Source organism: Ixodes scapularis, unplaced genomic scaffold (assembly GCF_016920785.2).
Source record: "Ixodes scapularis isolate PalLabHiFi unplaced genomic scaffold, ASM1692078v2 PGA_scaffold3__209_contigs__length_174095766, whole genome shotgun sequence".
NCBI classification, from domain to species: Eukaryota; Metazoa; Arthropoda; class Arachnida; order Ixodida; family Ixodidae; genus Ixodes; species Ixodes scapularis.
This window is the reverse complement of record NW_024609868.1, coordinates 109,010,559-109,298,916: the sequence shown is the minus strand read 5'-3', so window position 1 is coordinate 109,298,916 and position 288,358 is coordinate 109,010,559. Positions and strand designations below refer to the sequence as shown.

The 288,358-nt window shown below is 46.0% G+C and overlaps 2 protein-coding genes across 2 annotated transcripts; one reads left to right on the top strand and one right to left on the bottom strand.

The window, feature by feature from the left end:
* Positions 1 to 52,289: 52,289 nt before the first annotated feature.
* LOC121837247 (homeobox protein Nkx-3.2-like) lies at positions 52,290 to 54,734 on the bottom strand. The gene is made up of 3 exons (XM_042292832.1): positions 54,719 to 54,734; positions 54,280 to 54,443; positions 52,290 to 52,676 (listed from the first exon to the last, which is right to left on the bottom strand). Exons 1-3 carry the CDS (start codon positions 54,732 to 54,734, stop codon positions 52,413 to 52,415), a joined length of 444 nt encoding a protein of 147 aa, XP_042148766.1. The 3' UTR covers positions 52,290 to 52,412.
* Positions 54,735 to 71,687: 16,953 nt separating this feature from the next.
* LOC121837116 (myb/SANT-like DNA-binding domain-containing protein 3) lies at positions 71,688 to 76,662 on the top strand. The gene is made up of 3 exons (XM_042292587.1): positions 71,688 to 72,499; positions 73,065 to 73,277; positions 76,002 to 76,662. The coding sequence occupies exons 1-3, from the start codon at positions 72,181 to 72,183 to the stop codon at positions 76,376 to 76,378; spliced, it is 909 nt and encodes a 302-aa protein (XP_042148521.1). The 5' UTR covers positions 71,688 to 72,180; the 3' UTR covers positions 76,379 to 76,662.
* Positions 76,663 to 288,358: the final 211,696 nt, after the last annotated feature.

The window sequence follows — 288,358 nt, the reverse complement described above, 5'->3', positions numbered from 1 at the left end:
TTCTGAAAACATAATTGAAGGTCGAAAAGGTCGAGTGGATGGTTGTAGGCAAGGCAGAGAATAGAAATCACTATTATTTAATTCGTGATTTAAATAAGACCATTTATATTAAGACGATTTACGTCAAACTTTTCCTACCAAAATAATCCCGCAAATATATTTGTGTCTACCGTTTGTCTACCATTTTATTATTTATATGTACACTTGCTTCATATTTAGATTGAAAGATTATTAAGCAAGGTAGATTTATGTAAGGCTGAACACGAGCAAAACAGAAATGTTTTTCTGAGCTAATTATAGCGCTGAGCTGTCTTTCTACCTTCCACTTTTTTCGTCAGCTGCGTAAAATTACTATTAAAAAATCAAAACGCCGAGGAAAGAAACAAAGAACTAAAAAAGGATGTCCCGTTACAATCATGTTAGACCTTGAAACAAAAATCAAGTCAATTTTTATTAACAAACAAAAACAGATCAAACGGTTTTTGCTGGAGTTTGGGGGGGGGGAAGGGGGGTTTCAACAAAAGAAAGATGACTAAACTGTACTTTACATTGGCAGTAGTTCTTTCGTCCCCACCGTCATCACTGATCAGACAAATCGATCACTCAGTCTGCCATGTTGAAAAATACATCTGGCGATAAAGAATGGTTATTTCCTAGCTTCAGTAATTTAAATATAATTAGTCTGATCTAAACCATAAAAATCTTAATAAAATAAAATAAATTTGACTCAAATAAATCTGATTTAAATCAAACAAATTTGACTTATCTGATTGAAAAAAAAAACTTTTTTTTTTTTTTCATGCTGCTTGTAGGGACCTAGGGGAACACCATACAAAGGCTGGCAACCTGATGAAGATGTCCCAGAATAAAAAACATCAGGTCATTGAAGGAATAAGGAACATTTTGCTAGTTTGAGGGAACGTTTAGGCACCGTGTATCTGGAATTTTATAGATAAATTGTGATTTTTTTTTCGAGATAACATCGAATTTCAGCGACTTTGGTTATATTTGGGTTAATTCCTCCAGCCGTTTGGTGGTTTGTGGTGCGTCCATCTGGCAACACTGAGGAATACTAGGCAAGGTGGCGCAAGATACAGCCGGTTATAAAGGGTACAGCCCTTAGCATCTTTTCAATCATCCAACTTTTTTCGGCAAGATCCATTTTCATCGCTCCCTGAAAATTATGGAGGAAAGTACCAGCCTGGTTGAAGATTCTGAGAACGCCGCTGTGCCTACTTGAAAGAAAAAAAAAGAAGAGACAAGAAGAAATACCGCTATGTCTGGAGATGTAGACTTAACATGACTAATACTATTTTGTGAAGTGCCGTCGTGTTCCGTGTATTCGAGTTTAGAACTTTCGCTTGTGTTACACCTTTTGTTTCGGACTAATATAAAAAGCGCTAGTGAAGTTATTAAAGCAGTATAATGTTCTGATAACGTGCATAACATCTCAGACGAAGATAGGGTTTCATTTCTCAGTTTAATTCTCCCGGTAACACTTATTTCTCGCCAGATTTGCTTTGGCCAAGGGTTTTGCCCGATAAACTAATTTATTGCGATTACCACGTACAATTTTTCAAGAACGCGAGGAATAAAGTAATTTATTGCAATTATCACGTATAATTTATCACGTACGCAAGGCGTAAAGGCCGTGCGTTGAGCAAGTCGTCTGCTCCTTGCACAGGGGTCGCGGTGACGTCAGAACGACGCCGAGCTCTGATTTGCTTTTGGGTAAAAGTACAGTAGGTAGACCTCAAATCAGACTTGTACCGTACGCATTACAAGTAATCAAAGTACTTGTAATCGATTAGTTTTTGGAGTAATTTTGTAATCACTTGATTGCTTTTATTAGGCAGTAATCACAAGAATAATCCGATTAGTTTTAAGCAATAAAAATTACTTCTAACCGTTACTATTTTTACACAAAACGTAACCCCCCCCCCCCCCCCCCACCCCCCCTGCTCATGCCATTTTTTTTTCTGAATTGACAAAAATAAAATTTGTTTATTTTTTCGATCGGAAGAAAGAAAGATTTTTGGGAATCTGTAGGAGACGAGGCCAACCCCTTTGTGTGTACAGTTACTGTGGAATGTCCATTTTTTTTTTCTTTTCTTTTTTTTTTCGAGTTTTGACTGGGAGTGGGAAGCTCCAGGAAAGCCCCAGTGTGTGACAAAGGCCATTCAGGGCGAAGTTTGAGGGATCAGAATGTAGCTTTGTAAGCCCTTCGTTCAAACTAGCCCCCTCACGCACACACACACAGAAATAATAAAAACAAAACGATCCTGCTCACGGTACCTACTCGCAGCCCGTTAAACAAGAACCGAAGAATGTCAAAAGTGGATGCAAAATATGACAAAGCCAGTTTATATATTTCCCTGTTTCCCGTATGTGGTCTTTGTGACAAGCAAGGTTTCGAGTTGAGAATTGGTCGGGGCAATCTCTTCCGCTAATTGATACTACACATGATCCGTTTCAAATCCTGGAGCTGCTGCTCTTTTGTATAACATGCGAGTTCATCCACATGTGAATAATAAAATGAGCGACGCAAACTTTGAGCGACAACCCTTGCTTAAGCTTAAGAAGATCTAGAACCCCCTCCGCTCCCTCACCTCCCCTTCCCACCTTCCCAAGAAGTTTAATGATTTGGGCGAACGCCCAAATCATTAAACTTCTTGAAACTAATTCTATTCTTGTGTCCGCATTGTGAAGGTGCAACGACCACGAAGAGGGAACCCGTTTTTTCTTCTTCAATACTTGTAAAAATGTGAAATATAGGTTGGAAGCAGTTCATTGTTAGGAGCGCTAAAGATGCAGGTCTTCACGCAATAAAGTAATCGGAAAAGTAACGCTTACTTCTTAAAGTAATGTCCAATTACTTTTGCTGTCATGTAGTCAAGTAACCTAATCGAATACTTTTTAGCCAAGAGTAATAGTAATTGTAATCGATTACTTTTTTTTAGTCACGTGCAGCGGCTTAGACCTTCCATTTTCCCGGGGGGGGGGGGGGGGGGGGGGGGAGGGCAGGGCAGGCTGAGGAGTTTTCCGGGGGAGGGAGGGGTGCTTTTCCGAGCAATTTTTTTTTTTACATCGGCAATTATCAGTAGTTTATTTTAGAGGGTACATTTTACAGCGTATGTATATCGCCATGTGTCCGTCGCTGTGTGTCAATGTCAATCACCGTGCAAGCGTAGCCGCGTGTTCATCGCCGGTACCACGGTGCATGCGCCGGCGACCACAAATCTGAAATCTTTAGTAGGGTGATTTCAGATAAGATCAACTAAAGGGTGGCTGGGCGACATTTTTAAATCAACTGACGTTTTTATATGCTATTGCCTAGTGTCTGGTATAAACGAATCCACACTTAAGGTCTGTTCACACGATGCATCTTTTAGGCACGCAACAGTTTCACGACACTCAAGTTTCGCGAAATGTGCTCGTTTACAAGTACCGCTTCACGTGCAACAACAACACACACCGATGCACCGTTTTGAGTGAGCTCCGAATCAGATCGCTATTTATCTGGGGACCTGCTTTGCTCATTATATGTAGTCAATTCACTTTAATTTTTTTCTCACATACTGAACTACTTGGAGCGATGTCGCGTGTGCGCTAAGCCGATCAAAGCGGCAACCTGTACGTGCAGGACATGTGCCGGCGCCGAGCCCGTACGCAGCCAATTCATTGCCAAAGCTCCTATCAATGCACATGGTATTCCTAGAAACGCTACGTGCGTAGCGTTTCTATGAATACGTTTCTATGAATAGTGTAGCGTTTCTATGAATTCGTAGCGTTTCTATTCATAGAAACGCCCATGTCTGCCCCGACTTTACTGTGCCAACTGTTTCAGAGAGCTCACGTGGTTTCACGTTCGCTTGTAAACAAAGCAAACTTGGTGTCAGTTTACTCGGCGGTCTCTTATCCAGCGGTATCGTCGCGACAACAACGCTATGAGCACTCTTCTAATCTCGCCAACTCCCGCTAATTGTCTTCGTCCATCGCTGGATTTTTTTCCGATATGCTACTCACTTTTCCTTCAGTGGTGCTTGACGTGCTTGACGTGCTTGCGGAAGCGACGGCAGTATCCATCGTACATGGTTTCGTTTTTTTTTTTGTTTTTTTTTTCGAATTTGGTTTTGCTACAACACCGGCAGTGAAGTGGTCTTCTGAAACAGCTCGCTCCCCCCTCAAAGGCCACGTGAGAGCGTTTCTGAGCGGCCATTGGCGGCGCCCTCAGAGTGATTGACAGGACTCGGCAAAGTTTCAGCAAAAGCTCGCTCCAGAAGCGAGGTGTGCGCGCAACTTTTTTTAGATGCGCACGTCCTGTTCGGACTCGTTCAGACGGCGCAACCATTTCGCGAAACTACATTTCGCGACACTACATTCGCGAGAAAAATGCATCGTGTGAACGGGCCTTTAGTTTTGACCAGAAAAAATATCTGGTACAGGAAAAGTCGTAAGGCATGAAGAGGTGGACAGTTGCATTAACTCGCACTGATGGAGGGGGCACGTTTGAGAGTGAATAACTAAAACGATAACACTAACAGAATGCTAATACTTTTTAGACGCAAACTATGGGTACAGATTACTTCTAATATAAAGTACCAATATTTATTTAAATTTTTTTTTATATTTCTAAAAATTGCCAAACATGACTGCTCGAACGACAAATGTCAAACTTAGGAGGCCTCTATCTCATGAAATAATTTGATCATTATTATATGATCTGCAGACAGTACTTTACTTATATATGACTATTATTTAAAAAATAAATAAAGTATCTGAGTGATACGATAGTCGGGCAAACATGAGAAAAAAATCAAACAACGAAACATTCTGACGCGAATAAAGAAAAACACCACCTTCGATTTTTTTTAAAAATTGGGTACCCTCTTATAGTGTATTTTAACATTAATTTCTATTAAAACATGTTGAATTATTTTATTGAGAAAGAGGAAGAAACTCCCCAAAGTAGGGTCCTTTTTCAAAGCATACACTCAGCAGTGCCCTATACCAGAAGTGACTCTGAGCTCCAGTTTTATGAAACTAACACACATATTTTATACATTGTTATTCATATGAGGCCATTGATAACTATAGAAATCAATCACACACTAAAATTGAGGAGAAACTATTGTGTACAAAGAGCTATCATATTACGAACTACTGATCTGGGAAAAGATCCGGCAGCTATCGGCCACTGGGAACTTTGTTTACTTTATTTTCCTACGGCACTATGTGCTCATCTTTTTTAACCTCTATTTCTCTCTCTCTTATATATATCCCTGATTTATATCGAGAATAAAACATATTCAAGCATTCCCTTTTCTGCGTGATAGTGTTCTGTGGCTAGCAACAATCATTTACTCGCGAAGGTCACGGTTATGGCGCTATAGTCGACGAAAGTAGCAGGAGACCCTCGTCGCTAGTTCTGGCAAAACGGCCAATACAATCTTCTTTCGCATTTCCGCGCTCGCTGTCAAGGATGAAGGGGGGTTCGCTTCAACCAGCAAAATATGGCCACCGATGCCTGTTCCCTAGCTGTTGCCATCCCACTCGCTGGCTTCGAGGGCAATAATATCAGGCACAATGAGGCACACCGACAGAAGACAGAACCCCCAAATATTCGAGCCCCACCTAAATTCAAAAGAGCGTAAACACTGTCGCCATGTTAAACTAGGGAAGGTTAACATGGCGACAGTGTTTACGTTTTAGGTAAGGAAAAGCATGGTGTGTGGTATGATGCGGATCCTTACACGAGGTGCAAGGTGAGCCCTGAGAACCTGTCTGCTGCCTTTGAGTTCTTCGCGAAAGACGAGCTACAATGTTCGCGCCAAGGTCCCAACCAGAACTGTCATGCTCGATGGGGAGAAAACGTTCGTGCCAATGGGCTTCCTGACACGCTCAATCCGAAAGGTCTTTCCAGTATACAAACACAAGCATCCTGGTTTCGGCGTTAGGCTAACGAAATTTGATTCCTTGTTGCCTAGATGGGTTAAGTGTATTCCACGGTTCGCGTTCGAGAAAACGGGCCCTCAGGAAGTGTGCGTTTGTGTGCGCTGCGCCAATTATTACCTTTGTATTGCCGCTGCAGAGAACGTTACAGGCTCAACATTCAACACTGGTGAAATGACTTCAGCATTACTGTGCGACCCACAAACAAGTCTGTGTCTTTAAGGAGACTGTGATCACTGCCCCAAAAGGCCAGTATCTTTCACTCGAGGAACTGCATATCCCAAAGGATGAAGAGATTGTGCTTACAACATGGGAGTCCGAAGTCGTTCGCGTAACGGTTCAAAGTTGGATATTTTGCAACCATATCCGCCAAACGCAAGATAAAGCGATCTGCGATAAAAAGCAGCTGCATGCAACGCGGGAGCATTCTCTTTCATTTAGAATTTGCTGAAAATTGGACCATCGTGTTTCCTGACAAAGTTAAAGCATACCACTGAAGAAAAAAAATTGCAATATTTACATTTGTAGTGACGACAAGAAAATCTACAAACAGCGTTGCTATCATCAGTGAGGACCTGTGTGACGACGTCGCTCTCACGTGCTTGGCTCTAGAAATAGTGAAAGAGTGGGTTGAGGACAACGTTGCGGTATACTCGTACGTGACGTACTTAAATGACGGGGCCGCCAGTCATCTTAAGAATCGCTACCAGCTTCACCAGTTTGCGCAGAACGATTTCCCACAAGCCCAGTACTTATTTTCTGCATCTGGACATGGGAAAAATCCATGCGACGGAATTGGCGGACGGACTCGTGAAGCACCAGGCCACGCTGAGCAACCAGAGAGAAAGTTCAATAAACACCATTCAGACGGCCAGGACAATGGTGAGCGTTCTATCCGAGAAACTAAAAGGCGTGCACCTTGAGTATCTGGACAAAAATAAAGTTCGGTATCGTGAAACAAATAAATAAAAAGAGTGGCTGACGGTGCGCACCTTCCCTGGCATTCAGTCTTGGCACGCGTGGCGGCTGTGCAACTCATCAACAGAAGGAAGCTGTGACATATATGTAGCACGGACAGCCGGATCTGGTTAGAAGAAACTTTAGAAAATTGGTACATCGAGGTAAGCCTAGTCTAAAGTGCCGAACTTGATGCGCCAACGACTGCTTACTTTGAATGCAAGGACATCTTATTTATCACAGTTTTCTCCGCGGGGTATTTAACCTACTGTTTTACTTGGTGATAGCTTATAATCTTTATCTGATCACCATATGAGAATCACGAGACGTTATCCTCGTGCAGGATAAAATATCTCGGCTTGCTACGATCCATTCGTACACCGAGAGTATCGAGGCTCTTACAGTCCGGCGTGGTGGCGCCGCTCACCTGAAATGGTGTGTCTCCGGAAATACATAACTAACCTAAACAATTTTAGTATCGCATCTTTATTTTTGTGTATGGAAATAAAGTTGTTTCTTTTATTTTAAATATAAATTATACCGGAAAGTAAAACTTCACACTGCATTATCTTTTCTCGAATCACTAGTCTCTAATATCATCGGAAAACAAACGGCGCAGGGACAAGGACAGAGTAGAAGGCGGTAGACACACACAGGGCTGACTTACGACTGAGCTTTATTGGCACTGACAACCTGTATAAATACACAAATTTCCCGTCCCAAAAGCCACGAAAAGAAAAAAACACAATAGGAGGACTACACGTGTTCCTAGAGTCATCTGCAGGCGCCGTTGTTCTCCGATCTGAGTAGAAAAATACACTCCTTTTTCGTCAAGGCAAGTGACGGGGCACTAACCCATTTTTCTACTCAGATCGGAGAACAACGGCGCCTGCAGATGATTCTAGGAACACGTGAAGTCCTCCTCTTGTTACTATAATGCAATTAAATGCAAAGGTGCAAGCGAGCTGGACAAGAATGACGGAAGTAATCCCTGGAGAAGGGGAACAAGAGGGACAAAGGACAAACATAAATCTCCAAACACAGCTAGGTGACTGGTGAGCGACCGAAAAAATCCGCCTGGTCCGGGTATTGGGTTCAATATTTTCGAAGACACTGCTGGATGGCATCCTTATGGAAAGTTCTGAAAAGTTATTTGGACTTTCACTTCAGTTCATTTAATCATATAAACTTGTCGGTCCATATAATGACCCCCAGAATCACATTCGAAGAAACTGGAAGCTGCCCATCAGCATTTAGGCATCAGACGAAAATGTCGATGAACACATATTTCAATCAGTTAATCAATTAATACAAGAACTAAATAGGTCAAATCTGTCGCTGGATTTGACCTTTTCAGTTTGTCACAAGGTGGCAGCTCAAAAGCGGTAGATATAACGCTAATATTCCAAAGAAGTCAGGAGAAAATAATGCATGCATCATTGAACAAACTTTAGGCTTACAGGAAACAAAATAGCGTGAAGCTGTAAGCAGATTTTATTTAATATAAAAAGCTAACATTTACCAATCGGTGACCCTAAGCAAGTTTATACACTGGCACATATAAGGTTGAAAACAAATATTGTTTCTGAAACCTCGAAGTGCAATTCTTTCAGTAACTGCATCAAGTATAATGTAGATATAAAAGGTAAGTTTTCTCTTTCGATACTCTAGACCGCGCGAACACTTTTACTTCCTGGTTGAAATAATACGGGGCAATCTTTTTTACGTGTTGCTTTGTCCTGAATTAAGGGGATTGAGCAATATTCTTAGGCAGTTAAGGAACGTATACGTGCCCAGGTTTGATTGCCTTTCAAAAGGCCTCAGCACACACGTGCCTAATTGCTTGGACGGCGTTACTACAGAAACCTGTCCCTCTTGTATAAGATCATCTTCCATTAATTGCAAAGTATGGGCGGCCTTAATCCGAATTTAATCACTCGATGATGCCTGATCAGCAATGAAAGCCTCGGCCTACTATGCTCGGAGTCACCTTACAATGTTCCGGAGCCGACGCCACCAGCCATGCCGGCCAATCGAATGCTGCCAATATATCGGGTAATGAGCGCCAGGCGCGCAGCTAAGCCGCTTTCGACAGTCATATGACACTAACACGGCATTGGGTTGGCTCACGTGACTCGTAGCGTCTCCTTCAGTCTGTTGTAAGGTAAAGCGGAATATAATCTCCCGACATGCAATGTGCCGTGAGAAGACTCAGATAATGCGCCTGCTGAGAGCTGTCCTCCTCCGCTAGTATTCGGCCAGTCATTTCCCCTTAGCGCCAAGACCCAACGGGCAAGAACAGCCGCAGAATTAAACGTACTGAAAATGCTCCCTCCTGAAGCTATAGAGGGTCTCTTAATCGCTAGATCGATCGGTGTCTGGCACGCATCGGTCTCTTATGAAATTGACTTTTTGTATAGAAGGCGGCAATGCAAACTGGCTCAAAAGAGCACCACCAGTTTATCGCATTGACATACACCGACCTTTTATTCTTCCGAAAATCCTTCGTTGTTAGGCCAGCTGGGGCCGTAAAGAATGCCACTGCTTGCAAAGCCGCATTAGGCGCGCTTTTTAATTACAAGAATTTTGTGAATAGGCCGCATGGAGTGCCGGTGTTGCTGAAGCGCTCGCAGCCCCATTGGTGTTGACAGCGATTAGGCGGCGGAGATAGCAGGGCGAGGGTTGTCATTGGTAAGTCGGAATCCGCGATATATTATTTTGATATCGTTCTTGGGAGGCCAGCGCTTGGTGTTGACGAGATATCTTGGATGTCTGCGTGTCGTGTCATTCGTTGATTTATGTTTATTTGATATGACAAAAAATTGTATAATGAAAACTTGTTTCAACCTTGTCGCAATAATTTCGATCGAGCACCTCCCGGTGCCTACGATCAAGTTTACGTTTCGTATGTCGGATCGAGCTGCTCTTAGTCAGAGTAAACCGGATAGGGATGACGCGCAGCAATTATGCTTTAATTTTTAATCCAAAAGATTGGTGACCTGTGGACTCACTTCACTAGCCTCGGCAAGAGAATCGATAGGCAATTGTCGCGCGAAGAAAGCATATGTTTAAAAAGAATGTGCTTGTTTAATTGAAGGCAGAAGCGCAGGCCACCTGGTTTGAGACTGACTTAGTAACCCTGGAGCAAGGAAAAGGAGTGATGGGGAGACAAAACTGCAAACTATGATAAACATTTATTGTATATACAGTTTTTTAACTGCGTTTAGGTTTTTGTGTGTGTATCCCTGCTCCTCCTTGCTAAAGCATCACTATATAAGTGCGCGAGCTTCCTAATTCCCCTAATTATGGATCAAAATAAATAATTTGTGCTTATAACGTTGTGTTGCGTTGTCCCAGTCTCAGGTTTACAATCGTGTTCAACTTACACCAGCTCGCCCGCACTCTGACTATTTTTTCGTTATAGAACGTCCGCCAGAAAAGCTAACCATGTTTTTCGCACCGCAAAAATTAACTAGACATCGCGGAAAGCTCAAACTTCGTCAGAACGTATCCCCAGCCGCTCGAGAAACATGCCGATGTTTCAATACATTTCATTGCCGGAATAAAATGTTAGAAGTGAAAAACCGTTTTTGTCTATGAGACGACGCCGCCCGTGAGAAGCAGCAGAGGGAATGCCGTTGTTTGTGGACGCATTTCACAAATGGCGCATGCATCGACCAAGGTTTTTTTGGTTAGCTTCGGTTTCGGCGTGGAGGTTTGAAGCACAGTGCCTTCGCATTTTTTCCCACGTCTCGGGTACAATTCCAGGTCGTTGTCAGATTTTTTTTTACCACAAGTTAAACTCCCTAAACTGTGAATTTGTATTATGCCTTTGTTTAGCTTGAATAAAGATTTTTTTGTTTTTTCACCAGCTGGCTCAGCATTTTTGTTGTTGTAACGCGAGCCATTCACTGATTTACAGGTTGAACATAGTGCGTGACACCGGACTGCATAAGATGAATGTAACAAAGGGATCGCTATCTGAAGAGAAAGAGGGCGCGTACAAAGAATATTCTTTGCATGGGGTTTAAGAGACGTGGGCATTCTGCCGCGACAAGAGGGGCCAGGGTCCGCGACGACAGCATTTGGCAGCCCTAAAAAGGGCCTTTGTCAGTGTATTAAAATCGATAAACCGTTCGCTTGACAGGAAGGAGTAAGTTCGTTCCGTAGAGTGTTGTCCGGTCAGCCCTAGTCAGCACCCTGCTGCTCTACCTCAGTCTTAACCAGGGCTTCGACGTGGCCTTCTAGGCGCCGAGTGCAGAGGCCAAACCTGGTATCATACTCTCCGAATGCTGCAGCTCGCATCTCGTCCGTGATGAGAGCGAACGCTGCCTCAATGCGCACCTTTAAGGCGTCAAGTGTGGGGATGCGGCCCTTCTACACCTGGGACTTCACAAATCTCCAAACAAAGAAGTCGCATAATGTGAGGTCCGGCAATCATGGTGGCCACGGCATGTTCCGATCCCCGGCCCATCCAGCGTCCTGGGAACATGCTGTTCAGCCAGTGCCTTATACTTGTCGCCCAGTTTGGTGGCACCCCATATTGCATAAAGACGCATACGTCTCGCTGCATGTGCAGTACCTTCAATTCGGGAGGAAACTGATCCTGCATCATCTGCAGGTCTCCGGATACGTTGCCGTCGAAGAAAAACGGGACCAACGACGAGCTCTCTCCAGATTCCGCACGAGACTTTACTTTCGGTGACTACAAAGACCTCTTGACCGTCCAGTGCGGATTCGTCGAACTCCATTAGCGGCAGTTCTGGGTGTTGACCGGCCCGTCTAGGTGAAATGTCGCCTCCTCATTAAACAGCAAAAACTGCAGATGTGATGGATCCCGTGCAATCCTGAGGAGCTCGTCCCGGCAAAAGTCGAGTCGCTCCTCGTAGTCACCGGGCAACAACTCCTGAATCGGGTCAACCTTGTACGGGCGAATCTCGCGGATAGCTTTGCGCACGGCGTACTTGGATACACCAAACAAACGTGCGGCTCTTCGCAACGATAAATGGAAATCTGCCTGGAAGGCACCGACGTTTGCGAAGCGCAGCTCTTCCTTTTGAGAAGAAACGTGGAAGTCGTGCGTTTTGTTCTTGGCGCTACTTTCTTCTACAAAGAGCCGGGTCCATGTCCAAATCACCGACTTGGAAAGTGGCAGTAAGCCGAACTCCAAGTATAACTTGCGCATGACCTTTTTTAAAGCTCCTCAGTTCGGCGTACCACAGTACGACCTTCGCCTGTTGTTTGAGCATTAACTGCCACATTAGGAACACCAGTTGGTTTTAAAATAAAACAGAGCATAAGCAATCAATGCAAATGCGCTTAGGTGACTGTCGGCGTTCGTAATGTGAGAAGCAGGCGACATTTGCTTCGGTATTTATCGGGATTTCTTTTAATAAGAACCCCCCGATTGACTACGATTTCAGATTATTTATTTAGTGTGTTTCCTTTCATTAACAACCGAGAACATTGGGAAAAGGAAACGATACTTTTGTCAGGCATTGTAACTTTGCCTCCAGTCGTTCGGGTGAAACAAGCGAAGGAGCGGCGGTGGCTCGAGCCTCGAGGGCAAGTGGCGCCATCTGTGAGATGCAGTCACAAACAGCGGAATTCCGTCTTCTGCTTCTCACGGCCTCGTACTCTCATAGACTAAAACAGATTTTCACTTCTATTTCTTTGTTCCGGTAATGGCAAGTCTTGAAACTTTAGCATTGCTCGAATGGCTGGGGCTCAAACTACGTTCTGACGTAGTTTGTGCTCTCCGCGATGTCTAGTCTATTTTTGAGGTGCGAAAAAAAGGGTTCGGTTTTCTCGTAGACTCCCTGTAGTGTTCAACCCACGCAGGAGCTGTTACTACAATCCACCGAATATATATCAACTCTACTCTTTGACGTCGCACAACTACGGTGGCGCTACTGTCGGCTCTGCACATGCGCAGAGTCTTCACCCTACGCGAATTAGAATTTCGCACATCAGCAGTACCCACACTTCGTTTGGGCAAGCGCAGGCTTGTTTGTGAACATCGCGTAGCGGTATAGTCAAGCAGCGTTGACCTCCTCCAATTGCGACCGGAACAATCGGTCACGTGGATTGAAGCCGCCGATGTTCGTGACGTCCATGTGTCTGGGGAGCCAATGATCGAGTGCCTCCGACATTATTAGAATTCGGCTACTTCTGCGACAGCGCCGGTTAGTAAGAAAGTGGAGCTGGACTAGGCGCCCACGCATGCCTTGTTTCCTAGCAGAGAGCGTACGGTTCGACGCTGTTTGTAACGCAATGCGGAAACCGTATTTGGGTGTAATCTCTGGTTATTATACTTATACCAAGGAACCACGTGAGGTTTACAAATATCCGCAATGGCACTTGATGCACCCGAGTCAAATGTCACAATAAAGAAAACAAGAGTCCTCCTTTGTTTTTAAAGGTGAGTATAATCGATAATCAGGTTCCTTCCTACCTACCTACGCTGATGTTTAAGACTAGACCAGCGTATCAATTAGTGATTTAAAGTACATTAAACCTGAACACAGTAGTCTTTGGCCCTTCCTATAGGTGCACAAATAAAAAAAAAGCAAATTTCGAACGAGCCATTTCCAGTCAGTTAATGTAAGCGCGGAGCACGTTGACAAAAAATATAGGAAGTAAGGTATTGAAATAAAACTTAAAATAAGTCGGGTGACGTTGAAATTTAAAATGACTGGTATGATCTTTTTTCAACACAGGAACGATCACGTCGGCACTTCGGCACCAGCTCCAACCTAACTTCAATAAAAGAAAAGCTGTCAAGTTTTGTGTTTTTTATATTTATTTTTATTACGACGTGCGTTTACTTCCTGGAATTTCCTTGCCACTCGATGTTTTCTTTTGCGCCCAGCACCGTTGGGCTGGAATTTCAATGGGAGCTACTTTCGCGGGTCTCCCTCTTCCGTCACTTAAATAAAAATTACATTTCAATGCTACGAACACCGACCCGACTCCTCTCTGAGACACAATGACACTTGAGAAGATAGGACTGTCATTCGCAGGCGTTGCTCGCACGTTCTTTGTATAATACATAACTTCACCGTCGCATGGAAAAGGTCTTGCGAGGAAGACAGGTTTCTGTTGTTGTGGGGTGAGAACTATAACGGAGACGTGTCCACCCGCACCACTTCAAAAACCGTTCTTTGCACAGCTATATAACACTCGGCTTCCTACCACATCGAAAGAACCGTACTGCCTGGTTGCTCTTTTTTTGCAAAGACACACAGAAACATAAAATATCCCACTCTTGTATTTCCTCCAGAGCAGGTGAAATACGATGCTCTTTTAAATTCAAGTCGAAACGGCAGATTTTTTTTCTTTCCTTCTCGCAAGGTCGTTATACAAGCGTTGGCGGCTGCAACCGCACGCGCGCGCGTGTTGACACTTCCGCCACTAACGGTCGTTCCAACTTCTTGTTTGTGTGAATAAAACGGTTTATCCTTTCGTTCAAAAAAATCTCGTTTTCATCACCTTTTTTTTTTTTTTTCATCGCAGAAGGTGTTATATGGTTGGCACCGAACCATTTCCGTTTTCGCACTTCGGTTATGGAACACTGTCGTGCGGAGGCTACGTCCGCATTCGGCTGCCACTCGTGTCTTCGCTGATTGGGCCCGAATGCTAGCCAGCGGGCGCGGACGCAGCGCTAGTGTCCTCACCGGTTTTACACGAGTTCAGACCGAACGCTGCCGGAAAACTGGCGTCATATAAATATATATTTGCACCCCACTCGCCACCGAAAAGTGTCCTGCAGAAAAATCCAGCATTACGGCAAATTTAAGGCCCATTCACATAACCCCGTTTTTCTGCGTTACGAATGCTGCGCTCTGAATCTTGCTCGAGTAAATCCGAGTTACTCCCTCGGGTCATATCACGTGATCGAACATATGCGGAGCGCAAGTTCGTAAGCTTCTTGCGAAAAGGTTGCGGTGACGTCAGAAGGCCGAGACCTGATTGGTTCCGTTTCGAAGGATAGTGGGTAGGCCTCAAGGCAGCTATAGCATTGAGGTCTACCCACTATCCTTCCACCAGAGCCAATCACCGACCGGCGTGCTGATGTGACTGCAGCCCCCGCTCAAGTAGCAGACGAACTTGCGCTCTGTATAGGGCGGCGCTCTGCTCGTAACAGACGCTAAACGGGTGAGCTCTGGGCTTCCGGAGTCCGTGCCAAGCGCGCGGCCTTTTTTTCTTTCTTTTTATACTTTTTTTCACTTTTCGGTGCAGTTTACGTTCTAAGCTGTTCACAAGAAAGCTGCAGTACGGCGCTTCTTTCACATCTCTCTCCATTCCCGTACGTCTCCTACCCGGAGTTGTTGCTGTTGCGGCAGACACGTCGGCGCTGTAGTCGCATCTACCTCAGCAGTGCATCCCATCGTGTGCTACCTATGCCTTAGACACAATAGGGCGGGAAGGGAAGGAAGACTTGTACATATAGTATTACGATAGGGAAGAAAGACCTCTACATATTGTATTATTTTTGAATAAAATTTCTTTCAAACTCGACCAGAAATCGACAGAAATCAGTCAATTTTGGAACGTTCGAGGACATTTTTCTTTTGAATTGGTTCGATTTATAATTCATAATCATGTGAAGTTCAAACATCTGACAAAATCCAAATCGCCCATCAATGTTTTTATTCAAACCAGGCTTCAATTAATACCTACGCCAGATGCTTTTACTACTTAGCAACTCCTGGAAATTACCTTCAATCCCGTAGTCACTGTGCTGTCAGCAATATTGATCGTCAAGACATTTTTACTCAAAGCACAATCGTTATTAGGTCTGATTCCAAGCTTTATAAGAGACGTCAAGCCGCAAGCCAACTTGCCAGCTGGTGTCAGCGATGACGGTACCAGTTTCATGGTGTGCGCTACGACGATCCTGCCGGCGATAGCAGTTCTGCCATTTAGCCTATGGAGCGGTTCGCAATTGAGGTAATGCCGAAGCGCCGCCTTGCACGCCCGGGGCTAGAAAAAAAGAGGTCTTGGAAATTACAGCATAGGAAACGTACCCTTCGCCAAGCGATGGAGATTGTGCGGGCTAAAGCATAGAACACATGAGCGGTGAAAGTGGTCGCCACGCTGGGCTCGCCGCTCGCCGCTAGGCGCACCACAGGCGCACCGCGCGGTTTTATCCGTATCGACCATATCCGAGTGACGCCGCACCACACTGAAATGACGTAGGGACGCCAGCAACGGTTGCTATGATACTGCCTTGAGATTAGTAGTATTCGCGACTCCAACTGACTATAGGTGGCGCCACTCGTTTTCTAAAATGGCGGTTTTAGTGAGGGTCGCAGATGCGTGCGGCTGCTGAGCCAGTATGCGGAGGGCAAGTTCGTCTGCTTCTTGCGCAGGGGGTAGCGGTGACGTCAGAACGCCGAGCCCTGATTGGCTGATCGCGCCCCCCTATCTGAGCGTCGTCTGCTCCTTTGCAACGTCGTCTGCGTCTGTCTCACCTCTCCTGCGACTTCCGGAAGTGCAGATTCACGAAACGATCTTACGCCAAAATGTGCGTAAGACATAAGTTAAGAACGAATTCGTATTCACGAAACAAAATTTTTGTAAGTTTTGTGCAGGTTACGACGAAATCCTACAACAGCTCTGAAGCTACATGTCTACGCACTTTTTACGATCAAATCAGCATGGCCGACAGCGTCGCGGTCGCGACGACCCACGGACGTTTATTTTTCTACGTGCGCTTCTCACGCGTCCCAACTTGAAGTAGCAAGAAAAAAAGTAAAAAGCACTTGAAACAGACCACGACGAACAAGAAAGCTGGATCCAGAAACACCCGGGAAAAGCTCCAACTACCACTTTTCCAACGAACACGACCAAGCGAGTACGGCAGTTAGGCCTAGCAGGCACTCCGCGACTCGGCGACCGTCTGCCCACGACCGGCTGGCGTCCTGAATCGAATATGCCCGCGCGACCCTTGTGAACCCTTCCCGTATTGTACTTTGATCGCTGACATCAATTTTAGATTAAGAGGTCAAATTCTTCCTCTTGTTATCTCCTTGTTTCTCGAGGCAATGGTGTCACTCGCCGGTGAAAAACCGGTGAATCTCCGACAGACGCAGGAAAGGTAAAGCAGCCATCGCTTTGACTAGCAGACGTAAAGCAGACGACGTTAACTGCGCCAACTCGCCGACGCCGTTAAAGAATGAGGGGTCTCGCCGCACACGAAAGGAGGGAAAAAGTATTTGAAAGGAAACTTGCGGACACTAACACGCTCACCCTCTCGGTTCTTAGCAAACAAACCTCGGCGCCTCGGAACACCTCGCCGGTGAGTCCTTTGACTTCTCTCCTTGATGCGCGCATGCTGCTTGTTAGACATAAACAACGTACTGATCGAGCTATTTCGTCTGCCCTCTCTGAAAGCCGAAGTCGAGCTCGCTCGTAAAGACCTGCACTTCCGAAGGTCGCAGGAAGGGTAAGACAGACGCAGACGACGTTGCGAGCAGACGACGCTCAGATAGGGGGTCGCAATCAGCCAATCAGGGCTCGGCGTTGTGACGTCACCGCTACTTCCTTTCTCATGCGCAGAAGACGAAAATGAGCCCACTTGCGAGGCGTATAGTGTGCTTGCGTCACTGAGCGACACAAATTATTTATGGTAATACGACGAAGCTAGGGAGCTATAAGCGCCGATCACTTCTTTATCCTGAAAACGAAAACGGTGTTTAGCGCCATATTTACGCCAGGACGAACATTTTAATTAGGGAGCGAAACCGAAATTAACCTACAGGGTGAAACAAGAAGACGGCAGGCTCTTTGGATCGACCGCAAAATTCGGTTTCTTAACCTATCACACTACGGCTTTGTGCAGCGTTGCCCAGAGATGGTGCATTTTTTTTTTTTTTTTTTGTAAAATTTGCGAAAAGCGAACTCACCTGAGGAAAAAGTAAAGAAAGAAAAAGGCTTAGCTCATATGGAAACGCAGCGACGCCACCGGTCTTCAGACAACACGGTGCCGTTTCGCACGGGACACAAGAGATGGCGCAACGAACGCCGCCAACGCACGCCAACGAACAAGCATACGGCGGCGAGAGCCAGCGTCTTTAGCAGACAATCTTTTCGACTCAAAAGCGGCGCGCGTTCTGCAGCCGGCGGCAGTCGCAGAAACAAAAACAGGCGCGGTAACAACGGCTAAATAGGCCGGCTCTCGGCGTCGTCTGCTCGTTCGTTGGCGGCACTTGGCGTCGCTAAGGTCCCTTTAGGCGTCGCGACCACTTGCGCCATCTCTTGTGTCCCGTGCGAAATGGCGCCGTCTTGTTTGAAGACCGGTGGGGTCGCTGCGTTTCCATAGGAGCTAAGCCTTTTTCTATCTTTACTTTTTCCTCTGGTAAGTTCGCTCTTTGCAAATTTTACAAAAAAAAATGCACCATCTGTGGGCAACGCTGCACAAAGTCGTAGCGTGATAGGTTAAGAAACCGAATTTTGCAGTCGATTTAAAGAGCCTGCCTTCTCCTTGTTTCACCCTGTATATTTTGGATTTAATTCCTCGGTATAGGTCTTACTTTCGGACTCTTTCATAACTCCAGATGTGTCTCACATCGTAGTTATTTGGTTAGAGAAGCTGCTCCCGGAAACTTTATTTTGTGACATGCATGTTCGATCCAGGCACTTCAAAATATTTTGGAGATTTCAGTGTCCCTTTAAAGATAGGGTCTTTCATATACACATTAGAAGAACATAGAATATTGTAATTGTTGAAAAAATCAGTGCTGATAACTGTGCGTTCTCGCTGCTTTTTCTCGCTCAGATAATTTTCATGTGAAATAATGAACTGCAGTTATTTTAATGGGTTTTGGGGCATTTGGATGAATAGTTGCATGAAGATTATTCCCAGCATAAGAACAGAGTAAATCCAATTTGCGCAATATGTCCACAAAACTTATAAATTAATAAACGCTGTTCTCACTAGAACAACCCAAAGACGAAAGCCGAATCAGACAGCTGAAGATGTACCCGCAAAACAGTCACTCGAGTCAACACACACACACACACACAAAGGAAAGAGATACTTACACAGCGCTGACTGAGAACTCTCGGGGTATATTTACACTTTTTTTTTCTCTTCTTCTATTTGTATTGTAGGCTGGGGCCAAGGAGCATAACTGGTCTTTTTTTTCGATATGAAGCTAAATTTAAAGCTAACTAAATTGAAATTAATGTAAGGCTTGGTGGTCTCATTCTTTTTGTGATAAGGTTAAGGACGGTGTACGAACAGATCAATCGTTATGTTTTGCAATGTTCTCTGCCTCGACCATTCCTTTTATGAGCTGGTTGTGGTGCTTGCCAAGCACGGCGCAGTTACTCAGCAGCACTGAGCAGCCACAGCCTGGAAAGTGAATTGCTAAAAGGCCGGAGTTTTTGTTGGTGAATGTGTTCTTATGCTCACGAAGGCGATCGGTAAGACACATTCCGGTCTGACCTATGTAGAGTTTTCCACAAGAGAGGGGAAACGAGTACACCTTTTACTCTGTACAAGGGACAAAGGTGTTCTTATGCTTCTTTTTGCAGCCGACAGTTGTAATTGGTGGGGTATTTACTTTTTTGCACAAGCTGCGAAGTTTTTTAGGAGGTGTGAAGATGACTTCCAAGTTTACTCGGTTAGCTATTCTCTTCAATCCGTGAAAAAAATATGAAAATATGCCACAATGATGGGATTCTTTGTTTTGTCTCTTTGCTTTTGTTGAGTGCAACCGTCTTGCCTGCTTTCGTTGATGAGCTTTTCGGCCACTGATGTTAATAACGAGGTTGGATATCCTCCGCGCTTTAGTCGTGAGACTTGCCCGTCGAAGCTCGTTAGGATGGAATGCTGACGGGCAAGTTTTAGTATTGCGCATATGAGCGAACGCAAGCGCTCTGTGTTTGTGTTAGTTTTGCATTTTCAAGACTTCGCGTGCGCGGAGCGAAAAATTGCGGTGTGTGATCAGAGCATGGCGATGACGCATGCGCAACGTGGAGCACGCAACCCTCACACACAGCGTTTCCGTTTATTTCTATACGCAATACGAAAACTCTCTTATAAGGTACAATCCAATAACGGTTGCAGCACCACGTTGAGAGAGTGAGGAGTGCTGTTTGCGTTCGGATATGACATTTCGCGAACCATGACCGCGAGCAGTTCCGCCGCGCCCGCTGTGCAGGAGAATCGGGGGACCCTCACTAGAACGCTGCCCGTTTCCGCCGCAGGAGGTACGAGCAACCAGTTGGAGACGTAAATAGTAACACTACGGTGCCTGGAACGCGGCTCCGACTGATGCGTTTAGCGTCATGTTCCGTCGATGCATCGTAAGTAAATGCGAAGTGGCAACAAATTATTTCACAAGAGCCGGAGTGCCATGCAGTCGAATGTCGCCATGTTGCATGCATGTTTAGCGTAGACGTTTTGGTAAAAAAAGGACGAGGGGAACGCGAGTGTCGCTGCCGTCGAGGCGTCCCAACTTTTGGTAGCCGAAGCATCCGTGGACTGCCAAGCTGTAAAACAACCTGCAGCCGAACACACGTCTGCCGTATACTCCACCGCTGCTTTGCTACTGCCAGGATCGCGGCCGGCGACTACGTTACACTTCTATGGCATCATGAGGCGGAAATTGAGGGACCACAGTTTATGACGCGGCAAAAGCACCAGAAAAAATGACCGCATCTCCGTGTGGTGATTGATGTTGATTGGGGCGAAGCTCTGGTGGTGCTGATGATACTGATTTTGTTCATAGGTAATGCTGATCGTGCTGATTTTTTCTATTGCTTGTAGGTAGTGCTGAGTTCCGGGTTACAAGTCAACGGTCCATGTCAGAAAGAGAATGTGTGGTATGGATCGTGGTTATATACGCAGTTGAGCATTTGACCGCAGCGCCCTCTCGTCTATAAACGTTGAGCCAATGCATGCAAAGTTTAACGCGATTATATACGCATTTGACCGCAGCACTCTCTCCTGTATAGACTTTGAGCGGCTACATGCAACGTTTCATTCATGACATCCCCAGCTCTTGAGTTACAACCTCATCTCAGAGCTCCCTAGTCGTCCCGCAGTCATGGCCGAGTGGTTAAGGCGATGGACTAGACATCCGCTGGGGTCTCCCCGCACAGGTTCGAATCGCGTCGACTGCGCAAACATTTTGTTTTCTTTTTTTAAGAAGACAGCTGGGATGGCAATCGATGTGAGCACGGACGCCGCACAAGGCTAAACCCTAAGGAGCTTCGCCCCTAAAAGGCTGGTGAGTTTGCCGCGTCATAATGCAGGAAACACACCAGTCAAAGAGTGGTGCGTTTTCTGCATCATAAGAAGACACCAGGAACTGTAGTGAAACTGAGGAATAAAGCAATTTACCGCATTTGGCCGCTGGGAGAAGCCTGTGGTCAACACACCTCCTTCCTTCTAGGCAACCACACCAGCGTTGCATTAAGTCTTGAGCTGTGGTGTAGTGCACCTTACACTTCAAATTTGTTGAAAAGCAGTTCAAGAATCTGCTTCAAAATGAATGAAACTGCTCCTGTCAAAAGCTTTATTCAAATCTAGAGCTGAAATCTCAGTGAGACTTAAATACGATACACTTTGCGATCTTCCAACCGTCAAACACAAAGTTTCGGAATCCTCGAAAGCTTCGAACTTTGCAATTTCAGAGCTTGGTAGTGCGCGAAAATGGCGAACTGTGCAAATGTTTACCTCAATGGGGCACACAAATGATGAAACCTTCATTTTTGAACCTCGGGAGGTCTCGACATCAATAATTGTGGAAGACATAAGCCACATATAATATTGGGTCTCTTTATGTTTCCTAATAAAATACGCTTTGATTCAAATGACTTCTTTTATGACAATCGACCGTCTGAGCATTTGTTTACATTAAATATGAGCTAAAACTATATTCCTGCAGGTATTCAAAACGTTACATCTGCGAAAGTTCATCTATTCCAGAAACGGTCGAGATATTCAGACGATGAGGTGTGCGCTAACGCAGTGAAACAACTTTAATTATGAAGCATGCTGTTCGTTAAAATGAAGGTTTAACAATAGATCTAGACGGTGACTCTACATCTCAGGCATTTTGCGCTCTGGGTAAGAGCGCGCAGCATGGTTAGGCACGCAAAACTCAATTCAAAACAGAAAGTTTGGCACTACCGTTTCACAGTCATCAAACAAATACGAAGTGGGCATATTAAATACAAGACTGCACCTGAGATGACGACTTCCATGCAGCTATCCATCAAATGAAAATATTTTAGATTAAATAAAATGCAACAGTTCATGGCCCCGTGCTTGTTGCAACACGTGTTATCTGGTCACCGTGTCTTTTTCAGAGGAGATCTTACGCAATGTGGTTTGCAAATACCTGTAGGTAACGTATTTTTTGTTTCATAACAGATGCCTTACATGCAGTAACAAGAGTCATGTATTAATGATTGTTTTTCTATCGATACTTGAACGGACACAAAGGGAGGCCTATTTTATTTCCTGGTACGGAATCCACTATTTTTCTAAATGTGGAATTGGAAATTGGTGTTTCCTATGAAATGTTTCTGCTAGGAGGGTTGTACGGCATATGGCAATCACCTGTGGAGGTGCAACACGCCTAACACAAAGCAAAAAAAAAAACAAAAAACACTATTCTTTTAAAAAATTTTCAAACGGCCACACAAAGTATGCTTCCATTGAAACCAATAGCTGCCGCGTTGTGGAAAGGCATGTTGAAGGAGAGCTGCCTTAATTAGTGTGCTGTACAGTGTTTGCAATAAGTTCTAAGGACGGAACCTGGGGTGCGGCGGTGGGCAGGCGAGGGAGCGTGTCGCCACAGCGAGACCACGTGGATGTTACGCAACGGCAGCTCTTGGAGGGCTTGGAAGGAGGAGGGGGGGAAGTGAGGCGAGCTAGATCGCCGCCAGAGGGCGCGTGGGTGTTCTAGAAACGAAGGGGAGGCAGAAAACGCTCTTTTTGTGATCACGTGGGTTTTTGTGAATAGCGGCAGCGTACAGGGAGGAAGGTGGGTGGAGCGAGAGAGTACCTTGCCACAGTTAGGGGTTGGCGTGTATATCTGAGAAACGACGGAAAGAGTGAGGGCAGTACCTCTACTGTAGAGTGGGATTTTCCGCTCGTACGGATAATTTTCGACCGGGAAGGCGCGCTAACAGCTACCACTCTAAAACATCAAGCATCAAAGTACACACGTTGAAGGCACGTCTGAATCTGAGACGACTACTATACTAAAGACTACCCTCTATCTAAAAAACAATTGGGATGAATTAGAGGCATGTCACATTTTTTCAGTTCCCGGGGTGAGTTCTGAATGAGTTCTTACGCGATATGTTTTGGAAAGATGTGTACAAAATGCAAATCGGATAACATTATTTTTACAACTTCCTTTACATAATAATAATAATAATAATAATAAACATTACGTAATTGGGTGGGCTAACGGTAAAAAAAAAGATCCGATCTTGTTAGCGCACCGCAGCTTGGAGAATGTGGCAAGGAAGCTCAAGCTGCGTAACCCGGGGGTTTTGGAGTCGATCCCAACTCCTCTCCATTTTAGTCTTGATGTGCGTCTTACTGCGTGCGATCCTGTACCACTACTGCCTAGACCCTAGGCAAGCAGTCTTACCGCTCTGGCTAAACTTAATCACATAATTTGTTCATGCGCTGGTATTCCATGATAAACGTTCACACCCGGCGTTAAGAGTAGAGCTTTGCCGCGGGCTGAGATTATATAAAGCATATAGGCCTCATTGGAGACACTTTAGGACACGAATACAAGAATAACCCGACAGCGATTGAACTTGGAATCACGTGGTCAACAGCCGGATACCCGACTGAGCAACACAGAGCTCAATGTTCCCCAATTGCCGAGCTACGCCGGGCAGTTACTTGGGGTCACCGGTCCGCTGGTTTTGAGGTAAAAATACGTAAACTAGCTTGATTATGCTTACAAGGACCGGGGGACACAGAATGTGTTGATGCACCACACACATGAAGATTGTGGTTGCGCTAGCCCCACACATGTCAGCCCCACCTTCAGCAAACACAGACAGCATGCGCAGCCCTCACAATTAATGCAAATGGTAGCTCAACACATCATGTGTCCACCGGTCTGTACCAGCATAATAAAGCTAGTCGAAATATTCCCTATACAACGTGAATAAGTTTCGCCATCTTTAAAAGACAGAGCGATCTAACTTTCTCTAAGCAAATTTTATGTTTCTTTTTTTTACACGAAATCCCAACTGAACAAAAAGTATTCACAGAAATCGGTAAGATGAACTCCCAAAAAAAGTATCATAAAAAGCTTCGAGCTTAGACTATTGTTGCAAACAAGAAGCAAACATAGAGCTTAAGAATAAAAAAAGAAAAAGAGTACAAGAGTACGACGGCCAGTTTTAAGTTGCGCAGAGACCTAAAGCTATATTGCCACGCGCGTCTCCGCCCAAGCGCGCCCGTGGCCGAATGGTTATCGTCAATGACTCATACGCAAAGGGCTCGAGGTTCGATGCCTGGGAGCGGGCGCGCCTTTCTGTTATATTGTAAATATTGTGTCTGTTGTATTCGAGAACATTGTTGTTTATTCCAGGTCCGAATGTCCTACAACTTTCTACGCCGATTGTTCTGGAAGCCCGCGCGTGTACATAAGGGGGCTCCGTGTGGCGAGCCGCATCCAGCCTCGCTCTTGTGCTCGATCGTGCTACATTGCCGACCTTCAACGCCTGCAACACTGCTTCTTTATACTTTTGTTTGGGGCAGATATTCTCCCCTTTTAAACATTTATTTTCCTATTGAACTTATCCTGTTTCTGTCTGTCATGTGTGGCAATATGCAAACCGTAGACCTAAAAGGAATATATTCACCGAATTAATGCGGGCGTACAGATTGTCTAGGGAGTTGAAGGGAATTCAGTGCAGATCTTTGACGATAAAATAAAAGCTGTCTCGTACAAAGCTACCGGTTCATCGTCTTCATTCGCAGCGGTTTCCCAGCATACCAACTCTACAACATCGAGATGAGATGAACGAACGAAGGAAACCGCCGATGAATTTATTCCGTGTAAAGTCACGCCTGATTTACATTAGTGAAAAAAAAAAAAAAGACACGAACGCTACACTCGAGATGTCTTGGACTGGTTGACGGCACTTCAAAAGAACGACTTACCAAACCAGAAAAAAAAGTTTGATTTTAGTATTTAATTTATTTGCGTTAATGACACTCGTATAGACTTATCGCTTCGGAGGACACCAACGCGAGAAATCAAAAAGGCACTTAAGATTTTATTTAAACAAAATATCCTAGCCACGATCACAGCAAGTTTTAGTTCGAAAAGGTCGCCAAATATCTTATCGCCTGCATGGAATAATTTTTCAAGTGGTTCGTTAAGAATGCGTATCACGAACTTTTCGCGGCGCTAAAGGATTTCGTGGGATACTCGACACGGCGGGAATTTTACTGCCTTTATACTAACGCCTCCTAAAACATTTATTTCACCCACGTTATATCATCGCTAAAGATGGTATATTCAAATATGGAATCAGCTCGTTCTAGACAAGTCTCTTCTTGGGTTATCTTTAGAGCTGCCATTCCGTGAAGCGGGGTAAGTGGGAAGGTCTTGGTAAAATAGATGAAACCATTTTTCATTTTGTATAATATTAAAACACTAATAGTAAAATTAGGTATAACGAGCAAATTAATTCTGAGGCTATCTTACAACTGGAATGCACCCAGACGGAGAGTGGTGAAAATAGAAAAAAAAAACAGAACAAGGAATCCTGTAACTGAATAAAGTCGCAAAATTCTGAATCATCATGACCTTCGGCCAAGACGCAAGAATTATAAGATTTTTTTTTCTAAATGTTACTTACATTTTAAAATAAAAATTGAAAAGCTTGCAGAAAATCGAAGTTCACAAATGGCTCATCTTTCTAGGCTGTTCCTGCCGATTCTATGGAGTTTTTAACAGACATCGGAGGAAAAGCATGGATGTGTGGGGGAATCGGGAAATATTTCTCACGCCACGCCTGTCGCCCATGACATGAGACGTCGCGGAAACAACACTGATGAAGGCCTCGAATAGAGCTTCATTCTCCCAAAAAGGGTAGTATACAACTTTGTGAAGCTTGGGTACTACGACGATTTTTGTTCCAAATTGGGTGTAGATGCTACTCAGATGATTGTCAGACTGATCATTATATACGTGCTGAAATTTGTGGACCCGTTAGTCTGCAGACTTCTGAGAGCAGAAATCACCCTTTCTCAGTGTAAGATTTTGATCAAGGCTCAGGAGTGGTGTACAGTTCTTCCTGTATTGCTTTTGTCTGTTGTAATGATAATATTCGAGCACCACTCTTAAACATTCCTTGAGCTGTGTTGCCCAGGACATTGTTACAAAAGAAAACCTTTCAAAAACTTGTTTCTATTGGCATTGTTCACTGGCAGACGTAGGTGTGTTCTGTTGTAGAGTGCGTGCTTTATGTCGGCGTGCGCGCACAAAAGCGTCGTGGAGGTCGGTTTTCCGCCATTGGTCAGACATTCACTATGACGCCTTAAAATAATTAATTCTGCTCTCGTCCACGTAAATAAGAGAAATGCCTGTCTATCAACTATGACGATGCAGGTTTAAGAATACGATGACCTTGAGCTTCGACCGTGCTTTTTGCACGCATCATCGAATTTTGCGTTCGCAACGGATAATACCTAGCCTGTATCGCAACTCGTGACCTCACGGCAAGGCCATCCTACTCGTTGTGTCACAAAGGACAACCCTAAGAGGGAACCACCGAAACATATCAGCGCTACTAGCAGGTGATCGCGAAATAAATTTTGCACCGTAAATATGCTTGCGGCTAAAGATAAGTTGCCGTACGCATACTTTGTGCCGATGTCCTCATATAAATATTTCTCATTAGATAAACAAGGAAAATCGTCAACGATTGTTGATGTGGAGGAACTCTGCCGAAATTAGTTTAATTTACGTTGAGTTATATTAGAACATCCTTATAATATTTTTCATTTATTTTTCATACAGTGCGCCACAACCTAAACCGATGCTATTATCGAGGAAATAGTCCAACTCGGTCATTGTAAAAGGCACCGAAAAAGACAGGGATCACAGAAAAGTGTTTTTTTTTTTTTATGGTAGGCCCCATGGTCAGAAAATTTAAATATTTGTATTTAAATTTTTTTTTGTAGAAAGATACTACAGCGGGGGAGATGATATCAAAGCCGAACAAGTGAAACGTTTTGCATATTTATTATGTACCCCATTATGACATATCTGCAATAATACTTCATCGCCAGAAACTTTTCCAGACAGCATGAAGATTGATAGGGTAGTTGTTCTACGCAAAGGCGGCAGTCATGATAGCGTCAACAATTAGAGGCTCACATATGTCCTTCTGTGCTTTCTAAAGTAGGGATGTCGCGAACCACCCTAGGTTCGATTTCGAAAGGTTTCGATATTTGCGAAGCGAACTGAGGTTCGATTTCGAAAAATTTCGATATTTTCGTACCGACCGAGGTTCGAATTCGAAAAATTCGCAACTTTTGATCACAGCAGAGTTTCGAATTCGAAAATTTCGAAGCTTTCACGGTTTCTAAAATTTCGGATTCGAATATTTCGAATATTTTTTTCCTTCAGGTTCGATACATTCGAAGATTTCGAAATTCTTTGGAAAAAAAATTCGAAAACTTCGAACGCTTCGAATTTTTATAGACATGAAGTTCGAACAATCGAAGATTTCGAATTTCTTTCTGCATAAAGTTCGAAAAGTTCGAAGATTTCGATTCTCTTTTAACGCTAAATAAAAAAATAAAAAAAACTTTGAAGATTTCGAATTTTTTCCTAATTTAAGTTTTCAAAGTTCGAAGTCCGATTTCCAAGATTTTCCACCAGTTTCAGTTTCAAATAACGTTTTCACGACTCACTGGTTTTCACAAAATCAAGTTTAGAAAAGTAAGGGTGTGATATCTAGATTCTGCGAAGTTGGTCAGGCAATTAAATGAGACGTGCTAGAATATTTGCCAGTGCAGAATTGTGACCGCCAGCCCCGGGGGGGGGGGGGGGGGGGGTCTTTAACCTGCATCACGCAGTAGTGATTACACGAACACACTGTTTTACGAGACTCATCCAGTTCGAAACGGTCAGGGGCGAGCAGGAGGTTGAGGCTCAGAAAAACCTTGAAGCGACCTGGCAAACTACCTCGCCACTCCTTGCACGCTGGTAGTAATCCGATCCGGTGAAGTTTATAATTGTCCTGGAGGTTTATTTTCTGGGACGGAGGAATCGCCTCGCAAAAAGCACAAAAGCCGACACAACTCGAGGTCGAGGAGCGTTCTACCATACAAGTGGCGTCGGAAGAGGAAAAACAGGGGGAAAGAGGGTAGCGGGGGGGGGGGGGGGGGGGGGCTTTAGCCTCCTTTTCCCCCTTGCAGGTATTTCAGACTGTTAAAGAAAACAATACGGGAAAAGAGGGCGTGGTCGAGCTTATTTTGATCTGAAATTATTTATGCATATGTATAGCTACTGTCGCTCTTCACTGCATAAAAGGTTGCGTAGATGGTCACTGTTAGAAACTCGTTGTCAGAAGGCACCACTCGTCACATGCTTAGTGGTTCGGAAGTTCAAAGCTGTCTTTTCGACCTAAATACCTGTGCCAATAGCAAAAAAAAAAAAAAAAAAAAAAAAAAAAAAAAGAATAAATGCGGGAATAAAAAGCAGGAGAAAAAAAAAAACTATCAAGAATTCGTCGGAAGTGTTCTAGTCTTGCATATTCAGAGGTTCAGAACTTCGACACAAGTTTCTTTTACCAAAATGTGTACAGGTTACAAGAAACACGTCCCAAAAACGTGAAGGGAAAAAAAAAAGTTTTCTTTTAATGACGTGCTGAACTTGAACAGTATTAGAAATCTTCTCCCATGAGTTAATTTATTCCTTAACGTGAAAAAAACAAGAAATATATTATTTTGTATTGTGCAGATGGCAATGACATGTACTGTCTGTGGTGTTAATTTAAATGCGATACCTCAAACAACTTAGACGCAAATAAATATCAAGTTTAGGTCATAATTGCATACAGATACATGTTTGACATTTCTTCGAAACTCACGTTGAATAACAATAATCACATCTTATGACGGCACTTACCTAGGCTATTATACATAGATCATTCTTAAAAAAGTATAACATATCTACCATAAATAGTTCCGGCTGCAGCGTGCTTCAAATCTGGCACAAACGATAATCGTCAAAAACCCGTCGTCCTTCCTCGCCCCTTTGGGGATTTATTTCTTTAAACCTAAGCATGCCGAACATTGAAATGAACGACATTGTCTTTCGTAAGGAACGCAACACCGCGTGTAAAAGTTCGTGAAAAAAAAATTACGAATGTACCCCACTGCTTGAAATTAAATGAAACCGTCCGCCGGTCTTTCGAAGTTCGACGAACGTCGAACTTTTACCCTAAAAGTTCGAAGTTCGTCGAACTTCTGACTTTTCAGAATTCGAAAGTTCGAAACTTTTCGAATTCTCTTGATAAATAAGTTCGAAAGTTCGATATTCATCGAATTTTTTGGTCAGTCAAGTTCGAAAGTTCGACAAGCATCGAACCTTGCAGCGCAAAAAGTCGAAAGTTCGAAAAAGATCGAATTTTTTAGCTTAATAAGTTCGACGGTTCGAAAAGCGTCGAACTTCTTAGCTTAACAAGTTCGAAAATTCGACCTCCGTCGAATTTTACAATAGAGACAATTCGAAAAATCGAAATCTTTCGAACCTTTCGAACCACTTGATTCGATCATCGAAACTTCGATTCGAAAAAAGTTCGCGGCATCCCTATTCTAAAGTACTTTAACATGAAAGAAAAGTTCGGCTAAGCATACTTTTTATGAAAATGTTTATAATTCATTACGAAAAATACTGATTGAAGAAAAACAGACCTACGAAAATAACACTGGTAAATATTAAAAAAAAAAAAAAGATTAAGCAATCTTAAATTAGGCGATTCACCGTAGTTTACTTCTGGATTTTAAAAAGACGTTTGACTCCATAAAACACAAAAACATTTTAAAAATTCCTATTCTATGGAAATAATAAGGGCGCTGTGATAGAATTGATCCGCTGCTCTTTATGAAATGAGACACAATATGCATTCCTGAATGGCTACCGGTCCAAGCCTGAAGTAATTGCGTATGGGGTTTCGCAATATTACATTTTTTAGACCATTCGGTGTTTTGTGTTTTTTTTTCAACGTCTTTATTTATGACGTAAATAGTCTTCAAAATCCTGATATAACCTTTTAGGGTGATGATACAAGCCTGTTCTTTTCTGCTAACTATTTGCATGATCGTGACTGTGGCTAACTTGTGATTAGTGAGCTATTTTTCTTTGTCGATGCAAAACACACACAGTCGAACGTTGGCAAAAGTAAATATGTGATATTTAAGCCACAAAACAAACTCGATAATTTAGATTTGTTTTTATTGCAAAATCGCATAATAAGGCACGTCCCCGTCTATAAAGCTTAAGTTTTTTTTTTTTTTTTTTTTTTTATTATGAATTATTTATACAAAAATATTCCTTTCAAACGCCTCTTGGCTCATTAGGATCTTACACATAGTTAAATCGTTGATTTCGAGCTGGCTAATACCTCAGTTATATTATCCTTTAGTACGTTGGCTTTCAAACTAGGTTCCTAGAAACCCTGAGGATTCCCACTGTAACCTCGAGGGTTCTTGGAGCTCACATTTCCTCGACCGTCCCTCCCCTAAGCAGAGTTGTTTTTGTTGTTTCTTTGGCTTGAAGACCACCTTTGCTGGCCTGAGCCACCCACTCATGCATATTATAATCGGAAAGCTCCTTAGTAGGTGAATTATTGTTTACAAGATATGTGAGCTTCTTCACTGTCTTATTGAATCAATGCCAAGACCAGAAGAGGTTCCTCTGTCATTATAGAATACATTTTAAATTTTAAAACCCCTGCTTTAGTGCATTCTTATCTTCATGATTGTTTCTTAGTTTTGGGTTTTATTACTATAGCCAATCTAGAAAAGCTATTTATTTTGAAAAAAAGGCAGTACGCTACATCAAAAATCTTAATTGTGTGAATCATTCTTATTGCTCAGTATTTTTTAAAGCACGATTCTCTTAACATGAAGAAAGATTTAATCTTAATATTTTTACAAAATGGCGGAATTAGGGACAAAACACATATATTTTACATTGTTAGGAACAACGGAGCCAAGCGCTGGTGTTCGGTGTCGCGCTGCGGATGACTGCCACAGCGAGGCCAAAGTGCTGGATGATGGCGACTGCGATGTTCGATGCAGGAGATGGCTCCGTACCTCCGCGATACTGTTATAATGAGGCTGTCGGCAGCAGAAAAGACAGGGACAGGACAGGACACGATCATATAAGAGACAAAGGATTTAGGAAGGCCGGGCGAGCACCTGGATTCCGGTGCGATATGGCCGTGCGTGCCACTGCACAGTCGTCTTCACCTTTTAACTATATACACAGCTTCAGAATAATATTGAATATAATTTGAGACATGAATCCTATAAAATACGTCGGTTAAGGACAACCTACGGAAATCAAAAGTAGGCTTATGTAATGCCTGATTTCTTAAATAATTACACAAAGTAGGCTTATGTAATGCCTGATTTCTTAAATAATTACACAGATATTGGGAAAATGATACCAAAATAGTGCTTCTCACCGCCGTATTCATAAACATTCCCCTACTCGACTCCAAACTCGACTCGACTTGAGTGGAGTATGGACGCGCGACTCCACTCGAAGTGCCATTGGTATTCACAGACGCGAATCGCCACTCAATCGAACTCGAGATTCCGTTCTCCACTCCAACAAGCTTGGGGACGTCTGGGAGCGAGATTATAGCGAAAGGTTTTATTCAAAACACCATTTTCACGTGAAAATTAAATATATTCGTTCGTGTTATCTAAAAATGTGTACCATACAAACCTCGAATTAGTGAATTACGAAGTTTTATTAAGGCAGCGTAAAGTTTAGACGTGTTTGAGCGACAAAACGGACAAAGTCGTTACCTTGTCTGGCAACAAGCGCATTCGCTGGCTGCGTCTTGTTCTGTCGTCGACAGTCGTCCATCTCACGGTTTGTCGGTTTCGTCTCGGTCTTTCTTGCTTTGCCGCCCGTTGTCTTCCGTGCAGCCCTGCTTCGTCGCCTCGCCGCCTCGCACGACAAATCATGGAGGACCCCATTGGCAACGACTCGGAAATGGCCGATACCGAAGAGCGGGCAGGGGCTCGTTTTATTTATACTGCGGAGGGGAAGGCGCTCCTCCAAGCGCTCGTAACCAAGCGTGCGCGAGTTCTTGAAAACAAGAAGACAAATGACTACTCGAAGGAGGCTAAACTTAAAGCTTGGGAGGAACTCAGCACCGAGTATAACAGCCAGCCAAACGTCCGCCCGCGAAGCGTTGAGCAACTTAAGAAGCGTTGGGAGAACGAAAAATCCAGATACAAAAAACCAAGTCCGACGAGACCAGAGACATCCACGCCACGGGTAAGTCGACAATTTGCATGTTTGGTAAACCGTTCCCGATGTGTAAAAAGTAAACATCGGAGAGGAGTCCTTTCGACCAGAACAATGCCATGTGCACGACGTCGTGCTCCTTTCCGGGTCTCGTATAAAACAAATTGTCAAAACGAGTTTTTCAAAGCTGTAGCGTAGCAAAGTCCGCTTCATACGCATGCAGCGGATCCAGGTTCGATCCAAAGTGGGCCTACTTCTTTGCTTTTTTCTTGACATATATTTTTTTTTTGTAGAACATTTGGCGTTATTGACATTTTTTTTTTTTTACATTCGCCACTTAAAGCAAATGAGGTCCCCGCATCTTGCCGGAAGCCTATTCTAACAAAGTGCCCAGCATTCAATTGCCCATAAGAAGGTTCCAGGTGGGCCTCCACTAAGTTGTGCCAGATTCTCTCTTCGTTGGGTTCGCTCTAGTGCCCCTAAAAATTGTTTTTATCTCACACAGAGGCGTTTCGAAAATTCAGTGTGCTCTTTGAATTGTTCGTCCCATACATTGTTCACTCTCTCCAATCTGAGCTTCAAATTCTTTGGTTTCTGTCACAGGAGGTGGACCACGAACAAGCCAGCCGATGAGCCCCTCACTCATTCTTGTGGGAGCGGCGGCAGACCACATGGAGACAGTGGTCACAAATCTCTGCGACAGCGACAGGGCAAGAGACCGGCCAGTGCTGTCGCTGCCTCCGGCTGCAATGTTTGAAGCAATGGTGCGAGGCACTGAAGGCAATGACAATCACGCCTGCTGGAACGACGTGCCAGGTAACTGGGGGCTTTTGGATTGGGACAAATTTGCACCAACATGTCGAAGATGGGTACCGTGAGCTGTAACATGTCTACTTGTATTTGCGATTTGTATCATTTTAACAGCAAACCTGGAAAAAAAAAGGCACCCAAGTCTTTTTTTTTTTATTGCTCGGCAACATCTACACTATTGTAGATACCTTCGAAGTTCCAAAATTGAAAATGCGAGCAGTGGGTCGTGACATAGTGCTGTGAATTGAAACCAAAACTAGTGGTTAATAGACCTTTTGCAAAGCGTACAGCGCCACGATGGCAGGGAATTTTGGGAAGACTCGGTACAGATCACGTGCCTTCTAGTTGCGCTTCCGCGACAGCGATTGAGTCGTGGCAGCTGCCGCCAGCGGCAGTCGCAACCATCCGCCATCCCTCCAAACCGTCGTTGGCGGCGTACCGTATCTGTGGCAGTGGGCGCGTTAAGTCGGCGCTCTTTTACTCCTACTCCGACGCTCCGAGTTTGATACTCCGACTGCAGCAACTAAACGGCGCATAGCGTACAGGAGCGCGACACACCGAGACTACGTTCCAAACCTGCTCGAATGGATCCGAGTTACCCTGGCAGATTGTGTCACGCGACATCCAAAAGAGAGAAACGCTGGACTCGGGTAGGTTTTCGACAACCACCTTTACCCTAGAGTTAGATAGAGTAAGTTTTGGAACACGGCCAGAAACTATCGACGGGCCACACAAGCTCCTGCCGATCGTGAATGCGGGTGGCGAAAGCTGAAAATATTTCGAAGATAAATATTAAGGCCTGTGTGGAGCAGCATAGTCTAAAGCAAGAGAGATGGCTACGTTATGAAGTTCCTACGAACGTTTTAATATTCTTGAAAGGTTTGAAGACTCGATTCGTGCACATTATGTGGAAGCTGGAAGGTTGCCTTGACCGATCTTATTTATTGACCATACATTCTGTTCCGATTTTAAATTAAAGACAACATTCTTGCACCCGCTCATTGACGCAGGAAACCCTTAAATTTGTCAGAGATTCCCTAGTTCGGTCCGTCCCGTCTCGCTGTGCGAGACGGAAGCCACGCCGATACCGGCACACGGTCATTTGATAGCACGTCAATCCGTTTTTAGGCAGTATGCATGAACAAACCTTTCCCGCAACGCTAACTGGTGTTTCGGCTTTCCATCTAGGTATCTTTATTCGCTGCGGCTGGGCTAAGGATTCTAAGCAGGGCAGCAGCCTGACTGTCTTTTCATAACTGTCCTGTCGCCGAGCTATCGGCACCTCAGTCAATTGGTCAATTCGTTTTCAGGCAAGACGCACGAACAAACCTTTTCCTCAACGCTCGCTGATGTTTCGGCTTTAAAAACGAAGCATCTTTTTTCGCTGGGCTAAGCATTATAAAAGGGACAGAGCGGTCCAAATGTCTTCTCATCTCGACAACTTTCCGTCGCTGTGCTATCGGCACGTTTGACAGATGAATTTCTTTTTCAAGCGAGATGCACAAACAAACCTTTTTCGGAAGGCTGATTGCTGTCTTGGCTTTCAAATGAAATTGTTTTTACCTGCTGAATTAAGCACTAATCAACTGAAAGGGGCAGCGGTCCGGCTACGCCTCTCGTCTCGACGGTCTCAGATGCAGCGCAGCCATCTTGTTTGTTTACGTGACGTCACGGAGCGCGAAGAAGTCACTCGCACTCCAAGAAATTTTCGGTGCATGAAGAGCGCGCTCGAGTGTCAGTCTCCGGTGGCACTACTGTCCGTTTAGTGAAAGGAGTGCCAAACTCTCGCACTCCGGAGCACGGACTTAAAGGGGTACTCCACCGATTTTTTTGAGCTACCTCAACTAACTATATTTTCTGACTCCCCGGCCTTTAGTTTTTCCGGTATGCTATTTAGAATCGCGAAATTCATAATAGGTATTGTGAAATCGGCAAATGAAAATGGTGCAAAAACCAATATTCAAATATTCGCGCACTTTTCCGTGCCGTGACGTCAGTGGCAGGCAGGCTTGCCAGTCGAGCAAGTAGTCTCAAAATAGAATATGCCAATCATTTGTTACGTGCTGGAGTGCGGATAGGGGAGCGAGCTTCCAAAGCACTCATTTGACACCAAGAAACTGCTTCAAATCCGTTGGGAACAACTTCTGTAGTCCAAAAAGTTAACCCCTGCCTTCCACTGACGTCACTTTGTTGTTGTTGCCAGTAGAGACTTTCAGTTTGAAAAACATGGTGAAGACCAAAACTGTAAATTCAATAACTTCGCGAAAAAACAATATTTTGACCTAATATTTGGGACACTATTTTAGCAATGTTTGTTGGTTAGTTCAGCAAAATTTCAAGCAAATCGGAGACAATGAAAAAACCGGTGGAGTACCCCTTTAACGCGCCCAGTGTAAGCGCATTTCGACAGGTGAAGCTATTCACCTATTTAAATACTTTATTAATCGCAACTTACCTTCATGTCGTGCAGTGTCACCGAATCCACTTATTTTGCACCGCAACCGTGGCACAGTTCGACTAGGCTCAACAAAGAGTTTGTGTAGCAATCGACGGAGCCGGTGCAAAGGAGAGGGATCAGAAAGGGGCAGCGGGAGGAAGGACGATGGGAGGGGCGTACCTAGGACTCTCATTATTCGTCCCGTGGCACGCGCGGGCTTATGGGATTTTTGCAAAGGGTCTATTGGTATCGAGAAAGCATTGCGGGGCACCTCTCCCATTGGAGCGCTTCTAGTTCAGAAATTTTTTTATCGAGATATTTTTTCTGTCGAGCATTGATCTGAGATTGTAGGTCTTTTTCCCCAAACTTCCTTTATGTAAATCTAGTGCTTTCGACGCATTGCACTAATTTATTTTACAGCTGCTACATATTTCATGCAAAAGTATAAAAGGTGAGAACCACAAGTCTCCTCCCATTCTCGAAAAATATCTAGCACGACAATGAACCACATCGTAACACTTGCACTGCTCTTACGGGCAAGAAAAAGATGGAGGGACAGAAATAAATCCCTTTGCATTCTGCTACTATTCGCGTCTCCAGCTCGGCGCTCGCCCTCCCGCGGCGGAAACAGGAAGCGCTCTAGTGAGGGTCCCCCGATTCTCCTGCTCAGCGGGCATGGCGGGACTGCTCGCGATCATGGCTCGCGAAATGTCGTTTCCGAATGAAAACAACACTCTTCACTGTCCCAACGTAGTGCTGCAGCCGGTATGGGATTGCACCTTGCTGGAGAGTTTTAGTATTGCGCATAGAAGCAAACGAACCGGTGTGAGTTTGCGTTAGAGTTGCGTGCCCCACGTTGCGCGTGCGCCTCATCGGCATGCGCCATCCAAGACCGCGATTTCGGGCTCGGCGCACGCGCAGTGTGGAACGCGCATAGCTAACGCAAACACACAGGGCTTGAGTTCGCTCGTATACGCAATATTAAAACTCACTACTGTTTCACCGGCTTCCAACGCCAACGAAACGTGCTGCAGTGAGCAGACGTGCAAGCAGGTAGGCGTTCCTTCGAACTGGAAAGGCTGAGATTGGCAAAACGACGGCGAGCAAATACAAAAGAAAATAAATGATATGAAAAAACTAGTAATTAAAAAAAAGCTTTTTTCTTAACTTTTGGACATTTGGTCTGGAAGTATATTGGCGGCGACCTTGGACGTTTCGCCGATTGTCAAAAGTCGCGACTTTGGTAGCACAATATACTTTACCCACAATTAATGTAATTTTACATGGATTTCTCACATTAGCTAGAATGTTTTCATTGATTTTAGACTATATTTATTTTATTTGTAATTAAAACGCAGCAATTGGAACCAATGATGATAATTAGCAGTTTTCATAGTCATATTTCTTCGCGCGTTTAAAATTAGATCATAAGCAACAAATTATATTAGAGCTTGAAGAATTACTTATTCAAATATGTGAATTTTAATATTATTATTATAAATACAAATCGCGGCAATGTATGCCTCTAATTAACGCCAAGATCACGAGAATACTCTTTTTAACCATAATAGTCTTTCCAGAAAGGTATAATCTTGTTTTCTTTTTAGCATATGAAAATCTCTGACATAGTTATCAAGATAGACAAACAGTTAAACGTTGGATGTAATATGAAGTCCTACGCGTCACGCGGTGCTATAAAAACACACACACACACACTTCAGCTGTCTGGCTCGGATTCCGTCTTGGGTTGTTGCAGTTAGAGCAGGGTTTATTAGTTTATGCGTTTCGTGGACATAGTGTAAAAATTGGAATTATTCACTTATTCTTGTGCTGGGATAATTGTCATTATTTCCCATGACAATTACCTGAGCGAGAAAAAGGCAGCGAGAATGCACAGATATCAGCACTGATTTTTTCAACAACTACGAATATCAGCCTGGATCGAACAGTATGTCACAAAATAAAGTTTCCGCGAACAACTTTTCTAAGTAAATAATTACGATATGAGACACATCTTGAGTCATAAAGGAATCCGAAATTAAGACCTCTGTCGAGAAATTAAATCCAAAATAGAGGTAAGTTTCGGTTTTGCTCCAGAATTAAAACGCGCATCCTTCCGTAATTAATACGCTAAACACCGTTCTTGTTTTCAGGTTAAAGAGGTGACCTGCGCTCATAAAACATTGACTTCCTCGTACTACCAGAAATAATTTATCTCGCTCAGTGAAGCCAGCACACTAGACAGGCTCAACAGCGGCACACATCTCTGACCCTCACTAAATTCGCTATCTTGGAAAATGAGTGGCGCCACCTATAGTTAGTTGGAGTCGCGAATAGAGCCTCCACTGTTGTCAATGGCAACTATGTAAACACTGCTCATTCAAGAAGCAGTTTGAACTGTTTAAAATTCAATTACTCATTCAGGGAAGTATAAAATATTAAGATTTTCTGCTAAAGATGTGTTTAAATCTAAAAGCTAAGATTTATTTTGTTTTCCTGGAGATACAATCTGACCAGACAACCTTTGTTGCAACATGATTTAAGGCAACAACCCAGGGACGGGAAAAGGACAACAGCACAACACACGAGTGTCAACAGAGCTGTGGGAGCTTGGAGACCCTATATACACACGAACCTCTGCGCAATAAATTTCAGCTGTGTTCGAGACTTGCGTGTTCTGCTGTCACTGTTTTCCGCAGTCTCGGGGTTTTCGCCTAAATTTTTGTTAGACTTTCACCAGCTTGTTTGTGCCCCAACTTTTGTTCGCTGCTGCAAGTTAGCGACAAGCTTGCGCACATTTGCTCTTAACAAAGTGTCTGCCATAACAACCGTCTGAGTGTACACATGTTGTGGTGCCCCCTTTGAGGAAGGTTTATGTAGTGCAGTTACTCTTGTTTGCTTCTCGGATAGGAATTTGATCCCATCAGCAGTCTGACATGGCAAGGTCTGTCGTTAACCAACTGAACAAAACATGCTATCGGAGCAAAATCGTATGTAGTCAAAGCAGAACGTGAAGGTTGAAGCAGAGGGACACAAATTATATGATAATGCGACCGTAAACCATCCACAGTGCTAGAAGTGGTGCAGAACATAACCAATCGGACACACTCTATAGTTTGCCAACGCCTAGCTTTGAACATTTGTGCGAAAGGCCCATGTGGCTGTTGGGCCTCTTCCCCTATGTACTTGCTCTTCCCCTAGCACTCACAGTGCCAATGTGTTCTGCATGCCCAGATGCTCCTGAGCCGTCCGCCTCACCTCTCCAAGACAGCAGCGTTGGAGCCGCTTGTGCGACTCCGCCGGCAAGGAGCATTACCTGCCCCTGTGCTGAGCTGCCAAGCGGGGCATCCAGAAGAGCTGGAAACCGCATCGCAGCACTGGAGCGGATCATGGCTCCCGAAAAGGAGGCCCGTGTTGACATCCTCGAGAGGGAAGATTGGCGGAAGGAGGCGCAACATTTAATGAAAATGCGCATACTGCGCAACAAGCTTTTTGAGCAGCGACGACGCGGACGGGCAGAGTTCCAGCTGCTCCAGCTGGTGAAAGAGATAAAAGTGGAGCAGCTGGCAGCCGTGCGCTGCAAGCAACAAGGGTGTGGGATTCACAATTAAATTTGGGTTCTTTCAGTTTAGCAGCATTCTCAGGATTTACTTATTTATTTTAATTATATGCGCTACATTGTAGTGAAACGGTAGAACCAAATGTGTTTTGCATATTCGGAAGTTGAATGAAACAGCACACTAGAATTGAAGGAAAGGGCAGGTCTTTCGTTAGCTCTGTGCTGGCCACAAGTCTTTCCCAGAATATGTTTAAGTGACCGAATACCCGGAATCTGATTTAAGAATCAATTTATTGGAGAGCTTACAACTGGATTTGTGTCCGAGTATTTGCACGAGTCAGTGATGGGTCAAGAACGGAGTACAAGCTGGAAAGGAGAAAAAGGACGAAAGCTTTAAGTGGCGAGGAGGTTTCTCCTCTCCACCTCAAGCTTCTGTCTGCTTCCTCCTCTCCAGCTTGTACACTATTCTTGACCTGTCATTGACTATGAAAATGTGCTTCTGCTTGAAGATCCCTATTGGAAACACAGTGCGATGATCTGTGTGCGTTTCAGCGAGCCGTTGATTCTGTCGACAGTGTCTGGAGGTGATGGCAGTACATGAGGACGCAGCCGCCTCCGGCGTCGGGGGACTGGTGGAGAGGGTAGAGCGAGTGGGCATGGCTCTTTTCGCAGCCGGGCCAGGTTGTGCAGTGCAGCACAGGCGGTGATGATGAGGGCTGACCGTTCCGCCTTGTACTGCAGCCGCATGTCCAGGCATGGGAAGCGTCGCTTGAACACTCCAAATGCCCGTTCGACCGAGTTCCTTGCTTTCAGGTGAGCTGCTTGGTACCTATAATGTGCAGCATTGGTGATGGAAGCAACGTCGCAGATAAGGGTCTTCAGGTGTAAAAATCGCCACTGCTGCAACCATAAGTATGGTTCAGTAACCTGTACAGTGCGGCCTATCCGTGCTAGCTGCATTTTTGGCATTTTCTATTGCTTGACAGAGGCTACTGTTCTGCATACAGTGTAGTTTTGTATGTATGTATGTATTTATGTATCCTTTATTTCAGACACAAAATCGGTCTGGGGGGCTGGGGCAAAAGAAGACGAGTTGTCTTCTAACGAGGCTCCAGCCCCTTTTTTTACAGTTTTGGCTGGTGTTTTCTACATTACCGTCTTAATTCAAGTTCTTAGCCCTAGTTAAATTCTAGTGACAAAAAGCAACAATTGACACTGATTAACTGTGAAGAACAACAAATGTTCTCGAGGGAAAAAAAAAAGACAAAACTGAAATGTTGTATGCTACATACTTCTGAAAAAAAAAAAAATTGTCCACAGAAAGTGAATAATGCCAGCTTTTTTTTTTTTTTTTTTTTTGCCATACAAAGGCCCAAAGGTCATGAATCTAGCTGTAACAAAGATTTGCAGAAGTAATTGTAACCAATAGGAACACTGTGGGTACTGCATCCCTTCTTGTTAGCTGTTCTGAATTTCATGCCATTATTTCTTCGAACAAACTAGTACATACCTGCCCTTTGGGCTGTTGGCGACACCTGGATTGGTCAGGGGCGTAAGAAGAAATGACATGCAGGGATAGCCTGCATCTCCGAGCAGCAGGCCAGGAATGCGCTGATTCTCGTACAGGACCCTTGCACGACTGTAGTCGAATATCCTGCTGTCATGCACAGAGCCCGGCCACCTAGCAACAATGTCAAAAAACTGCAGCTGGGGTCCTGTGATGGCCTGTGGATAGGAAGGAGCAGTGCAGGGAATAGCAGGTTGCCATGATATAAACACAGAAGTGCTCATGCTGAAAGTTTTACTATGATTAGTATATTGTTGACAAAGTGCATCTGCAAGCTTTGGAAATTAACTAGAATTTGAGTTCTCGCAGTTTTATGCGACGTAAGCTTCAATGTGGCTTAATTCCTAGGTTTTTTCAGGCGGTATAATAGAACAGAATTTGAGCACAGGATAAAATCTCCCAAATATTTTCTTCGAAAAGTATAATTTAAGGGGAAAATACTATGAAGCATGAGCGTTTGCTAAAAAAATTTAAAAGCCATCTCGGCACCCAATCAAATGTACGTTTCCAAACTTACAATGCATAATTCTTGGTTTTGAACCCTCTCTAGCTGGCCCACTACCACTCTGCACTGTCGCAGAGTGCAGATCTCTTCACAAGTTCTAGTATAGACCTTTTCATCCTCCTCCGCATGGGCGCTGCCATCTTGGAATCACGTGACGCGGCAGCCATTAGATTGCTTCAACTTGCTGCTCCGCTCTCGCCTCCGCGCCTTGGCGGATGCGTTGTATTCGTGTTTTTCGTCGCGTTTCACCGCGCTTTCTTGCGTTACTTCGGAAACTGTAGTCCGACGCGTCTACTCGACGACTAAGATATCACGTGGATTCGAAGGTCCTTATGACAACTGAGGTTTGTTTACTGATAGTGGCAGAACATTCTCAGTCAGAAGCGCGTATATTTATATCGCGCATTTAGGATCGGCAGGCGTCAAGAATAGTCAGCGCAAGCAGACTATCCGTATTTCTTAAAAGTGTCGTTTTTTGCATTCATAATATATCGAAAACAGATTCTTTTGATACGTCAGGGAACTCGAGGAGGAGATAGACAACGAACGCTTAACTTATATTTTATCTGAGGCTAGAAGTAACGGTATCAATATCAGGCGATTTGTTTGTTCATATTACACCTACATGTGTATGAGGTCCTGGATCTTTTTTGCGACGTAAACATTCGGTCGGTCGGTTTACTTATGAAGTTTAAGAAATTGTATACCGCGCTCGCTCCCATTTCGACAGTCATTTAAGTGATTTATTGATTATATTTAGATAACCAGTGCCATCCATTTAATTTATTTTAACACAAAGGTTGAGACTTCCCGCGTAAGAAACTGCCACAGATACTTAACACTAGCGAGTTTTAGAATAGCGTGCACAAAGAAATAACGTCGTTTCTATTTGCAAATACAAAACGCGGTCTGTGTTCGGCGCATGCGCAATAATAACAATGGTTTTTTTTCCGTTTCTTTTTTTTTTTTTTTTTGCATACGCTGTGTTATGTTTTGCCAGTATCTAAGGTCCGCAATATTTGACGCCAAAAAACAACAACAAAAAACAGAGCCGTCCACATAACAATAACCTGAGTCCAGGATTGTCGATGGCGAATAGAGATTTACTTTTGGTGGCTGGCGATGCCGAAATTTACAAAGCGAATTTGTTCAAGCAATTCAATATTTGATCACACAGGTCCGTTGAGTGGTGCCTAGCGCTAAAATTTGGCCAAACGTTCCGAGGTATTTCTCCTCCTGCGCCCTTTAACTTTATTTGGCCAATTTTACGGAACACAAACGCCAGATTTAATTTGGCGGGCCTGTCACCTAAATTATATTTTGAGTTAGCAAATAATAATATAAAAATCATTTATTTCCTAGAGTCAATATCGCGAAATGCTGCTTATGAGTACTTTAACAGGGTTGATAATTTAAGAAATTTCCTACTGGGCTAGTCAAAACATGCTTGAGTACTCAAAAGAAAAAGAGGCAGAGACGATACTACTTGTTTCTATCAATTATATGCGTCATTACACGATATGTTGTTAGTCTGCGAAGTTCACTAAAGGTTGGGTGTCCACAAAAACCAAACGGTGAGTAATAAACTCGCGAGTTTATCTGTTCTGGCTGATTCAGCACATTGCTAATCAAGCTGTCGATATGCTTCTTTACATTCACGTGCTAGTCTTTTCATTAGTTTTCTTTTTCTGGAAACTGGTGTCATCGGTACGGCCGGTGACGATGGTAATCTTTCCTGTACCTCAGTCAGACGTTTCGCAACCGACCATAATCACATACATCAAAGGAGTTGGTAAAAAAAGCCCATAATTTAGGCTAAAATACGCCTTGTAGTCCTCAAAGTGGCTCAATACACCTGTCTCATTGGTTATGTGCTACAAGGAAAATATTCGTATCACAAAATTAAGCAAAAACAACGTAAAACAGCAACATAGCCACGTTTACGTTGAAACCGAAACCAACCAAATTGAAGCAACCTAATGGCACCGGGTGCGTCAGCGCCCTCTATCCACCGGTGAGGCAACTACTAAAATGAAAAGGTCTATATATCAGTCACAATATCGCCGAGCTTTCACGTGCGACGCCGCGTCTTGGCGTGCCGTTGTTTTCAACTTCTTCGCTGTCGCCAACAGCACAAACAGAAGTGAACTTACCTGCACGTTGAGGAGAAGAACCCCTTCCTGTTCCTGAAGACTTCCCCATTGGGACCGCCAGGTCCCTTTATTTTGACGTGGGTGCATTCGATGCACCCAGTCACACTGGGGAATTTGCCGATGTTGTAGAAATCCCGCATGACCTCGTCGCATGACCGCATGACCTCCGGGAAATCCACGAGGCGGGGGAAGAGAGTCTCGGCGAGGACCCGGGAGACGCGCTCGATTACGCGGCACACCGTCGGCTGCGATACGTTCACGAGGTCGCCCGTGACTACTTGAAAAGTCCCGGCGCCATAAAATCTCAGCGCTACGAGGATCTGGAGCATCGCGGACAGTGGCAGGCCACGACTGCTCTCGTTTGCTTCCAGCGGCAGGCACTGCAGGAGGCTTACGACTGTAGATTTTGTAAAACTATAGCGCACCAGGAACTCCCAATCGTTGAAATCCTCCAGCGGATTGAGCCGGTCCCGGCAACGTCGTCTCGGCACATCGACGTCCTGGTCGGGGTCTCGGTCGTAGTGAAGAACTTCGTCCGTTCTCAACAAGAAGTCGACGAAGTCGGCGAACGATGCGTCGGCCGCCATAACACTGAACGCACTCCAGTGACTCGAGTGGCCGTTCAAGGTAGCTCCGGCGCAGACTCGAGATCTCGAGTAAATTTTGGAGTTTCGAGTGGAGATTTTGGAGTCGAGTGGAGTTTCGAGTGGAGATTTGTTTATGAATCGCAAAACCACCCTCAAGTCGAATTTCGAGTCGAGTTTCGAGTCGAGTTTCGAGTCGAGTTTCGAGTCGAGTTTCGAGTCGAGTTTCGAGTCGAGTAGCGTTTAAGAATACGGCGATAAATCACTTCAAAAAGCAAGCTAAAATATAACTTATGGTATATCCGACATAATATAGGTTGCCAGTTTATTAGCAGAGAGCGCTGTGTTTAGAATCGTTAATGAATTATAGTGATTTTCTTTGATGTATCCACTGAATAGATATAACGTGTATTTTATATATTTAATGTTCTAACACTGATCTTATTGTGTTGTTGTTTTCTGTCAATTTTCTTTTATTATTTCCTACTTGCGCTTCGTTTTCTACTGAGCTGATGTAATGTGCTAGGGCGACTGTGCCTGGCCAAGAATAATGTATCTGCATTTTTCACTGGTCTCCGCGGAGACCAACTGTGTCAACATAAAAATAAACAAACAAGTTGAACAAGACAAAGCACCTTTTCCAATCAGGGATATATGAAACAACTTGCCCAATTAACCACTTTGGAGTGTTTCAACTACTGTCTTCTGGGTTCATAATGGGTACTAGAAATATATATATTTTTTTAATATTACGAAGGGCTACAAACAATAAGCATGAAATATAATATTTTATTGAAAATATTATATTTCAGTCTTTGAAATGTGATAGATGTTTGACTGTATTTTCCAGATTCTAGTCATCATACAAAAATAAAAAAATGAAACCACTAGCAGTGTTTTCGTTATGTTTTCTATTGAACATAACTTTAATTAATAACAAAATAAGCGGCCCAGGAGTCGCCTACTTTCATAGCTGCCGTTCGTTTATTGTCCGTGGCTTTTGTCGCTCACGGGCTTGGGCGCGGCGGTAACACGATGAGCGGAGGCGCCATTAACTAGCGGGTCGTGTAGTCGGCGCACTACAGTTTTATTGCTATATGTCCATCTTTATAATATACTTTTGATTGGATGTTAACTATCGAATGCCTAGAAATTAAACAACATTATTAGCGAAGCCATTTTCATTTTTTTACAACTTGAGGAAGGTAAGACACAGAAGGGGAGGACCTTCGTAATTTTTATACTGTCACCAACACGCTCGTTTTGTAACCATTCTGATGTTAGCCTGAGACTGACGCAGGAAAAGAGGAAGTTTCAAAGTAGAAGAAAAAGGAACAGTCGAGGATACGTCTCTAACACAGCTAAAGACAAGTTTATTCGGTCACCCTCTTATATTCGCGACTCCAACTAACTATAGGTGGCGCCACTCATTTTCCAAGATGGCGGGTTTAGTGAGGGTCAGAGATGCGTGCCACTGTTGAGCCTGTCTAATGTGCTGGCTTTACTGAGCGCCATAAATTATTTCTGGTAATACGAGGAAGCTAATGTTTTATGAGCGCAGGTCGCCTCTTTAACCTGAAAACAAGAACGGTGTTTAGCGTATTAATTACGGAAGGATGCGCGTTTTAATTCTGGAGCGAAACCGAAACTTACCTCTGTTTTGGATTTAATTTCTCGACAGAGGTCGAGAAATTAAATCCGCTTGAGGGACACTCAAGCGGTTTTTGGAGAAGCTACTTTTTGGTGCGATGGCGTTAAGGAAGTGTCAGTGAATGAGTATCTTCAGTTTTAGAAGGCAGAAACGCCTATTAATCACGCAGGAATAAAATACGTGCGGACTCTTTTCTGTACTTGCGAGGACCAATGAAATTATCGTATGTTTGAAAATTTTGGCGGTCTTTTTAAAGTTTCGCTAAAAAAACAATTTTCAGTTCATTTAAATATGCTGTGCATGATAATTTTACAAGACGTAAAATATTTCTAGTTTAGAATACGCGATAGCGCAATTATCGTTTCACAAACAAGGGACTACGTTTTCTATTTGCCTTCCTCCGCGGGGGGTGAATTTCCCGTTCCCCAGGGATGTGCGGAAGCGCACGTATCTCCGCGCGTTGCAGGCCGGTCGTGCCGGTCGCGGGCCGGCCGGCTCCTTCTATCCGCAGACGTGGCGTCGGTGGTGATCGTCGGAATGGACGGCCTGGTGAAAGCTCATCGTTCCGCGTAAAAGCGCTGTCCTCGACTGTGAATTTTCGTCGTGTTTCGCTATGATAACCCAGCACGTACTAGAAGGGAACATCCACCTACTCGTGCGGCGATGTCGTGGCGGCACTCTCAAGATAACAGAAACGCCCGTGCCGTCGTGTTTGTTTACTTCGACTACAGTGGTGCTTTCTAAGCATTTGTGTCCTCGAACATCGCCCGGATTTCTGATTTGGCGCATTTCATGCGTGTGCTCAAGTTCAAGGTATTACTGGCGCGTACCGTATAAAGGATACGAATTTTCACGCGTTTTCATCACCGGAGAAAAGTGATTAGTGTTAGCAATCCTGAACGCACGCAACGTCTATCTGATCACGAAATCATATTTCTACGTTGCTATATCGCTGCTAAGATTACATTGTCTTTTATAATCGTAGAAAAGGCGTGTGGCGATATTTGTACTATTGCAATCTCGTGTATTAGAGTCGTGATCGTCCAAGACGGCGCTGCATCTTTTTATTTTATTTTTTTCATTCGCTGTAGCCTCCAAGCCTATCAAGAAAAAATAATAAAGCTTTAGACTAGAAAACTGTCTGTCTATATTCTGTTACGGCATTGAGTAGCAGTGCGTCCCCTTTTTTAGAGGGGCCGCTGACACAGCTGACGGCGGCGTACAGAAGCGGTCGCCGTGCTGACGACCCGCTGCGCTTGTTGTAGTGGTTACAGGTGTGTGTACGCGCGGCGCAGTACGGTCGTTCCGGTCGCTCCGGTTGCAACGGACGCAGTCGTAGGTACGCGCTCGTTGCACATGTCTGAACCAGCCTTCCCCCCGTTCTCCCGAGGCGAAAGTCAACGTGGCGACATCGTTTGACATCACGCACCAGAGGTAACGCTGCGATGTCAAACGTTGGTTTGGTTACGACTTGCCCCAACCGCAAATCGAAGAACGCCCGAAAAGGTTTGCGTTTCGTCGTCCTCGGAACCCGAACATGACTCCGAAGCGCTGCTATCGTCCACATCGCACGTCGGAGTGGCGTCATAGGAAATCATCCCCAGGTCGGCTGTCCGCCGAAGAACTTCAACCTCTAACGGCGTCAGGTCCTCGAGCGTAGAGAACTCCGCCATGATCGAAGCTCGAATGACGAAAAGGTTCGGCCGATGCGGCTGTGGATGCGGCTACCTCGGGATCACTGCGCGACGGAACGTCGTCCAACGCCATTGGCCCGAGATCCTTTTGATAAGCGTGCGACGACCAATGAGAGTGGTTTCGTTTTCGGATGGATCCGAGGTTTGGCGGCCTTCAATTACAATTTTATTAAAGAAATAATCACCGTATGACTATACTTTTTGGTTTTTAGGGATACTTAAGGCGTCTAAATTCAGCTGTCATTGTCAAAACACGAACTCAAAAACCACTTGACTGCCCCTTTAATTTCAGATTCTTTCATGACTCAAGATGTGTCTCACATCGTAATTATTTACTTAGAAAAGTTGTTCGCGGAAACTTTATTTTGTGACATACTGTTCGATCCAGGCTGATATTCGTAGTTGTTGAAAAAATCAGTGCTGATATCTGTGCGTTGTCGCTGCCTTTTTCTCGCTCAGATAATTGCCATAGGAAATAATGACAATTATCCCAGCACAAGAATAAGAGAATAATTCCAATTTTTACAATGTGTCCACGAAACGCATAAACTAATAAACGCTGCTCTCACTGCAACAACCCAAGACGGAATCCGAGTCAGACAGCTGAAGTGTGTGTGTGTGTGTTTTTATAGCACCGCGTGACGCGTAGGATTTCATAATACATCCAGTGTTTAGCTGTTTGTCTATCTTGATAACTATGTCAGGAGTTTTTTTTTTATGCTAAAATCAGAATTATACCTTTCTGGCAAGACTATTATGGTTAAATAGAGTATTCCCGTGATCTTGGCGTTAATTAGAGGCATACATTGCCGCGACTTTGTATTAATAATAATAATATTAAAATTCACATATTTTAAAAAGTAATTCTTCAAGGCTCTAATATAATTTGTTGCTTATGATCTAATTTTAAACGCGCGAAGAAATATGACAATGAAAACTGTGCTAATTATCATCACTGGTTCCAATTGCTGCATTTTAATTACAAATAAAATAAAAAATAGTCTAAAATCAATTAAAACATTCTAGCTAATGTGAGAAATCCATGTAAAATTACATTAATTGTGGGTAAAGTATATTGTGCTATCAAAGTCGCGACTTTTGACAATCGGCGAAACGTTCAAAGTCGCCGCCAATATACTTCCAAACCAAATGCCCAAAAGCTAAAAAAAAAAAAAAAAAACTTTTTTTAATTACTAGTTTTTTCATAACATTTATTTACTTTTGTATTTGCTCGCCGTCATTTTTCCAATCTCAGCCTTTCCAGATCGAAGGAACGCCTACCTGCTTGCACGTCTGATAACTGCAGCACGTTTCGTTGGCGTTGGAAGCCGGTGAAACAGTAGTGAGTTTTAATATTGCGTATACGAGCGAACTCAAGCCCTGTGCGTTTGCGTTAGCTTTGCGCGTTCCACACTGCGCGTGCGCGGAGCCAGAAATTGCGGTCTTGGATGGCGCATGGCGATGACGCGCACGCACATTGTGGGGCACGCAACTCTAACGCAAACGCACACCGCTTGCGTTTGCTTTTATGCGCAATACTAAAACTCTCCAGTAAGGTGCAATCCCGTACCGGCTGCAGCACTACTTAGGGACAGTGAAGAGTGTCGTTTGCATTCGGAAACGACATTTCGCGAGCCATGATCGCGAGCAGTTCCCCATGCCCGCTGAGCAGGAGAATCGGGGGACCCTCACTAGAGCGCTTCCACTTTCCGCCGCGGGAGGGCGAGCGTCGAGCTGGAGACGCGAATACACTCCACAATCTTCACCACAGAACCTTCGCGACCTCCAAAGCCAAAAGATAACAAAGAACTCATCTCTTTCCACCAGAATAATCAAACGACCTTGACAATTATATAAAGCCCCCCCCCCCCCCCCTCACCAACACAACCTAGCTCCGCTCTCCCGGAAGACAATCGACCTTCGCGTACATAGCACACCCTCCTCCTCTCCTCCCCGGCCCCCAATCCCAAAACAACCCGGCAACAGAAGATACCAATCCACCTGATCCCAACCCGAAGACACAAAGGAGGAAACCACTTACACCCTTTCACAATCAAAAACCACTTAACAAAACTGCGGCAAATCCGCAAGAAGGTTTTTGCACTGCTGCTAAGCTGTAACGACACTTGACTAATGCAGTTGCCCATTGATTTCATTCTTATTGTTTCCTTTACAACCCTTTTGATGTCGTTTACTTCCCTGTGTATTATTTCTGTTTCGGACCAGCGTGGTATACAACATTACATTCTTGAACATGTTTCGCTATTTCCGAATCAGTCGCGTTGTTTTTGACATTTCTTTTGTGTTCAGTCAATCTATCATTTATACACCTCGACGTTTGACCCACATACTTAAAACCACATTCCAGGGGAATTTCGTATACCACTCCATTATAACACGGAATAGACTTCTCTCGATGCATTTTTTGTGCAATCCCTTACACTCTTGTGGAAGGGCATGAGCTTACTCAACTTATAGTCCGAACTGTGGTGGTGGAAAGGGATGAGTTCTTTGTTATCTTTTGGCTTTGGAGGTCGCGAAGGTTCTCTGGTGAAGATTGTGGAGTGTATATAAGAGGGTGACCGAATAAACTTGTTTTTAGCTGTGTTAGAGACGTATCCTCGACTGTTCCTTTTTCTTCTACTTTGAAACTTCCTCTTTTCCTGCCTCAGTCTCAGGCTAACATCAGAATGGTTAATTTCCACCAGCTCGCCTGAGCACTCACTACAATATCTCCTTTTGTACTTAGTCATTTTTTCTTCTTATTTATTTTAATGAATTCATAATCGCTCTGCAGTAGTTCAAGACGGTCGCATAAAACCGGATTTCTGAAGGGTGCCTTTACAATTAGCAAGTGGAGACACTGTGCACATAAGTCCAGAGTTTTGGTTTTATAACAGGTTGAATAACGCTTCCAGCATTGCAGAAATCATAATGCATGTGCGATGTTTTACTTTCAAGTAATACAGATTCGAAGCTATCTCTTTGATAACAACAGCGAATCTATTAGCGCCGCATAACTAGAGATAACGTAAATGTTCTATCTAAATAAATAGGTCGCTTTAATAACGGTTTAATAATAAAATGATTAAATGAATAGAACAATATTATGTACACACGACACTCACATTGTCAGATTTAAAACATACGAATGGTAGGCGATATTTGCATGCATCATGTTATGCAATTAGAGAAATTCGAATCTCAATTTGAATGGAAACCATCCTCTTGCATTGGCTGCGTTTACATGGATGCGACAATAGTGCATATAATCGGGACTCGATTATTTTTTTTTTATTGGTAGCAGATGGGTAGAAGTGGAAGAAGTAGGAAGGCAGGCTGCGTGTGATTGGCGCTTTCTCGATTCGATGTGCTACAATCGAATTCATGTAAACGTACCATGGGTAATGAGACATCGGTAACTCCTAAAACAGAAGGGTGCGCTTGCGATATGGCACGTGCCTAGCTTCATTAGTTAAAGCGACCAGACTACACTACTCACAAATGATTTTATTTTTGGAGCATTAAAAGTTCCAGATTGCGACTCTTTACTACCGGGGGATTTTTGAAACTGAAGAACCATTGAGAATCAGTTCTTTACATGTCATCACTTTTTTCTTCCCCGAGAATCCTTCTATAAAAACATTTATAAACACAGGTCGAGGTATTTTCATTAGGAAGTTATTTTGCGCATTCTAGAGACTCATACAGTTAAAAAACGAATAGGTTATTACCAATAAACTCGTACATAGAGTGCCGCGTAAACCTGGTTAATTCATGTAGCTATGCCGATTGTCACTCGGAGGAGAAGTAACGTCAGTCAGAAATGTCAGGATACCCTCTAATTGGCGTGCAGGTACTGGCTTTACAATCTAGCTTTCGTGGTGGGTCCAACTGGATGTCTGATTAAACTGAACTTCGAGCTGAACGGGTGTACGGAAGTAGCGGCTAAACATTTTGCTCGGTTCATGCGTTTTCAACATACGTTTTCGCTTTCATCCATGCCCTCAGAAGTTGGAATAGCACATTTTCGTACTTCAAAATCACAATGTGTAAACATTTATACCTGGCAACTGTCACAGAGCTTCAGGGGAAAGGTTTGTATCCTAAAGTGGGAGCTCAAGCAAATATTGTCAGACATTAAAAAAACCTGACAAGAAATTCTATTTTTATTCCCCTGTTTCATCTTCTGCACATCAGGTGTCTGAGGGTTTGGAATTGAAAGGCGGTTTAGCTCAATTCAGTACTGCCTAGCACAAACGTTTTCCGGACTTCGCTGTACTGCACAATAAATGATTTCAATGTAGGGAACAAGAAATATTAGGAAGGAAGTAACATGGTGAACATGAAAACGATTTAAAACATGTTTGCAATCCACATATGGAATGCCTATTGCAGTAAATATTCTAGAGAAAATATTAGGATGTTACATACATGAGGTACCTTGTGTCCGCATTTCTAAGTGCATGTATTACACTTCATAGATCGACCTGCAATGGCGATAGAACATTTGAAGTAAACAAGGGGATGGTCATGCGAACAGCGGCTGATATTACATTTTTTCTGGCTTTTTTTTTAAATTTCGGTTGGCATTCCTCTATGAAGTAACAAGCAAACCACCCAGAACAGGACGAGCTTGCACGAGATATAACAAGAACTAGAGTATATAACTCAGTTCAACATATAACTGTCCAAAAACAGTTTTTTTTTAACTTTAAATGTCTACGCATCGCTGTGATATCAAGTAGTTTATAATTGCCCACATTTTAAAGTTACTTTTCTTCAATCTTATATTAGGAGAAAGTACATGCGCGCATAGACCTTCTAAAAAAACTCCGAGTATGAATTGCACAAATTATATTATGATGCTAAGTAAATACGGAACCTTAGTTTACCGGTCTTGCACAAACTGAAAATATATTTTTAGTATAACTTTGGATTGCTCGTGTCCCCACGCCAATGTTTTCTTCGCGACCCATCCAGAAAAGCAGGTCACTCCACTTCACCCTGTCCAAGGTCTGCTGTGATGTGTTCATGACGTGCAACCAACGTATGAGCACGTGCTGACGTGCCTGTGGTACGCGTAGAGTGGGTACAGTCCAGGCAGGGGCACCGACGGTAGAAGCACGGCCGGTCTCACGACCTCATCTCTTCGGTAGACGAGCTGGTCATCCCGTACGAGGACCTTGACGGACGCTGTCCGGCAACCGGGGCTCACTAGTGCTGGGGAGAGATCGCACTCCTGTCCTTGACGTCTCTTTGTCTTGTAACGTCTGTTCTGGAACCAGATTTTGACCTGCGAAGAATGAAACAAATGGTTGCACCCGAAAACGGTTCATTTTAAGCAAGAGGACTACAACAGCTTATGTCCCTATTGGGCAGGAGATCGAACTATAGGGGGCGCTCTGACCCGTTTGTTTTCCCCACGCTCGGTGTTTACTCAACACAAGGCCTGTGCACATGCCAACAGGCCTTATGGGCATGGCCATGTCATCTTCTACAATAGAGCGCGGGGCACAGTTTAATGTAAAAAATACTAACAATCGACGAAGCGACGTTAAGTGCCGGATCTATCCTCAGAGAATGGGAGCTTGACCCACTTCGGCTTTTGTGCTAAGCTGGGATCGTGCATGCTGCATTGTTCATGCAGGCCGTTGTGGAAACAAAAGAGCCCCTCCTCCCCCTCGCCGGAGAACACGAACTCCAGCCGAACGCTGACGCCGTGTTCGGTTATGTCGGCCGAGCGCTGCGTCATTGTATTTGTTGTCCCCATCCGTGTAGTTGATAAGTTAACCGCTTGGGGCGTCACGGTCTGTCCTCCTCCCCAATAATATCCCGAGACGAAGACTACGAAACAACTATTTCATTGTTCGTGGCATTACGCGGGCGCACGTACAAACTCTTCATTCTTTATTCAAGAAGAACCCGCAGCGCCTCTCGGCCATTAATGCGGGAGAGAGGGGGCGGGGGGTCAGAGTGCATTATATAACAAACAGCATTCTCGTGGCACAACATTTCCCCTGGTAATGAATTTCACTCTAATATGGTTCGCACAGGAATGAGTGTCTCAATATATTTGACCGCCCTGTCAGATTTCGCAAGAGCGATATGTTCGCGGTGGTAAACATGTTCGCGATTGTACTCCTTTGTCTGTCCGATGGAGCATGGAGGGCGTATTTTTATCTTGTTATATTACATTTAACAGGAGCACAAGAATGGACCTGAAAGTGTGCAAATAAACTTTAAAATGAAGCACTCAGCAAGACGTGGGCATGTAAAATCCCATGCATGAAAACACATTAGGACTTCAGTTTCAGATTAAAACTTCCCCCGGGCTGGTCATCAAAATGTTTTAACACTCGGAGTGCTTTGCAGAAAATGAGGTCTACTGGAATTTCCTGGAAGTGTACGTCATGAAATTTACATGAAGTGCTGCACTTGTAGAGTGCCCTCTTCTATTGTGGTGCTATGCTTTGTGTTTCGTGTTGTACTCGCCGTTAATCAACATATCTGTTCAATGGTTTGCTTATTCTCATCTCGAGAAGTTATTCCGAGATTAGTGGCTTCGATAAAATTAAATACTGACCGTGCGAAAAGAAAAGAAAGCATTAGAACGCCTACGTTCGATTTGCTCTGTTTTCCGAAAGACCGCAATGGACGCCACGAGCCATCCTAGTATGTCCATCGCTTTCAACGATACCACGCGACTACGCGCCCCGCACGTTTTTGCGTACCTTCCAGAGGTCACGCTACCCTTACACAATATTGAATTGTGTTGAATGCATTGTAGCGTCCTCTGCGTTCTATCGTATGAAAAAACGCAGTAGAGCTGTTTTGCTCAGGAGAACCTCTTACTACCGCTTTTTTTTTGTTCCTTTACCGTGATAACAGCAGCTTACTTGTGTTTCTGTGAGCTTGAGCGCGTGAGCCAAGTCTGCTCTTTCAGGACCGGACAGATAGCGTTGATGACTAAATCGCCGCTCCAGCTCGTAGACCTGCGCGTGAGAGAAAGCTGCTCGGCACCGCTTCTTCTTGCTTTTCAACTTTTCCCCCTGTGACGGCTCTGAAAAATATTAAAAAACACAAACATACCACGAAAACTTGTAGAACATTGATTTTTCATAATTATTTTATTCCTTTTCTTTAAAACAAAATGTTGCGTGGAGTGTGGCAATAGACGGCCGAATGCTCCACACTGCACCATGATAGCTCGGTCGCCCTTTCTTCGATTTCAAAACCGCTTCCGTATCATTCCTGACAATCAACCTAAACGTGCGAAAAGAAGCATTCGCATTTATTGAAATAGATCACGGAATCAACGTTTTGGGCACGTTTTACGAAAGCCGTACCGCATTATGAGTTAGACTCTTTTTTTTTTTTTTGCAGATATCGATTATATTGGGGTTGGTAGATATGTTCACTAACTGACAGATCTATATTTTGACCTGTCCAGAAGAAGCCCTAAGCCTAAGAAGTGAGACGCTGCCATGGGAATCAGAGGAACTCGTACTATCCCGAACGATAAGAGCGGAAACATTCCTTGACGCCACTTCGACGTATCTTTAAATGGCTGTGGTTCGGCCTAGGAATAGAATGCGAAGTTGAGGTCCCATACTACGAACGTTTTAGAACTTGAGCTCGTTAGGACCACGAGCGTAGAAAAGGGCCAGTTTAGGTGTTTTAGCTCATATCGTTCGCGAGTTAACAAATCAGAAAAGGAGACACAAGCAAGCTTTTTGGCAATCGGGAACCAGTTGTGCACGCCGCCCGTCGCCTGTTCAAAAAGCATCTTCTGAGTAATACTTTTTCAACACCATAAAGAATGATCAAAGCACGTGCATTTGCATTTCGACGCCATCGCAGTGAAAGTGAGCGCACATTCATATTAAACCCGTACGTTGCTTTAGCGCTCGGCTAAGCCTCGCACCCAGTCATTCCGTCGAAGGACGCTCGGCGTCGGGTTTGGGCCCAATGGACCCTTTCCAAATACCGACGGCACCAGGCTGTGGTTCCACGAACTAAAAATCGAGGAAGTGACCTACCTGCGCTACCAATCGATAATGGGAGCTACGCTACCAGTTGCTTCGCTCTCTGAGCTGCGTCGCGTGCCCAACGTGACTTTAAAGAGGGAAATCCGTAGCGTCCACCCAAACGTCGTGTTTTTCCTTCCGTCCACTTTCTTTTTTTGTGTAACGCAATTATATATATGCTGCAATTACGTCTTCTACTCTTCGTTCTACAGCCTCATTCCGAATTTCCTCGATTTTTCGTTCCGACTTCTACCGCTTGGCATTGGGCGCTCGCGCGTGCGCAGAATGCTTCTCGAAAAGGTCCATTGCTGACTCGACGCCAGGCATGTACACGTTACCCCCAAAAAGTAACTAAATACGGTTACTCGTTACTCGCTCAAAAAGTAACTAAATCCGTTACTCGTTACCGATTCCCAAAAGGAACGCCTGAGTTACCTCAAAAGTAACGAGTTACTTTTCGCGTTACTTTGACGACCGAATACACAACTGATTTTGTTTCAGGGTTTATTGTTTTCTTTTTAGTAGCCACTGCACTTAAGCAGTAGCTGCCTCTCGAAGCTTTCATCGGTTACTTTTCCCCGCTTCATTGAATATACATCTCCGGCGACGCTGAAATATCTACTGACGCGCTCGAAGGAACGGCTGTGTTGTGCTTCAGGAAGGCCTGGTGAATCTTCAGGAAGCTACGCATTCATTGAGGACAGCGAGTATGGGTTCTGTGCCTTCTCGTGCTCGCAACCTCCGAGTTTACATTCGGTCCATACCCGGTTCTAGAAGCAGAAGGTTCAACCAACGAACCTTATTGTGTTCGCTGGGTGAAGGACATTCCCAGTTGTAGAGTTCAGTACAGCTAGGTTTATCGCTGGACACGTCAGTCGAACTGTTCGACTGACATGTTCAGCAATATGCGTTGCCGTTATGTGATACTGTTTATTTGTTTTTCTGGCTGCCCAGCTACCGTTCTCGCAATAGACGCATACTCAGGTTTGAATAAAAACAAGGCCGTTTAAGCGGTGTTGTACACGTTACTCCTCAAAAGTAACGAAATACCGTTACTCGTTACTTGGACTTAAAACTAACTAAATACGTTACTCGTTACGGAAAATAGGAACCAGGTAGATGTAACTCGTTACTTGTAACGCGTTACGTAGATGTCTGGTCGACGCCACTTAAGCGTGATGACGTCACGCAGATGTCAAGGAAGCTGTTCACAGGCTTTGATTATTCTATGTGGCGTTGACTTAGTCCACTTTTCGGCGTTCTTTCACCTCCTGTCGTGGCGCGGAGCAAACGCGTCAGGTTGCGGATTGCGTGGCCCGGAATTCGGTTCCGGTTGAGCCGCTTGGTAAGTTTTTCATTTGCTACAATTAATGACATGTAATTTTTTTTCTTCAATTATTCAACTTACTTTGTATCTTCCGAATGCATTATTGCGTGTGAGCGATGCGAGTACATATATACATAAAAAAATGTTCAAAGAGGGTGTGATGAGAGATACAACCATTCAAGACAGAATTAAGGTCATAGAGTCATGAACATGAAGACGCCGGGTGAGCTAACAAATAACACATTTTACCATCGCATTAAAATTGTTGTAGACATTATTGAATTTAGTTCTTCGGGTAGCGAGTTCCAGGCGCTTGTTTTAGACGGATATTTATTTCAAAACTTTCGCTCGACACGCATTATCTATAACTTTTATTTTAGCGAGAGTACTCGTGCAGAACAAATTATAATTACGATTTACCAAAACTGGCTAAGAATTCCTCTCTTTGGGCGCTCATACATGGCTTGCTATGGGCTGCATATGGTTAATGTTGCCTCGGCTTGTGTGTAATCCCTTAGCGAAAACTAAGACGTTTGAAATATACCACATCCTAATTTGAGTGTATTTGAAGTACAGTTCATAATTGTAAGTACACAATAAATAGACCGAAAGTATACACTTCTTTTTTTTTTACTTGGTACTAAAATATATTTGTGAAAATCTTTTAAAAATACCTTTATTTAAACTACATTTGAAGTTCCCTTCATGCGTTGTGAAATATGTAAATTCTAAAATAGTAGGCCCAAAATACCTTTCACATAGATTTTTTTTAAATATGTATTTATTTCATCCAAAATATACTCCAAACCTAATAAAAATGCAGCGATGAAAAATATGTGCAGAATACTCTTCAAATACCTGGAAATTGTAAATACTGTTGTGTTATGCTCTAAGTATCTTTTGAGTGCAATACTTTGGTAGTCTGACTTAAACTACCAAAGTATTGAAAAGCTCGCCTATCAGAAGTTCACTTCAAGCACATTTGGAGTACACTGAAGCGCCTAAGCATAACATTTGATTAGTTTGTCAATTGAATTGTGCAGCATTGCACTGATAAATCAGCGCAGTTTATGTTATTCCTTCCTTTTTTCTACCGAGAACAGACCTGATGAGTTTCTTGCGCACCAATCAAAAACGGGGTTCGGGAACTACAACCACAACACTTGCTGATACTGGAAAGCTTCAGCAAGTGCTGTGAGCAGATATGTTTGGCGTGTATTTGTGTTAGCATAATGTTAGTTCACTGAATGCGTATACTCCCCATTGTACGTGATGTGAGCAGTGACTTTAATACAGTGACGTTAATGACCATATTAAATAGTCAACTAATAAAGAAAAGCAAAATAACTATTTTAAAATGAAGAAACTAGCTTCAATCGCCTCATCCTGGGTGGTGCTACGCAGAGAAGCAATAATTTTTTTCTAGGAGACGTTTTAATGGATATTGTTTTAGCGACTGCGCCGAATTAATATTAGCTGTATTAATGCATGTAGTAAGAGATATCGTCCACGAACTTCAAAACACTGTTTCCCCTTTGACAAACTCCCGAGGAGAATATCGAATACTTGGAACCTTAATAAGTGCAGGGCTGGTCACCGGCCAAATGATTACCTTCAATATGTAGGCTATATAAGGCTCTAGAGCAGTCAACGGGACTGTCATTCAGGTGTTCAGTGCGTCATGGTGTTTGTGTTTGTGTGCGTTTCTAATGCTTATTTGTGGGACGTATTTAGTATAGTGCCTTCAATACGCAAGGACACATTTGCTACCAAACCCCCCCCCCCCAAATGTGTAGCTGGTGTAGCTGTATAGGTATACGAATAATCATTTTGCATTTATTTTGTCCCCATTCGAAATATGTGCGAAAGGTATTCAAACTATGTCGTAAATATTAACCAGAAAAACTTTTAGATATACCAAAAATATAATTCCTTGCTTCTCAGAATGCTATTTGTGCACTAAAATGTGCACGAATGACATCTTGAGGAGCAAGGAATTATATTTTTGGTATATCTAAAATTTTTTCTGATTAATATTTATGATATATTTTGAATACCTTTCGCACGTATTTCGAATGGGGACAAAATAATACAGATTGAATACAAAGTGAATATTCGTATTCCATATATTTCAAGTTCGTTTCATGTACTGCCTCTTTTTGCTAAGGGATGTAACATTTTTCCGTCGCACTTGAGCGTGACAATATCCGCCTAAACTCCAGCCCATACATACCTTATGTGTTAAAATCAAGACATTATGTGAACGAAGTCTATTAAACAAAGCGCGTGATCCCAGCTTCTAAAGTAATTTGGCATAGCTGCACTGGCACTTGCCAGCCAAACATCTCATATGTAATTCCATAAAGATCTCGTATGTAATTCTTTAAACCGTCTATCAGCACGTCCAATGGAGGGTGACGCAGTATGGTGAATACAATTCCAAACGTTACAAGCAAATTTGTTTCGTGCGCACCAAGAAAAAACTACGTAACTGCAACAACCATGCAAGCAAAGAAGATCACTTTGCAAAGCGAGATATCTTAACACGAGGCATCAGCGAGGCGTTACAAAGAGTTGATACATGGTGATTAAAGTTCAATGCTGAGCCCCTCCAAAATTCCAAGATCAGGAATTACAAATTTACTGGTCATATAACATTGTATTCTAACGTAGAAGAAAAAACAAATGGGTTCCGTCTCCCGCTCGGGCACATTGTCTTCGTTTTTAACTCGTTGGGAATGAGGAAGTTATGTGCGTACCATTTAAACTCTACTAAAACTTCCTCGTGAAGAAGTACGCACACAAGAATGAAGAAAACACAACTAAACAGTTTAATGTCAGTACTAAACGACATTTTGCAGTTTTTGACACAAATTAAGACGTAATCAACAGATCTGTTTTTAAAAGGACCAAGAGTGTTTTCCTTTAGCACACAGGAACACGACAAAAAAAGGATCCAATGAAGCATCGGAAACACAAATACAATTTGTGGAATATGAAAGATAACTTTTGAATTAATCGCAGTTGGTAGTAAACGGTGCTTATCTGACGAAAATAATATTAGGAGAAGGAGAACAAGAGGGACAAAGGACAAACACACATCTCAAAACACAGCTAAGTGACTGGTGAGCGACCGAAAAAATCAGCCTGGTCCAGGTATCGAACCCAGGATATTTCCAGTGGAGCTCCCGGGTTCGATACCCGGACCAGGCGGAATCTTCGGTCGCGCACTAGTCACTTAGCTGTGCTTGGAGATTTGTGTTTGTCCTTTGTCCCCCTTGTTCCCCTTCTCCAGGGATTATTTTCGTTGTTCTTGTCCAGCTCGCTTGCAACTTTGCATTTAATTGCATTATAATCAAAGTCCATAGCTCTCGAGCTTTTCCATGCCAATACTATGATCAACCTTGTCGAATGCCTTCTGTCACATACAAACGACAAAGAGTAGTGAAAGAATGAACGCAGGTTAGTTTTCACCGACTACCGCTTTAAATAGCAGTGTTGCTCAAGTCAAGCACTTTTACCGAAATAACTCTTAAAACGCTCGTGCAATGTCGTTTCAGATGACTGAGAAATACTTCATATTCATAAAATGGGAGGCGGTAGTTGTTTGTAATGCAAGGGTCGTAAGACTTGGGAATTTAAACAAGAACCGAGCTTTTCCAACTAGTCGGGAACACTTTTAGTTTTAATGATACGCTAAATATACGCAACAGAACAGAAAACAAAAGTTCGGCACAGCCTTATAAACTAAAACTGTTAATTCCGTACGCAAACGCAGACAACTTCGGTTTTATATTTTAAACACTTCCATAGTAACAGGAGACACAAAACGATAAAAAAAAGAACGAACAAAACAACTTGCTGTTGTGTCCGTTTTTCCCCGATCCGTCTGTCCAGTTACTATGAAAGTTCTTCACCAGCACGCCTGTGTTTTTACCCTTTCTTCGATGGTTGTAAAGGCAATGGTAAAACCTAAAAAAAAAAAAAAAAAATCGGAATATAGTTTTACGCTACCGTGTATCTCTGTTTACATGTTCAGATTTTGTCGCTTTCGAAACACTCTTCGCCTTATGCAATATGCTTGTCGAGGTGTACCTTTGAACGCTCAAAACAGCCTTTAACTTCGTCACTTTCCATGCTGTTGGTGCTCCTGTCGAGTTTCGTTTAACATCTTTCACATCGGCGAACCGTTCCCCCACAAAGATATGTTTTATCCATGGAAAAAAAGGAAGTCTAACAGGGCGAGGTTCCATTAATAGGGAGGGTGGGGTACGGTGAGGTTAGGCGCATTGTCATCGAGGAGAATCATTCTCCTGTTTGCCTCAATTCGGGTTGTAAATCTGCCCACACCGTGATAAGCGTTTTGCAGTTTATGATTAAAAAACAGTACCCCCGTACTCCAATCTTTTTATCCGGCCGCCCGTACCTCGTTTAAACTTAAAAAAAAAAAAAAAAAATCCGGTGCATTTCTTTCGGCATTTTCACCGGGAAACTTCTGCTCTTCGACACGAAACGACCGCTCTGTGGGAGAGTGTTAAGTGAAAAAATTCAAAAGACAGAACAAATCTCAGACTACAGGGTTGATTCTCTTCATGGAATCTAACCCTAGCCGCGTTTACATAAATGCGAATTAGTCGCATCGAATCCAGTTGTCGCATTCAATGCGTTCATGTAAAAGGCATAATCCGCAAAAAAAGTGCATCGCATTCAAGCCGCAGACAGATGTGGATTGAGATGGCGAGTGCGAATTCATTCAGCCCATATAAACGGAGGTCGCATCGCTTTTTGGAACGGGGAGGATTATGGAAAGGCGCTCGCTGCGGGAGCGAGTGAACAGCTGAGAGCATGGCGGCGGCCAATTTCGTCGGCGGCGCGGAGAGCGGTCCCGTATGGTCGCCGGCATTTTTTTCCCGAGAACAAACGCGACCTTTTATTGCCATCATAAGTAAGCGAAATATAGCGGAGCTCCTCGGTGAGGGCGACCCCCGTCCAAGCCTAGCGAAGTACGACTTGCGCGTCCAAAGGGGTCCCAAAGGCTTCGGCGGAAGCACGAACGACACCGAGAGCTCCGAGCACTGTAGAGCAGTGCATGGTAGCGCAGAACGAGCAGCTCCTACCTCGGTGCCGTCGCTGGCTGCGCAGGAGCCTTTCGGACTCGGGGTCCGGTTGGTCCGGTCGCGATCGGGGAGGTCCGGCGCGGCGAAGCGCGGAGGCTTCCTCAAAGCGTGCGCACACACGTCGCCTCTGGTCCAGAGTGACCCGGCGGCCCGGCCTGGAGTCCTGAACGCTTGCGTTTTGATGTTTCTCCCGTCTCGTAACTTCTTCCGCAGCACCGAAGACAGCGGGCACGATCTTTACGTTCACTGAATGCGTCGAAAGGCCTCCGCGTGCGATGCACCGGAAATCGTGGTGCGGCTGGTTGCGGAAGTGCATAACTTCGAGTTTTGACACGGCGTGGCGCCACCTTCGTGTAGGGCTTGGTGCGCATTCATGTAAACGTTGCCGCGGCGTTTTCGTTCGAAGAACGAGTGGAGTCGATGCGCTGAAGTCGCTTTCATGTAGACGAGGCTCCTGTAACACGAGATTGCGAGCTAGACGTTCAAACACTGCTCCAGAGGAGAGGCGTACAAAGCGGTAGTTATTAACTGCGATAACATTTTGTTCGTCAATTGGCAGCGCTGAACGTGCTAGTGACGCAAGCGGGTAGCTCTGACTTTTGCTCCCACTACTCGAGCACTTGTGCAGCCGAGGTGCAATCGAACACAAAGAGCTCGGGCATGTGTCAGCCATTGTCTGGGTATCGCACAGCTTCCAACAGAGGGCACACTTTTGAGAGGAGTCATAGTGCGTAGCAGTCCTGGAAGACATCCGAAATAGATTTTAGGAACTAAGTTCGAGATATGGGGAGGAGGGGGCCATCTAGGGCCCGAGGTTTAGCAGAGATAAGTCTTAAGTAATGGGGTTCAACAAACAAAAAAGGAAACCATTGAAAATGAAGGATATTGTAATAAACCACGTAGAAAACTACAAATACCTGGAGGTATGGCTCAATAAGTGAAGGAAATATCTAGATGAACACGAATAAAAAAAATAGGTAGTATCTAATATACGATTCTCAAGCCACAGTGGAATTATATTAGATGTGAAGCGGTCAGGGTATTTGAACGTTTGATGGTGCCTGTACACACAATGCTTTGACAATTGGGTATTATGTACCAGATCAGAGGTTCATTCGGAATGTGAAATTTGACAAAGATGAGTGAGCAGATTGGCACTGGGAGCGTTTGCCCATTAACACACGAATCAAGGGGGTGCAGGAGGTAACGGGCACGTCATTCTTTAAGTTCAGACACGCAATCATTGAATCAACGTCTGAACAAGGGTTCATGAAAGTGGAGGATTAGCGGTAAGCACGAAGAGTATACTAGCCCTGATACAGGGAAATTTTTGAACATAAAATGAATGAACTAAACGCGAAGCCTGATATTTAAATTCCTACGTTCTAGTGATGGTTCTCAGTAGATTATTTCAATAAAGAATACAGTAAAAAGATAAGAAAGAGAAATAGGGTAGGAAAGAATGCAAGAAAAGTCAGCTTTAGCATTTCAGAGGTCATAAAAGAGCAATTAAAAAGGAACAGGTATTTGATCACTCACGGGGAGCATATTTACTCTATGGGGCAAAAACTAAAGGGATGCTGAACCTGAATTTGGAGCTCACAAAACAAGCTGTAGTGATAGGCGGGACTCTTCAAAACCCAAAGACGTTACTCATACAGAGACATCTCTAACGGATGGCTGCATTTTTGAGAAAGAAGTGCGCGATTTAACACGGCCCACAAGGCCGGCGAGACATGTGGCGTAACAATTGTGATTCCCTCTCCACTTCGCTTCGTCCACTCGAGCAGGTGAAGCGAAGCGGGGAGAAGAGAAGCACTTCTCCCTCATTCTCAACTCTGTGAAAAGAATCGTAACGTCATATTTCTTGCTTGATCACACGCTTCTTTTCCAAAAATACTGCCATCCATTTGAGATATTCATTTATGAGTGATATTTGGGAGATAGTAGCATCCCGTTCAACATTTATGCCGCCTTATTTTCCGAAATCCAAATTTGCCTCAGCATCCCCTTGAAAACAAGTAGAGAGTGTCCCAAAAAACAATTACAGTTTTTTTTTTTTTTTACCGCAAAAATAGACTACGCATCGCCCAACGCTCATTCTCCACCCAAAAGTAGCGCTAGAGATCACAACCAGATGCGAAAGTTTCACGCCGATCGGATACCTTATTCAAAATTTATAAGCGATTTTCTCAAAATTTCAATGAGAAAATGGCGGCCGACGGAGTTTTCGAATACATGGGACCCATGGAACCAGAAACCGAAAGCAGGCAAAAATGGGCTCCGTTTTCCCATCCAAATTTTCAGAAAATCACTTATAACTTTTAAATTAGGTATCGGATCGGGCTGAAACTTTGGCATCTGGTTGTTACGTCTAGTACTACCTTTGGGCGGAGAATGAACGTTCGGCGATGCCAGTTTAACGTAGCTTAATTTAAAGCGGAGACATTGAGATAGTATATTTGTTAAAGTGGTGCGGATAATACGTAGTCCCAATATCGCCGATCATCTAAACAATACTTCTGTTAAAAACAAAAGAAATGTATATACTATATATCTTGCATTGTTAATGACGGGCTTTCTAAATGCACGGCCAATTTCTGGTCTGCAGTCTTATATTTTTTGTAACGTTATCCTTAATTATCTGGTCACATTCTGATGCGCCAACTTAGCAGTTAATTACTTTTAATAAGCTTCTACTTCAGTTCAAACATATCATCATTTAAATATATTAAACCAGCCATATATCGCGATGACTTTAGCCCTCCGAATAAAAAACAATCCCCCAAAAAGTTGGTCATACAAATGTATTATTCGGGTATAAAATATTGACCTGTTTATTTTAGATCCTGACATTTATTTGCGTAAGATATCAAGAAATGTGATAAAAAATTGGTTAATTCGCGAATTACGAAGTTATAGAATTATGCTTGACTACTATTTCGACGGTGTTATTGAACTTGTTATTATGAATATAAAGACCATAACTAATAATCAAACAAGCTGCTTGCAAATGTTCACCAGCAATAAAATAATAATGTGGATACAGTTTTTTTGCCTGAAACATATTTCCGCAGTTCGCGATATAAAACATTCTTTATACATATAGAAATATTAAAGTAACGGAAGGCATAATCCAGTCAACGTTTATCACATTTATTAGCACCCCGAGAGGGAAGTCAGCCCAGTACCTTATTGATTGATGGCCTTCTGCGTCAGATTGCATTGAAGCGATTATCCAGGATCTGCATTATGTCTATAATACCAAAGGAACAGATCGGTTTTACCTCAGCCAAACCACAGTCACAACGTTTTCAATATAGGCTGGGTCGTATGTAGTCAAACAAGCCAGCGCAGCGTTTGGAAGTTAGCAACGATAAAAAAAAAGGGCTGGAGAAGCAGGCGATCGACGCGCCGGCGACTAGTTGCCCATCGTTGCGCTTTGCCGTTGGAGGCCCTGACGATCAGCCGACTGTTGCACCTATTAGATATGTGTTCTGGGGTCATTGTAGTAGGCCCGATCGCGGATCTGAAGCCCGTCAGGGGCACCACCGGCGGCCACTGCTTGATACCAGCCAACATATGCAAATCTAGGGGAGATCCACACAAAAGTAGAAATATCGCAGCTTCTATTTGGTGCTCGAAGGCAGGAATTTAATGATAAGCTGCGATGAATATATATGGTGTTTAAAGATTGAATCTGTATTTTCCAATCGTTCGAACGCCGATTAAAAATCAAATGTGCCGGACAACCCTCGACTATGCGGGCGTCGCTTGCTTCAATAGCTAAATAAAGGACACGTTCAACAAATGAACGACATGCTCCGACGTTTAGTTTGTTATAGATGACCTCACTGCTGTTCAAAGCAAAAGCATGCACCAGAAGTACTCTGTAAAGAGGCTCGAAACGATGCGAATTCCCCCAGTAAACGGAGTCTAAGTTATAATCTGCTAAGCTATAATGATTACCAGATCACGAACGACTCCACATAACTTTTGGCAGCCCTTGTACATTGAACCGCATTAGAGTTTACGCCCGACGAGGTCGCAACCTTGGACCCTCACCCACAAAACATTTATTAAAAAAAAAAAAAGATTGGTATTCTACCGCTTTTCATATTCAAGCCCAGAATATCAACTGATAAATGTTTCATCGTCTAGAACAACCTACTTAGATAAGAAATTGTAGTTTTTCCCATTTCTCCCATAGAGTTCAATCACAATAGCTGGTGTCAAGCGATGGCCTCCGGTGAGGTCGCTTGACCCCAGCAAGACAAGCCTCGAGCCGCGATCCATCTACTAAAATACAGTTTAATGTATAAAACTTCAGCCCCCCCCCCCACCCCCCCACCCCACCCCGCCCCACCCTGCCCTCCTCCCCGGTACCTCCACGCACCTCAGCACCCCTCGAAAACATTTCTGGCTATGCCACTAACTCGAGAAAACAAAACGCACCACTACACCGAAACAAAAATACGGCTAAGCAAAAGGAAAAAAAACGTCGCCAATTTTGCATCCCCCCCCCCCGCCATACACACACACAAACGGGGCGATTGAAAAAACTACGACCGCGTGATTTACCCGCACTCTGCCCCATCCCGAATTAAAAACACAAAGGCAAGCAGAAATAAAATCCGCGAACCGCGCACCCCGAAACCGTGAACGCGACCGCGCGAAACAAACGGGGTCATGCAAGTAGCTTACGGTAACGAAAGGGTGACATGAAAGACAAACAGACAACACATGCTTTCGGCTTTCAACAAAATGTTTTGATGAAAGTCGAAAGCCTATATACCTCTGACCACCTCATATCTGATAGAGTTCCATAGTACATTGTGTTTCATACTAGAGGAATTTCGTTGCCCTTTTTAAATTATGTTCTCCTCGTCTTCCTCTAGATATTTCCTTTCCTCATTGAGCCAGACGCGCAGATATTTCTACTTTCCTACATAGTATATACAATGACTTGTACCTTCAGGGGTTTTCTCTTTTCGTCATTAAACACCATTGCTCCAGACTTGTCACTACTAAAACTCATGCCCGAAGTGTCCCTTCCTCTCCAAAGATTCCAGCTAGTTCCTGTAATGTGCCCTGATTATCTGCCATAAGTACTATGTCCTCCGCATACATCAGTCCTGGTATTACCTTTATTACATTTCTCCCTCCTTCGATATTTATTTATTTAAGTACCCTCAAGGCCCTGGGGCATTACAGAGGGGAGTGGTACAAGACAAATTTGGAACACAAAACAATATACAAACACTAAAATCCAAGCACGAAAAATGTCAAAAAAGTGTGTAAACAAATTAAGAAATGCATAGAACAAGGCAAACAAACAAAGAAAAATATTAGCATAGGTAAGTAGTCAACGCACTTTTATACAAATCAAAGGACGGTATGTTTACTAATTGCGCGGGAAGGCGATTCCACTCTGAAGATGTCCTTGGAATAAAAGAGTTATAATAGGCTGAGGTAATGCAATGAGGAATTCCGACTTTAAATTGATGATCTACGCGCGGCGGGATGAAAACAGGATTTAACATTAGTTTGTTTTTTTAGCGAAGTATTGGAATGATAAATTTTATAAAAAAGACACAAACGAGATATTTTTCGGCGTAATGAAAGAGCAGGAAGTGATAAATTAGTTTTCATAGTTGAGACACTAGATGTGCGATGATAGTAAATATAAAACGGCCACCGCGATAACTCACATCAAAACCTAAGTTGCTCTGCTCTCATCCCTTTTCCATTTCACTAAGATATATCATAAAGAGAAGAGGTGACAGTGGACAGCCCTGCCTGAGCCATCTTTTTGTTGGTGCGGGTTGTCTGGTTTCTGGTTCCCACGTTATAACTACCTTATTGTCTGTGTACGGCTGCTGAAGAAACCTCACCAAATGTGCATCTAAATTGTACTCCTTCAGCTGACCCCATAGTTTTTCCTGCCTCACATTATCGTACGCTACCTTAATGTCCAAATAACCTAACCCTAAAGGAGTGTGGTTCTTCACTGCTATTTCTATACATTATCTGGAGACGAATACGTTATCTTCCAGTCTTGTATCTCTTTAGAATCTATTTGGAGCTCATCCAGGGCTTGCATATCTCCTGCCCGTACCTCCATTCTCCGCTTTGCTATCTGCATAGAACTGAAGTTACCATTATTGGCAATTTGACTCAATTTTGTTTTTATTTCCTCTGCATTTATATATTAGTCTCATTTTATTTAGGTTCCAATCAAAGGGTACCCGTCCTCCCAAAATTATTCGATTGATCACATGCCGTAACTTCGATTTGCTTGTTTCTCCTAGTGTATTTATGAGTTCCGCGGGTATGTCGCCTGGGCCTCTCGCTGTATCTGCTGGAATTTTAATTACTGCCTTATCCAATTGTCTTGTGGTCGTCTCCATTCTTAAACAATTATGCTCCTCCTTTACACTGCTACTGTCAATGCTAACTTCTGCTCAAGCTGGGAGAAAGCCTCTTCGATTTTCTGCCTAATATATTCCACTGCCTTTTCCCCTCCGCTCTTCTTTCCTCCGGTGTCTCCAGTAAGTGTCGGGTATCTTCCGTATTTCTCCCCTGCGCTTTAATGTGCTTTCAAAACCTTTTCGCCGCATTCCTATCTTTTTTCTTATCTATTTCTATCACCACTGCATTTCTGCACTCCAATTTTTGGATCGTATTAAAGCTGATGCCTCCCCTTTGAGCCTCTTGCAAGTTCTCCCATTTTGATGCTACCTCAGCTGGCACGGCTTCCCTTTTCTTTGCCCATCTATGCTCCCTAGATGCCTCTTGGCGCCGCAATATGGTTGCTTTGATCTCCCTATCCCACCAAATATTTGGTTTGTTTCTTGATTTTAGCTTTCCTCTTAGTTTAATTCGATGCACCTCTGATTCACTTTTAAGGATTCCTATTAGATCATTTCCATTCACTTTCTTGTAGTTTCAATACTATGTTCTCAATATTTTTAGATACTTTTTTTAGATTTAAGTTTCATTTAGTTTCGGTTGACCAGCTCGTTCCTGAGCTTCTTGCTCTGGTTCAGATGCCCCAAATTTACTCTTCCTTCTTTTGTAGTCACTCCTTAAGCGCTTTGTATGTTCCTCATCTATTTCCATACTTCCTAGCCTGTCATACAGTTTATGAGACATTACGCAGTAGTCTATATTTGAGTATGAGTTGTTTCGTTCCCACGTCATTTTTCCGTCGCATTTTACTTGTGCATCAACGAACACTAGGTCCATGGCATCACATAAATCTAACAACGTTCCGGTTGTATTTGTGAACCCGTCAAACTCTTCTAAATGGGCGTCCATGTCCTTTAAGATAATTATTTCCTGATTAAGGCCAATTTCTATGATGTCCCTCGTTACACATGTAAAGTGTACTCTATTTTCCTTGCTTAAGTAATTTTCTCTTTTCAGGTAAGCAAACCCCGGAAAAGTGTTCAGACCTCTTATCCTACCTTTCAACCATAAGTGTTCTTCGCAGCTTTTCCTTTTCTCTTTCCCCGTATTTTCCTTTAACTAACATGCCCAGACCTACGCCTTTGCGTTCCCTTTCGCTCCGGTTGCATCCCATCCAGGAGTAGCCTGGTATGTACGTTGGTTCCTCCTCATATGTGAGGTCCGTTTCTGCTACCCCATGCACTGTGAAAGTTTCAGCATCTAATTGTTCACCAGCCTCCTCCAATTTTATTCTGTTCTTACCTCATTGCATGTTTATGAACCCTATATTAAGCCGATTCTTTTTCTTATTTATTCAGTGCTTCCTTCTGCTCTCCGCGCCGCTCTTCCGGTACTCACACCCAGGAGCATACCCCAACTCTGGCACTGGTGCATATGGTACTGGTACATCTACACCAGTGCCCTCCGGGCTCCGTGGGTCCCCGAAAAAGCTGCAACATGTCGACCCAGCATCTCTCCCACTCTCCTACCTGCATCTGGACCGTAGTGGATTCTACCCCATGTAAAAGGGCAGGAGCCAGCCGCTTAGAGCTCCCAGTTTATCTCCTTTACGCCGTACACATGTTGTCGGCTAATTCCCTTGACCACTTGGCTAGCCTCAATGACCCACCTCTCGATGTCAAGAGACTGTCCCTGGACAGGTGGGATAGTGCATGCATATTTGCACATGAACCCTCTCACTGTCCACTCTTAGTTTACCCATTCCTGCCTCTATCTGCGTTCCCAGATTCTGGTTCCTCCCGTTCATTACGTCGTTGGGCACTGCGTGGATCAACAATAGGTTTTCCCCCTCCATGTTGTCCCACAATACCTTCTGCCAGGCACGTAGCCAGGATTTTGTTTCGGGGGAGGGGGGGGGGCGCCCATGACAAAATGCTATATGAGGGGGAGGGAAGAGGAAGCCCCAGCAAAATGGAAAATTTCAGGGGGGGGGGGGAAGGCCCGGGTCCCATGGGTCCCCCTACCCCCCGGCCCTCCCCTTAGCAAAAAGAGACCGTCCTTCAAACGAATTTGAAATATATTGAATACGAATATTCATTTTGTATTTATTCTGTATTATTTTGGCCGCATTCAAAATACGCGCGTAAGGTATTCAAAATACATTATAAAAATGAACCAAAAAATATTTTAGATACACCAAAAATATTATCCCTTCACACATCAAGATGCCATTTGTGCATTAAAAACCGGTTACACAATTTTTTTTTTATTTTCGATTTCGTCAGCAAATGTCGTCCCTGTCGTATTTGAAGGCACTACTAAATACATCTCACAAAGCTACATTACAAACGAACACAAACACACACACCATGACGCATCAAACAGCTCATTCACAGTCTCGTTGACTGCTCTAGAGCCTTATATAGCCTACATATTGAAGGTAATCATTTTTTCGGTGACCACCTCTGTGCTTATTAAGGTTCCAAGTATTCGATCTTCTCCTCGGGAGTCGGTCAAAAGGGAAACAGTGTTTTGAAGTTCGTGGACGATATCTCTTACTAAAAAGCATTGGTACAACTAATAACAATGCGGCGCAGTCCCTAAAACAATATCCACACAAACGGATCATAAAATACATGTTATTGCTTCTCTGCGTAGCACCACTCAGGACGAAGAAAATCAAGGTAGTTTCTTCACTTTAAGATACTGTAAACGACTTTATTTTCGTGAGGACCTAATTTTCGCAAAGTTCGCGAATCTCCTACAATTCCGAAAAATAGGTCCCGTGAACAATTCCGGCAAAATGTAAAAAACATGAAAATCTATATTGCGATCCCAGCGCGTCGCGAAAATTAGAATTTGCGAATTATTCCAAAACTCCAACTTTGACCTAAATCGCGAAATATTGAGCCCGCGAAAAATAAATATTTTACAGTAGTTATTTTGCCTTTCCTTTTTAGTAGTTGACTATTAATTATGGTAGTTAATGTCACTATATTAAAGTCACTACTCACATCACGTACTATGGTGAGTATATACGTTCGGTGAACTAACATTGTGTTAACAAAACCACGCCATACGTATCTGTTCACAGCACCTGCTGAAGCTTTCCAGCATCTGCAAATGTTGTGGTTGTAGTTCCCGAACCCTGTTTGTGATTGGTGTGCAAGGAACTGATCAGGTGTGTTCTTTATAGAAAAAAGGAAACAGTAACATAAACTGGGCTGATTTATCAGTGCGATGCTGCGCAATTTAATACAAACTAATCAAATGTTGTATTTAGGCGCTTCAGTGTACTCCACATCTGCTTGAAGTGAACTTCTAGAAGGGGAGCTTTTCAATATTTTGGTGGTTTAAGTCAAACTACCAAAGTATTGCAGTCAAGAGGTACTTACCGCCGTATTCATAAACATTCCCCTACTCGACTCCAAACTCGACTCGACTTGAGTGGAGTACGGACGCGCGACTCCACTCGAAGTGCCATTCGTATTCACAGACGCGAATCGGCACTCACTCGAACTCGAGATTCCGTTCTCCACTCCAACAAGCTTGAGGACGTCTGGGAGCGAGATTATAGCCAAAGGTTTTATTTAAAACACCATTTTTACGTGAAAAGTAAATATATTCGTTCGTGTTATCTAAAAACGTGTACCATACAAACATCGAATTAGTGAACTACGAAGTTTTATTAAGGCAGCGTAAAGTTTAGACGTGTTTGAGCGGCAAAACGGACAAAGTCGTTACCTTGTCTGGCAACAAGCGCATTCGCTAGCTGCGTGTGTCGTTCTCTCGTCGACAGTCGTCTATCTCACGGTTTGTCGATTTCGTCTCGTTTTTTCTTGCTTTCGCCGCCCTTTGTCTACCGTGCAGCCCTGCTTCGTCGCCTCGCCGCCTCGCCGCCTCGCACGACAAATCATGGAGGACCCCAACGGCAACGACTCAGAAATGGCCGATACCGAAGAGCGGGCAGGGGCTCGTTTTATTTATACTGCGGAGGAGAAGGCGCTCCTCCAAGCGCTCGTAACGAAACATGCGCGAGTTCTTGAAAACAAGAAGACAAATAACTACTCGAAGGAGGCTAAACTTAAAGCTTGGGAGAAACTCAGCACCGAGTATAACAGCCAGCCAAACGTCCGCCCACGAAGCGCTAAGCAACTCAAGAAGCGTTGGGAGAACGAAAAATCCAGATACAAAAAAACCAAGTCCGACGAGACGAGAGACATCCACGCCGCGGGTAAGTCGACAATTTGCATATTTGGTAAACCGTTCCCGATGTGTAAAAAGTAAACATCGGAGAGAAGTCCTTTCGACCAGAACAATGCTATGTGCACGACGTCGTGCTCCTTTCCGGGTCTCGTATAAAACGAATTTTCAAAACGAGTTGTTCAAAGCTGTAGCGTAGCAAAGTTCGCTTCATACGCATGCAGCCGATCCAGGTTCGATCCAAAGTGGGCCTACTTCTTTGCTTTTTTCTTGACATATTTTTTTGTAGAACATTTGGCGTTATTGACATTTTTTTTTAACAATCGTCACTGAAAACAAATGAGGTCCCCGCATCTTGCCGGAAGCCTATTCTAACAAAGTGCCCAGCATTCAATTGCCCATAAGAAGGTTCCAGGTGGGCCTCCACTGGGTTGTGCTAGATTTTCTCTTCGTTAGGTTCGCTTTAGTCCCCTTAACAATTGTTTTTATCTCGCACGGAGGCGTTTCGAAAATTCAGTGTGCCCTTTGAATTGTTCGTCCCATACATTGTTCACTCTCTCCAATCTGAGCTTCAAATTCTTTGGTTTCTGTCACAGGAGGTGGGCCACGAACAAGCCGGCCGATGAGCCCCTCACTCATTCTTGTGGGAGCGGCGGCAGACCACATGGAGACAGTGGTGACAAATCTCTGCGACAGCGACAGGGCAAGAGACCGGCCAGTGCTGTCGCTGCCTCCGGCTGCAATGTTTGAAGCAATGGTGCGAGGCACTGAAGGCAATGACAATCACGCCTGCTGGAACGACGTGCCAGGTAACTGGGGGCTTTTGGATTGGGACAAATTTGCACCAACATGTCGGGGATGGGTACCGTGAGCCGTAACATGTCTACTTGTATTTGCGACTTGTATCATTTTAACAGCAAATCTGGAACAGAAAAAAAGGCACCGAAGCCTTTTTCTTTTATTGCTCGGCAACGTCTACACTATTGTACATATCTTCGAAGTTCCAAAATTGAAAATGCGAGCAGTGGGTCGTGACATAGTACTGATAGTACTGTGAATTGAAACCAAAACTAGTGGTTAATAGACCTGTTGCAAAGCGTACAGCGCCACGACGGCACAGAATTTTGGGAAGACTCGGTACAGATCACAAGCCTTCTCGTTGCGCTTCCGCGACAGCGAGTGAGTCGTGGCAGCTGCCGCCAGCAGCAGTCGCAGCCATCCGCCATCCCGCCAAACCGTCGTTGGCGGCGTACCGTATCTGTGGCAGTGGGCGCGTTAAGTCGGCGCTCTTTTACTCCTCCTACTCCGAGTGCGGCAACTGAACGGCGCATAGCGTACAGGAGCGCGACACACCGAGGCTGCGTTCCAAACCTACTCGAATGGATACGAGTTACCCTGGCGGATTATGTCACGCGACATCAAAAATAGAGAAACGCTGGACGCGGGTAGGTTTTCGACAACCACCTTTACCCTAGAGTTAGATCGAGTAAGTTTTGGAACACGGGCTTTCCCGCAACACATCGTAGGATAGCGGTGGCGCAGCAGGCGTTTGCGACTTTTATTCAAGCGCATGCCCGCATAAAGCTTTATGCCTGTGGTGCCGGGAACGCCATCCAGATTCGGCGACATTCGGGCATGTGCAGTTTCGTGGCTCCGGGTTCGTTCCTCCGACGTTGCGTCAACCGCATGTGGCGATGGCAACAATCGTAAAGAAACGTACGTCGCTGACGTTCGCGACAAAGCTTGAAATCATCCGCCGCGTTGAAAAAGGAGAAAAGAAGTCCAGCATTGCCGAAGCGTACAACATACTGCGAAGCACTTTGAGCACGCTGCTGAAGACGAAAAGTGACATCAAACCGAAGGCTGAACAAAGCAAGCACTCCAGCACACGCCGTGTTCGGACACTGGCCTTCGAAAAGGTGGAAAGATCACTTCACAAGTGGTTTATGGACGCAAGGGCTCGGAACATTCCGGCGTCAGGCCGATGCTTCAACAGAAAGCAAAGGACTTCGCATTCATCCACCAAGCACAAAACGTCGCCGCAAGTAGCGGGTGGCTGCAACGCTTCAAAGCCTGTTACAACATTGTCGGGAAGACGGTCTCACTTTTACGCTGCTACTGCAGTGCAATCGACGGTAGTGATCTGGCGCTGGTGGACTGCTTGGAGACAGTGGAGCCGGCCGTAATAAGGCATGCAGTCAGCTCCATGCAGCAATCTACGCTGCGGCAGTTTTTTTCGTCGGAATAAATAGTTCACCTTAACGCTTCACGTGAATACTATACTACGTTTCAACTTCCGTCCGAACGCAGCCAAAGCTACGTGTGGCCGGAGCCAATCACACGCCGGCAATTGGTCACGCGATCTCGCCTGCACTTGGTATCGCTCCGCTGCGCCGCTGGCCGTCCGCGCCGCCCGCGCTCGCCGAGTATTTTGTCTGCTACGGGTGTATCAACGAAATCGTCTGCTACAGGTTTAAAAAGTGACCTTTCACGTTCTGAAATTTAGTCGCAGGGGATGTCAGTACGTATGCTGGCCGCTGGCGTCTGTGTCCGAGCTTTCCACCTGTTCGGCATTTCGGCATAGTTTCGAGATGTAAGTAGACATTGCAAGATGCCCGACGACCCGGCCATTGATGTTTCCTTGTATTGTCTGGATATACCAGGGCTCGAGCCACAGTCCTTTCTACCAGCTTCTTGGCGTACAATGTGATCGGCAGGTAAAGGGGTGCCCTGATTTCGCTGTGTATCAGGGAATTGTAGTGGCCTGGACGCTTTTCTAGTTTACAAAGCATTTGCGGTACGACGTGCGGTACGACGCGGCCGGAGTCTCCTGCAGAATTGAAAAGTAGACATTCATTACGACCTCTCGCGCCTGACGCCCAGACATGCCTTTGCGAAAGGACATTTTGAAGAGACTCGGTGAGGAAAGCAACAAACAAGCAGCGAAGCACATGATTCGGTAATTACAGGAACAAAATCAAAACTGAGCGCTGCAGCCGTGTTGCCAGCGGGACGTACGTTTTTTCATCAAACCACATGTATCTACATATATTAATAAGAACTTAAACTTCAGATATTTAATTCCTTTAGTTGCAAATCATTCTCAGCAGTACACATCTGGAATATTGTGCAGCGTTTACGCACAAAGCAATTGTTTAAAAGGAATTACTTTTGCGGACTACTTTGCGATGCGTAAAAATGCTCTTCTCGAAGTTGCGAAGCGTCCGTCAGCCTTTGGCTGCGCTCGAACGGAAGCTGAAACGAAGTATAGTCATTTTTCGCCGTTAGCCTTTCACTGATTAAATCGCGCTGTACTTTGACGCTCTTTTTGTGTGTGACTTTGTATATCGAATTTTGATTATATCGAACTATTTCACGGTCCTTGCACTGTTCGATATAACGAGGTTTGACTAATTTGCCAACGCCTAGCTTTGAACATTTCTACGAAAGGCCCATGTGGCTGTTGGGCCTCTTCCCCTGTGTGCTTGCTCTTCCCCTAGCACTCACAGTGCCAATGTGCTTTGCACGCCCAGATGCTCCTGATCCGTCCGCCTCACCTCTCCAAGACAGCAGCGTTGGAGCTGCTTGTGTGACTCCGCCGGCAAGGAGCATTACCTGCCCCCGTGCTGAGCTGCCAAGCGGGGCATCCAGAAGAACTGGAAACCGCATCGCAGCACTGGAGCGGATCATGGCTCCCGAAAAAGAGGCCCGTGTAGACATCCTCGAGAGGGAAGATCGGCGGAAGGAGGCGCAACATTTAATGCAAATGCGCATACTCCGCAACAAGCTTTTTGAGCAGCGACGACGCGGACGGGCAGAGTTCCAGCTGCTCCAGCTGGAGAGAGAGATAAAGGTGGAGCAGCTGGCAGCCCTGCGCTGCAAGCTACAAGGGTGTGGAAATCACAATTAAATTTGGGTTCTTTCAGTTTAAAAGCATTCCGAGGATTTACTTATTTATTTTATGTGCGCTACATTGTAGTGAAACGATAGAACCTAATGTGTTTTGCATATTCGGAAGTTGAATGAAACAGCACACTACAATTGAAGGGAAGGGTAGGTCTTTCGTTAGCTCTGTGCTGGCCACAAGTCTTTCCCAGAATATGTTAGATTGACCAAATACGCGGAATTGGATTTGAAAATCAATTTATTCGAGCGCTTACTACTGAATTCGTGTCCAAGTATTTGCACGAGTCAGTGACGGGTCAAGAACAGAGTACAAGCTGGAGATGAGAAGTAGGATGGAAGCTTTAAGTGGAGAGGAGGTTTCTCCTCTCCACCTCAAGCTTCTGTCTGCTTCCTCCTCTCCAGCTTGTACACTATCCTTGACCTGTCATTGACTATAAACGTGTGCTACTGGTTGAATATCCCTATTGGAAACACAGTGCGATGATCTGTGTGCGTTTCAGCGAGCCGTTGATTGTGTCGACAGGGTCTGGAGGTGATGGCAGTACATGAGGACGCAGCCGCCTCCGGCGTCGGGGTACTGGTGGAGAGGGTAGAGCAGGTGGGCATGGCTCTTTTCGCAGCAGGGCCAGGTTGTGCAGTGCAGCACAGGCGGTGATGATGAGGGCTGACCGTTCCGCCTTGTACTGTAGCCGCATGTCCAGGCATGGGAAGCGTCGCTTGAACACTCCAAATGCCCGTTCGACCGAGTTCCTTGTTTTTAGGTGAGCTGCTTGGTACCTATATGGTGCAGCATTGGTAATGGAAGCAACGTTGCAAGATAACGGTCTTCAGGTGTAAAAATCGCCATTGCTGCAACCATCAGTATGGTTCAGTAACCTGTACAGTGCGGCCCATCCATGCTAGCTGCATTTTCGGCATTTTCTATTGCTTACCAGAGGCTACTGTTCTGCATACAGTGGTTTTGGCTGGTGTTTTCTACATTACCGTCTTAATTCAAGTTCTTGGCCCTAGTCCAATTCTAGTGACAAAAAGCAACAATTGACACCGACTAACTGTGACGAGGAAGAACAACAAATGTTCTCGAGGAAAATAAAAATAGAACTAAAATGTTGTATGCTACATACTTTTGAAACAAAAATTTGTCCACAGGAAGTGAATAATGCCAGCTTTTTTTGCCATACAAAGGCTTAAAGGTCATGAATCTAGCTGTGACAAAGATTTGCAGAACTAATAGTAACCAATAGGAACACTGTGGCTACAGCATCACTTCTTGTTAGCTGTTCTGAATTTCATGCCATTATTTCTTCCAACAAATTAGTACATACCTGCCCTTTGGGCTGTTGGCTACACCTGGGCTGGTCAGGGGCGTCAGAAGAAATGACATGCAGGCATAGCCTGCATCTCCGAGCAGCAGGTTAGGGATGCGCCGATTCTCGTACAGGACCCTTGCACGACTGTTATCGAATATCCTGCTGTCATGCACGGAGCCTGGCCATCTAGCAACAAGGTAAAAAAACTGCAGCTGGGGTCCTGTGATGGCCTGTGGATAGGAAGGAGCAGTACAGGGATGAGCAGGTTGCCATGATATGAACACAAGTGCTCAAGCTGATATTTCTACAATGATTAGTATATTTTTGACAAAGTGCATCTGCAAGCTTTGGAAATTAACTAGCATTTGAGTTCTCGCAGTTTTATGTGACGTAAGCTTCAATGTGGCTTAATTCCTAGGTTTTTCACGCAGTATAATAGAAGAGAATTTGAGCACGGGACAAAGTCTCCCTAATATTTTGTTCGAAAAGTATAATTCAAGGGGAAAATATCCCAGGTGAAAATCAGTCCACTTCCAGCTGGATTATGGAACTGGAAATGAGGCAGTCCACCTAGATTCCAGCTGGGTCCAGTTGGATTCCAGCTGGAATACAGCTGGACTGCCTCATTTCCAATTCCATAATCCAGCTGGAAGTGGACTGATTTTCACCTGACCGTTTGCTATAAAATAACAAAAGCCACCTCGGCACCCAATTAGATGTATGTTTCCAAACACAATACATAATTCTTGGTTTTGAACCCTCTCTAGCTGGCCCACCACCACTCTGCACTGTCGCAGAGTGCAGATCTCTCTACAAGTTCTAGTCTATATCAGTCACAATATCGCCGAGCTTTCACGTGCCGCACCGGGTCTTGGCGTGCCGTTGTTTTCAACTTACTTCGCTGCCGCTAACAGCACAGACAGAAGTGAACTTACCTGCACGTTGAGGGAGAAGAACCCCTTCCTGTTCCTGAAGACTTCCCCATTGGGACCGCCAGGTCCCTTTATTTTGACGTGGGTGCAGTCGATGCACCCAGTCACACTGGGGAACTTCCCGATGTTGTAGAAATCCCGCATGACCTCGTCGCAGTCGCCCTCCGGGAAATCCACGAGGCGGGGGAAGAGAGTCTCGGCGAGGACCCGGGAGACACGCTCGATTACGCGGCACACCGTCGGCTGCGACACGTTCACGAGGTCGCCCGTGACTACTTGAAAAGTCCCGGCGCCATAAAATCTCAGCGCTACGAGGAGCTGGAGCATCGGGGACAGTGGCAGGCCGCGACTGCTCTCGTTTGCTTCCAGCGGCAGGCACTGCAGGAGGCTTACGACTGTCGATTTTGTAAAACGATAGCGCACCAGGAACTCCCAATCGTTGAAATGCTCCAGCGGATTGAGCCGGTCCCGGCAACGTCGTCTCGGCACATCGACGTCCTGGTCGGGGTCTCGGTCGTCATGAAGAACTTCGTCCGTTTTCAACACGAAGTCGACGAAGTCGGCGAACGATGCGTCGGCCGCCATGACACTGAACGCACTCGAGTGACTCGAGTGGCCGTTCAAGGTAGCTCCGGCGCAGACTCGAGATCTCGAGTAAATTTTGGAGTTTCGAGTGGAGATTTTGGAGTCGAGTGGAGTTTCGAGTGGAGATTTGTTTATGAATCGCAAAACCACCCTCAAGTCGAGTTTCGAGTCGAGTTTCGAGTCGAGTAGCGTTTAAGAATACGGCGGTTAGAGTATAACACAACAGTATTTACGATTTTCAGGTATTTTAAGAGTATTCTGCACATATTTTTGATTGCTCCATTTTTTTTAGGGTTGGAGTATATTTTGCATGAATTAAATAAATATTTCAAGAAATATATGTGAAAGATATTTTGTGCATATTAATTTAGTATTTACATATTTCAAAACGCATGAAGGGAACTTCAAATGTAGGTTAAGTAAAGGTATTTTAAAATGATTTTTAGAAGTATATTTTAGTACTAAGTAAAAAAAAAAGAAGTTTATATTTTCGGTCTAGTTTTCGTGTACTTACAATTATGAACTGTATTTCAAATACACTCAAATTAGAATGTGGGATATTTCGAACGTATTAGTTTTTGCTAAGGGTCTGGCTACGTGCCTGCCTTCTCCGCTTTGGCAATAGCATCTACCATGTACCTTAGTGGTTGGGCCTCTACTCACACTTCTGTCTTCTTTCACCATGCCTAGTACTCCCTTTACGATCCTTGCTACGTTGGATTATCCCACTACTAGGACTTCTAACTGCCGACGGCTACCCTCCCTCCCCTGGCACTATGCTGCTACCCCTCCATTTACCACCGATACCAGGTGAGTCCATTTGTTTCCTTTCCTTTTGCGCTGCTTCACTATAGGTACTAGGAACCTCCTTCGTGTAAGCACTGATCCCTGGTCTCTAGCCCTTTGTACCTTTCGCACAACCCTCGCTGTCGACTCTCTGTTCATCTCTTCCCACTGTGCTTCTAGGTCGTCCCTCTTCTCGACTTCTACTCTGAGAATACTCTGCAATTCTACCATCTTTGTTTTTCCTTCTTAACCCTTCCCCTTCTCTTCCTTAACTACACCGATGGAACGCTCCACTCTATCCTCGCACTTCATTTTTCTCTCTTCTACCCCCCCCCCTTTCCACGCTTCCCCCTGTCTTAGTTCCTCCACCCGCTTTTCAAGTTCGACCCGCTTCTCATGTTCTTCTTGAGCTCAGCTTCCATGCGCTCTAGCTTGCCTTCACAGTCCTTAGTAAGCTTCTGCCACCTCACTTCTGGCGTGTCGAGCAGGACCCGCTTCTGGAGCTTTTCCTTAAGAGCCCCCCATATCTCTTCAAATCCAGCCTTCCACTCTCTTTCTAGCCTTCTAAGGGCTGCCTTGATCTTCTCAAAGAGTTCGCAAGGGAAGCTACTTTTCTCTGCGTCTATCGCGCGCTTGAAGCCGGTTTGTATTAAATAGCACCACTGCTGGCACTCTCCGCTTTCTATCATGGTCAAGTCCCCCTTGGCCTTCCCTCCAATTCGACTCATCGCCTAGCTACTTAAAAACCTCCGGTATCCCATGGCGGGCGAACACAGACTTTAGGTCCGCCACAATCGCTTCCGATGTTGTTTGCTTCAGCAGACACACTTCTATAAATCTGGAGTAGTAATCTACAACTACAAGGTAGTGCTTGCCGTTCAATTCAAAGAGGTCAGCTGCAACACGTTGCCATGGATAGTCGGGGAGCTCCGATGCTATCATAGGTTCCACTTTTGGGATGCGCTCTTGGATGCAGCTTGTGCAGTTGGTAACCACCTCTTGCAACTGAGTGCTGAGTCCTGGCCACCACACTGACATTCTTGCTCGTTCTCTGCACTTGGACACTCCTTGGTGCCCTCCATGTAATTGGCACAGCACTTTAACCTCAATAACTTCGGGATTACTAGCCGATTGTCTTTCACAAGGAGATCGCTTTGTACAGTGAGGCTGTCTTTATTCCTGAAGTCCCCGCAGGGGGCACCTGTGAAAGCAGGTGTTTGGAGAGTGGCGTCTCCACGGACCCCGAGCCATGCGGGTTCGCCCGCCCACGTATGGCTGTGCGTGGCTTTCCCGTGTCTGGGGAAAAGGGCATCCTGGTGGTTGAGCCGAGCCCAGGGTAGGTTTGGACCCTTCGGGGCCCCCCGGGCGAGGCAATACACCACTTCGGCCCCCGCTTCTCATAGACGGGAGTCCTGGTAAGGCCCGGCCAGGATGATTCAGTCTAGTCGCCACTCCTTCTACTATCCCCTCCTTTCTTTCACCTTTGTCTTCTCCTTCTTTTCACTCTTCTCATTTCTCTTCTTTCCTTTTCAACTTCTTTGGCGGCAAGGGCTAACCTTGGGTGGTGACAGATACTCTCGTCCAGATCCACACTTGGTTATAGTTTCTGGGTAGCGCTAATAGAGTTGCTTCCAGCAAAGCCATATTTGTTATGGGGTGTTACCTATTCCCTCGTTGGGCTCCGTGGTGGGCGGCGCGCCACAGATTCCGAAAACCCTTTGCCTTTTTATGGCGGCCCTCTCTTCTAAACCCCGAGCAGAGCGACCCCCGAAAAGGGTACACCCCGCTCCCCCTACTTTCGAAAAAGCTGATGAGCCAGAAAAATATCCTCGATTCCTTGTAGTTCACTCTGCAAGTGACACTGTGCATTTGTCAAAAGTTTCTCCCTTTGTCATTGCAAAGCATCTAGAACAAGTGGTTGGAAAATGTTATAAAGCAAAGAAGCTTGCTGGAGACCTCCTTGTTGAGATAGAAAATAAGCCACAGAGCACAGCCCTCTTGAAGATGACAAGCCTGGGAGACTACCCAATTACTGTCACCCCCCACCGTACCCTGAATACTGTTCGCGGTGTCATCTCAGAAGATGACCTTCTCGAATGTAGTGAAGACAAGATTCTCGAAGGATTACGCAAGAGTGCTGTTGTTGCCGTTCGACAGATAACTTTAAAACGTGATGGACAAGAAAAACCAACCCCACATCTCATACTCACGTTTGAACTCCATGCTCTCCCGCCCACCGTGAAGGCAGGATATTTGAGCTGCAGAGTCCGCCCTTTCATTCCAAATCCTCAGCGGTGTTTCCGTTGCCAACGTTTTGGGCATGGTTCCCGAAACTGTCGCGGCCGAGAAACGTGTGGAAAGTGCGGTGGTACTGACCATGTAGCGGACATCTGTGAAAATGAACCGAAATGTGTAAACTGTAGCGGAGCTCACCCTGCTTTCTTTCGCTCTTGCCCAAAATGGAAAGAGGAAAAAGACGTCTTGACTTTCAAAGTGAAACATAACCTGAGCTACCAAGTAGCCAAAGAACAGCTTGCCTTTCAGGCAAGGGGCTCTTATGCCCAGGCAGTGTTGAGGGGACCCCCACTGTCTACGGCATCTGTGGAGACACAGACTTCTCCGGAAGACCTGTCCTCTCCACAAGGGTCCCCTTCCGAACTTTTGAAGGTGACGCACACTCAGTCACCTGCATGTTCTAAGAGTGCTGTACCCTCCAAGGAGGGTACCACCCCGTCCCAGGTATCAGGGGCGCCATCAGCGGCCCTAGCTGGTCCTTCTGGCAGGGGTCGAGGGCTCCCTCCTCGTGCTTCCTGCAGCAACCAAAAGCCCAGGCGGACAGAACAACCTCCACCGCCCAAGGGCTCAACGCTCTCGCCGGGTGAAAAAATGGACGAGAGCCTACCGCTCTCTGAAGACGACCAGTCTCTTCCCGAAACAGAGTCTCTTCCTCTGGTCTCCTCTGAGGTTGTAGGACGACCGAAGGACACTGCCAAGAAAAAAACAATCCGACGTGTTGAGGCACCAAAAGCCCCGTAAATTTGTGTCTTTGTCTTCTCTGGTATGTATATATATATATATAAATATATATATATATATATATATATATATATATATATATATATATATATATATATATATATATCGATCTGACTTCCTTTTAGAATGCCAATGTCTCTTTTTCTTCAATGGAACTGTAGACGCCTCCTTCCGAATTATGACGATGTGAGCCAGCTGCTAGACGATCATGCCCCCATTGCATTTTGCTTGCAGGAAACACATCTAAAAGCCAGCCACACTAATATATTAAACTACTTTTAGGTATTTCGCAAGGACCGGATACAAGCACTTCATTCATCTGGAGGTGTTGCAGTTGAAGTGCAACGCTCAACTCCATGTAGCGAAGTGACTCTGCAGACTCCGCTGGAGGCTGTGGCAGCCCGCATTTTGTTAGATCGTATAATTACAGTTTGTTCTTTATATATACCTCCCAGTTATCAGCTAAAGATTGAAGAGCTTGAAGACCTTGTTAGTCAGCTTCCACCACCTTTTTTACTTTTAGGAGACTTCAATGCACACAACCCTCTGTGGGGGAGTGGCAGACGAGATCCTAGAGGGGCTCTTATTGAACTCTTCCTTCTTTCCTCGGGATTGTGCCTACTTAACACGAATGAAGCTACCTATTTTAGTTCTACCACTCATACTTTTACTTTATAGACTTATCCATTTGTCACCCTTTAATATTACCATTGCGTTCATGGAAGGTCATCCAAAATCCATATGGAAGTGACCACTTCCCACTAATCTTAGAGCTTAACCATTCTCACGTCACTCTTTCATCGCGTTCACCTCGGCGGAAGTTTGAAAAAGCTGACTGGGCACGTTTTAAGCAATCATCTCTTTTAGCTGTTACATCTCTACATCAACTCTCTATCGACGAAGCGACAGACCATCTCACAAAGCACATCCTGGAAGCTGCAATGATTGCCATACCGATGACGTCCACCCATCTTCCTAAAAGGCCAAAGCCGTGGTGGAATGAAGACTGCCGAGAGGCTAAAAAGAAACAAAACAAAGCGTGGGGAATTTTCAGGCGATATCCTACACCGAACAACCTTATTAATTTCAAAAGAATGAGGGCACAGGCAAGGTACATCCGAAGGCACGCTAAGCAGCGAAGCTTTAGAGGATATGCTTCCTGTATTAATAGCAGTGCATCCCTGAAAGAAATTTGGGACCGAGTGCATAAAATCGATGGTTCTTACCGGGCATTTTCTGTCCCACTTTTAAGTCGAAATGGAATATGCCCTGCGAGTCTGAAAGAGCAGGCAGACATCCTAGGGGAACACTTCGAATTTGTATCGAGTTCCGAGCATTATACTCGAAATTTCCAGCGACACAAGTTGCAGGCTGAAAAAAAGACCGTGACCACCTTTGGGGCTATGAGAGAACCATATAATGCTCCATTCACACTACACGAACTTCAGTCGGCTCTTTCATCCAAGCAGTCTGCACCTGGACCTGATGGGATTCATTATAAAATGCTCGAACATCTCCACCCGTCCACCCTGGAACTTATTTTGTACCTTTTTACTAGAGTTTGGCTTGAGAGTCACTTTCCGTCCTCTTGGAAGGTTGCTATCATCGTACCAGTGCTAAAGCCAGGCAAGGATCCCTCATGTTCATCTAGCTTTAGGCCCATAGCTTTAACTAGCTGTATTTCAAAGACTATGGAGCGAATGATTAATAAGAGACTTATATTTTACTTGGAGAGAAACAACCTACTTGATAAGTACCAGTGCGGTTTCCGTTCAGCCCGGTCCACAATTGATCATCTAGTTCGTTTTGAGACCGCTGTGCGGGAGGCATTTGTGAACAGGCAACAATGCCTTTCTGTTTTCTTTGATTTAGAGAAGGCTTATGACACGGTTTGGCGTTTTGGCATACTGCAAGACTTCTTCAGTTTCGGTGTTCGAGGTCGCATGTTAGCTGCCATCCAAAGTTACTTGGAGCACCGTACTTTTCGCGTGAAGCTGGGCACAACACTTTCAAGAGAGTTCATACAGGAAAATGGAGTCCCCCAGGGAGGCGTGCTCAGCGTCACTCTTTTTATAGTTAAGTTAAATTCAATTACCCGTGTAATACCACCTTCAGTACAATATTCTATGTATGTTGATGACCTGCAGATCTCCGTCTCGTCCTGTAACTTGTCGATTTGTGAACGTCGGGTACAACTTACGGTTAATAACTTGATCAAATGGGCTGATACAAATGGTTTTAGATTTTCGCCCGAAAAAACAGCCTGTGTTTGTTTTTCTCGTCGGCGTAGAATTTGCAATGATCCATCTTTAAGTATGTATGGTACTCCAATTTCCGTAAAGAGTGAACACAAGTTTCTGGGTCTCATATTTGATTCAAAACTCACGTTTATTCCACATATTAAGAGTGTTAAACTGAAATGTCTGAAATCTCTCAACGTTCTTAAGGTTTTATCGCATGTGGCATGGGGCTCAGACCGACTGTGTCTATTACACATCTATCGCTCTGTCGTTCGTTCCCGGCTTGACTATGCTTGCATAGTGTATGGTTCTGCCCGGGCATCGGCTTTAAAGATATTGGACCCCATTCACCATCAGGGGTTGCGTTTAGCTACTGGTGCGTTCCGCACCTCCCCAGTACCTAGTCTGTACGTAGAAGCTAATGAACCATTCTTGGAGTATAGAAGGTTCACACTAGGTTTCATGTACTCTATTAGGGTCCGCTCGGTCCCTGAGCATCCTGCCCGAGATAACATAGAAAACATTCGTTTCCAGAGAACATTTCAAAACAAGCCCTCCATAGTTCCTCCTTTTTCAATTAGGAATTGTAGTTCAGCAGAGTCTATTGGGATGGATGCAAAGGCTCCAGTAGTCCAATACCCTCCACATATTGCCCCATGGGACTACAGCAACATTCACTGCGACTTCACACTAACGAAACATAGTAAAAAAGATGTTCCAAAGGAAGTCATGAAGCAGGAATTTTTGGAACTTCAATGTAAATATCAATAGTATACAAGTTTCTATACGGACGGGACAAAAGACGACTCCACTGTGGGATGCGCTATGATTGGACCATCCGTGAAGCGAGTAAGGAGAATAAACTCAAACGCCACCATATTCACGGCAGAGCTCTATGGTCTGCTATTGGCGGTCGACTACATAACCAAGAAAAGGTTTCCTCGCTCAGTAGTATTCACTGACTCTTTGAGTTCTTTAAAAGCAGTTTTATCGCTGGAACGGGTCACAAACCCACTTGTTTCTGAATTGCAGGGTAAGATTATTCTAGCCGCAAACAGCAACATTCGCAAAACTTTATGCTGGGTGCCTAGCCATGTTGGCATCCCGGGAAATGAAGCGGCTGATTCTGCAGCACGTTCTGCTAGCAAGAAACAAATAGACTTGCGTGAAATACCTTATAAAGACTATAACACGTCTCTAAAACGGTGCATTCGGTTAAAGTGGCAACTTCAGTGGAATACTGAAATGTACAACAAATTAGATGCAGTAAAACCTTACATAAGTGAATGGGAGAGTGCCCGGCATCGGGAGCGCTTCTACGAAGTAATCCTGTGTCGGTTACAAATTGGTCATACACGTCTCACACATGGGCACCTTTTGAGTGGGGAGGATGCTCCAGTATGTGAATACTGTAACATAACGTTAAGCGTTTTACACATTTCAATTGAATGTCGCACATATGATCAATACCGTCAGAAACACTTCTCACAACTATATAGAGAACATGTCCCACTACACCTAGCCCTGCTGCTAGGTGATGAACCACTTATTTCTCATGTTTGCTTATTTAAGTTTCTCACTGATATCGGCCTTATACACCGACTGTGATTTTATTTTCCACCCCTAACTCATGACCATACCTTTTACACTTATACAAATGCTTGTCTATATTTTTATCACATCACCTGCTACTATAGCTCTTTCTTCTCTCTAACCCTCTACTGCAATAGTTCAGACCCTTGGCGCATTGTGGCCTTAGATGCTGATGTGCCAAAAAACCCCAATCAACCAACTATTCCTGAAGTAAGGAGCGATCTCTGGTGGGATGTCGTCTTGTGGGGCCAGCCCTTTGCACAGTACACTCTTAACTTGCAACATACAGGATCGTACTTCGTCCAGATAGTGACTCGTAGCTGGCAGGAAGCTTGTCACAAGCTGGACGTACGCCTCTAACTCCTCTTCCATCTTCTCAGGAGGCTCTACTGGGGATCTCGAGAGAGCATCTGCCGTCCATAAATCCTTCCCGGGTACATGTTCTATGGAGTAGCTGAAACGCATGAGTCTGAGCTTGAACCTTTGAATTCTTGCAGGAATGGTATTCAACTCTCGGTCACCCAATAACGCAATTAGGGGTTTGTGATCCGTTTGCACATGAAACTTGGTTCCTATCAGGAACTTTTCAAAGCGTTCGCATGCCCAAGTGACCGCATAAGCCTCCTTTTCTATTTGCGCGTACCTTCCTTCCGTCTCACTCAGCCCTTTGGATGCAAAAGCGACCGGGCTCACCAGTCCTTGTCGACCCTTCTGTAACAGCACTGCGCCTAGCCCATACGCCGAGGCGTCTGCCGACACTATCAGCTGCTGTCGGGGATCATAGAGCGTCAGTGTTGTAGCTTCCGTGATGTCTCGCTTCACCTGGTCGAATGCTCCTTGCTGCTGGGCGTCCCAGTTCCATTCTGCGTCCTTTCTGAGAAGATCTCGGATGGGTTTTAGCTTCTCCGACAAGTTTGGTATAAACCGTCCAACCTGGTTAGCCATGCCGATAAACTGACGAACTTTAGTAACGGTGTCCGGTGCCCGGAAGTCCATGATTGCCTTCACTCTTTCGGGGTCTGGCTGGATCCCTTCCGCACTCAGGATGTGTCCCAAGAACTTCAAAGATGTTTTTGCGAACTCGCACTTGTCGTTAAGTGTGATTCCCGCAGCATTCAGTCTCGAAAGGACCTCCTCCAGCCTCTGGTTGTGTTCTTTGAGATCTCTCCCCGTGATCAAAATGTCATCCATGTGACACAACACTCCAGGTATCGCCTCAAGAACTTGATTCATACGTCTTTGGAAGCGCTCAGGCGCCGAGGAGATGCCAAAGGGGAGCCTTTGGAAACAAAACCTGCCAAAAGAGGTTATAAAAGTTGTGAGCAGCTGTGAGTCTTCAGCCAATTTCACTTGCCAGAAACCTGCTTTGGCATCCAACTTCGAAAAAACCTTTGCGCCAGCGAGACGCCCCAGTGTTTCTTCTACCGACGGGAGCATAAGCTTCTCCCTTTCGATGCACTTGTTGAGGTTTGTCAGGTCAACACAAATCCTGACTTCCCCACTTGATTTGGGGATCACCACAATAGCTGAGCACCAGGGAGTCGGCTCTACGACTTTCCCAATAATGCCATCTTCCTCCATCTCCGTCAGCTGAGCCTTGACCTTATCCAACAAAGCCAAGGGCACTCTCCGTGACGTGTTTACTGACACCGGGCTTGCACCTGCCTCGAGCTTGATGTGGTAGTCACCTTTCATTTCCCCGAGACCCTTGAACATTCCTGGGAACCTTTCTTTGTACTTGGCACCTGGGTCTGCTGAAACCGCTTGCAGCAGCTGTACAATCTTTAGACCCGTACTCGCCTGACGACCCAGCAGAGGTTCTTCCAGCCCTTGGATAACATACATCTCATCTCGGACGCTGTTGTTTCCACAGCTTAGGGTGGCTTGAACCTTTCCCAACACCTCCAGTGGCTGTCCGCCGGCACCGTAGAGTTTCACTGCAGTGGGTCGTACTGCACTCACACCTCTAACAGCCCTCAGTGGCACCGCATTTACATCTGCCCCGGTGTCAATCTTGAAAGTGATTGGCTTTCCATTGACGCTGAGCTCTTTTCTCCATGCTGATGCACTGCTACCCTCCTTGAGTGCGCCCAGTGACCATCTTTCCTGTAAAGGTTCATTCTTTTCTGTGGTGACTTCTCGTAGAGTTTTCTTGTAGCACATCTTTTGCCAGTGGCCTTTCTTGCCACATGAGTGACATTTGGACGTGGATGCCGGGCAGTTGCTCTTTGCATGAAAGCTTTGTCCGCCGCACTTCCCGCAACCGTGTAGCGGGCTCTTCCACCCCGCAGTCTCGTTTGTTTGGTCTCCGGAACTGGAGCGGCATTTACTCGACGTTTTCCGGAGGGCTTCGACAGACAGTTCTTCTGCTGGGTTCTCCTGGCGCACGACAGCCTGCTGCCTTCGTACGGCTTCCTTTTGTCTCGCCTTTTGTAACGCCTTTTCCAGGGTGAGTTCGGGATCAGTTTGTAACGTCTCTGACAGCTTCCCGTCCTGTAAGCCGACCACCAGGCGGTCGCGCACCAATTCTTCTTTGAGTGCTCCGTACCCGCAGTGGGCCACCAGTCTGTGTAGGGCCGTTACGAAAGCCTCGACGGTCTCGCCAGGTTCTTGCTTGCGTTGATGAAACCTTGCTCGCTCGTAAATAACGTTTCTTTTTCCGATGCAATGCTTTTGGAATACTTCCAGCACCTTTTCGAAGTCCACTTTGTCTTCTTCCGTCAGCGCTGCTGCGGCGAGTATGTCCTCGGCATCTCCCCCTAGGCAGTAGATTTGAGCGTCTACTTGAGCTGCTCCTTCTTCATCCATGAGTCGCGAGACCCTTCTGTACCTGAGGAAACGACTGGACCAGGCCGTCCACTCCTCTGGGCGTTGAAAATCAAACGCCGTCGGTGGCGCGAAACCGAAGGTTGGCCAGGGGTGCTATGTTGCGCTTTTTGGACTCCCAGGAGACTAGGAAGAGGGAAGTGACGTCAACGACACAGCAAACGCAGATTGGGTGTTGACAGAAGAAAACGAAATCAACACCCAATCTGCGTTCGCTGTGTCGTTGACGTCACTTCCCTCTCCCTAGTCTCCTGGGAGTGCAAAAAGCGCAACATAGCCCCCCTGGTTTCCCGATGCTCGCCCGCCGCCATCTTTATCCCTGACGTACCCGGACTACCCGACCGTTTTCTTTCTTCCCGGTCGGACGCCTCTTCTGCTGTGACCGCCGCTCGTTACGCCTGCCCTTTTCACTGCTGTGGGCGCTCGTATCCCACTTCTGACACCATGTCGTGATAATTCGGATTGACCACACAGAGAGAGACAGAACAGCGCCAGCGAGCTGGGTTAAGCACGCGCCCCCAACTGGCTGCCCCCTCTCGGGGTTTTATTGAAACGCACAAACATGATTATTACCACACTGGCCAGACAAGATCTCGAAGCGCGCGATGCTTGCTAACGTCTGTAGTGCGCACTGCACAAACCATCAACATTTAGGAGAGACAGGTCCTGTATAATCCTCACAGCTTTAAGTAGCAACATTAAAAAAAAAACTTGTATAGTCTGCACAGCACAATATCTTAACTCTTAAGGGGGCACTGACACCCCAAAAATCGAATTTTTTTATTGTCTAAAACAATTCAAAATAAAAAGGCGCGCGCGTAAGAATTTTTTGTTTTGTTTTGTTTTGCGATGCGGTTTTTTTTTTGCGTGTCTATAACTACAACAGTCATAAACACGCAAAAAAAACGCATCGCAAAAAAAAAAAAAAAAATTTCTTCCGCGCGCGCGCGTTTTTTTTTAATTTTTGGCGCTTTCCTCTTCCGCTTTTCGCCTCCTCGCTTCTGTTGATTGGAGACGTCAAGAATCATGAAATTTAGAAGCTTTGTAGGCGACATTTCTATAACATTTAATAACGGCAATCGTAAAACTTGCTTTTTAACCCAATTGCGAACGCACTACGGCCCTTCTTTTTGAAATACCAACAGTCGGAGTCCGTTGTCATGTCGCCTTCTGGATTTTTTCCCTCCCTCGGAAAGCATGGCGGGGCTAAACACATGTAGCAGAGGGTGATCGGTGAGTAGGGGAATCGGACGATGTGGCCTTTTTTAGGTGCCCGACGACCTCCCAGACTTCGAAAATAAAATCGTCAAACGGTCAAAACAACCGGGTTTGGTGTCTGTTGTGGGAACCACGGGTTCCCAGGCATCCCTATCTAGGCCTAGCTCAGGCAGGCCGTGGGACGTCGCCACGAGGGGGCGCGTACCGGATACGAGGGCGAAGCCGTATTCCCTGGTGGGCGGCTTTCCCTCGTCCTTCTCGGGTGATTTGCCTAAGGCACGCCCCTCGGGATCATGACTTGGACGCGTCCGCCCCTCCGGGGAGCCACCTACATCCGACCCACCCTGGGCGCGTCCATTCCCGCAGGCTATATAAGACGGCCCTAATCCAACGGGTAGGACTCTCGCAAAGAGAGGCTCTGCTTGACAGAGCCTTCATATCCTTATCTGATCCTCCCCTCCGTGATACTGTCAATAGCGGCAGCGCGGACTCCGACTGGCGATCCTGTCAAAAGAGACAGCGCCGTCATCTCCAACATTGTTGGCCTTCGGGCAAGCATGTGGCATCTAAGTCAAATAAACACGCCTTTATCCGGACCCAAGGAACCTTCTGTGTTTCTAAGTGGTACCCCTTAAAAGGGGAAAACCCACACTGTGTATCGTAGTTTCAGTTGTGACACCGCCTGGGCACCGCCGTCTGCTCGAAGTGGTAGGCAGCACGGCACCCACGCAGGAAACCGGTTTCCTGGTACCATAGATGTACGTAACGCGTTACAAGTAACGAGTTACTTGTACCTCGTTACTATTTTCGGTAACGAGTAACGTATTTACTTACTTTTTTAGAAAAAGAACGAGAAACGGTATTTAGTTACTTTGAAGGTCAAGTAACGTGTAACGGCATTTCGTTACTTTTGAGGAGTAACGTGTACAACACCGCTTAAACAGCCTAGTTTTTATTCTAGCCTGAGTATGCGTCTATTGCGAGAACGGTAGCTGGGCAACCCGAAAAACAACTAAACAGTATGACAGTACAGCCACGTATATCGCGGAACACGTCAGTCGAACAGTTCGACTAACGTGTCCAGCGATAAATGTTCCTGTACTGAACTCTGCAGCTGGGAATGTCCTTCACCCAGCGAGCACAAGCAGGTTCGCTGGTTGAACCTTCTAGAAACGGGTACGGACCGAATGTAAACCCGGAGGTTGCAAACACGGGAAGGCACATCACCCATTACCCGCCGTCCTCAATGAAGGCACAGTTCTCGAGGAATCACCAGCTCGTCCTGAAGCACAACACTGCCGTTTTTTCGACCGCGTCGCTAGAACGACTCTTCAGCGTCGCACGAGATGTATTTTCAAGGAAGCGGGGAAACATAACTGATGAAAACTTCTACAGGCAGCTGCTGCTTAAAGGGACCCTGCAACAAATTTTTGACTGGTTTTTCATTTGCACCGAACCTGAGTGCACTGAACGTAGTAACTTAAAGAAACGCTTTTTTTCTCAAATTTCGCTTTATTTTAAAAGTTATAGGCTAATTAGAATTACAAAAACAGGCAAAAAATAACCTCCTTCACGATGTCGTAGGTCCTGGCTTGACTGGCCGTCAACTAGAGGAGGAGTAGTGAGCTCATCGAGCGCTCACGGCTGCCGCACTCCGTGTCGACGGCTCGAGAGGGCGCCACTAAAGCACGTGCTGAATATGCTGTATGAAGCGGGCAGCCAGAGTGGCTCGCATTGCATTTGCTGCGCGATTAAAGACTAATTCGGCATAACACTTCACTGACTACAAACGACAGCAAACACGGGGTAAATATCAGTTCAGAACGGGAACCACTTCGCGCTGCCATGCCGCCAAATCGCCAAATCGCCAGCCAAGGCCGCGCCGAAAGGCTTCGAAACGCTTTGAACCGGTCGGATCCTCGAGCCGGTATACGACCACAGCGCCGCCACGTACATCCGGGACCTATCTACGCTCGCCATTCGTCGGACCCTCATCCCACTAGCCCTTTCTAGTATGCGCCGTTTTTTCCGCCGCTTGGTGGCTGGTTTGTCGACGAGTCTTTTCTTGTTCCCGTACCTTATGAACTGCATTTGTTTCTTTTCTGAGCTAAAATACTGAATAAAAACTACTTTCATACGTAATTGAAACGGTTCGCGACACTTATATTTTCTATCTTGACTAAAAAAAAAAAGCTTTTAGCGGCTCTGACCAGTAGTAAGGCCAGGAACAAAGATGTCACATATTGCGCGCTTTCGGCAACGGGGGTCGCCCTCGTAGGCGGAGCAGGTTTCCGCGTCGTCCGGTTAAAATATGACGCACTGATATTTAGTTACTCTCCCCGTGCCCGCTGGCTTGCCCGAACCCCAAGAGACGTGGCAACCGCAAAAAAGGTAGACGCTTAAATATGATTGCAGGGCCCCTCTAAGTGCAACCACTACTAAAAAGAAAATAATAAACCCTGAAACAAAAACATTTCTGTGTTTGGTCGTCAAAGTAATGTGAAAAGTAACGCGTTACTTTCGAGGTAACTCACGCGTTCCTTTCGAGAATCGGTAACGAGTAACGGATTTAGTTACTTTTTGAGCGAGTAACGAGTAACCATATTTAGTTACTTTTTGGGGGTAACGCGTACATGTCTGCCTGGTACGGTGGTTCCCGCGACGCCGGCGCCTTCTCCAGCTCTCAGCCCCTCGCTTTCGGAGCGGAGCCGCGAAAGAAACTCGACTCTCAGGAGCCCCCAAATTGGACGTCACTCCACTGGCACGGATCGCGCGGGAAATTCGAATTCGGAATTCGGATTTTTTTTTTTTTTTTTTTTTCTTGATAAGTACTGAATTTCCAAGTTTCAAATTTTGAGGGTAATGTCCAGGCATCGTTTTCAATCCTTTCAAACCATAAAAAAAATGAGTTTGATGTGTCAGTTCCCCTTTAAACATGTATATATAGTCCGCGGACGATTCACCGGAAAATACGGTTATTCGTCTATATATATATATATGGAACAGTCGTACTCAAATGAATTTTCTCTTTTCCAGGGTTTAGTATCATAAGGAATAAAAATCACATAACTAGACTTTCGCATACAAACGTCTTTGTCATATGAACATCTATTAATAGTAATTTCTACCATGAGAATTAGAAAATAGGGATATGACACTCGTTGGATAAACACGTGGTTAGCTCCGCACTCCAGATTCAACTATCGTAATCAAATACCAGTATATTAAATGTAGAGTTTCCGTATTTACATTATTAGCTAAAACCGACATAACATTTTCCTTTAAATCAAAAAATAAATATACCTACGTTCAATTTTTGAACCGGTCTTTTGAACGAACATATTCTGTCTGCTCCTCTCATAGTTTCTACTTCGGGCGGGAGGCAAAGGCTTGCAAAGTAAAACTTTTTTTTTTCGTGTTATTTTGCTTCATTATTTCAAATGTGAAGAAATAAAACTATGACTTTAAGAAAACTTTCGTTTCAACGTCTCGTACACTTATGGAATGCCAATGTTTTCAGCGAAAATGCTATTGTCTTCCTAATAACGTCTAACCATCTTATTGTGTTGTTTTCAACTAAATTGTTATATGTATTGCATACAGTGATTTGGTCCGAGGTCTCCTGACACTCTTCATGCCAAGTTGGAAGATAACAGAAAACACATTTTGGTTCTTCCTACTTTCCACGTGCAGCTGAGGTGTGGAATAACATCGAAGGGCCTGGCCTACGCGCATGCTTGAATATAATGATTTTATTTCCCCAATAGTGCATCTCTATTTGTCCTTATACGTGGTGTTTCGCATTCTTGTTTTACACGATGATTTTGCTCTTGTGTTTGTTCGTTATTACAGTGAGTCGTTTTATTACCACAATGACCTCAAAGAAGGTCGCATTATGTAAGAAATAACATAAGTAAATACACTTGTGCACATTTTCAAAAATAGTATCAACTGTGTCTTTATTAATATTAATTTTTAGAAATAATAATATAGCTTTTGAAAAGAAACTCCAAATTCATAGACACGTTAGAGTGTAAACCACTGATCTCTATGTCTATTTGCTGGATCGCGTTTGACCAGCTCCGCCTATGGAGATGGCCACTGTCGGCCATCTGTTTGGTAGAGTTATATTATCTCTAGCCATCATAGTAATATGGCAAACAGTGCAATGGCGGCAGGCTGCCATAAAATAGCCGCATATCTAGTACACTGTACCGTGGGTGATATTTCGTGCTTGATTGAAGTTGTTCGACTAAGCAGATTCTTGACACCCGGCGTGAACGGTCGCCCCATCTTCGAGGACCCGGCGAAAGTTCTACGAAAGCGCAGCACCGGGGGAAAGCAGCGCAGCTCTCATCGAAAGCAGACTCCGTACCGGCGTCTGCTTTCGATGCTTCTTTCGATGCGAGTTTCAATACGTGCTGTGCTGCTTTCCCCCGGTGCTGCGATTTCGTGAAACTTTCACCGGGTCCTCATAGATCGAGCTACCGTTCACGCCGGGTTTCAACAATATGTTTCGTCAAACAATTTCAATCAAGAACGAAATATAACCCACGGCTTTTTTTGCCACAACGCTGTCTGCCATGGATGGATGATAGTGACAGCACCAGCTGTACATTGGCTAGAGGTAATATAACTCTGCCAAAAAGATGGCATCTAGTGGCCGTATCTTAGAGATTGTCTTAGAGATCAGTGATGTAAACTGATTACACAAAAACAAAACAAAATGAAACAAAACAAAAACAACCAAAAATAGCCCAGTGCTATTAAATGCAGGGCCTTGTCTAATGGTGACCACGGCAGAAATGATTTTACTTAGCCATTGCGGGAAATAAGCGAACAGTGATGACTGGGAAGGACAGTCGTCTTTGGTTAATCACTCCTCCCGGCGAACACACTTTTTGCAGGTCAGGAAATCTGAAATTACCACTTTTTTAAGTATTTCTTTTTATCGCACATTTAAAGTTAGCTTACTGCTTATTTTCACCCGATTTTCCTTCGATTTTAGGTGGGCTATTTCTCGGGATATGACGGTGGTGAGATGCTATGATACCACTAAGTGCGCACAGCTTGGCAGGAGACGTGCGTAGATACGTTCGAGTTGTTAGACACTGAAACTTTTTAACACACACCTCGCAATTGAAAGAGCGGGAGTCAGACAGAGCACAAGATTCCAAACCAAACGAAAGAAAATTTCGTGTAAAAACGGAAGCCGCAGCATTTCTTGGTGTAATAAATTGACATTCGCGACCCGGAAAGATGCACGAAATTTATTGTTTTCCTAATATTTTTTTATGAAGTTCTTTCGTATTTCCTGTTCAATTCTCCTTATTCTCTGCAATTTTATTAAGATTAATAGTTTTACCTTTTTGACTGAAATGGACCCCTAAATTCTCTGAAAAGGAAACATTCCCTGCCTACAACATCCCTGAGCAGTGTCAGACAGTTCGCTGGTACTTAAAAAAGAGTAGCGGTAATTAGGTGACCCCTTAATTGCACGAGACAGAAAATTATATACTAAAAGTATAGTAGATGACTTAACCGAAATCACCTATCGTTATTTTGACTACCTGGAATCCACAACTAAGGAAGCGCGTTTCACGGTGCTTGCGAATAGACCCGAAGCGTGGCATGCAGTCATGATGGAGGATATGATGACACTGCCATATCATATGCGGCTGCATCTCATAAAAGAAACTGAAGCGGTTCTGTATTTGAGAAAAAGCACTTAAATCGTCTTCATTTTGGACTGCAGGATAGCAAATATCAAAATAATATTTCAGCCTGATGCAGCTAGTAGCCAAAATGGCGCTTTGAAAAGAGCTCTAAAGCCCATCCTTCCTGCCGCGCTCAATGCGAGGAGTGGATCCTCACATACTTCATGCCGAGATCTCAAGATTTCCTCTCCTTCCGAAAGCCTTACCCAAGCAGTCAAAAGCGCTGCACGCGTTCATGCACAAGCGGCACGCTCGAGGCAGCTGAAACCATTGGGCATGACGTCACACCCAGAGGTTGTTTTTTACGGTTTCTCTCGCATCTATTAATACGTTAGAGGTAAATATTTATGATATTCCTATTCACAAACCGAAAATACCCTAGAATTTAACACGTTCATTTAAAGATGCCCTTCAGGTTCCCTTTAAGTCTCCCCTCACTGCCGCCCTCCTCTCTCCATCGCGCGCATGCGCGGGTGAATGCATAGTGAGGTACACGTGAAAGTCACGCGGCCTTTCGTTGGCGTGGCTTGCTTGTAAAGTCCTCTACGGCACATCGTAAAACGAAACTGTGTAGATACCACGTATTACCAATTTTTCAAGGCGCAAGTGAATGTCCAGGTTCGAAGCTTCGTATATTACTCAGTTCCTTTTATTTACCAAGTTTAACGACCTTGAAAAGCAACAGGTTTTATTTTCTGTATGTTTAGAAAATGACCTAAATCTAAGCTGAAGAGATTGTTGAAAGAAAACGAGTTAGAGGTGAATTCTAGCGTATTTTTTACTGTTAATTTTAAGAACACGAGCATTTGACCCGAACCTATTATTAAACGCGAAAAAAAAAAAAACGAATATAAAGAAAACCTGGGTGGGACTTTATATTCAGGGGTTTCAGCTGTTTCCCGCGTGCCGCTTCTGAGCGCGCGCGTGTAGCGCTTTTGACTGCTCGAGCAAGGCTTCTGCAAAGCCCGAAAATGCTCGAGACCTCTACACAATTCGCAATGATTCTCTCCTCTCACCGAAAGCGGCGGGACGGATGGGCTTCGACGTTATTTTGAAAGCGCCGTTTCGGTTACTTGGCGCATCAATCTGAACTATAATTTTGATATTCGTAACCCCGAAGCTTAAATAAAGACGATTTAAGCGTTTTTTTCTCAAATGCGAAACCGCTTTAGTTTTCCTTTAGACAACTGAAGGCATTTTTGATGAAGCCTGCATTGACTGTTGTTACCATCGCCTGTCGATTCATCGCGCCTGGGATCCCGCGGAGGAGAGCTCAAGCTGTCGTGGACGACTTCCCCATCCCTTTTTACCCATGACTACATGATATCTCAGAAGTGCCGTCATCCTACCCAATAATGGGTTTGAGGCCGACCTCCTCGAGTTAGGATCTCAGTCAAATCGCCCGACCGGCGTCGTGAACCCGTGGTGTAGTACAATCTTCAGCCACCCGAACGCAGGGAATGTTAGGGATAGGATTATCAAGGTTACCCGGTGAACGAGCGCGGCGTCGAGACGATGAGATCAGCCGGGTGTCCGTAGGATAGTGCATGAGATCTCTTTACGGCTTTGTGTGAGATCGTGATGGGACAGAAATACGAGGGTAGTAATAAACGAGCCCTCCAATAGGATTAGCAACTTTCTGATGGCAGAGGTGTCCGTATACCTGGGGATTTAGGGAAACATCGAATCCTTAAAGAGAGCTGGCTAACGATACGAACTGGCTCTCGGCACTCGACTCTCGTATACCTGACTTGTACATAGCATATAAATATGAATAAGGGTTGTACAGGAGACCCCCGCCTCCTAACGTTCCTATATATATATATATATACAGTATATTGCAATCCCCTCCGTCGCGATACCACCTAGTGTCACCAAATGTTGCCTGGATCTTCTTTTTAGCATAAAAAATTAGCTATTTGTGACTAACACCCCTGCCACATGGTCATAATTTCAATGTCAGTTCTATCGACTGACATCATTCAATAATCGGGCAAGCAGCACGCACTATATACTCCTGCTGAAGCGCGGTGCGCGCAACGCTTGGAGTCGAGATCGCGAGCTGCTTTAAGGAATGTCAGTCGGTGGAACTGACATTAAATGTTGACCACGGGGCACGGGAATCATTTGCCCATTTTTATTTCTCAAATGGGATTACTTGGACCCAATTCAGCTGTCGGATCATTTACAGTGGCTGCCCTTGCATGTGCACGCCGCTGAAATGCCCACCTGCCTGCCAACATTTCGCGCGCTCGTTTGAACTATAGCTGAGAACAGGTTCCTTTAATCCATCAGTATCGTAGTTCGGAAAACAGGAATCACCTCAACCAAGCTTTTCATTGAGTCAAGCAATATTCGGAGGTAATCTGTGGCGTTTTTTTACCAGTAATATCGAGCCATTTTGATTGTTCGAGCGATCGTTGTAATTACCGATCTTCACACCATGACCTGCAGGAAGTCGTGCGGACTCCCATGTTTCGGAATAAGCGGTTACCGGTAGTATAGAAATGTATTATGCAGTTTTAGTAGACCGTTTTTCCCCCACCGCTAAGCCCCTCCGCTACCCGGAACTCCCCCGCCAAGGCCATCGGGACGCAGGCGCATTGCCGGTTTCTTCGTCGCGGACGGCTTAGCGGAGGGGGAAACACGGTCTACTAAAACTCCCTATTACCTCCACTTTATGAAAACCACATCTGGATCCTGATCCTTATCGAATGAAACAAAGGATTCTAGAATAAACAAAGGCTTATCTGCCCGCAGTTCATGGAATCCTAAAGTACTGCCTCGGGTCACTTTAGGATGCCGTTTTAGAGTATGGGCACTCCACTCCGCGATTTTCTTTTGATGCCACCATTTTAGTGCTCGGTACAAAGCGGTCGCAATAGATCATTTTGAAAAATCCCTCGAGGAACATTGAAGGTCGCCATTGCATGGACACGAAGCACGTGATGGGCTCCGAGTTTACGCCGAACGCCGACACAGGCTGCTTGGGTCGAATGCCCAAGCAGCACAGATTTGGCCAATCATTGGCCAATGGCTGGAAGCGGTCCATTGGCCAGTCGCCAGACAGTGGTCATTCATCGACCAATGCTTGGCTGATGGATGCATGATGGCCAGTGACCTTCAGCCAACGGCCAGAGAACGGCCAATCATTAGTCAATGGCTGGCCACACTCTCATGGCCAATTCGTCTGGGCCCGCACCGCACCCGTCCAGTGCTGTAGTATTTTTCTACTTTAGTACACGAGATACTCGCGGGGAGAGAAGGAAGCTCCCCTCTCCGCCCTAGCCTTCCGTGTACCACGAACCGCACTGCACCGGTGCGATGCGGGTCCAGACGAATTGGCCATACGAAAAAAACGGAGCGTGAGTTTCTCCCTCAAGGGAGCAAATACGCTGCCACACCCATTTTGCCCATAGGGGAGCAACAATAACGAGAGAAACCTTTGCTCCCCTGCCGTTAGTCCCTCGAAGCTGAACCCCCAGGACTAACTTTTCCACCCTTGAATTTAGGCCACTGGGACTAAATGTTGCGCCGTTACCTTATTTATCGCTGTATTGCGCCCTTACACACCCAGGTGGCGCTAGTCAATGTCAAAGTAAACAATTTGTCAAAAATAATTTATCGCTGGGGTACAACTTTTTCACGCTCATTGCATTCACATATGAACAAAACGTGTTTCACATTTGCCACACGTATTAAATATTTTAACATTGACAAGGAATTGGAACACAGATGACAGACACACAACACACACCCGACGACACGCTAATTCAATTGCCACCCCTAATATATACGAAAGTTACGAAACGTATATATTATATGTACAAAGGGGGTTAAAATATAAATTAATTATATTTACAAAGGCTACCCATGCGCCTATTATACTGATCATACGAAAGGAAACGTTTGGTCAGTGACCATCTTAACTGTGAACGATGTTACAAATACGGTGCTGCTTTCGCACCAATATAGCTGTGCAATATTGTTGCCAAAGTTTCCAAGGAGTGTATCTCTTACTAAGAAGTAACAGTACACACAGTAATTATCTGTGACAGTCTATAAAACAGTCCCCATAGGCTCCCAGCAGTCATGTTTTCGCTTCCCCACATAGACTGCCCCACTTTGCGCATGCGGGTCTTCGTGGCAACCGCACCGTCTTTTGCGAAAAAAATAAAAACTGTGAAGAATACAAAATAAAAGTAAACAGAATGAACCTTTTTTGACTTTGGAAACGTTTTTACTACGTGCTACGTCGCAATTTTGATTCCAGTTAAACCAAAACTAAGATATAAGCGCCTTTCAGAGCACGTTCTAGAACCTAGAGAATGCAAAAGGAAGGACGCCAGGACAACGGTCAAAAGCCGCATGGCCAGTGCATCAACAATGGCGGCGCTCGAGTCAGCGCTGGCTTCCACGATGTGCTGGAACAGAGGCCTCGATTGTTATAAAGTCAGCTCCAACCCTTAAACATGCCCCCTCCTGCTATTTTGATTCTATGATTGGCTGTGGATAATTCTCCCTTTTTTCCGAAACAGTAAGTGCGGCGCTAACGCTGGCGATGCAACAGACGCCACCATGTTGTCGCGCGTGCTTTGCTCTCGCGGTCTTGATGCCGCGCGCCTCTCGGTTAGTACCGGTCGAGTGCAGTTAGTCCTCAGCATTTGCGCCCGGCACGTAGCTCGAACCAGATCGTCCTTTCGGGGAGCAAATGGGAGTTGAGAGGACCAAATGCTGCCGTCAGTCTTTTGAGACCATCTCTTTTCTTAGAAGACACTCTGTGGCCAATGGTCAAAGCACAGTTTCCAGCCATTTGCCAATGATTTACCAAATCTGCGCTCTTGGACATGTTCAGAATATATAACCAAGTAAGGGCGCACAGGCGATGGCACGGACTTTTAAAAAGGGCCTATAGGCGAACGTTAGGATTGAAAAATACGGCCTCCTCAGCTTTCACTCAGGTCACAGGAAGTTTATGAGATGTGGTTTTGCTCTGTGACGGTCTGTTTTAACTTTTCTGGAGGGTAGAGACGCTTTTCGATTTCGGGTGAGTTTCAAGTAACCGGCAACCATGCTTCGATGCAAGCTGGAGAATTGAAAATCGAAATGATATAAATCTTGATTTAAATCCCGATTTAAATCATTATGCAAATCACGCGGGAATCACCGCAATGACTTAAATCAAACTTTTCCCGTAAAATAATCCCGAAAATATATATTTACCTAGCGTGTGTTTATCAGTTCCTGCTTTGTCTGAACATTTGTTTTGCATTTAAATGAAATAATCACCGAGAAAGAAATATATTGGGCATGAGATTGAACTATAGGGGGCACTTTATCGAGCTTCTTGTCCCCACAAACGGCCCCCACAACCAGGTGTTCACTAACGCAGTAGAGCAAAGAAATTGAACCTCGTCTAGCATGGTCTGGACACGAGCGCTTCGCCCTGATTGGTGCTCTGGTCGCACGAGAAGCGGCCTTCGAATCGTCATCTTCGATTTCTGTGATCAAATACTAACAAGAAAAGCAAATAAAAGCGTTAGCTTTCTTACTACCTTCCGCACTTCGTTCGTGAGTTTGGTAATTTCCTATTGGGCAAGTAAATCCGAACGCCGAAACACACACACAAAAAAACGAAAAAAAAACGAGAAAAGCTCGTTACGAGGAATGTAGTGTTTGAAAGAAATTAGAACGCAAAATATCGCCCTGCAGTGGCGGCGTTTACATTAAAAAGTTATTTAAATTGTACTTTAGAGTTACAGTATTTCTTTCTTCTACATTGTTTTCAGTGTTTGGGCAGATTGTTCAATAAAACTGTCATGTTTGAATATGCAGTGAGATAAGGAATAACTAATATCTAGCCACAGTGATAAATACAGTGATGGAGTGATACATTGATGTAATAAATATACTTTCATTTGGTTTATTTCTTTTTTTTTTTAATTTCTCTATTTTGTTTTTAAATGTGTTGAAGCACAAAAATGACTGACGTGTCACTACTCCAAAGCGTAATGTACTCAATGGCTCTAAAAGACTGCCCTCACAGCCTCGCCCATCACGCTGTTTCCTCGTTAACGCGTTGTGCTTCATATTGTTATTATTTTTTATTTTATTTTGCGCCATCAGGTTAAGAAGATATCATATTTCCACCACTACGGTCACTTTTCAACGTTTTTGAGGATCCAAAGGGTTTGAAAATATTTACGGTTGCCCTTCAAAAACAGCTCATATATAGGAAAACAAAAGTCACCAGCCCATAGCTTCATGACGGGGTCATTCAAATAGTTTTAAAACTGCCGCAAGCGTCCGTATATACGATGCCATATCTGTCTCCGTACAAACCTCGTCCGCGCTATAAAACCGTGGCCCCGGCATCTGGGAGAAAAGATGTGTAGAGATCTACCTTCCCCAGGGTTAAATCTCTTAGGCCCGCTTCAGATTCTTTTCTACGATTCCTTTTATCATCGCGCTGCGACACGAATTGCTGGGATCGAGTCTATCTCGAAACGCAGGAGCAAATCAAACAACTCCTCAACATTTGAAGGGACAACATCCCCGCCCCTCCCCTTTTTCTTTTCATTTTCTGGTGGTGATGATTATAACATGACAGGAGGTTTAACTTGGTTATGGTCTGAAATAGATCGTTTTCGAGACAGAATCGTGTTTGGGAGATGAAATAAAAAATCAGAGCAATAAAAAAAAAATGCAGGCGTGGCGGATTCCGTGTACCTTATTCTCTCTTCACAAGCCATGAGCATGAGGCAACAGGTGAAAAGAACGCCAAGAAGCGTGAATACAATCAGTCTATAACTATGTATTCTGATAGTTGCGTGCTTTATTTCAACGACAACAAATGCATTGAGATGACGCTTATCCGGAGGCCCATTCGCACCTATCGATGCAATCAATTCACACCGGAGCGTTCGTTTACGCTTCCTTACGCTACGTTGTGTAAACGCAACGATCTCGAGTAGCAGCGTGACACCCGGGCATCGGATGTCGCCTGTGAAAGCTTCTCGAATTGTCTGCCACGCTTCACAGCATAATGCCCCCGGCGACTCGCTATCGTAGCCCGACGTGTATATATACATATAATTGTTTTATACTTTGTGCACACTATTGTCGAAGCTTCTGGCGAAGACGTCACTTTATGCGGCGTCTGATTGCACGCATTCGTGACGGGCAAATCAAACGCTGCTGAGGCAACGCGTTCTCTCCAGTAGCTTTGACAGCACTGTACACCAACGAAATCTCACGTCCGCTTATGCCACAAGTCAATGGGACATGGGCGCTTCACGTAAAGCGTGACTACCAGTTCAGGAAGGTAGCCTGGCACGCGACATTCGAGGCACGAATGTTTTCGCGACTTACACGTATAACGTAAGAGCACGTAAGAAAACTGTGAAAGCGTAACGTAAGAAAACGTGAAGCGGAGAATCTTCCTCGGTACGTCGTGGAACGTATAGTTGAACTGTACTGTCATTACTGCGTTAGTGGGTCTTGAAAACTCGACTACTCACCCCCGAATGGGACCCTCTTGGTTTCATCCATGCTGGCAGTCTCGTCCTCACGTCGACCAGCCTGAGTCGGACTCTTTCCCCTGGGCTTTCGCAGGTCCAAGCCTCGGTGCGGGTCGTCGAGCAGGCGACAGACGGAGAAGCCCGGAGCATCCATCACCGCTTGACAGCCGCGGGCGAGACGGGCGAGGTGTGACAGCCAAGACCGCCGAAGAAGATCCACGAGGGATGGCAGGCATGGCCTGGGCACCGGGAGGCGGGGCCTAAAACCGGTGGAGGGTGGTGCCCGGGGGGAGTAGCGTCGACAGGGCACGCCCCCGTCAGGGTGCCCTCGCAACCATTATGAAAGCTGGCAGTGTGGGCACACGCGGGGAGAAGCACCACGAAACGTGTTTTTTGAGGTCTTCTTCTCCATCTTACGAGTCCGATGGATAAATAAACTGGGTTTGGCAATGGCGAGCGCTCAGGACCCCAGGCTCTGCGGAGCGTGCGCGCCTGTCCTCTGAGTCAAGAGGCACGGGCGCTAAATATTTTGCTCTCGGTTTGAGTTTTACCCTTCCGCGCTATTCCCGGGCATCTTTTTTTTTTTTTTTTTTTTCATCTTCTTAGGGGGGGGGGGGGGGGGGGGGCGGATTTTGGGCAGTTGGAATTCTTTTGGTGGGCACGGCAGCAGCGGTGGTGTAGCGCTGCTGAGGTTTTTACGAGAGAAACTGTTTTGGATGGTGTATTTTGGAAACATGTTTTGAGACCGAGGAGACAAAACATTGTGATGTAGGCGGATGGTAACCTGCAGAGTGTATCGACCTTTTCTAGGATGCGAGCACCGTGGTGAATCCCCCCAGCGTTAGCGACAACTAAAAAAAATGCGGGGCGGGTTCATTAAGGGGTATTCACACGAGGGAGAAATCCCGGGGATTTCTCCCCGGCACGCGCGCATCACGAGGTGAAGACGCGAGGCTTTTGCACATCGCAAAGCCTGACGTTTTCGTCGTGGGATGCGCGTGCCGGGGAGAAATCCCCGGGATTTCTCCCTCGTGTGAATACCCCTTTATGTTCATATATTTTGTTTTTCGATTATACGTTCTTATCCGCGAATGCCGCGATCTCATTGCGTGTTGAGCGATAATGAGATGCCCGGCCCCGTCCCCAGTTCCTAAAGCTGTGAGTGACGACGGGCGCGTCGCACAAAATAAGGCGGCTTTTTTGTGCCTCCAGGTCAGTCCGCGCAACATCACTTGCAGATCGTTCGCTTGTCATATAGTCCTGGGAAGTTGATAAAGTGGGGCTGCGGACTTCGTGATGTAAAAAGAATCGTGTCAAAATGTACGTAAGCAAGGACAAGTTCTTTTGTACCCACACTTTGATGAGACATTAAAAATATGTCAATATCTTTCAACGACGAAAATATATTTTATTTTGTTTCATTAGGTTCTGTCACATAGGATTGGAAGTCGATTAAATTTTGCGACTCCATTATTCGCTCCCCGTCAGTCGATTAATTCATTGACTACTCGGTTCATTTATCATTCGGGCATAATAACATAAAAATGTTTTACGCTATACTTGTGATTCAATCAACAGCCCAGCACAGCTCTCTATATAAACTCCCTAAGAAGCGCTGGTCCATGTGACTTTCGCGAACTGCGCAAGGGCCAATCAAATAAAGAGGAAGTTTTGAGGGACAAGACCCAGAGAAGCAAGCCCACACGGAAATGCAGCCTTCGTTGTTGTCACAGTACTTGACGCACCAAGTTTCTTGTGTGTAAGCGCAGACCATTGTTTCGGGAGGGCACCTTTTTCGGTCTCCTAACTCGCTAGTCTTACTTTGTAGGTCACAGCGCTTAGCTATTCATGTCTAGGTTGGGGAAGTACCGGTGGAAAAGCGTCAGTCCTCACCAAATTCCCTCGCTTTATCGCAGTACCAAAGCAACCAGCCGAACAGATTAGGTAGTACTACAAGAATATACTCATACATGTCCACGCAAGTTCTATCACCTCATGGTGATAGAGAGGACCTTCTTTTGTTCAGTGCGTTTTGTATACGCACACACAATGCTTGCGCACGTGTATTTCTTGCGCCGCTCAGTTAGCCTAACTCAAGAGGCAAAGTACGGTGAATATTCGGACCTCATTTTTTTATAACAATATCCCAGGGTTTCTTCTTTTATATGGAAACTGTAATAGGAAACCTGACTGCAATATAAACTCTCATTCAGAAGAAATAAGTCTGACTTTAGGCGATGCCAAACTCTTCTCGAGCCCCACCTTGGCTTTGAGGTAGAAATTAACCCGAACTGATCAGAGCGAGAAACACACCTATGTTCGTATTTTTCAGTGTACATTGAATTTTTACAATAGGTCGACCGCAAGCGTCTTTGTCGGTCAACGCAAAACAATCAGCGGGCAGCTCTTTGTTTCGCCCGTTTACTCGAGTCGGACGAGGTCTATCCCACGCGAATGCTGAGCTCCTGTTACTGACCTTCCCGTCCCATGGTCTCTCCTTATGCACTCGGCAAGTGATGAGAGCGCCGAGAGCGCGCAGCTGCCTCTACGTAAGCGGAGCCTCGAGCAACGTCCACCCTGCATGCTTGCCCGGAGACAACGAGGGCTCGGCCGACAACACGTCGAATTTCAGTTCAACACAATGCGATCCTCCCTCTCACAATTCGGTCTCTTCGACATCCGGCGTCTTCCCAACATGCCCCTACATAACAAGGCCACAGTGGGGAATTTATGACGTCACGTAAGGAAGGCTACCAAGGGGCGTGCATTGAATAGGAGTCGTTTTTATGGCTGCCAGTCTCTCCACAAACTTCATTTAATTTAATTCCTCCCTATATCTTTCTTTGGATACGAGTGCTGCGTCAGCGTTTGGGATTGACTAGTGTTCAATCAATAAAAACGCCAGCTCCAACCTTTCTTTTTCCCCTTTTGCTTTTAGGAACGCAGCAGTGGGTCGGTTGCATGTCTCCTGGTAAACATACCGTGAACAACTCCACGACACATTAATGGCGGACTCTGGGATTTTCTAAGGGCCGGCGCGAGGGGCGCCGATTTTCGATGCCCCAAAGAGATTTTAAACCCGAAAAAAATTCTGAAGCAATTAACATTTATAATCATCGCCTTAGGGCAACGCATGTAATTACTCATATACTTCAGCCAGAAAGTAATGAACAAAATTACACACTAACACATTTTAAGCTGTTCTGGGTGCAAATTTCTGCCTGTTCAGAAACTTACACACATGGCTACAGCCTCTCCTCAGCCAGGCACGTAGCCAGGGGGAGGCCTATGGGGTCCGGCCCCCCCCCCCCCCCTCCCCCCGAAATCTTCAATTTTGCTGGGACCTTTTCTCTCCCTCCCCCTCATACAGCATTTTGTCATGGGCGCCCCCCCCCCCCCCCCCCCGCAACCCCCCCCCCCCCCCCCCCCGCTCCCCCCTGAAACAAAATCCTGGCTACGTGCCTGTCCTTTATTTCGAGTAATATCACCTTTCTTTGAATTCCGTTGCATGGCCCTCCATGTTCAAAAAAGGGCATGAAGAAGAGTGCTATGGACAAGAGAGGCGAACAACCTCTTTGAGGGGTTTTCACCGTACTGACACCCGCTCCAGACAGATTCAGCAGAAGTCAATTTACCGAGTAGGTCGAATAATTACTGCCTGTACTAATATGTTTTACTTGGTGACACATTCCCGCGACTTGGATATATTGTCACAGAGAAAATATTTCATTTATTTCGTTGATGAAGATACTGATATTAACAAACAACAGTTTATTTATGGAATATAGAAAAGGACAGTTTTGCAATCATACATGGACCGTTTGTCAATGAACTTTGGAGAAGAAATACTCCTAACCTCTTTGCGACTCCCCCTGCCGTCCTCCTCAATCACACCTTCAGCGAGTGCCCCTACCACACCCGAACTCGACAAACAGGGATCCACGCAAAGGCGGGCGAGCCGAACTCCTCCACAGCCGTAAGTTTGCGAGTTAGCGGGCGGAAGACTCCACAGCCGAAGGGGGTCGGACGTGCAGGTTAGCCTCCAGAGGAAGGGTGATGTTGACGACATGGTGTCCGGACGCCGACCTCTTTGCGGGTCTCTGGCAGCTGCTTATATTAGCTTTAGCAGCATTCTGGAGCCACTTTGGCAATCAATCACAAGTTTTCTTAGAGTCAATCAAAATGCTCGGAGCTCAGAGCATTACATCAACGTTCCAAAAACAAGCGCATACACGAGACACAACACATTCAGAACGAAGCTCACAAGAGCAGCTTTAAACAATACAAAGCACATTCGTAGACAGAGGAGTTATACACGGAGCAAGCCACTTCCGAAGTGGGGATCCCAAAAAGCAGACATGTGCAATGAAAAACACGTGGGGCTCCATAAGGAGGTGTAAGGTTACAACGTTCACGTTCGCCCCCCCCTCTGGGGCCCCCCGGCTCCTCTAGAAGCCACGACCTGTGCCGTAGCGACGAACGAACCCTCGGAGAAGGTAAAAACATAAAGGAAAGCTTGACTAAAAACTCGCTCGAGCACAACTTGGTGACAGTATTATTCTTTACGTGAAATATTCACGGGAAAAGAAGTCACGCAATTGTAACTTTTGTGATTGCGTAGACGGTCACGTGCAAATAAGTGCCTTTAAATTGTCAAGTATGCAAGGCGGTGGAGCATGCAGTCAGTATCAATCGTGATTTCGGTCTCTTCCGTGCGTCGTTGCTTCTGTGTTTACGACTTTCCCGCATGTGAAAAGTGCATCAGATTCTCGTAGCTTACACCAACACACTCTCTCTTTCTATCTCTCAAAAAAAAAAAAAAAAAAAAAGGAGATGTAATCTTACAACTTATTCGCTCATATAAAACACCCAGAACTTCAGTTTGACGTACAGTGCACTGACATCGAACTGGCGACCCCAACGTTTACGAGGGGCTTGATAACGGAGCGATATAACTTACTAAACAGCTAAAGTACTTATCCAAGACTACAGAAAACAAAAGCATTGAAGTTCTGGCTTTTGCAATAAAACCAAAAAAAGCTTCCTTTTTTTTTTTAGTTTGTAGCACGCACTATAGACCAAGTCGTTCGTGAAAATATGTACCGTAGGTTCGACGTTAGTGCACTGTACATCAAGCTGAAATTTTAAGGGGGTATTATATGAGACAAGGTGTGTAGGTTTATACCTTTTTTCTTTAGGCTGTACAAATGTGTTACCCTTAAAAATAACCCTAAAAAACTCCTAAAGACGCCCAGCATTATATTTTTATGCTGTTCACCAGCATCCGAAGTGTGTCTCTATTCGCGACTCCAATTAACTATAGGTGGCGCCACTCATTTCCCAAGATGGCGGTTATAGTGAGGGTCGGAGATGCGTGCCGCTGTTGAGCCTGTCTAGTGCGCTGGCTTCACTGAGTGACAAAAATTATTTCTTGTAATACGAGGAAGCTAGGGTGTTATGAGCGCAGGTCACCTCTATACCCTGAAAACAAGAACGGTGTTAAGCGTAAAATTAACGCAAGGATGGGCGTTTTAATTCTGGAGCGAAACCGAAACTAACCTCTATTTTGGATATTTTTCTCGATATAAGTCTTAATTTTGAGATTCTTTCATAACTCAAGATGTGTCTCACATCGTAATTATTTAGTTAGAGAAGTTGTTTGCGGAAACTTTATTTTGTGACATACATTTACGATCCAGGCTATTTGTAGTTGTTGAAGAAATCAGTGCTGATATTTGGGAGTTCTCGCTGCCTTTTCTCGCTCAGATAATTGTCATGGGAAATAATGAACTGCGGGCACTTTAAATGGCTTTTGTGTATTTATATGATTAATTGGTTTATCATTCTTCCCAGCAGATTAATGAAATACTTCAAATTTTTACCATATGTCCACAAAACGTATAAATTAACAAACGCTGTTCTCACTGCAACAATCCAAAGACGGAATCCAAGTCAGACAGCTGACGTGTGTGTGTGTGTGTGTGTGTGTGTGTGTGTGTGTGTGTGTGTGTGTGTGCGCGCGCGCGCGTGTGTGTGTGTGTGTGTGTGTGTGTGTTTGTGCGCGCGTGTGCGTGCGTGTGTGTGTGTGTTTGTGTGTTTGTCTATCTTAATTGATAACGATATCAGAGGTTTTCGTATGCTAAATAGAAAACAAACTGATACCTTTCTGGTAATACTATTACGGTTAAACTGTGTTTCTGTTGGGATCGTAGTGTTAATTGGGGGCATACATCGCCGCGATTTGTATTAATAATAATAATATTAAAATTCAGATATTTTAATATGCAATTTTTTAAGCTCTAATATAATTTGTTGCTTATGATCTAATTTGAAACGCGCGAACAAATATGACAATCAAAAGTGTGCTAAGTATCATCGCTCGTGTCAATTGTGGCAACTTTAATTACCAAGTAATAAAATTAAAATAGTCTAAAATCAATGTAAAAAATTCATGTAAAATTACATTATTGTGGATAAAGTATATTTTGCTATCAATGTGGAACCTTTTAACGATCGGCAAAACATCCCAAGTCGCCGCAAATATCCTTCCAACCAAATGCCCTGAAATAAAAAAAAAAAATAAAAAAAAAAACAGTTTCTGTAATTACCCATTTTTTTCATAACATGAAGTTACTTTCATTTTTACGCTCCGTCGTTTTGCCAATCTCAGCCTTTCCAGTTCGAAGGAACGCCTACCTGCTTGCACGTCTGCTCACTGCAGCACGTTTTGTTGGCGTTGGAAGCCGGTGAAACAGTAGTGAGTTTTAGTATTGCGTACACGAGCGAACGCAAGCGGTGTGTGTTTGCGTTAGCTTTGCGTGTTCCACACTGCGCGTGCGTGGAGCCCAAAATTGCGGTCTTCGATGGAGCAGAGCGATGAGGCGCACGCACAATGTGTCGCACGCCACAAACCCACACCGCTTGCGTTTGGTTCTATGCGCAATACTAAAACTTTCCAGTAAGGTACAATTCCCTACCGGCTGTAGCACTACGTTGGGAGAGTGAAGAGTGTCGTTTGCGTTGGGAAACGACATTTCACGACCTATGATCATGAGCAGTTCAGCCATGCCCGCTGAGCAGGAGAATCGGGGGACCTTCACTAGAGCGCTTCCTGGTTCCGCCGCGGGAGGGCGAGCGTCGAGCTGGAGACGCGATTAGTACCCTTGGAGTGTAAGCCCTTGGACAAGCCGATTTCCACCTTAAAACTGTAAATCGTCTTTTTTTTTTTTTCATCTTTAAGGTTGTAGTTCTTTCGGGTGTAAATATAATTACTGGACCCATCTAGTTACTCTAGCTCTACTACTGCCAGCTCTGGCCATAACAATACATCTGCAGCCAACGACACATCAAGCGCAAGTTCCAGGCATCCCAGTATCACCGCGCAGCAAATGAGATGGCTGTGTTAGCTGGTCTAAATGCCGAAGATCAAAATACGAGGCAAGAGACGTGGACAAAAGAGGACGCGTTCTGCCTTTGTCAAGTTATCAGAGAGATTAACATTTACTAGAGTGTGGTTATGATCTACGAAGAGGGGCCAGCGAACTGCAACGTAAAGCGTACGTTATTTTCAACAAATGCTTAACATTTGGTACTGTATGCAACAATCAGGAGAATACAGACCGAAAAGACCATCCACGACAAGAGTTGCTAGGACCTAGGGAGACCATGACCCCGCAAAAAATACCGCAGATGCCATAGTACAAACATCTCGCAGTGCATACTATTGGACTGCCCACTGTTCGATACTTTAGCAAACCAGACGCCACCCAGCGGGAAAACACTGAACTGAACGAAACAGGTTCCTTCGCGATAGCTGCTCGTCCCCTGTGGTTTCTGTGATTACATGTTGTCGGCGGTTGGCGCGAAGGAACAGTTGTCTCGGTGACTCTGTCCTAACTGTGGTATCAGATTGTTTCCAGGTTGCTATCAACACCACCTATACGCTACCACGTGAAACAAACATTATGCCTTTATCAACGTTCATCAACGCTGCGTTCCATCCATCGCATTCCCGAGGTAGGTCAAGCCTCTGGAAACTCGCTTAAGCCAACTCATCACGGCAGGTTTCAATCGTGGTGAATAAAGCTATGGCCGTACAACCTTGAGTCCAATGCTCGTCTGCTGAAACCCGAACGATGTGCAAGCGTTGAAGCGGCACATGGCACGACATGACCTCTTTTAGACCTCCATATTTTCCCGATTGTGGTGGCTTTTAAAGTCGCCACAATAGATAGGAACGACACGCTGGTTCAAATACTCAGGGAAGCTTGGCTCGCGACCTTTAGCAATTGGATCGCCACAACTGAAGACAGCGCTGAAGCCTGGCCTCCGCTCTTTAATTGACAACTCAACAGAACCAGTGTAGTCTACAAGTTGCTCGGGTTGGTCTAAAAACGGAACAAGATATACTATACCAGAGTGCGTCGACTATATATAGTCTTGGTCGTTGACAGTTTTAGAAATCAGTTGACGCATAGCCAGCAAACACTTGTTACATTCCGACGGGCTTTGCGTTGCACGTGGGACGGAAGGTTATCTTCAAGGGGACTGATGGTTTAGGACGGGTGGAATATATATGCCTACTTGCTTTGCTTCCATTTCCCCCGATTCCCTTCTAAAGCAGCGAAATATAAAGGACATGCAGCTGCGCAGAGGGGTGTTACTAAATAAGTAGTGAACCATCCTTCGTTACTAACGACCAGGGTGGAGAATAAAAATCAATATAGTTTAAATCTCAATTTTAGTCGTTAAATCGTGATTTAAATCGAACTTTTCCCGCGATAATAATCCTGAAGATATTTGTTCTTTAGCGTTTGTTTACAATTTCACGATTTCTGTGAGCACTAGTTTTGTATGTATAAGGAACATAAGAAATAATCAAGAAAAAATTATTTGTATCTTAAGAACACGAGCAAAAGTCAGTGCATATCTGATCAAATCGTAATCGTGATCTTTAACAGCGATAGTAGTCAGTGGGACACTGAAATTTCGCGCCGTCAACCGCGCTTCATATCGACCAGTGATTTTCCTACACACGAACTAGGGGAGGGGGGGGGGTGGTACACTCTCCCCCTCTTGTTTTTGAAGGCATCGCCTTAATTCACAAAAACTCCTCTACTCTCAATGCACCCCCCCAAAAAAAAAAAAATAAAAAAAATATAGACACCCCCCCCCCCCCCCTCCCCTAATTGCAATTTCCTGGGGAAACCCCTAATATCGAAGCGGGCCATTCTCGGCACCCCGCCGAAACATTCCACGAGCCGCTTATAACAAGATAGCAAGCAAGGAGATAACATTCATGGTGAGTAAAACAGACCCCGCCGGGCAGTCGGGTAGTGCACTGGCATATGTTTGCCCATGTGACCCAAGATTAGCACAAACAATACCCCTCTGGAGATACGCGGATAAAACTGCCTCACCGTTTTACGATGCATTCTGTACCAGAAAGCAAGTGAAACCAAGCGCGTTAGTGCCCTGTCAATACACCTGACGGATGGAGAGTTTTATTTTCTAAACGAATAGTCAGAAATATGTTATTAATAATGCGTGTGCTTCAATAAACCTTCATTTGAAAGTTCGCTTCGTCTGTCAACTTCCCTGTCCCTGTTTATTAGGAGCCCTTCGGTTAGCTCGTGTGACTATTTGTACAGCGATGTGGCGTACAAAAGCAACCGCATCTCCACGCGGTGAATAATGTTGATTGGGGCGAAGCTTTGGTGGTGCTTGTTTGCGTAGACGCTGAGCCGCAGCATGCCGAGCCTTTCTTTCGTTTTCGTCCATGTCACTCTGGGGTCAAATGCTCAAATGCGCATATAACCACGTTCCATACCACACATTCTCTTTCTGACATGGATGAAAAGGAACGAAAGGCTCGGCATGCTGCGGCTCACCGTCTACGCAGACAAGCACCACCAGAGCTTCGCCCCAATCAACATCATTCACCACGTGGAGATGCGGTATTTTTTTTTGCCCTACACGAGCACGGGAGCACGTGCTCACGTGCTCGAGAGCACGTGAGCGTGTGAGCTCACGAGCAGGAGCGCGAGCCCCGACGCCGGACATCGGACGGACATGCGGACATGGCTAGCCCCTAAGGGGCTTCGACCAGCTGAAATGCTCTCTACCTAATAAGCTTTCATCGCTACCAAAACACTATATAACTTTCGTCCGATGTACGAAACGCCTACACGGTCTCCGTGGTGCGCGCTTGCACCTTTACTGTTCATAAAAAATTCAGTCCATCTCCAAAAATACACCTTAGCGGCTCCAACCGGACACCTCAGCGGTCACCGTGTTTTCGCTTACGGGGTGGGTAACTGTTTATTTTATTATCTTCCACTTTGTTGGTCAGCTACCTAATGCGATACTGCAAGCAAACCATAACGCAAAAGTAAAAGATTAAAGATTTTGTTCTAGCATGGCGGGGCTTAGAAAAATAAAAAAGTTGGGAATAAGACTGTTCTTGAAATGTACAGCAATTCTTTATTTTATATTGTTTTCAGTGATTGGATGGACAGATTAATCAATGTCTCATGTTTAAAAATGCATCCAGTAATAAAGAGTCACTATTTCCTACCTACAATAATTCAAAAGGAAATTAATCTAATTCAAACATAATAAATCTAATTTAAATTTAAAAAAAACACATTTCATTTAAAAAATATTAATTTGATTTAAATCATGTGGACTTTATATCATTTAAAAATATCAGGAATTTTTCCACACTGCCGTCTGTCACATGTCCAATTGATAATCACCACAAAAGCTGTATGCGCGAACTCAACTCTCTTACACCACAGCGCAGTGGTGGCGCGTCGAGCGCACTTCCGGTCTAGGGCTGTGGGCGGAAGTCACCATGCGGGACGTGCATTCATGCGTTGTTTCGAAAGAAACCAGACAAAAACCTGCCTTCTCGTCAAAACGCCGCGACTGGGGGTGTACCAGAAGAGTCGAGAAAGGTTTGAAGGTCAGTTTTCACGTGCTCGGTTCATCCGAGAACGTGGATATGTGCCGTGTTGAGGTGATCAGATTTATTTGTTTTGTTCCATCATGAACGCGGGAAAACCGTCAGGTTGAACGGTCCACCTGCTGGCTACGCTCAGTGCGTCTTCACGTTCAAACGGCCGCTTGATCGTTCAAACTATCGTCTGCTCTTTCAAATGTGTCTGCTTGCCGTCTGCTTTTTCAGACGACACCGGCCCGTAGACCAAACGTTGGCTCGATAATTGCGATAAGAAGTAAGTGCAGGCCTCAAAAGACTTTTAAGTTTGAAGGTCGGTTGGGGTAAGTAGGCTTGGTGAAACAGTAGATGCAAGGAGATTTCGATCATTGTTACAGTGGCCATCACCGACTTGCCATATCTTATTCACTCGGTCTGATTCTGCTTGCGATTTTCAGTATCAACGTCGACCATCTCAGCTACGGTTCACGCTTTCGCAGCCCGAGCGACATCGCGACTGAAAATTGCAAGCGGAATCTCATCATGCGAATCAGGCTTTAGCGTACGTACATCCTGCGGCGTCCACTCGGAATGAATCTCCGCATGTCACATTATTCACGCGAAGTCTTGCGGCGTAACCAGCCTTGGTAATTTCGCTGAGGCCGCTCAAGTAGTCAAACATTTCCAGGAAGACGTAGACTCACAAATTCCAATGCGAAAAAGGGCAGGGGAACTCACACTGACGCCGAAAACATCGCATTTCAATGGTTTGTTTATGGATGATGGCGAGTTTCTTGGCCACTCTCCATCGCGCTTGTGCGGCGCCGGAGGCGTCCGCTACTGACGCTGAGGTTTGTTTGTAAATATGAGTTTGTCTATAGAGTCTGTCTGAAGTGAAGAAGTGTGTGAAGAAAACCAGTGTGTGAAGAAAGGACTAGAACCGCTCCGTACCGCTCGTATCCATTTATCTCAGAACGACAGATTCCCCGGGTGCGCTGGCCCACGAGCTCGTTATAAAATTTGCTTTATAACAAATTGGTGACCCGGACGTCCGACTACAATGAACCAGAGCGCAGGCAACTCCACCGACGACGCAGGCTTGACCACCACCGTCCAGCTCCGCCTCCAGTCTTCTGGCCGAAATATCCACGGGCCTGGTTTTCCCAAGTGGAAGCACAGTTCCACTTGCGGCACATCACCACCCAGTTATCACGTCCGGGTCACCAATGTGTCGGTGTTCGAAAGCGCCGGAGAAGAAAAGGGACGTCCGGCTCAGAGCTTAGAAGAAACGCATATATTCTCTTATATCTCGTGGCTCCCGAGGCCACGCGGTAGCGTGAGCTGGCGCGCTCCCCGGCACTGTGCCCAGCGCAGTGGAACCTCGGTTGTTTAGTCCGGAACTACATTCACTCGGGTGTTTTCTACAACCCGTGTGGTTGTGGCTCCTGTCGGCTCTGCTACAAGTCCTCTCTGAAGAGATTTTGCAGCTTCGTCCTATTAGGTATGCGAAAATGAAAATGATAATTGCGATTTTGACGACGCCGACCTGGCACCTGACGCGCGAGTGGTAAAGTTAGCACTCCCCCTCGCTTCCTGCGTGCTTCAAATCGTCCTAAAATTCACTGATTTAGGGGCTTTCGAAAATGCCCAGCAAGGCTTTTCTTTTTTTTTTAGTAGAACCGTATGTTTACTTTTTACTACTTAAAAAGGTTCAATAGTAAATTTGACGCAATTATTTTGCTAATTAGTGTATGTTTTTTGCAATCCCTTACGTCTGCAGTGACTAACTTTTTGTTACCAAGAAGTGTTTTGTTTTTTTCCTAAACACCGAAGCTTCAGGAATTTGTTTAGTATTCGCAGAAACACTCGCTATATTGACTTAGCTTTCAAGTGGTAGCCGGCACTACACTGGAAGAAGTTAAGATTAGAGCGTTCAAAGAGTCACGTTTTCAGTTCTAAGCCCTTCCAATTAGCAAATAAAAGGATTTGATAATTCTTTGATCGAGGCAACGTCAACATTAAACATAGCAAGGGTTTCGCGAAAACAGTCGACATGAAAGCGGACGAGAGCTGCAGCAGAGCTATGGGCATGCTTTGAAACGCACACCACCTGCGTTGACCTCGCCAGTATATTTTGCTGTGCTACGTCTCCCGTGATTAAAACTATTTCTCGCTACCACCGCTAGGCGCTAGGTGATCCTTCTCGGCTTCTGGTTGGCAAAGAGAGCATGTCAAGCCCTCTTTCATGGTGCACGCCCTGGCTGTGCCCGCGCCTCCCATTGACCAATCTCTCTTTATACACTGCTGTGCAGGTGGTGAGAGTGATCTATTCCGAAAACGGCCAATAAACCGATCTCGCCGCCCAGTTTAGCTACACCACCGCTTCTGCAACGCATCGAGGGAAATTTGATCAATCTGTACGTGGGACAACATCGCTGAAGCTCTGTGTGTGCACACTGCGAGACGGCGTGAGCAGTCTCCAACACTGCAGTCTGCCTCCTGTGGTGTGAAACTATGGCGGAGTCACGCATGTGCGGAACGCTTGGCGAAATCGGTCTGTTGCAAATTTCAGCATATCCTACAGTAACAGCCGCGTCGCCCGGTTCCCCCGGAGAAAGACCATTTCGCCCACTCGTGGGCGCTCTCAATCTTGAGCGCTAGACCACTTACAAAACCTCGTGCATTGAGGGAAGGGGAGAGGGCGACAACCGAGGCGCCATCGACTCCTCGGAGCGACAGAAAAACTTGGTTTCGCTTTTAGAAGGAGTCTGCATCTTATCGGTCTCGCCGCGCCGGTTTCGCGCGGAGAACCGCAGAAAACTGCGGCGCGTGACAAGTCCATTACAAAACACGAACTTTTCCTGCTAGTCGCTTGCGTGCGTGTGTGTGTTTGTTAAGTTTCCCGAGTACCCCGGTAGCGTGTCGGAGATTCTCGTCGCGGAACAACACACCGCCTATGCTCCGCTTCCCCTTCGAGCTGTCAGTGCGGGGAAAGCTATACGTGCTTGACAGGACCAATCGACCGCCTCCTTTTCATCGTCTCACCACGCTTTCTGTGCATGGCCATCGGGCGGGAGCGCGATCACGCGGAAAAAGATAGACGCGCGACTTGTCCAAGGAGAACGCAGCTTCCATCGCGCTGTGGGCTTAGGAATAAATTAAGTATAATCGGGCCGGTCTTTAGCGCCGGCACGCCGATTGACCGCAAAGTGCTTTCGTGCTTGTTCGAGCAGCTTCGGTGTTCCCCGCGAAGGTAGCTATTCGACGTTTCACATGTGATGATGGACCGCTGTGGATGCTACCCCGGCCACCTCGACCAATTGAGTACAGTAAACGTCGTATCGCGTCATTAGAAGAGTTTCGGGGAACCGTTTTTGCACACCCGATACGCGATGGGCACTCCGGTGCGAATTGCGCATGTGCCACTATTCTGAGCTAGAAAATGCGAAATTCATATCGGAGGACCCATTCTACCGTATTGAAAGTGCAAAAAACGGTTCCCGAAAACTCTCTATCATGCGTTCCGCGCGTCGTTCCGCCTCTTCCAATATTCACGTAACACAATTAGTAAATCAAACAACTGATCAATGTCCTTCTCCAAGAAATGCACGTTAGGAGTTATTGGAAAATTACCAGGGCCTGTGGGCCACTTTGGCTACTAGTAGCCCATTTGTATGAAAGGCTAGGAAGACAAATCGCCGTAATGAAAACACCGAAAATGCATTGAAATGAACAAAATGTTAGGATTCGCTAGTGGTTATGCAATCTAAACAACTACCAGCACAAAGTAATTTCATGTCTTCATGTACTGAACAAAAGCAAAGTATAGTTACGGAATATCTGCATTGGCGTTAAGATGATGAGAGACATATCCTACTCTTTAAAAAAAAAGTTATTCTGCACTATGTACTCATAAAGTACTGCGAATTTGTGACCGGGAATGGTAAGGTATTTTAAATATGAAACCGGCACAATAGACCAATATTTCAAAGTGAGGCTCGCATCCCTGATTCCGCCATTAATGTAGTTCAGAGCAGGTGGGCAACACGAGGCAGCTCGTGCAGACTCGTGCACTGGTGGCGCAGACCCTGAGCGGGGGTTTCGCGCGTGCAGAACGGCTACAGTTCTCACGATGAATGGAGGCACATGGAGCCATAGCCTCCTCTATATTGACAAAGCATGGCAGGTCGCCATGAGACGCGGCCGCCGAAAGTGAAAAGGTATAGCGGCAGACAACGGATGAGAGGAGAGCCACGTCACGGGCGCCCCGTTGAGGCGAGAAGCCGAAACACACTTCTCCCGAACGATGGAATGTCCGCTCGTGCTTTTCACGTTCCTCGCGCGTTCTCGCCGCTGCAAAAACTGTGCGCTCACTACCAGCTTCCCCGAGAAATGCTCTGTGCTACCAGATTTTCGCGCTCCAAATCCGCGACCGGGCGCTCCATGGCTCCGTCGTCGAACTGCCAGGCTTTGTGAGTATAGAGGAGGCTATGATAGGGCGTGATGAGACTGGCTAGGAGATCGGTCTGCTAGAATAGTCGCGCTGGCTATACACCCTTCCAATATTTAGAAGTCCTCAGTCCAGAACGCGCATGTCCGTCGCTTCGGAAGGCGAGCAAACGACGCGCCATACCCACGAACACTGAAAATGGAACCGGCCTAACCTATCTCGAAATGTCTAAAAAAAGGACTGGCACTGATATTACATCCGCTGCCATTGTGGTAGCCTTGCCGTTGAGCATGTTCATCTGCAGTGTACATTTCGTACCACTGAATTTGTTTTTCTCACCTAGAACAAGTAAGACCGATCATTAGCATGGTGCGATATGTTAATTGCAAGTTATGGATGGGAGGCATTCAAATCTGGTCGTAAGCACGAGCTGCGCGTAAATCAACATTGATAGCACGAAGTGATCCCCGTGTAAATTTGCTGCCAGCTAGAGCGCCCTCAACAGCAATGCACACAACCAGGCACGTAGCCAGAGGGGGGAGGGCATGGGGCCCGCCCCCCCCCCTTCACCCCCCCCCACGAAATCTACCATTTTGCTGGGACCTCCTTCCCCCCTCCCCCTCATACAACATTTTGTCATGAACGCCCCTTCCCCCCCCCCCCCCCCTCCCCCAAAACAAAATCCTGGCTACGTGCCTGCACACAACTATGGCCCCTGAAAACGTTTTACGTTTCCTTTCGTTGTCAGTCACGTAGGTTCCGTATTCTGTATGCGGGACGAAAAAGTAATGAGACATTTCAAGCTGGAATATGCGAGAAAATATAGGCGAGGGCAAAACAAGAATGTGTGACAATCACGCATGTTTCGCAAACACCTTCGAGCAGCGTGGAGAGATCAAAAGAATGTTTCAACGCATACCAGGAGCGACGACATTCAAGATGGCTGCGCCCCTGTGGAAAATGTGTATAGGCGATTGCAAAGAGGATATCTGGCGGCCGCCATGTTCCTCCTCGTGCGAGCAATAACGTGCATTTGCAGGCCTGCCATGCGCATGCTCGATCCACGTGGTTGCACGCACAAGGCAGCAGTGGAGAAACCGTGCTAATAGAGCGTCTATAGAGCGCATATAAAGGCACCCTAGACTATACTGTACACTCCAACAACGGCATGGGATTCGCTTGGATGGTTCGCAGCAGCGTCCTCTGTGGTCCATCGTGCTGCAAAATGGACCCCCATACACGGTCGCGAGTTCGGCCGGGAGGGTTCTGTCGCGACGCGTCCCCCTCGTTTTCGGGTGCTCGTCGGGGTCCGATAAGGCGACGAGGAACGCGGGGATGGACTCTAATGACTCGAGTGGCGATAAGTGGTCTGTCTCGGCGCGTGTTTCTGCTCGCCGCGTACATGGCGGAGACACCGCCAAGGGCGTGGCTCCTTTTACGATACGAGGTTGGATGCCGGCTCCGTCGCAGCAGCGACTCTCAATGAACTTCTGTTTTAAGAAACGTTATTAAACCGTCGAGCGATCTCAATGGGCTTTTTCTTTTTAATATTATCCGTATCGCCGTTTGGGAGTTGTATATAGATATAAATATACATATAGTGACGCTTAATGCCGATAGGATCTGGTTACAAAATACATCGTGGTCGTGCGTTCGTATTACAATAGATAAAGAAATCCGAACAGACGAAAGTTTCGATCAAATATTATTGTTATTTTTTCGTATGTTTCTTAAGTTGGCCGGCATCGATTCTGTATCGTTACCTTTTTAGTAGGATGGTTGCAGGCAGTAGACTTCGCCAATGAACATAAATCAATTAGCTCAGCAGTCAGATCAAAAGGTGACTCGGTGATATGTTCGCCTGGGAACAATGTTGAAGAAAATATAGGGTTGCTAAGAGCTCTGTTTGTGCGTCAGCGTATTTCCGAGAACAAAAAATGATGCATATAACCGGTAGCAGCTGGATATCTGAACTCATTTGTATTTCGAATGACCGAATAAAGGTCCATTTTCTTTCCGGGTTTGTTTAGGGAAAATGTGCAAATTCAATATCCACGCCGTACATACAATATTTATTTTTTTACATCATCCAATCACTTAAGGGTATGTTCCTTAACACACACTACATTCGTTTTTGCACGATAACAGATCTATCGTAAGTAGTGTGATATTAGAAAAGCCGTCGGATACTTTAAGAAGCTTCAAACTGCCCTCGTATTTTACTAGATTGAGTGGTTACGCAATGAATGTTTCTAAATGTTGACCTGTGTTAAACAGTCTTTGGAAAGTCAACGGAAATCTCTGGCGTCTCAAAAGAAGGCACCGATATATATAAACGTCCTTGAATAACGTGTTGGTGATTGTTGTCTGACATTTCCTTGAGTCGCATTATTCAAATGCAGAAAAATATTCCCGGGGATTTTGAATTACTTTCTTGGTGTTAAGCCTACTAAAAAAGATTCCTATGGTGCCTTAGATTTTTTTCCCGTCATTTTGACCACGTTAGATCTCTAGATCAAGTTTTGACAGCCTATTCTAGCACTTGCAATATTTATAAAATAAAAATAGTTCTAGCAAAAAAACAAAAAAAAAATTGAAGATGCCGCGAACCTCTCGAAGTTCGAGTTTGAAAGGTTTAAAAATGTCAAACCCTGTCAAGGGTAGAGTTTGAAAAGGGTAGAATTCGAAATACGAATTTCATTTGTATTCTAGTTAAAAAGATTCAAAAATTTTGAATTGCTTTGCCAGGGCAAGGGCGAAAAGTTGGAACGGAAGTTGATGTCTTCGAATCACATGAACGGACATTCGAGTTCCGCAGTTTCGAATAAAGATTTTGTGCGAATTCATCTTGAAAAATAGCGAAAGGTGCGGCTAGTTTTATGAAAAATATAAGGCATGTATTTTATGTCACGTTCTTCTCCTCAGTTTTACGGCATAATTACGGTAGTAGTGGTTATTCGTCATAACTTGCGCAAAATGCGTTGAATGGTTTAGTGAAAAGCCTTGAAGAGGTCTGGTGAACGTGATGGTCGTCATTACTAACCCCTTGCGAACTGGCAGCATTCCGAAGAATACATACAAAATGACGCGTGTGCCTAACGGGAACATAAACAAGACGGATCGCTTCTCACAGGATTTTTGGTCGCTGAGGACGTTTATCTCCGGTGGGATGATCAGCGGGACGTTGAAAACGTTGGTCCGCAAGGACATCGGCATGGCACCCAACAGCAGTCGCGGTCGAGGGGCATGCAACTACACTACATTTAGTGTCACCACTGCCCTCAAAAATAAAACTCATCAGGCCACGACAGTGCAGACATCATGCACATATCATTGTTGGTTTCTTGTACTTCTCTTGATCAATTAATAATTGAATAATTGAAGATGTCGGTCACTTTAAAATGCAACCGGATGCTCCATTCTTTTCATCTAAAATTTTGACGGAGCAAGCGCCGAACTGCGTTCGCTGTCGTGCGTCGGCTTAACGCACTACAGGTGCCTTTCCTCGACCCCACCAAGGGGAACGAGCCGTTTCCATAAGGAAATTGGGAACTTCGGCTCATAAGCCGGATTTTGAATTATGCCTCACCGAAGTGCGTCGATCTGGTTCCAATCCTGCAGACTAGGCGTTGCTCTGAATGTTTCCCCTGGGCAACCTACGCGATTTTACACGGGAGAGGCCCAGAACCTCCGGGCGAAAGCCGAGGACCGCCTATCATCGATCAACCCAAGGCGAGTCGATCTTCGCTTCCGTGCAATGGGAAGATTTTGCGTAAGTACCTTATTCCTACCTTTTGGGGTCTTTGGGGCGATGTTGGTTCGAAGTCGTCGAAAGTTTGTTCAGAAGTTCAAGTTTCGTCGAACTTCGAAACTTCGCAAGTTCGAAAATTGTTACATTTTTCAGCGTGTTAAGTTGGATCTTTCGAAAATTGTAAAATTTCTTAGCGCGACAAATTCGGCAGTTTCAATATGATCTAATATTTCAATGCAATACCTTCGAAAATTCAAATTCTCCCAAACATTTCGAATCCCTTGCAATTATCTTCGAACCGCATTTTCGAATGAATTTCGTGGCACCTTTAGGTAGTACTTGAACCCTGAAGCAGCCACCGTTTCCCTTCAGCGAGGGGAGGGTATGCGGAGGGCAAGTTCGTCTGCTTCTTGCGCAGGGGGTAGCGGTGACGTCAGAACGCCGAGCCCTGATTGGCTGATCGAGCCCCCCTATCTGAGCGTCGTCTGCTCCTTTGCAACGTCGTCTGCTCGCCACGTCGTCTGTGTCTGTCTTACCTTTCCTGCGACTTTCGGAAGCGCAGAGGCCAGATTCAAGAAACGATCTTACGCCAAAAATGTGCGTAAGACAAAACTTAAGAACAAATTCGTATTCACGAAACGAAATTTTCGCAAGTTTTGCGCAGGTTACGACGAAATCCTCCGACAGCTCCGAAGCTGTCTTACGCACTTTTTACGATTAAATCAGCATGGCCGACAGCGTTGCCGTCGCGACGACCCACGGACGTTTATTTTTCTACGTGCGGTTCACACGCGTCCCGACTTCAAGGAGCAAGAAAAAAGTAAAAAGTACTTGAAATAGACCACGACGAACAAGAACGCTGGATCCACAGACAGCCGGGAAAAGCTCCAACGGCCACGATTCCACCAAACGCGACCAAGCGAGCACGGCAGTTAGGCCTGGCAGGCACTCCGCGACTCGGCGACCGTTTGCCCACGGCCCGCTGGCGTGCTGAATGGAATAGGCCCGCGCGACCCTTGTGAACCCTTCCCGTATTATACTTTAATCGCTGACCTCAATTTTAGATTAAAAGGTCAATTTCTTCCTCTTGTTATCTCCTTGTTTCCCGAGGCATCGCTGACTCTCGCCGGTGAAAAAGCGGTGAATCTCCGGCAGACGCAGTCAAGGTAAAGCAGCCATCGCTTTGACTAGCAGACGTAAAGCAGACGACGTTAACTGCGCCAACCCGCCGACGCCGTTAAAGATTGAGGGGTCTCGCCGCACACGAAAGGAGGGAAAAAGTATTTGGGAGGGAACTTGCGGACACTAACACGCTCCACTCTCGGTTCTTAGCAAACAAACCTCAGCGCCTCGGGACACTTCGCCAGTGAGTCCTTTGACTTCCCTCCTTGATGCGCGTCTGCTAGTTGTTAGATAAAAACAACGTACCGCTCGAGTTATTTCGTCTGCCCTCTCTGAAAGGCGAAGTCGAGCTCGCTCGTAAGGACCTGTACTTCCGAAAGTCGCAGGAAAGGTAAGACAGACGCAGACGACGTTGCGAGCAGACGACCTTGCGAGCAGACGACGTTGCAAAGGAGCAGACGACGCTCAGATAGGGGGTCGCGATCAGCCAATCATGGCTCGGCGTTCTGACGTCACCGCTACTTCCTTTCTCATGCGCAGAAGACGAAAATGAGCCCACTTGCGAGGCGTATAGAAGACATGTGGTCCCATCGGCAACTCTATTTCAATTCTCCGAAATCTACCGTAAGTGTTGCAAGAAAATTTCCCCACCATTGCGATTGGTGACTTCTAGAAAGATTAAAGAAGATGAAGCGTATCGGAGGTTCAATTCTGGGTACGCAGGATTGTTTTCAGGGCGACAGCTGTAAGCGCCGAGGTTCTGCAGAGGATCCCGGTGTTTGTGCGTGTGCCTGTGCTTGTGCTTGTGCAAGTGTGTGTGTGTGTGCGCGCGGGTGTGTGTGTCTGCGTATGTGTGGGCATGTTTTGTAGGGTCGTGAGTGGGATATTTTTTGGCTCACTTTAGTGGACAAATTTTACGACGAAATTCGGAAAACAAAACTATCCTGCTACTAACTTTTCTTTTTTTTTTCTTTTTGCAAAAAAAATTAGATTGTTTTAGCATAGGAGTTTCCTACGCTCGGGGACGCCTAAGCCATGGTGGGACACGAGCGCTGGGATACTCGCGCTGCCGGCTTATATGTACAGAAACGTCTCGATCCCACTTTGGACAGTTCGCATAAATCAGTATCTCAATGTAGCGCGGACGGTTTAATACAAAAGTGCCGTTAGGTGGCGCACGTATAAAGTAAAATATCAAGGGATGAGCTTCCCTTGGTCAATAAATAAAATAAAAAAAAATTAAAAATAAACTATTTCGGGTTATCTGCCGCGGCATTCGTATTCACGACATCGTGAACGGGCTCGTCTAGTTAAGTCTGCCGCCGACAGATGTCGGAAGCGTCTAGCGCGCCAGCGCTAAACTTCGCAGACGTTCTTCGTAAATGTTTCGCTATGCCAGCTCGTGTACCTGCCGGCGCGCTCGACGCTTCCGACATATGTCGGTGGGAGATTTAACTAGGCGAGCCCGGTGATGAGGTCGTCTGCGAAAGCCGCAGCAGATAGCCCAAAACAGGTTTTTATTTTTTATTTTTGGACAAGGTAAGCTCACCCTTTGATATTTTGACTTCATGCGAGCACCGCTTTGCCGTATTGGAAATTTTAGCATGATACGTTCGGAAACCGATTTTGGCGAATCGCCATGGAATCGAATTGTTAGTGCACATGTTGTAGAATAGGGTATCCAATACGGCACCTTGGCATGCTTGCGTTCCTCGCTTGGAGCGCCAAGCCGTACGACTAGAAAGCGAAATTAATACAGTGAAAAATATAACCACATACCATGTTTGCGCTTAACGAACACTTTTTGTTCCTTGCGTCGCAGATAATGGGTAGGGTTAGAGTCCTTCTGTTTAAGGTGATGCCATCGTTTGTAGTGCCCGAAACCGACAGCACGCGCCCACAGGAAAAACACAAAGAAATCGCAGGAAACAAAAAGTCGCTTTAGCATAGTCAGCGCAACGAGCGCGGGCAGGGACACGCTCTTGCACGCGCTTTAGAACAAAAAAAAAAAGTAAGCGTTGTAGTACCCGATGCCGACAGCACGCGCTCACAGGGAAAACACCACTGATCTCTATGTCTATTTCCTGGATCGCGTTTAACCAGCTCCGCCTATAAACCGAAATGCGGTCACTGCATGGCGGCCATCTTTAGGTAGAGTTACATCATCTCTAGCCATCATAGTTATATAGCGGACAGCGCAATGGCGGCCGGGTGCCATAAAATCGCCGTGGATCTAGTACACTGTACCGTGGGAGATATTTCGTGCTTGATTGAAGTTGTTCGACGACGCAGATTCTTGAAACCCGGCGTGAACGGTAGCCTCATTTTTGAGGACCCGGAGAAGGTTCTACGAAAGCGCAGCACCGGGGGAAAGCAGCGCAGCTCGCATCGAAAGCAGACTCCGTAACGGCGTCTGCTTTTGATGCAAATTTTGATGCGACTTGCAATGCGAGCTGTGCTCCTTTTCCCCCGGTGCTGCGATTTCGTGAAAGTTTCACCGGGTCCTCAAAGATCGCAATATCGTTCACGCTGGGTTTCAAAAACATGTTTCGTCAAACAATTTCAATCAAGCACGAAATATCATTCACTCTATTCTGACGGCAGCCTGCCACCACACCTGCCAAAACGCTGTCTGCTATGGATGGATTACAGTGGCTGCAGGAGCTGTACCTTGGCTAGAGGTAGTATAACTCTACCTAAAGATGGCCGCCAGTGACCACATTCGCAGAGCGGGCAAACGCGATACAGCAATTGTCATTGAGATCAGTGGAAAACACAAAGGATTCGCAGGAAACAAAATGTCGCATTAAGCGTGTTTCACATGCAGCGATTTCGGCCCTAGAGCGGCGCGATTTCTGCCGTCGCGGCGCTCGTGCCGCTCAACCGCTGGTGCTGGCCAGAGCGCCGGGACGGCAGAAATCACGCCGCCCTAGGGCCAAAACCGCTGCATGTGAAACACGCTTTAGCATAGTCAGCGCCATGAGCGCGGGCAGGGACACGCTCTTTCACGCGCTTTAGAACAAAAAATAAAAGTAAGCGTTTGAAACAAAATGGCCAGATGTCATCACCCCAAGCAAAGCGCACATGAAGGCACCCTAGTATAGGTAAAACCAAGCCTACTTGTTTTCTTTAACAAGGCGTCCGCGACATCCACCACCGCTGCAGTGGCACCACCAAGATCGCGGCCGGCGACAACTTCCCACTTTGATGACGTCATCAGGCGGAAATCGAGAAACCGCTTGCTTGGACGTGGTAAATACTCCAGTCGGTGACGCGTTCCAGGCGCCATAGTACGACTCTCGGCGCGCGATGAGGAGCACGCTTCAAAGTAACGGCGCGAGCTTCTGGACAGCCAAGCTATGCTTGAACTGCCTATTTATACGCGTGCTTTTTCATTTCTTCATTAGAATTTAAAATTTATTTTGAGTAGTACATCCTTGGTCACCGAATGAATTATACCAAGACGTAACTAGTTTGGTGCATTAGGCGAGACTGCCCAACCATGTTATTAGGACGCACCAAAACATATATCAAATCTTTCTATACAGCTTTGGTTCATCAACAATCAGGGTCATTTCTAAGCGGTCATACTCTCTATTCTAACTACCTTTCGTTTCACATTACTCCCGCAACGTTCGGACTTGGCTTCGAGTACGAGGTTACATTCGCTCCCGGCTTTGGAAATTAGTGTTACATTTTTTATTTTGTTTTATGTCTTAGCAGGGTTAACATAGTCTACCATAGTTTCTTTGTTTTGCGACACCGCTTCGCGTTCTAGATGAGAAATTTAGCCAGTAATGGACCGCTAGCCTGGAGTTCTTACCGTGCATAATGCAGTGGTGATAATCGACCGCACGCTGGTATGATGTCCGTTTGCGTACTTCTCCTTGAGAGAAGAAAAAAAGAAAAAGGAAACCCTATATTTTATTTTCATTTTTATTGTAAAATGCATATATCATGAAAACATTACGGATTGTGCTTTATTTTTAATAGTATTTGATGCAGTGTGACACTGGGTTAGAAAAGTTGTTTTACGCTTTAAACAAATCTATTTATTTTGATTTGGGCGACTTTGTTAACACACTCGGCCATTGGCCGAGCCTAGCCTGTGGCCGGGTATATGTTAGCGCACCGTAGCATGGGGAGCAGGTGAAGCGAAAGCTCGCGTTGCAGAACCTAAGGGATCCTGGGTTTAATCTCACTCTCGGCCCGTTTCGATCTGGATGAGCATCGTGCCGGCGTGCGGTCGTCTATCACTACCGCGTCGTGAACGTTAAAGACCCCAGGCTAGCAGTTGTACTGCACTAGCTAGATTTAGCATCTACGGTGGCTAACACTGACGCAACTATCGACTTATTTTTCTTTCTTTTCTTTTTTTTATTTTGCAATGTATATGGGCGGGCTTATGTGTATAAACGTGGTACACATCACGTCGCTACCTGGAAATCATCAGCGATTTATGTGTGTAGGATTAAAGCAAGTATGATTCTTTCCTCTAATTGTAATATTAAAATATGGATGCACAGTTCTGTTAATAAGGAATGATTTTGATTGGGAGGTCAATCATCCATGAACTAGTAAACATGATCGCCACGCCGTGATAACACCATTGGCAAAAATTACAAATATCATAATGATCGGGAGGGCTGCATATTGTCCTTCTCATGGCTGTGCCATCCCTCTCGGATCGAGGTGACAACATTTTTGATCATCGAAATATTATAAACGTACCCCAAGATGACCTATCCAATAGTAGAGCAATTTACCAATTAAGGTTAGGCCCATGATACAAAGAGGCCATGTACTTTTATAATCGAATACCTGCCTGAACAAATCTCAGGAAGTAAACATTACAATAATTGCAATTCAAGGATTCCCTGGCGTTTAGCAAACAAACATAGGATTCGTTTGCTCGGCATTTTCAATCATAAAATACGACCTGCAGAATATTAAACAAAATAGAAACCCTGTTTTTTTTGTACCGCATGTATTATTGAACAACAGATTTTACAGAACACAGAAAAAAATAAAAAAAAGCTTGAGAGTTACCGGGTTGCACTCTATAAGTTTGCGAGTATTACCTTTCCTGCAGAACAGAGGCAGCTAATCGCGTCGAGTAATAGATGGATTTTTGCAAGTGAAGAATGTCAGAATACAATTAGAAAAAAATAAAATGCAAAGCGCCTGGTGAAATTGAGCATGACGTTCCGCTTGCTCCTTGTCCTCGCTCACATCGAATTTTTTCAGATCTAATCACAAGTTTTGAGCTTGATTATTCCCTGGTATCCTTACGTCGTTCGGAATGGTTGGCTCTTTCGAGTTCTACAGTACAGTAAGCTCACAATCTTTAGATCGGAGTACACGTTACTAAGCCACAGAGTCCGGTTGCTGGAGCATGTCCAGTTTGCGAGCTAAAAAAGTGTATAGAAAACCAACCGTGGAGGAATGGCATAGCTCGCGTACAATCGAACCATCACAAATAGGTTTTGGAACCCTTTGTTTCTTGTTAGCACGTGTCTCCTTCGTGGTCCCTTTATAATTCAAACAAACTTTCCGGTCGAAGTCATTACTTCGCCTTTCACAAACCTCGAATGCCAAAGTCTCACTCTGAAACTCGCACTAAAGCAGTCAGTTCGCAGAGCTTACACACGAATCCTGCAACCTTAACATGGGCCCTGTCTGCGATGGCGGCGTTTACAACGCTCTAGACCTCAGGTCGTTAACCACCTTCATACAAAACTGAGCTGCACGTCATAGAGCGTACACAAAAAGAAAGCATTAGACATCAGAAACAAAACCAGCAGGGAGAGGCCCGTCTAAAGTCTTAGACCAGCGGCACCCTCCCGAGCAGGCGGACGTTCTTGCGGCTTCAGATCAAAGCCCGGCACCGACCGCAATCGAGGGGAACAAACCCCGAGCCCGGACACCCGGTCGGAAGAAGCGTTTAGGGTTCGCTTTCACGACAACCAGCCGGCCGCTCGGCCAAGTGTAATCGCTCGTAAAAGCCAAGACGCCCCGCGTGTGTGGGCTCATGCCTTCCAGCCATCATGCATCCGCGGCTTTCCCGAGAGTAGCACGCTTGTTAAGTCTTGCGCCGCCGGAGGTCTTCCATTTGGAGCGTCGTCGTCCTCTTCTGAGCTTTGAAATCGGTGGCCGGGCGTTATGCCTGCCCCACGTGTTTATACTCCGCTGTACCTTACGACCTTACGGGAAACCGCCGCGAGCTTTACGGGTCGCCACGGCCAATCCAACATTGTGGAGGTATCACGTGAGTATTTGCCACGCAGGATCTCTGCGCGTCCTTGCTAAAAATGACCTGACTCTGACGCTGCACTGGATTGGCTTCGCTGGCTCGTAGCTTCCTCTACGGCCCATCGTAAGTTGGAACCGAGTTTAGAGCGAAACATGTGCGTGGCAGCACAGCCGCCGAAATATGATGGGTGCTTTTGCAGGCTTTGTACTAAATTTACTCCCTCCCGCTTACCCTCTTATTTTTAAAGAGGTTTCTTGACACTTATTTGACACAAGAACGCAAGCTTTGTGAACAGCGAAGCTGACACGGCTGGTTTTAGGAAGGTTACGCAAAAAAGGCTTCCAGCGCCCTTTTTTTTTTTTTCATTTGACTTACCGTATTTACTCGCATATTGGTCGATACGTCGTATAGGTCGACCCCCTAACTTCGGGACCCCCGAAAAAAAAAAAAAGTTGAAAAATATAATACCGGGATTCGCGTATTGGTCGACCCCCCAGTTTTGATGAGGCGATTTTTGAAAAACAGGTCGACCTATACGCGAGTAAATACGGTATTTAAAAAGCAAGAGTTTTGAATTAAACTTTTGGATGCGTATAGTTTTTATTCTATAGCCCTACAAAACAAATATGATTGATTTGAATTCTTTTGACCAGATTGACAAATTGCCAATTTCTGTTTATTTACGTTTTTGACAAACGATCGTAGTTTTCTCGAGGACTGTACTTACCCATGTATCATAGAAAGGAAATCAATTAGAATTTTTATATTTCTCGCCCTAAAGCAAAACTGCTGGGCCGATTTGAATAAAGTTTATTCTCTCTCTCCTTTGATACTTTTTATTCCAGGGAACGTTCCAGAGAGTTTCCTATCTATACGCGGATGACGCCAATATTCCCAGTGTTGCCGTTGTCTTTTTTCTTTTCTAAAAAGGGGGGTGGGGGCGAAGTGCGAGGGGCGGAAGGCGGGGGGCGGGGGAGGGAGGGGTTTAGCTTGAGCGTAGAAGATTTTGAAACCGCAAATACTGCAGTTGCGGTTTCCAAATAATATTTTAATGGACGAATAATCTTATCGCTTAGTGGGAGACGAGGCGATTCGCGCTCACGATGCTGTGGATGTATGTATGACAGTTTGCATTGCATGGATCACTAACCAATCGAGCCACCAATTAGCTACGCTTAGTGTATCGGCACTCTATTTCAGAACTTGTTTTCGTTTAGTTTTGTTTTTTTGTGGTCACCGCGCTTTTGGTGCTTAGTACAGGGCGCGCACAACTGGCAGTCGTCACCATTCGAAAATCCGTCTTCGCGGCCTTTCCACGCGGTCGCAGGAAGGTTAGGCCATGACATTTATTTTTCTCTTCCGGATTATTTTAACTTTTCTAGAGGGCAAAAGAAAGTTTACTGTGATTTCAACAAGAGCCTTAGATAAGTGGCAACAATGTTTATAAGCATTACGCCTGAAAGAAAGAAAGAGACAGAGGAGAAATAACTGGAGAAGGGTGTGTACTTGGGCTAGTTGGTTATTCATGAATAGGAGGTAAAAGCGCTAAAAAACGACGGACAAGTTGAAGAATGACGAACACCACAGAGCGCTAACTTGCAACTGAAGTTTATTACTGAAAACACGTACACATATATACACCGTGACATCAAAAAGACAAGTGGCAAAAATGCCGCTTCATCTATCTAAGGTTAATCTATGAATTGTTTACTCTTTCGAATGATTTCAAATATGCCACCTCAGAGCTATACAGGTTTACTGAGGGAGCGCTGACACACTTGCCCTGATCGTACTTCAAAATAAAAAACGCCTCCGATATCTCTCTCGTTTTTTTGTCTCTATTCCGAGTTAAGATAACGGTGTTGTCAAGCCGTGGGACACACCCACATCTGTTACAGTGTACAGCCAGATTGCCCGAGGGTGATGATCTAACTGACAGGGCATGTTCCCTGAGTCTGTCGTTTATGCACCGACCCGATTGCCCGATGTACACCTTTCCGCATGATAAAGGAATTTTATACACCACTTGTTCCTTACACTCTACGTATCTTGTTTTATGATTCTTATGGCATACGCCTACGCGCTCATCACCACGTGCCACCCTTCCACATAGCTTACTCAATTTTTGAGGGGCTGAAAAGAGTACAGGGACCCCATGCTTTTCCCCCACTTTCTTTATTCTATGGCTCACCTTATGCACATAAGGTATCACCGCTGGTCTAGATTTTGGCTTGTCTCTCACGCCACATTCCCCTCCCCCCCGAAGTTTCTTTAGTAAGCCTTCCGCCACCCCCGCAAGGAGCGGAGGTGGAAAACCCCCCTCCTCCAGTTTCGTCACCTGAAGCATAAAGCTAACTGCTAGCTTATGTGGGCAGGACTTCTGTAAAGATGACCTTAAGCACGTCGAGGCAATGCCCCTCTTGATTACCTTTGAGTGACTTGAATCAAAGGGTAACACTCCTTTCTTTGCCCTTGGGCAATAAAACCAACAGACATGCGAAGGCTGTAGTAAAAGCTTAAGATCTAGAAACTGTAAGGTACCCGCTACGGGATTTTCACTAGTGAAAGTGAGCCCCGAAGCACTAGTTTTAAAAATATCAAACATTTTTGTAATAAAACCCGCTCTTTCTGAACTTGCCTGTGAACGAAACAACACCAGATAATCGTCCACATACCTAAAAACCCGAAGGACGCCTTCGTCTAACCTACTTTTGATATCCCTATCACACTTTGCCAAAAATAAATCGCTTAGCACAGGCGCCACGCTCGTCCCAATACACACACCGTCCTTCTGTAACAGCTTCACCCCTTCAAAAACAACATAAGTAGAGCTCAGATAGAAGCGTAACAGTTCCAAGAAACCACCTTCATCAACGCCACATTCATTCTGGAACTTCACAACTCCAAAAACATCAATAGCCTCTTTAACAGATTCAAACAGACCCCCCTGTGGGATTGAATAAAAAAGGTCTTGAATGTCGAACGACACTGCATCACATGGCCCCGGATTAGATTCTTTCAGATATTCTACCACGCATTCCGAGTTATTAACTCTAAAAGGATCATGTAAATGTAGCCGTGACAGATGTCGTTGAAGGTATGACGACATCTGTAACTGCCACGACCCCTTCTGTGTTACTATCGCTCTAAACGGCATAGCCTCCTTGTGTGTTTTCACAGAGAAAAAGATGTCCAAGTGAAGTCCTTTAGCTCGTACGACCGATGCTTTCAATCTGTCAAGGCCCAAGTTCTGACAAAGTTCAATAGCCCTATCTTTTATTTTTGCCAATGAGACTTTCTTTACCTCCTTAAAATTCTTATCCACCGCTTGTTTTCCCTTGATCAAAAACTCACTCTCAGGTATGAGCACGAAACCACCTTCCTTATCTGCCAACAACAACTTAAGGTGTTCCTCCAAGCAGAAAGATACTACCTTTTCCACCTTAGGCCTTTTCGAGGACCCGCCCACTCTCCGAGGGAGGGTATCAACCCCATCCAAAATACATCTTTCTCTATCGGCTTCCTCTGCTTTATCTCCTACATTTCTGACCAGTGACAACAGTTCCGGAGGCTTGAGGCTTGTTTCATAGGCAAACTTGGGTCCTTTCTGTAAGATCTTCACAACCTCCTCAGGTGCGCTAGTGTTACCCACCATCACGATATCACAGATGCCCCCCTCCTTTCTTCTCACCGGCTTCGGCAACGAGACCAGCAGCCGTTGCCATAGAAATTCCGTATTCCTCCTAGCTTGTTGTTGACACTCCCTGAACTTCCACTCAGCCACACTCTGCTCTTTGTAAACGGAGTAGCACCATACCTTAAGGTAGTCGTGGAGGAGCCTCGCTTGTCTCCAGGTTTCAGCGCGCAAAATCTTGGTAACCCTTTTGGCGTGCCCCACCGATGGTGGTACTTGGAAAAGCTTCATGACCTCTGCAGGGTAGCAACCGTTCCTGATGGCGTAGGCACAGTGCCTTGCCTTGACTTCCGTGATCGCGATGGCATTGATGAAGTAGATGTCTTGTTGATAACACGGCGAACAGTGAATAGAGCCCCATGTAGAAGAAATGAACTGTAGAAGGGTGTGTACTTGGGCTAGTTGGTTATTCATGAATAGGAGGTAAAAGCGCTAAAAAACGACGGACAAGTTGAAGAATGACGAACACCACAGAGCGCTAACTTGCAACTGAAGTTTATTACTGAAAACACGTACACATATATACACCGTGACATCAAAAAGACAAGTGGCAAAAATGCCGCTTCATCTATCTAAGGTTAATCTATGAATTGTTTACTCTTTCGAATGATTTCAAATATGCCACCTCAGAGCTATACAGGTTTACTGAGGGAGCGCTGACACACTTGCCCTGATCGTACTTCAAAATAAAAAACGCCTCCGATATCTCTCTCGTTTTTTTGTCTCTATTCCGAGTTAAGATAACGGTGTTGTCAAGCCGTGGGACACACCCACATCTGTTACAGTGTACAGCCAGATTGCCCGAGGGTGATGATCTAACTGACAGGGCATGTTCCCTGAGTCTGTCGTTTATGCACCGACCCGATTGCCCGATGTACACCTTTCCGCATGATAAAGGAATTTTATACACCACTTGTTCCTTACACTCTACGTATCTTGTTTTATGATTCTTATGGCATACGCCTACGCGCTCATCACCACGTGCCACCCTTCCACATAGCTTACTCAATTTTTGAGGGGCTGAAAAGAGTACAGGGACCCCATGCTTTTCCCCCACTTTCTTTATTCTATGGCTCACCTTATGCACATAAGGTATCACCGCTGGTCTAGATTTTGGCTTGTCTCTCACGCCACATTCCCCTCCCCCCCGAAGTTTCTTTAGTAAGCCTTCCGCCACCCCCGCAAGGAGCGGAGGTGGAAAACCCCCCTCCTCCAGTTTCGTCACCTGAAGCATAAAGCTAACTGCTAGCTTATGTGGGCAGGACTTCTGTAAAGATGACCTTAAGCACGTCGAGGCAATGCCCCTCTTGATTACCTTTGAGTGACTTGAATCAAAGGGTAACACTCCTTTCTTTGCCCTTGGGCAATAAAACCAACAGACATGCGAAGGCTGTAGTAAAAGCTTAAGATCTAGAAACTGTAAGGTACCCGCTACGGGATTTTCACTAGTGAAAGTGAGCCCCGAAGCACTAGTTTTAAAAATATCAAACATTTTTGTAATAAAACCCGCTCTTTCTGAACTTGCCTGTGAACGAAACAACACCAGATAATCGTCCACATACCTAAAAACCCGAAGGACGCCTTCGTCTAACCTACTTTTGATATCCCTATCACACTTTGCCAAAAATAAATCGCTTAGCACAGGCGCCACGCTCGTCCCAATACACACACCGTCCTTCTGTAACAGCTTCACCCCTTCAAAAACAACATAAGTAGAGCTCAGATAGAAGCGTAACAGTTCCAAGAAACCACCTTCATCAACGCCACATTCATTCTGGAACTTCACAACTCCAAAAACATCAATAGCCTCTTTAACAGATTCAAACAGACCCCCCTGTGGGATTGAATAAAAAAGGTCTTGAATGTCGAACGACACTGCATCACATGGCCCCGGATTAGATTCTTTCAGATATTCTACCACGCATTCCGAGTTATTAACTCTAAAAGGATCATGTAAATGTAGCCGTGACAGATGTCGTTGAAGGTATGACGACATCTGTAACTGCCACGACCCCTTCTGTGTTACTATCGCTCTAAACGGCATAGCCTCCTTGTGTGTTTTCACAGAGAAAAAGATGTCCAAGTGAAGTCCTTTAGCTCGTACGACCGATGCTTTCAATCTGTCAAGGCCCAAGTTCTGACAAAGTTCAATAGCCCTATCTTTTATTTTTGCCAATGAGACTTTCTTTACCTCCTTAAAATTCTTATCCACCGCTTGTTTTCCCTTGATCAAAAACTCACTCTCAGGTATGAGCACGAAACCACCTTCCTTATCTGCCAACAACAACTTAAGGTGTTCCTCCAAGCAGAAAGATACTACCTTTTCCACCTTAGGCCTTTTCGAGGACCCGCCCACTCTCCGAGGGAGGGTATCAACCCCATCCAAAATACATCTTTCTCTATCGGCTTCCTCTGCTTTATCTCCTACATTTCTGACCAGTGACAACAGTTCCGGAGGCTTGAGGCTTGTTTCATAGGCAAACTTGGGTCCTTTCTGTAAGATCTTCACAACCTCCTCAGGTGCGCTAGTGTTACCCACCATCACGATATCACAGATGCCCCCCTCCTTTCTTCTCACCGGCTTCGGCAACGAGACCAGCAGCCGTTGCCATAGAAATTCCGTATTCCTCCTAGCTTGTTGTTGACACTCCCTGAACTTCCACTCAGCCACACTCTGCTCTTTGTAAACGGAGTAGCACCATACCTTAAGGTAGTCGTGGAGGAGCCTCGCTTGTCTCCAGGTTTCAGCGCGCAAAATCTTGGTAACCCTTTTGGCGTGCCCCACCGATGGTGGTACTTGGAAAAGCTTCATGACCTCTGCAGGGTAGCAACCGTTCCTGATGGCGTAGGCACAGTGCCTTGCCTTGACTTCCGTGATCGCGATGGCATTGATGAAGTAGATGTCTTGTTGATAACACGGCGAACAGTGAATAGAGCCCCATGTAGAAGAAATGAACTGTAGAAGGGTGTGTACTTGGGCTAGTTGGTTATTCATGAATAGGAGGTAAAAGCGCTAAAAAACGACGGACAAGTTGAAGAATGACGAACACCACAGAGCGCTAACTTGCAACTGAAGTTTATTACTGAAAACACGTACACATATATACACCGTGACATCAAAAAGACAAGTGGCAAAAATGCCGCTTCATCTATCTAAGGTTAATCTATGAATTGTTTACTCTTTCGAATGATTTCAAATATGCCACCTCAGAGCTATACAGGTTTACTGAGGGAGCGCTGACACACTTGCCCTGATCGTACTTCAAAATAAAAAATAAAAAACGCCTCCGATATCTCTCTCGTTTTTTTGTCTCTATTCCGAGTTAAGATAACGGTGTTGTCAAGCCGTGGGACACACCCACATCTGTTACAGTGTACAGCCAGATTGCCCGAGGGTGATGATCTAACTGACAGGGCATGTTCCCTGAGTCTGTCGTTTATGCACCGACCCGATTGCCCGATGTACACCTTTCCGCATGATAAAGGAATTTTATACACCACTTGTTCCTTACACTCTACGTATCTTGTTTTATGATTCTTATGGCATACGCCTACGCGCTCATCACCACGTGCCACCCTTCCACATAGCTTACTCAATTTTTGAGGGGCTGAAAAGAGTACAGGGACCCCATGCTTTTCCCCCACTTTCTTTATTCTATGGCTCACCTTATGCACATAAGGTATCACCGCTGGTCTAGATTTTGGCTTGTCTCTCACGCCACATTCCCCTCCCCCCCGAAGTTTCTTTAGTAAGCCTTCCGCCACCCCCGCAAGGAGCGGAGGTGGAAAACCCCCCTCCTCCAGTTTCGTCACCTGAAGCATAAAGCTAACTGCTAGCTTATGTGGGCAGGACTTCTGTAAAGATGACCTTAAGCACGTCGAGGCAATGCCCCTCTTGATTACCTTTGAGTGACTTGAATCAAAGGGTAACACTCCTTTCTTTGCCCTTGGGCAATAAAACCAACAGACATGCGAAGGCTGTAGTAAAAGCTTAAGATCTAGAAACTGTAAGGTACCCGCTACGGGATTTTCACTAGTGAAAGTGAGCCCCGAAGCACTAGTTTTAAAAATATCAAACATTTTTGTAATAAAACCCGCTCTTTCTGAAGGCTTACTAAAGGCGGAAGGCTTACTAAAGAAACTTCGGGGGGGAGGGGAATGTGGCGTGAGAGACAAGCCAAAATCTAGACCAGCGGTGATACCTTATGTGCATAAGGTGAGCCATAGAATAAAGAAAGTGGGGGAAAAGCATGGGGTCCCTGTACTCTTTTCAGCCCCTCAAAAATTGAGTAAGCTATGTGGAAGGGTGGCACGTGGTGATGAGCGCGTAGGCGTATGCCATAAGAATCATAAAACAAGATACGTAGAGTGTAAGGAACAAGTGGTGTATAAAATTCCTTTATCATGCGGAAAGGTGTACATCGGGCAATCGGGTCGGTGCATAAACGACAGACTCAGGGAACATGCCCTGTCAGTTAGATCATCACCCTCGGGCAATCTGGCTGTACACTGTAACAGATGTGGGTGTGTCCCACGGCTTGACAACACCGTTATCTTAACTCGGAATAGAGACAAAAAAACGAGAGAGATATCGGAGGCGTTTTTTATTTTGAAGTACGATCAGGGCAAGTGTGTCAGCGCTCCCTCAGTAAACCTGTATAGCTCTGAGGTGGCATATTTGAAATCATTCGAAAGAGTAAACAATTCATAGATTAACCTTAGATAGATGAAGCGGCATTTTTGCCACTTGTCTTTTTGATGTCACGGTGTATATATGTGTACGTGTTTTCAGTAATAAACTTCAGTTGCAAGTTAGCGCTCTGTGGTGTTCGTCATTCTTCAACTTGTCCGTCGTTTTTTAGCGCTTTTACCTCCTATTCAGAAATAACTGGAGGTTGTTAAGAAAAATTTTATCTGAAGAGTCGTTCTTTCTGAAGCGTATGCTCCTCAGTGCTGCAGCGCCGCAGCGCTACGAGAGAACCTGACTTGGTCTTGCGTCTTATTAGCATATGCACTCAAGCAATTAGCTTTAACGTAGTTGGAGCTAATCGCTCGCTTTGACAGCGTAGCACGAAATAGCTGACGCCCCATATAGACCATTTTTGGTGTTTAAATAATAACCTTTATATGGACCTCTTGAGTCACGGTTGGGAAGACAAGAGATAAACAAGCCTCACCTGACGAGGCACCGCCACCTTTGTGCAACGCTTAGTAGTAGAAAACACAAAAGTAGAAAGAAAAGAAGGGAAATATAAATAACATATAAACAGGCCCTTAAATCTTCTAGAGACCACATTCCTATACACGGGATAGCCGTATTTAAGAAAACATAACATAATAATACGGTAAATAGTAAGTGAGATCACTGCAACAAATAACGGTCGATACTCTCATGCACATGGATCTGGCACCTAAGGCACATATTTAGTAATATTATTATACATTATGATATAGATTCAGGATAGTACCACGATGCAATTTTTTTTAAAGATGTGCAGGATGTCAGCACAGTTTATATATCTATTCTAACATAAAATATAACAGAATAATACAAACAAGCAGTTAGTTACATGGCGCAGAGGGTAATAAAAATTTGCGTTTGATGTTAGACTCAGAATTCTAAAGTGAAGTTGGGTGATTTCAGATAAGATCGACCAAAGGATGGCTAGTCGACAGTTTCAAATCAACAGATGTTTTTATATGTTATTGTCTAGTGTCTGGTATGAACGAATCCAAACTTAGTTTTGACTAGAAAAAATACTTGGGGACAGCAAAAATCGTAAGGCATGAGGTGGTGGACAGTTGCATTAACGCGCACTGATGGAGGGGACCCGTTTGAGAGTGAATAACTAAAGCGATAACATTAGGAGAACTCTAATACGTTTTAGGCGCAAACTATGGGTATAGCTTGCCTGTAATATAAAGTAATCATATTTTTTTAAAGTTTATTTATTTTTCTAAAAATTGACAAACATGCCTGCTCGAACGACAAATGGCAAAATTTGGAGGTCTGTATCTCATGAAATAATTTAATCATTATGATATAATTTGCAGATATTATTCTACTAATATATAGCTAATATTTAAGAAATAACTAAGGTATCTGTGTGATACAATAGTTAGGATATATTTAGTCAAACATGGAAAAAAATCAAACAAAGAAAAATTCCGATGCGAATAAAAAAAAACACCACCCTCGATTTTTTTTAAATTTAGGTAACCTGTTATACTCTATTTCGGCATTAATTTCCATTAAAACATGTTGCATCATTTTATTCAGAAAGAAGATACAACTCCCCAAAGTAGGGTCCTTTTTCAAAGCCTACACTTAGCTGTGTTTTATACAAGAACTGACTCTGAGTTCCAGTTTCATGAAACCAACACACATCTTTTATATATTTTTATTCAGATCAGGCCAATGATAACTAAAGAAATTGTTCACACACCTAAATTAAGGAGAAACTACTGTGTACAAAGAGGTATCATATTACGGACTAGTGATCCGAGAAAAGATCATGCAGCCATCGGCCACTAGGAACTTTGTTTACTTTATTCTCCTGCGACACTATATGCTATTCCCTCTTCCGCTCTACCTTCATCTCTCTCTCTCTCTCTCTCTCATATATATCCCTGATATATATCCAGAACAAAAACATGTTCAAGCATTCCCTTTCTGCGTGGTAGTGTTCTGTGGCTAGCAAAAATCATTTCCTCGCTAAGCTCACGATTATGGCAAAATAGTTGCCGGAAACCGCAGACGACACTCGTCGCTAGTTCTGGCAAAACGGCCGATACAATCTTTTTTTCGCATTTTCCCGCTCGCTGTCAAGGACAAGGGGGTTCGCTTCAACCAGCAAAACATGGCCGCCGACGCCTGTTTACTGAGCAGTCATGCCTGTCGCCATCTCACTCGCTGGCGTCACGGGCGACAATATCAGGCACAAAGGGGCACACCAACCGGCAGCATTATCCCCAAATACTCGAGCCTCGCGTAAATACATAGAGTGTAAACGCTGTCGCCATGTTATCGTAGTAGGACCGCCCCCCCCCCCCCCCCCCTCCCTCAACGGGGGACTGCAGTACGCGACGGCGTACTAACACAACGGCGACGATATCGACATCGCGGGCTCCGAATTTTCCCATAGTTCTACTCCACGGGCATTTCTCGAAACGCTTGATATAGTGTACGCCCGCCTGGAAGGATTTCAGGCGCGTAGTTAAGATAAGGCGGTTCTTCGCGGCAAAAGAAAGCAATTTCACAAAAGCTTAAAAGCGGCGGCGACGCGTGTGCGGTGAACGCTTGTAGTTTTGGTGTAGACAGGGTGTGTGTGTTCTCGTTGTTGACACCAGCCGGCGATAAGGCACTGCAGGCGGTAGCTCAGCACAGCAAGGGCTAATCCGAGTGACCATCAACGTAACCCCACCGCCAACCCCTCGCGAACCGGTCGCCGACATGGCTCAGGCTGTGTCATGAACCACGTGGTAGAAGCTCGGGTGCTTTCATATCAGCGCGTGGAGGGACGATAGTGCGATTCCGGAAAGTCTTTTTCGAAGGCCGCTGACCACAATTTTTTGTCTGGAGACTTTCCCTCTTTCTTCCTTTGACGTGGATCAAGCTTTGCCGACAGCCTCAGTTGTGACCTCTCTTTTCAAATGTACGTTTGCAGTGAGTGAGCTCCTCAGCCTCGGACTTGTCACTTGTGCACCCAGTAGTTCTTTCACTTGGCAATTATATGCCATCAGTTGGGGTTTAATTTCTATTATTTATGTATACATTATGAAGACGTCCTGGAGCTCCGAACGAGTGTTTTGTGCAGATTACTTTTGCAAACACAAAAAGACTATACCAAAGCAGCGGAATTTTCGAAGTGTTGGCGAGTTGGACCTAAACTCGTTGAAGCAAATTCTTCCGCCTGACTGTTCCACCAAAGTGAGTGCGACGGACTACCTGTGCTACCATTGCTTCGTGCATATCACTAAGGAGATCTCGATGCGAAGCTCAGAGCAGTGCCCTGACATATTTGTGCCAGCTGAAGAAGCAATTGAAGATCTAAATCGCAGCATACTACCTACAGATGTGTCGCCGCTGAGACAACCAAGCGTCGTAAGAAGTCGGGACAGGCCTGCCTATGTCAAGAGAAAGCAGACAGAACTGGAGCAGGTTGCTGTCAAGAATATATGCTCAAGGCTACGTATTGCGTACGACAGGGACGCACCATCGGGGTCGTCCGAACCAACATGCTCCACATGCACTGAGTGGGTGGACAACTTTCGGCAGGCCTTTGAAACCGCCACCTCTCTCCGGGAACGTTGTCAACTGCTTACACTCCTGCCGTCAACACTGACGAAGAATGAGGTTCAAAATATGATTCCACAGGCCTCAATGTACCTCATCAGTAAATCCCGAAAACTCAAGGAAAATCATGGCGTGTGGTATGAGCCGGATCCTTACACGAGGTGCAAGGTGAGCCCTGAGAACCTGTCTGCTGCCCTAGAGTACTTCACGAAAGACGAGCTACAATGTTCGCGCCAAAGTCCCAACCAGAAGGACGTCATCTCTGTCATGCTCAACGGAGAGAAAACGTTCGTGCCAAAGCGCTTCATGACACGCTTAATACGAGAGGCCTTCCGTATATACAAAGACAAGCATCCCGATTCCGGCGTTGGGCTAACGAAATTTTATTCGTTGCGCCCTAGATGGGTCCAATGTATTCCACACCAGGAAGTGTGCGTTTGTGTGCGCTGCGCCAATTATTATCTTTGTATTGCCGCTCTAGAGAACGTTACAGGCTCAACATTCAACACTGGTGAAATGAACTCGGCATTTCTGTGCGACCCAGCAACAGAACTGTGCCTTCAAGGAGACTGTGATCACTGCCCAAAAGGCCAGTTTCTTACACTCCAGGAACTTGATATCCTGGAGGATGAAGAGATTGTGCTTGCAACATGGGAGTCCGGCGACCTTGTGAAAAAAACTTTGGAACCTGAGACTTTCCTAAAAGTCATCCAAGTGACGGTTGGAAGTTGGGTACTTCACAACCATATCCGGCAAACGCAAGGTAAAGCGATCTACGATGAAAAACAGTGCATGCAACGCGGGAGCATTGTCTTTCATTTTGACTTTGCTGAAAACTGGACCATCGTGCTTCCTGACGAAGTGCAAGCATATCACTGGAAAAAAAAACAAGTTTCGATATTTACATGTGTAGTGACGACAAGAAAATCTACAAACGGCTTTGCCATCATCAGTGAGGACCTGTGTCACGACGCCGCTCACGCTTGCTTGGCTTTAGAAAAAGTGAAGGAGTGGGTTGAAGACAACGTTGCGGTATACTCGTACGTGACGTACGTAAGTGACGGCGCCGCCAGTCATTTCAAGAATCGCTACCAGCTTCACCAATTTGCAAAGGACGATTGCCCACAAGCCCAGTGGTTATTTTCTTCATCTGGACATGGGAAAAATGCATGTGACGGAGTTGGCGGACTCGTGAAGCACCAGGCCACGCTGAACAACCTGAGAGAACGTTCACTAAGCGCAATTCAGACGGCCAGGACAATGGTGAGCGTTCTATCAAAGAAACTGAAAGGCGTGCATCTTGTATATCTGGACGAAAATGAGGTTGTTCGGTATCGTGAACAAAAAAAAGAAGAGTGGCTGACGGTGCGCGCCTTCCCTGGCATTCAGACTTGGCACGCGTGGCGGCTCAGCAAGTCATCAACAGAAGGGACCTGTGACGTATATGTAGCACGGACAGTCGGATCTGCTTGGAAGCAACTTTATTAAATGGGTACAGCGAGGAAAACCTTAGCGTAAAGTGCCGAATTTGATTTCCCAAGGACTGCTCATTTTGAATGCAGGGACATCTTATTTATCACATTTTTCTTCACGGGGTATTTAACCTACTGTTTTTGTTAGTGTTTACTAATAATTTTTATCTGATCACTATAAAAAAAAATCCCAAAATGTTATCCTCGAGCAGGATAAAATATATCGGCTAGCCACGATTCATTCATACACCGAGAGCATCGAAGCTGCTCCAGTTAGGCACTATGGCATCCGTCACCTGAAATTGTTTGTAATCGTAAATACACAGCCAACCTAAATATCTTACTATTATATCTTTGTTTTTGTGTGTGGAAGTAAAGTTATTTATTTTACTCTAGATGTAAAATATACCGGACGGTACAACTTCACACTGCATCATCTTTTCTCAAATCATTTGTCTCTAATATGATACCACTTTGTACGCTTATGTAAAATGCTGTATATAGTTTATCCTCCCTTTTACTGTGTGACCGATCGCTCTTTTTATCAATGACCTCATCCGAATAAATGTATATAAAAGATTTGTGCAAGTTTCATGAAACTGGAACTCAGAGTCACTTCTTGTATAGGACACTGCTAAGTGTAGGCTTTGAAAAAGGACCCTACTTTGGGGAGTTGTTTCTTCTTTCACAGTGCAATGATGCAACATGTTTTTAATAGAAATGAATGCCGAAATAGAGTATAACAGGGTACCCAAATTTAAAAAAAATCGAAGGTGGTGGTTTTTTTTTTATTCGCATTGGAATCTTTCTTTGTTTGATTTTTTCCCCATGTTTGCCTAAATATATTGTAACTATTGTGTCACTCAGATACCTTATTTATTTTTTCAATAATAGCCATTTATTAGTAAAATAATGTCTGCAAGTTATGTAATAATGATTAAATTATTTCATGAGATACAGATTTCCAAAGTTTGCCATTTGTCGTTCGAGCAGGCATGTTTGGCAATTTTTAGAAAACTAAATAAATTTTTAATAAATATTATTACTTTATATTACGAGCAAGTTGTACCCATAGTTTGTTTGTAAAAAGTTTTAAAATTCTCCTAATTTTATTGTTTTAATTATTCTCTTTCAAACTTGCCCCCTCCATCAGTGCGCGTTATTGCAACTGTCCACCTCTCCCTGCCTTACGATTTTTCTTGTCTCCAAATTTTTTTTCTGGTCAAAACTAAGTGTGGATTCGTTTATACCAGACACTAGACAATGTCATATAAAAACATCAGTTGATTTAAAAATGTCGACCAGCCACCCTTTGGTCGATCTTATCTGAAATCACCCAGTTGCATTTTTTATTAACTCGTTTCTATCCGGGTGTTCACTTAAAAATTCTGGTATTTTATAAAATGACAATTGAGATCCATGATTGGTTCGTTTTCTAGGCTTAACGTAAACCTAATTTCTGGGCTGATATTTTGCTGGTTTCCGGCTGTTGGGTCTCAAAAAATGCGTTCGAATCACTGATATATTTGCTATATATCGGTGACATACAGCACCGAGAGTTTTAAGAAAAAAAACAATGTTCAACATTTAGGAGTCGGTATTTCGCAAAATATGGGGCTGTGTGATCGGCATAATGGGGGTTCTTAATGCAGCGAATTGTCTTCTTTCGCGAAGCTCGCAGCCTATCCAGGTATTTTTTAGTAATTTTACACGAGATTAATAAGTGATAAAGAAGACGTGATTGTACTAGTCTGTAGTACAGCTGACACTTAAGCCAACAAGGAAGGAGCTGCTTGAACCTATATAAGGTACCCATATATCGGGATATGATGGAATGAACATTATTTCCATTATTTCTACAGCTTATGCTTTCATCAAACCAGCCACCCAGGAATTTATTTGAGGACACTCGTTCAATTTTCGAATTACTTAACTGCATTGTTAACTAGTTATGAAGTAGCTTACTGGGTGGTTTAAAAATGACACCATTTTTATGTTTAGTTCAATCTTAGTGGCTTCTAACCACATCCACATATTTGATAAGTTCTCTAGTAAACTAATAAATTTATCCACAAAAACAAAATCGTATCATTTGCGTAAGGTATGATGTCTGGTGCAGGAGGTGCATTTGCCATGTCGTTAATGCATGAGAAAACTAGTAATAATCGCAGAAGTACGCAGTATTTTATTTTTCCGAATTCCGACTAATTTTCACTAATTTCTACAGATTGTAACCTGTCGAATAAATAACTGTACATTAAGTTCCAAGGCACCCCTTATACTATAACGCAGAAGTTTATTTAAGAGGATTTCGTGGTTAGTATACTCAAATGCCTTCCGGGAGTCTAGGAAAATTTTTACGGTCTATAGCTGTGCATAAAAATTATTAATTATGGTATCGTTTATATTTAGCAGGGCCATTTCTTTTGACTTCATTTTCTGAAAACCATAATGTTGCTTTACAACTACGCTTCTTTTTCCAATACAATGAGTGAGCAGGACATTGATCACATGTTCTAATATTTTGGACAATGAAGACACCAATTAAAGTGTCTTGTTGTTGTTTTAGGTCGTCACACGGGCCATCTTTATGTATAACGAAACTCTGGTGAATTGTATCTTTTACGGAAATACGATTGTAGATAACGAAAGTTTGCAGATATCTGCCAAGGGAAGACTTATAAAGTGGTAAAGAGCTTTGTTAGGCGCCGCTTTGATGGCGTCAGTTACAACTGCTTTATATTTTCTTAAAGTAACAATATATTTTGTTATTTCTGTCTTGGTCAAAGGTGAAAGAGAAATCGAGCTCGCAGGTACAGCCGCAGACCTAAGTATCAAAGCTAGTGGTGAATATAGATGAGCAGGGAAAGGCGTCGCAGTTAAAAAAAGAAAGAAAACGCTCTTTACACCTGTCAGCCAAAAAGGAATTAGAGTACAAACCACCATCACTGTAAGCTCAGTGGGAAACATACTGTGAGGACGAAATGTAAGGTATCCTAGGTTGGTGAGCTATGTCCTTCCTGGTGAGAGATGGAGACGCTAAACGTAGTGTGTAAAACGTGTCGGCTGAGCGGTCGTCACCATCGGTTGCTTCTAATGGTATTCGCGAGGAGCACTCCACATCCACATCTTCTGCTGACGTTCTGTAGACAAGTTTCTAATTGTAGGCTGCACGGTTTGCAGCCCAGCGTTGGAGTCTTGCTTCAGCTATAGTTGGGATGACACTTTTCGGACCGAGAATAGTGTGCAATGCCTTATGGTTTGTGATTAAGGTGAGTTCACCATCATGACTGTAGAAATGAAATTTCTTTATGCCAATCATTTAGAGCAAGTGCCACTTTTTCAATGTGGGTATAGTTCACCATGTCCTTTGACAATGTTCTGGATGCATAGGCCATTCGCCTTACCACACCAGCTTGCATAACGCGCGACAGTAAAACGCTAAGGCCGTAAGCAGACGCATCACACGAAAGCTGTAGCGGCAGCACCGGGTCGTAGTGTGTCATCACCTCTGCAGACGACAGGACTTCATTGATGGGCCGGAGGGAGTCTTGCACTGGTGATACCAGCACCGGGAGGCGTCCTTCTGCAACAATCTGTAGAAAGGTTTGGCAAGAGTTGCAAGACACGGCGTTAACTTTCCGTAGTAAATGATGAGGCCAAGCAGGGAACGCAGTTGTACGATGTTATACTCTGTTTCACCTTGTGTTGTACCTCAGGAAAGGCTACAAGCGCGAGCTCCTTGCTCTAGGGCACATCTCGGCGGCACAAGCTCTCTTGCACCAAGAGCAGCTGCCAACGCTATGAGCTCGTGCTTCTAGCCTTCGCTGCGGTACAACATAAGGTGAAACGTAGTATAGTAGGGGCTGGAGCATACAAGAGAGCTTGAACTTTCTTGTTTCTTGGATGAACTCCTGCCTCTCTTATAATATGTCCAAGGTACTGCCGGCTTTTCTTGAAAAACTCGCATTTTTCGCCTTGACACCGGCACCTTTGCGCGCCAGTGTTTAAAATACTGCCTCGAGGTATCTGTGGTATTTTTCAGCGGTAGATCACGTGACCAGAGTATCGTCTAGGTAGCATGCGGCTCCTCGCAGTCATTTCAGCGTAATATCCATAATTTGCTGAAACAACACAGGTGAAGAAGCAACTCCAAAAGGAAGCCTGTTCACAGTAATGAAACCTTAATGGGTATTTAATGTGAGCAGTTGCTTAGAGTCGTCCGACATCTCCACCTGCCGGTAGGCCCTGTTAAAATCAATCCTAGGAAAATACTTGACTCCGGCAAGCCTAGCTAGCATTTCGTCCAGGGCGTACTGCTCTGTGTCTAGAACTTGGTTTATTGTTCTCTTGTAGTTTCCGCACTCACGCTTAGAGCCGTCCTTTAGGCAACCGGAGAGTTTGAGTGGCAAAGTCACTGGTGGATACTTGCGCAATAAAACCCATTCACTCTAGTCTTTGCAGTTCTTCCTCTACTGTCGCACGTAGTGCGTAGGGTACGTTTCTTGCTTTAGAGAAGGAATGAAACAATTTTTCTACTTTCGCTAAATACTACTTAAATCACTCACTAACGTTAATAACTGAATACTCGTGCCTTAGTGTTTTTTCTAGGCAATGGCAGTAGCCAAAAACATTCAATCCTTCCACTTTGGTGAAGAAGGAAGAGAAGAGGAAGCGTGAGCTTTGGTGAAGTAGGAAGAGCAGCGGCGCCGAGCTACAACTACAGCGGAGCAGTAGCTGTAGCTCGGCGGTGGTCTTTCAGGCGTGCGATATGCTCTTCTTTCGCAGGGGAATCTGAAGCGCTCGACGCACTGTAAAGGTTCATACGCACATCTGAGTTTGAGGGCGGTGCGTTCCATAGCGGCAAGCGGACGCGTTGCGTTGCGAAGAGCGCTTGCGCCATACTTGTACACACAGTTGCGTTAACACACAGTCAACCGCAGTAAAGAGCCAATAAGAACGCGCTATCGTCGCTAGCGGCTCATCAATAGTAAGCGAAATCCACGGCAACATGGCGGCGCCCAGCGACAGCGACGAAATGTTCGATCTTGGAGCAATCCGCTGGCTTCCCCGACATTTTGTCGAACTTGAACATCGCAGCCTTGGAAAACCAGTCCCTATCGCTCCCCAAAACGAAAAAGCAAGCACTGTGAGGGGAAAACCGGATACGTCTCGCTGAGTCGGCCGAGTGGCGCGAGCGGACACGTCACCCGCCTCTTTTTCTCGACTTCTGGTTGGTCGAACGCACCGTAACACTTCGGAAAATTTAACGAGTCTTTACTTGCTTGTATCGCGCAGCCGAGCGTTGCGGGACGGTGCGCGTCGCACCGCAAGCGACCGCGCCTTTCTGCAAGGACTCCGCAATGTACTCGAACGCGTTCAAACGCGAATGTTTGTATGAATCTTAACTTTAGGCGATAGCGGCCTCGCGACGGTTACGAAACCATTCGCGCTGCTGCTCACTTCGCCGCTCATTCCGTTCCCGCCCTTCTTCCCACGAATAAATGTTGCCGCGATCTATGAGCGACGGCGGCGAGCGGATAACCGGCAAACACAACACTCTGGACAGCTACCGCCATCTATGAGTGACGGCAGCAACCAGAGTTTCGTGTCAACATTTCTGTGCCGGGGACACGATCCTGGAAAAACTAGCCCCTAACAGCTCCGCTGTAAAATATTCGAAAACTATGAGTATCATTCATCCCATCAACTCGGAGCCAGAACAAGCGGCCACGTGGCCTGGTGCTTATCGTATGCCGCAAGCGTTAATCATAGCCACGCGCTGGGGTTGGCGAAGTAGAAGACGCGCGCTGAGCGCCAGGCATTGTTAGAGTTCATCTATTCTCAGCACCGCAATGTTTGGACACGGGCACCCGTGTGTCCGTGGAGGCATTGATTGTTACGAGCTGAAGTTGAGTGCTTACGCAGTTCTCGTGTCCAATCTATGAGCCGCGTTCGACTGCCGTCAGGCGGGTGGTTTCGAACCCGTAATTACGTCCTTGATCTTTGCGAAGGCAAGACTGAAAGAAATAGTTTTCTTTTATTCTTGCCATTTCACCACAACAAAAAAAAGCTTCTTACTCAATTGCGGTCTGGGTAAGTTTACTTAGGGCCAGACTAAGACCGGTACTCATCTCCCAAGTCATGAACATTCCAACCCGATATCTTTTCATGAACCTTTTAAGTAACTTCGGACGCGTCTTTTTCAAGTACGAAGACGCTTGCTCTGCTTAAATCGTGCAAGGGTGCCGTCGAAGACGATGCTGAGCTTGGCTTGAAGTCCTCTTAGGCGTGCCTCGAGTTACTCGTGGCTGGTCTCAGGTTGAGAACAGTCAGACAGCTTGTGCACAACACAACCTAAAAGTGCTGGTCCGCTGTGGTCAACAAGCTAAAGGGACAAGACGTTCACTTGGTCCTTTTGCCGTACGGACGCTTGGACAACACTGCAGGGCTGCACGACTTCTCCTGTGTAGGTCTTCAGACGCAGCTCCGTTGGTTTGTGTTTCAAAGCAGGTCGAGGTTTTTCGAACTGTTGTGCTGGAATTACAGACACAGAGACACCCGTGTCTAACTCCATGCTGAAAGGCGTACATTGAACTTGCATGTCCCCGGTAATTGGCCGCCGAACTTTTGGTGACAGCGTTTTGACGTTTCCGGTGTCGTCGCTCCTTAAAGTCCGGAGCCACTTTTTCACACTGACTCTTTTTCTTGCTGCTTCTCCGTGCACGCTGAGTGTGACCCTTTGTGCCTCAGTATGCAAGCTTATCTGCAATGTGCCGGCACGCTCGGGCGAGGTGCTTATCCGAGCCGCAGCGACAACACTCGAACAGCTTTCTTTTCGTAGGCTCGTCTGTGCCAAACTTGTGAAAGTCATAACTGGCTTTGTTTTTGTGCGCTTCCTTGACATTTTTCTTAGCTCCTTCCAAAGCGAGTGCGCATTCAAAGGCTTTTTTCGAGGTTAATGCTTTGTCCTCAGCAAATTTTTACTGCTGCATATCAAAACGGAATAGACCGCACACAAATCTGTATCTCAGTTATTCGTCCAGGAAGGTTCCGAATTCGCAGGTCACCGCGAGTTTTTCGGCCTCTGCTATATACTGTGGAATGCTTTCATTTTCCAGCTGACATCGTCTATGAAGTTTAGCTCGCTTCCCTATCACTGGCAGTCTTGGCGTCAGTTAATTACGTAAAACCTTTTTCAGTTGCTGGAGTGTTAGCTCTGACGGTTTTACTGGTGCCGCCAAAGTCTTTAATAGGCCATAAGTCTTGGGACCTATCACGCTCAGGAACGAATGCACTTCGAGCTCGTCCTTGATTTTGTTCACGAAGAAGTAAGAAGTTTATCTCTCTTCGTACGAGAGTCAGTCACTCACAGTTTCGTCGAAAGCTTCTAGTTTACCCATATGACTATAGGCTGCCATCATGAAAAGCCTTCTTGTCATATGCTGAGCATCCCTTTGTGTCTGGCGGTGTTGAGCTGCGTACATCGCAGGAGCTTCACGGCTTTCCTTTTCTGGGTCTTGCTTCTGCTTCGTCATCCTCGTGGCCAGATCTGGTGTCTGCGTGCATACACAGGCAAGAAGCGGCGAATGCTGCAAAGAAGTCTTTAATGGTAGGAAGCCAGATTGTTTCTCCGGCTGAGCGCATCGCGGGATTCACTTTTATAGCCTGTCGGATGACGTCATAGCTTGCAACGTTATTGGTAATAGCGACGGACACGTGGCCTGGTGCCTATCCTATGCCGCCAAGATTATTCATTCCCACGCGCTGGGGTTGGCAAAGCAGAAAACACGTGCTGAGCTCCAGGCAAAAAAAAAAAAAGAAGAAAATTGGGTTGTCGGGATATTTATACGGCGTGTAGTTGGTCAGCCATTAAAGTTGCGACGAGTCACACGCTGTACATCAGCAATTTAGCCGGTGCAGTACAACCGCTAGCCTGGGATCTTTATAGGCTCCAGGCATTGCTAGGGCTCTTGCTATTCTCATCGTTGCAATGGTTGGACACGAGCCACTGCCCGAGTGTCCGCCGAGGTATTGATTGTTACGAGCCGAAGTCGAGGGCTCACGCAGTTCTCGTGTCCAATCCATGAGCAGCGCTCGACTGTCTTCAAGCGGGAGGTTTCGATCCCACGGGGGAATCGGTGGCCGAGTGGGCTGAAGCGCACACCCAGCTCGACGCGCGTGGAGCGAAAGCTCGCGCTGCAGAACCCAGGGATCCTGGGTTCGAGCCGCACCCCTGCCCGTTTCGATCTGGATGAGCATCGTACCGGCGTGCGGTCGTGTATCACTACTGCGTGGTGCACGTTAAAGACCCCAGGCTAGCGGTTGTACTGCACTGGCTAAATTGCTCATCTACGGCGTGTGACTCGTCGCAACTGTAATGGCAGACCAACTACACGCCGTATAAATATCCCCACAACCCAATTATTATTATTTCGATCCCACGGTTACGTCATCAAGCTTTGAGAAAGCAAGACTGAAAGAAATAGTTACCTTTGATTATCACAACTTTAACGCGACAAAGGAACTTCCGAATCAGTGGCAGTCTGTTCGAGTATGCTTGGGCCAGACTTGAACCAGTGCGCCTCTGCAAAGTTATGAACATTCCAGCCTTATATTGCTTCATGACCTCTTTAAAGGGGCGGTGCAACGATATTCAATTGGAATGTTTTTCACTTTACACGAGCTTACTGGAACTAGTGGGAGTCAAAGGTACTCGCACGCAACGCCACTGGCCAAGAAACATCTTTGCTGCGGAGTAATTTCAAGGACTAAAGCCGATAATTTTCATTCAATCTCTTCTTTGCAAAATTTGATGACGTAACGTGGGGATCGCAGTACACCCCTATGACGTTATTTGAATGCGGTTCATAGATTGGACCCGAGCACTGCATGGGCACTCGATTTGGGCTCGTGATAATTACTAGCTCGAGAGGTATTCAGGTAGTGGCCCGTATCCATTGCAATTGCTGCAACGACGACAATAGCCGAGCCATAACACCGTCTGGAACTCAGCGCGTGTCCTGTGCTTTGCCAACCCCAGCGAGTGGCTGTGATGAACACTGGCGGCATATAATCGGCTACATATCACGTGGCCGCTTGTTCTGGCTGCGAGTTGAGGGGGTGAACGCCGCTCGTTTTTCATTAATTTTTTTTTCTGGGACTTCTATTGCGTGGGGTGAAAAACGAACGCGCGTATCATAGGTAATTAATGTAAGTGATACATTGTAAGCGGTGTTTGCGCAAAGTACAAAAATTGTTACGTCGCCGTAATACTGCTCATGCATCATACAAAAGACAGTCTGCAAACACGGGGAGTCAATCCAATATCCTTGTTTCGAACGCAGGGTGCCAAGGTTTCTTGAACACATTGCCATGCGGCATTTGAAGCACGGATATCGCAGCGACTCGCGTTCGAACCTGCCTGTAGACTGTATTTTGCAAGATGTATAAGCAATTTGACCCCGGCTTTCAGCCGATGGTGCGAATATCCCTCCTCGTGGATCTTCCTAGTGCTTTGAGGCAGCCTAACTTAGAGGCCCCATATTATAAAGCTCCCTTTTAGCATGCACCCGACCGCCAGCAGATGTTCACCCAGATAAAAACCAGAAGGGGTTAGAATTTATGCAAATAAAACCCTGGAATGATGCCTGAGCTCTGCAGCACGTCGCAGAACCGTTTATACTGAAATATTTTGGCCAATGAGCGGAGCTTGTTGCCCGTTAGAACCAGCGGATTTCGCGATAACACCAAATGGCGTTACTTCTTTGTCTTCTTTATTTCTGAAAAATCGCATAGAGTTCCCATGAGTTCACAAAAATACATAGAGTTTCCAAATGGCGGACGGAAGTAGTCATCCCCTGGTTGTCAAACTACGCTGCTCTGGTTACCAGGCTGTCAAAATCTCCTTAAGATGGCCAAACTCTCTCAGTATAAAGGGCTCTGGCACGTCGTGCTCTGCAGCGCCAGCTATCCTTCCACGCGCTCCGGGCTGTTTTACTTGGTTTTACTGCGGTGCGCCTGGACTCTCAAGGCATTAAAGAAGTGATGACGAAGAAGAACATAAAATCGAGCGTGCAGGTCGCTTTTTGTGTGGTAGTTCTATGTTGCATTCGAATCTGTAGCAAAGCGCCATACGGGCGTCAACACCGAATGCCTCCCCCTCTCCCGACATGCCCCCTTATCTCCCCGCAAACGCTTGTAAGTATTCAACGGTAACACTTTCACAGTTCTGAAAAACAAATGTCCTTGTGACGGTGGCAGAGTAAAGACCACTGAATGTTTTAAATAACGCCTTTGCCAGATCCGTGGAACCGACACCCAGGACAATTTCAAGATTGGCTTGGGATTGCCCTAAACAGCCATAAATACCGGCATGCTTACATTTTTACGACTCGATCACCCGGAACGCGTATCATTAATATTCCTGCTATCTGCTTGTCTTATGCGTGGTACGAGCGGTATAACAAAGCGAGAGGTCATGTGACACTAATATCAAAAAAGCTGAACGCCTTTCTGAAACTGATACTGCGAAATCATTGAAATGCAATATATTGTACGTTCCTCGTTCCCTACCTTTTTTTAAATCGATACATGGGGTCAGTCAGGAAAGTCTCTTCAAGGGGAGTTCCCATTTTAAAGTGCTTTAGAGAGGAGATACTAGCGTCGGTTAAAACCTCAGAATGTCCAAAAAACGTTGTCCTACCTTCAAAACAATTTTTTTTCGGTGCGTGCTGTTTAAAAAAAGGATAGTTTTTGAAGAATTGATGTCAGCTCAGATATTTTCTAAAATCGTTCAAATGCCAAGTCTCTCAATAAACCCCTTTCTAAAGTGCCTTTTTCTTAGGATAGGATCTGTGAGATCCCTGCACAATGGTGGACAGAACGAGGAGCTCTTTGAGTTCGATTCCGCCTAGATTGCACGAGCTACAGTAGAAGCAGAAGTAGAAGCTACTCGCTTGTGCTCCCTGCAGGTTTTTCCCACGTTCTTAGATATATCAGCTGACAAACTCCACGGAAGAGCGTCGTTCACAAATGATTCTTCTTTCTCGCCTGTATGCGAGCAGGTACGGGCGGATAGCGTCCCTAGCACCACCAGCGGCAACGCTTCCACAGAACCGTTCCCGAAAGACGTGCTTTTCGCGCAGGCTTTGGCGCAAAGTATGTTTACTATAAAAACCACGGTAGGATTTCTTTCTACCGCTGATGATGTGCATACAATGTTGTACTTCTACTGAATCCAATGTTTCCGTCCATAGGGCGGGCTTATAGCGTCGCGAGTGCTACTGAGCTGACGCAAAGCGAAAAGGCGTCAGGCGTTCTACTATGCTTGTCTACCAACGTTGATCTAGTAAGGTTGGGTTCCGCGGTGCCGATTGTTCCGCCATTGTGCAGGGGATCAGAACTACTTTCCATCAGCGCGTGACTTTCGAAAGTGGTCTGTTCGATCACACAGTCAATTTCCTATATTTCGTTTTCCTTCACTGCACTTTCCTATATTCAAAGCTTTAATTCCATCATCACAGCTTGACGCTTTCCTCTAATTAGTATATATTCATGCGTTTAAGGCCACGGTCCCACTGAATGTGGCAGTTTAGGTACTTTTTGGCAGGTCATTACTCATCTCCTTTTAAATACTGTTTTGTGGGATTGATGTCATTCGAAAGGCACTGCAATCCTCTTTCGTTTGATATTATGTATGTGTTGGTTTTTACTGTTCATGCGCGTTTGTAGCGTTGCGAATATGATGGCGCGGACCCTCACTTGCTCCGCTAGTTCATGTTTTATGAACGATCCATTAAAGATAGCACGATTCCAATATAGCAGTTTTGTTAAGATGATGTCGGAGCAGAATGTAACGATACACTTTTTTGGTATTTGCACTACTTTGTTTTTTTCATCCCTCCAAATATTGCCCTAAAATTGACATTTTTCAGCGCAAATATGTTTTTAATGACAAGCGCTAGGGAAATGAAATTAGCTACAGATGTAGTGCTTATAATTGGTAATATGCAGAAAAAAATGTAATGTTGTGTACAATTTTTTTGTTTAGATATTTTATATCAAACGTAGCACTTTTTTGTGTTTCGAGTCATGGTACTTCAAATGCCGCTGAGGAAATAATTAAACTATGATAAAATCTTTTATAACAGTTAGAGCTACAATGGTTGCCCAAGAGGTGGACGATGGCTTTTTTTCATTTTCAACGTCATAACGCTCCAGGAGCCCTTCAAACTTACCTGTTTTTGACGCATATCTTTTTTGGATATCAAACAGATTTATTGGCATCTACTAACATTTATTGTTTGGAATAGATATACATTGCGATGTATTAAGTTTTTACAATGATATTGCTTTGGTTTTTTAATAGGTGTAGAGCTTAGCTAATTTTAAAAACAATTAAAAACTGTTTGGCTGTTTTGTTGCGCTACCTGGCGGATGGCAGACAAACTGCTGATTTCTAGTGTTCAAAAAATTTCCGAGGGCGGCGTTGGCGTCTGTATCATCATCAATCTCCGTGTCTTTTTACCTTCACATTTAAAAAAATATATTGGAAGATTTACTACCGATAAATGAATGGTTTAAGTACTGGGTCAGGTTAATAAATCTAAGGCAAATAATTACACACGCGTAGCGTGATATAATGTGTTCATTATTCGATATGATTGAAATCAATAAACAATAAAGACGAAGAGGAAAATAATACACCCGAGTTCACTTCATGCTTAGAGTCACTAAATGCATGAGCTTTAAAGTATCGGCACTCCGTTCCCCGAAATTGTTTTGGGCGCCGCCATTTTGGGTCTTGTCCAGAGCGAACGCAACTGCCGATCGTCATGATCCAAAAGTACGAATTCCTCAGCATTAGGTGCGGTGCTAGGAAGCTGATGCAATATTGCAGTGCAATGTCGCGGGTTGTTTAAACATTTGTGAGGGACGGAAAAGCGTTTCCTGTGATTTTATATAAAGCTTCAGGTAACTGGCAACCATGACCTTAAGCCACACTATGTCCACGTGTGTTACTTTGAACCGTAGCTAATTTACTGGCACAAGCGGGAACAATGAGGAAGAGGCAGGTGTCAAAAGGTAGTGGCTTGTGGAATCCACGGGGCTTACGTCATGGCCCCTCCAGGTATTACAAGCCTCTTGAACAAGAGCATGAATAGCGTCATTAAATAAGCTACGCGTCAGAGTAGCGACACTTGGCCATATTGTGGCTTAAAATCATGGTTGCCAGTTATTTGAAGCTTTATCTGAAATCACAAGAAACGCTTTTCCGTCCTCCACTTTAAACAGTGTGCCACAAAGCAAAGTAACATTAGATGAGCTTCCTAACACCGAATCTAATGCTGAGGATGTCGCACTTTTGAATCATGACGATCGGCAGTTGCGCCTGCTCTGCACAAGCACCAGAATGGCGGCGTTCACAACACTGTCGGGGAAGAGAGCGCCGATACTCTAGGCGCAGCTAATTTATTTGCTCTAGTTCCCGCGAAACTCCTTTTCTCTGACTGAAACTGAAAGTAAATATAAATGATACACCAGTATTATAGCTTATTTAGTTATAACCAACTACATATAATGAAAGGAGGAAGCGGCCGGGTAGGAGAAACGCGGGTTTTATGTGCGACCGTTCTAACTGTCTCAAAAGAGAGAACGCGCGAGCTTGCGCTGGTTTAAAAAAAGGCATCCAAAGAAAAGAAGCAGCACGCTGTGCTCTTTGTTATAATGCGTCTAATAGACCGATCCCACAGCTAGTTTGAGTACGCCACCGCTGCCGACATGCATCGTGGGAGCTGTAGTCTTTCTGCACATGCGACAACCCTGCTAGAGGTCTGCGCGAGCAGAGCACGAGGCGGTATGAGCTATCTCGTGAATTGGCGTCTGCCTCCTACGAACTACAGCTATGGCGGAGTCACGCATGCGTGGAACGCTTGGTGAGATCGGTCTATTGCAAATTGTTGTGTGTATGTTTATACAGCCGGAAGTTAGTCCACCTTAGTGGGCGTCTGACTCTCAGCTGTAGATGAGCAATTTAGCCAGTGCGGTACAACCGCAAATTTGGGGTCTTTAACGTGCACCATGCAGTAGTGATACACGACCGCACGCCGGTACGATGCTCTTCCAGATCGAAACGGGCAGGGGCGGGGTGGCTTCTGCAGCGCGAGCTTTCGCTCCAAGTGCTCCGAGCTGGTGTGCGCTAGACCATGCACTCGGCCACCGACCCCCCCCCCCCCCCCCCCCCTTTGTGCGTCTAAATATACAGGTATAAGTATTTGAAGATCGACGATGGACGTTGTGGGAACCATGGGGTTCCCTCTATCCCTATCCAGGCCTAGCTTCGAGCAGGCCGTGGGAGCCGTCGTCACCAATGGCGTCGGCCTCCCGGATACGAGGAACCACGAGGCCGAATTCCCCGAAGGGGCCGGCTCTCCCTTGCCCATTTGGGTGAACGCGCCTTCGGCACACCCTTGAGAGTTACAATGGACGCGACTGCTAGTGGCCTCCCCGGGCGCGTCCATTCTCGGAGGCTACATAAGCTGGCCCCGAAGGTGGGCCAGGGGCTCTCGTCGGCGGAGGCCCTGGCTCTACGGTGCTTGGTTTTTCTTTGTGGGCCTCCGACTTCCCGTGAATCTGTCTAATGCGGCAGCGCGGGAAACCGACCGGGTGATACTGGCAATTGAGCCAGCGCCCAGACTTTTCATTGTCTAAGAGCGAAGCGTGCTGACATTGCAGTCAATAAACACGTCTTTATCCGGACCCATGGAACCTTTGTGTTTCTAAGTGGTAACCCCCCCAAAGGGCAAATCCCACAACGTCGATCGTCTCGAGGTAATGTAACGTAACAACATTATATAAATAATAAACTTGTTGAAGGACTGAATGACTCAATTTTTCAATTCTTGGATTGTAATATGGCGGTAGCCTATTGTACTTACTGTTGATGAAGAGCAATATGAGGTGACGAGGTAATGATTAAATGATGAGGCTCTATAAGGACGACGACATTAGTCGGTGTCGAACCACAACGTACACTGCCAGACTTGTTTCAAGTATCGTGTACCCAAAGACTTTCTTCACCCGCAACAGAATATGGTAGAATCAATAAGGATGCTGCTTTACAACTGTACGTGGAACAGGAAAACTGCACTGTGCAGAAGTGCGGCTTATTTATTAATAGGAGGGACGGATTTCTAGCAGAATAACCTGATTGACTACTTGGAACAAATGACCTCGTTGACGTAAAGTGTCCCCGTTCCAAAACATTCTTGAAGCATACTTAAACCGCAAATGAGTATGAGGTGAAAAATAAGAAAAAGGAGCCTGGTGTGAAAAATCCAAATCACCACCATAGCTTCTATTATCAAATACAAGGGCAGTTACACAATGCACAAAGAGAGTTTTGTGATTTAGTTATATTTACACTCAAGGGAATTGACACCCAACATATTCAGAGAGGTAACACCTTCTGGTCAACTAACATAGAGCCTTTTCTACTCAAGTTTTACATGGAAGCCCCGACTTCCACTGAAATTCCTTACGTAGACGAGTTGTCCGACCGAATAAACTGCAATTACTCCCGATCTGGGAATCTCTCGATCTCCGTTCGTAAGCCACAGTATCATGAGATTGAGGAGTGTGGCTCTTCGTCCGCGGAATATTGCTTCGTCGGGTGTTTTTACCGTGTAAGATGAGACCGTCGCGTGCTGCTGGAACAACAACCTGGCGACTCTTCACTGAACTGCTTCTTCCGTAAGCTTCAAAAGGGCTTTTATTTTTTGTTTTGTTTCGCACACCATCTGTTCTGCATGCCCGTTAGTTGCAGGATGGTATGGTGCACTAATGTGACGCCTGATGCCGTTTTTTTTTTTTTTCTTCAAAAACTTGTTTATTTTGTTTGAAGCAAGATGTGGCGCGTTATCAGAGAAAAGTATTTTCGGTAGGGTAAAAGTAGGTAAAAGAGACCGTAGAACATCACTGACTTGTTTGGACGTCGTGGCAGCGCATCGTGTAAACTTCTAGCCACTTAGAGTACGCATCGCCCATGACTCCGCAGATGCGGATACGCTTCGGTACCCACCGATTGAATAATGGATCGTTTTCGGTTACTGTTCGTGATGGCGTTGGACTCAAGGAAGACTTCGAGTCTTTCCAGAAAGTTAGCCCAGGTGCCAAGACTTTTGTCGAAAGCGGTAAGTGTTCGAAACGTGGACAACGTCGGTAGCCACGTGTTGTGCTTGACACTGGACACTTACCATTCGCTGAAAAGAAACTTGCTTGTTGGTCTGCCACGAGTCGTCCGATATCAGGTCATCACCGCAACACCATCTCCCGACAAAAACGCATGTCCATAGTTAGCAATCACGTGAACTTATAAATTCCCGAACGCTCATAACTTGCCGTCGCTAAACGCCGTTCATTCATAGCGTCATCATTGCAAATAAATGTCTTCCTATTTCTTCTGATGTTTTTCATCATATTCCTGCTAAGCTGTACTTACAACATTATGTGTGTCGGTACTTCCAAAAATATTGCAAGGGCGTTTGTTTTCTGGGAACGATAACGTAACAACCTTCACAACATCTTCCGGACCCCGTGAAACACAATATTTCGTGACGTTATTTTAGTTGTCATTAAAATGGTGAGGTAAGTACCGTAAATCACGAAGCAGTTTACTTCACGTCCGCTTCCACTGGTGTCTTGGAAGATTGAGTCTACTGAGCGTGCATTCCTGCAGAAGAATTTTTCATTGATAGAATATTAACACGTCAATCAATATTTGATAACTTCTTGGTAAAATTTATTGCGAAAGCCCTTTACAACCGCCGAACCGCATCTCCCTATATCAGAGAACAATTTATACCCAGCCTGACATTCTCGCATACATCCGTTTGCTGGGCCACGCTACTTGAGCCAGCTGAGCACAGCTGGCAGCGGCGCGAGCAAGGCCACGAGAAGAACCTGATGGTGCTCGAGCCATCCCACTGTGAACCAATGTTTCGGCCACCCCACGGGTGCGTGTCGCCATCTATTGGTTGAACTAACGCCTTGTTCAAGATGGCTGCCGTGGGACCGCAGCCTTAAGTGTTGTTGTTCTTTTTAAAGAAAATACGCTTAGGTTTTCAAAAATGCTCCTTTTTACTCACTGCTAAAGTAAATCAAAGACGAATCGGTACTTTATTCCGTTGCTTAGAAATTGTTCACACGAAAATAAAGATTTTGACCCAAGAAGTCGCCATGACCTCTTAGAAAACGGGAGACTCATGGCGGAGCGCATCGCGAAAAACAAATTGTAGTGAGGCATCTCTTAGACTCTAGCTGTTCGATGACCTGTCCCACGCTTCGCGATGGATCGCAGTGGGACAGCAGCAAGTTCGGAGACCACGTCTCCAACGAGACGGAGGACTCGGAGGGCAAGAACGAGCCAAAGAACCATCTTGCACTGACGGAGAGGTGAGATTTGCAATCTTCAGGGCAATACTTAAAATTAAATTTGTAATTTTTTTTTTGTTACTGAGGTTTTTAACATATGACCTCCTCATTCACGAAACGTTCCTTCAAAATTTACACGTTATGGTATTTGAGGTATAGCCCTGAAATTGTTCAAAAGCTACATTCGTCATCGCAACCAGTGCGGTGAAATAGATTACGAACCATCTGATTTGAGCTCACAAATGGCAGGTGTATTTCAAGGCAATCTACTTTGACCTCTTCTTTTTAATGTGTACGTACATAACATTGTAATAAATGATGATGACGTAAGGATTATTGTCTGCGAAGACGATACAAGTGTCTTTTTCAAGGAAGCTCACCGACCGAATTATAAGAAGCGCCAATAAATTTCTTGATAAGTTGTCTACTTGGACGATAGTAAATGCATTTCAACTAAATGCGAGCAAAGCGAAGGCAGTTTTATTTTAAGCACGTAACAGAGTAGCTCTCGTACGCTCAATATTTTTCTTGGTGGAAAGAAAAAGAGATAGTAGAAAGTAGAAACCTTTCTAGTACAGTATTTCATCCGTATATGAGGTGGGATAAAACGTTGCAGCGTATATGTAAAAAAAAAAAAGAACTATCCAACATTTTTGGTGTAATTTACAAATATCGTGATATTCTTATCGGTTTTGCTGCTTTCGTATAATTACCTTTCTTTTTTTTTCGAGTATAACAACTGTTTTTTTTAGTTTCGGGAAACACGACGTACACAGATATTAAACAAATTCAAAATTTAAAAAAAGGTAATTGTTATTATATATTGCTGCGCGCGCAGCTGACCAAGTGAGCAGCGCGCCCGTGGTCTAACGGTTATCGCGCTTACTTTACGCAAAGAAGACCAGGGTTCACTTCCTAGCCGCGGCCACCCGTTTTTGTTGGCTCTGTAATGTGTTGTTCTGGTAAATTCGAGAACCGTCTTGGCTGATTCGAAGTTAGAATGTTCTACGCACCGAATGTTCTACGCTGAATGTTCCAGAAGCCCACGCGTGTACGAAAGGGGCTCCGCGTGTGGAGCCGGAATCAGTCTCGCCCCAGCGCTCCATCCTGCGGGTTCGCCGACATCAACGCCCGCGACGCTGTGCTGTTTTCTTCTGTTCCCTTTTTGTTTTGGGCAGAGGTTCGCCCCATTAAACGCTTAGTTTCTTCAGTTATCATCGCCTCATCAATTTTCATTAGTGGCAATATTACACTATTCTTACGACAGTCAATCGAAGCGACTGCTTAATAAATGCAATATAATACAAATTCTGAGCCATCACGACTACAGCCTTGACCTTTCTCATAAAAGACTCTTCACAACAACGAAAAATATTTGCTTAAGAATAGCCGACCTTGACCGAAGGGAAGTGGTTCCTGGAACCCGCTATGTAGGAAACTGGGGAATGCCGCACTCCAGCACAAACTTCGGAATTAAATAACTAAGATATACGCTCCCCTAGAGTTTAAATCGTTTAGACAAGTTGAGCGTAAATATTAATTGTGCACCTAGGAAAACGCATATGAACGCTATTTATCTAGGAATCTGTCAGTATTTAATATATTTGAGTGCAAACTGAATATATGCTAATTTGTGTTCATATATGTTATGTCGGTAATTACCCGCAAACTATTTATCTACGAATCTGTCACTGACGAACGCACTTGTATGCAAAATGAATGTCTGTTACTGTTTCATGTTAATTATTTACCACAATATTTTTCTACGAACATAATTGTATGCAAAATGAATGTATGTTTCTATTATATGTTATTTTTGGCTTATATTTTATATATATGATTATGTTAAACTGCGTGCTTCCTTATCTCTCTGATCTGCTGTTGCTGTTTTGGAGCAGGCAGAGGCTTTGTCAAACAATTAATATTTTTTTTCTCCCTCCCCTCCTCATATTGGGGGAAAAAATAAAAATATTTGAATTTGAATTTGAATGTGTGGGCGTGTGCCGTGATTTGGCCAGTAGTTGGTCGAATCCTGCCATTTTTGCGACGCGTCGTGCAACCAGCAGGACGTTTCGTCTCGGGTGGATTTCGCCCTTAATGGAACAAAATCCTGTTGATAAAAGTAAATAACTGATCCAATGTGTAGTTGCACAAGACACTAAATAATCTTCAATGTTCTCCGTAAGGAGGAGGTAGTCAAATGTCTGACACTACTTGAAGAAACTGTCGTATATATTTCTAGCAAGGAACATCGATTTTTACAGGAGAACAAAACGGCCTCCACTATAAACTGAGTGTAACATCAGGCGCTGAAATGCTGTAAACTCAACCAAACCTTATTTATTACTTATGGATTTTTTTTTATAATTAACCGCTTAACAGAGATGAAAGTCCTGCTTTTTGAGCTTACTTGTCTTGTAGGTTTTTGTAGCACAACCTACATTATTTCACTTTTCAGCATTTCAGAACTCAGGTTCTCAGAGGCGCTAGTTTTTAAAGCGCGTGCGCGAATCCCTTGTTGAATTTAGAAAACTAACTGCCCCACAGCACCCTTGAAGTACTCGATTGGCAGACCGTGTGCAAGTACCTTCGCCGCCGAGGCGGTGCTGCCATCTTCGGCGTCGGTGCCAGCATCACTATGCTTGTCCTGCTTCTCATCGGCCCAATGGTAAGATGTTCCATACGTCAATGCTGAAAGCGTATTTAACTGGCTTTACCAAGATATGCAATGCTAATAACCGGGAGGGAGGAATAGGGGGGTGAGAGACACTTTCACCGTGTACTTACATGAGGGAAGCATCAATTCTTGCATAAGTTCTTAAATCTTATAGCAAACGGGGAACATTGTTTAATTTGACAGGAGGCGCAACTATAGGCGAGTGGCATGTAAGTCTGAGGACTACGGCTGTCCTCAGACTGTCCAAAAGTACTTGTGCCTGCTCGTTTGGTGGCATGGCCTGCCTAAAGTTGTCGTTTTTGGCCACCAGCCGCGCTGACCAACAGCCGACCGAGGCGCATCCTGTTCACTACCCTTGGCCTATACTCCAACACCGGTCAACTGAAGTCTAAGGCAGCATAAAGGCTGTAGTGACAGAAATAGATATCAGGACCGGTGAATAACGTCCAGCTCGATGACGTCATATAAATATCATCCAGGCTCAGTTTCCGCTGGTGCTGACGGGATTCACCGCTGCACACATTCTGCTCCTTTTTTCTGAAATAGGACGCAATATACTCCTACAAAAATATGTTCTTATATTCCTCCGTAAAGAGAAGAACGATCTTGACACCTATATTTATTTTTTTTTTTTAGAAATGGATCAACTATTATCTTTGAAAGCATGACAACAAACCTTCTCCCTCGTCTGCACCTTATGATGGCGGCGCCCAATCGTGCGAATCGAGCTCAACAAGGCTTAACGACGACGCTACGACTAATGCCGGTCTTTACTCAAAACGCTCTCACAATTCAACCGAAAATACTTGGCATAATTTTTGAGGGAAAATACCTTAGTCTGCTGGTGCCCCCCCCCCCCCTTCCCCCCCCCCCTTCCCCCCCCCCTTCCCCCCCCCCCCCCCCCCCCAGTTCCTGCAACCAGCTCTCGCAATAAAAAAGTCTACCACAAGTTTTTCACGTACTGTAGTTACTGCCGATGCCAGCTTCCAGCGAGGGTTCTTAAATCTAATCAGTCGTCTCGCTGTCAGGACTGCGATGTTGAACGGATGCAACCAAAACCCGGCCAATAGACTTCTCCCAAAATTCGAAGCGCCCCATCGCGGCGAAATGATACGCAGGGCACTCTGAGAACTAGTTGGCCACTCGGTTTCGTTTTTTTTGCGCTGCTTGTTTTTTAGATTACCCGACTTCTCACGATTTTACAATACTTCAAACATTCTCGAGCGATATAGAAGGAAGACCGCGTAACTTTTCTTGGTTTCCAACATGCCGGATATTGTGCGTGCGTATGCAAACGTAGTAGGACGTAACTTAACTCACCCCATGATCGTATCTTTGAGCTCCATTTTAATAATCTTGTAGTACTGGTTAAAAATTGAAATCTGATTACTTTGAGCCCTACACGTATTTTGTTTGCAAGACATCCGCTTCTTGTTGCGTCATTGGGCGAAAAAAGCCGCATTTTCACAGGAGTCTCAAAGTTGAGCTCAACACTGGCACATGAACTTTTAAAGAAACGCAATAAATTCGACCTCACTACTGCACAAATTTTACTATGGAGCCTTCCTCATGTAGTCCTATATTTCCCCCTCAAATCGGATGCTGAATGGAGATTAAGGTTTCACAAACGCTGAGATCCGCTATCTACAATGGAGACCCTAACAACCGTCCCGTACTCCTCGCTAAGCCTTTTTGGACGAGCCCTTACCAGCGCCCAAGACCTGTGTCTGAAAGATGGGTATGAAATTATCTCGCCATGCTCAGTCAAGAAGAAAGCAAACACATGACAAATCTTATGATAAGAAGCACCCATCAATTCCGCTCAGAATCCTTTAGTTCGTTTGCGCTCTGCATATATAGGGGTTTACGCGCGCATACCTGCCGTGCGATGAACGGTGCGACATTCTTCACAGAAGTGATCGACTGTTGCTTTCTCATAAATGGTTTGTATGTGCAAATTTGCCTTGATTGCAAGATAACTTCATGCGCATACGTGGTATTCAATTAATAGAAGCAAGCGGGTGGGGACATCACTTTGCGCAGTGCTGCGGGTCAGTAAAGCTATGCAAGACAAGAAGTCTGTTCGATTCTAGCTTCTATATGGCGTCTCTGAGTTTTACCTCGGGTACTTAGACGAACTAAGAAAAACAGTCATTGCATAAAGGTAATTTTGATAATTTATGCAAGAAACAAATATCAAACTTGCTGACCAGAAACAGTAATGTAAAGGTGCAAGCTCGGTGCACTCGTATTCATTGCTTGTTACAGCGTGTTGAGTTGCACACAAGCAAGATCCCCGAGTTTCGAGTGTCGAGATTCTCAGCACTGGCTCGTCCCACCTCGAAACGCTAACAGAAAGGATCGTGTACAAAAATATACAACACGCATGTGTCAAGACAACCTTTACGTATGATTAGGGCTTGTGCTGAAACTTTGAAGTCCAGCCATTTAGGTTAGTGGGGAACAAATAAATTGTAGAGACCTTCCACTTCACGTCAAGATGGAGGACCAGCTATGCTGTTATCTTCACGACAACTTTACAACAACTTTACAACAACTATAGGACATCTATACGATCTGCATATGATTGCAATAAAGACACGTACACGACTTCGTTGTTTAATTGTCTTTATCTAATTCTTAGTGACTAAAGTGATCACTGCCTTATGGTCACTATGCTAAACCGCCATTGGTTGTATTTTTACTTCGGATACGTTCTCGCTCAACGTGAGGTCGATAGACATTCTGTTGTTGGTCTTTGGTATACCTATGTGTGTTAGTATACGACAATTTTGGTTTTACAGCGACAGCGACTTCAGTTCTTTATCAGCGAGGCTGATAAAGAGCCCAAGTCTCTTTATCAGCATCGCGGAAGCGAAAGAAAAGAAGGTTAGATCGGCGCGTTCTGCACTCAGCCTCGTCACAGCGCACTCTTAGCTAAGTCGGTGACCGCAGATGATAAAAAATCAGGACCTCACAATCTAATAATGCCAAGGAAGGCTGACTCACGCCGGTTGCCCCCTCGTTCTTTTTATACTTGCCACAACCAATCGGAACGAAGGAGCGCCGTTTAAACGAGGGTTTTTGTGTTAACATCCATTGACGTATTTTTCCAGACCCTAGCACATAACAGCTTCGCTCTAAAACGATACGCTCGGAACGAGAAAACGGCTGTTTATAGTGCCACCCGCAGGGCTGAGCAAAAAACGCTTGGTCACAAACATCTAAAACAATTCGTGCTAATTCTTATTTGTGACGTATTCCCTTATTCTCGAAAGCGCCTATTCATTCTCACCCCCAAAGCTCGACGCTCGAACCTCCTGGGCTGAATTTTTGAGATGCTGATTCAGACTTGATAAGGAGCAGCTCTTGACCTCGTCGAGTCAGTCTCGCTCTCGCTTACACTTATGCCGCCAAATCGCCACCCGCTTTACTACTTTTTCGACGCTCGTTCTCCATTTTCGCGCTTTCTTCAAAACGCTGGAGGCCCTGGACCAAGTGGGCACACCGAGGAAAGGAAGACACCTCAGACCAGCTTGGAGTACGAATGGAGATTGACAGCTGTATTTACATAATCTACAAGTATCTAGAGACAGCAATTGCCGCTGTCGGCGCGTGGCGCCATCTCAATGTAACAACACGCACTATAACTCCAAGCGAAAATATTACCCCACCGAATAACCAGAGAGAAGTAGTCCTCACCGACCTTCAAGGAAGATTTCGTCGCGGCCGGCATCTTGGAGACATCGTGTATGCCCTCATCACTGCATCGAGGTGGCCCGCAAAGAGGAGAGAAGATTAATTTGCTGTTTCCTGGACGAGGCAAAGGCACATAATAGCGTCACTCACGACGAGCTTCTAACAAGATTGGAACAGCTTGATGTGCCGCTAAAGTGGACCGGACTCATTTGCCGGTTATACACGGGTGACACGGTACAAACGTACTTGAGAGAGGCCAGTTCAGATGAAATAATGGTGACGAGGGGACTGCGGCAGGGTTGCCCACTGTCAACGATACTTTACGTGTACGTTCCACGCGTGGAGTAGTGGTTGATCCGATTAGGATTGAGCTTCTCGCTACAAGATACGGAGGAGGGAGAGAACGCGGACTGGGTGCTGCCTGGGCTGACTTTTGACTACGACATTGTGCTCGCAGCGGGCTCTGTGGAAACATTGCAGTAATTACTCGATATATGCACTTTTGTGGCTGCTGTGCTTAGTCTTCAGTATAACGCTACGAAGTCCGCAGTGGTACAGTTCGCCGGCTCTGATGAAAGGAGGTTCGAGAGCCTTAGGGTGGATCTGAAATGCATACCAGTACTTAAGATGTACAGGTAGCTGGTAGTTACCCTCTCAAACGAAGTTGACTATTTTAAAGAGAATCACACCCACCCTCGACATGCCTCCATGCTAGCGCCCTCAGCAAGCGAAGCCTGTGGAGCTGTAATAGATTCATAGTGAGCAAAAAGATGTGGAAGGCGGTCGTGGTGCCCAGTTTAAGATTTGTCAATGCAGTGGTGTGTGTGCCGCCGTATTGGAGCGCAGATAGCGAGAGGTGGGGCGCCAGGCGCTGGGCTGCCATGGTAGGGTGGGTAACGAGGCGGTGCAGGGTGACCTGGGCTAGTCGCGATTTGAGGCACAGGAGGCGACCAGTAAGGTTGAATATGACGGGAGACTTCGACACATGGACCGCTGCCGCTGGGCGAAAAGGTTCTTCGTGTACACCAACCTGACCTTTATGCAGATCCGGTTGCAGGAACGTCTTCACAACTGGTGAAGTTTAGTTCCTTTAGGGAACCGATGGAGGCAAACACGGGAAAAGAATGGGAATCCGAAGTACGTAAGAGGGTACGAGAGCAGGAGACCGTCCAGTGCAGTGAAGCTGACAAAAGAAAGTCAATGCCGACAATGTACGTAGCAGAAAAACAGCAAATCACGGCATAGATAGATCTATATGACAACAGTTTTAAAAGCTGCGGACTGTTTGAAGCGCGCGCAGGTGCCTTTCAAACGCTGATTCCAGACCGCTGTTCGACAATACCTTGACGTCAACCCTGTGCCGAGTGTGTTAGATGAATGAAGAATACGTAGAGCGCCTCATGATTTCAGTGCAAGGGACTACTGCCAGCCCGCGCATAAAAGTTGGCCCGACCCCCCGGGTGGGCACGACTTCTAGAGGCGGCACTATAGGCTTTGTGACAACGCCAGAATGCCCGCATCCACCCTTCGAAGCAAGCTCCAGTTGGTAGTGCCAGTGTCAACGTGTCCTCGAGGAGTGCTGTTGAAATGTCTAAGAGACTCTTAGAGGATTGGTGGGGAAATATCCGTCGCAGATGACACGAACCACAATTCACCGAGACATTAAGAAAGTCTCCCCCCCCCCCCCCCTCCCCTCACCAAAGCTGGGGTGAATATTTGCACCCGCCCGATACAAAGAGAACAGCTGCAAGTTCATCATCATCATCAGATGCGCTCCGATAAGAAATCGAAACCTAGAAACGCGTCCAAATGGGTAGGTTTTACGGAACGCCGGTTAACGGCATGGTTTAGTGTTTTCGGTGACGCTCAGTAAGTTTCTGTTTAGAACCATGTGTCTATGTTCACTAATTAAAAGTTAATGAAAAATTTTACTTAGCGGACTGGTCGCTACGATTAGTTCCCTATATTATAACTAGGGTGTGTACTTTCCGGTGTTTATTCGTGAGAAAAATCGGCGGATATTTTTCGGTGTTTATTTATTTTCAAAACACCGGCGTATTTCGGTGGAACGTCTCACGACGAGGCTAAAATCGGTGATTATCGGTGAAAAAAAGGCGATTGATCAGAAACAGAGAGTTCCAATTTTATTCACATAGTTCATACACTTCTTCTCTAGGAAGCAACTATTTCTCACACTTGGTTATTATAGTAGATGAAAGCATACTTCCATGCTTGCATCTTCACGCAAGGAACGTGCTGCCGTCATGGCAGCACGTTCCTTGCGGTTTGCAACCCGCAATTATGAAAACGCACGGTCCTGTACGACACGGACGTTCGCAGTGTCTTCCAGGAACCACAGCAACCTCTGAATACATGGCTTGCACCAACATCACTTGGCCAGACTCAATGAGGAAAAGGCACGTGAGAGCCTATCCTCCACTGCGTTAATTTTTCCACAAAAGGGGGCCATGGGAGACACAATAGGGGAAAGGCGTATGAAAGCTTAGCTTCCACTGCGTTCACTAGACGCTTTTGACCCCCAGAAAGGAGGGCGGACTGACGCCACCTGCAAGCCATGTATAAACACTGGAAGAATGCAGGATCCACGAGATAACACGTTTGACGAACCTCTACGGGGAAAGGGTTTCGCTAGGTCGGAAACTAGCAACGACCGGTGTTTTTCGGTTTTAGCCAGGGCGAAAATATCAAACCACCGGTGTTTTTCGGTTTTAACCGATTTTATATTTTAGTCACCGACGGATGTTTATCGGTGTTTTTCGGTTAAAACCGAAAAATGCACACCCTAATTATAACCTCCTTGCCGTATAACTCTCCTGCAAAAAGTGGATAAGCGTAGCTTTCACGATTTTTTTTTTTTAACAAATCTGCAAGCTTATAAAAGGACCCTGCACGTGCATTGACTAGTTGTAAGAAATAGTAATTTAATTACAGAGAACGTTGACGCAGAAAAATGTAATGGAAGAGTTAAAAAGTTAAAATGAAATGTAATTGATTACAATTAATCAGTTAGTTGCAACTAATTGCGTACGTGTAGATTACACGTACGCATAGATTTTAAGCGTTTTTATATTGTTAGTCCTGTCGTCTCTCTAGATGTATTTTGTTTTGTAAACTACTGCTTGGGCTCAAATAAGTCGGTACTACTGATAGAAGAAATAAATATATAAATAAAAATAATATCAATTTTTCGGTATGCACGCAGTGGATGCCGGAGCTGGCGACGCCCGCAGTTCGTTGCGCCTCCTTCCTGTCTAGCCTTGTGCTGCTGATCAGCAGCGAGGCTGTGCCCGGACAGGCGGCAGCCATCTTGCTAGTCTTGATGCTTGACATGATGGGCCTGCCGACACACCATGATCCAGCCTTCACCGTGAGTCTCCGCGGATCCGACCGAGCCGCTGTTCTCCGTTTCTCCATACGTGACAACTAGATGGCATCTGTCTAAAGGTGGCGACAGGAGACATATATTTGTTATGATTCTTCTTTCTTTCTTGACTAAACCGTGTATATAATCACTGATAGCTTCAGAAACGCAGGGCGTGGCGATTCCCGAACAGCCCAGCAGCCATTGCGTGGAAGCAATTGAGTGTACATACGTTCATATCACTCAACCGGTCCTGGTGCGAACTTCTCCGATATAGTCACCAATAAATTCTTAAATGCAGAACGTATGTAGAGACCCGAGAACCGTATTATCACATCACGGCCAATGAAAGAGTGTTAGCCAAAAACAAGCCCGATGAGTGAATCACGATGCAAGAAGCGAAGACATATGCTGAGAGTAAGTCGTTTGCTTCAGAGTTCAGCGTTAGAATGACGCCGAGCTTTGATTGGCTTTGATATATAGATTGTGGCTAGACCTCGATACTTGATGCCTTGAGACGTCTACCGACTATTTTTTTTTTAATCAGCCAATAAGAGTTCGGCGTTCGGACATCATTGCAACCCTCGTGCAAGAAGCAGACGAACTTGTGCTCCGCAAAGCTCCGCTCTGCACCTCTTCAACTATCAACAACTATAAATATACAAGGAGTTTTTTTTTACAATTTTTTTTTAAAAATGGTTGTGAAAGCTACACTAATGCCGTCTGTGCAGGTGACTATACGGTCAGGAGTACATAATACGCAGTTTTAGGGAACCGTTTTTGGACACCCTATAGGGTACGATGCATGGGCCCTCCGGTGCTCACTGGGCATATATGAGAGTTTTCTGTCCTGGCGCATGCGCAGTGCGTACCGGAGAGCCCATCATACCGTATGGGGTGTCCAAAAACGGTTCCCTAAAACCCTTTAGTGTAGAAGCTAATCGTCACGGTAAGCGGAACAATTTACTCAAATCTGTTCATGAACATTTTTTTTTCATTCTTGAAGATAAAGTTATGATTCCAATTAGAAACTTGCTGAGCTTCGTCGGAAACCACTAAATAACGAATTTCAGGAAGATTTCGGGCGCGTGAGAACCGCAGCGGTGCGCCGAATTTGCCACTCGTGCAACAGGCGCAAAGCTGGAAGTTTGAAAACTCGGAAGATGAGAGACAAAAAAATGAAAGCCGTTTACAACTCCCCGTAACAACAAATTAAAGCGCAGCCCTTGAGGAGGAGGATGGAAGGGTACTGAGCGGAGGGTATACCCCACTGATCTCTATGACAATTGCTGGATCGCGTTTGCAGGCTCCGCGAATGCGGAGCCTGCAAGCGGCGGCCATCTTTTTGGTAGAGTTATATTACCTCTAGCCATGGTACAGCTGCTGCAGCCACTATCATCCATCCATGGCAGACAGCGTTGTGGCAGTTGTGGTGGCAGGAGCGTAGGTGATATTTTGTGCTTGATTGAAATTGTTTGGCGAAATATATTTTTGAAACCCGGCGTGGACGGTAGCCCTATCTTTGAGGACCCGGTGAAAGTTTCGCGAAATCGCAGCACCGGAGAAAAGCAGCACAGCACGCATCGAAAGTCGCATCGAAAAAAGCATTGAAAGCAGAGGCCGGTACGGAGTCTGCTTTCGATGCAAGCCGCACTGCTTTCCCCCGGTGTTGCGCTTTCGTAGAACTTTCGCCGGGTCCTCAAACATGAGGCAACCGGTCACGGCGGGTTTCAAGAATCTGCTTCGTCGAACAACTCCAATCAAGCACAAAATATCACCCGCGGTACAGTGTACTAGATCTACGGCTATTTTATGGCAGCCTGCCGCCACTGCGCTGTCCGCCATATTACTATGACGGCTAGAGATGATATAACTCTGCCAAAAAGATGGCCGATCGTGGCCGCATTCCCGTCCATAGGCAGAGCTGGTCAAACGTTACCCAGCAAATAGACATAGAGACCAGTGGTATACCCCTCCCCCTTCCTCCTCACCTCGTCATCCTGCCTGCTATTCCGCTATGGGGCCCACGTGGCCTCACGTGGCCCCCGTGAGGTCACGTGATTCCCGTGAGGTCACGTGATCTCAGGGGGGTCACGCGACCTCAGGGGTTGTCGCGTGACCTCAAGGGGAAGGGTGACGTGGTTACGTGACCTCACGGCTACGCCGACGGCGACGGCGACGGCGACAGCGACGCCGTTCCAGCAGGGAAAACGGGCGCCTAAGAGCTGCACTCTAAAACAAACGCCCTGGTGTCTTGCCGAATCATCAGCTTGCACAAAACCTAAGCGCGCCATCGCACCTCTTGCGAGCACCAAATCTTTTTAAAGTTTAATTCATTAAGTAGTTTTCAATAACACTCAACATGTTTATGATTGGAACGATATATTTAATTCCGATTATTAAAATATAATTAACAAGCCTTAGTTAATCTCTCGTTTTATTAAGACGATTATTTCCTCATATTATGTCCGCTGGCCGTATAACTCACCTGCGCAGACCACATGAGTGTAGTTTCCCCGAACTTTCTAAACAAAATTTGTAGATCGAAAAGAACAAAAAGAAAACATACTGCATTCTTAGGGAACAGGGTTTTTAAAGTCCTCTCTAAAGCTAGCGACGCTCTTGTAACCAATGTCCCTTCACAAAGAAGGGAACTTTCGTCCCGTCCAGCGGAGCAAAGTTCCTCCGTCGTCTACATCTCATATGACAGCCTCGAATCCAGCAAATCGAGCTCCATAAGGCTTAACAAGGACGCTACGCTTATTTTCCGGGGCGAGAGGAGCAGCAAATAAAAGTGTAACATGAGGTTTCCGCCAACAGTATTTATTGCCGAAGCTAGCTTCTCACGCAGGTAACGAAACTTGCATAGGGAAAGCAGTACGTCTAACAGTGATGCCCAGTCACTTCGCTCACTCCACGTCTTACATTTGCTATTCCTCGAGCCACAATGCCTTCGTCAGCACCGCAAATCACAGAGAAGTGGCAGACCATTTGGGAAACCGAAAGCCGCTTCCAAAAGAACAAATTCGAAACGGCATTCTGGAGCACGCGAATCATGAATTGAAGTTAAATTGCTCACCACCAGATGGCAGGGTCAAGCAGAATAATTGTAAGAAGGTAGGCTAGGTCGCGTTAAATACCGCCCAATTCGTCGGCCACGAAAAAAAAAATCTAGATATATATGTATACTTCTTTAGGCGAGCATTGCGCACGCTATTATGTTTATCATATCTACATGTAATTTAAGCGTACCACAAGCATAAAGGGTGATTCAAGCACTTGCGTCGAGTCCGACCGAGTGCAACTGCAAAGGCTTGCGACGTACAGGTAGCTATGGCAACAGCTGCTTCGGCTTAAACAAGACGAGTTTTAGTTTTTACCCGGTTTAGTTGGAGCCGACTCAGTTGTTGCCAATAGCAACACGTATGTCACAAGCTGTTGCAGTCGCGCTCGTTCAGACTCCCTCAACTCTGTGAATCGCCCTTTAGCTGAACATATACAAAGAGCGCATACACATACACGGCACATACAAACATCAACGTTAACGAACACTACCTCGATTACTAAATCTGATCTGCGCTTACTCCTTTTGCACTCGAAGCTTTGAAGGTACGGAATTCCTCAATGAGCATTTAAGCGATAAATCATATTACCTGCATGTTTATTTTTTCAGTCATGTCATACCACCCAAGGTATTTTGACCGACTCAGGGGATGAATTTCTTATTAAAATGTAAACAGATATTCCGTAATTATTTGAAATTATTTGCGAAAGTCGCGAAAACAAGTCACTCCACTGCGGTTCCGAGCCATACATTTGTTTCCCTGCAAGGCACGTCGTAGAATGGTGCGAAGGACGCCAGCTTATCTATTGTAGTATTCGTTTTTTTTTTTTCGCTGTCCACGTGTGCTTAAAATTGTTGTCTTGAATTAAGTATAAACTGCTTGTGAGCGATTTCGCGAGCGACGAGGCAATGGACGGTTACGAGGACCCGCTCTCGCTCAGTCAGTCGCGCGACGTGGCAAACCACATGAAAGCGACGGTAGCAAGCGACCAAGGTAATGAGAGACGTTTTCTGGAAATCCAAAAACCGAGCGACGCGACGGGCGACGGTGGGAACTCTTCGTCGCTCGTCGTTGATTCTCGTCGCTTGTCACCGTCACTCGTCTCGTCTCTCGATAAATCATTTGCACGCGGTTCAGCCTTTAATCTCTCAGTTGGAATCGAAGGTTCACGGGCAGAGAAATCTCTTTTCGACCAACATGAATGGAGTCAAAGTCACGACTTACAGCAGGCGTTGCGTACGGAGCTACGCCATAAATGGTACGCTAAAAAACTTCTAGCACTCATCCCAGCGCGCCACTCTCCAGTAATCTTTGTATTTTAAAGCGCAATAGAAAGGATTGCTTTTTTTTAAATTTTACCTACCATCCCCCGTGTCGCCCCCTCCTCCCTCCCCTTAATGTTAAAATTACAAACTGTGTATAGTGCATGTACGTACATACTCTCTCTCATATTTTAAGCCTGTTCAGTCCTGCCCCTTGAGCGCAATCGCTCTCGGGGAACGGACAACATGACATTGCAAACGAAAGTACCATTGGTCATTGTACAATAGGAGCTATGGTTCAGGCCATGGTTCAGACGGGACTATCCACAGCTCGACCGATTGCGCCATGTAATCAATCCAAACAGTCTTACACTCTTCAAATAAACAATGGCAGGGTATTTATGCTCACCAACCTTTGTATTTGTACATGACATATGAGAGCCCAGCCCCCCCCAGAACACAATTTGAGGCTCGAAATTAATTTTCTTTCCACCTGAAAACCTCCGATCGAGAACTGGCCGGTTTGAGTCGTGTTTACTCTCTTCTTTATTGTGACTTACGGTTCAGATACACAGACCGAATAATTAAAGTCGTGGATCATCAAAAGCACGCTATTAATAATAGAAAAACAAATATGATATCCATTTTGCGCGGATTCAAAAGAGGTTACAATATTTTTATTGAAAAAAAAAAGTTACACAGACTACCGGAAGCACTATATGAATTCTGTTCATGATTCTCAACATGACGTCGTATCGCGGGAGCTGCGAACTGAACACCTGGACGAAGAGGACAAAGCGATGGCGGCAGACCACAGGCGTGAGACCTCGTCTTCAGAACTGTTGTTCGCGGTAACGGCGAATTTGTCTAGCTTCGAAAAATATGTTTAAAAGAAATTAGCTTTTATTTCGTATGACCACCAAGCTGATTCGTAGGAGGACGTCGCAGAGTCGTCGCCCCTTATCCTGGCTGAAGACATCGCATGTCTTACGAGCACAAATTGCTTAGAGATTGGAAGACTCACAAACAGCAAGCATGCTTGACGTTTACGGTTTCCACGCGACGTGCGCGTTTTTCGTCTGCTTCCCACAGCCCAAAAGACAAAAGGAAAAAAGAAATGAAAACGCGGTCGGTTGTAGTTACGTGTCTTCCGGCAACTCTTTACTCCGCTACATTTCTCATTCCTCCCAGTTTAGTTTCGGTTTCGAGTTGTTGCTTTTTTGAAAAATATACGTCACGCTGATATTGATTGATTGGGTGGCATTCTGGCACCATATAATTTAACTTAACAAAAAAAAATCTCTTTTTAAGGGAGGCGTGTGGAGGGGTGTTTAGTGTTCTTTCAATGTAAAGCAGAATGTCAGCCTGGGAGAGTCTACGCCATCTCATTTTTCTGTTACACCACTGATACGCGAGCACACGATCACGCCGGCAAAAATTTCAGTCTTCGTTCACAACGCACAACACTACCATCGTGATGTTCTCGCTATGTTGCTGACAAGTGGAAATACAAAACTAGTTAACCTTCAATTCGCACTTGGCGACAGGAAACAGAACCGAACGCAGCATAGAAGACACGCAGGCACCCGACAGCTAAGCCTGCATGTCTTGGACGCAGTTTCCGCGGTCTCCATAACATCGTCGTCACAGCTTTATCCGATCCGGAGGCGACCATCTTAACCCAGTGTACATAGCACTGCTGGAACTGCTCCAAGACTTAGCTGTTTCTAGGGGCTTGGTTTGCTTGTTTGACAAAATTAGCGGGAAAAAAACGTTAATGCTACCAAAATGCTCTGCATGCTTGGACTGGGAGACGGAATTACAAGCGGCCTTCGCTGCCGCTGGAGCACAATCAATTCAACAACGTTAACTAAACAAAGCGCGCTACGTGCTCGCGAAACGAAACCTAAATAAAATAAAGTGGCAGGGCGGAACTTTCCTCCCTTCTGCGTGAAGAAGGAGAAAAAACTTCTTGTTTCTCTCTTCTGCTCGTGTCTGTTTGGTGGCGCGTCAGTAGAAGGTAGGACAACGGGCCGCTGCTAGACATTTTTCCTTCTTTTTTCCTTAGAGTGTGTCAACTATTCGACACCACCATTACTGGGCATGATAGAACACTAATAGCAGTGCTGACCGCACAATCAAAAGCTGCTGCCCGTTCATATTCACAACCTTTTGACAACACTGTCAATGCACACACATAGCGAAAACCAGTGCACTTTGAGACCTGCATTTAATCTATAATGATTTTGCTATTCAACACACTGGTGATAAAATGTACGTCTCAATCACCCTTGCCACTCTTATATACATAGCTCTCATTAACAAACTATTCACTTCGAATTGTCGGAAGGTTATAGCGGAAAATATTTACATTTTATTTTTTCGCGGTCCGGTGACTGCACGCACAACGAGACACCTCTTACGCGTAGCGAATGGCGCTGCTCGAGCTGGCCGCCATGTTCCTCGTCCTGGGCACCGAGAGAACAACCCTCTTCGACCGCATCGCCTTGCTGCTGCTGAAGCACGCGGAGACGCGCATGCGCAACTTGCTGATCATCGCCGCCGGTTCCACAGCCTTTCTGACCCTACTTCTGGGTGACACGCTGGCAGTGCTGCTGGTCTGCTCGGTGCTGAGCTGCGCCGTGCGCGCGCTACAGGACGACGTGGTGCAGGGCCACCACCAGAGGGCACTCTTCGAGAAGGCCACCTGGCAGCTGCCCGCCTTCCGCCGGCGACAGCTTGAGGACATGCTGTGGGCCAATAAGACCGATGTCGCCGAAATAGCCGCCCCCATGTCCATCTACGAGTCTCCCAGTGAGTACGGTGAAGCAAAACTCGCTGCTAAAAGTGTCACCTTAGAGGCTTGTTCACACATGCAGCAAAGCGCTACAAGCATAGCGCTTACCTGGCGCGCGTGCCGACGGGAGTGTTCACCAGCTTTGTATCGCACCGTCAAAACTGTTGTTGCTCATGGCAGTCGATATGTAGCTTACGCCACGTGAGCAGCGCTCCATCAGCCCTTCACTGCATCTGAGAACCGGCCTTTACACTCTCATGGCGAATTGCACCGGCCGCTTTGGAGCGCACCGGGATCAACCCTTCTGGAGCGCCCCTCTTTCACCGGGCGATTGGGATCGAGACGGTCATGTTCCACTTGTCGTTTCGGACCTGCGCCCACTCTAGATTTTCGATCCGGATTCGAATAAAGTCGCTCTGACGACTTCGGTAGACTCGACCGGAAGCCAGCCCGGCTCCATCGCCGTGCACACGCAGCTTCCCTTCTCGCCGGGCATCTTGCCTCGGAAGAATTCGTAATGACCGCTCGCGAAATGCCACCCGCTTTAGTGCTGCTGCTACTTGATGGTAGTTCGTCTTCAATTTACACGAGCAGCTCCTCCAGCAGCATCATCTCGGTCAGCAGCGACGACGAGGATTGCTTGTAAGTCCCGCAGGAATCGGACTGTCTTTCTGAAGCTCCGCAGAAGAGGGCTAAAATTGGGACATACTTACGCACTGTTCACGAGTATTCCGATGAAGAGGCAAGTGGGCTACGCTGATGCACGTCGCCTATCGACACACATCTTTTACATCATGATTAACTTCGCTCGCGCATTGAATACGTGTTATTACCGCCGCGATCGCGAAAACATGAGCCTCGAGGTCCGGGATCGCGGGAAGGGTATTCCCGGAACAATGAATAGCGGGAAAGCATCCGCCAATCCGGGAGAAGCGTTCGTGTTCCATAGGAGATCCGGAGGAGGAGCGACTCCTTTCGGATTGTTGTTCCATCTGAGATCTGGTCTACTGATCCCAGCGCTCCAAATCGTCCAATGAAATTCGCCATAAGAAATGTGAAGCCTGCACATCTCCGAAAATCACTTCGGAGGACCAATCGTGGCAATCTACGGGCCATTACGTCCATAGGACCTCTGCGCACAAACTGGGAGCCAATATCCTGAAAGAGCTTAGAGAAAACAACAGATTATTAAACAGTTGATTTAACATTTTATGGGAAGAAGACTCCCCTAAGTGCGCAGTGAACAGATCAGAACCCTCATAACCGAACTACTCAAACACAACCTTAGAGGCAGAGAAGGTACACCACAATGCAGTACCTGTATCCAGTAGCCAAATTTTGCCCGTCAGCTCTTTTGGAACTGCCCCAAACTAGCAGTCAAAACTCCAGCCAGACTGCAAGCACTTCCAGACACATTCGACCCAGTGAGCTGTAAGGAATATGTCACTCCCACTACCGGGACCGAAGTACTCCTCTCGGCGCTCTAGTTCAGTTTGCCAAATATATGCTGTACGAGGTGTGGCAAGACATGAATATCCAGGACAAATATTAGGGCACAAATGAAATGCTTAGTGTCTTTACCTTTACGAGAGAGCTTGGCGAATAGCGAGGTTGAAAATATGTCTAGACATAAAGAAACAGACCGTGCCCTTTCACTGATCATGACGCTTCCTCGTGCCTTATGTCACGGCGCAGATTGCTCGTTTAGGTCTAAACATATGTTCAGCCTCGTCGTTCTCCAAGCTGCCTCTGCAGTTCACAAAAAATTGGCTATTCCAAGTGCTTTGCGGGAAAGCAGACGCCACGTATTCCTCAGTGCGTTGGATTACGGTGGTTAAGGGTAATTCTACCACTATAGAGGTGATTAGGCTAGTCTGCTTAGTCTGTCTTAAACTAGCTTCTTCCTCTATCGAAAAAAAAACAAAAAACTTTAGATAAGAAAAATTGTTCAAGTCCACAGCTACTCCTTGCTTTTGTCAGCGTTTACACATTTTTGTTATGCTGACATATACTTATATGTTGCGCAGAAGTCTGGGCTTCACGCGCCTCGTGCGTGCTCTTTGCAAGGGATATAAAGTAACATTAATAAACCAATTCCACCGGCGTTGAGTACGCCACCGCTGTCGCAATGCATTGTGGGATCTGTAGTTTTTCTGCACGCGCAACAACTTCACTGGAGGACTGCTCGAGCAGAGCACGAGACGGCACGAGCTGTCTCGTGCACGGGCGCCTATATCTTGTGAGCTACAGTAATGGCGGCGTCACGTGTGCGTGGAACGCTTAGTGAGATAGGTCTTTTCGGAGTTTTAACAAGTGCTCTGCACATTCGACAGCTTTACATCTCGCTGCCAATGATGACTGCTTTTGTCTACTAGAGCTAAACCTCTAAACTGGTCAAACACAAAGTTGGGGCCAAAGTTGACGAAGCGCACCGATTGGCCTATCACGACGATGACTTTGCGCTTTTTTTGCCGACGTCCAATCGGCGCGCTCTGCGAACTTTGGGCTCCAACTTCGTGGTTGACGAGTTTAGGGCTCCAGAGCTATAGAAAACTAAGTCGCGCATAATTAAAAGAAATTTCGACAAGTTTATTTTTTTTTTTACAGCGAAGTTAAGGTTTGTTTTTCCAATTTCGTGTCCGCTACCGAACAAGTGTTGACACAAAACTACACAAAACTCTGTACAGCTATACCGCCATCCATGAGCGACGGCAGCAACCAGACAACCAGTCTCTTTGCTGCCGTCGCTCATAGATGGCGGCAACATTTCGTGCTATCATAGAAGAATGGATAGTTGGGCGAGTTGGTGGGAATTTATCATAGGAAACAGTGCTCAAAACAGACGAAGACAAAGAAGAAACACACGGGACGAGCGTAAAGCTTCGCTGGTCTTCCTTCTTCACCAGAGTGGAAAAGCTGAAAGATTTTTTTTATTATTTCTTTCTTTGCCTGATTCTAACCGTAGGCGACGGGCGACAAATGGGATAAGGGACAAGCACACACATCTCAACGATTGTTTCCGTCTCTTGTCCTCTTTGTCGTCCATCGTCTCCGGTCAGAATCATGTGTAACGTTAACCAGCTGGCCTGTTTATTAGCCTTATTTCCTGTTTGCTCCTCTTCGCACGAAAATGCTGGTATTTTTGTGACTGCCGTTGGACTGCTTTTAAAAAAGTTTGGATCGTCTTATATAACCATTTACTGCCGCAGATTCATGAGGAGCGATATTGCATATTTTGTTACTTTTATCCCTAGTGCAGTCCTAAAGAAGGTAAACTTTTCAGTTAGACACGATACAAATATTCTAATCTGAAGAGATAGTTGAAACTGAAAACGTTGAATACATAAAGAAACATACAAGCACGTGCGTGTGCGTGCACAGCTTATCGGTTGTGCTAGGTTTAGAGAGGTGGACACGTTGTATTCGAGGTTTATCTAATGGGTAGTCAAGCAATGCCCCAGTGTTTCGGGATAGAAGTCTCGAAATGGATGTAAACTATGTGGAGCTAACTTTAGCGGTTAATTATTTTTCTCTCGATTCGCTTAAAATATGCAGTATTGTAATTAACTCATTGCAATTTGTTCGTTTTTTTCTAGAAATGGCCAAATTAGTTAAATAATGTAATTTGTTCATTCTACTCATAGACTGCGTTCGGTTCTTTTAGCCGGCACAAACATTTCAACAATCGAAGAGACGGTTGGTGAGAACAAGTTGTTTTCATTTATTCATAGTTCCCGGCTAAAGTATATTAGAAAGTCACAAAAAAAGGCATTTTTTTTATAGATGTTGCTGAACATTTGTGAAATAGGCTTATCTGTAAGACTGGTTGTATTTTAGGAATCAGAAAAAAGGCGATGCCAAGACGATGAGCTATGGGCTGCGGGTATATTTCTTTATAAAGAAATATATCCGGAGCCCATGGCTCATTTCGTATCATGGCATCGCCTTCTCTTCTGATCCCTAAAATACAGCCAGTCTTACAGATAAGTCTATTTCACAAATGTTCGGCAAAGTCTTTATAGAAAAGCCTTTTTTCTGTGACTTTCTAAAATATTTTAGCCCGCAACTATGAATCCATCGTTCTTGTGCACAAAGGAGAAAAAAAAAATTGCAATGTTTTGCAATTCAAGCGCTGGCTGCCGTTAGCTCCACGTTGTAACCAGCCTACAATACTGTCCTTAAACGCCCTAGTCCAACTAGATCATCAAAGAGAAACAGCCGACTCCGACAGGGCTCCCAAACACCTGCAGTATGCACGGAATGGTATCTTCCGCAGGTTTGCAATCACCCGTGCTGACACTACGAGCACTGAGTTTGCAAGCCTGCCAAGAAGGCCTTTGAGAGCATGCTGCACGTGTTTGGAATCTGACGGTGTTGTCTATTTCTGTTTTTCGCTTTAGTGGACTTCGGGCGTTAGTTCCATCGAAGTGCCCCACTAGGCACGCGCACAGTTAATAATAATAATAATAATAATAATAGTAGCTTTATTTTTTCCAACAAAATACAATGTTGAAAAGGTGACATGGGAAAAAAGCTGTAAAAACAGCTTGACGAGCCCCGAGCCACCTATACCAGCAGTCGCGATGCAGGCGCCAAAAAAATTATACAAAAATAAAACATGACATGTGTACTACATGTTTGAAAAACTTGACAAAAAAAAAAAAATCTGACGCTATATAAGATAAGTAGCATATTCATACAATTTACAAAATAGCGAAAACATACACAGAACGTTAGGACATCACTGAAATAAACGCGAAAGAAAACATCGACGATTCAAGAGATTTTAGTGCTTATTACGGACAATGTGGCTAGAAATTAACATTTGAAAAAAGCATTTCCCGTAAGATGCTCACCGATATATTGCTTAGCTCAATACCTTGCCTAGTAAGCTGGTTAAGGGTAGTCGGCAGAGTATATTTAAAACTTTGGTGGCCGTAGTTTGTTCTAAAAAAGGGTACTTCCCAAGGTTCTTTAATTCACATTGGGTATCTATAAATTTTATCTATTAGCTTCGCTAAGTTTTAATGTGATATTGGGATAAATTTGTTTCTATTTTATACCTTGCACATAAACGATATTTGTATAAATCAAAAATTTTCATCCCACCAATTTTACTGAAAAGATCATCGGTTGGATGTTCTAGTGGCATATTAGAGATACTTCTTAATACCTTTTTTTGTAACATAAAGATTTTGTGGAGGTTGTTATAGGTAGTGGTGCCCCATATGAGTTGACCATAATTTAAATGTGAATAAAATAATGAATTATATAATATTAACTTCGTTCTAAGTGGTAGAGTGTGTTTATGACGATATAGAACACCGACGATGCTAGATAATTTTGATACGATATGTATAATATGGTCGTCCCATGACAAGTTTTCTTGAAAAATGACGCTCAAAGTTTTAAATGCGGGAACAATTTCTATCAGAGAAGAATTTATAAAAATATCCTTGGTAACATTAATATGTTTATTCTTAGATCGGAATATAACTGCTTTTGTCTTAACGGCGTTTATTTTTAATGCATTATGTCTACTCCATCTATTAAGCTTTTCTAGTGTTTCGTTCGCGTAATCAATAAGCTCCGACGCATCATCACCATCAAACAGTAAGCTTGCATCATCTGCATAAATAAAAAAATGAGTTCACCCGGGAAAGCACCTATTAAGCTGAAAGGAGAACATCATTCAACGCTGGTGCTGTGCCACTTCTCGGAAACGCGTCTCCAACTCGTGACACTCTGATTGGAGTCGCAATCCAGGCACCGAAAAGAAAGTGCAACACATATAACAAGACACGGTGGAGTCGTATACGTGCTACACGTCTGAGGCACATTGGTACACTAAAACAGTAGGCTGTTGTTGTTCTGTTTAGCAACAAAGAAACGACAGGATTAACCTTTTACTGGCTGAGATCGATCTGCGTTCCCTTTTGAGTTAATGACTGACCTGCTTCCTAACACGAAAGATGATCATTGACTTATCCGACAATAGTCGCCGATAGTTTGATAGACGCATGGCGTGGCGAGCCCATCTTTTTATGGCTTCGTACGCAAAAAACGTTCCAGGATCAGTTGATAAGAACGCATGAAAAAGAAATCATGAAGCAAGAAGCGTGATTTTAAGAGGTTGCATGCACCCTGAGATTTTTAAGCCATAAGTAACTATAGGCGCTAAACACTGGTCTGAATTAAAAAAAAAGAAAAAAAAAACAATTGATCTGTACTCATAGCCTCAAGTGTATAGGCATCCACTGTTCCAATTTCGGTGGACTTTTGTTAGCATATCCTTGACAAGAACGGAACTTTGTCTCAATCTTTTCACAGTAAGATTTGTCAAAATTAAGGCAATTTCTCCGATTAAATGTTTAGCATTCTACGCGTAGGGGCCTTTAGTGTTTGGCCAATCGTAGATAGGAGTGGAAAGAACGACCACATCAATGCTTTTGGTCGCGCGCGTTACGTAGGGTTCAGCCCAGAAGCAGGCTTCTGGTCGGTGCCATTTTTAGCGGTCGGACGTCTGGCGCGTGCTTTGATAGCTTTTCAAAGCGGCCAACATGCGCGTGCTGGGCTCTGAATTTGTAAACACTGGAGGGTGCGTATTCCTAACCGAGGACACCATTGCGTTTCTTTGGGCATAAACGCGACCGCACTGTCGCCCACCACCCAGTGAGCGCCGAAACGAGCGAGGAGACTCAGGGCAATACAACCGAGGAGAACCTGTGGCTCGGCTGCATGTACTCGGGCGAAACCCAGCCCGAAACGACGCGCGCCATCCACCACACGCCCCCTGCGCAGCCCGCCTACCCCGCTCGCTCGTCCATCTTCGACCCGAGCAAGATCGGTCTGCCCAAGAAGGCCGCCTTCCTCGAGGACGGAGAAATCATCCACCCGGGCAGCTCGTCGCCGCTGCCCAAGCCCCCGCTCAACACCGACGAAGACCGTAAGAAAACGGGGAACAGAGGCAGCGAGTTTTCCAATGTGATCTGGGTATGCAGAAATGAAAAAGAGAACTGAAAGCGAAGTTTTAACGCGATAGCGTGTAGAAGCTCGTGTCGCAGAAAATCCGGCGTGTTCGTCGGTGGAACCTTAAAATCCCGTAATGCAACGCGGGCAGCCCCATGTGATGTCACCTGTGACTCCACACGTGGCTTTGACCAACGTTATTAGATTACGTCAGTTGTGGAACTCCTGCGGAAAGGGGTACCCCCCCCCCCCCCTCACTCACTCCAATCCGCCAAGCGTCGATCGAAGCGCAATCTACATTTTCATTTATAACTATTCGTTTCCAAGAGCCCGACTGAAGCGCAAATGGCGATCACAACGCCGCCAGTTATCCCGCAGCGATCACTCAAGAAACTGCACGTAACACCAATTTTGGCTTTAATCGGTCTTTTCGGAGCCGAAACAGATACAATTGAAAGAGGTCACAGAGATGCCACCCCCGCGTCCCCAGCGGGCGCGCCACGAAATTGCCCCGAAGTTAAGATGTGCCTAGGTCGGGACGTGCTACCTGAAATGGCCGCTGAGGTATGGTTGTATGAAAACAATATGAATTGTACTGCAAAACCTTGCAAACTAAAGATTTTAGAAAACATCACGCGCCCCCCATTTTGTACTAAACTCCAATAAAAGTTACTACAAAAAGAGTTTTTTTCCGTTGGTTTTTACGTTTCTAGTAACGTTGAAACGTACCTATCCTGATTCAGGTCCCAAAGCAGCCGTCTGGCGGCGCGTCGAGCGACGCTTGGCGAGTCGTGGTGAGTGAGGGGGGTACTGTTCGTGTATGCGGCGCCCACTGATCTCTATGTCTATTTGCTGGATCACGTTTGACCAGCTCCGCCTATGGACCGAAATGCGGTCACTGGCGGCCATCTTTAGGTAGAGTTATATCATCTCTAGCCATCATAGTAATATTGCGGACAGCACAATGGCGGCCGGGGTGCCATAAAATAGCCGTGTATCTAGTACACTGTACCGTGGGAGATAATTCGTGCTTGATTCAAGCTGTTCGACGACGCAGATTCTTGAAACCCGGCGTGAACGGTAGCCTCATCTTTGAGGGCCCGGAGAAAGTTCTACGAAAGCGCAGCACCGGGGGAAAGCAGCGCAGCTCGCATCGAAAGCAGACTCCGTAACGGCGTCTGCTTTCGATGCTTCCTTCGATGTGACTTTCGATGCGAGCTGTGCTGCTTTTCCCCGGTGCTGCGATTTCGTGAAACTTTCACCGGGTCCTCAAAGATCGCGCTACCGTTCACGCTGGGTTTCAAAAACATGTTTCGTCAAACAATTTCAATCAAGCACGAAATATCATCCACCCTATTTTGACGACAGCCTGCCACCACACCTGCCAAAACGCTGTCTGCCATGGATGGACTACAGTGGCTGCAGGAGCTGTACCTTGGCTAGAGGTAATGTAACTCTACCTAAAGATGGCCGCCAGTGACCGCATTCGCAGAGCGGGCAAACGCGATCCAGCAATTGTCATTGATATCAGTGGCGGCGCTTATGAGCAGTTCCGTAACTGAGCTAATCTAATAACGTTGGCTGTGACTTAATAGCCATTTCGACCCTTTCAATTTTGCGGGAAAAGGGAATAAATTCCCTTTTCCCGCTAAATTTAGCTGAAACGTTTCCCGCCAAATTTACCAAAGCGCTTTCCCGCCAAGTTTAGCGAAACTTTCCCGCCAAATTTGGTGGGTAGATAGGGTCATGACGTCACAACCACGTTTAACGAAACGCGTCACGTGACATGACGTGATAGGTGACGTCACCCAGGCCACGCAAAGACGCGTGCGCGGCTCGGGAACGAGCACGGGTTTTTATGAGACGGCTTTGCGAACGGCGCACGATAACGTTATCGCGTTCCACTCTTAAAGGGACCATGAAATGACTTTTTTACTTTTTCCACATAACTTTTACAATAAACCGTCAATGTTCACTGAATGCCGAACAGGCATCCGTTTTCGTCTCGGTTTATTAACTTCTACACAAAAAATTAATGAAATATCGACTTTTTCTTGACCGCAAAACAAGCCGTGACGTACGATGTTTCCGGAACCGGAAGTTCTCTCTGCGGTAGGAGATGGGAGCGTTAGCGAGTTGGGGTGCGCCGGTGGGTTTTACTGCGCCGATGTCACCGACGTATTTTCTGAATCTGCGCCTCTCATCGCCGCATCGCAGCTGAACGAAATTCAATGAGATACGTTGCGCTACAGCGACAGCATGGGACTAGTCCCATACGCCGGTATGCCTGTTGGGAAGTGCAGATGGGAACAATTTGCCGCGGCGTTTTTCGCGGTCTCGGAGATGCAGGAGCGAGCCGACGTTAAAAAAGATACGTTTGAACTGTCAGCAAGAGCCACGTAAATACCTGTTCACAGTCGGAGCGGACGCGCGCGTTTGATGAAGTGCTGTATTCGCGCTGTTGGTAAGCGCTTCGGGACCGATCTTTTACAATTGCAACTCGATACTGACGCGACACTCAGCAAAGAAAGGTTGGACCGGTATTGCACGTATACCTCCCACGAACTGTTACAGCTCGACAGTGACGTGCAGTCTGTCAGAATAAAAATGGCATACCAATAACAAAGTGTACATACCGTGCTACGAAGGTAATCCATACAGCGTTTATTTCAGCTCCATATCACACAAAACAAGGAGAGGATCGACGAGGGTCCCTTTTCGACGAGTGTTCGTCAACACTGCCTCGGAAAACAAGGGGAAGAGATTGACCTCACCTCTTAACCTAAAATTGAGGTCAGCGATCAAACTATAATACGGAAGGGTCCACAAGGGTAGCGCGGGCATATTCCATTCAGTACGCCAGCCGGTCGTAGGCAGACGGTCTTGCGACGAAGCAACGCTGCGCCGAGTCGGAGTGCCTGCTAGGCCTATATTCTGAGAGTTTCGTCGGAGCGGGATTGGCGGCTGTTGTCGCTCTTCTCGGGTGTTTGTGGATCCAGCGTTCTTGTTCGTCGTGGTTTGTTTTAAGTACATTTCTTTCTTGCTGCTTGAAGTCGGCACGCGCGAGATGAACACGTAGAAAAATAAACGTTCAGTCAGTCAGAGTTTTGAGAGGAAGGAAACCAAAGGAAATAACCGTTCTGAACTTGGCCCTGCCCTACTGCGCACGCGCAGTAGTTGCTTCGTTTACCACACGATAGATGGCGCTTGGCTCTCAGCATGCAAAATTTGGCAATTTTCGCCACACATCTCTAATTATGCTACAAAATGTGGATCTGAATATTATTTAACAAAACTTTTAGGAAACATTCGCCGGCTATTTATTGTTTACGATCGCGGTGCTGGTGAGGTAGGCTCTTACCCAATAGGCGATGTGGATTCGGCTGACGTGCACCGATTCTGCGTATGCATCGTAGTGAAAAGGCAGAGCTTTCGAAGGAAAGAAGTCGCAAAAGAGTCCAGTTTTCTTTTAAAAGTTCTATAGCAAATAATTTTTTTTGGCTCCCTAGTCTTGTGTTTTTGTGTTCCTTTTCACACCTTTTACGACGTGCGGTGGATGAAATTCGATTTTAAAATCATTTCATGGTCCCTTTAAAGGCGAAGCTTGAGAGTCCTCTAAGCTTTTTGTTTTTAGTCAATGTTTTGCGTGGTTTAGAGATATATATTTATTTTGTTTTTATCATGTATTATATTCTTTAAGCTAGATATATGTAGTAAATAAACCGTAAAAGTCCTATTTCATGTAACTAAGCTCGCCTAAACCTTCAACAAATGGCACGGCACTTTGCACGCACGTTCCACAAATGCTTGATTTTATTCCCTTCGAAGATTTTGTATCGGAAGAAGAGCGCGTGCAGCGCGTGCAGCGCGTGTACTTACGTCACCAGTATTCTCTGACGACAAAGTGAGGGAGCAGGCGAGCTGGTATAGGTTTACCATTATGCTAAAACACCTAAGACAGGGTGTGAAAAAACCCTCGAAGCGACCAAATGTATAGAAGAGACAGGCTTCTTTCCGTCTCTTCTACTTTTGGTTGTTTCAAGGTTTTTTGCACACCCAGTTTCAGGTACTTTAGCGTAATGGCAAAATTCCCTGATGCCTGGTAAATTAGCGAAATGTCTATCCGAGGCTCGGGTATACACTTCGCTTTGAGCCTTAAGTTCGGGCATCTGGACCATGTGTGCTCGGACCCGGGATCTCAGTCTTCCGTTCCTTGATACGTACAGCGCGAGAATGTAGGTATTTAGCTACTCTAGTACGTTCGATGAAAATCATTCACCTGTCAAATCTAGAGGTGAAAATAAAAATTTTCGGTAATTGCAAGGTCCTGCAAAGTGTTGCTTTAAGAACTATTATTTTGCCAAATAATTATTAAAAAATCGTACCTGCCATCAGCACAGTCAGTTCGTGAATTTAGCGAAGAGTATCGGGCGCACACAAGGTAGCATTCGAAAATTCGAATCTCTCCAGTTTAACATGAACGGGCATTTTGATATGAATGTAACGTCACTCCTGCGTTTCAGCCGTGTACTTTTACCTCTTCCATCTCTATTTCTCCGGTGCATCGTACCTTCTCTATCTTACAAGAAATACTCCGTAAAATAATTTTTAAGGAGGTTGGTTCCCTTACCAAAAAAATTATATCTGGTCAGATATGAATATTTAAGATATAGCACATTAAAAATTGTCCACGTATAACCTGATATAGTATATCTGCCAGATATATCCTCATAATGCCAGGTATAGTCTGATATCCCTGGCCAGGAATGGAAATCCCAAATTAGGCTAAATATGGAAATTCCACATCTGGCCAGGCACATCAAAAGAAGGACACAAGCCTGAAATTAGCACTTCCTATTTTTTATTGTCTACAAAGTGCCCCGGCCCGCACTTGCAGAATCATAGGAACAGTAATTCTTGAGCTCCCTTACTCTAAAAAAACGGGGTGTAGACGTTTGTCGCATATACGACACCCCCAAACTTCAGTTCGACATACAGCGCGCTGACGTCGAACTGACTGCCCCAACGTTTGCGAGAGGGTTGATGACGGTACGATATAAGATATTAAATAGCTAAAGTACGTATCAAAGGCGACAGAAAAAGAACACACGGATTTTGCAGTTGAGCCTAGAAAACCCCGATAACTTTTTTGCAGTCAGTCACACTTACATTAACTATTTTAATGAGTTGCACAACTCGGATATCAAGCCACTCGTGAAATGTGGTAGCGTCGGTACAATGTCAGCGCGCTGTACATCCAACTGAAGTTTTGGTGTGTCGTATATGCGACATGGGGTGTGACGTCTACACCGCCTTTTTTAGAGTGTGATCGGCAGTTTTGACCAATTCCATGGTTACACAGTTTTGAGTGTAATTCGGAGTCACCCTGAACAAGCGACCCATAAAACCCAAGGACCTGTCATATCACTTTTGAGCAAGCAGGCATTCCGCGATTGCCAACGGCTAATGCGTCATTCGTCACACCACGCGACCACGCTTCTGCCATTTCCCGCGCACACAGAGCGGAGTCAAACGATAAAAGATCTACTGCTGATTGGTTCGGGAAGTGCCCAACTTCTACCACACTTTCGCCTTAGGGAGAGAAAGAAAGACCAAAACGGTAGTGCACACACAAGAGGCTTATCTCCTGGGGCGTTCCAACGGTGACACCAACGAGACGATTTGTCACTTGTATCCAAGGTTGATAGTGCGGTGAATGCTATGTGTGGCCTTGGGCTTCAAACAGGTGCCGTGTTTTGCCTTATCACCAACTTCTAGACTGTAGTCACGTCACCCTAACCGGAGACACGATTGGCCTAAAACATGCATAGCGTCTACTCTGCTGTCAATGCCGAATGAACAGGACCGCTCTATGAAGTCCAGCTTCTGAACTTCCAAAGAAGCTGTCTAGCCCAAGAGTGACACAAAAGATGCAAGTTTGAAGATACTATGTTTTACGCCGTCCCTTACATAACAAAATTATATCTGGCCAGATCTGAAGATTTCAGATATGGCCCGTATAAGAAATTGGCCACATATAACCTGATATAATATATCTGCCAGATATAGCCTCATAATGCCAGATATAACCTGATATTCATGACCAGTTATGGAGATCCCAGATCTGACTAAACAGTGTCGTAGGGAACGGGGTTCCTGGAACGCGTTCCTTTTAGGAGGAGCAAAGAAATTCCGCCGTTCCATTTTGCATCGGTGGAACTGGGACGGGAACTCGCTACTTATTTACTGGAACGAAAAAAGGAACGGCGTTCCTTTTTTTTTGGTCCGGTGGGGTAATTTTTTATTTTATTTCTAAGAGGGAAATGTTAAAAGTACAGAAACCGTATCTTAACGAAGAGCAGGATCTCGTTAACTTTTTGGTTAATAATCTTATGGTTCATTCATTTTGTGTGGTCCTCGCTTTATAACGGTCGGGCGCAGGAGCTAGTAAACGTCGATTCTTTTTTCAGTGCCCGAGACTGCGGTACAAAGAGCAAAACTTTTAGTTGAAGGAAAAAGCACAGAAGGAGAGACGTTTCGAACTCGGCTACTTTGCTTCCACGAATCCTCATATACCCAGAAATATAAGGCCGACTACAGCCATAACTGAACTTTCACAAAAATGCCCAAGGTTACAACAGAAGAACAGGTTATGAGACGTCGAAAACACCGTCATATACCGAACAATGGTCACTTAAAAGATACAAAAAAATCAAACTTCATTCATTATCCCCCTCTACCCAACTTCAAACTGAACAACGAATCCAACCATCACGAAGAAGTACCAGTACTTTTCACGACGGACCTTCCAAAAACACTAGCCTCTTCTTGCTCGTCTTGCAAACAGCAACATCGAGAAGCAACTGTTGTTAAGTTCGAACAACGGATTTCGTTAGATTGAAGCATGTGAGGTTGTTTTAAAATGATCGTGCAGTGTGTTGTAACAGTACATGGGGCTCGTCTGAATTGTCCACCACAAAAAGGAATGTGGTTAAAATCTGAGATTTTTAAAGGTGAATATATCAACAAGTGAAACCCTGCTTCCTCGTGTTTTCTTCTGGTGACATTCCATCGCGTCATTCAGATTTGTACGTTCCACCTTGATGGGATAGATAAAAAAACCTCATAAATAACTGAATATAGTAATCAATCAGCAAAATACAAATGCAACGTTTATGTAACGATACGTTTAATTATTTTAACTGTAGCGAGAACAATTACCTTTTTCACTCAAGGAACTTGTAACGGAACGCGTTCCAAAAATCAGAAGGAACGAGGAACGATATTTCGTTCCTTTTTTGAGGAACGTGTACAACACTGCGACTAAGTATGAAACTTTCTGATCTGCCCAGGGAGTTCAAAAGAAGGACACAAGCCTGAAATCAGCAATTTATATTTTTTTATTATCTACAATTTTCCAAAGTGCCCCGGCCCGCACTCGAGGAATCATGGGAACGGTGATACTTCAGCTCCCTAGTGATTGGCAATTTCGACCGATCCCATCATGGTTACACAATTTCGAGTGTAATTCGAAGTCACCCTGAACAAGCGTCCCACAGAACCAAGGACCTGTCATATCACTTTTAAAATTTCTCTTCAATGGCAGCGTTTAAGATGTTGTGCATGCGATCCACCTTTTAACCTGGCCTGAGCCGCAGAAATCTCTTACAATATCATTATTCTCGGGATTGTTGTTTTAGCAGGAATTACTTTACAGCCGAGAAATCACAAGAACCAAACCCGGGATTTAGATTCAGCGGAGCTGTCCATAGCATTTTAGCGTTTCGAACTTAAGAGGGGGCGCACCTCAGAGCCCCATAGAGAATACATGAGGTTTTTTCACCAAATTAAAAAAATTCTCACATAATAACGGCTGCGCGGATCTTCTTGAAAATTTCGGCTTTAAAGACATTGAGTCATTATCAAGACACTAAACGCAACAGATGTTTCGTCATAAATTTAATTATATTCTTTAAAAAATCATGAAAATGGTCAAAATCGGCTAATTCGGCACTCTTGCGTTCGGAGCGAATTTACAAAATTATCTAAATTCAAACATAAGAAGAATTGCGCTTAATGTCTTCTAAATTTATTACGGAATCGAATAATATTCAAATTATTCATGTAAGTCGATTTGTTCCGTAACTACAGCAAATATAAAGAACCAAGGTGTCGGTGCTTGTTTTCGTCGTTTTTAAGGTACCTCTCTCTCCCGTGCGGTGGCGCTCGCTGTCCACGAAATGCGAAATCGTCCGTTCGGAGATCGGCCGGATCGGCACTGTGCGAGGTGTTCTTCCGCGGCCGTATTCCGCGCCCGTATCCTGTTTCATTCTGCACGCCGAGGCGTCAGTGTGCGTGTCTTGCTTTCCTGGTTCTCGCTGGGTAGGTCTCCGTGTTTTCGCAAGTGGCAAATTCACCTTGGAGCTATGGGTCGAAGACAACCGTCCTGTGGCAAGCGGACCGCGAGGTGTTCCACAACCTCGCGGTCCGTCAACGCGTTGTGCTTGTTTCTACTTTTTTTTTTCTTTTAAAAACGGGCTTTTTTTTTTTTTGACGCAAAGTTTTATTTTATCGTTATCCTTCACACAAACGTCCTTCGGCCTTGGGGTCGTGGAAATTGGGGATGAAGCGTGCACAGAGTAGATCGTTGTTTCCTCCTTTTTATTTTTCACGGACGTCCTGTGACCTCCGTACGGTTCGTGGTCACCACAATCTAACGCGGGGAAAAACGGGTCGCCTGCTCTGTAGTCAGGGTATTCCTAGGGGAGGGTGATAACTCGCTGTTCTTCTGGAAATTCACATATCACCCAAAAAGGTGACATGGGTAATGATTACGGTATGTTTTTTTCCGGTGTTTATTTTTGAGCGAAAATCGGTGCATGTTTTTCGGTGCTTATTTTTTAATCACCAGTGTATTATGGGTTGAACGTCTTGTGATGACGCTAAAAAGCGTTGATAACCAAAGAAAAATGCGATTGGACAAGAACATTTCAAATTTCCAATTCTATTCACATATCCATTACGCTCTTCTCGTGGGAGCATCTATCCTGACGAAAAATGCCAAAGTCATTGAGCTGTGAACGCATACTCAGTGTACAATCTTTCGGCCTAGAGAGGTATTGCGCACGCTCGAACGCGCTTCACAGCCCAGTAGACGAAGTTGGTGGCACCCAGAAGGCGAGTTCTTGAATGGTCTGTAGTAGGCAAAAGAAACAAATAACAATCAACGCATATCAGCTCTTCAAGCGAAGAAGCGCGTTTCTAAGGTCAATGGTTCCGGACGGCACTAATGTTGTTGGCGTTGTCGTAAGATGACGTCAGTTCATACGAACTGACGTCATCTTACGTGATGACGTGACACAAACACGTCATCTTACATGATCTCGTTACACGAAATGACGTCATCTTACGTGATCACGCTGCACGAAATGACGCCATCTTACGTGACCACGTAACACGTCATCTTGTAAGTCAACCTCTCCCCACAGCAGCGCTTTCCGGGCCCGTGCAGTGCTGTAGTCGAAAGCAAGCTCCCTATGGCAAGCGAAAGCTTCTGAAGTCTCACATTGAGAATACTCGCTAGCGACCGTCTGTGGAAGCTTCGCACGTTGAGGTTTTTGTCGAGATCGAGCCATCGTGTTCCATTAACTATAGTTGAAGTTATCGTTCAATAAAGCCCTAAAAAATATGAATGTAGTTGGTGTAGACATCAAGATCTAATCAAAAATACGGTTTGACGTCAATTAACGTGCATATACAAGTGTAGAAAAAAAAAGAGTTATTTGTGCATAGATGTTTAAAAAGATGTTTATTATTCGACATAGGACTTTGGGAGAAGGATGTGTTCAGATTTTTCTTCATGAGCGCAAATATACCTGACGCAATAAATAGTGACGATTTCATCGTCCCAGTGGTGAGCAGGTGATTTCTTGCTCGAAACAATGATGCCATTTCATAAACCAAGTTCTGTGACATATGCTTTTCCAATGTCTGGTCACTATTTTGTAAACCTTTCAGTCCAAACGAGTATACTTCTGTTTGTTTTTGATAGCTTAGGAGGGGGTCACAGAGCCTCTTCCTCTAGGACAGACGTACAGAGTTATACCGCAACACGCATCTGTGGAACACACAGAGCTATCGCTCTCCTGTTGGCGGTACAGTAGCAGACGACACAACGCAGCTCCGTAGTCTATCGAGGGCACGGCTAGCCGCGGCCCGTAGCGCGACCGTTCAGACTTGGGAAATGGTTTTGAAGAACCGAGAAATGGTATCTTGTGTACAATAATCACATGTCGTTAGTATACTAGTATTCTACTTGCTAAGCCAAATAAATATTTGCAGCTTGTGAGAATATGTTTGCGTGACGACTTACCGTTCACACTCCTGACGGATGTTAGCGAGTCCTTCATGTTCGTGGCTCGCAGTTATCGGTACCCCCTCGGAGTGACTTCACCATATATATTTTTTTCTTGCTTGCAGGACATCATAAAAATCACAAACACGCGAGAAAAAAAAAATCTTATGAGTACGCGTGATTTTGAGCTTCGCAGCTCTAAAGATGCCCGGTAAATGTCGTCCAGTCTGTTTTGTCTATACTCCGTTTCACCGTAATTTGGCAACCCTCAGTCGCGGAGCAAAGCACGTGACAGCTACTTTTACGAGCAGTACTCTGGCACCTGCAGCGCGTCTCCGACTGGTGTGGTTAGCGTCTTATGCTGGCCATACATCAAAAATTGTCCCGAAGTGCAACAAATGACGTCACAGAAGACGGAGTGTCACGCTGTTGCATCTCGCGATCCTGGCAATTCATCGTAGAAATGCTGGCAAAAACCACGAGGGAACACGAGTGTCGCTGTCGTCATGGCGTCCCAACGAAAAGCAATTATACAATTTCAACGTTTTTGTAATTCGGTAATTTAAATTACTGTATATAATTTTTAAGAAAGTAAAGACATCATAACCAAATAGGAACTTCCCTGCCAAAACATGCAGTGCGAAGTGAAGACAACTACTATCTTTTTTTTTTCTTGATGTCCACAAAAAAAAAAGGCTACGCAGCATCGATCCTACCGTTTTTTTGTTGTTTTTTTCGCACATTATGTGATGTCCTCTAACACGAAAGTACCGACGTAAAAGCGCTGTAGAGACGATATAAAAACAAAAATTTAAGGGAATCGAGCTTTGTAGTAAACGGAAAAAAATAAATAATTAACTACTTTTTACGGTAAACACTTCACCTCTAAGTAGAACTTCAAAAAAGTGACGGTTACGCGCTTTCATGCCCATTTCAACAAAGTTGGGAGAACGATGTATTGCATCTTGTGAATAGACATGTGGAGCAGCATGTTTATGTTAGAGGCATTGTGTGTAATCGCTGCGCAGTACCTGCCAAGAGAAGATATTATTTGGGCAGTCTCAACCGTTTCCGTCTGTGTGTGCTACGAATACAGCAACTCTTTTCGTAGAAGAAGTGATGAGGAAATGGCGTGCCCTTGATGATACGATTGTGATTATGAAATAAAATTTTTAATCAGCCAATAATTGCGACCTGTCCGGTCGCCTGGAACCCCGACAACAACTATCGTTCTCTGGAAAGTTCATTCTAATATTTACACATTTTGTGGAGTTCATCGAGCGAATAAGAATGTTCCAACGATGAGCTAAACCTACACGAGTTCCCCAATCCAACTCGGCGCTTTTGAATTTTAGCGCCGTAGATAGTTCTGCGAACAGAGTATACTTCTGTGCAAATATTCGTCTAACAGTTTTGCAACGTTGGAAAGCATCGGAATGATTCAGAATCACTGCGGAGTTGATACTCGGGAAGATAAGACGGGCACTTGGGAGAAACGGACCGTGGCATTTGAGACAGGGGCACAACCGGGGGACAAACGTGCTACAATCGCATACCCTTCCAAGGTCATCGCTTGGGCGACCGCGCGCGCGCCCAAGAAACCTTTTTTTTCTTCTTTTTAGGGGTGGTGGGGGGGGGGGGGGGGGAGTGGACGGGAGTGGTGTAGGCGCTGATTGTCTTCCTCCTTTGTGGCTTTTGACAGACGCACAACGAGACTGGCAGAACAAGCGCATGATTCATTTCTTTCGATGGAGGCGTTCTGTCTGTGTATGCGAACATGATTTTTTTCCCCTTTTAGTAGTTAGTTGTTCTTGCCTTGACTCGGGTCCCAGTGGGTGCGTTGTCGTTGTATGCCCACTATTTTTTTTTTTTTTAGTTTATGGTAGTTTTTGCGCTGATGGGGTATCAAGGTAGACAAAAAGTAAAAAAAATGAAATAGCGCCTCGACAAAAAAAAAAAAAAAAGTTTTTGCGATCAGGAACGTTTTCAAAGCCATTTTAGGAGCCTGCGGTGTTACCACAGGTGCAGGATTGAGAGCGTAACCCACGCACTTGAAGAGAAGGGGAAGCTCTCGTCTTATTGGAACTCTCTTTTATGGGTTTCCATGTCGCGATTGTCCTTCAAAATCAACTGTCATTTATTTCTCGCTCGTGGCTTTCAAGTACTGGAAGCCACGACTCGAGCCACAATAGTTTTGCGAAATCAAGGTTTCGCTGAAATGGATAACTCTCACGTACAGTTCGACGCGCAATACCTTTGCCGTATTGACTCGCGAGAGATGCCCCCAACACGGCTGAGTATGGCGGTGCTCCAGACCTAACATCTAAATTTTGTTGCCTTACCTGTTACTATTTCGCGCCCATTTTGAGCCATATCAAAATGAAAGCGCATGATGAAATAAAAGTCACACTCGTTTTCCGCTCGATGGAAATTTCACGCCAGCTCGCATTCGTCACAGGCGCATGCGCATTCGTCACAGGACGATTGGTCACAGGATGATTCGTCACATAGGAACATTTGTCACAGGATGACTCGTCATGCGGGCAACTGGTCTCATTGATCGAGCAGGGGACGATAGTAAATTGTAAATTTCAACATCTGCCCACATACCCTGATGAGGAGTTTCACAATTTTCCACTGTCACGTAAACCAATGGTTATATAAACTAATATTACAATACTCATCCGCTTTTCCTTTCATTATATTATTGGTCTTCAGCAGGTTGATCTCAGTTGCAGGCTTGAACGAGCAATAATCCGACTGGCAGCCAAATTAGTTTTTAGTTTTGCCTTGCATACACCTATTCGACAAAACCAAGAAGTATCGGAATTCCTTCTGCCGAATGTGTACGAGTACCCCTCGTGCAGCATCATGGCTCTCTCTGTTGCGATCACCTCCATCCTTTTGAATGTAGTTCAAAAATAGTCGCTCTTCTATGGCCTCCGCATTCACCGTTCAGGACGGACCCAGATAGCTAGAACGTCTGTTACAAATTCTTTGACCTCGAGAAGCGAAAGACATGCTAAGATAAGAGGTGACCGACTTTCTGAGGCCCAACCAACATTCAATGTTCGGGACCGAATCAGAAGCTAAAACGTTCCTTACAAATTCTTCGCCTTTGTCCGCCCGAACCAAATTGAACAATACATTTTTGGGGGGACGAACTATTGTGAGACCGGTTGGCCGCGTGACGAGTCATCCTATGACGAATGTTCCTGTGTGACGAATCGTCCTGTGACCAATCGTCCTGTGACGAGTGTGCATGTGACGAATGGACCGTATCCCATCCTTTGCACACTCATTACTTCTATAACACTGAGCCACCTCGTGTCCTTTTGTTTTTCTTTCATGGTACTAATTTCTTTCTGCGCATTACGGCTGTTACGACGCTAAGTCTGTCTGCCCTTCGAATTTAAACTTAGGCTCAGATCAGGGACGAACCAGTTTAAATCAGGAAAATATAATTAACACTGTAGCAAAGTAAATCTATCATATCGATCGGAAATACGATTTGGCACATTCCATCTGAACACATATTGTGCGCAGCGAATGCAATAGCGAGTCAGCGTGCAAAACGCCGCCACACTGAGCTACCATAACATCTCAGCGATTTTTGCATAGCACCGAGCACGGAAAAGAGAAAACAGTTATTCATTCACATAAACGAAGCAAATTTATTTAAAGCCCGGACACTCCGTACGTCCAATCTAGCTAAGGTTATCAATAGACTCGACCACGCCATTTGTCGAAACAGATAAAAGACGTTGGCAAAAATGATTAGACTGAATAAGTGAATCAACGCACGTATTTTACCAACCGACGGTCGCGCGCCTTCAATACCCTTTCCAATTGTCATTGCGCACCTTGGACACACTTTGGGAAGCAATGCATATTTACATCGCCGCCCGAGGTCTCCATTAAACGTTTAGTGCTGACCCAAATAAAATGCTAACCTGACTCTCAATCGCTCACCGCAAAGGACGATTTCGAACAGGCGGTACTGTAGGTCACTTGAGATAAAAAAAGAAAAACAAGCAATACAAACGAGCGTCGTAAAAAAGGGGACCGGCATTTTTATTCCTACCTCCGAACAGAAACGAGCGCCACCCACTGCATCACACAGCGCAGAGGCCGGACTCGGTCACCGCGCGTACATACTAAACGCGCGCGAGGGATGCAGAAACTTCCTCCGCCGGGAGAACACGGCAGATTTCGGGATCTATTTCACGCAGCGGATAACGCGGGCCTTTTCACACCTCGATACTGGCGCCATCTAGAAGTTGCGCGTTCAACCACGTTTCGAGCCGCGCGCCATCTGGTGGCTGAAACGGACGAATAAATAGAGGTACCGCGCCCTCTTAATATCAGCATCTTTGAAGCTTTACGAGAATGATAATAATGTAAAGGATATGTCTCCAGCTTATACAGTTTGAAGGTTGGACAGCATGCACACTACTAGAATTGACGAGAAACTTTAAAAGTGATATGACAGGTACGTGGGTTCAATACGGCACTCGTTCAGGGTGACTCCGAATTACATTCAAAACTGTGTAACCATGGAATATCAAAATTTCTAATCACTATTGAGCTTAAGGAACACCGCCCCCATGATTTCTCGAGTAGGGGCCGAGGCGCTTGGGGGATTTAGCAAATAGCTTATTCGGACGTAATGTTAACACTTCGAAACATTTAGCTACATTGAAATCCTCGTGAAAATTAGCAAAAATAATACTAAGCTTAAGCTTGTCAAAGCTGAAGTTCAGGATTATTTGCGCTAATATTTAGCTCGCGAACAATGAGTCATTCACAGTTTGTTAACAAAGCACTTTTTTTACTTATTTTTTTACTTGTTTATATATTGAAAACCGGCCACCAGATAAAGCTGTATATACGTCATTTAACGAAGCATATACCTCAGATAAGGCTGTATATATGCCAGATAAGGCTGTATATACGCCACATCAGGCTGTGTATAGTCCGGATAAGGCTTTATATTCGCCAGATTAGGTTGTATATAGGCCAGGTAAGGATGTATATACTTTAGATGAGGCTGTATATAGACCGAATATAAGTATATAAGGTTTGATATGGCCAGATACGCCCCACATATATGATTTCCATACCCACAGTATAATTTTGAATGAAAACCTAAGAGCGACTATTTTTTGCCCACGATGTCCACAAATAAATAGATAAATAAGTACATATATTTTTTTACCAATACATTTAAAATTATGTGTACACTGTTAGGATGGCGTTTTTAAATTTCGAATTTTTTCACGAAAGAGTTACTCATTAAAGACACCACGGACAACACATCTTCCGACTGTCAACACACGATGAATCGCCGACGCTCACAAACGGAACGTTGTGATGCTGCAAAAAGGGTTTTTGAAGGATACTGCGGAGGGCACTCCTGACGCAACGGCTTCGCAGTCGTTCGAAGGGAAAATGATTCGCGACGACGAAGTAACGTCTTGCATCTTCAGCAAGGTAACGGTTCATGTTTCCCCGCTAACTTTAGCAGGGAAACATGACGAAAATTAGTTTCACTGCTAGATTTATCGGGAAAACTCGTCACGTGGCATAAACACCAATTCAATTTCTCGCTAAATTTAGCGGGGCGGTTACACCGATGCCGAGGGCGACGCCGACACCGTTTAACGCGGAAACGGGCGCCTAAGACCTGCGATCTAAAATTCATTATTTGATGAACTCGCTTTCTGATCTTATGCACTTCGTCGTATTGTCACACGTAAAACATAGAACCAAATTTCATTATTCTTTCAATCTTCAAAATTCGAAAGTGATTAATTGGTCCAAATATGTGGAATAACTTCACTTTAAGGATGTTAACAATAGTTAACATCCTTAAACATGAGACTCATGCAATATAGATAAATCAACTAGTGTCTTCGCGAGTACATATGACGTTTTGCTTGCTTGACCGAAACGGGCCCTTATATCATTATCAGGGGATATATTGTACCCATATTTACCTCGGACGGGTTATATATTGCAGCATTTGACCTTTTATACAGTGATATATGGCCGTATGTGCACGCGTATATGGCGATATATAGCCGTATTTGCTCGTGTATATGCCGATATATGGCCGTAGTTACGCACTTATATGACTATATATGGCAGTATATGCCCTCTTCTATGTAGGGTGTGTACTTTCCGGTGTTTATTTGTGAGAAAAATCGGCGGTTGTTTTTCTGTGTTTATTTATTTTCGAAACACCGGTGTATTTCGGTGGAACGTCTCACGACGAGGCTGAAATCGGTGATTATCGGTGGAAAAAAATGCGATTGATCACAGACAAAGAGTTCTAATTTTATTCACATATTTCCTACACTTCTCGAGGAAGCATATATTTCTCACACTTGGTTGTTATAGTGGATGCAAGCATACTTCGAGAGGCTTGCATCCGTCATGGCAGCACGTTCCTTGCGGTTCACAACCCGCTATTTTGAAAACACACGCTCCACATTTTAGCTGGACACAGAAAATCCCAAAATGTCCAGCCAGGCTTGGGACAGTAGTGGCCAGTCAGGTAAATGAAGTTTCCGAAATAACACTGGATCAACGGTGCTAGTCACAGCATACTGGCGGTAACAAAGAAACTCTGATTCTAGGTCATTCAGCTAGCTCTCGTCTCGGAGGACCAGCCGATAGATACTTTCATAACGCACAAATCCCTCTGGCAGCTCCACGTTTATGCACGGATTAACAATTGGCACGCGGAACCAGAACGACGATTCATCCATGAAATCTGTAGCGTAGTCATCCTGAGCTTGCCGCTTACTTCCCATCCTGGTGGCCTTCTACTCCGCGTGACGACGAAAGGAAGCAAGTCTCACGTTGAGAAAACCCGCAGACGCGGGACGGACGCGCCTTCTCAAACACGTCAGCAAATGTTTTTACAGAACGGTCCTTTTATAAAGGGTTTTGTTGGCGGGGGAGTCCCCCGCCAACAAAACCCTTTTTCCGTTTCCCCAAAAGCCCATGGAAACTAAACAGATAACAAGGAACGCATCTCAGTTCTGAAAGCTCAGTAGCGCTGTACGACACGGATGCTGGTAGTGTCTTCCAGGAACCACAGCAACCTCTGAATACATGGCTTGTACCGGCATTACTTGGCCAGACACAATGGGGAAAAGGCACGTGAGAGCGTATCCTCCGCTGCGTTAATGTTTCCACAAAAGGGGGCCATGGGCGACACAATAGGGGAAAGGCGTGTGAGAGCTTAGCTTTCACAGCGTTAACTAGACGCTTTTCACCCCCAGAAAGGAGGGCGGACTGACGCCACCTGCAAGCCATGTATATACACTGGAAGAATGCAGAATCCACGAGATAACACGTTTGACGAACCTCTACGGGGAAAGGGTTTCGCTAGGTCGGAAACGTGCAACGACCGGCGTTTTTCGGTTTTAACCGGGCGAAAATATCCAACCACCGGTGTTTTTCGGTTTTAACCGAGTTTGTATTTTTGTCACCGACGGATGTTTATCGGTGTTTTTCGGTTAAAACCGGAAAATACACACCCTACTTATATGGCAACATCTGGCCCTATTTTCTGATATATATTAAGAAATATGACCTTATTTGACTTCTTATATTATCATATATGGCCATACATAAAATATATCAGGGCCATATATGACATTTTCGTACTGGACATGCCTAAACCCACACATAACAGGAAGCGCAGCTTAGTCAGCGCTCCTTGCCCTTAGCCTACGAAGACAGCACGAAATAGGCCTCCCGTGTGTATGGATTGGTATGAGACAGTTTTGCTTTTGCAAGTTGTATATAAAGTCTAAGTAAAAAAGATATCATGAAACAGGCTACTCAGAACTTCTTTAACTTAAAAAGGCCCTGCAATCATATTTAAGCGTCTAACTTTTTTACGGTTTCCACATCTCTCGGGGGCAAGCCAGCGGGCACGAGGAGAGTAACTAAATATCAGTGCGCCAGATTTTAACGAAACGACGTGGAAACCGCCTTTACCTACGGGAGCGACCCGCTGTGCCAAAAGCGCGCGATTAGTGAAGTCTGGTATTCGCCTCACTATTGGTCAGAGCCGCTAAAAGCTCTTTTTAGTCGAAATAAAAAATATAAGCGCCTCGAACCGTTTCAATTATTTATGAAAGTTGTATTTGTTCAGTATTTTAGATCAGAAAAACGAAAAAAAAAAAACAAATTCAGTTTATAAAGTACGGAAACAAGAAATGACCCGTCCACATACCCGCCACCAAGCGGTGGAAAAGGCGGCACATACTAGAAAGGTGTAGTGGAATCAGGCACTTACGAGCGGTGAGCGTAGAAAGGTCCCGGATGTACGCGGCGGCGCAGCGGTCGTATAGGGGCTCGAGGATCCGACTGGCTTCGAGTGTTCCGAAGGCCTTCGGCAAGCAGGTTTGGCTTGCGGTTTGGCCGTTTGGCGTTATGGCAGCGCGAAGTGGCTCCCGTTCTGAACTGATCTTCGCCCCGTGTTTGCTGTCATTTGTAGCCAATGAAGCGTCATGCCGAATTACTGTTTAATCGTGCAGCAAATGCAATACGAGCCGCCCTGGCTGCCCGCTTCATACAACCTATATCAAGAAAATGCTTTAGTGGCGCCCTCTCAAGCCGTCGACACGGAGTGTGCGTGAACGCTCGCATAGCTCACTGCCCCTCCTCTAGTTCACGGCCACTCAAGCGAACAAGGACGTCATGAAGGAGGTTATTTTTTGCTTTTTTTTTCTAATTTTAATTTGCCTACAACTTTGAATATAAAGCGAAATTTGAGAAAAGAAAAGTTTCATTAAGTTACTACGTTCAGTGCGTTCAGGTTCGGTGCAAAATAAAAACCAGTATAAAAGTCGTTGCGGGCCCCTTAAAAAAAATAAAACTTGCCGCACGATATTTTTGAAATATTTTTTTTAAATTTTATTTGTACCAAAGTAACGTGCAAAAGCGCGCCCCCAGAAAGGAGAATGATGGATGGAGGTATGAATGCACATAGGCTGAAGCATTTGACTTGGGTTGCGACTTGCGCCACCTGTTGCCAGTGTTTTAGAGCATGGATTGGTTTTGAACGGAACCCCCGAATCTCAAGCATTCCTTCATCAGTCCGTCCATGCGTAAATTCCCACGCCGAATAAGCGAATAAATTAGCGTCCCGTGACCTGACATCACGTGACTAATACACAAACCCAGATTCATCGAAATATGTAAAGGGGACATTTACGTCACATAACCTAAATATCAACTAAAAGGTTACAGAAACAAAATGACATGACCGCGAGCTATCTTCGCTTCGAAGTCGGCCAGCAAGAAGCACAATGCGTATGACTCTCGTGACGGCAAGAGTTCCTGCGCTGCAAAGGGTGCTAAAGTTGAGAGCGTTGCCGCTTGATGGCGTCAAAGCTTCACAATCTCCCGTCGTAGTGATATCCGAAGACCGTGCGCCCAATGGCCAATACAGAGCTTGCCCGTGACGTCATCTGTGACGATGTCGGTACTTTATGTGAGACGAGCGTTCGGTTCACCGTGTTAGTTTCACACCGCAGAAGTAGTAGCTTGAGGAAGCCAGCAATTAGAAATAATTGTCAGTACGCAGCAATTGCGGCACCTGAAAGCTATGTAAGGTATTCACTGGATGCCATGTTTGAGCGCGTTATTCACAGTGAATCTTCGGGGGGAGGGGGAGAGGGGGGTGGTATGATTGGCTTGCAAGAGGTCCCCGTATCCTCAGGTCATAATCTACCTATCTACCATCCGCAAAAAACGACGAACTTGATGGTGTGAAATGCAAATTGCGGAAGCACCCTGGAAGCTTTAACATACACTACGTTAGTAGTAAACGCGTAAGCGTTCTCCGCCAAGTCACATTGAGGACTAAGTAACTCCAAGAGCGAGCCATACTGCTATGACGCCGCTTCTTAGGAACTCACGACGTGGTGGTATTCTAATGGAGCTACACAGACCGCTATCAAGCCCAATAGTGTCATTTGTTATGTCATTTAAAACTTCTTTTTTTTTTGCTTTTTTGCTGGCAGCCTTGAGGTACAACTCCAGACTGCGTATTGGGACAGCTCGCACAAAATAGACACATATATAAACAAAGATATAGGTGCAAATATTTCGTGTCCGTGTACCTTTAGACCTACTCGTTAAAAGGGTAAATCCGGTCAAACGTCGAACCTAAATAAATGTCTCATATTGATCCCCAGAAACTAGATATGAGCACTGCCACAATATTACACTAATGGGAAACAGCGGTTCATTCTAAAACCTATATTAAAAAATATAAAAAATACTGTCGCCAGCTTCTCCCCGGGTATTCAGCGGGTTGGTTGTTTGTCAAGCAACGTCGACGTCATTCTCTTACTCAAGAAGGTTAATTGTTCGTACTGCCACTTGTTTAGCTGTACTTTTCTGGTTCGTTTTCAGCCGGCCCAGCGGATAATTTCTGCTTGACTCGTTATGTTCTAACGGCCGTCCTTTGAAAGTGCTTCTCGGCGATCGCGCACAAAGATTATTCACTCCTTGCTTGCTCAAGCTTGCCGTGGTACCGAAGTGCAAGGAGCATAAGGTACTGCATGGTTTTACCACGGCCACTCGATTAGGACTCCCCTTGGGAGCGGCCTGCCGTATGCCTCACTCCGCCGGTGAGAGCGATAGTTCTACTTTACCCCGCAGCGCCAGCCGTGGCGCTCGTTATCGGTGAGAGATAGACTGCCTTCATACACACGCGCGCTTTTGCTTGAGTGGTGACATCTCAGCCATTTTCACGCCCAATCGTTTTTTTATGCATATTGAAGTGCGCGCAATATGGTGTTCCTCAGCTCGAGCGCGCAGCTTTGGCTAATGCATAGTCGCCATTTATCGCCCAAGTCACGCACCGAGTGCGCGAGAGTGTCACGCGCTGGCACATTTAGTGCAACAATGGATGTCTTCACCCTGAGACAGACAGACATGTAGGCACCCTAGTGAGAGATAGAGTTCCTTTCGGGGGAACATATCGAGGAACTCTATGCTTCGTTTCATGTTTGTATGTACTTGTTAGCCGCGCGGGCTAAAAGCGCGAGATAGTTGCTTCAAAGGAAGCCCCGGCGGCTGCATGAGCGCTCGTGCAGCGAGTGCTCCAGTCAAGGCAGTAAAGGCTAGCCGCTCGCGCTAGCACAGCGTTCGCGGTTAGTCCATGCTAAGGTAACACGAAATCTAGTGAGAGAAGAGCAGTACGCCCGGCCCGGTGTGGCTGTTTAGATTTTTTTTCGTGAAGCCGCAAGTCTCAATTGAAACGAGTGCCAGATTGCATGAATGATGTGACAAATCTGTGTAGAATAAAAGCACATGATTATTTCTGCGAAAAGCTCACTCAGCTGCAGGCTGCGCGTTAAAGCTCCATTCTGCTGGCAGTGGGAGCGGATTGTTTTCTTGTTCCGGTAACTGTTGCCCCGTTTCTATACCACTGTAATATAGGAGTTATAGTTGGATATAGCAAGGCCGTATGATTTCCGGTTTTAACTGACGCTCGAGCACCCGCGAGCTGTGCCATTTATTCATCTCTGAAGGACAATATAAAAGCGGATTCCGCGTGCATAACTTCAGCAATATAAACTTCATTGCATTCACAAAAAAACAGACCAAGAGAGTCATATAGTTCACAAGCGGAGTACCTTTCGCGAAGGCTTCCGCGAAAGCCTCAATATATTGTCTAGTGGGCTGTTTAGGTCACCAGCCCAGTTTGCCAAAAAAGGTCTGAGGAGTTTTCTGAGAAAGAGCTCGCAGAGCTCTTCGCTGTGGTAGGGGTCTAGGCAGTTAACAAACCACATCAGCGGGCAGTCCATAAGGTGTGAAAGCACAGCGCTCGAGAAGACCTTGCAAATCCTTCCACAGCCACGAATCTCTGCCGACTGTAGAGCCCTCTCCACAAAGGCGCAGACGAGTTTGCGCAGCCAGACAGCTTCAGGTCGTGGATAGCTGAGTCCTCCTTGGTCAAGACTAAACATGTACTGGATATGCTCCGTCATGTGATGCATTTCCCTTCAGTTGCGCTTGCATTCAGGACACGTCACCTGCAAAGTTTAGCGGGTTCTACACATTAGCCTTCCTTGCTTTCACTGAGAAATTCTTATTACTTTGCTAGGTTGAATGTTTCAGCTAATTACTTTGAAATTACGACAATTTCTACAAATAAAAATGGTCACCTTTTGTTCGCAAACGAAGGCCAAGTAGCCAGCCATGTAAGTCAGCGGTGCGAACTCAAGCTCGGAAGAGACTTTATTGTACTTCATCAGCTGCAGGATTTCCTGTTTCACGAGTGGAGTTGGTACATTTCATCGCCGTCTGGCACTCAGAGCTAGAACGGGCATTTACATTTCCGGCAGCTTCCAAAATGCCAACACAAACCACACACACGAGCACAGAGTGACACTACGATATTTTCGCCGAGCACAGCGGTGCAGTTTTGCTGCCTTCTGCAACCGCGGCAGCACCTCGGTATCGGCGAAGCCAATGACAGGCAGATATTTTATCTGGGTAGCGGAGCAAGAGCGCGTTGGGCGCCTTCTCTATACTCCGTTTCACCTTATGTTGTACCGCAGCGAAGGCTGGAAGCGCGAGCTCATAGCGTTGACAGCTGCCCTTACTGCACGAGAGCTTGTGCCGCCGAGATCTGCCCCAGAGCAAGGAGCTCGCGCTTACAGCCTTTCCTGTGGTACGCTGGGTGAAGCAGAGTGTAGCTTTCAGCTCACAAGACCGCTCACCGATGTGCAAAGCCCCCACGGAAAATGGGAGAAGTTTTCCTTTCACGCGCGCTCTTTTGTTTTAGGAAAGACATCGGCAGGCCGCACCAACAGGGCGGATCGAGTGGCCGTGGTTTTGCAATGTCGAGCACCCCTTGCTATATTGGGGGTTGCGCCAACTACCCGCTGCGCAACCTGAACGTTCATTTTCCTAAGTTCCCCAAAACGCGAAGTTAAGAAAGGTGTGGGTTGGCGCCGTTCGTCGAAGAGATCTCGGAAGACCACGAACTCCGAAACATTCACTATACTCGGTTTACACTTAAACTGAGACTGCAGCCAAAGTTATAAGCGCTAGCTAACCACGGCTCTTGTCTTTACATCGCGCATTTCTAGGGAAAATGCTCGTTCTGCGGAAGAACACTTCAAAGCAGCGACCTGGAGCTCTCGTGCATATTGCATTGGCTGCTGATATTAAAGGGATACTTCAACGAAACTTCAAATATTCCCGTCGTGTTCGCAAAATGGCTGAATATGATCCACAATACCCGTAAATGACAATCGCACCTTTGTATCTTGAGCCTGATGGCTGTATTTTTTGTTATAAACTGCCCACTGTGGCAAGTGCTCGGAGAGCAGCCAGCGGAGGGCACGTCACGGCCTGCGCAATCGTGACGTAGTCTGTCTCAGGATGAGCAAAGCTGCGGTGAGGCAGACGTCGTCAGGATACCCTAGCCGTTCCAGGCACCGAAGTGGTAGGAGCACGCCAACGATCGGGTCGCCGCAATTAATCGCAAAGCTGCTTTTGTGTGAATTTTGAGCGACGGGTTAATCTTCTAGAATCCTGTAGAGGGAGAATAGCGACGTCTGGTGCACACAAAAGAGAGCCCCGTTGAGTGGGGAGTTCCTCCTTCCCCTCTTCTCTTGTGCTGGCCGTAGAGCTGTCGGGACATCAGGTTAAAAGTGTGCATAGTTCTAGGCAAGACAGTTGTCGTCACTACCTGTCGAGGTTCCTAGACGGGCATTACAAAAGAGGCTTTAACGACGTCCACCAGGTGCTCTTTGCTAATTGTTTAATTCGTTTTGCAATTCCTTTTCGTGTCTTTTTCAACAAGATATTGGTGTGTCCGATGTGATACTGCTACTTTGAACACGTATAAACCATAAAAAAAAAAAGAATAAGCGGCGAAAGTTCGTTGTAGTATTCCTCTAAAGGTTAACGAGGTACAGTTGAGTTCATTCCCGCTGAGCGCGAGCTTACGATAAGCTTCCACGACGCTTCCGTAATGTGCTTTGCGCACCACCAAAATCTTAGTTTTCAGAATGTAAGTGGGAGCTCGTTCTGGGTCTGAGCTGCAAACACCGTGGTCAATTATGGCGCCCAGTGATTCCCACCTACATTTATCGCGCCTAATCGCGCCGCACTCGGGTTTCAGCCGTCAATGTTTAATAATATTTTCTACAGATGTTTGATGTCTGTCAAGCAAAGGAGTAAAATAGTCATAGCATCTTACCTGGCTGATCAAAACTGCCCTTGCCACTAGGCCATTCGTACGTTTTTCGGTACCGCGGTACAAACTTTGCATTGTACGATGGCCATGCGTGTGATCACCAAGGTTGCCACCTGTCGGAGCCGGTAGTTTTGGTTTCGCCGTAGACCCCGAAAACAAAACTTTGAGACAAGACATCTAGAAAACCCCACGAGGGATCGAAAATAAATCACACCTTGTGATTCGGGGACACTTTCTGAAGTAAAAACTGTCGCAACCTTAAAATCGAGTAAAAAGTAAGGGAGTTAATCTTCGAGTGTAAAAGGGGGATCGCTGGCCGAAAGGGTTAGCGCAGCTCAGCTCAGATCACACGTGCAGCGTAAGCTCGCGATGCAGACCCCAGGGTTCCTGGTTTCAATCCCCAGCTTTGCCCGTTTCGATTTCGATGGGCATCGTACCGGCGTGCGGTGGCGTCCAGCGCGGTGCACATTAATGAACCCGAACTATAGCAGAGGTCCTGCGCTGGCTAATTTTAGCATTTACAGCTGAGACGCCAGACGCCCATTAAGGCTGACTAACTTTCGGCTGTATAAACACGCATACAACACAATTAATATTATTTAGTTTTGTGGGAAAATTTACGGTCACGTGACGTCATTTTTCTGTCTATTCGCAATCTACATTATGCCCCCAAAACTGAAACTTAAAAAAAGATATTAATCAAAGCGCCTTAACTGATTACTTTACTAATTAACAATTTTCACCTATTTTCTAGTAGCTTTATGACCACCAGCTTAGCCCTAGAGCGGAAAAAATATAAGCGAGTTTTGGTTTCTTTTCTCTTTTCTCTTTAATTTTTGTCCCAATAAAGAAAGATACCCTGTATACATGGCTTACACTGACGTCAAATCGCCTACTTTTGAGCGCCATCTAAAAGGAGGAGAGTGAAGCTGCTTTTGTAAGAATTTTTGAGTGACCTTCTAATCTTCTAATAATCTTCTAGGAAGAGAATAGCGACGCCTGTGTAAATCTGCAGGAGGCACAAAAGAGGATCCTGGTAAAAGGGGAGCTCCTTCTTCCCCTCTTCTCTGGTGGTCATCGGAGCGCTCTTTGAATGTCGTCACTTGCAAGCCATGTTTTTGAGCTCCACGGTTATGTGTAATTTTGCTACGTTGAATTTTCTACTCAGATTTCCGGATCCAGTTCACGGACATCTTCAAACAGGAGATCTTACGAGACTCCATGTTCTGGGAAACCAAGTGAGGCCTCTTGCCTTACTTTTGTGAAAGCGATTGGTTCGACCATTACTCGAATCGTGTCAAATAATTGTGCACTGCCCATCAGGCTTTTATAAAAGTTGGTATTGTCCAGCTTTTTCCGGAGAGCTCTAGACCGGCCACGCTCGCGACAGCTAATATGTTTTGCTGTGGTAATAACAAAGTCAAACAATAGTATCCCCCTGCTGCTCAGAACCATTGATAGACCACCTTCTACTGAAATCACGCATGTTGCACGGGCAAATATTCACTTTATATTGAAAGGACGTGGGGCGCCCAAAATTAAATTTTGTTAAGTGGTTGCAAACAGATACGTATGTCACAAAATACGACTCTACCTCCCCCCCCCCCCCCCCCCCCAACCACCCCTGAAAAGAGGAAAGAAGTTTTAGCACAATACCTACGTGGCGAGATGCATATTTAAGTTAGGAGAGATTCCTGAAACACGCTTTTATTTCGGAAGTTTGTGACATCTCTCTCCATTCCAGGCGCCTAATAGTTTTTTGTTTGGAGTTCTTAGCCTCTTTAAAGATCAAGTGCAAAGAAAAACATTTTTTAACAGCTTGGACGGACAAGGGACGTTTTTAAATAAATTTACAATGACAAACAATTTTAGAGCTATATTTACGGCACGAGACAAATTTGTAATTGGTGCCAACGGGAGCCCGTGAAAAGTGGAACTAGAAGTCACGTGACTGGCCACTATAGTCACGTGGTACTTGCGCTCTTTGGGGAAATTCCTATGGGATCTAAATATTGTTTCTTATTCTTAGTTGTTTTTTTTTTGCGCTTTATTTTTAAAGAAACTATTTTGACGTTTTAGAGACAACAGGTGTAAGCAAATCGTCACTTTCGATTTAACTCGTACGACTCGATCGCTGGCCTTGGAACTTTCCGTGGGGAAGTTCGCTGGTCTTTGAGGCGTGTCGTCGTAGGGGCGAAGACCTTGATACGGTCGAGAAGTCTACGCGTCAACTCCGAGTTCATCACAAAAGACGCAGACTACCTCTGCTACTACTACCATCACAGACACCCAAGAACACAGCGCATGCCAAAGTTTTGCGGAATTCGCACAAGACTTGCGTACGTTTTATAATAAAGTAGAAAGTTGGGCAAGTTAGTTTCGGTTGTACAAAATGAAAAAAATACACAGCGCAAAAAGGAAACAAAGGAAAGAAACACGCCGGATAGAACAGAGTGCTCTGTTCTCTCCGGTCTGTCTCTTCCCTTTATGTCCTTTTGCACTGTGTATTTTTCACTATGTGCGTTTTATAGCAGAGCAACCAAGCCAATCCAAGCGGCTTACCTCACCTCCTTCGGAGTGCACAGGTGCGAGAGAGAACAGTGGAAAGGAGGACTGTTACACCTCATTTGACAAAACATTCTCTCGTGCCGTAAATAAAGCACTAAATACTTTGTTCTTACCTTTGAATTCGTTTAAAGACAATCTTTTTTCATACAGACAGTTAAAAAAAAATTCCTTTTATATGTCACTTAAGGCATTGCACCAAAAGTGACGCCCAATTTAACTTGACGGACAAATAGAAAAAAAATATATACCGATAACTGCCACAGAGAACGTCACATATAAAAAAGGGACACCTCGAACGGGTCGTTCCACCTTGTCCCCAAGTGACAATACACTGTTTCTCCACAACCAGTTGTCAAACTGAAGCAATAAGCACGTGCGTGTTGTGTACATTAACGACTGCACTGAAAGAGAGCGTGTTTACGGCAGTTACACTTAAAAACAGGTCCTACAGACCCAGTTAAAAATCCTTATCCACAATATACATGAAGCCAAAAAAAAATTATTTCTTACACATTAAATATGTCGTTTTTTGCGTGACCAGGAGGTACCACGTCATCTACAGGGACCTGGTGCTGTGTTCCGCCATCACATCCGTCCTCGTGTCTACCATATCCTTTGAAGGCAACGCCGCCAACCAATTCTTCGCGCAATACTTCCTAGAGTAAGAACAGAACAAAATATTACGCCTCTTCAATTTGTTGCAATTAGTAGTCAAAGGTCGATCTGCTGATCTTCAAACCGGCTTCTTTTTTCCCCATTTTCTCTATAACCCTAGTCGAACACTATGACCCAAATACACGACTTCAATATGGCGTCGTCAGGATATTAATGCAATAAGTACTTTAGCCACTGAGAGGGTGAGAACGACCGGGAAGTCTTTCGGTTATCCTGCGTTAAATGCTAGCTTGGAAACTTCAAAAACCCTTCGCCGTCTCGTGGGCTTCGAGCGTGCAGGTGGAGCCGAAGCACGGCGGAAGGCAACAGCATGTGCCGTATGACGGGCATTTGAAAGAGACGTCCTGCAGTTTTCATACTGAGAAGTACTATACAACTTTCCAAGAAACACTCGACCACAGTGCAGCAAACCGTTTTCGAGGCCAGTCACTGGGTTTGAGACTAGACTTTCACCGGTGTCCCTGTTGACCCTAAACCAGTGGACTGTGATTTCAATAGGCGCAGCCTGCGTTGGCGCAGTTTCAAAACACTGCTGGCGTCTGAATTCTCGACTTTTCCCGCTGTATTTTGCGTTTCATGGTGCATGTATTTTCCCGAGGTCATCGAGAAAGCATCGTACCACTTAAAAAAAAAAAAAAGCAAAACAAAATTTCTGTAAACTATTTTTGTTGGGTACACGCGCGACAGAACGAATGCGACTGGAAGGTATTGTTATAGTTATTTTTCTTTTTTTTTATTACGATAAACTTTGAGGGCGCCGCGCGATTCACCACACGTCAAACGACAACGCGCTCGGTTGTCTAAATTAATTTACAACAAAAGATAGCCTGCAGAAGATAGGAAAGGCGTGCATTTTCCAAGCTCACAAATAATGTGTTTGCCGATGGACAGGACAGGGACATACAATTTAGCGAGTGTTAACATTCGAACAATATATTGTACGTACCGCATGATGCAGCGTTATTTAAAAAGAATTTATTTGAGAAATATCTTAAATAACACAGTCACAGTAGACGACAGTCACATCCTGACGATCGGATGGAATCCAAGATGACTTCGTTTTGGGGCACGTTTTAAAGAAAGCTTCCTTTTTTCGGCAACAGCACCTAGGCAAAGGACCGAACGCGACTAAAGCGCGATCCAAACCAACGCTTCTTTTTGCGGCTGTAGGTTGTGGGGCTGCGGATGTGACGCATTTCGTGGCGTTTTTGCTGTTTCCGGGCGCGCTTTCTGAGTCAGAACCGTGCGCTTTGGTTTGGACGGGCGAAACTTCGGGCGAGCGCGCACGCGCGCACGCAGGCACGAGCGCACAAGCAAAGTGCAACTGCGACAGACGGCGAGAGAAAGAGAGAGAGAGAGATCGCGTTGTCATGTTGGAAGAGAATAAAAGGGAGGGAGGAGAGAACAGCCAGACGGCGAGAAACGCGGAGCCGGAACTAGCTTGCCCTCTACCGATTGGCCGGGACACAGGAGCGCCCTACTACGTCACCGCGCGTTTTTGTGCGCGTTGGGAAAGAAGTTGAAATCAACCAACTTTTTTATGCGCGCCCGGAAGGAGCGAAGAAGTGGCGCGACGTCACGAAAATACGTCACATCCGCAGCCGCACGACCTACAGGAGCAAAAAGAAGCGTTGGTTTGGATCGCGCTTAACCCGTTTCCCACACCAACCCGGACAACTACTTTTGGTGATGACTGAGGATTCTAAACGGAATATTTCTGGGAGGAGGGAGAACAATGTTTGCAAAATCGCATCGAGGGCCGTTCGACGTCCTTCACCTTTTTTATTTCTCGTGAATGTCGAGCAGAAGAGCTTTAATGGCAGGCACTTACCAGCCTTGTTTCTAACACTGGAAGATAACACAGAAATAGTACGCAGCCCGCATAAAAAAATTAAGTGGAAACTTTCAAGAGGGTCTAAAAAACGTCGGATGCAAAACCGCGAAAACGTAGGTAGAGAACCGCGCTGAGCGGGTCTTCACAGTCCAAGGGAGTGGCAGAAAATGTCTAGCTGATGAAGGGCGCGAGAGTCGCACTAGCCGCATCAGCATCAGCAACATGGCAGCGGCCTAGGAGCGTTTTTATGGAAAGGTGTATAGGTGGCGGCGCATGTCGGAGACAGACTGACATGACGGGAAAGTTAGAGCCTATATTTTAATATGCTCCGCCACCAGCACGTAGTCGTTTCCTTCCGGCGTGCTTTGCCACTACAGGCGCGAGCACGCTCGAAACTCACGAGATGCCCAAGCGTTGTATTAAAATTATACCATAGCCTCCTCAATACTGACAAAGCCAGGCAGATCACCCCGAGAAGCGGCCGCCGAAGTGAATAAGGTTGAGCGGCAGGCAACGGATGAGGGGAGAGCAGCGTGCGTGGCGCCCCGCTGCGGCGAAACGCCGAAACACACTTCTCCCGAGCGAACAAGTGTGTTTCGGGTTCTCGCCGCTGCAAAAGTTGTGCGCTGATGCCCAGGTTCCTCGAGAAATGGCTCTTTGATGGTTTGTGCTACCAGACCCTCGCGCTCCAAATCTGCAACCGGGCACTCTATGGCCCCGTCGTCGAACTGGCCGGCTTTGTGAGTATAGAGGAGGCTATCATCATACATACGAAGCTCGCGCTCGAGGCGCCGCGAACTGGAGGGCCTCCCTGTCATTCTCGCCGAGCGGGTGACCAGACATGTTTTTTATTTGAATGCCAAATATGGTCGTCAAAATCACAAAACGAGCTTTTCGTGGTGCTGTTTCAGGCGCTTCGGAGAAACACCCGCAGGCTGGGCGCTCTGGTATGCTCTCCTGATGCCCATGCTCATTTTGTCCGGAGCCGCCTTCTGGCAGAACCTCGTCAATCACACCCTGCGAGACTTGTAAGCGCTGTTGTCGCCTACCGCCTTTTGTATTGACTTTCAGTATTCGATAGACGTATAGCATAACCTTGTTTCTTTGCACTGCTGCATAATTGCTTCATATTGGCCATAGTTGAGAAGTAGTTTTATTTCAGTTTTAGGCATGTTGATAAATTACCCAGGCAACAACGAGGATATGCCGTGAAAATATGTTTATCCGCCGCTCGCGCTCGCTTTCACCGAGTAAAGATTGGAAGTAAATGACAAAAACAAGGCGTTGAGGAACGCGCCTGCCAGATGCCGTTCTACTTTTGCTTTCGACGCGTTACTGCTGGGAGTTTCCACGACAAATCGTGCAGTGATGGTCTAGCTCATATTTTTTTTTAATATTTATGTTGAAAAGTATATGTTAAGGGGATGCTAAACCAAACACTTCAGTGTCTAGAAAGAGTGGCGCACGATCTTTCCACGAGCCTGCAGCCGCCGGTGTGCGCGAGCACACGCAGCGAAATTGACGTTGACGTGGGAAAAGGAGAATAAAGACAAGCTTTTCATCTCCACAGTGGGGTCTCGTGTAAAAGGTAAGCGATTAATTGGTCTCACAATCACGTAGCTTTCCCTTGAGAAGATAAAAGCCCTGTCTTTATTCTACTGCCATAAAGCTGTGACAAAGAGGCATCAGAGAGGACCATGACATGATGGGACATCGTGAGACAAGTGACATTGTGACGTCACGTAATGTCGTGATATCACGTGGCGTCGTAATATCGCATGACATCACGTGACTTTACTCAACATCCTGACGTCACGTGAAACTATGACGTCGTGTAATGTCACATTCATGTGACCTCACTCGTCACTTTTGCAAGAAAATGAAACAACCGGCTCGCAAAACACTCAATGCTTAGTTCCCCTATATCGTAATTATAGAAGTCTGCGTAACAGTGACAACATTTTACAAACCTAAAACGCACTACAGTGAATCCTCAACAGTCGCACAAGCAATGGCCAAAAAACTGCCAGTCCGGAAGTGTACTCCCACATGTACACGGTTAAAGTCTCTCAAAAGAAAGTTACTATTTGGTAATTTTATTACTTTCTGAAAATCATAAATAGCAAGAAAACTACTTTTTGTTTGCCACTAATTGCAGTTGTAATGAGCTGCTTTTAGACAAGTGTATCTTTAAATGTATTTAAAGTACATTTACCAAGTAATTTGCCAAAGTAAACTATTTGCTGATAGTACGATGAACTGTATTAAGACTAAGTGTCTTTGTAAAGCAACTCGCAAGAAATCTTGCTAAAGGAAACACAAACTATGGAAAAAAGATCGCTTTGCTAGGCAGAACAAAGTGACCTGTATATAATTATGCACAACTTAAAATGGAAACGTTTAACAAAATGCTTAGCCACTTCAAGGAAATAATGGTCTCGCTCAGAAATTCCGTTATATTAAACGTGCAACAATGGCACTGCTTTCAAAGAATAGCGAATGGCAAAGCATTTTATAGTTTCTTGAACATGACAGATTTTATTTTCCCAATGATCCTGTGATTATTCCTTTGTGTGCTATCCTTCTGAAGGAATTGTGCAACGATATTAAGTAGGAAGGTGTTTTTTTCTTATTTTAATTTTACCCAAGCTTACTGGCGCTAGTGAAACCTAAAGTTCCTGGATACTTCGTTTAGAAATAGGGGTGTGCGAAGACTGGTTCGAATCGAATAGCGCTTCCTCATCTATAGCCTTCACAGCGCTAGGTTAAACCAAGACCTACCGGTTCTCTTAGCAGCGTCAACGCTGGGAATGCCGCTGCCACTATTCGATTCCAAACACTATTCGCACACCCTTATTTAGAATTAGCGACAACCAATACGAATGACAAAGCGCATTCTGCTGGAACATGCTGTGTGCCACCATTGGCTTCCTAAAACCTGCACCGTGCCGCAGTCGGCGCTTCAAAGGATGTTCCCTACTTGTAGGAAGCTCTTACCCAGGGACTTTAGTGGAACCCAGGTACACTCTCACGTGCGCCACTGACCAAGAAGCTTAATACTTTGTCGCCGCGTAATTTCAAGGATACATGCGGACGTTTTTTGTCACTCCCTCCTTTGCAAAACTTGATGTTGAAGTTCAGGAGACCGCATTGCTGGCTTTGTCAACAATGCGACCCCCAGGATTTCGTCATCAAGCATTGACGACATGCAAGTGCAGCTCATACCGTGCACACCAACACTGGGGGGTTATTTAATATGGGCTTGTGACAAACAATCCGTGCATCGGCATGAATTCGGGTAGCGGTGTGTGCCCGATCGCTTAGATAACGGGAATAGCCAGACCCGAATAATGTATGAAAGTCAGCGCGTATACCACGTTTTGCCAGCCCCAGCGCGTGGCTGTGATAAGGCAACGTCACGTGGCCACTTATTCTCACTGCGAATAAAAGCAAAAGCTCAAACTTTTTCTTTTATTCGTTAAGGCTTTTTCTGGCATAGGTTTTTTATGAAGAATCTAATTATTACGACCATTTGTTCTCAAAATAACACTAAACATGAAAAAAAACAAAAAAAAAATATGCCGCCGCTTGCCGCCACCGAACGTTATTGGCTGGTCAAGCCGTGACGTCATAAAATTTCAAACACTTTCTCACCCTTTAAAGTCCGACGACCAGTTCGCGCTTTCCACGTTTCCCCCACTTCCTCCTCTCCCCTCTTCTACCCTGTCCATTGTTGCTGTTTCCTCCTCCCCCATGTTTGGGAGAATCTTCTGTCTTGCAGAATCTCGAGTCTGGTCGTCGGCCTTTAAGGTAAAACGCAGCGAAAGCTGAGGCGTGACGCCGGAGCCGCTTAGCTGTAATTTCGGAGCAGATGGACTGAATTAACACTGAAGGTGCGAGCGAGTGCCACGGAGTTCACATAGGCGTTTCATATTAAACCTAGTATCACAACGGGCGAAGATTCCAAAGCATTCTGGAACCGATGAGGGTGTATTAAGTGGAGAGCATTTCAGCTCTCTGAGTAAGAGGGGAGCCGGTTTTCGTACGTCACTTCGGTACCAATAGTCAAACGAGCTAAACAAAAAGCACCGAATAAACAGGGACAAGAATGCAGACAAGACGGAATGCAATCTCAAAGAAAGGTTTATTGAAACAAACACATCTATTAATATCATCTTTCTGGCCGATCGTTTAGGACATAAAACTCTGTTTTCTTCCGGTGCATTGACGGGTCACTAACGCACTTCGTGTACATTGCTTTTTTATACAAAATGCACCATAACAGTCTGACGCAATTTTATCCGTGTATCTCGAGGGAATTGTTGTTCGTGCTAATTCTGAATCACATGAGCACTCGTCCCCCCCCCCCCCATCGCATTGTCAGATTATCCAGCAGGGACCGTTTACTGGCCATGCATATTATCTTGTTATCACAGGCCCGTGGAATATTCGGTCCGAGTACTGAAGATGGCCCTTGTCGATACGGAGCGCGGTTGACGGCGCAAAACCGTGAAGTGTCCAACTCACAGCTGTCTTGGTAAAATGACAAGACACGATTCTAATTGCATCTTTCGCACAACAATCAAGTGGCAGTCCTTACCTCGTTTCGTGTCCGCTTCGCGTAAGCTCTTCGGATTCGCTGAGGTATTTGCCTCTTCTGTAGAAAGATGCTAGGAACTGCAGGACTAGCTACCCATTTACTGAACATCTACAACAAAACTCGGGCAGCTTCGCAATGCCTCCGTTAGATGCCGTCAGTTGCGGTGGTGTATGTTGGGGTTTTATCGGAGCCAGACCCTGATTTTTGGGCCTAATACTATTGAAAAAATGGACGCATCTGCATGTCATGAATGATGTTGATTGGGGCGAAGCTCTGGTGGTGCTGATGATATGATTTTATTGTTCATAGGTAGTGCTGATGGTGCTGATTTTTTTTTATTGCTCATAGGTAGCGCTAAGTTCCGGGGTGCGTTTCGACTTCATTATACTGCTTTATGGTCGGTGAAATGCACAGCCAGTGGATCTTCTAGAGGATCAGCTTGGATCCGCTAGAAGCCGTAAGAACGCATCTCTAGTGCTTAAGTCAACGGTCCATGTCAGAAAGAGAATGTGTGGTATGGAAAGTAGTTATATACGCATTTGAGCATTTGACCGCAGCAGCCTCTCGTCTATAAACCTTGAGCCAATGTATGCAAAATTTAACGCGATTATATACACATTTGACCGCAGCGCCCTTTCTTGTATAGACGTTTAGAGGCTGCATGCAACGTTGTAGTGTAGCGTATGGTTAAGGCATCTGCCTCGCAAGCAAGCGGTGCTGGGTTCCAACCCCCATACGTTTTTCGTACGTTTTTCTTTTAAAAAGTGGGCCGATCCTGGAAGCAGTGCAATCGATGTGAGCACAGACGCGGACAAGGCTAGACCCCAAGGAGCTTCGCCCCTAAATGAGTTCATCATGTGTACACAACCATCGCAATACGAATCTCAGCTCAGCTTTGCGTAAAAGCCTCAGGTTTTGATGCGGTCACATGTCTAGTGGTCAAAATTTTACAACATGACGGCAGCCAAATCGGACTCACTTTTGTTTGGCGAACAGGATACCATTTTACCTCTCTAAGCTCCCATACTTCGCTGATTGGTGATTTGGAAACGCTAAGCACACCGTCTTAATCGGGGCGCTTTTCTGCGAGAAAATGGTGAAGCACAAAAAGTGCTGACGAGTTCATACGAATGGGATTGAAAGGACGTGTTCATGAATGGGGTGCAATTCTTACCTTGTTTTGGTGCGTGTTTTGACGCGCCGCAAGCGACTTAGAATTAATATATAAAATTATTATGATTGTTTTCAAGCACTTGGAATCTCTATACAGAATATTTGACTTTAATTCAAATATATTTTCTTTTTTGTTTGTTTACAAGGCGTGCGAATTACACCGGCGTTTTCTTTACTATGTATCTATCAGGCTCGTCGAATGCGGCTGCGATGAAAACCACCATGATGAGTACAAAGATTAACTAAAATATGGTTCTTAGTTTTTTAGCTTGTTTTTATGGGTCACGTTGCAATTCCATTATAGAAGGCAGACTTTGCTAAAGGCCAAACCAATTTTAAGAATTAGCAAAAACAAAATGAAATAATGCTTTAGGTATTAATTGGTCAGCTTTCTCATTTTTTTCGCTATCATTTCAATATTGCGCGGAAAAAAGCGCCACAAGCCATGCCCACAAGGACACTCATAAGAGTGGCGTAGTTGTTTCAATGCGCCGTCACTAGCTCGACAGCGCATACATTGTGGATGATCCGGTGACACAGAGCTGAGATTGTGACGGCGTTACTTAAAGGAATTAACTTAAATGACCTGGTCACTCTTCTCAGCGTCATTGTGCGCAGGGTTGGCGGCGCTCTTCGTTTGCGAAATTAACATACTTATCACGACGCTTACCTTGCCATCTAATGTCCGCCGAGGCTCGTAAACGGAGTAGACGGCACCCGTGTAAATATAACCCTTTTAAAAAAATAACTCTTTGAATTGAACTCAAACACCTTGTTTAATCTCTCTATGAGGCGCTTTGTTTTGTAAGCCAACATTTTTCTTACTTTCATGCCATTTTTATTTGCTTGATATTGCCACGCGCGTCGGTGAGCGAACGCGTACGTGGCCGAGTGGTTACCGCACTCGACTCTCGTGCGGGCGCCCAGGGTTTATTTATTTATTTATTCATTCAACTTAGATTTTTGGCAAATTCAAGAACCCTGTTGGCTTCTTCGAGGTCCGAATGTTCTACAGGCCGAACTTCCTCTGCCGATTGTTCCAGGAGCCCACGCATAAACAGTCAGCACGGAATGAGACCCGAACGCCGGAACGCGTGGCCATCGATACTGGCTGCGCCACCTGGAGGGCCTCCTGAGAACTAATGAAAATGCGACGGGGTGCGAGGGTGCGGGTCCTACTAAATGTGCTCGACCCTCGCGGGACGCGTCTGGGACTCCCGCGTCTCGCCGGTGACGCGCTGTGAGCGCCGTCACTCGGGGTGCTTTTGTGTCGCCGCACTGTCGCCCGGTCTACACTTGCGGCTTGCGCGCGGCGCGAGAAGTTCGATGCTAGGTGCAGCTGGAAGCTACTTGCGCGCGCGCCAGCGGAGCACGCTTACGGTGTCTTCTCCTCCTAGCGTGCGAAGCTTTATTGTTTGTTATACGCATCGTAATTTTATGATTAGCAATCCTTATAGCAAAACAGTGCAGTGTACGAGACACAAGAACAAGTTGGGACACATAAGTGCTGACACCACACTGAAGGTTGCTACTGCAAATATTTAGTATATAATATATGAACACATCCACGCGTCCACTCCCAGAACTCGTCCATTAAACTCTCTTTTTTTAAGGCTCGGATACCTCGCTGCAAATGCCATAATTTAGGTCTACCAACTCGCGCACTCAGCAAATATTTTCCTTAATTGTAGTGACTTGAGCCTCGAACAATACCTCACTCTCTGCACATTCAGGTCCAGTCTGTCCAGCGCACCTATTATTTATCGCTTTGTGTATCGGATGCCCAGCGATATCTCTTCAGCGCTGTCGTTATCACTTTGTGTATCGCGAGGTCGAAATGGCAGTTAAAACATTTCGTGCGCAGAAAACCCTTAGTGCCTAATGATGTGTCACCGGAACCACACGGAGGCTCCGGTGAACAATGTGGCACACGCGGTTTCTGAGAAATAGTGAAACGTCATAGACGCGAAATAAATTTTTTTATTGACACAACCATACTCTTTGTTTCCGGGCGACAGTGCGACGACACAAAAGCACCCCAAGTGACGGTGCTTAGAGCGCGACAGCGGCGAGACGCGGAAATCCCAGACGCACTGCGCGAGGGTCCAACATGTCATAGTAGGACCCGCACTCTCGCACCCCGGCGCATTTTCATTAATTGTCAGGAGCCCTCCAAGAGGAGCAGCCTGTGTCGACGGCCACGCGTTCCGGCGTTCGGGTTTCATTCTGTGCTAATTGCACATATGGGACTCCGCGTAACGAGCCGCAGTCAGTCTCGCCCCAGCGTTCGATCGTGCTTTTACGCCGGCTTCGACGCCCGCGACGCCTTGTTGTTTTCCTCTGTTTTCATTTTTTTTTTTTTTTTGGGGGGGGGGGGGGGGGGGGGCACAAGCTCGCTCCATTAAACGTTTCAATTTACCCAGATATTCTTTGTTTCGTCACCTAGTGATTCGTTACAATATGGAGCCTGTAGATACCAGATAACATTGTGATGAAGTTTGGTTAGCAAATATTGAGGCCATGTGGAACTACCAAGAAAAAGCGACACAGTGCGAAACTTCCTACCGCGTGCTTGCAGTATGGGTGCTGCGCTTTTTGCAAGATTCCTTCTTTTTTGTTTTCTTAGATACTGTTGCACATATTGTAGGGCAAAAACGTCAGAAAGGCATAGGCACGACGCTTCAAGAACAACACCGATGCCAAGAGTTCTCTAAAAAGATAAAAAAAAATCGTGTTTAAAGCGCCGCCCCTCACTTCACAAATGTCTGTGTTTAAGATTGTTATTTCACATTCTTATCGTTGGGAGTCCTAGCATTTCGAACACTGGTATATATTTGTATTCACAAATGGTGCGAAATCTTTAGTATATTCATACCCGGGTCGGAAGTGTTATGGTTTCCCAATAGACTTCGCCAATGTGTTCTTTTGTCGTCAACATTTAAAATCGGATACATTGCGGTTGAACACACTCAAACTGAATGTGCGAAGCCGCCTTTATTATCTTTTAGAACGCAGATCTTTGACGTTGGTATTTTTTTTTTATTTCTCTTTTCTTATCTTGTTTCCAGGGACGCACCGCAACACAGGAACTCGATAGAAACGATAAGCGTTATTTTCGAAAAACAACTGGACGACTACGAAAATCTCGAGTACGTGCACCCACCCTACCGAGTTTGTATCCTCAAATTTGTTATGCGGGACGCTTAGATCACAGAATAACATCTTTAAAGCGGCATCGGTTTCTCGAAATGTATAATGGTCTATTAGTATCATAATCACCGCGATTACATGTCTGTGAGCACAAAAAAAAAAAAATGCTGATGCTGTTAAGGATGGTGATGATAAAGATGATGATATTATCACCCTCCCAGCAAAGTGCCCAGGTCAAAGTTACCGTGGGGAGAGACTCTGCGCCCATCAAGTTACATATTTACTTATTTACGTATGTTAAAACGAAACGTAAAACTAACAGTGGCGTCTCGGTTATCCTACCCCAAAGTTTGTAGAGCTTCTTTGCAGTTTTATGATTGATCAACGGTGTTCCCACCCGCAGCTCCTGGAAGTACATGTCCTTAGCGCTGTTTCTCGCCTGGACGTGCCGACGTTCCCGCCCTTTCGTCATCCTTATCGACGATCTCCTAAACCCGTAAGCAGACATTTTTCAGAAGACGGTCGACAATCTGTCGTTGCACCAACAAAACGTAATTCGAAAACAAAACAAACTGTTGAAAAGAACGTCATTGTAAGACGCTCACAAAGTACATTTGAGTAAATTATACGTTTGCGCCTCGAAGCCGCAATGAAATGACTGTTTAGTGAAAAAGTAACAAACCATAACGCTTCTTTGGGCCTAAAGAGAGAGGCAGAAAGAAGCTGTCGCAGAAATTTATTTTAGATGCACCCTCACGGCCACGAAGATTTTCCATATTTACTTAAATATAGATCGACATTGTTGTTGTAGTTGTTTTCGTAACTGTTCCAGCGAAATTTTCAGACACGTATTTGCCTCAAAATTGGTTCAACATATCAATAGACACATTTAATCTAGTAACACAAATTACATACGAAAATGTTTATTTGCGAATTTGTTCAATTCTCTTTTCTGGTCTGAGAGGGTGAGAGGATCTACTGGCGTCACTGAAAACGCAAAATAAGAAGTTTTAATATAAGGGTACTTATACAGCTCGTTTTAGTATTAAAAAAAAAAAAAAAAAACTTCTTTTGTGTAGCTTGAAATCCGCCTGTGCTTCCCTTAAAAGTCAGGAGTCGACGTGTAACTGCAAAGGAAAAACGTCGACTTGTAAGAGTGGGGAAGAATGTCTGATTCCATTTAGCTAACGTATACGACCCGCAAGTTCGTCTACTCCTTGCGCACCACGTGTTTTTGTTTAACCCCCACCCCCCCATGCCTTCACGTGCATTTGTTTTCCCCCGACATTAACCATGACCGGTGAAACACACGTTCATTTTTCACCACACGCAATCGAAGTCTCAGAACAAATTAAAGAAATACGAGCAGTGCTCAACCCTTTAACTCGCAACCAAAACAAGCGGCCATGTGATCGGGAGCAGATTATATGCCTCCAATTTTGATCATAGAATCGAGCTGAGATTGGCAAGGCACAGGACACGCATCGAGTTCCAGACATCGTTAGGGTTCGGCTATGGTCGTCATTGCAGCGACTGAACACGAGCTACAACCCGAATGCTTCTCGAACTATCGATTATGACAAGCCCAAATCGAGTGCCCACGCAACGCTCGGGTCCAATCTACGACCCGCATTAAAATATCGTCACTGGAGGACACTGCGATTCCCCAATTACGTCATCAAGTTTCGCGAAGGAGAGATTGAATGAAAACTTTCTCTATTGTCCTTGAAATTGCACCGCAACAAAGGAGTTTCTTGGCCGGTGGCGTTGCGTGCGAGTATCCTTGAGTCCTACTAGTGCGGGTAAGCTCGTGTAAAGTGAGAAACATTCCATTTGAGTATTGTTGCAGCGCCCCTTTCAGTTCCATTCTGCAACACAGACCAGCAGCGCTTGTCTGCTCCTTGACAGAAGACGTGATTCGATGTAAAATGGAAGAACATGGAGCAATTTGGTCTACAGGAAAATGGTAACTGCAATAATGATTTTATTACTCATATTCATGTTTGCTAAAGAAAGGCCCGTCGACAAAGAAAAGCTAGTCCCCCATATAAAAAAACCCCCTGTGTTGCGTTTATTGGTGATGTGATAGAATTGTAGAGGTAAAAGAAAATTGATGAAGAAACTTCAAAATAAACTTGTTGGCAAGGGTAAGGGACCGACTTTTCTGGAGATTTTGTCCAGATGGTCCAGCAAAATAATTTGTCGATCTGAGCTTTCAGATGGTAGCTGAATCGGGTAGAGTGTTTCACAGGCGAGCACACCCATTTGTGTCGGGTAGGATCCCCTTTTGTTGAAGCATGGAATCTCGGAGACGCTAAAAGCCCTGTTAAAGACGGTCAAACATTACCTCTCCGTGGAGGGCCCACGGCGTCCCAAACGAGCATTATCTAAAGTAATAAGAGCTCGTAAACCTTCATTTTTTACGTCGTCACTGGGAGATAGAGCGCAGACACAAATTAGACACCAGTGCTGCGTTATTGATGAGCTGGGCCTCATCTCCAGTCAGTGCATCGATGGACACTCAGGGTCAGGCTCAGACACCATTACTGAGTTAGCACTATCTGAGTGTGATGACGTTACGCGGAGTCTCAGGAGGCGGTTCACAGGGATTTGATTGTTTCAGGTGGTGTTGCCCAAACCTCGCCGGACTACTAGCTATCGCCAGAGTCCCACATGGCATAATCGGGGCCCTTCCGGCCTAGAGATTGCTTCAGGTGCTAAGGACGCTGAGGATTCGATGAAACGAAACAACCGTCCTTTTATAAGATTTTGTCAGAATACCCCCAAGGAGTATTCGCGTGTGGGCATCAGATACTGCTTCGCTGAAATAACTGATAATCTCTCAATAACTTCGCCCAACTTCGTTCACTATATTAGAATGCCCTGTATGCTGCTAGCACGTGCTCAATCGCACTACCCACAGCGATGACGGCCAGTGAGGGCACCTCCATTCGCGCTTTTTTTGTAATCGTTCCCTCCGTAAAAAAAGTACCGACGACCGGTCAAGCGTGAGCGCCTAGGATGTTTATACTGCTGAGTGATGTAGTTTTATACTTATTTTAGTTTTAAGCCTCTTAAACTGAACCCATTGTAATCACGTTCACGAGGAATAACCACCACACCTCAGTCAAGGACGTCCAGGGTCGTCGTTGGTGATTTGCCAAGAACAACCCGAGCATGGTAGATACGTCGATCAATCTCTCTTGATATAATAATAACGCTCTTGTTTGATATACTTCGCTGGCAGGAGTTCTCTGCTCCACAATACAGCGTTGCTGTGCCACTGGTGCTCTTTACACTTGCAATAACTTGAATTGAAGGGCGGATGGATACATAAACTCACCTGGAATTGGGATGCGGTTCGCTCGCCATAGCCTCCTATTACCGTGGGGGAAAAGCCTGTGTCTTCGACACCAGAACCTACTAAGAAACTGGGAGGTGTACAACGACAGAATATGAGAGAAAGAGGGTAGAAGCATGGTGGTGCTGTCAAAGACCCGCCGTTTGTTTGCTTTTGCAAAGGAAAAAAAAATTAAAGACGTTTACAACACCCCGTAACGCCGAATTAGAGCGCAGCTCTTGAGGAGGAGGAGGGAAGGGTACTGAAGGGAGGGTATACCCCTCCTCCCTCCTCCTCACCTCCTCATTCTCCCTGCTACTCCTCTTCTCCTCTCTCCTTTTCCTCCTCCTCCCCTCATCCTTCAAGCTCCTTCCCTCCTCCTCCTCCTCCTCCCGCCACCCCTAACCCTAACCCTCCTCTTCCCCGCGCGGTGCGTCATGGGAAATGTCCTATAATGCACCGAGCGAGACCTTCGTGACGTCACACGTGACGTCACGAGGGTCCCACGCGGTGCATCATGGGACATTTCCCATAATGCACCGCGCGGTTACGCCGACGGCGACGGCGACACCGCTCAAGCCGGAAACAGGCGCCTAAGAGCTGCACTCTAAAAAACCATAGGCTTGCTTTTCTTTTTGTAATCCATGCCCACTATCGATGTACCCTTTTTTCTCTTTCCCTCAGCGCATTCCCATAGTCCCAGCAGGAAACAAAAATAAGCAGCCAGACGTTTTGTTTTTTTAAGCGATGGCATTACGGGTGACACCTTGCAGGGATTTTGTGTTGGCGTTTGTTGTCTGTCATCGCAGCGGAGGTGGAAAAACCCTTTTCTTCCCTCATGACACGAGCAGGGAGAACAGGGAAGAGAAGGAATCCCGGACGACCCGCGAATAACGGCACGACGACGAGGAAGCGTTAACGGAGAGTCCTTCCCTGTCGCCTGCTAAAGATAACTCTATAATTAAAGGAAGATCCATTGGTGTATCCTTAGGGAATGCGTTAGCATGACCCTTGGGAAACGCCACACACGTCCCTCTTTGGGAAACGCTAACGCTGACCCCTTCATTTTTGTTTTGGCTTCCTCTTTTGGCTTTCTTCTTTGCTTCCTTTATTTTTTGCTGCCTCTTTTTCTTTTTTCTTCTTTACGGCCTCAGTGCTAGCGTTTCCCGAAGGGGGGCGTGTGTGGCGTTTCACAAGGGTGATGCTAACGTATTTCCTAAGTATCCGCCATAGGATCTTACTTTAATTTTTTCCTGCTTTGGGGGTTTCTTTTGGAAATCCATTTTGGAACGCTGTTTTGCGGCGCATGCTGTGTAGCTTTTTGTGAAACACAATATATATTGTGTATCTTTTATTTAGAGACATATGAAAGATCATTCTTAAAATCTCTTTATTTGAGTATTTCGGGACTTCTTTGGCGATTACCGGATCCGTCTTCTCTTTCCGCCTACTTGGACCAGCGCTAGTACTCGGATCACACTCAATGTTGTAGTGCAAACTAAGGCATGCGCGCTCCGCGCACCCGCAAGTTCAAACTTCCGCCCCCGTGACGTCGCCTCCCGCTCGCCTTTATCTTTCACTACCCTCTTCTCTACCAACACCTCCTAGATAACAAAGCCGTATTTTTGATAGAGATGTCATCATCAGCGAAGGCCAGCGCTCGGCACAAATTGAACACAACGATTGCGTCAACCTTCTGCTAAAACTTCACTCAAAGCCGAGCAATGACGCAGCCCTCGTCTCCAATCTCTGTCCAGCAATGACCTTCGCAGGTGATGCAAAAAAAGCAAGCACTACGGCTTTGTTTTCTATGAGGCGTTGTCTCAACGCGGCGCGCTTCCCGTTTCACTATTTTGTCCACGTACAGCAGCCGTCAGCTTTTCCTTGTCACGTGAGTACTAATGCCAACGCATGAAAACAGGTGTTTCCTAAATTTACTCGCGTTATACGACATTCCAGTTTGGCACTATCCAGTTTGCTACGTTAAGGTTGGAGGTTTTTAGAAACGTCGACCTCGTACGATTTCACGATAACCTCTCTATTTGTCGAACCCAGTAATAAACATAAAATGCCCAAGCGGCACAAGAATATTAGGCGAGTATCTACACAATATTGTTGGCAAATACTCCGAATATGCGATTCTTCCCATCCACACGATGTCCAGACAATATCGTTTGAAAAGCGGGGCAGTACCAGCACAATATCACTGGAGTACTGCCAGTGTGCTGCCTGGGTATGTTCTGCCAAACCTCGTACTCTTCGACCAACCTTCCCCACATAGATTCGCCTGCTTCCTCTGCATGAGTCCTCACCATACCTCGGCGAAGTCACTCACGAACTCGCTCACTCACACTCACTCACGCTCACCGCGTCATGGTGAAGGGCTGTGAATGAATTCGTGAACTCGGACGAAGTCGTGATGTGAAGGGGATGTGACTTCGGGAACGCGGAAGGAGTCGTGATGTGAACGGGCGTGACTCCATGAACGCGAAATAATCCGTGATGTGAAGGGGATGTGACTTCGTGAACGCGGAAGGAGTCGTGATGTGAACAGGCGTGACTCCGTGAACTCGGAAGAAGCCGTGATGTGAAGTGTATGTGACTTCGTGAACGCGGAACGAGTCGTGATGCGAAGGCGAGTGACTTCATGAACTCGGAAGGAGCCGTGATGTGACGGGGAGTGACCTCGTGAACTCTGACGCACCCGTGATGCAGAGGTGAAGGACTTCGTGACTCTGGTGTATACGTGATGTGATGGTGAATGAATTCGTGAACTGAATTTGTGATGTGATGGGGACTGAGTTCGTGAACTAGGAGTCAGGACTCAGGAGATGTCCGTATGGATTTGCTTGCGTGTGCGTACTCCTCGCGACTGATAGCCGACTTGACATTTGGTAGTGTCTGCAGCATGTTGGTGCCCTTACATGCACAAACATGCTGTGGCGGTTAGTATAGAGTGCAGACGGAGCAGAAACTTGGAAGGAATTTCTGTTAGAGCCCAGAACGAGATTCGTAGGGGTGGTCTGGTAACGTTCGGGGGAAGCAACTGCAGGGGGCGTTTGCTTTGGAGGACTTTGAGAGAGGATGTGACATTTTGCGTGTGCGACTGTGCGCGGCTTAAGAAATCGAAAATGGGGAGGGGACTGTGTATTGCAGATGAAGCGGCACCAGCGCTTCCCAGATGGGGATTGGGGGGAGTGGGGGGGGGGGGGGGGGGGGGGGGGTGTTTGGACCGGCACAGACTCAGCGGCGACTCCAACGAGTTTGGCGGGCCTCCGCTCCCCTGCCCCGATACTGCGGGCGTGCGTACCCGCGTCGCGTAGTACATGTGCAGCTTAGCGAACGTTAGGGGGGCGTTGTCTGTGCGCGGCAGACGTTTGAGCCTCCTGCATGGCCGTGGGGTTCCGTTTACGCGGCGCGGCTTGGCGGCTCCTCCTTTCGGTGTGTGTGTCTGAGGGTGTCATTGTGTGTGGGGGGCCGGGGAAGGTGTCGTCTTGCCACTGTGCTATTCTGCCACGGGAGGGTTTCTCTTCGCGTTGATTGCATCTGCGTGCGTCCGTGCGCCCATGTTTTTGTTTTTTGTAAGCGCGTGCGTGCGCGCACCCCTCAAGGAAACACAAATAAAACCGTCTTCCCGGAGCTTTTACGCGAGTACTGGTGTGACCCTAACTGGACTATACAATGTTTGTTTTCTCGCTCTCGCTTAATAATGCTTACATATATTCTATGATGCTGGTAATATGCGGCATACGCTCGTTTTTATCCGTCCACACGAAAAAGCGTGCGCTGGATTTGATCTGTTTCGGCCGCTTCCGGATTTTTTCAAACGCTGTTTAGCATCTAAGATCTCGGGAAGGCTTGACGCTATTCTAGAAAAATCACGGAAGTTTACGGGCTTTATTCATATGCAATTTTAAAAATGTGAGGAAGCAGCCGATTGGCATCACGGTTTGTAGCCCACGTTTCCTAACAAGCGCGCGGACATGTCCGTTGCAATAACAGGTGGAGAGGATTGTACGTGCTCTCAGGCGTTTAGGTGGGGGCTTCGCTTGATGTTGCCGATAATAGTTTTCATCACAGTCGTGCATATTCCTGAGTTCTTGAATTCTAGGAATACGAACAGAGTTCTTCGATTTCCCTTGAACGTGAATATTGACTAAAGAGGTTTTTGTTTCTGTTTATTTGAGCGAAAGTCAGCTACTGGCACGATACTTGTGTGTAAAAGCCGGACCCCATCAGACATTATGCGACGAACACGTGGCGAAGCTCAATCCACTAAGCAGCCTAGCCTTCCGTGAACAGCGCTTCGAACGCAAAGGCGGAGTACGAGTGTTCAAAGATTCTTGATAAAATGACATAAATATTTTCCAAGGGAGGAGACAGATAGGCCGTCTCCATTTCTGAATTTATCTCTTTTTTTATGCTAGCTAGTTTTGCATACGAACAATATCGGCCACATTTCGCTGGAGTGCTTTTCATTTAAAATCGAGACCACTCTTCTTACATAAGTGCTCAGACATTCATCTCCTCGTTATTTTCCTGAGCAAGTGACTCATTCAGAGGTCTGCTGGGTTTTTTCAACAGCGTCGGAGCGATACGAATGGCTCTCACTTCGATCGGAAGTGAGAGCCCATCACACAGGACCACAAGCAGACCGCGATTGCGTTGTCATCACCGTCATCCTGCTGTTGCAAGCAGGCTACCAGTGAAAAACAAGGTGCGCGGTCGAGGTCGAAGTCAAATTCGAAGTAAGTGTTTATACGACGTGCAAGTAGGGGTACCAAAACGTGTCTTCCGCGCTTGCGAACGTTATCGTGACCCATTGAAAAGAAGTAAATACGAAGAATGGCACAACAGTCAGCGGCAAACATAAAGGGCGCGCACAGAACGCGCGAAGACGAGACAGAAAAGCGCGCGCCGTCATTGGTCAAAACGAGGTGTAAATAGCGGTACGTCAGAGCGTCTGAGTAGTAAACAAACACACGAGGTGCGCAAAGAGCTGAATAAGCCTGTTATTTTTAAAACATGGAAAACTATTGAACCGGGCTGGCCGCGTTTTTTTTTTAACTTTCTCCATGCACGTCGCCGTGCTGTTCTGAGACACGCATCGTCGGTTCACTCAAAGAGCTTTTACTTTCCCACGCTCTTTAGAGCCTGACATTGGACCTTTTTGTCAGATGAGCCGGTGATGTCCAGTTTTTCTGACAGGCTGTGTTCCCCGTCTAGAAGTGTGGACGAGCTGTTTACCCGTCCTCCCATCTTGCATCCCACCAGACCTTGTTCCAAAATGACCCTTCTTTTGTAACAAAAACAAAATTAAGAACCTGCCTCTATTCATTTCAAAGACTATGTTTGATGCTCGCTGAAGGCGTCCTCACTGGCTCTTTCTCTTGAAGAAATCACCGGTTATCAAGGGGAACTGAAGGAGCGAAGACGACCTATGTTTCCCTTCCCTTCGAGATTAGTTAGCTTGCTTTTCCTTGCCAACGTCGTCTTTAATTTCACTAGAAAAACGATAAACGGTAGGGAGTTCTTGTAGAAGGTTTTTGTGCTCGGTAACGATACCCAATAACGATACTATGCATGCACAAAGACGACAGAGGAGTATCGGGTATCCTTACAGGGATTATTGGAACAATACACAAAACTCCCTAGTTTCTTAGACGTGTAAACAGGAAGTATAAGCACTTACTTAATTCGTCCCCAACACGCTCGTTTGTGATTAGTGCTTTTGTGTTTCAAGCTTGGGGTAAGCTTTTGTGTTTCAAGCTTGAGGCAACCTGTAGGTACAAAGTTTGACCTTGTCAAGTGTAGGGAAAAGTTCGCTGTTCAGGTTTTTCCTTTTACGTCCGTTGTCGACCCGTTGTGACCAGTTCTTTTTTGTTACGGGTTACGTGTGGAATCTGTCGGTTTGGGTTTTAAGGAGCCTTTTGGTTTTTGTTTTAAGGAGCATCTCTGTTACGCCCGACGCGCTACCACCGCGCCGTAACGTAACAGAGATGAGTTCATGCATAGGTGAATATGTCGCCGAAATTATGTTCTGGCTATAACGAACCAACGAACTCATCTCTGTTACGTCACGGTTCGGTGGTCGCGCGTCGGGCGCACTTCCGGTCTGGGGCTGAAGGCGGAAGTCCCTATGTGAGACGTGTATTCTAGGGTTGTATTAAAAAAAAAAAACCTGACAAAAACTTGCCTTCTCGCCAAAACGCCGCGACAGGCTGTACCAAGAGAGCCGAGAAAGGTTTGAAGATCAGTTTTCATGTGCTCGGTTCGTCCGAGAACGTGGATATGTGCCGTGAAAATGGAAAACCAGTCGCCGTCGGACCACGATTGCTTGGGCGGGAAGCAGTTTGGGTGAAATTCACGGATACTTGTTGTCATCTGATTTATTTGTTTTGTTCCGTCATGAAAGCGGGAATACCGCCAAGTTGTTGGGACCGCCTGCATGCGGACGTTCAGTGCGTCTTCAAGATCGAACGGCCGCCTGATCGCTCGAACTGTCGTCTGCTCTTTCAAACGCTTCTGCTCGTCGTCTGCTCTTTTAGACGACACCGGCCCGTGGACCAAATGTTGGCCCGGTACTTGCGATAAGAAGTGAGTGCAGGCCTCAAAATACTTAAGTTTGAAAATTGGTAAGCAGGCTCGATGTAAAGAGTGGATACAAGGAGATGTTAATCGTTGTTACCATTGACCATCAACGACTTGTTATGCCTCATTCACTTGGTCCGATTCTGCTTGCGATTTTCAGTATCGATGTTGAACATCTCAGCTACGGTTCACGCTGTTGTAACCCGAGCGACGTCATGACTGAAAATTGCGACCGAAATTTCATCATGCGAATCAGGCTTTAGCGTACCCTCTGCGGCGTCCACGCAGAATGAATCGCCGCATGTCGCATTATTCACGCGAAGTTTTGTGGTGTAGCGAGCCTCGGTAATTTTGCTGAGGCTGCTCAAATAGTCAGGCATTGCCAGGAAGACATAGAATCAACAATTCCAACGCAGAAAAGTGCACGGGGACTCACACCACCGCCGACAACAACGCAATTCAATGGTCTGTTTATCGGCGACGCGGCGAGCTTCTTGCCCACACCCCATCGCGCATGCGCGGCGCCGGTGGCGTCGGCGAGGAGCGCTCCAACTTGTTTGTAAACATGAGTTGGTGTATAAAATATAGTGGAAAAATGATGTGAAATGAGGTGCCACTGAGCACCACGTTTTACATGCTCACGTCACGTCATGTGAGTATATAACGTTAGAAAATTCATTTTTAAGTCTAGATACTTCTAGTCCTTGTCATTCGCAGAGTTTTCTCCGTAGGTAGCAGCCGCCTGCATTACTGGTGTTCTCGCGGAAAGTGGCGCACTAGCTCCCAATCAATCGCACAGCGTGCCATCCTGAATGAAAGCAATGCCAAGGGGTGAAACTGGAAGACCCGGTCTTCTAATAAAACGCTTCGTAGAGATTCCCGCTTCAAGAACTTGCGTCCCATCAAGTTTCCGAGTCTATTATATTCACGAACACTGCCCCGTCGGACTTTAGCAAATGATTGACTCTTTGTCCAACAGATGTTTAGTCGAACTGTGGTAAAGTTTGAAGGTGGGCCAGTCGGTGTATAGTGCACAGTCTTTGTAAGGAAGCAAGTAGAGGACAGACAGCGCTGTGTCACGTGTCGCTGTTCTACCTGTGTGTGTATCCTTTTGCGCCGCGGTTCCTTTCATGTTTAGTCGAACGGAGCTTCATATGCGTAGGAGTTTAACGAAATACGGAAACATGCCGCCCACAGGTATCAACGTAGGTGTGGCGTGCCAAGTACGTTCAGCACATTGCGCTATTGTACTTATATTCAGTGACCGGTGAAGACCGCAGTGCAAGGCCTGCCTGCAGCGCGAGGTTTCTAGTCTCCGGGTCACCACTGCGCATCCTACTGTTGGGGCTGGTATACGTTCTCTGTGCCTCGACTCTCGAGGCATGGGTATTCCGCGCGCCCCGGCAACTTCGTCTTTTATTGATTTCGTATGCATGTTGTTTTCGTGGACCTGCGTCACCAGAAAAGCACAAGCTTGCAAGCGCAGCGAATGCTCGGCGGAAGGGAGCGAGTGCGCGCTGGGGGCTTCGAACTGCAGTCTTAACCAAGTTAAGAATGCAGTAAGCTCCGCATTTTGCGTGAGCCCACTACAGTATAATTAGGGCTCCGCGTTTTCCAATAAACGCTATGAAATCCGAAGAACACTTGCCGTTTAAACTTTTGCCGATTCGGGTTTATCAAAAAAAAAAACAAAAAAAAACGAATATTTGGGGCTGCCAGAAGTAATAACGCCGACAGGTCTTCATATTTCCCCGGAATTTAGATCAAGCTTTATGTTTGTCATCTTTTCTAATTGCAACTTATGAACTTATCCCGTTATCATAAAAACGAGGTAGCTTCTCTTACGACCACAGTCGAAGACTCGCATATGAAAAGGCTGGTTTACTAAATTCGCAAACTGCTGTTTTCTCAATTTAATTCGCACCACTGAAGAAGCCGACAAACTCCGAATTTTGTGTACCATTAAAGAAAGCTCCGAGAAACACCTCAAATTCATTGTAAAAAAATTGCAGTGGCTTAGCTCGGCTATGCCAGGATATACGTAGCGTAAGCTTAGGTTCAGCTGGTTATTCTTAGCTTTCCTGGTTGTCTAGGATTAGCTTGATTATCATGCTTACTGCTGCTTCAGTGACACAGACGGTTTACGGATTATGTGACTACTTCGGGATCCGATGAGTTAAGCTTCTCCGCTCTTCTTATTGCGGAGGAGGCGCCGTGCAACCGAGCCTTCGGTTGCACGTCAAAAGGTCCCCAGATGGTCCAAATTAATCCTCCGCTGGGGCGTGCCAGATGCCCGTCGTTGGTTTGGCCAGCTGTGCGCCGTGTTATGTATCAAACGTCACTGCTCCTCGCGCATACGCATCACGGCTCGCCAGAAGCCACGCGAAACTGCTCAACCCCGGCCGGTGTAGCCTACGCTACAAAATAAACTCCGAAATACACGCTCCGATTCTATTCAAAAATGAACTCCGAAAATACAGTACGCTACATATAATACGAGTCTATGCGCAGCCAAACCCCGGCGTAAAACAACGAGCGCGAGGCGCGCGTGAGTCGCACGCCTCGCTTCGGTTCAAAGCTGAGAAAAGTGGAGTCGACCGCCATCATTAGTTATCTCGACTGCATTTCGCTCAAAGTAGGTCGAGCGACACGAACACGCTTAAGGCCGGTTCAAACACTTGCGTTTGAGTGCGTTTGACTGCGTTGCGTCGAGTGCGGAAAGCTAGTCACCGGCACATCTGTGCTTCGTATGAAGCATGGAATCCAATCCAAGAAATCATCTTGGCACGCGATATAAGCAGCAGGGATGTCCTGGTTTCTCGCTGCCACAACGCAGTCAAACGCAACTGTCTGAACCAGGCTTTAGAAGTAAACATATTGCTTTGAGGTGAATGATCCAATGAGTGGTTTAATTAATGATGAGGTGTACCCTGACCAACGGGTTCGAATAAAACACAGATTTCATTGCTTCGGCAAGCTGCAGGTCGCCTCTTTAAGAGGTTTTTCAGGGGAGGCACTTACTTTTTTTATTTATTTGTTTAACTGGCATACCCTCAGGGTCATCGGCATTACAGATTTGAGCGGGAGTTAGGAGGGAACAGAACAAAGCTGTACACTTTGGAGCTCAGTCTGAGCTGTATAGATTATTTACAGCAATTTTAAACATATAGTAAGTGGCAATTGTGGCAACAGATGTGGGAAGGTAGTTCCAGTCCACTGAAATTTTTGGGCATGGATGACTCTTGTTTTGGAATGTCTACTTTATATATATGTGATGAAATCCGTGACAAAATATTAGACGGGTGATTCAGAGGTCGGTTGTGAAGTATTGCGTTATTATGGTATCTCTTATGAAAGTGACATCATCGCGCTATTTTACGACGTAAAGTTAGGTAGGCAACGATAGGCTGGTTGCCATGGATCATAATTATTAAGATAAAACACACAGAACAATTTTGTACTGATCGAACGACGGTTTAGCGAGCGAAACCTGGCCCATGACGTTTCATCGAATGACACTTTAGCGAATGGCGGCGTTCATTCGACCGAATAGATAAAATGGAGGCCGCCGCCGTCCTGTTTTCGAGCTTGCCGAACCTTTGGCGATGGACGCTCGAACTTGAGTTCATATTATTTTCCCCAAACTATAGCAAAGCACCCCTTGCTATCGTTCCGAACAGACCGACTGGCGCGGTCTGTTTGGATGCCCAGTTTGCCGCCCCTACAAATGCCTAAACGTCGACTCGCGTTTGTGATCTCTATTCGCTAAAATGTAATTCGCTAAAACGTCTTCGTTCATATGATATGGACTCTTATTAATGTTTGTAAGATGTTTCACAAAAATCGTGCACGCAGGTTCGTGTCTGTCTCCTTTTTGCCCCCTCGGCGAGCGGTCGTTGGCAAAAATATAAGCGCCTTCTTTTTTTTTTCGTAGAAAAAACCGTGCGCAACGAAAGTAAAAAAAAAAAAAAAAAAGGCAGTCCAGAAGATTTTGAGGTGGGGTCACCTCCACAGTCACAACGCCGACAACCAGGCGCAGTCTAGGGAGCCTTCATGTGCGCTTTGCTAGGGTGATGCCACCCTTTGTAATACCGCTCGCCGACAAACCAGCAGCCATTTTGGTTCTGGGCATCCGTGGGGCTTATAACTCTCCCGGAAACAAGCACCTTATCTCACAAGTTCGGAGCAGGGAAGTCAAGAAGCAGCTCGCTCTCCACAGCATGCGCGCACGATAAAGAAAGCGCGAAACAAAACGAAAATAAAAGAAACAGGACAACAAAACTAAAAGCCAGAGGGAACTAGCTAAACAAACAAAATGACAAGAACAGGGTGCGTCGCCCGGCCCAGCCCGATACACCCCCCCCCCCCCCCCCATAGATACATACACATAGACACACACTGACACACACATCTGGAGCCGTCAGCGCCGCTGCGAAAGAACTTCGAGGATGGCTGAGAGCCGGAGGCAGTAGCGGTGGCCGCGGCTGCAGGGGCCGACGCCGCTTTCCGTGACCTCGGTGACTCGGTGAATGGCTGTGACTCGGTGAACGGCTGTGACTCGGTGAAGGGCCGTGAAGTCGAACCGGTCGAACGACATCATGATCGGGATCAGTTCACGGACGTGAGGGGAACGACTTGCTGAACTCGATGAGCTCGTGATGGGACGGTGAGCGACTTCGTGAATTCAGAGTTGGCGGTGATGGGATGGGGAATGCTTCATGAACTCTATTCGCGACTCCAACTAACTATAGGTGGCGCCACTCATTTTCTAAGATGGCGGGTTTAGTGAGGGTCAGAGATGCGTGCCGCTGTTGAGCCTTTCTAGTGTGCTGGCTTCGCTGAGCGACATAAATTATTTCTGGTAGTACGAGGAAGCTAATGTTTTATGAGCGCAGGTCACCTCTTTAACCTGAAAACAAGAACGGTGTTTAGCGTATTAATTACGGAAAGATGCGCGTTTTAATTCTGGAGTGAAACCGAAATTTACCTCTATTTTGGATTTAATTTCTCGACAGAGATCTTAATTTCGGATTCTTTCATGACTCAAGACGTGTCTAACATCGTAATTATTTACTTAGAAAAGTTGTTCGCGGAAACTTTATTTTGTGACATACTGTTCGATCCAGGCTGATATTCGTAGTTGTTGAAAGAATCGGTGCTGATATCTGTGCGTTCTCGCTGCCTTTTTCTCGCTCAGATAATTGTCATGGGAATTAATGACAATTATCCCAGCACAAGAATAAGAGAATAGTTTCAATTTTTACAATATGTCCACGAAACGCATAAACTAATAAACGCTGCTGTCACTGCAACAACACCAGACGAAATCCGAGTCAAACAGCTGAAGTGTGTGTGTGTGTTGTTATAGCACCGCCTGAGGCGTAGGACTTCATATTACGTGAAGTGTTTAACTATTTGTCTATCTCGATACCTATGTCAGAGTTTTTCATATGCTAAAAAGAAAAGAGAATTATACCTTTCTGGAAAGACTATTATGGTTAAGTAGAGTATTCTCGTGATCTTGGCGTTAATTAGAGGCACACATTGCCGCGATTTGTATTAATAATAATAAAATTAAAATTCACATATTTGAATAAGTAATTCTTCAAGCTCTAAAATAATTTGTTCCTTACGATCTAATTTTAAACGCGCGAAGAAATATGACAATGAAAAATGTGCTAATTATCATCACTGGTTCCAATTGCTGCATTTTAATACTAATAAGAGAAAAATAGTATAAAGTCAATGAAAACATTCTAGCTAATGTGAGAAATCCATGTAAAATTACATTAATTGTGGGTAATGTATATTGTGCTATCAAAGTCGCGACTTTTGACAATCGGCGAAACGTCCGAAGTCGCCGCCAATATACTTCCAGACCAAATGCCCAAAAGTTAAAAAAAAACCTTTTTTTAATTACTAGTTTTTTCATAACATTTATTTACTTTTGTATTTGCTCACCGTCATTTTGCCAATCTCAGCCTTTCCAGTTCGAAGGAACGCCTACCTGCTTGCACGTCTGCTCACTGCAGCACGTTTCGTTGGCGTTGGAAGCCGGTGAAACAGTAGTAAGTTTTAATATTGCTTATGCGAGCGAACTCAGGCCTTGTGTGTTTGCGTTAGCTTTGCGCGTTCCACACTGCGCGTGGGCGGAGCCCGAAATTGCGGTCTTGGATGGCGCATGGCGATGAGGCGCACGCACAACGTGGGGCACGCAACTCTAACGCAAACGCACGCTGCTTGCGTTTGCTTCTATGCGCAATACTAAAACTCTCCAGTAAGGTATAATCCCAGACCGGCTGCAGCACTACGTTGGGACAGTGAAGAGTGTTGTTTGCGTTCGGAAACGACATTTCGCGAGCCATGATCGCGAGCAGTTCCGCCATGCCTGCTGAGCAGGAGAGTCGGGGGACCCTCACTAGAGCGCTTCCCGTTTCCGCCGCGGGAGGGCGAGCGTCGAGCTGGAGACGCGAATAGGATTCGTGATGTGACGGTGAAGTACTTCGTGAACTTGACGGATTCGTGAAGTGACGGTGAATGACTTTGTGAGTTCAGAGATTGCGGTGACGTGATGGGGATGAGTTTGTTGTCCGGTTGAACTCCGTGATGTGAATGGCGGTGACTTTTGGACGTCGGTGTACTTTGTGATGTGAAGGGCCGTGAATATTAGACATCGGTGTACTCTGTGATGTGAAGGGCTGTGACGTTTGGACATCGGTGTACTTTGTGATGTGAGATGCCGTGACTTTTAGACGTCGGTGTACTCTGTGATGAGAAAGGCTGTGACTTTTGGACGTCGATGTACTTTGTGATGTGAAGGGCTGTGACTTTTAGATGTTGCTGTAATTAGTGATGTGATGGTGAGTGAGTGGGTTCGGAAATGCCGACCTATGGTCCTCACCTCCGCTCTTCGCTGAACGTCAACAATACCCCCTCCTTCGCCTCTCAATAACACTAGAAAATGCTGCACCTCCGCTTGCGTCGTCACTGCCCCAGACTGTTCTTAATGGCGTCACCGTGACAGGGCAGTACTGACCGTACTCCGCCCCACGAGCGAGCGCGAAGGGAATGGCTTGCTTCCGCGGCTTGCGCACAACGTCGCGAACACACTGACCACCAACGAGAGGCCGCCCGTGCCGCGCGTACAGTCGCATACAGGGAGAAGCGAGGATCCCGAGGTACGACAGCGCGAGGCGGACGCGTGTCAACGACGGCATAGAGCTATAGCTTTGAGTTCTTCGCAGATCGTGGGCGAAAAGGGCACCTTTTTGCTTCTCCCGCAAAATACGAAGAAAGAGAGGAGTGGTCCGCCTTACAACACCTGTGTGGCGCTACCTTTTAAAAATACTTTCCTTCTCGCCTGCCACTCCTCCTCTCTCATTTACCGCAGTCTGGCTGCCTATTGTGATGTGGCATGAAACATACAGCCAGCCAGGTGCCAGGGAACGGAATGATCTTTATTCTCTCGAGTGCCGCGCTTATCTATATTTTCCAGGGCGCACAATAGCGGCGCGTTGCGGCGCCATGACACAACACACCTTCCCCCCCTTTGTTTTAATTGTAACCCCAGCGCTCCGGCTGTCGCGACCATACCTCGGCATTCTCACTCATGAGTGCGATCACTCACGATCACTCACGCTCACCATCAGATTTCAGGTGATCGTGAGTGAGGCCGCGAGTCTCTAAAAATTGCGAGTGTGAGTGTGAGTGTGATCGTGAGTTACGTGAACTTATGAGTGTGAGTGTGAGTGTGAGTCCTGAGAACTGATGAGCGTGAGTCTGATCGCGAGTGTGATCGCGAGTTCTGAGAACTAATGAGTGTGAGTGCGAGTGTGAGCCCTGCGAACTCATGAGCGTGAGTTTGATCGTGAGTGTGATTGTGAGTTCTTAAAACTCTTTGAGTGTGAGTGCGAGTGTGAGCCCTACCAACTCATGAACGTGAGTTTGACCGTGAGTGTGATTGTTAGTTCTTGAAACTCTTGAGTGTGAGTGTGAGCTTGAGCGCTAAGTGAAGTACTCATGAGTGTGATTGCGATTTTCGAGGCTCATGAGCATGAGCCTGAATCAAGACGTGAGTCTTTGGGTGGATCTGAGTCCGGTGATCACATTAGACTGCGTGATGGCGTGAGCCTGAGGACCATGGCCATGATGAGTCGCGGTGAGCGCTGGTATATTCATAGCTGGGTTGGTCACGTGAGCTCCCGGGCCGTCTTAGTGGGCGAGGAGACTCTCGCTCCGCAAGTACTGCGTGGGGTTCGGGCCTTCAGGGTTGGTTTGGGTGTCGCTCGCCTGCTCCTTCGCCATGTGAACGCGCCGGTTCCTGTGGAGGGCGGAGGAGGGGGGGGGGGGTGCTTGTTCTTGCAGGCTCCTCCTTGCCAGCGCCCTCCGCAATGTCTCAACCAGCTGTAGAGGGCAGAGGGGGTATGAGGAAAGGGGGGGGGGGGGGGGGGGGGTCGCTTTCGTTTCTCCTCGGCGTTCGCTCTTCGCTTCACGGTAGACTGCGAGACGCCAACGGACTGACGGCGCCTCGAGGCGGCGCGGTAACGTCGGAGTTGGGGAAGCGCTCCAAACGGCTAGCGCTCCTCTCTCTGTGGCATAGAAAGGTTCGTGTGGATTTCGGTTCCTGTTGTCAAGTTGGTGTCAGTGGGCACAGAATTTTATGATTGCGTCAACTATAACGTTCGCACAGCTGCAATAAAATTAAATGACTCGCATGATCCTCATCAGCACCCGGAATTTTATTTCTCCGCGCACCTCAACGTACCTTTCGCAATGAGTCATCCCTCAGGAAGTGCGACAAAGGCGGTGTCATGATCGGTCGAAGCTTCGAGTGAGGTCTTTCACATTGTGCGATATCATGCTTTTAAGTGTTGTTTGGGGCAAGATGGCGCAAGTGCATGACAGCTAGCCGGCAATGGCCAGGCGGCGCCACGAGAGTGCTGCATTCGGCGCCACAAGCGGAGAGGTCTCTCTTAATGGGTCGGCCAGTGGCTAGTCTGCCCGTCGGGCCGTGGCGAGCGGCGACGAACCCGATTTCAGCAGTCCCCGTGTGCACGTGCGCGCCATGTCCCTTTTTATTTTATGCGGTTTTTTAAGACCATCGGGAGCCTTGATAGGTCCAAGTGTTGAGAGAATAATCTGGAGCTGTCATTTGGACACCTGTTTGAACTGTCTTCGTGCGCTTGCGGCGTCGCTCTATAATAATCACCGCCCGATCGGTCTGTGCTTCGCTCGTCTCCCAGGAAGTGACACAACGCAACGAGAAGGCAGCGAATGGGTTTACTGTACTTCCCAATTGCCCGTCTTCGAGAGCCGGCAGTCCGGACCCGCCGACCCTAGTTGTCGCCCGTCGTTCATAGCTAGCAGTCGGAGTCCGTGTCCACGCCTGCGGATCGTCCTTCCCACGCACTGCGTACGCTAGCTGTTCCGGGCTATCACAGCCAGAGTTTCGCTGCAGAACCACTCCTGGATCGCAATGGACTAGGCCGATAAGGCCAGGCTCGCCGTTTCCGCCGGTCCTGATCCGAAGCTCGCTGGTGGAACGCTCCGGGGACCGACATGGGCCGGACCAGCCAGAACGGCTCTATCGTTCCTGCCCGGCCCCAGCCTCGTGCAGCACGCTCTTCCTCTTTCCTCGCCGGCTGGCCCCCCCGCTCGCGCTTTGCTCGACCGTCTTCTTCTTCTCCCGGCGCCCCCACGACACTAGAATAAAATGTGGGTAATTAGAACCAAACTCTCCGTGCTAGAGAACAGTGCACAAGTCTGGCGACAGGCAAAAAAGTGTGCGTGTGAGAAGGATATTTACGCTTCGCATGAGCTTTTTCTAGAAAAAAAAAATTGCATACTCTTTTCTGCACGCAATCACATTTGTTACCAGACTCAGCATTAAATTTGGTAGCTGAAACAAAAAAAAATTTGCTCTACGAAAATCCGCTATTTAAGAACTTGCATGCTTAAAAGGTTTTGGTTGCGACCGCGCGTGCCGAACGGCGCGCGCGGTCGCAACCAAATGCACGCCTACAACTACGAGTGCCGGAACAGGTCGAAGGGCATCTCGCTTGAAGACCTGATCGCCTGATTCTCGACGTCAAAGCGAAGCAACAATCGGCCCAATTTTTCCTACTGTATTTCTCTAAATGGTGTGTCTCAGAGACTCGTAAAAAAACTAGTATAAATACGTTATTTTGCAAAAAGAGTCTGTCAGACCACTTTTCAAGCCTGCACATCTATTTTCGTTCACTTCAACAATTAATGTAAAATTCACTTACCTGATGCATCGCACTCCAGTAATCCACTTTGACGCCGTGTCGCTTCCCAAGGTCTTAAAAGGAAGCGGTAAAGTCTGACGCTTGGGTCACCTGCACGACCGTGGCAGTCTTTCACGCAGCAATAGCAGCGTTTATTTTTGGGGAAACTCAAGGCTTAGGAGAGGCGTCACAGGAACCCGGAAAGGTCATAGAGACGTGAAGTTGAGACTTAATTTTATGAAAAAAACAGTTCTAAAAAGGCTCACGCCGATCCAAAGTGCCACGTTCACACGTGGTTTCTGAATGCGCCCGCCCACAGTCCTCGCGACCCAGGCCGTCCTGGACTATCCAATTTGTTTTATTTTTCAGTCGCTAGATGGCGCAACGTGTCGTGCCAACTTCCAAGCTGCATTGCTGGTTGGGCTGGTTGCCTAAGGGCACACTTAGCAAACTGTGGAAGCTACGACTCAGTGGGCCAATTAGAGCGTCGCATAGAGACAAGTGGCATATAGAATGGACGCCTGTGAGACGCTGCCACGCTGCCATGTGTCTTACTCCAATAAATCTACTGGCTCATCGGGATTCGCAGAATTCGCCGTGTGCCGTGTGCCTTCGGTGACGGAGGCGCGCAGTGGCCGCAACGTCGCGGCGCCTGCCCCACGGCCACGGCCGGGTTGCCGGGTTGCTGGCGCGCCGGCTGGACGCGACTCCGAGGCGCCAATTGCCCGGGCTTCTCGGGCTTCGTGCGTGAAGCTGTGCTCCCCTTGGCCGTTGTTTATTGTTTCTTTTTTACGTTGTTATGGTCGAATGCAGAGGTGCTCAGAGTGAGGCAAGAATTTCTTGTAAAACAAAAATAATATATCTGATAACCAACTTTTTACAATTCAATTCTGAAACACTTCTTATCGTTGGAAGGCATATGACACATATCGCGATGATTCAAGCCCGTAATGAATTTTTACAATGGTGTAGCGGACGGCAAGATTGATCAGCGGGTCGTTGAAGTGCGCTACTGCGTTGAATGAACACTTGTTAACCGAGCGACAGAAAATCTGTCTCGAACCGATGGTTACAGAAAGGCCGCGGGTTTGATAATTATGCAACATAAATTATAATATATCTTGTGAATGTGCAACTAAATGTCCGGAGAAACCGTTTGTCATCATTTGCGCGAGTTATGGAAAAAAAAAAACAAAGAAAACACTCAACTTCAAGTTTCCGAATGTGCTGCTAATTTCCGGGAACTTAACGCGCGAAATAATGCTAAATATTGTATTTAAAAAAACCGCCAAGTTCGATTTTGATATAGGCGGACATTGTGCCCGGGAAGACACCTTCGATATTTTATTTTACAATTAGAATAGGATTCAGGCAATGTTGACAGAGTCATAACCTGTAGTGACGCTTGTGTGCCGAACAAATCACTTAATACCCCGCCAGTATTTCTACCCGTGGCGACACCTCGAAAAGGCGAGGAGACCGATTTTCCGTGACGTTCAAGCGTACCATCAGAGTAGGCTCGTAAAGGCCGGTTCACACATCTGCGTTCCGAGCTACAGGAACGACAGAAACGACATGAACGACACGACACCGAGACAACCGTGACACATGATTGCTTGACAAAGCTGCTCATTGCATTATCTGTCACGCTCTGCAATACGAACATAATCGTCCCCTTTGTCATGTCGTTCGTGTTGTTTCTGTCGTTTCTGTCGCTCGAAACGCAGATTTGTGAATCGGGCTTGGGATAATAGACCGACCTCATCGCCAGTTTCGCAATGCCTCCTCTGTCGCAATGAATTGCGGGAACTGTGGTCTTTCCGCACGAGGGTAAACGCCACGGTAGTGCACGAGACGAGCCGTCTCGTGCACTACCGCTGCCTTCTGTGAAGTACAACTATGGCTGCGTCACGCACGCTCTAGACGATTGGTGAGATCGGTCTATTGGCCAAAGCCAGCGTTGGTCAAAGCGAACGGCGAGCTCTCGTTTTCTTTCTTTGTCGGGGGGTGTTTACAGATATTGCGTTTTCCTGGTTGATAACAATAAACTATTGATATGTTGGGCCTGAAATATTCACTACAGTACACACGGATGAGCACTATATAAATAGGATTACGCTTCCAGCGAGAGCTCGCGCACGTAGAATCGGTCAGCTGCCCTATGGCAAAGAAGACGACGTAGACGATTGAGGAGTTTCAGCGACGATGTCACCGCCCTGGTGGCCGGTCGCCGAAAGAGAAAGAGGGGGATAGGTTAGCTGGGCGTTGGCTTTGTGTAAATGCGTTGGCCACGAACGTAGGCTTATAAACTTCGGCAGCAAGAATATTACGCGGCTCTAGTGTTCCGGTACGAGCAACAGAGCTGACACGATCTGCTACGACTAGCTAGACCACCCGCCGCAGCGATGCAGACGTCGAAGGAGCGCAACCGCAGTCAGTCGCCGTCGCCCGACGCAGATCGTTTGGCATTCACGGCTTTCCGCCCCGGATTCTTCACTTGTACTTGGAACCGAGTTTTATTTCCTGTGCTTGTGTATGTGCTCAGTGGTTGGATATGGACCTCATAGAGCAGTTCTTTCAGACTCAACAGCGACTCAAAGTTGACAGCGGAGGGGCTTGCAGCAACGCTTTCGTTTGGTGCACGGGTGTGACGACTACACGGGTAAAATTTAAGATAGCTGCTAGCATGGCGGGCCATAGTCGCTTTATGTTGACACGATTTTAAGTTTAAGTACTCCGTGCGAAGGCGAATGTATCGCGTTTCTAATCCACCTTTGTTTTTGCTGTTGTTTTTATCACGCACGACCGACTACTGAGCAAATGCTTCTGTACCGATCACGGAGTGACAGTCTTCGGCCTTACATTGCGGAACGCCCAATAAAAAGTAATGTTCGTTCGGCGAGAAAGCTTCCCTTTCGAGGATCCTTCTTTGATTGATTGATAATTTCTCCCGTATCTAGGTGCTTTAATAAACACGATCGATTAAGTTTGCTTCCTTAGTTAGGACATTATGCTGCCACACGCGGCACTAATGCTTGGCACGATGTATACCACTGGTGGTATTGTGAACTGGTTTACTTCCAAAGCTAAAAGTCTAACAGGTGGGACCATTCAGTTTGCTAAAAATGTGATGATACGAGAATTTCGTCTACAGCATAAGCTTTCCAGATCTAGAATGGGTGTGCTGGTGGCTACAGCCTCAAGGTTTTTAATGGACCAAATGGGTGATTACACGGCAATAATGCGGTGGAAAACTGCCCATTGACTCGGTGAGTTTTGATTGTGACCATTGGTGTGCTGTTGGCAAATTCGGTAATGGCACACCTTTTCCCTGACCATCTGGCTTTAAGGAACATCGTGTCTAGATGTGCTTAAATATGTTTATTTCAAGGTTCAGTTGACCCCTCTGCATCATTACAGGAAGGCAGTCTCAAGCCGCAACAAACAGTGGTGAATATACAATGCATGACAACAGGCAGTGTCCAGGCGTTTAGTCCGCAGAAGCCAATTTGAGCCTAAAAATGTTTTTTTTTTAGATAGTTTGCATTTGGTGTATACTCCGCAGGGCCTGGTTTCCGCGACCAGTGCATAGTCCACCAAGCTGGTGCGTTGTGTCTTCGTGCTTTTTTTCCTGGGTGGCATTTTCTTCGCAAGTTCTTCGGCGAATGCTATTGAGCCTGAAGAACTGCTCTTGAGGCCCATATTCAGCCACTGAGCACAGACACAAGCACAGAAAATAACACTTGGTTCCAAGTACAAACGAAGCACCTGGGCGGAAAGCCGTGAATGTCAAACGAGCAGCGTCGGGTGACGGCGACTGACTGCGGTGCACCCCTTCGACGCCTGCATCGCTGCGGTGTGTGGTCGTAGCTGGTCGTAGCGAGATGATCTTCACTTCAAGCAAGAAATCTTGCCATACCCTAGTCATGATATGGGTGCAAGTGTTCGACGACGTGGGCTCTCTCACGTTGGTGCAGTTGTCATCAAGAAAGGTACATATCAACAATGTTTGGCGTTTGAGGCTGAAACTATGACGCATACTTTATCTAAACCTAAATTTATCGGTCTGCGGCTACAAACATTTTCGTTGACGTTGCTTAGATGATGTAACCATTCAGGCCTCGCATTAAATGGTGTTGCGAACTCTTCGGTTGTGTATGAAAACCTATTTTCGCCCTAATAAAATACATTTTCAAAAGGACAGTGCCTTCTGCTGATACATATCTTTCAATTTACAATGCAGAGGCAAAAGAAAATTAACTGTGTACATCTACCACTTAGCATAAGCACCTTTTGCCATTCATTCTTGAGCACACTCAAATATCAGCTTAGGCTGCTCTTGTTTCAGAAGCTTTGCCCTCTTTTGTAAAAAGAAAAAAAAAGGAAAAAAAGCTTTACCTTTGTTCTCCTTCTGGCATTTAATACAGACTTGTTTATTTTGCAGATCACTCACAGCAGATATCACTGTGGTACATACAACTCGAACGGCCGATGAGACTATTGTTATTACAATAAAGCTTTCCACAAGAGCCAAAAGGAGGCTTGTAGGGGTGCACAAGCACATCGAAATGAGATTGGCGCTTCCGGGGCTTGTTTACATTATGCATAAAAACAGGACGATCGGCGACCAGCTGATCGCAATATAACACCAAGGATACCGATGTTTCCATACATAGAACGCAGGATAAAGACCTCAGTCGTCCCTTGTATGCTGTAGCTGTCATACTTTCCATCCAACCGCTTTTAGCACAATTAACTAGAACAACCAAAGAGTTCGCAACACCGTTTAATGCGAGGCCTGAATGGTTACTTCATCTAAGCAACGTCAACGAAAATGTTTGTAGCCGCAGACCGATAAGTTTAGTTTTAGATAAAGTACGCGTCAAAGTTTCAACGCGCCAACATTGTTGATGTGCACCTTTCTTTGAACCCAAGTACATTCGGTTCAACTTGAGAACAGCTGCACCAGCGTGAGAGCTCACGTCGAACACTTGCACACATATCTTGACTATGGCAAGATTGCTTGCCTTCGACTGGCTTGAACACTTCATTTGTAGCATCACGGTAGGTCTTGGTTGAAGCGATGATCGTCTCGCACACGTAAACAAACAGAGAAACGCACGCTTTGTTTAATTTATACGCTACCGATCTACGGGCGTCGCAAATCTATCCTCCTCTTTTCCGCCATGTTGGATCGATCGGAGCGCCCCCTATATTCGCTCAAACTCCTTATGCTCCGACTCTATAACAATGCAAATACCTCGTTCATTGGACTTTTAAAGACTACCGAAACCGACAGATTAACGTCTACGTCACTACCTATTTCGGAACACTTGCAAAACGTGAGTTTTGGAATTTCGCGTGCATTACTGGGCACAAAATAAGCCTCACATGTCGCTACAAAAAATGAGCGGTATACTAAGCCACCACTGCGTCGAGAAAAACTCCTTTTAGAAAAAGTTTGGAATGATTCAGCATCTCGCGAGCGTCAAGTGTGCACGCGGCCAAAAACACGACAGAAAGCAACAATTACGTCCGACCGTCTGGCTGCCGAGCGCCGAGCCTCAGCTCCCCCCCCCCCCCCCCCCCCTTATAGGGCACGCACCTTTCGTAAACAAATATCCGTTAGACAGGCCGAGCACGCGGCCAAACGGCCATACGTGAGCAAAAGACCGCCGCGCCGCACGCACTACTCCAGCTACGTAAGCGACGAAAGCGCACAGCCAACACCACGCACAGCACACTGCACTGCATGCGTACAAAGAGTGAGGAGCATTTGCGCTTGCGCCACTTGCGCCCTGTCCGAAGCGGACACCGTAGTGCGCTGCGAACACGCGAAGAACGCATGACGTCAAGGAGCCAACGCCGCGTCGATGAAAGAGAGAGAAAGATAAATGTCGTTAGACGTACGAGTAAAACAAAACGAACAAAAAAAGTGTCGACGAAATGTAGTAATACGGTGGCTGAGTAACAAGCTCTGTCGAGCATTGAATGTCGAAGAAACAATCTTCGGATGACACATCGATGAAACAAATGTCGAAGAAATGATCTGCCGATGAAACATCGCAGTGTCGATGAAACAATCTGTCTATGAATCCTTGTTCGACGAACTGATTGCCCATTATAAAACTGCGCGTCAAGAATGACGCGGTTTGCCGCATGAAAAGTGGCGCGCCCTACATGATCGAGAGCGCGACAAAGAACCACATGGGGACGGCCGCAAACCCCCAAACCACTCCAAACCAAACCAAGCAAAGTCATGCCAAAGTCAAACCAATCCAAACGAAATCAATTCAAGGACGGCTGCATGTATCAAGATAATGAATGCTGACAGTATTTTATAAAGGCCGAGGTGACTGAAAAACAATGCCAGCCGATGATACTCCGGCAAGCACGGTCGATCAACAAAATCAGAAGCAACTCAAGTGAGAAAAAACTCGGCCACCGCGGCCTCTGTTCATAGAATAGCATACGACTGACAGACACCACTGTCAACAGGGATTATGGTGAGATTTTAAACCGTCGTCACGTGCAACCACCCTACGTAATATAACCGTTCTCTCCCCCCCCCCCCCCCCCCACACACACACAAAAAAAAAAATGGGTCGATGCCCATACGTTTACTATATATAAATTCTGCATAAACTTCCGTAGAAGTACCTGTGGGTGGCACAAGAAAAGAAACGGAGGTGATATGTGTAGTAATTGTTTATCTGTGTACAATTGAGCGAGGTATGCAGAGCGAGGCGATGTTCTATTCACTGCGACATTCTCTGTGTAACCTGTTGGAAGGCGCGTTTCTGTTTTCCCGCCGCCCTTGTCAGCAGGCGAAAGTTAAACGCACCCACTTTAGTCAGCTGGCATTTAGTTTCTTTCGTAATTCATCCAGGTTTACGAAATTTGGTAGAAATGTGCGGAGCATAAACATTAACATAGTATATTTCTTTCAAATTCGATTAGTGGCTCAGAAGTTTCCTCGCCGCACGACTCACGCGAAGACAAACCAAAGGCTTGAGAGAAACAAAATAAAAGCACAAAGAAAGCAACCGGCAAGCGTGATGACCTGTGAGTGTGAGGACCTGTGAGTGTGATGAGCGTGAAGACCTGTGTGAGTACCGTGAGGACCTGTGTGAGCGTGAAGACCGCGAGGACCTGCGAGTGTGAGGACCGTGAGGAGCTGTGAGTGTGAGGACCTGTGAGTGTGATGAGCATGATGACCTGTAACAGTGAGGACCGTGAGGAGCTGAGAGTGTGAGTGCCGTGAAGACCGTGATGACCTGTGATTATGAGGACCGTGAGGATCTGTGAGTGTGATGACCTCTGAGTGTGAGGACCGTGAGGAACTGTGAGTGTGATGACCTGTGAGTCTGATGATTCGTGATGACCTGTGAGCGTGATGACCGTGATGATCTGTGAGCGTGACGACCGTGATGATGACGGCGAGTGAGTTTTGGTTTTGCGTTGAGCCGTGAGGGTGAGTCCGGGTGATCCTATTTTGAATAAATCGTGATCGTGAGTGGGCGTGAGTTCTGATTGAGGAAAAAATAGTGATCGTGAGTTTGAGTGAGGACAGCTTAAAATGCCGACCTATGGTCGCGACGTTCTTGTGCTTCGACGAAGCGGTGCTGGTTCAGGTGACGCCGTGTTCTTGCATGGCTCGCTGAGGTCTTGAGCACCAGCCGGGGTAGCTTCCGGCGGGCCGCTGTCGGGAACTCCGGCCGGCGCCGTTGGCTCTCGCCGCCCTTGGTCTTCTAAGTCTGTGGAAGAGGGCTCCAGAATGTTGTGTCCTGGAGCCGGTGGAGTTGAGTCTTGCTGAGGTTGGGCTGGAAGGTTTCGAGAAAATGGTACAGGACGACAATCAAGAGCTTGCTCAGGGAAGGGAAACGTCGCCTGTACTAGGCGGTCAGCGTGGACAAAACGCTCTTGGTTGTTCACGCTTACAACGTAAGTCAGATCGCTGATTCGTCCCAGGATGATGCCCACTAGCCATGCAGGATCAACTGGTCTTGTTCCCTTAAACGGACCCTGTCGCCGTCTTTGAAGTCCCGCCAACGAGAACCAGGTCGCTTTGCATTCTGACGCTCCTCCTGTGCCAGTCGATCGCTCAGCTCCGGATGCAGTAGGCTGAGTTGCGTTCCCCTGCGACCATGACAGGAGCACTTCTGCTGGCGTCTTGCCCGTTGCTGCACATGGCGTGTTCCTGTAGTGGAAAAAGAAACTGATCGATACGATGCTGGATGGTTTTGCGAACTCCGGCTTGTTCTTCATCTTTCAGTTGCTTTTGCAGATTTCTCTTAACAGTCTGAACTAGACGTTCGGCCGCGCCATTAGACGCGGGGTGGTAGGGGGGTGTAGTCTTGTGGCGTACTCCATTGGCTGAGAAGAGCGTCTTAAACTCCGTGGACACGAACTGCGGCCCGTTGTCGGTTATTACTTCTTGCGGTAGTCCAAAAGCTGAGAAAATGGTGCGCAACTTTTCGACGGTTTTTGGAGCAGTTGTGGAAGTCATACAGACAACCTCGACCCATCTGGAGTACGTATCAACAAGCACGAGCAACCAATGAGAATTGCTCTACGCGAAATCCTGGTGGATCCTTTGCCAGCGTCGTGACGGCCGCTCCCAAGACGTTATGGGAAGGCACGGCGCAGCGTTCTGAGTCAATTGACAAGCTGGACACTCCCTTACAGTCTGCTCAATGTTCTCAGTTTGCTTTGGCCACCAGACGTGGCTTCGCGCCAGCATCTTCATCCGAGTACCGCCTGGGTGCCCCTCATGTAAGAGTATCAACACCGAATGTTGCAGAGAACTCGGCACAACCACACGATTCCCCCAAGTGATGCAGTCGATTTCCAGCGATAGTTCGTGCCGTCTCAAAAAATATGGCAATAGCTCGTCACCGCTTACTTTTGCGGGCCATCAATTTCGCGTGTACAACAGCACCTTGGACAGTACTCTGTCTTTGCTCGTTTCCACACGAATCTTATCGGCTGATAAGGGCAGCTCATCCGTTGCGGAGAAGAACTGAACCTAGTCGCTTACGTCGTGCGCGTTCTTTAATGAAATACGCGATAGTGCGTCTGCGTTCGCGACAGATCGCCCGCCTCGATACTGCCACGTGTATCGATATGCTGCGAACAAAAGCATCCAACGCTGCATGCGTGCGGCAGCTGATGCCGGAGTGGGCTTGTCATGCCCTAGCAAACCTTTCAGCGGGAGATGATCTGAATAGATTGTGAATTCGCGGCCGAAAATGTATTTATGAAAGCCTTTTATGCCGTAGACGACCGCAAGTGTTTCTTTTTCCAAATGTGCATACCCCATCTTTGCCTTGCTGAGAGTTCGCGATGCGTATGCGATAGGCTTTTCACAACCATCCACAACGTGAAATGGCACAGCGCCCAATCCGTAGGCAGAGGCGTCTGCGACTAGACCTAGCGGCTTTGACGGGTCGTAGAATGTTAGGATGTTGTCTTGTGTAAGCCACTTTTTGCTTTCTTGGAAGCATCTTTCTTCGACTTCTGACCATCGCCAGTTCTGTTTGCTTTGTAGAAGTTCGTAGAGCGGTTTTAGCTTCGCAGACATGTGGGGAATGAACTTCGAATAAAATGCAAGCATTCCGAGGTACGCTTTCAATTCCATTTGGTTTTTTGGAACCGGCGCATTTTTCACAGCCTCAACTTTTTCCGCGCATGGCCGCACACCCAAGTTCTCAATCATGTGGCCCAAGTACTTGACGGAAGTTTGAAAAAACTTACATTTTTCTTGCTTCAGATGGACTCCATGGCGCTGGAACCTTCCAAGTAGAGCTTCCACTTGCTTCAGGCATTCGTCGAGTGAAGCACGCGCAATTAGTACGTCGTCCAGGTAGCACGTGACCCCATCGAGTCCCTTGAGCATCTCGTCCATCACGAACTGAAAAATTGCCGGGGCACTTGAGATTCCGTACGGCATGCGCAAGCACTTGAATAACCCCAGGTGGGTGTTTATGGTTAGCAACTTCTGGGAGTCTTCGTGCACCTGAATTCATTGGTAGGCTGTTGTCAAATCTAATATTGTGAAAACTTTCCCCTCAACAAACACCGAGAAGATGTCTTCTACAAGTGTAAGCGGGTATTGATCCGTCTTTATGCATGGGTTGAGTGTGATTTTATGATCATCACACAGTCTCACCTTGTGCTCGGCCTTCGGGACGACAACGAGTGGCGTGGCCGAGTCGCTCTGCAGGACCGGCTCCAGAATCCCTCGTTCCTTCAGATTCTGGATTTCTAACTCGACCGCGTCCTTTAAGGCGTAAGGGACTGGACGAGCCGTGCAGAACACAGGACGGGCTCCGTCTTTGAAGATGACTTGCGCTTGTGGTCCTTTTATTAAGCCCACTTCTGAAGAACACGTCTTTGTACTTCTCTAGTGTACCGCTGACTTTGTTCCACTTCTACACTGAGCACTTGGCTCCAGTTCAACTTCAGTTCGGCAAGCCAGTCCCGACCCAAAAGGCACGGTTGCGTTCCTGGCACGACAATTACTGGCAGAGACTTTTTTTTGTCCTTCGTACTCTACAACGACAGTCGCCTGCCCCCTTATCTCTAGCGGTGTGCCGCCGTACGTTTTAGCTCTAGCGTACATGGTCCCAGCCCGCGTTGTCGTGGCAGTTGGGCGTAGACTTCTTCGTTAATAATAGATACGGCTGCTCCGGTATCTATGTGCATGCTGACCGGCCGCACTGCGATCTTGACTTCCACCTGGGGCCGTAAACTCGTCAAACACAAAGTTGGAGTCCAAAGTTCGCGGAGCGCGCCGATTGGACGTCGGCGACAAAAGTGCTAAGTCATTGTCGCGATTATCCAATCGGTGCGCTCCGTCAACTTCGGCCCCAACTTTGTGTTTGACGAGTTTAGAGCCCCTGGGCCTCTAAACTCGTCGAACACAAAGTTGGGGCCGAAATTGACGGAGCGCAGTGATTGGCCTATCCCGACGATGAATTCGCGCTTTTTTCGCCGACGTCCAATCGGCGCGCTCCGCGAACTTTCGGTTCCAACTTTGTGTATGACGAGTTTAGGGCCCAAGATAAGGTTGCTGCAGCTGCTTGCTATCTCGAATGTGGAAGAGTTGCAACTGGTCATGATCGCGCTCCGCCTCTAACGCGTTAACGGGTTTCCCTTTCCGCTTCATGCATGCTTTGGCTAAGTGCCCGACGTTCTCGCACTAGTGACATCTTGCTCTGCGAAACTTGCAGCTGCTGGCGTCATGCTTTTCTCCGCACCTATAGCAGCTGCCGTTTGAAAAAAAAAAAAATTGAAGTTGCGCTCACCTTATTCTTGTGCTGTGGCCGGCCCTTTTTGCTGACTGAATTTACGCTCCCTTCTCCTGGGACGACACTCTCCGACGGTCTGAAGCCCTTGGACTCCTTTTCGGCGAGTTCGGTGGCTCTTGCAAGCTCGCAGGCGGTCTCGAAGTTCAGCTCTCTTTTCTTAAGTAGCGCTGCTTGAATCGCTAGATTCCTGAGACCTGTGACAGACCTGTCGCGCAAAGCGTCTTCAACGAAGTTTCCGAACGCGCACTTGGCTGCCAAGTGTCGTAGTTCCACGGCAAACGTCGAAACTGACTCGGTTTCCAGCTGGTATCGACGGTTAAACTTGAACCTTTCTACTTGGCTTCCTGGAGCGTAGTGTTCTTTCAAGACTTGTACCAGGTCCTCGAACGACTTGTCGTTCGGGGTCGCAGGCAGCAGCAGGTCCTTCAGGGTTTTGTACGGGCGTCTACCGAGGGCGGTGATAAAGGCGGACTTCTTGACGTTGCTGTCCTTGATCTGGGTTACCTTCCAGTAATGCTCGAACCGCTCAACATACGAGTTGAAGTCCTCGTCACCGCCTCCCACGTAGGTGTAGAATTCCCAAAATATTGATATTTCCCCGAAGCTTTCTAGCTCTGTCGACCCTTCACTGACGAGAGCGGCTATCTGTTCGGCCCCATCCTCGTCGCCAGATGATGTGTCATGAAACATGCAGCCAGCCAGGTGCCAGGGAACGGAATGATCTTTATTCTCTCGAGTGCCGCGCTTATCTATATTTTCCAGGGCGCACGATAGCGGCGCGTTGCGGCGCCGTGACACAACATAGTGTTCCGGCGCTGATGGCGCAGGCATTCCACCCATTTAGGTGGCTATGGCGCAACCTGTTGGCCACGTGTGACGCGGTTTTCCGAAGAGTCCGTTGCCGAGGATGGTTGCCTCGCTTGCAGCTTGGACATCCTGGCGGTGGACTACACTATGGTGATGATCATGTTCGCCATTCCGGTGTCCTCCAGCAGCGTTCTCTTGGCGCCCTTCAGCGAGTACCAGGACCTGGTCGGGCGGTTGCCCTGGACTGCCCTCATGGTGAACGGCTGCAGCGTCTACATCGCTGGCGCCATCAAGGTCCTCTCTTTAATAGCAACGGAGCAACATTTCGCTAACCTCAATCAAATAAGCTTTGTATGTATACATAAAAAAAAAACATTATTGGTAACGGAACTTGAGTTGAAAGCTGAATAACAGCTTATTTATTAAAGAAGATATTGTACAAATACTGATGTCGTAAACATCTCATGTGGTGAATTTTCTCTACGGAACCAGTTGATTATATAGTATGTAGTGGACTAAATACTACCATAATTACTCATTAAGGCTTATGTGTCTCGAGCGGCGCGACAAAATAAGTTAGACTGGTGTGATCTCCACAGAACCTACATGCTTGTATTGCTCAACTAATAAAGCATAATGTTGTAGAGAATGTCGTTGACGTTATTATGGGTTGATAAAACAAATTACATTTTTAAATCTGACCTTTGGTAAGCTGAAGGGTGACGCTACAAGAGTGAAAAAAGAAAACACATTTCACAAACTTAACGAACACATAATAGTGCTTCTCTCAATCAGGGAATATAGAACGTTCCTCTGGCTTATACTATGTCTCGCTGTGCGACGTGAAATGGACGTTTTAGTGCCGTATTTTCCGGGCAATAGGCCTCACCCGGTGTATTGTCCGCGAAAGCGAATTTCAGCTGAAAAAAAAAAAAAAAATGTTTAGGTAGTTCGCAACCGGGTATATATTCCGCAGGCGCCAATTTCGGCTGAGGGCGAGGGGAACACAGTGCACTATGACATTGTTTCATTGTTCCGTTGAAACAGAAAACGAAAGCCCGAAACAAATGACCTTGTGTGTAGTCCGCACGGCATGAAATGTAGCAACATTAAGGAAAAACGGGTCGTGTATAACCCGCACAGCGTCAAAAATCAGCCTTTAGAAAAAAAAAAGAAAAAAAACGTGTGGAGTCCGCACTTTACAAAATATTAACATTTAAACATGTATAGATTACGCCCCGGAAAATACGATAATCTGATCTGAAGTTGCGTATTCAACTATACATTGTGCGTGCCATATAGCGCCAAATGCCTGCCTTTTTGGCATCTTCCTGTGAACCAAGGTGAAGAGTGTGATGAAAGTAACTAGTTTGTTTCATGTTATGCGCGAACGAAGAGGAGGCTACAAGCCCAAACATATTGTCCTCAGCAATGCTTGCACTGCAAGGGAGCGCGTGCTTGGCAGGTGTACACTGAAAGTGAAACGGAGTACACTCGTGCGAGCTGCAACGCGAACGCCGAAGTCCATAAGCGGAGAGATCGAGGGACGGGAATAGATGAGAGCGAGCGGAGACGTCAAAACGCCACGCTTTGGCTGGAATGGTTAGTGGGTAGACCTAAAGCCAGCTGCCTTTGTCTACACTGCACTCGTCACACGCGTTAGAACGCGGAACGGCGGCGTCCGGCGTTTGGCTCTCGCATTCGAACATCTTCGACGGATTCATTCATTCATTCAATCATTTATTCTACCCTTAAAGGCCAATCCGGGGCATTACATAAGGGGGGGGGGGGGGGGGGGAGGGGTACATGAAAAATGCAAAAGATCAACACATGGACAGGCAGGTGAATGACAGCTAGAGTGCTGCTAAGTAAAATGCGCACTGTTAGAGGAACTGCAATAAATAAAACTGGTACATAAATACACTCGCAAAAAATAGTAATCAATGCACTGCGGAGTAAGATAGGATCGCTATGGCTACGATGTCAGATGGCAGGTCATTCCAATTTGTGATGGTCTACGGGGAAAAAAAGATCGGTTGAAGTAGTTCGTGGGACCGGTGATCCGAGATACGTGACATGAGTGGATTAGTCGTGACGATGCTCTAATGGCGCAGGATATCTTATGGCGCGACTTCAAAGTTGGTGGAGGAACTGCTAGCTTCAGGTCTGCCCACTAATCATTCGAATGAGAACTCGGCGTTCTGAAGTCACCGTGAGCTCTCATCTCTTCCTCTCTATCAGTTTGCCTGAAGGAAGGAACATACTTTATATACAGCAGCTCATTGTCCGAGCCGTGTTTTCCAGTTTGCCGGCCCATACCCTTCCGAAACCGGAGTTCCTGGCAGCCGCCATCTTAAGATTTCTTGTGTATCGCACGCTCTTCTCTCGCTCTCGGAAGTCAGGAACACGCGACTGCTGGGGCTGTACAGATCGTGCTCTGGGTCCTTAAACTCGTCAAACACAAAGTTGGAGGCGAAACTTTGCTGAGCGCGCTGACTGGACGCCGGTGACAAAACTGCAAAGACATCGCCGTGATAGCCCAATTGGTGCGCTCCGTCCATTTCGGCTCCAACTTTGTGTCTGACAACTTCAGAGCCCCTGGGCTGCGGATTTACAAACATCGAAATGGTTACATGCACACTTTTGTGTGTGCATGCTTTGGCGCGAACTATAAACGGAATGACACTTTGCGCGAACATCGAAAAAAAAAAAGAAACATTTTATTCCTGATTTGCGAGTCTGATTTATTTGTGGAATACAAAACCCATCACTGTGTCTTCTAAACAAAAATGATGACGCGGGATAGGAGCCTTCTCTTGTATTACCTGCACTGCTGGGGGGGAAGGGGGTGCTGATAGCCATGCCCTCGGCCGTCTCGGCACCCTGCAGGAGTCTTCCATGGTAGCCTGGTTCGCGATGCACCTTCCGGTCGACGCCGAGTACAAATTTGTGACGCAGATAATGTTCACGCTGACGGCCGCCGTTCTCACCGAGCTCGTCGGCAATCTGGCTACCGTCTCCATCATTCTGCCCGTGGCGACGGACGTGGTGAGCCCTCGCCTCTAAAGGGACAACTCGATGATCGACGAACGCTTACAGACCAACGCGCGACTTCGAGGTCACGCCGCTACAGTGGTGTCGGCAAGGCGCATGCCCAGAAGCTGCTTCTGATGCGAATGTGGTTTGTGCGCATGCGCAGAACACACACCTCGTGCGGGGTAAACGCGGGCTTAGGCTTGTAAACAGCAAGTTGGCCTAGAGCATTGTCCGGCTAAAAGAACAAACACAAATACAGCTCTAGCAAACGCGAAGTACTTCTTGTTCGAAGCTTCATTCACTACAAAAGCCCGGGTCACACTGCTTATAGATGCTTTGCAGCAGCTGTGCATAGACGCTGCCATAACTGACCTTCAGTTTTTGTTTCCTCTTATTTCCTTTATTTCACTTCATCATTACCATAGCAGGCCATGTTATTGCCATATTAGATTCAACTGTGCCCTTTTCTAAAGCATCGGCCTTTGTAGAGAATCGTCAACAACCGTTTTAGTTGCTCGGCATTTCGGTAAGACAAGAGAAGGTCAGCAATGGCGGCTGTAATTTGGCGCGTGTGTAAAGCGTCTATACATCATGCAAACTACAGTCTGCAAATTCGAGTCACCGCAATATTCGTGCCTCAAACGCCGCGTGCCAAGTTAACTCCTTGAACCCATTGCCATGCGGCATTCGAAGCACGGATCTCGCGGTGACTCGCGTTCGAACTGTATGCAGACTGTTTTTTTATATGATATATGAGCAGTGTGACCCCGGCTTAAGAGTCACCGACTGATCAAGAAAGTACAGGGTTTGATCAAATAGACGGACATCTCCGTCTAAAAGTTCTTTTAAAGGGTCAATGAAACAATCCCGTGTGCCTTCAGAAAACACCGCCTAAAGTTCTTCCTTCATATTCTTAAGCCATAAAGTGTTCTTTTTTTTCGTCACGCAATGGCGGTTGCTGATAATATTCGCCGAAAACGAGCCGCGTTCACCCTCTCAAATCGCAGCCAGAACAACCGGCCACGTGATCTGGGAAGGACTATACTTCGTTTCAGCTTCTGTCCGAGCGCGGCCGATGTTATGAGCCGAAGGGCCAATCAAACAGCGCAAAAAGCGCAGCGTCATTGCGTGCTCTCTGCACTAGATACGACTAGCCGGCGGAGGAGCACGCAAAGAGAGACGGCGAATATCGGCTGGTCCTATCAACTGCAGAGAACACTCCATGACGTCGTGCCTCTTTCGCTGTTTGATTGGCCCTTCGGCTCGTAACATCGGCCGCGCTCGGACCGAAGCTGAAACGAAGTATATACCCCCAGTGTTTATCATAGCTACGCGCTGGGGTTCATAAGGTACAGGCCAGACGCCGAGCTCCCAATATTGTTAAGGTTCGCCTATTCTCATCATCCCAGTGTTTGGGCACGAGTCACTACCCAAATGGATTTCGAGGTGTTGATTGTAACGAGCCCGAATCGAATTCAAATACTGTGCTCGTATCCAGTGTGTCGGTTGTATTTAGTTTGAAATATTCCTATCCAATACTGTCGCACGGCCCCTTTAAAGGGGCGGTGCAACGATATTCAATTGGAATATTTCTCGCTTTACACGTTCTTACAGACACTAGTGGGACTCATGGATACTCGCAAGCAACGCCACTGGCCAAGAAACTTCTTTGTTAAGGAGTAATGTCAAACAAAGAAAGCGATAGTTTTCATTCCATCTCCCTTTCACGAAACTTGATACCGTAGGTGGGCGGTCGCAGTATCCTCTTGTGGCGATATTTGAATGCGGCTCAGAGATTTGACCCGAGCATTGCGTGGGCACTCGAGTTGGGCTCGTGATAACCGATAGCCCGAGAAGCATTCAGGTAGTGGCTCGTGTCCAATCGCTGCAATAACGACAATAGCCGAACCATAACAGTGGCTGGAACTCAGAGCGGGTCCTGTGTCTTGCCGACCCCAGCGTCTGGTTGTGATCAACATCGGCGGCATATCATCGGCTCCAGATCACGTGGCCGCTTGTTCTGGCTGCGGGTTGAGGGTGTCAACGCTGCTCGTTTTTATATTAAGTTTTTCTGCGGCTTCTATTTGCGTGTGGTGAAAAAATAACGTGTGCTTCACAGGTCATTAATGTCAGGGATCTATTCTAAGCGGTATTTGCGCAAAGTACAAAACTTGTTGCAAAGCCCGTTTAAGGGGGCGGTGCAATGATATTCGGTTGGGAATTTTGTTTTCAATTTTACACGACCTTAGTTGCAATCAAATCAAATTGGACGTTTTAGTGATTTATACCGCGTAAGGTTGGTCTGCCAGTAGGGGCGACACTGGTTTACACTTTAGATGAGCAATTTTGCCAGTGCAGTACCTTAGTTGCACTAGTGGGACTCAAGTGTAGTCGCACGCAACGCCACTGGCCAAAGAACTCCTTTGCTGGAGTAAAATTTTTAAAAAAAAAAGGAGCGTTTTATTTTTGTCTCTTTTTTGCAAGACTTTATGAGGTAGTCTGGAGGTCGCAGTGTTAGCATAGTCCCCCGAGTGATGATATTTTAATGCGGCTCATAGGTTAGACCCGAGCGTTGCGTGCGCACTCGATTTTAGCATGTCATAATCCATAGCTCGACGAGCATTTGAGTAGTTGCACGTCTTCGGTTGTTGCAATGCAAATAGCAAAACCCTAACAATGACTTGAACTCAGCGCGTGTCCTGTGCTTTGCGAACTCCAGCGCGTGGATATTATAAACTCGCTCCAGATCACGTGGTGACTTAATATGGTTCGCGTTGAGGAATGAACGCTACTCGCCTTTCTTAATTTTTTTTCCTGCAACTACCATTGCGAGAAAAAAAACAAAAAAACTAACGACTGTTCCATAGGCTTTTACCTCCCCTTTAACGATAAGACGGAGAATGTACTTGAAGTTTGAAACCACAATTCTTCCTGAGGCATACCGGGGATCGCATTTTACGTCGTTAGAATAAAAACATAGTCAGAATTCTATGTATATATGTTTTTGGCATCGTCATTTGTTGTAGCTCTTCTGTAGATAGAAGATAGTGTTTTTAATGCATTTTAGAAAAACAGTCGCGCACATCGTTTACGGCAAGTTGAAGAATAATTTTGGGTATGCAATCATTAACACACTATGTGCTCGTGCGTACATCTATTGTAGAGTTAACCTTCAGTTAAAAGAGTCAATAAGTTATTACTAGGTTTTTAGTTTTTGAGGGGTCTTTTCCCTCAAACTCGGGGGTTATTTTTTCTTCGTTATCAATGTTTTACTTTTAATTCGGTGTTTTTCGATGTCACAAGTTGATATCGGACAAAATATTAATGTTTTTCAAGAATTATATTAAAAAAATACCATGAACAGGCTCTGTATTTCACAACCCTAAGGAAACATACGCGTCAAACTAATGTTTAGTAAACGCCCCAGTATCAGTAAGAGAAGAGAGCGAGGTAATGGGTGCAGATTTGAAGAAAGGATCAGCCTTGCGGACAGCTTGGTACGGGCAGCGTCAATACAAAATAAAGCTGGACAATGTTGAACAATCCGAAACGGACCAGAGGAGCGTCTCGTGTACCTGTGACGGCCTCAGGTATCGCGAGTCGCAGATGCGCGCAGCTGAGCCACGCATTCGGCGGCTGCGCGTGCACAGCACACAACACATAACATCACTAGAACATTCTGTTGGAAAACCCACCCTTGAAACCCGGACCGCTCTCGTCCACCGAGACCAAACTATATGCGATAACAGCGCCGCCCTTTAGCGACGAGTCGAACATGATAGTTCGCTTATATAGCGACTGCGAAACGGCACCGCGAGATGGCGTCACTCGCCCCTGCAGAATTTAGTGCGGTTCGACCTGAACCAATGCGCGCGTCATGCAGTTCCCGGAGTGGCCGCTGCGGGAGAAACGGCGGCGTTGCGCCCGTCTTTACTTCGGTTCTCGAGTATACACCTTTCCAAAAAAAAAAAACGCTCCTAGGCCGCCGCCATGTTGCTGATGTTGATGCGGCTGGTGCGACTCTCGCGCCCTCTATCAGCTAGAAATTTTCTGCCACTCTTTCTCTGGGACTGTGAAGACCCGCTCAGCGCGGTTCTCTACCTACGTTTTTGCGATTTTTCATTCGACGTTTTCTCGCCCCTCTTGAAAGTTTCCACTTGATTTTTTTTATGCGTGCTGCGTACCCTCTTTGTGTTATCTTCCATTGTGAGAAATAAGGCTGGTAAGTGCCTGCCATTCAAACCTTTCCACTCGTCATACACGGGAAACGAAGGAGGTGAAGGACGTCGAACGACCCTCGACGCGATTTTGCTAACATTGTTCTCTTCCCCCCCCCCCCCCCCCCCCCCCCCCCGAGGTAATCCGCGTAGAATCCTCAGACATCTCCAAAAATAGTTGTCCGGATTGGGGTGAGAAACGGGTCAGTCGCGTTTGCTTCTTTGCCTTGGTGCGGTTGAGAAAGTAGGAAAGTAGGAAGCTCTCCCCAAAACGTGCCCCAAAACGAAGTCATCTTGGATTCCGTCCGATCGTCAAGATGTGACTGTCGTCGACTGTGACTGTGTTATTTGAGATCTTTCTCAAATAAATTTTCTTCGGATAACGGTGCATCGTGTGGTACCTACGATATACTGTTCGAATGTTAACACTTCCTCAAGGGTATGTCCGTGTCCTGTCCATCGGTAAACATTATTTGTGAGCATGAAAAATGCTTGCCTTTCGGCCCTCTTCTGTTTCAATTTATTTTTGACAGCAAAGCGCTTTGCCGTTTGACATGCGGCGAATCCCGCGGCGCCGTCAAAGCTTATCGTAAGAAAAAAAAAAAATAACTAGAAGTATACATTCCAGTCGCATTCGTTCTGCCGCGCGTGTACCCAACAAAAATAGTGTACAGTTTTTTTTTTGTTTTGTTTTTCTTTTGTTTTTTTCAAATGTGGCACAATGCTTTCTCAATGTCCTCGGAAAAATACATGTACCATGAAACACAAAATATAGTGGGAAAAGACGAGAGTTTAGCCGCCAGCAGCGTTTGAAACTGCGCCTATTGAAATCACAGTCCACTCGGTTAGGGTTAGGAGGGACGCCGGTGAGAGTCTAGCCTCAAACTCAGTGACTGGGCTCGAAAACGGTTTGTTTCCCCTGGGGTCGAGTGTTTTTTTGGAAAGGCGTATAGACCGGTGTCCGGAAGTGTCCTCTTTAGCCTCGACCGCAAGGAGCAAAAGCGACCAATAATCTCGAACCCAGACGCTCACGGGGAGGGGGGGGGGGGGGGGGGGCTGCGTCGGCTGCTTCCCGCCGTGGGTGCCGTGGGCTTCTTCGCTGGTGTGCCGACTGCCGTTTCGCCGGCATCGGTCCTGTTTACCGCGGTATGTGAGTATAGTGCCCACAATGTGAGAGCTGTTTGTCCATACGCCACTTTGCCGCTGTTGGTTTCCGTCTAGCCGAGCCAGAAAACATCTCGCGACGATTTGACCGCGCCGCGAGTGACGAAGAAAAAGCAAACGTGGCGACGGTTTGTACGATTGTTTTGGTGGCTACGGTGTTGCGTGTCTTCAACGTCTTTGTGAGAAGGATCGCCGGCCCTTCGAAGTTATTGCAAGCTCCACGAGTGGCACGAAAGTTGCGGAATCATCGTCTCAACTACAAATAAGCAGGCCTTCACGAGCAACGACGATGCCGAGCAGGCGCTCGGCACCATTGTGTCGTCAGATGCTCTACAACCCCGAGGTATTTTCATTTATCATTTGGAATGGCTTTAAGAGTGGGAGATTAATCTATTTCGCGGATTGTTAACGCCGAGGCGAGTGCCCTCCGTTGCAGTGCCGTTGTCACGCAAAATGCAGAGAAAACCGGGTGGCGATGGCGGTGATGCTCTTTGATCGCTTTGATCTTGCGCCGTCGGGTTCATGGAGCCCGGAGTAAACGCACGTACGTGCGTTTGCTGGATCGGTGTTTTGGACTGCCGCAAAACTCTTTCTCGCGGGAATTTTCTTTGTGAAGCTTAGTAGCTCATTACACCTCGTCGTCGACTGCGCTCATTTGACTACGACGCACGAGCCTGCGTGATGTGAATTTCACTGCCTAAGATCTTTGGTGTGCTGTAACGAGAGCTAAAAAAATAGCATCGCGAACTTCTGAACAAACGAGTCGAAGTTTCGTCTGTTATCATAACTGGTCGCCTGTGACAATATTAATCAGTAGCGTTCCTAGACTCCACCCCCACAGACACCCTGCTTCGTTGCCTGATAGTAAGTGTCTCCTGGTACCTCGTGGAATTCCAACTCCCACTTCAAGTAAGTAACATCCTTTAGAACTGGCAATTAATAGTTTCGAACCCAGACGCTCGCAGCGTGTGTGTGTGGGGGGGGGGACGGGGGGACGCGTGTTAACATACTCGGAGCCTTCGTTTACGCCGCTTCGCGGCGGCAGACAAGGCGGCGTATTACAAAAGAAAGCTAATCCGAGCTGTCTATGTAACTAGACCCATTCGCTAATATGAACGCCGACATTCACTAGTTATTCGATAATACGTCGTGGTCTTGTTTTCACTCGCTAAAACGTCGTTCGATCAAGTGAACACCTCCCACTTATTTTGGCTCGGTAGAGCCGCGCTGCCGCGGAAAGGCAAGCAGATCGCGAAAATCGGTCTCAAACGTGCCACGAATGTAATGTCGTATACAAGAAGCCAACAATCAAGCATTTGAAAGCTACAAGAAAGCGGTAGCAAAATATTTACACCGCGATGAACCCGGACTGAAACGCGGATGTCAAGGGTCAGCAAACACCGAGAACATCTAAGACAAGAAAGGTTTTCCCTTGTTTCCTTGATCGAGATATGTTTTCGAATGTTCATGACATCTTATCTGTTGACGAACGGGCCGCGGAGGCTTCTGGCGAAGACTTCCTTCACGATGTGTCGGTGCATTCGGACAGCCTGCCGCATCCAGCTCCTCAAAGCAACGCCGCCAACGCAGCCCCCCTCTCCTGCCTGCCGGTTTTTTCTGCGTGGTGGCGCGAGCATAGATAAACATGGCGGCGCCCTGGAATTGTCGCGGACACTGGTCTATTTTACGGTAAGCGGACAATGCTAACTGGGAAGTATCATTAGCTTCGCTTCGCTACCGCTCGCCGCAATGGCTCTATGGCGGTTCTTTCTTTATTTATTTATTTATTCAATTATTTATTTATATTACTGGTCCTTGTTTAGGACCATTGTAGGAATGGTTACATGAGGTTACAAAATAGCAATCAAACAAACAAACCCAAGAACCAAAAGACACTAATATGTCACGAAAGGAAAAACATGCTTGCAATTAAGTACAAACCAAATCTTCACTCAACATTGAAACGTTTTCGAACAGAATCAAAAAATAAAATTAGGGAACTAGAGCTCGTTATCTCAGCGGGTAAGTCATTCCAATCTTTGAAAGTGCGAGGAAAAACTGAGTATTGCGAAACATTATTTCGCGGCAATGGCTCAATTATATCATACGGATGTTGGCTACGTGTATTGGAACATGCAGAAAATGATATATACTTGTCCCGATGGATGTTGATCATGCCATGAATTACCTGGAAGTGCAGTTTCAATCTGTTAATAGTATTTCTCGTGCCAAATGTTTATAATTGAGCTTTATTAATTAACTCACTAACTGAAGCATGCCTGATATACCCCATTGATGAACCTAACTGTTTTTCTTTGTACCTTTTTCAGCCTATTGATGTCGTTTTTTGTATAAAGCACCGTACACAGACTTGCAACCATGTACGACCGAGAGAGGCAAGATCGGTTTTTAAGCCTCTTGCAACGGCGGAGGACCAGATGCGCTGCTGCGGAGCTGGTCCCAAGACGTCGCAAGAGACTTAAAAACTGGTCTTGTCTCTTTCGGTGGTACTCAGTTGCTCGTGTGTGAACAGGCCTTAGGGGTCCCATATTTTAATCGCGTATTCCAAGATAGGAAGAATAAAATTTTGCACGTCAATAGTTTCGTATCCCGAGCTGCCTGCCGTTATTTGCGTCTCATAACCCATAGTTTTCTAAGTGCTTTATCTATAACCGCGCTTACATGTTCATTCCATTTTAAATTGTGTGTTATATGTAGTCCTAAATAAGTATATCCATTAACCCGGATCCATGCTTGGTTATCTGTGTGGTATGTGAAGAACTCAGTTTCCCAAGTGAGTTGTTCTAGTAACGTTGACAACGCTTAATATCTTAACAAAGCTGGCCATCAGCTTGCAACGTGACCGCTTCTTTGCAGAAGTGTACATGGATATTTTATAATTATTCTGAAGTTATAAAAAAAGTGACTGCCACTCGCAATGAGCTTAGAGTTTATACCAAATAATTGTGTAGGGTCATGACATGCGCGTTTTTGTTCTTCAATGTGCCTAAAATAAAATGTCTTTATTTTTCGCCGTTTTTTATGTAGGGTGTACAAAATACCGACGCTAAATCTGAAATGGACCGTCCAATTCGGCGCCTGCACGTAGCAATCTAAAATTTTCGTCAAAGGTGTAGTTCAAATGTGGGCTTTATCATGTAAAAATACAAAGCGCACATCACGTTTTGTAATAAAAACGGCGGACGGTGACGCGACGGCGGACGGCGACGCGGACGGCGACGCAGAAGACCGAGTCGAGTGGCGGGACGCTTTTGGCGCACGTATGGATAGTTCTTCGCAGGCCAGCTCGTGTGTGTTCGTCAACCCGGGAAAATCATAACTCTAATATATGCAGCCCCCCCCCCCCCCCCCACCCTCCCCAAGGTGGGCACCCTGCATATATTAAAATTATGCTTTTCCCGAATCGACGAACAGGCACGTGCTGGCCTGCGAAGAGTGCTCACCAAGTCACCAAGCTATCTTACCTTTGCGTTCTGTGCAGCGGGCGCCCTCCACAGCTCACTGCCCGTCCAAGGACTGTAGCTGCGATATTTGTCAGTGCTGTCCTGATTGTGTTGGGTTATCTCTGATTGCCAGATGTGGACATTTTCTCATATGTGAAACCGAAAGTGAACGCCGTTTCATCGCTGTGGTTCTTCATGTTGTCACACTGCATGCAGTGCCCAATTTCCCAGAAGCCAGCACGTGACGATTCTACTCTAGAGCACAACAGATACTGTGGAAATAGGGTAATAAGAATGAGAAGTTCTGATCCTGGCGCATAATTAACACGTGCAGTGAATGCAGCAATCAAATCTTAACTGGACCTCAAAGTCCATGATCCGGTTCACAGTAATGGTGGAATGGAATGCGAATGGTTCGCGGTGCTGCGATTTCTTCCGTCATTATATCAACGTCACATGATGGGTATATTTTCTAGTCCTCAGACTTCATCACTCGGAACTTGTTCGTCGTGTATTACAGATTTACTCGCCACGTCCGGTTTGTTGAGTCTCAAAGATTACGCTGATGCTCATCACCACCTTATAGTCATAATATTCACCCCTTAAACAAGTACCCAGTCTCTTGCCTGTTTCCGCACGAGACACACCTGTAGAGGACTGAACCTGAAAACTCAATAACAAAGACGAGTTTAGCCACAACAACAACAGAAATATCCGGGTTTGTCTCGCGATTCCCGGAGTTCAAGATCAAATGGTGCCTGGATCGGCGGAGAGATACTCGTGAATAGCTCGCTACTTTTCGGCCGCGGTCATATTCCCTTAAAAGTGAAAGGAAGGCGCGCGATTGCGCTATCGAGGCATTGTGCGTTGTGTATATCTATTGTTTCAAAACCACTCTCTTGACAATAAAATTTCGCTGTTCTCCGGGAAAGCCGGCCTCGGTACCCGGTGTCAAAAAAACATTGCGTTCCGCACGCTATTCGCTTGATATCACTTTCTGTGTCTATGAAGCAGACTTGTACGTAGTTCAACTACTCCATACTCAAGTTACTGGATTTTAACTATTTTTCTGAGTAGTTTATTACCATTCAAATACATTTTTATTTCGGTAATCAGTAGCTTACTTTAATTACTTCTTCCGAGTAACCTCTACTCAAATTACAACTTACTGTCCAGTTTTAGTGGCAGGTTGGCTTATCAACAAACATTCCTGCAAAAAAAGATAAGATCTTGGAAGATCAGCTGATACTTGCAAAAAAGGGGGGGGGGGGGGGGGGGGGAGCATGTGCCATAGGCATGGGGAAAGGGGGTAGTTCGGACGGTCCGAAACCCCCCTAAACTTTTCACGAGTCCACCTCCTGCAACAACCCTGCTACGAGGCGCGGGTAGCGTACAGACATGTCGCAAGTGAAGCCGAGTAACTGCGGGATTAACGCCAAAGGCTGCCGTTTCTTTGCGTCCCGAAGCTAAAGGATACTGACGGGTTTGAAGAAAGGGCTTGTTCCCGCTTCTCCCCAGCATAGGAACTCTCGCCTCCCCTACAGGAAGCGTACACATGCATCCTCACTCAGAGGAGGCAACGAAAGGCAGCACCCACTCTGAAGCTCACCTGGTGCTCCTGTAGTTTGAGATGTGTTTGAAGAATCACGTGCTAAAGAGCAACGTAAAGGTAAACTTTTTGCGTTGCCTCTCCTCTTGAAACTCAGAATATGCAGGTCTTCCAAGATTCCAAGATCGTTCGAAAAATCTTGATAAATCCCGCAGCCTTTTTTTGCAAAAAGAAAAAAAAACCGAAAAAACACTAGTGTTCTAGAGTACTATAAGTACATGGTACTTAAAGTGCTGCTTCAAGTAGGTTTAGAAAACTTGTATTTTACTTGAAGTACATTTCCTGACCATGTACTTGTACTTTACTAAATTATTTTTCTGGTATTTTCCGAGAACAGACCAACCCTCGACTTAAAACTACATTCCCCAAATATGAAAACAAACAACGGCGTATCACCATGTGAAATTGCGCTGTTGTCATTTCAGACGTCTTCTGGTCATTTTGCTGAGTGAAGTAATGATGGCTGTAAGACCGATAGACATAAGTGCCTTATAAGTTGATTGTGTTAAATACTTTGTTAGCGACAGTAAAACAACTACTCTTGTGGCGACCTAAAGACCGACGTACTGCTGCGCGCCAAGTAGGCAGCGCGGCCGTAGCCTAACGGTTATCGCGCTTGCCTCCCACGCGAATGGCCAGGGTTCGATTCCTGGCCGTGGCTACGCATTTATGTTTACACTGTAATGTGTTGTTCTAGTGAATTCGAGAACCGTCTAGCTGATTCGAGGTTGGAATGTTCTACGCGTCGAACCTTCTACATCGAATGCTCCAGAAGCCAACGCGTGTACAAAAGCGGCTCCGCCTGGCAAGCAGTAGTCAGTTTCGCCCCAGCGCTCGACTCTGCTGTCTCGCCGACTTCGACACCCGCGACGCTCTGTTATTATCTTCTGTACCCTTTTATTTTTGGCACAAGTTCGCCACATTAAACGTTTATTTCTTCCTTTTTATTTCCTGTTTTTTTGGTCACCACCCGTGACATTTTGGTGGAGGTGCGGGGTACCGCATGTCCGTGCAGCGCAGCCCTCCGAGTTCCCGCGCTACAAGTCCGAACGCAAGCTCCCGAGGACCCAACGAAGACCAGATCGAGACTCGATCAAGTCGCCGAACCCAAGAGCTACACCCGGAATACGGACTTTTACCACCCAGGACCAGGCAGCCGACGATGGCCAACCAGTCGCAGACCCCCGCCGCTCCTGCCGTCGTCTACCTACCCGTCGCTCCTCGAACACCGGCTCCATTCCACGGCGAACAGTACGAAGACGTCGAAGACTGGATTGACCAGTATGAACGCGTTGCCCGCCACAATGGCTGGACCGACGAGCAGCGCCTGCACAACGTCTACTTCTCGCTTGAGGGGACCGCCAAGCACTGGTACGAGAACCATGGGTCCTCTTTGACGTCGTGGGACATTTTCAAGACCGATCTGAAGGCTACGTTCGTCAACCACGACCGCCGAGAGAGAGTCGAGGACCTACTGAGAACCAGGACCCAGGGCCCCAATGAAAGCGTCACGAGCTTTGTGGAAGACGTGCTTCGCCTGAGCTCCCGCGCCGACCCTCAGGCCACCGAGGGAAAGAAACTGCGCATTTTGATGCGGGGCGTGAAGGACGACATCTTCGGAGGCCTCGTCCGCAACCCGCCGGCAACCGCCGACGCCTTCGTCAGCGAGGCGACAAACATCGAGCGCGCCCTCCAAGCGCGCGCTTCCCACTACCAGCGGCAGCCAAGCGTCACTGCAACCGCTCTGCTTAGCGGCGAAAACGCTCCTGGTACGGACATCCGTGAAATCATCCGGGAGGTCGTCCGGGAGGAAATCCGCCGGTTGCTGCCAGCTGCAAACCGACCAGCGACGCTCTCCATCGCCGAGGTTGTGCGGGAAGAAGTTCAGAGAGCCATCTAACCAGAGGCTCCCGTCGCCGTGGCAGCCACCGAGGAGCCCACGTTGACTTACGCCGCAGTGGCCCGACGGCCACCGCCTCCTCCTCGAGCCTATGTTGCGCCGCCCCGACGTCACTCTCCTGCGCCGCAGCACGACTGACGCCGCGACGACCAGCTCCAGTACGCCAGTCAGGAGCCCCGTGCACCCCGGAAGACCGATGAGTGGCGAACGCCCGACCGACGCCCTCTGTGCTTCCACTGCAGGGAAGCAGACCACACCTACCGCTGATGCCCATACCGTCGACTCGGGCTGCGCGGGTTCCACCCGAACGACCCGCGACCCCGTTATGGTGAACGGCCTCGGGAAATCGACGAGTACCTGCGACGACCTCAGTCCCCCGAGCCTGCGTTCCGCCGAGAGTTCCGGTCGCCTTCGCCACGACGACCAGCTTCGCCGATGCACCGACCCCGACGTGAAAGCCTGTCGCCACTCGCTCCACGCCGGTGAAACTAGGCGCGGCAACCCCTGGAGGTGGAGCTGCCGAAGACGACCGACGCCAAGATCCTCCACGAACGTCGGAGGGCCCCCACTCGAACGCTACCAGAGACCGAAAGGACGCCCCGGCAGCGGTGTCCAATAACCTAAATGTCGTCATTGACGGGCACGACGCATCAGCACTCGTCGACACCGGAACAGACTACTCGGTCTTGAGTGGGAGGCTCTCCCGCCGCCTTCGAAAAGTCACCACGCCGTGGGAGGGACCACAAATACGAACCGCCGGAGGGCACCTCATCACACCAGTCGGTAGATGCACTGCTCGCGTCGAGATCCACGGTGAGACGTGCCCCGTGAAGTTCGTCGTTCTGCAAGACTGTTCAAGGGACGTTATCCTCGGAATGGACTTTCTCTGCGAGTATGGCGCCGTCATCGACCTCGGGGCAAACCAGCTGACGCTGCGAAAGCCTGTTTTACCGCCGGTGGACACCAACACGACGTCGACCAAAATCCGAGTTATCGCCGACCATGTGAACTTACCGCCGCGGTCGAGTGTTTTCGTCACCGTTATAACCGACGCAGCCATACACGGTGAAGCTCTTCTGGAAGGCAGCGTCCAACTGCTCCTAGAAAAAGGAATTGGCGTCGCAAGAGGCGTAACGGATCTCCAAGAAGGACGTACAACTGTTCTTGTGACAAACTTCCGAGAGGAGCCGCAGCACCTGACGAAGGGTATCACTGTGGGCCACATTGAGGAGCTTCAGGCGCCAGTCGTGGTCACCGCAATCTCCGAAGAAACCTCGTCGCAGAACAGCACGCCGCCGCCGCCGATCGACATTGACCCCGAGCTCCCAGCTCCTAAGCGCCGGCAACTGGTTGATCTCCTCGCTGAATACCGTGACTGTTTTGCCACGTCGTCGAAAGTTCGCCAAACACCAATGGCGAAACATCGCGTTATTACCGACGACGACGCGCTCCCTGTCCACCAGTCGCCGTATCGAGTCTCCTTAAAGGAAAGGAAGATGATTCAGGATCGAGTCCAAGAAATGCTCGACGACGACATCATTCAACCATCAAGAAGTCCATGGGCGTCCCCAGTCGTCCTTGTAAAGAAGAAGGACGGAACCCTGCGGTGCTGCGTGGACTATCGTCGACTGAACGCTGTGACGAAGAAGGACGTCTATCCGCTCCCCCGCATCGACGATACGTTAGACCGACTGCGCCACTCCCGATATTTTTCGTCGATGAATCTGAAGAGTGGCTACTGGCAGATTGAAGTCGACGAACGCGACCGGGAGAAAACTGCCTTCGTCACTCCCGACGGACTGTACGAATTCAAAGTGATGCCGTTCGGGCTTTGCACTGCGCCAGCCACCTTCCAGCGTGTCATGGACACCGTGCTGGCAGGTCTGAAATGGCAGAGCTGCCTCGTCTACCTCGACGACGTCGTGGTATTTTCACGAAATTTCGACGAGCACCTGAAACGACTTCGAGCCGTGCTTCAAGCCATCAAGACCGCCGGCCTGTCACTCAAGCCAACAAAGTGTCGATTCGCCTATGGTGAGCTTAAGTTCCTTGGCCACGTCGTGAGCAACAAAGGTGTTCTCCCTGACCCTGAGAAGACCCGCGCCGTGGCTGCATTTACGCCGCCGTCTGACAAGAAGGCCGTGAGAAGATTCCTCGGACTTTGTGCCTACTACAGACGATTTGTTCGGGACTTCGCCAAGCTGTCCGCACCGCTGACGCACCTCACGAAGGACGCCGTAAAGTTCGAATGGACAGACGAACACCAGCGGTCATTCGATGAGCTGAAACGAAGACTCCAGACGCCCCCGATTCTTGGCCATATCGACCAGTTCGCTGATACAGAGATTCACACGGACGCCAGTAACACCGGACTTCGCGCGGTGCTTGTTCAAAGGCAGGATGGGGCAGAGCGAGTCATCGCATACGCGAGTCGGACGCTGTCTAAGGCGGAGAGGAACTACTCTACAACTGAAAAGGAGTGCCTTGCTGTCGTCTGGGCAATAACGAAGTTTCGCCCATATTTGTATGGAAGCCCTTTTCGCGTGGTCACGGACCACCATTCGCTCTGCTGGCTCGCGAATCTGAAAGACCCCTCCGGACGCCTCGCCCGGTGGAGCCTACGACTGCAGGAGTTCGACATGACCGTTGTGTACAAGTCCGGCCGGAAGCACCATGACGCCGACTGTCTGTCAAGAGCTCCTGTCGAGGCCGGTCCTGCCTGTATCGAAGACGACGACGATAAGTGTTTCCTCGGCGCTTTGGACGTCAGCGACATGGCAGCACTCCAACGAGACGACCCTGAACTGCGAGCGATCATAGAGCACTTAGAGGGACAAGCGAGTTCGGTTCCCCGTGCTTTCTTAAGAATCCTGCATACATTCTCCATGCGGCGAGGGGTGCTGTACAAGGAGAACTTCGTCAACAACAACACAGCATGGCTGTTGGCTGTTCCAGCCAGCCTTCGAGACGAAATATTCCAAGGATGCCATGACGACCCAACGGCTGGACACCTTGGCTACAGCAGGACGCTCACCAGGATTCGAGAAAAGTACTACTGGCCGAGGCTACCGAAGACCGTTCACCTATACGCCTCGCAAGTGGGCTCATTTTCGTCTTCTGCGCATGAGAAAGGAAGTAGCGGTGACGTCAGAACGTCGAGTCCTGATTGGCTGATCGCGACCCCCTATTGAGCGTCGTCTGCTCCTTTGCAACGTCGTCTGCTCGCAACATCGTCTGCGTCTGTCTTACCTTTCCTGCGACTTTCGGAGCGAACTCGACTTGACCTTTAAGGGAGGGCAGACGAAATAACTCGAGCGGTACGTTGTTTTCGTCTAACAACTAGCAGACGCGCGTCAAGGAGGGAAGTCAAAGGACTCACTGGCGAGGTGTCCCGGGGCGCCGAGGTTTGTTTGCTTTGTGTCCGCAAGTTCCCTCCCAAATACTTTTTACCTCCATTCGTGTGCGGCGAGACCCCTCACTCTTTAACGGCGCCGGCGGGTTGGCGCAGTTAACGTCGTCTGCTTTACGTCTGCTAGTCAAAGCGATGGCTGCTTTACTTTTCCTGCGTCTGTCGGAGATTCGCCGCTTTTTCACCGGCGAGAGTCACCGTTGCCTCGGGAAACAAGGAGATAACAAGAGGAAGAAATTGACCTCTTAATCTAAAATTGAGGTCAGCGATCAAAGTATAACACGGGAAGGGTTCACAAGGGTCGCGCGGGCATATTCCATTCAGCACGTCAGCCGGTCGTGGGCAGACGGTCGCCGAGTCGCGGAGTGCCTCCTAGGCCTAACTGCCCAGCTCGTTTGGTCGCGTTCGGTGGAATCGTCGCCGTTGGAGCTTTTCCCCGGTGTCTGTGGATCCAGCGTTCTTGTTCGTCGTGCTCTGTTTCAAATAATTTTTACTTTTTTTTTGCTGCTTGAAGTCAGGACGCGTGAGAAGCTCACGTAGAAAAATAAACGTCCTTGGGTCGTCGCGACTGCGACGCTGTCGGCCATGCTGACTTGATCGTAAGAAGTGCGTAACAGCTTCGGAGCTGTCGTAGGATTTCGCCGTAACCCGCGCAAAACTTACGAAAATTTCGTTTCGTGAATGCGAATTTGTTCTTAAGTTTTGTCTTACGCACATTTTTGGCGTAAGATCGTTTCGTGAATCTGGCCTCTGCACTCCCGAAAGTCGCAGGAAACGTAAGACAGACGCAGACGCCGTTGCGAGCAGACGACGTTGCAAAGAAGCAGACGACGCTCAGATAGGGGGGCTCTATCAGCCAATCAGGGCTCGGCGTTCTGACGTCACCGCTACCCCCTGCGCAAGGAGCAGACGAACTTGCCCTCCGCATACATTCGATCATGCCACGAGTGTCAGCGACGCAAGAAACCGCCAACGAAGCCGTCAGGACTTCTGCATCCGATTTCTCCCCCGTCTATGCCGTTCCAGCAGATCGGAATGGATTTACTTGGCCCTTTCCCATCATCAACGTCGGGAAACCGCTGGATTATCGTCGCCACCAATTATCTCACACGGTACGCCGAGACGAAAGCCCTTCCAGCAGGCACGGCTGTTGAAGTCGCCAGGTTTTTCATTGAGTCCATTGTCCTCCGGCACGGCGCCCCTGAAGTCCTGATCACAGACCGTGGATCTTCGTTCATGGCCCAGCTGACGCAAGAAATCCTTCGTCTCAGTGGCACCGGCCATCGTCGAACCACTGCATACCACCCGCAGACCAACGGGCTGACCGAACGACTCAACAAGACGATCGCCGATATGATCTCTATGTACGTCGACGTAGAGCACAAGACGTGGGACGAGGTGTTGCCCTACGTCACGTTCGCCTACAATACGGCCGTTCAGGAGTCCACTGGATTCACCCCTTTCCAGCTGGTACATGGTCGGAAGGTAACGACCATGCTGGACGCAATGCTGCCCCATGAGCCATCTGACAATGAGAGCGACGACGCCCAGGCGGTTGCTCAACGCGCCGAAGAAGCCCGCCAGCTCGCCCGACTCATGATTCAAGACCAGCAATGCGTCGACGCGGGCCGCTACAACCTTCGTCGCAGGGACGTTCACTTCCAGCCCGGAGACAGGGTGTGGGTGTGGACGCCCATCCGTCGCCGCGGCCTCAGTGAGAAACTGCTGAAACGGTACTTTGGACCATACAAGGTACTTCGTCGCCTCGGCGAGCTGAACTACGAGGTGATGCCCGACGGAACAATAACATCATCACGCCGCCCACCACGACCTGAAGTCGTCTACGTCGTGCGCCTGAAGCCGTACTACGCTTGATAGGACTGTGGATCTTATGTGTTTTAAATGACTCTTTAGTTTGCCGTTCTTTTTATGTGCTTTGTTTTGTTTTGTGTTGCATCGAGGCGATGCACCTCTTAAGGGGAGAGTAATGCCGCGCGCCAAGTAGGCAGCGCGGCCGTAGCCCAACGGTCATCGCGCTTGCCTCCCACGCGTATGGCCAGGGTTCGATTCCTGGCCGTGGCTACGCATATATGTTTACACTGTAATGTGATGTTCTATCCTTTCCAACCTCGAATCAGCTAGAACCGTCTAGCTGATTCGAGGTTGGAATGTTCTACGCGTCGAACCTTCTACATCGAATGCTCCAGAACCCAACGCGTGTACAAAAGCGGCTCCGCCTGGCAAGCAGGAGTCAGTTTCGCCCCAGCGCTCGACTCTGCTGTCTCGCCGACTTCGACGCCCGCGACGCTCTGCTATTATCTTTTGTACCCTTTTATTTTTGGCACAAGTTCGCCACATTAAACGTTTATTTCTTCCTTTTTATTTCCTGTTTTTTTGGTCACCACCCGTGACGGTACAACCTCGGTTTTCTGCAGATAATCCTCCTGGCGCTTTTTTCTCCTAGGATGCGAGGGAATCAAGTTTGGGCAATGTAAAAAGTGGAGAGGATATAGGAAAGGAGGAGGCGGGCAAGAATGGAAAGCGCGAAGTGTACGTCGGCCTTTAAATTCATACAATTTAAAGGTGGCGGGGAGAGGGGGGGGGGGGGAGGTTGGATTGACCAAGAGTCAGGGTGCTATAACAAAAACAAGAACGGGGGTCACATATATACTAGATTTTATTTTTTTATTGTGAGATGGTTTGAGGACGTTTCAAAATGCACAATGAATGACTCTGTTAAGGGTGTTCCGAAGTTCGTCCAGTCGAACACACCGATATCACTAAGCGTTATTGGCGACGTGACCGATCGAAAGCGTCGCTGTGGTCGGCCCACCACAATCGGCCGAATGCTGACTATGACGTCAGCAAAGGATTTCTCATCGACGGGAATAAGTGGAATGTAAGAACTTCAATTTTGACGGTGTTGGCAGTGTTGCTTTGAGACCGCTATGATTTCCGGCTTCTAGAATGCCCATTACAAACACCACCAAGCTTCTTGTTCACAAAGTAATGGCGTCACAAAAGGTAACCGAACGGGGGCGTCATCGAAACATCCCGCCGCTAATAGGCAGGCGTGACGCCGCCATAACTGTGGTTTATAGGAGGCAGACGCCTCTTCTCGAGACAGCTCGTGCCGGCTTGTGCTCTGCCCGCGCAGGCCTTCAACGGGGTTCATCGATCGTGCAGAAATACTACAGTTCCCACGATGTCAAAGCCGCTTATACTGATAGAGTTTGGCCTTCTTAAGGAAATTTTTACAGCCTGGCAACCACAGCAGCGCAGTCTGACAACCGGGGGATGACTACTTCCGTTCGCCAGTTTGGGACTCTGGCTCATAGGAACTCTATGCGATTTCTCAGGAATAAAGAAGACAAAAAAGTAACGCCATTTCGTGTTATCGTGAAATCACCTGGTTTTAGCGAGTAATAAGCTCCGCCCATTGGCCCAACTCTCTCAGCATAAACGGCTCTGCACGATGCATGACGGTAGCGCTGGCGTAATGAAACTGACAGTGAGATCGGTCTATACCCTGCTTAGGAAGTGTATCTTTTCTCTTCGCAATATAAACATTTTATCTTGACACTGAAGAGCCCTACCAACGTAATTCTTTAGATGCTACATTGAAATCGTGTATGGATTAGCAAAGAGCGGTATGCGCAGAGGCAATAAACATTTATCCCAAAGAAAGAATGTCCTCAATAATGAGAGAACCGCACATTATTGAAAACGGTTGCAGCAAATGACGGTGACGCTGGCGTAGAAATCGACGGCAAGATACAAAATGTACTTCGCTATATTTTTGTGGGTTTTAAATTGTGTCATGATATTTCATCGGACGCCATTTCATCGAACACTGTTTTATCGAAGTCGTTTCATCAAAAACCATTTCATCGAACGCGTTTCACCGAAGTCATTTTATCGAACACCGATTGCGTAAGCGGTATGAATTCTGAATCTAGAAAAACGTTTATAGTTTAACACCCCGGAGGATAGCAGTGTTATATTATTAATTGCAATTTATGAGCTTTTCTTTTTCAGCCGAGCAGGCAACTAATAATAAAAAATATATTTTATTTATTTATATTTATTTTATTTTTGTTACCAAAATGTGGTCAAGCAAATGCCGAAAGGCGATGGCCTGGACTTTTGAAAAGGTTCACTTATCTGCGAGTAGAAGTTGAGGTGCGGGATCCCACATCGCACGCGTGTCAGTTCATTGCCACCTTTACATTTTACACGAATATTTCAAATGCATGCTATAAGGCATAGTGTGTAGAATTTCACTTTGTCCTTTACTCAAAAACTGTCTTTCTCTAAAATGCCCTCCAACTTCTAAGGGTGGTGTGACAGGACAGAGCGCTTACTACAACACAACTGACGTGTTTTGGGTGATCGGTGACCGATTGGTCCAGCTCACACCAGCTCGGAGCACGTTGAGTGAAAGCCCGCTCTGCAGAACTCAGGGTCCCTGGGTTCGATCCACACCCCTTGGGCGGTTTTCTCATCTTACGGCCGCGGCCGCGGCTGCAGCCAAGAGGTATTTTTATGTCCCGTGACCAGCTCCATGGGGACAAGGAAGTACCTAGCGTCCCTGCCTATTGGCGGAGAAATCCGCACCGCTTCGAGTACAAAACTCTAATTTTGCTCGCAGAAACTGACCGCTGAGGCTTTCAACTGGAGTCCAATTAACCGCTTCTTTGTATTGGAGGAGCGGCACTTAAAGTTATGGCCAGGGAAGGTAAATATCAGCCAAAATAAAGGAAAATCACGCGAGATAAAAGCGCTGCAGTATAGTTATATACCTACTCCAGCGTCGGCGTGACTCGCCTTTCGCTGTAGTCGAGAGGTAGGAGCGTCGGGACTGGTCGTCGCGGCGTAAAATTTCCGAGTTCCAATCGCGCCAAAAGCCTTTTAATTTTGTTTATATTGTGCGCGTGTCCCTTATTTTTTAACTGTAATCTTTTTAACAAATCGTGCAAATCATCCACTTGCACTACTGCGCCTCACATGGTTGTAACTATTTGTCCCACCTGCTGAACCCACACTCCGGAAGAAAAAAAATATCAAGCTAAGTTAACTGGCTAAGGGCCGGTTGCACCAACGCCGCTTAGCGCAAAGCGGAGCTTAGCCGGGAACCTAAGCTTAGTTTCGGTTTCGTTCGGTTGCACCAAACTCGCTTATCGCTAAACCTAGCACTAAACTACGCTTAACTTAAGCGCTCAACATTGGGCGCTTTGCTTTTGGTTGTTTCTTAATCCTGGATTAAAAACATGGCGGATGGTTTGTCGCGGTCGACGCGGTGGACGAAATTGGTTGTGCAAAGTGTTTTAGGCTACATCAGCGTGAAAGTCTCGACAAAATGACCTTCGATTGTGACAAGGATGCAAAATATTGTCGCGTGAAGTGTTTATCGACCCCTGTTTTCAAGTTGGCTCTCCACTCTCAGGGCGTGTTAGCCCTAAAGCGCGATCCAAACCAACGCTTCTTTTTGCGCCTGTAGGTCGTGCGGCTGCGGATGTGACGTATTTTCGTGACGTCGCGCCGCTTCTTCGCTCCTTCCGGGCGCGCACAAGAAAGTTGGATAATTTCAACTTCTCAACGCGCACAAAAACGCGCGGTGACGTAGTAGGACGCTCCTGTCTCCCGGCCAATCGGTGGAGGGCAAGCTAGTTCCGGCTCCGCGTTTCTCGCCGTCTGGCTGCCCTCTCCTCCCCCCCTTTTATTCTCTTCCAACATGACAACGCGATCTCTCTCTCTCTCTTTCTCTCGCCGTCTGGCCGGCCAGTCTGTCGCAGTTGCACTTTGCTTGTGCGCTCGTGCCTGCGTCCGCGCGTGCGCGCGTGCGCGCTCGCCCGAAGTTTCGCCCGTCCAAACCAAAGCGCACGGTTGTGACTCAGAAAGCGCGCCCGGAAACAGCAAAAAAACCACGAAATGCGTCACATCCGCAGCCGCACGACCTACAGGCGCAAAAAGAAGCGTTGGTTTGGATCGCGCTTAACCGAGATACGTACGGAGCTGCGTGTCTGTGGGGCTCACGGGGCTCACGTCTGTCTTCCCGTTGGTTCTTCTGTCAACGAGCTTATTCGTATGTACTCACTAATTTTCGCATAACCGTAACGTATTGTTATTTACCACCTTGTTTATTTACACTTGCAGTGCGTATCCTTCAATTCGATCAGCGCGTTGAAACATGATCTCGGCAATCAGCTGATTGTCGACACCTCTGCCGTTCGCCTTAGATTGCGGCGCTTTTAAGTAATAAAACAACGAAAATTCAATTTCTTTCGTTTTCTGAGTTTTGAGACAATCTTCAGTGAATTTTCCTAACCTCGCGAGTAGAATCTTGGCTTCAGAAAACTGTATCGTTCCATAACCGTAACTTTTTTGGTGATCGCGATTTTTTAGGAATATTTTGCTTTATATCTTTCATTCGTGGCGACGACAAATCGTAACGACTACTATGCTAGATTCGTTCATTGCTGTATCGGGGCAGGCTGGGGCAGGCGATGCGAAGAGACGACTGTTCTTATCGGCACGATGTGATGTACTAGTGGGAGTTTTTTTTTTTTCTGAACTCGACAGTGTGAAACTGAAGTCCGTTTGAGGCTGCAGCGGATGTTCAACGACGGTACAGTGCAGTTCTGTCACCTTGCTGATAGCAACGAGTACCGTCGATGCAAGGTCTCGTGACCTGACCTCTCGACGACTTCTATTCGACGATTTCCGGGCATTTTCGCAGCTGCCGTGGCGAGTTCGTCACTGTTTTGAACTTCATCGGTCTCAGGTTTGACTTGATTATAGTAGTCATCTTACCTGCCCACTTATATCCATGATGTTTTGTCTTCAGCGATGTAGCGAGTAGTGTCCTTCTCGCGTTCGGTGAGATTTGGGGCCCCCGATGGCTCCTTCGCCTCAAAATGTGAGCACGAAAACTACTACCACTGTCAAAATAACCTGTTATCAACCGATATTAAACACACAATCACAGATGTAAAGAGCATTCGTGTTTATTTGAAGCTTTGACTTCTGTTATTGAAAGTTAAACGAAAAAATGATTGAATTTGGAGACCTTTAATTTGTTACTCACCGAAGAAATACAGCGAAAAGCAGACGCCGACGAGAACTACTACGGCAGTTTTTTTTCTATTTTGTTTACATCACGTGATTCCTCTCCACCAATCGTATTCGTCCCTCTGAGCGTTTCCTAGTTCACTCTGTCTGTCCCTAGATTCCCTACGCAAATCCAGCGTTTAGCTAGGGGCGCGTCTGTACAGTCGGCTTAACGTTGGTGCAACCGGGATTTAAACCCGTGCTTACCTGAGCTCGGTTTAGGGCGCTAAGCCGGCTTAGGAAAGTGCCGCTTTGGGTTAAGATAAGCGGCGTTGGTGCAACCGGCCCTAATACAATCGTTTCCTAATGTTCATTAAAAGGAAACCAAGATTACAGAATCGGTATGACTTTCACACAAACGTGGCCGAAACAAGCTCCCCCCCCCCCCCCCCACAACTACATGCACTTTTATGTGTCTTCAAATAAACAACGCTCTTGCTACGACTCTTTTCAATAACAGGAGGCGCCTAATTCGTACTTAGACACACTGTAGTTGTGTTTGAACCCGAAACTTTTACGCCGCGACGACAAGTACTGCGCTCTTACCTCTCGACAAAATCAGAAGGCTTTTTTTTTAAACATATATTTACATCTATTTACAGAATATCAACAGTGTTGAATTTTGTACAAATTATATACAATATACACAGGTGATGACTTTTGTCAATGACGCAAAAACTTTTAAGCAAAGGATACGTAAATTAACTAAGGTGGTAGGGCACCTGCGCGACCTTAGCAAGGGAGACATCTTGCTACGGTTATTTGTACTCCACGAGTAGCTGTATGTTATATAATATCTCCAGATTGACTGAGGTTTTTAACTATTTTTTTTTCATTCATTGTGCTCTTGGCATGCTAGTGTGCTGTGTCCAACTTGAATAGCTATGTGTTTCAAATTTACATAGGAGGGCTTTCTAGCTCCCGCTTCGGTATCTACTTTTCCCGTCTTCCATAAGCTATGAAGTCCTAGTACAACTGAAACATCTTGAATTGTATCCAGGTTTTCGGCAAAATGTAAGTACCGAAAGTTTGTTTCAACCACTTTAAATTCCTTTTTCAGTGTCCTTTTGAAGACGTCCCAAAAAAAGACAGCGTCTACACATAAAATGAAAGCGTGCGTGAACGTTTCCGTTGTTTGGCAAAGCCGGCAATTGGTGGTTCCTTATACTCCAATGCCGCGGGAGTCGATCCACTCTTTTACTGGTATGGTACCTGAATGAAATCTGTAAAAGAAAGCCTTGGACTTGGGAAGAATTGGCAGTTTCATTACTCTTTTTAGTACATCCGATCTGCAATTCTGTGGAGGGTCATAAGGGTACAGGCGAAACAGTGGGCCCGGAAACAGCGAAAGCAGAAGTTTCCTTACCATTCTTTTTATTTAGCACGATGTTAAAAAGTTTAGGTCAAACCTTCCTCGTAGGAAATCCAACGTGTCTGATACTTCTTTATAATATCCTCGTAACCTTATTTTACTTGTGGTTAGTGAATTATCAGTGGGTGGTACCAAGTATTCTGACAAAAAGAACTTTTTGCACACCTCCAAGAAAGCATGCTGTTCGTGTCTAAAAAAATTCCATCTGCACTCTCAGGAAAAAAGGGTGTCGAAAGGTGTATTCTTACACCCTTTGTCCCATATAATACACCCCAGAATTTCAATTCGACGTACAGTGCCCTACAGTCGAACAGAGGGCCCGAAACTTTACGAGGGGCTTGATAGCCGTGTGGTACAACTTTTTAAATAGCTAAAGTACGCATCAAAGACCACATAAAGAAAACACCGAGTTTTTACAGTAGGGCCAAGAGAACCCGGATTATTTTTTTTCGTGCTCAGTAAAACGTACATTAGCTATTCTAATACGTTGTACCACACGGCTATCAAGCCCCTCGTATAATTTGGGGCCGCCGGTTCGACTGTAGGGCGCTGTATGTCGAATTGAAGTTTGGGGGTGTATTATATGGGACATAGGGTGTAAGAATGCACCTTTTGACACTCTTTTTTCTTGAGAGTGTGGCAATAAGCTATCTTACAAAGATGTGACCCAGACAAAGCACCCCGTCTTGAATTTTCCGAAATAAGTTTCTTCTTCTCATTGGCTCATATGGTGACCTCCATATGAATGTCGCAAATATCCTGTTGAACACGTTGACTGTGACTCTGGAACAATGCATGACCTGCAGAAGGTATGTTAGTTTTGACAAAAAGTAAATGTTGCAAACGGCGACTCTACCAAAGGTTGCTAGATACCTGAGGTTCCACATGACAAGAGCAAAAGGCTCAGTTCTCCAGCGCTGGAGCGGATATGTAAACACACTTCCACCGCTTTTATCTCGCCTGATTTTTCCTGTATTTTGGCTCATGTTTACCTTTTCTGGCCGTAACTTTACCTGCCACTCCTAAAGTATAAAGGGGCGGTTAATTGGACTCCAGTTAAAAGCACCGGTAGTCAGTTTCTGCGAGCGAAATTTTTGTTCTCGAAGCGGCATGGAATTCACCGCCATTAGGCGGGGACGCTAGGTACTTCCTTGACCCCATAAAGCTGGTCACGTGACAGAAAAATCCCTCTTGGCCGCGGCCGTAAGATGAGCAAACCGCCCGTGGGCCTGTTTCGATCTGAATGAGCATCGTACCGGCGTGCGGTCGTGTATCACTACTACGTGGTGCACGTTAAAGACCCCAGGCTAGCGGTTGCACTATACCGGCTAAACTGCTCATCTACAGCTGGGAGACAAGTCGCCCGTTGAGGCAGACTAAGGTCTACTCTAGGCTGTTTAAAAATATATACAATTTTTTTTTACTGACGTATATTGAAGGAATTCGAAAAGAACAAAAAAGTAAGTGAGGGAATCGTGAGTGATAAAGAAGAAACATCGAAAGGAAAAAAGAAAAAGAAAATGGAAAAAGAAAGGAAATTGAACGCGTTGAAAGCATTAAAAAATAACCATTATTAAATTAAAAAGTAGGTGTTGAAAAACGCTATTAAAATTGTTCCAAGACTGTTCTTTGGCTGACAGTGCCATAGACGCAGCGCTAATACATGACGCTCCTTTTACAAAATAGTTTTTGCTTTATAGAGTTCACGAGTTCTCATGTTGGGGGGTCGTCTTAGGATCAGCTAGTGCCACTAAATAAGCTAGGCTTCAGGGTAACGACACTTGGCCATATTGTGGCTTAAAATCATGGTTGCAAGTTATCTAAAGCTATATCTGAAATCACAGGAAACGCCTTTCCATCCTCTACAAATGTTTAAACAGTTGGCGACAAAGCGAAGCAATATTACATGAGCTTCCTAATACCGAATCTAGTGCTGAGGAAGTCGCACTTTTGAATCATGACGATCGGCAGTTGCGTCGGCTCTGCACGAGCCCCAAAATGGCGGCACCCACAACAATGTCAGGGAGCGGAATTGTTGTTGAAAACTTTATTCGTCGTACATTCAGAAGAGAAAAATGATGGGATCAGGCGACCGGGAGCCCTTGAGCCTCGGCGGCCTCCGCAGCCCATTCACAGGCCGCCGCTTGGACGACCGGATCTGAGCTACACATCAGTGCGTCCCACTGCTCCATAGTTTCGACGCTTCCATATCTCTTCGGGAGGTTAGGGCACCCCCACATCATGTGGGTGAGGTTGGCTGGCTGAGGCCAGAATTTGCATATGCCCGTGGACCTATCGAGATAAATGTGCGAATATATCGTGGGATGAGGATATGTGTTTGTCTGCAGTCGGCGCCAGATATGTTCCTGGGCCTTGCTTAAGGATTTGTGGCCGGCGGGGAATCGTTTGCGAGCGAGATGGTATGCCTGCGTAATTTCCTGATACGTGGTCAGTACATCCTTTGTGGAGGGTCAAACCACTTTCCCTATCTCCCGCTGCCCGGTACGCAAGTTCTCGGGCGGTGTTGTGGGCAAAGTCGTTGCCTGGGAGAGAGAAGTGGGCGGGTGCCCAGAAAATGCTGACCGTGTCAGTGGGGACGAGGTCTCGGAGGATCCTAGCCGCGAACCTCGATATGCGGCCCCGGGCGTAATTTTGAACTGCGCGCTTGGAGTCCGGAATAATGGTGGTAGCGTTGGGTAGCGCGAGGGCTAGGGCTATGGCTGTTTCTTCCGCATCTTCAGTACTGGTGGTGGCGATGGATCCGCCGCTGAGAAGTACCCCCTGGGAGTTTGCGACGACCATCGTCATTGCTGAATTCGTGGCATGGTCGGCCGCGTCCGTATAAGCTGCACCGAAATCCTGATCGTATCGTTTGTGAAGATGCTTGCAGCGGTCTCGGCGACGTGCATCGTGGTATTCCGGGTGCATGTTTTTTGGCAGTGGGGAGACCAGAAGATGCTTCCGGACTTCCCTTGGGAGGTCCATTTTGGGGTGCGTCGTTCCCTTGTGTTGAATTCCTAGCGCGGCAAGAATGTGTCGACCCGTCGCCGTGGTGGTCAGGCGAGTATATTGAGAGTGAAGGTGTCCTTCAATGAGTTTTTCCACGGTGTTATGAACTTCGAGCGCTCGTAGTTTGTCAGTGGATGTGCCAATAGGGAGCCCTAAGGCCGTTTTGTATGCTTCTCGGATGATCGTGTTTAATTTGTTGCGTTCCACTGCGTAGGGTTTCATGTATGAGGCGACGTATTTGATGCGACTAAGCACAAAAGCTTGTACGAGCCGAATTAAATCATTTTCCTTCATTCCATGATGCTTGTTTGATATTCGCTTGATGAGGCGGGATGTTTGATGTGTGACACTATCCAATTTGCGGATCATTTCGCGGTTATGACCGTTGCTCTGGAAGAACATATCCAAAATGCGAATGGTGTCGACCTCATTTCTTTCTGTCCCTTGTAGAGCCAGCTTCAGTCTGCAAGGTTCTTCACGCGTCGCTTTGCCTCTCCGTACTGGTCTGAGCACCATGTACTCCGACTTCTCTGTGGAGCAGGCCATGTCTCGGATGCCTGCGTACTTTTGTACAGCGTCAATGCCTTCTTGCAATATACCTTCGAGACTTCCAGCCGTGCCTGCCTCCACCCAAAGTGTGACGTCATCGGCGTAGAGACTGTGTTTGAGCCCGGGTATTTGATTTAACTGCTCTGGCAATCGACAGAGAGCAACATTAAACAGGAAGAGGGAGGAGAGGACTGCCCCCTGTGGGGTGCCTCGGCCACCCATGATTATCGTCTGAGAAATGGTGCCTCCGACCCTTAGGGTGGCTGTACGACCTGTCAGAAACACCTTTAAGTAATTAAAGGTCTTCGGTCCGACTTGGAGATATTCAAGATTTTCCATAATAGCCGTATGGGACACGTTGTCGAAGGCTTTTTTAATGTCTAGGCCCACTACTGCTCGGTAGTCCTGTTGGTTGAGCGTGCAAATTGCTTGATGTATTTGGAGGAGGACGTCTTGAGTGGATAACCCCGGCCTGAATCCTATCATGGTGTGTGGGAGGAGGTCTTGATCATCGACATAGGCGTGCAGGCGAGCGAGTATGATGTGTTCAAATAACTTTCCGATGCACGATGTGAGGGATATGGGCCTTAGATTTTCAAGTTGCAGAGGTTTCCGCGGCTTGGGTATGAACACCACTGCGCCATGCTTCCATTGCTCAGGAAGAGTGCCTTCCTCCCAGCACTGGTTAAGGTATTGGGTTAACGCCTCTATCGAGTTGTCGTCGAGGTTCCGTAGAGTCTTGTTTCGCACTCCATCGGCTCCCGGTGCCGAGGTGGTTTTGGCAGTTTGATATTTAGACCCATGTTCCGGATAAAAAAAAACAGGACGCGGGATGGCCAAAAGAACATGCTTTTCGTGCAAGGCTCGTCAAATTATGAGGCGCTGGAGAAATGCAGTTTTCTGCGTTAAGTCCTTACTTCGAACTCTTTTTGTTCGTCTTCCGCCCATTGAAAAGCATGCGGGAAGGGCCTTAGAACGCACCTGGTATCGCTGCGCCGCAGCGTTCTTCCGCGTCAAAAAGTTCGTCTGCCTTCCTCGCCGTCACCATGGCAACGAACGCCGAATGAATAGAAGCACGAACGGTACCGCCGCGTGAAGCCAGCAACAGCTGACGCCATTTTACGAACGCCGTCTGCTAGCCAAAGCCGAACGCGGTGTGTCAGATCAACCGCCTCCACCGGTGCGACGTTGGCAAAGACGACGAACCTGAGACACGCCGACG

Excerpts from the sequence above, each read along its gene's own strand:
- LOC121837247 (XM_042292832.1), bottom strand. Across the intron at positions 52,677-54,279 it reads TCAAGCTCACAGAAACACAA|GTCAAAATCTGGTTCCAGAA; the intron begins GTAAGCTGCTGT and ends CATTCTTCGCAG.
- LOC121837116 (XM_042292587.1), top strand. The coding sequence starts at position 72,181 with ATGGAGGACCCCAACGGCAACGACTCAGAAATGGCCGATACCGAAGAG. Across the intron at positions 72,500-73,064 it reads GAGAGACATCCACGCCGCGG|GAGGTGGGCCACGAACAAGC; the intron begins GTAAGTCGACAA and ends TTTCTGTCACAG. Across the intron at positions 73,278-76,001 it reads CTGCTGGAACGACGTGCCAG|ATGCTCCTGATCCGTCCGCC; the intron begins GTAACTGGGGGC and ends TTGCACGCCCAG.